Below are 288,358 nucleotides of genomic sequence, written 5' to 3' on the forward strand. Positions count from 1 at the left end.
AGATGTATCCAACACAAGTTGGGGAACTTGTGAGGGCAAACCGGCCTTCGGTTCCTGGTCGGACACAGAAGGTTGGCTAAACATCAACTGGCTTGAGATGACGGGAGTATGTCAAGCCCTTCAGACCTTCTCCCCTACCTAAAGGGACACCACGTTCTAGTCTGCTCAGACAGCATGACAGTGATATCTTTCATAAATCGCCCAAGGCAGGCTCACCTCAAAGTGCCTTTTCAAGATGGTAAAATGCCTCTTGGAATGAGTGCATCTCAACCTGCGGTCAATGAGGTTAGCACATGTGCCTGGTGTATTGAACCAAGGAACAGACATGCTATTTCAGAGCAATGTCCCCTAAGAGGAGTGGATGCTCCATCCACGGATGGTTCAGAAAATCTGGGAGATCTTTGGCAAAGTAGAGGTCAACCTCTTCGCCTCAAAAGACAAGGCAAGGCAAGGCAAGGCAAGTTTATTTATATAGCACATTTCGTACACAATGGTAATTCAAAGTGCTTTACATAAAAGAAGGTAAAATAATCATGAAGAAAAATAAGAAAAAAATCTAAAACAAGCAATTTTAAAAACATAAAACAAGCAATTTTAAAACATTGGAAATTGTTTAAAAATTGACTTATTTAAAATGAATTTAAAACAGTTAAAAATAGAAAATGATTTTACATAGAATACAGTGAATATGTAAATTACAGTGCAATCAATTCGGACATCGCACAGTGCTCATTCATCAAATGCACAGCTAAACAGATGAGTTTTGAGTCTAGATTTTAAATGTGACTAATGTTTTAGCACATCTGATCTCTTCTGGAAGCTGATTCCAGCTGCGGGTGGCATAGTAACTAAAGGCGGACTCCCCTTGTTTTGTGTGAACCCTTGGTATTTCTAACTGACTCGATCCTAATGAAATACGTGGTCTGTTAGGTTTATATTCAGTGAGCATATCTGCAATGTATTTAGGTCCTAGATCATTGAGTGATTTATAAACGAGTAAAAGTACTTTAAAATCAATCCTAAATGTATGTGTGATATGCTCAGATTTTCTGGTTCTAGTCAGAATCCTGGCAGCAGCGTTCTGGATGAGCTGCAGCTGTTTAATGGTCTTCTTGGGAAGGCCGGTGAGGAGACCATTACTGTAGTCCACACTGCTGGTGATAAAGGCATGAACAAGTTTCTCTAAGTCTTGGTTGGAAACAAAACATCTAATTCTTGCAATGTTTTTGAGATGATAGTATGCTGATTTCATTACTGCTTTGTTTGCTTTAACATGACTGCTGAAGCTAAGGTCTGTCTCCAGAATCACACCAAGATTCTTGACTTGATTTTTAGTTGTTTGTCCCCTTGAGTCAAGGTATGCATTCACCTTGAGAACTTCATCTTTGTTTCCAAATGCAATAACTTCAGTTTTTTCCTTGTTTAACTGAAGAAAGTTCTGGCACATCCAACTATTAATTTCATCAATACATTGACAACTCTCACTGGCCAATTTATTTTTCAAAGAGTGAGGACACATTGGCCCACGCATAGGCGGAAATCCCAGGGGGTATCCCATCTGAGGGTTGTCCCCCCTAAAAGTATGATTAAAAACCACACTGTGTATTGTAAATAACAATGTTTTACAATTTATATAATTGTGTTAGTAGTAAAACAAAGCAAACGGGGCAAAAATACATTTTGAGTCTCCCCCTCCCTTGCCTCACAGTGCTTTGGTGGTTTTTCCATGGAATTGGGCTACTTTAACACTGTTGCCGCTGGTTGAAGCGAACCCCAAAAACATGATATGAATGTGTATTTTACCGGAGGAACCCCACCAAAAAACGTTTTTACCCCCCAGAACACGATTTTTACCATGGAACCCCTATCGAAATGCGATTGGGCTGATTTTGGGTTAGGTTTGAGTAGCACTGGGCGGGTTTTGTTTGCGAAAACACACACACAAGTCTGGTGAGTGCTCCACTCATATACCATTCATGCTCATCAGAACAGCAAAGTCCACTTAAAAACTGAGCCGACAGGAAATATCTATGTAGTAGGCTACAGCCCTACTGTGCTGTAACATGGTGTGGTATATGGGCACCTCTGGTAATGCTGCCCTCTCATTCATTGATCTACAAACCCGATTCCAAAAAAGTTGGGACACTGTACAAATTGTGAGTAAAAAGGAATGGAATAATTTACAAATCTCATAAACTTGGGATAGGTAGCAATAAAATAAAAGTTGGGATAGGTAGCAATAAGAGGCCGGAAAAGTTAAATGTACATGTAAGGAACAGCTGGAGGACCAATTTGCAACTTATTAGGTCAATTGGCAAAATGATTGGGTATAAAAAGAGACTCTCAGAGTGGAAGTGTCTCTCAGAAGTCAAGATGGACAGAGGATCACCAATTCCCCCAATGCTGCGACAAAAAAATAGTGGAGCAATATCAGAAAGGAGTTTCTCAGAGAAAAATTGCAAAGTGTTTGAAGTTATCATCATCTACAGTTCATAATATCATCCAAAGATTCAGAGAATCTGGAACAATTGCTGTGTGTAAGGGTCAAGGTTGGAAAACCATACTGGATGCCCGTGATCTTCGGGCCCTTAGACGGCACTGCATCACATACAAGAATGCTACTGTAATGGAAATCACAACATGGGCTCAGGAATACTTCCAGAAAACATTGTTGGTGAACACAATCCACCGTTCCATTCGCCGTTGCCGGCTAAAAAAAGAAGCCATATCTAAACATGATCCAGAAGCTCAGGCATTTTCTCTGGGCCAAGGCTCATTTAAAATGGACTGTGGCAAAGTGCAAAACTGTTCTGTGGTCAGACGAATCAATATTTGAAGTTCTTTTTGGAAAACTGGGACGCCATGTCATCCGGACTAAAGAGGACAAGGACAACCCAATGTGTTATCAGCGCTCATTTCAGAAGCCTGCATCTCTGATGGTATGGGGTTGCATGAGTGCGTGTGGCATGGGCAGCTTACACATCTGGAAAGGCACCATCAATGCTGAAAGGTATATCCAAGTTCTAGAACAACATATGCTCCCATCCAGACGTCGTCTCTTTCAGGGAAGACCTTGCATTTTCCAACATGACAATGCCAGACCACATGCTGCATCAATTTTACAACATCATGGCTGCGTAGAAGAAGGATCCAGGTACTGACATGGCCAGCCTGCAGTCCAGATCTTTCATCCATAGAAAACATTTGGCGCATCATAAAGAGGAAGATGTGACAAAGAAGACAGTTGAGCAACTAGAAGCCTGTATTAGACTAGAAGCCTGTATTAGACAAGAATGGGACAACATTCCTATTCCTAAACTTGAGCAACTTGTCTCCTCAGTCCCCAGACGTTTGCAGACTGTTATAAAAAGAAGAGGGGATGCCACACAGTGGTAAACATGGCCTTGTCCCAACTTTTTTGAGATGTGTTGATGACATGAGTTTTAAAATCAACTTATTTTTCCCTTAACATGATACATTTTCTCAGTTTAAACATTTGATATGTCATCTATGTTGTATTCTGAATAAAATATGCAAAATTTGAAACTTCCACAACATTGCATTGTGTTTTTATTCACAATTTGTACAGTGTCCCAACTTTTTTGGAATTGGGTTTGTACTAACCGCTATGTTATGCTCATGTGTTCTGATAGTAATAGCTTTCTAGGACTAAACATTATTTGGAAAATTGGTAAAAAAAAAAAAAAAAAAAAAAAAAAAACTCTTAATGGCCCTACTTTTAGACCTATCTAAAAAACTAAAAAGCTATTTATTTCATTTGTAGGCCTATTGTTATTTTTTATTTGTGCTTTCATTAGTAACTTCTTTATCTACTGCAACACAATTACCCCACTGTAAAATCAAAAATATACTGAGTGATCAAAACTTTGTGAAATAGCTAGTTATAATAGTAATTAAACAATGTTTACATATGAATTAAAGCCTAAATTAAAATTTGTCATATAAATTGGTCTCTTCATTAGAAATTTGTCTGCACACATTCATTAGAAATTTGCCCAGTTGTGGAACTGGGTGAGGAGGGATGGGTCCAGGATGTCGTCCCTAGGGACCCAAGAGCGTTCTTCGGGACCATATGCCTCCCAGTCTACCAGATACTCCAGGAGGCGGCCCCGCCGATGGGAATCCAGGATGTCCTGCACACGGTGAATTGACTCTTCCTCTGCGACTTCGGGAGGAGGAGGTACGTCAACACCATCAGGTCCTGGGGAAGGAGAAACAAGAGGGTCAGTGAAGGGCTTTAACAGTGAGACATGAAATGATGGTGCGATCCGGTAGTGTGAGGGAAGGTGAAGACGATTGGTGACCTCGTGGACCTGCCTCTCGATGGTGAAGAGAACTATATAGCGGGGGACTCAGCTTTCGACAGGGCAGGTGAAGACGGATGTCTCTGGTGGAGAGCCAGACCTTTTGACCTGGTTGGTACTGGGGTGTATCTCCTCTCTTGGTGTCGGCCTGGCTCTGGTGTCTTCGCACTGCTCGCTGGAGATGGATGTGTGCCGAGTCCTATACCCTCTCACTCGCTTCGAACCAGGTGTTGACCGCTGGGACCTCTGACGGCTCTCCTGACCAGGGGAAGAGAGGAGGCTGGTACTCGAGTATGCACTGAAACGGTGTTAAACCGGTGGTGTCTTGGCGTAGTGAGTTCTGTGCATACTCGGCCCATGGGAGGAAGCGGTTCCAGCTGCCTTGGTTCTGGTGGCAGTAGGTTCGCAGGTATCTTCCGATCTCCTGAATCTTGCGCTCAGTCTGACCGTTGGATTGAGGATGGTACCCCGAAGATAGGCTGACTGAGACTCCGAGTAATCTGAAGAAAGCATGCCAGACTCGGGAGATGAATTGGGGACCTCTCTGATACAATGTCTTCTGGTAGACCAAAGTGACGGAATACATGGTGGAATAGTAGGTTGGCACTTTCAAAGGCAGTGGGAAGACCTTTTAATGGGATGAGTTTGCATGCCTTGGAGAAGCGGTCGACCACAACTAGGATACCAGTGTGTGAATCTGAAGGCGGGAGATCGGTCATTAAGTCGACGCCGAGCTGGGACCATGGACGACATGGTATGGGCAGTGGCTTCAGCTTCCCTTCGGGGAGTCGTCGTGGAGTATTGGAGACACTGTATTGGAGAGTATTGGCACAGACTGAGCATCCACGAATGTACTGGGAGACATCCTGCGCGATGGTGGGCCACCAGAACCGGTTACGAAGGAGTGAGAGGGTTCGCCGGCTGCCTGGATGTCCAGAGCCCGGAGACGTGTGAACTGAGTCTATGAGGGACAGGCATAGTGATGATGGAACATATATCCTTCCCTCTGGACCTCTGTCGGGGACAGTTTCTTGGAATAGAAGGCACATGGATGGAGTACTGGAGGCTTCCCCTGCTGCTGTGATAGAATATCTCCCACCCCGGTTGATGAGGCGTCCACTTCGACCACGAAGGGGAGGTCCGGATTGGGATGGACCAGGATGGGAGCCAAACAGAAGGCGTTCTTCAGTTGTTGGAAGGCTTGAGTGGCAGCTGGGTTCCAGGACAGAGACTTGGGCCGATTCTTGAGGAGAGAGGTGAGTGGTGAACTGATACTGTATTGATGAATAAAACGACGGTAGAAGTTTGCAAATCCTCTGGAGGTCTTTGACGGTGGTGGGTTGTGACCAGTTCATGATGGTGTCCACCTTCCTCTGGTCCATTTGGATCCCTTGTGGGCTGATGACATAGCCGAGGAAGTGAACAGTGGTACGGTGGAACTCACACTTCCAACTTCAGGAACAACTGATGATCTCTGAGTCTTTGCAGGACTTGACAGACGGGGTGATGGTGTTCAGTTAAGCTCTTGGAGAAGATTAAGATGTCATCAATATAAACGATCACGAATTGATGCAGAAACTCACAGAACACTTTGTTCATGAAGGCTTGAAATACAGATGGAGAGTTGGACAGCCCATAGGGCATAACAAGATATTCTTAGTGCCATGATGGAGTAATGAAAGCAGTTTTCCACTCGTCACCTCTTCAGATGCGTATGAGATTGTATGCACTTCTGAGATCCAGTTTGGTGAAGATTTTAGCTCCACGTAGTTGTTCCAGAGCGGTTGGGACCAGAGGAAGGGGATAGCGGAATTTGACCGTTTGTTCGTTGAGTGCACGGTAGTCAATGCACGGCCTCAAGCCTCCGTCCTTCTTTCCCATGAAAAAAAACTGGATGCAGCAGGGGAAGTGGAAGGTCGAATGAACCGCTGTTGTAAGACTTCCTTGATATACTCATCCATGGCCTTCTGCTCCGGGATGGACAGTGGACAGATCCGGCCCTTGGGTGGTGTGGCTCCAGGCAGCAGGTCAATGGCGCAGTCCCATGGCCGATGAGGTGGTAACTGTGTCGTTTGTTGTTTGCTGAACACTTCCTGGAACGCCCGGTACTCAAGGGGAATCTCTGTTGGATGGCTGGATTCTGGACTTTCGATCGACGTGGAGTTGAGGTGAAGATGAGGGAGTGGGAATCATCAGGAGAGGGTTTCTGACGACAGATCTTGATGACAGGTAGTAGACAAGATAAAGAGCAGGATTCACCCCATTGCATAATTTCTCCAGTGGTCCAGTTGACTTGCGGGGAGTGTTCTGACATCCACGGGCGTCCCAGGATGATATCCGCGGTGGACCCTTCCAGCACCAGAAATGAAATCTCCTGATGAAGACATCCAATGCGTAGTGAGACTATGGGGGATTGATGACAGACTTGACCACGGCCCAGCGGTTTACCCAAGATGGTGTGGATCGCTAACTTCTTCGTGATCCTTCTCCTCGGAAGACTGAGCTTCTTGAGGAGTTCTTGGGAGATGAAGTTCCCTGATTAGCCGGTGTCAATGAGAGCATATGATAAAACAGAGTGGGAACGGGTCACTATCATGACTGGAGTACGTGATAATGGTGATATCATAGGAGGAATCTGGATTGTACTCACCGCTGGGCGTGGTGGTCGCACTGGGCACTGCAAAATGAGATGTCCTTCGGAACCGCAGTAGAGGCAGAGGCCATTGTGAATGCGTCGTTGACGTTCTACTGCAGTGAGATGGTATGAGTCGATTTGCATAGGCTCAGGTGCTGGAAGGTTTATAGATGGTGTGGGAGGCAGAGGTTGCACAGCGGATTGATCCAGATCACATGCGGTGAGACGTTGAGAGATGCGAATGGTACGCTGAATAAGGTTCTCTAAGCCGACGACATCATCATAAACTGCCACTTGATGGCGGATGGTAGGATTCAATCCTTGACGAAAGCAGGTGATAAGCGCAGTTTCATTCCATCCACAGTTGGCGGCTAGAGTGCGGAAATGTAAAGCATATTCACTCACGGTCAACTTTCCTTGACGAAGGCGGTACAACTGATCATGGATGGAGAGAGCGGAGGTGTTGAGGCCAAAAACTTCTTTGAAGTGGGTGGTGAAAGCCTCCCATGAGCGAGTGAGGGGGCCATTCGCTTCCCAGATTGACTGAGCCCATTGGAGGGCGGGACCAGAGAGGAGGGAGATCAAATAGGCGATCTTAGTACGATCAGTAGGGAAGGCATGTACTTGCATCTCAAAGTAGAGTGAACATTGTAGTAGAAACCCGCTGCAACCCTCCGCCTCACCGGTGTATGTTGCAGGTCGGGCCATGGGACTGTGAGAGGCAGGCATTGAAGGAGAGTGAAGATGAGGTGGATCACCAGCTTGTGCTTGCTCGGGGAGAGAGAGATGTGATGGTTATTATTTGAATCTTGATGCTCTTTGCATACAGTCGGTCTGGTCTTCTGTCACGGACAGAAGAGAGAGACAACAGGGTATGCAGGTAAGTAGATGTTTATTGGAAATATGGAGACAGAAGATGGTATCACACAATCTTGCAGAGGAATAGTTGAGCAGAGTGGGATGTTAAGAGGATGACTTGAGGATACTTTCTGTACAGACGAAGGGTGGACACAGGAGGAACTGACAGGACACGGATGACAGATGGTGGTAGGTAAGCAGAAGTTCAGTTATTCAGATGATTCCCAGAGTAGCACAGAGAGTAGAGTCGGTGATTCTCTGACGAGACCAGACAGAGAGTGAAAGGAAGTGTGGGCTTAAGAAGTGGCAGTGATGATCGTTGTGTGATTGGGATGTGGTGGTGTTTGGCTGGTGTTTTTTGGTGACTCTGTGATGGTGTGGATTGTGTTACTGGTGGATAAGTGAATGTATTAGTATTATGATTGTTTGTATGATGTTATATTCTTAAGTTCTTCCCTGCTGTACCGAATATCTATACTTTTAAAAGTATCATATCGAAGTTAGAAATTCAAGTATTGTGACAAAATTAATTTTGTAGGGTGCCACAAATTTGTTAAAATTTCCAAAGGGTGCCGCGACTAAAAAAAGTTTGGGAAACACTGTATTAGACTATAATGTGACAGTCACCATCAGGGCTAAAAGAAAGTGAAAACAGTATGTGTTAAAAGATATATGTAAAAGGTTGTATTTGCATCAATGAATCATAAACATGTCAGAAATCACAACTGAAATCTTGCTTTTGCCTTCTTCCCCCCAATTGTAAGTCGCTTTGGATAAAAGCATCCGCAAAATGACTACTTATAAATGTAAATGGCTATTCTCCGGGGATAATCTTGAGGCAGTTTATGAGAAGAATTCATTTTGTAGCCCATCTACATTCCAGACTTTTGATCTGATGGAAGGGAAAAAAATAAATCCTTCAGATTTGTACAAAAGTTCAAGGCAAGGCTGCATCACCTACACACACACACACACACACACACACACACACACACACACACACACACACACACACACACACACACAAATCCAGTGAGCGAGAACAAATCAATAGTTGTAGAACTCAACTGTCAAGGCTACTTTATTCACTTAAATATAATAAAGTGATTAATTTCTCTATAATACAGATGATGCCAGTGTATTTTTCGATGAGTCTGCTATGTTTGCAATAATAACGTTACCTGCTTGACGGATGTAATGTCTACAATGGACATAAGTGCTGTTGTGGCATGACCACAACAGCTTAAATTTGTCTAATTTGGCACGGTCTCCCTGCTGCACTAATAGTAGTAAGGCTGTGTATACTTCTCGTTACAAGTACAATTTTAGCTGTGTTATTTGTGTCCCCTTCAAAAATTGAGAAATTTCATGTTTATTAAACCACTCATTAGAAGAGGGGTACTGCTGATCTTTACATGTAAAAACACTGGCAGATCAAATTGTGTTTGAAGTCACTGATCTGTTTGTCTTTGATTTAGCATGATTCCTTTAAAAAAATGTCAATTATAGAAACAATAACAAATTAAGTTCTTCTCTCTTTCCATATTTGTTGTTTTATTTTTTTTTTTTTTGTTTAATTTTTGTTTTTTGTTTTTTTTTTTTGTGTTTTTGTTTTTGTTTCTGTTGTGTTTCCCCTTATGGATCCCTTCACCTGCCAGGAATTCCTCCTCCTCCTCCTGCTGGATTACGGGGACAGATCTCTCGAGGACCATATGAGACTGTTCCAGCTGTTAGCTAGCACCACCAGCTACCCAGACAATGCGCTCTGCTCATTCTATGACGCAAGCTTGAACACTGCTAGCAGAACGCCATCGTCCGAAGATGGTCCTCGAGAGGATCTTGCCACCTTTGTGGAGTGGACTCTGGCAAGAAACGGATCGCCATCCACTACCTGCCCCATGGATGATCTCGCTAGATCCACTCCAGACCCAGTTCCCAGCCCACCATCTCCTCGCAGTGTGGAGCATCAGCCCGAGCCCACCGATGATGGAGAGCGGATTACCACTGCAATCTACGAGCCAGCGCAATGCCGAGCGACTAAGCGGAGGATTGCCCCGGATGTTGAGCTCCTCCCATCAGACCAGATGCGAGAGCCGGCGACAGTGCCCTCTGTGAGGGAGCAAGCTGTGGATGGTGAGAGCACGGAGTGGAGCTCCACCCACTGCACTGCAGCTGAAGGTGAGCTAATTATACATCTGTGACTGCTGGACTTAGAAGGGGACCTGATAGACTGGGAAACAGATCTGAAGGTCGACTTGAGGGGGCTCCCATTTCCCAGTCCAGCCATGAGTGGGCTCTGATTCCCAAAGGCAGCCCTGAGAGCCCCGGAGGCTCACGAACAACCACCCACCTTCCCACTACTGCCTCCTCCACAGCTGTTATCTGGCAGCCCCTCTGCTCGCCCTCAGCCCACTATCAATACGGTGTGAGCACCGCAGGTCTGCCTGCGCCGCCGTGGCTAGAGCATCCCTCACCTCTGCCTCCAGCCTCCGAAGCCTGGACTTCACCTCGGCCCCGTAGACACAGCGGCACCACCTCAGCTCATAGCTCCCTCAACTCCACCATCACCCGTCAATCCACCAGCTCTATTGGGCTCCCTGAAGTGAGCGAATTCAAGCGGAATAGGTCTACCTCATGTGTGGGGTGCCAGAGCATGTCAGAGGAGGTGCCTACAGTAGTATAAATAATTAATTAATTAAAAAATAATTAATTATTGATTACTAATTTGAATCAATACTTTATAATGAAAATAATACCTTAAAATTGAAGAGAACCGGAACTTATTTTTTTCCACTTCAAGCACTGATCAGGACATAATAAAGAATTATCCGGTCCTTGGTAGGACTTAAAATTTGGAAAATAAAACCTCAGATGAACAACAACACATGACATATCACACCATGTCATTATTTATTTCACAAAAATAAAGCCAAGATGGAAAAGTGTTTGTACTTTTTTTTTGGAAAATTAAATTTAAGTAATCATATTCTGCATTGTTATGTGGGAATTTTTGTCCACTCTTCTTTACAATGTTGCTCCAGTTTATTGAGGTTTGTGGGGATTTGTTGGTCTGTACTTTGACTGGGCTATTGCAACCCCTTGATTCTTTTCTTTTCAGCCGTTCTGTTGTAGATTTGCTGGTGTGATTAGGATCATTGTCCAGTTGCATAACCCAATTTTTGGCCCAACTTCAACTGTCGGATGGATGGTCTCACGTTTGACTTTAGAATACTTTGGTATACAGAGGAGTTCACAATCAACTTAATGACTGTGAAGTAACCAGGTCCTGTGGCTACAAAACAAGCCCAAAATCATCAGCCCTCCACCAGCATATGTGACTTTTGTTATGAGAGGTTTGTGCTGATATGCTATTTAGGTTTTCACCAAACATGGCATTGTGAATTATGGCCAGACATCTCCACTAGAAATGTTATGGTTTGTTCGATGCAACTTTGCAAACCTAAACCGTGCTGTAATTTTTTTTTTTTTTTTTTAGAGAGAAGAGTCTTTCTTCTGGCAAGCCTTCCAAACATTCCATACTTGTCCCATAATTTTCTAAATGTGCCATGAACTCATTTAACATTAAATGAAATCAATTAACATGTAAACTAAGGCCTGTAGAGTGTTTGGTGTATTACTTGGGTGTTCTTTCATTTCTCTGAACATTACACGGTCTGAACTTGGGGTGAATTTGTTGGGGTGTCCACTCCTGGGAGGATTGGTGTCCATTTTGAATGTCTTCCACTAGTGAATAATCTTCCTCATAAAGACTTCACTATGCATTTGGCTTACTTAGCCATCTCTGCATTTTAAACTGGAATAGAAAACTATTAATATAAAAAATTAATACAAAACTATAAACATGACCTTGAACACAAAATGTAATGTAGATAATTAAAATGGGATTTTATAGATAGCATGCCATAACAGCAGTTTACTTAATATCACTCATCTTTTTCTCCATGATTCTATGGGATCAGTTTTCCAAACATCCTGAAGAATGGTGAAAAATGTTGTTATGGTGTTCCTCTTACATTCTGAGATATGATGGGTTATGATGTTAATGCATTTGGTCTTGGCGGAATAGATCTGCTACGCTGCTCCTGCTGAATTGCTGCTGCTGTTGGTTATTTCTGTACAGTAGTTGTAGATTATTCCTGCTGCTGCAAGCAAGTATGGAAACTTGCTACTGCCAATGCATACGGCAATATGGTGCTGCAAATATTTAAGACATACTGCTGTTGCACAAATAGCATATAATATATCCCATAGCAGATCTATACAGGTGGAGCAAGGAAAGGTGGAGGGTTTCAGAGGAACTGTGAAAGCGCATTGCAAAATGCTTGAGTGGAGGCTAACCAGCCATTTAAATATAAAGCAGCAAGCTCATTGGCTGCATATGCAAAATGAACCAATTAGCTTGTGCAAGTCATTTAAAGCTTTGGATATCATCAGTTAAGTTAATCCTCACCAGTGTCTGCGCCATCTAGAGTTTCATGACTGAACTATATATGTATATCTTTTTGCATTCGTGACTGATAGCACGTACATGAAGTTCACAAGAGACCTGGAGGTGTGGGTATTCCCATGAGGCCTTGTGACTTGTTGCATTGGGGCGAGATGCAATCTGTTACCATTATGTTTAAACGGAAATATGAATAACAAAGACACTTGATATATGTTATTCATGTCTTTTGTTATTCATGAACATGACAGTAAGAACATTCATGTTGGTGGTAACCCTAAATGTGTCTTTAAATGTACTTTAACCTCCTACAACACTGCGGCAGTGACTTAATACGTTCTGTCCCAGTAAAGCAACCCTCCATGTTACAAAACTGCTCTAAATATGTCACTGATATTGTGCACGGTTAACATAACAGTCTCTTGTTATTTGGTTGTAGATTCTGTGAGTGTATGTGTTTATAAACATATTATGATTTTAGATGTGAACTGATGTCATATTACACTCTTGTCAAATGTATTACTATAGTACAGAAAGCATTGTCCCTTACTGAAGCAAGCTTAGTTTAGGCTACATTGACTGACTTTAGACAAGACAAAGGATGTCAGTGATTCTTAACAAAGACTGATGGTTCTGGCCTCCTGGATATGATATCTCTTGTTTGTACTGTTATTTTAGATAGAAAGCCATCCTAGAGTTCTTGAATTTCCTCCGCCCATAAACTGTACACATTTGTGCACTCATGTGTAACAGCTGCAGTTTTCCTCATATAAATATTTCTGGCAAAACAATTGCTTGTTTTCACTTTATGAATAACTCTTGGAATCAGCCCTTGTTAAAACCAAGTACAAAACAAATTTTAAAACAGTACTTAAAGGTATAGTTCACCCCAAAATGAAAAATCTGTTGATAATTACAAACCCTTATGTCATTCCAAAGCTGTAAGACCTTTGTTCATCTTCGGAACACAAATTAATATATTTTTGATGCATTCCGAAAACTCTGACCCTCCCATAGACAGCAAGGATCCTTACACGATCAAGGCTCAGAAACGTAGCAAGGAGATCATTAAAATAATCCATGTGACCATCAGTGGTTCAACCATAATTTTACGAAGCTACGATAATACTTTTTGTGTGCAAAGAAAACAAAAATAATGACTTCATTCAACAATTATTCTGCTCCGCGTCACCCTATAGCGCCATTTAGCATAGGAGACGAATCTTTTAAGATTTAAAGTGCACAATAAATACAACTAAGCACACTTTCACTCAGAAATTGCTAGTAACTTTTACAAACAGTTATGAAGAAACAAGCAGCAACACACTGAATGCTGTAAAATTCTGACATAGAAACATTGAAATAGTATTTTCTTGAAAAAGATTCAAATGAAATAGTATTTTCTTGAAAAACAACTTTAAATAATGATACATGATATCAAATGATTCGTATGTATGATAAGCCATTCCAAGTGAAAAGATTATAACAAGATTCACTTTAAACAATGTCTAATTTGCACAAAATTTGCAAAACAGATTACATGAGCTGCTGCATATAATCAACAAACTGAAATGCAAACTGGCTTTTCGAGTATTCATGCACAAACACACACAATCAACCCTTAAAAATGTAGACATTTATAAGCATAACTTTTATAATTTGCATACAATTGCCAATTTAGTGACAAAGATTCAGGTTAAAAATAAAGCAAAATCACTTAAAAACAAACCCTAGTAGGGAAACAGAGATAATTATTATGCTTTTTACCAGCAGGTAACACATAAAAGCACACAAATTACACAGATGAGCAAACTTAATTTAGCATAGCAAATAATAAACTGCTGTCAAGTTATTAAATAATATGGTGATTCCTTATTGATGCGAGAACTTCTTGAATATAATTGCAAAGAGAGAGCTCCTTAAAGGGATAGTTCATGCAAAAATGAAAATTCTGTTATCATTTACTCACCCTCATGTCGTTCCAAACCTGTATGAGTTGCTTTCGTATGTTGAACATAAAAGAAGATATTTTGAAGATTGCTGGTAATCAAACAGTTGGTGGTTGACTTCCACAGTAGGAAAAAATAATACTATAGAAGTCAATGGGAGCCACCAACTGTTTGATTACCAGCAAAATATCAAAATATCTTTTATGTTGAACATAAGAAAGCAACTCATACAGGTTTGGAACGACATGAGGGTGAGCAAATGATGAAAGAATTTACATTTTTGGCTGAACTATCCCTTTCAATTAGAAGATATATTTAATTGATATTCCTGCAGACCATATCTTTATGAAACATCAATATGAAATATGCATGAACATGGTCAGTCTAAAGCTTTGCTGAATGAGCTTTTGAGAAGCACATAGTTTCCACACTGCCAAGAAATAATTCTTCGCTCTTGGACTGATTTTAAGAATGTTCTGCAGGCTTTGCCAATACCAGCCTTCTAAGTACAGTCTAGTTTGTTGCTTTTAACATTTTTGAAAGCAAAATGCAGATGCATCCTTAACTATCGATGGAATCTAAACAATCAAACCCAAAAAATGACTGTTTTAACTAGTTTAACACCTTTAAATTATAATGGGTGGGGGTTGGTAACAGTGATATATTTTCTGTCTTGAACTAATGCTTCATAGTTCAGAGAATGTTTTCAGCCACATATGGAATATGAGCCACCCTTCCCTGCAGCAATCCCTTATTTTCATCTCAGTTCTTGTGTGTGTGTATATGTGTGTATATGTGTGTACATATAAACATGGTGATAGTGCTTCAGAATACCACCAGTTATAAAACACAGTGCCAACGCAAAGAAGCAGATCCCATAGGGATCCTGGGGGGGTCGGAGGGGACAGGACCCCCCCCACCAATCTGAGGGTTGTCCCCCCTAAAAGTATGATTAAAAACCATGCTGTGTATTGTAAATAACAATGTTTTATAATTTAAATAATTGTGTAAGTAGTAAAACAACACAAACGGGGCAGAAATGCATTTTGAAGGGTTACTCCATCCCGAAATGAAAATTTTGTCATTAATCACTTACACATTAATCCCCATGTCGTTCCAAACCCATAAAAGCTTTGTTCGTCTTTGGAACACAATTTAAGATATTTTGGATGAAAACCTGGAGACTTGAGACTGTCCCATAGACTGTCAAATAAATAACTGTGTCAAGGTTCAGGAAAGTATGAAAAGCATCGTCAGAATAGTCCATTTGCCATCAGTGATTCAACCATAATGTTATGAAGCGAATAGAATACTCTTTGTACACGAAGAAAACAAAAATAATGACTTTATTCAACAATTCCTCTCCTCTGTGTCTCTCCAAATTAGCGTAGCGCCATTTTGGCAATTCTGAGCAGTATGCAGATGGCATACGCTCTTCTGTGTCAGCCGCGTGGCGCCGATGCACTGTTTTTTTTCAAACCAAAGCGTAAATACACGTAAAAAACGTATCATTGTGGCGTGGCTGATACAGAAGAGCATAAGCCGCCTGCGTACTGCTCAGAATTGCCAAAATGGTGCTATGCTGATTTGGAGAGACACAGAGGAGAGGAATTGTTAAAGTGCTTTGGTCCAAATGCCTGCTTTTCTCTTTTACATCACCTCAGTTGCAGAGTCCATGGTTTTCTCACGGAACTGGGCTACTTCACACTTTTGCCGCAGTTTAAAGTGACCCCAATAACGTGATATGAATGCGAATTTTACCGGAGGAACCCCGCCAGAAAATGTGTATTTTTTACCCCCATAACACGATTTTTCCTGGAGAACCCCCCTTGAAATGCGATTAGGCTAGTAGTCATTGGGCGGGTGTTGTTGCGGCTGCAACCATCTCCACCCCCCACGACAATAAAAAAAATTGGAGAGAATTACGGGCATCTTGGCTGGAACAGGGCCAGGAGGGTGCTCTGGGGCTGAAGCCGACACTGGAGCGAGCTCTGGGGCTGAAGCTGACACTGGAGCGAGCTCTGGGGCTGAAGCTGACACTGGAATGAGCTCTGGGGTGAGGATGAGGGCTGAGTACAGTTTTTTCTCCTCATCCTCCTTGTTTGGTTAAGGGTAAATTGCGTGGCCGGCGGGCTTGACTCAGGAACGGCCAGTGGGCTTGACTTCCTTTAGTATAGAATGGGTAGGTTTAGGTTAAGGGGTCTAAAAACCTAAATCGCTTATTGATAAAATGATTAAAAAAAATGCATTGATACGAATATATTAATGATATAAAATATACTTAAATATTTTACATTTTTTAGCTAAAATACGTAGCGATTTGTATGTTTTAGCATTTTTCACTGATATATATTTTAAATATATATATATATATATATTATTTTATAATTTTTTTTATCAACGAAAGATAGAATAAGCAGATTTAAAAAAATATATATATACGAATATATTAATGATATAAAATATACTTAAATATTTTACGTTTTTTTAGCTAAAATACATAGCGATTTGTACGTTTTAACATTATCCACTGATATATATATATATATATATATATATATATATATATATATATTATATATATTATATATATATATATATATGCGATAATATAATATATATATATATATATATATATCAGTGGATAATGTTAAAACGTACAAATCGCTATGTATTTAAAACATACATACATAGTTCATCACATTATCTATGAACATTATCCACTGATATATTTTTTATATATATAATTTAAAAAAAATATCAGTGGATTATGTTCATAGATAATGTGATGAACTATGTATGTATGTTTTTATTGATGCTAAAAATACTTAAAATATTTAAGTGTATTTTATATCATTAATATATTCATATCAATGCATTTTTTATCAACAAAACATAGAATAAGCAGATTCTAAAAATAAAAAACAGATCAAAAGGAAGTTTATTATGTTATATATATATATATTATCATTTAAAACATAATAAACTTCCTTTTGATCTGTTTATTTTTTTTTAAATCTGCTTATTCTGTCTTTTGTTATATGTTAAGATTCACACATTTTTATATGCAACTTGTTTATATTAAAAAAAGTTTTGCTTTCTTAAACTTAAATGCAGCTTTATTAAAGGAATAGTTCATATCTAATTGAAAAACTGCTGAAAATGTATTTACACTCAGGACATCCAAGATGAAGATGAGTTAATTTCTTCATCAGAACAGATTTGGTGAAATTTAGAATGACATGCTACATGACTTGCTCACCAATGGATCCTCTGCCAAGAAATATGTTAAAACAGCTGATAAAAACATCACAATAATTAACAAATAATCCACGAAACTCCAATCCATTGATTAATGTCTTTTGAAGTGAAAAGAAACAAAGCCATCATCAAGAGACTTTCAACTTCAAATCATTGCTTCTGGCCAAAATAGTCCATAATCCATAATATAGCTCACACCAGTGAAAAATCCATTAATGGACTGGGGTCATGTGGATTACTTGTGATTAAAGTGATGTTTTTATCAGCTGTTTGGACTCTCATTCTGATGGCACCCATTCACTGCAGAGGATCCATTGGTGAGTAAGTGGTGCAATGCTAAATTTCCCAAATCTTTTCTGATGAAGAAACAAACTCATTTACATCTTGGATGGCCTGAGGGTGAGATAAATTTTCAGTTAGTTTTAATTGTTTGGTTAAATATTTGTTTGAATGAGTACTGTTATATTTTATGCTAATGGTATTGTTTGGTTGTAATATTATTTTAATAACCTTCTTCATAACCATAATCTTCATGCCTAAATCTCAGTTGACCGGACAGCGAGTCATCTGTTCTAAATCGTAAAATATTGGGTAGGCCTAACACTTTATTTTAAGATGTCCTTGTTATACGTTACATGTACTTACTATTATAATAACAATTATTTATGCATAATTACATGCAAGTAACCCTAAACCGAACCCAAATCCTAACCCTAACCATATACTGTAGTTAATTAATATTCCTCAGTATAAATGTATAATTACACTGTAACAAGGACATCTTAAATAAAGTGTAACCCAAAACTGGTGTCCTGGATGCTGTGAGCCTGGAGATTTTAGTTTACATTTAGAGTTTTTAAAAGCTTGGCTTAAAGTTGTGCTGATTAACATCCGTTGAGAATGTAACCTCACTTGAAATGGAGTAAAAGCCTGGACCCAGAAACAGCATTTGTGATTTCACAACTTAATGAGCAAATACAGCAGGACAAACGTCCAACTATTACATCACAATCAGAGTATATTATGTATCAGTTAGACATCTCTAGCTCATTGATATAGAAAAAGAATTGCGGCAACAGTCAGATGACTTGGAAAAGTGTCTCTCACTGAAAAACAAAAAAACTCTTTGGCTGACCATGATTTAATCATGGACAGTGGTTCCACATGATTGAATCAAGTTATTTTGACATCTAATGTTAATTGATTTACTCAATTTGCTTTCCTACATGAAGAATTTGAGTAGAAGTGACATGTTTCCAATGTGTGGAACCACTGTGCATGACTGAATCATGTTCAGCTAAAGTGCTATTTTTTTAGTGTATTTAATAAGGCACAGAGTTATAACATACTATCAAGCTGAATATTACTATATAACTTTTTTTTCTTCTTTTTTTGAACGCATTATGATGTTAAGATGTTGGCAGTGATAGTTTTGATTACACTGAATACATCCCTAATCAGAATAGTTTTAGAAGTATTACATTATATCTCTCACATGACTTGGAAAAGTGTCTCTCAAGCACATCTGGTGCTTCCCCTGCTCATAATCAATGTCTCTCCATCAGTGGAACCAGGTGAGTGCGGCTACACTGAGGATGTCACTCGGTCACATGCTCAGTTAATTCCAAGCAGCCCTTTGCCCTCCAGGGCCGTCGTTACACAATAAGGATGTTTCCCAGACGGCTACTTTATACTGATTAGAAAGTCCTCTAAAATTAAAGTTTTGTTAGCACTCATGTACGCTTAGTGACTTAATATGATACACCTATCAGAGAAATAGGCACTCAAAAATATTTACGCTTGATGTGTAAAATTTATGCTGACAGCAAAATGGAAATATTTGCATGACTTTCTTACATTTACAGTAAATATATCTGTGACATGTCAGTTATGCCTTGAGGAAAACACAACATCTCACATACATTAAACAGCACAAATATATTCACTGTTTGCCATGGTGGATCAATTTGATCCATGATCAATACTAAGGACTGTGTAAGAATAAGCGTGCACATCAAATTATCTTGACTCATTGAACCTGGAACAAATTAGTGAGATTGCTTGAACTTAAACTGTCGTTTATGGAACCACTTAAGTCCTGATTGATTTGTTAGGTTATTTCAAGTCAGGTTTTGGACTTTAATCTTTGCTTTTCTTAGCGCCTTTTATGAAACAGCCCCCAGGTTTATAGATTTATCTTCAATCAATCCAGCATGTTTCTCATCTTATCACATTTTAACTAAATAAATATCCCTTTTTTCACATCTAGCCATATTTTAATTATGGTCATATAAATTTAAATGGTTTCATGATGGACAAATTTTCGCTGATTCTAAGACATTGAATTAATGCCTTTTGAAAATACAGTATGATTATTCAAAATCAAATAGATGTAAATGGTTAATGATAACTTATGTCATGATTATTTTGAGTGCATATATCTATATTTATATATGACTGATTTAATTTATTTACTGATCCTTTAATGTTAAAAGGGTTTTATACAAATTCAAATACATTTTGGATTTAGGCCAAATTGTTTTTTAAATGACTTAGCAAACCTTCTATGATATCATGCCCTCTGGATTAGTCTTACACTGGTTTGATTTACTTTTGTGTTGAATCCTAGATGTGCACTTAATGTAGCATGCCGAGAGAGTAGTTTTTGTATTATATTTTGACGTTTTGATGATTGAGTGTTGGATACTAGTTTTGAGCTTATTATGTCATTGCAGATTAAGAATGAGAACAGGGTGGCTGTATTGCAAAGACACAAAGGGCCTGTCAGAAATGCATAGTTTAAATAGTTTCAGCCAAATGTCACTGGATGGTTTGCTTTGCATATGTTTTGCATATTAGTGCTAAAACATAAGAACTAACATTACCTCATAAACTAAGTTTAAGTTTTGCCTTACCATGCAATAAAAAGTTCAAATACAAAGACCTGCTTTCTTCTCTCTGAATATATTCAGTATTTGATATGAAATGCCAGTTTCTATGCTTTAAGATGACACAGTAAAATCAGTATCTAGATTAGGTGGGGCAGTCAAATGTTGAAATCAATAAAAGATCTTTATATAAATTTTTTTTTTTTTTTTTTTGAATAATGCTTACCCTATCACTGTTGTTGTGGGATTATTTAATTAGTCATGTCTGATGAGATTATTAGTTGTTGTCTTTTTTTTTTTTTTTTTTTTTTTATTTTTGAAAAAAAGGATTTTTTATGTGGGATTTTTTTTGTGACTTTTTAAATAAATAAATAAAATAAAGTAATTGTGACTTTTTCCTCTTACAGTTTTTTATCTTGCAATTGCAAGTTTAAATCGCAATTACCCTCTAGCTTCAATAGAACATAATTCTTGTTTCATTGTTATATAATAAAAATAAAATAAATTACAAAATGCTGTATATTTTATTTAATATTTAAGCATTAACATTTTACCTTTTGCTCTTTTTAAAAGCAGCATATAAGGTTCATGAACTCAAGTTTGTGTAAAACCTGCTGATTAACGGAAACATCTGAGCAATCTGTACACAAAAGTTTGCAATCAATCAATGTCACAAATAGTCCAGAATTTCAAATATTTTTCAAAAAGTCTTCTGAAAACACGGGTTCCTTGATCAGATTGCTTCAAATCTAATATGGCATTCACTCTGCCTGAAGTCTTCAGCTTCATTTAACATGATACATGTCTGCATTTGTGAAAAAGATTGTAGACCTTCTATCAATGTCATTTAATATTCCCCTTTAATTTTAAGGTGCTGACATGCTCTGATGAAAGGTGAACAATTCACAGTGTGTAAGTAATACTCAAAAAAGACCCACAGCCAGAAAACAGTATGTGCCAGAAATACTACTGCAGTCAGCATTCTCTCAGTACTCACTCAGCAGGCTAACATTCTTGTTATAGATCATAACATGCTTTATTTAGCATACAACTAATCTGTTCATGGACTAGCGTGACAATTTTTTAGGTCCAACTGGCTCAAAGCCTTTGGTCGTGTAAAGTACCACAGTTCAGAAGCCATAATTTATTGCATTGCATTCGATGGACATAAAAGCATCTGTGTGCTATGCAAAACAGATGATATTTACCTATATACATGTTCTAAACAAATACCTCTATTTCATCACAGCTCTACCCTGCTATAGTCTGCCTCTTATTGCAATGCGTGTCCTATTACTATTTGAATAGATGACACCGCTTCACTATTCACTTCCTGAGCTTCATGAAAGAAAAGCTAATGAAAGTAATGCTTATGTAAGCATCAGTGCAAATATATGAACTTCCCATGGTTCAGGAACTGAGAGACCAAGTAAGTGGACACAACAGTTTAATAAAAAATTAATACTGAGAACCTATATTTTATACACAATATTGCCGGTTTATTTATTTATTTTAACTCCAGCTACATAAATAGTTCCAAAGGTAGCCAAAGTATGAGCAATTATTGCGTCTCCAAACAACAAACATCAGTGTTGTTGAACGAATCAGTTGAATGACTGTGTAAGTGACTCATCAAGACTTGTTTTTACTAGGTTTAAAGGCCCGTTCGCAAAAAGAACCATAATTATACTAATAATTACAATGGTAACAGCTTCCACACCAATGTATGATAACATCCAGTTTACTGTTAGCAGGTCTGCATTCTGTTTATTGTCTCATGCTTTAATTGATTGAGCTCTTTAAAGCAGGATAGATTGGCTGGAAAACAAGTTGTTCTGAAATGTATTATTCCAATGTTATGGTGGTGTTAAAGGAATACTCCACCCCAAAATGAAATTTTTGTCATTATTCACTTACCCCCATGTCGTTCCAAACCTGTAAAAGCTCTGTTCGTCTTCGGAACACGATTTAAGATATTTTGGGTGAAAACCGGGACACCTGTGACTGTCCCACAGACTGCCAAGTAAATAACACTGTCAAGGTCCATAAAAGGTATGAAAGTCATTGTCAGAATACTCCATCTGCCATCAGACATGCAATCTGGGTTATATGAAGCGACGGGAACACTTTTTGTAAGCGAAGAAAACAAAAATAACAAGAAAAAGTCATTATTTTTGTTTTCTTCGCTTACAAAAAGTGTTCTGAAACGGAGCATTTATGGGTTTGGAACGACATGGGGGTAAGTGATTAATGACAAAATTTTCATTTTGGGGTGGAGTATCCCTTTAAGGCCCATTCACACCAAGGACAATAAGTATAATGAAAAAAAAAAATAAAAAATTCTACATGTTAAATGATAGCATAGTCCAAATCACAACCATAACGGCACATAGAAACAATACCAACCAAAATCACTAATAAATAATAAAAACTAAAGTCTTTCTATTTCCGCCATATCATTATATTCAAAGAATGTGAGAAATAACTAATTCGCATGTCTAAACATTTATGCTCCATAAATGATTTTTACACCCCTGTGGAACACAAAAGAAGTTACTTATAAGTCAGTGCATGCATCGCTGATGATCACTGGATCTCAAGTTCATCTTAAATGTATGTATTTTTGTCTTCCGTCATTTAATCTCTAGGTCAATCACAAGCAAATGAGCCAAAACCACCAGTTTCCACAACCTGCATGATGTTAACTTACAGAGCACTGTGTGTGCAAGACAGAACATAGATGATATGATAGATGTGGTTTCTTTATGCATTTCTGCAATAAGCATGGGAATGCACTGATGTAGAGAATTGTAGCTATTCAGAGCTACAGTGTGAGGAGCTGAAGTAGGACATGGTAAGAGGATATTAATGATTTATATTGTAATGCTACTACATGAAATAAGAAAAAAAAAAAAAAACTTGTGCAATTTCAGCTTATATAATTTATAAAATGTATAAAAATTGTAGGTGGATTTGACCTGCACCTTGGACAGGTGTCTCTACAAAACATTATCATACCCATAAGGAAGATGTGGCTTTAACACCACTCAGATGCCACTGTTGTTAGAATATCCACACAAATGGAAATAATGCAGAGAAACAAATACATAAAACTCAGCTTCTTGACAAGAGAGCATATGAACTTGACCCAGTCACAAATTCTATTATTACTTTGCATAATTATCCAACACAATTGGCATAACCTGGTAACTGTCACCCGTCCCTCAGGAATCCGTCCCAAGAATATTTCAAGACTAGTCAAGTAGAAGAGCTGCCTCGGAATAACACATTCACCTCATTAGCTCCTTCACACCCTCGCAAGCTTCCTGGGAACAGCTTTTCTTGTTCTCAGAGCCTGGTAACACAAAAGCACTTGAAGGATGATTTCCCTATGGATTTTACGCTATATAAATAAATAAAATGAACTGGTTGACAGCAGGTGGCAGCTTCTAAGTGTATTTTGAGTTAATATTTCAAAACCTTTTAACGTTATGAGTGTGAATGCATAAACTGACATGAGAAAAGGGAGACTGAAGTATTTTCAGACACACCTTAAAGTCAGCATCAAATTAAAAGGATAGTTGACCCAAAAATGAAAATTCTGTCATTAATTACTCACCCTCATGTTGTTCCAAACCCGTAAGAACCCAAATTAAGATATTTCTAATGCATGCCGAGAACTCTTGACCCTCTATAGACCGCAAGGATCCTTACACAATCAAGGCCCAGAAACGTAGCAGGTTCGGTAAAATAATTCAGGTGACATCAGGGGTTCAACCGTAATTTTACAAAGCTACAAAAATACTTTTTGTGCGCAAAAAAAAAAATACAGATGGTTCTATGTGGTACAATAAAACATGAAACCACCTAATGCTAACCAAAATTAATTCAAAGAACCCACCTACTCCAGGATCATGGAAAAGTGCTAGAACGCCAACTTATTTCTGGTTTTTGGCCTTCAAAATTATTCTTGCAGCACTCTGTTCATTTTGACTTTGGATGTGTATGCAGGCTGTGACATGAAACAAGTCTAAATTGAAACAAACGACAAATGTTCAAGGGGGGTAGGAGACATTGCTTTTAATTTAAAAATAAAGTTTTTAGCCTTAAATTAACAATGGATCTCTAATCCAATTCAAAGGAGTGTAATGCCTACTGCACAAAACAACTGAAGACAAAGATCTGTAATGCTATACAGCTAAAGGAATCTCCACAAAACAATTTTTTTTTTTAAATAATGTAGGTTATTTAAAATGAGGCATCTCTTTGGCACGCTCTAAATGGAGCGCTTCAAGATGTTGCCTTCCCTGCCTTAAGTACTATGAAACTGAACTGAAGAGGTAAAAAAAAAGTGGATAAGTGCACCAGTTCGACCATGACTGGTCACAAATCACTCTTACCTGTGTTGGCATAGTAATGCAACTAAACGTAGAAAAAGTAGAGAAAATCTGGCTTTAACACATATAAATACATCTTTTTACAAACTAAGTTAATCCAGAACTAATATGCAATAAGGAAAATGGCATTCCTTTCACTTCAACAAAAAATGTTTTAAATAAAAAATCCAAAGCTGCTGTATCCACCTAAATGTGAGAGTATAAAGCTAGTTTTCTACAATGTCCCATGTTTACAGTAGATAATACATGAGAGCTGCTCATACTAATAAAGACTAGATTCATCCATGAGATTCAGATATTGCCAAGCACTTTAAGATCTATAAAAAAGGTCAGAGGGATGGCACATCCACACTGACTAAAGATTTGTCTGACGGGCTAAAGGTCTGTTCATGTGCAGTCAGCCAGTGGGTCTGCAGGGAGGTGATTAAAAAACAGTTGAAACTGTTTTTGATACCACCACCTGATTGAAGACAGTAGGAGTCCGAGAGCTGAACAACGCCCCCGCTGAGCCTGAGCCGGTTGTGTGCTGTCCGAACAAACAAACACTCTTACACAAGACATTCCTAGCATTTAATCTCTGGGAGTCTCATCTGTGCCGGCTGAAGACCGTTCACAGTAATGAGAATTCATACTTAGCCTGAAGGTCTAAAACTGGGATCTTGGTGTTTTTTTTAAAAAAAAAAAAAGGCTCTGTACTATTTGCAGTTGTTTGATCACGTGATGACGTTTGTCCACTTTAAACAGAGAGACATCTAGCCCAGCCTGTTTTTCTGGCGAATTGATCTGTTTGTTGAAGACACTGTCTGTGTGGAGTAAGTTACTCCATGATGGCTCTGTACATGACCGGTTCGATGTAGTCCCCTCTATAGCGGGAGTTGATCACACGCTGTCTTTTCGAGTCTTGCTTCACCTCCTTCTCTACAAACACTCCTTTGAAGCGCATATCCGATGCCACAGACTAGGGATAGAAATAAAACGTATTTAATGTCTGAAAAGCCACTTGTGGTTCAGTAGCACCGTGTCATGGCAAGTTAAGATTACTGTAGTGGTAAGACAGATAGTCTTGTAATGAGTTTCTTGATGGTGTACCGCACATTATCATTTAATGAAGCAGCGCCAGCAGGAAATCACTCACCAAGCGGGCTTTAACACGTTTGGGCAGCTCCTCGTCCAAACTGTACACGTCTTCCCTCTTTACAGTAAGCTGAGATTCATCTTCAAATTCCACCTGGAAGATAATTCAGGGCCATTTTAATATTGACATTTTAAAATGGAATTATTTGTATTAACATCTCTGCTCAGGCGAGCTGCGAATGATGACATTATGAAATGGTACATAAACTGTTTTGCAATGGTAAACAGTTTACATTTACACTGCCTTCAGGTGATGCAAGAACAATCTTATTTTTGAGTGTGACTGTACAACTAATTTGTATTCATTTTGTGTACTGTTGATGACAGCTATAATGTTTGCCAGAAAATCTCATGTAGTTGGGTAATTAAGCAACATGGTTGACACAATGTTAAAACAATTACAAGAGATATAAACAATTACAAACCTAATGTGCATCCTCTGATCTTAATTTTCCTGTATTATTACTAAAAATCCTGTCTTAGTAAGTGGAAAAAGAAAAAACTAGACCTGTTGGGTTGTTTTGCCTGACTGAAATCACTTAAAATGCGTTGCATAATAAAGTTGACTTCAACATCGTTAACTTTTGGTGGAAGAATTGTTTATTCTTATTACACAATACCATTCAAAAGTTTGTGGTCTGTAATTTTTCTTAATGTTTAGAAAGAATAATGCATTTATTTATTTAAAATAAATACATGAAAGAAAAAAACCCATTTTCTATTTGAAAATATTTTAAAAATGTAATTTATTTCTGTAATGCAAAGCTGAATGTTCAGCAGCCTTTACTCTAGTCTTCAATGTCACATGATCCTTCAGAAATCATTATATAATATGATGATTTTCTGCTCAAGAAACATTTCTCATTATTATAAGAGTTGGAAACTGATACTTTTTTGAAGTTTAAAAAAATGCATTAAAAAAATCTTATAAAACATTATAAAAATATTTACTATCACTTCAATTTAATGCCTCCTTGCTCAATAAAAGAATTCTTTTTTTTTCAAATCAAATCTAAATGTCAAATATTTAAACAGTAGTATAAGAATTATTATGAACAATAACTATAAAAAATATACAAACAAACAAATAAATATTGGTTTATATCATGTTGCCGTTTTATAAAAGCAACAATCCAGTAGAGTCTGTGGGTTACAGTGATTTAACCATAGTAAATGGGGTCTATTGCTGAAATTTAAGCTTATTGTGTGACCTTTAACAAAAGCAGCAACAGCAATGAAGGCCAATGTCACGAAAGGAAAAAAAAAAAAAAAAAAAAAAAAAGACTGTCGTGACTGTACTTAATTATTACGTGATTATGTATGGTACTGAATGTTATGATATTAAACTTTAACAGTACACAATTTAGATTAGTCATCTGTCTTCTATCCTAAATTATAATGATTCTCAGAATACACTGCAAACAGTCATCATATTGTGACGCATCTACTTTGCAGTGTCTGAATTTGAACTCTAACCCAAATAGTGCACACAAGTGTGTTTGCTGTCCTCTGACCTGGTACATTGGGATGATATGTTCAGACACAAATTTGGCTCCATAAATCAGGCCATCTGTCCAGAGCACTTGAACTATGTCTCCCTTCGATGGTGGACCGAGCTGCCTACAGTCTCTATTCTGAAAAATAAACACCAGCACAGCTTCAGTACACTGCTTTTAATCATCAAACATTGTTTTGAGCTGTGTAACCCCTTACATACCACTATATCCTCAGGGAACAAGTTGTCACTGAATGAGCCGTCATCAAAGACGACCTCATAAAAGGTGGCCTGTGTCAGCTCAAACACCTCACAATGGTAGTATCGGCCATTTCTGTGCTTGCAGATTACTTTCTGTCCCTTCTCCAACTCCCGCATAGATGCCTTGTTGCGTTGCTGAAGATAACATCAGATATTAGACATCTCAGACAAACCACATCTTTTGCATGGTTAACAATAATGCTCTTACATAACAGACTGCAGCAAGCAAAAAACGTATACTTATGACAGAACATACTGTACTAGTCATCAACCTGCACAACAAAATAATAACAACAGATGTTGGTGGAAACAGACAATAAATACATACTGGCTCAAAGAACAGAATGACAACCTGATAAACCACCCAGACAAAATTACAGTAATTTTTGGAAGTGGTTCTACTACTTGTCAAATTGTTTCATATGGTTTTGAAAAAAATTAAATAAAATTTGGAAATATATTTTCACATTAATAATTTATTAATATTTTTATGCTTTTGAGGAGTAACGGAGTCATTTTACAACTTGAACTAACCTTGTCTTGTTAAAAAAAAGGTCAAACTAGCTGATATTTTATGAGACTTCCTGACCTTGACACACAAGCAGTGTCCTAATTCAGAGGCTGCATCCTTTGAAGGCCAAATGTGTCACAGTGGGGAGTTGAAGGCTGTCCCATTTCGAAGCTTCCTTCAAATGTGGCCTTCATTTCCCTGGCCATGAAGGGTACAACAAATAGACCCTTCACGGCCCAAACTATCCCAAGACTCATTGCACACTGGTGCCAACAGAGTCAATACTTCATTACACTTACGTATTGAGTTTCAACTTACTTGAATATCCATATAAATGTTACAAAACAATCTTTAAAGCGATTTAAATGTTGACTTCCGTACTGTGATTCAATATATAGTTTAGACTCAATATATAGTTTATTATGTACATAATAAGACCAAGCTGTTTTGTTATCATACAGTTGAATATAATTTTTAAAAGAAGTCCAGCACCAACATTACTTTCACTCATCAACAGCAGCGGTCACAGACACTATCCCCTTAGACTAAATCATCCCTTTAGACAATGCTTGGTTTGAACGTTTCAGCTTTTGTGTGGCCTTTGAAATTCAAGTTTTTTTAAGAGATGCAGTCCTTGAATTGGGACAAAGCTTCAGTCTGAGGGTCTGCAGTAAATGACAGCATGTCCTTCTTTATTTTTGGCAGGCCATATTTGCACCAATATACTATAAAGTTTGATTAAACATCAGACCTTTAATATCAACAAGACAATGAGAAGCATTTTCTTATCCTATTTAAAAGTGGATTTATTTTGCTGCCTAAACTGTGCTATTACACGGTTAGTTGCATTTTATTATTTGCCTTTATCACTGTTTAGAACTACCAGTGCAGAGCAGAGGCTGAATACCAGGAAATAAAGGAGAACCTGTCCTCTTATCATGCCCTTATGTTATTTAATGTATTTAGGGCTGTGCAAAATATTGATTGTCATGCGCATCTTATTAGTAAAGCCGGTTCTGTGATTAGTAGTGTATCTCCATCACATGCTTTCAGATTGAGCAGAGATTTACTACACAGAGCCATAGGTCACTGACAAACTACGCAATATCACATTCATAATCACATTCATAATCACATCACCGATAATGAATGCGATATTGCGTAGCTTGATATTGTGCATTCAATGTATTTAACACAAACAACAGTGAATTTGCTTCTATATGCATTTTCATTGTTTAGATGTCATATCTAGACTTTACTATAATCCTACACGTCTGGGTTGTGTCTATACCTCTATTTGGATGCCACCCTTATGTCTCCAGCAGGTAAAGTAGACCACAAACGGCCAATCATCTGGGTGCATTTGAACTCCAGCTGCCTGTGCACAGCTCGGGTGAAAGGAAGTGGAACAGCGGCCATGTGAGCACTGCACGCAGCAACCCGTGCTCTTCTTCACCCATTTACGGCAAAACTGGCATTTCTAAAAAAGAAAAAAGAATGTCTTTGACCTTAGAAATAGACTTGGGCTCAGGCAAGGTGAACAATCAACAAATTCTAATGAAAGTTACTCAGAAAGTAATTTGTTAGACTATTTCTTAATGATTCATTAAAGGTTTAATGAAGAGATCACATTACCAAAATCCATTTTTATTACACTGCTTAACAGTAGTGCTATACAAACAGTGCTGGTGATTAACTAGGAGTAGAGATGCTGCCAACCTACTGTTATCTACTTTTTTTTTTTTCAGTAATATGAGAATACCTCAGCTTTTCTCAGAATAGCAAAGCTTTTACAATAACAAGGTAAGTTTTAAAATGAGTAACCTGACAAAAGGCAGCACTGCCACATTTCGCCTCATTTTATATAGTATTGCATGCACAAACATTGTTCAAAAGTTTAGGGTTAAGATTTTTTTTTTCTCAGAAAGAAGTATATTATGTTCACTAAGCATCAATGTTTGCTCAAAAATACACTAAAAAACAATATTGTGAAATATTTTTACAACTGACAAATAGCCATACATTTATTATTATTATTATTATTTTATTTCAATTATTCCTGTGATAGTAAAGCTTAATTTTCAGCAGCCAATATTCCAGGTTTAAGTATCACATGATCATTCAGAAATCATTCCAAGATGCTAATTTGTTGTTCAAGAAACATGACTTCTTATTATCAATGCTGAAAAACAGTAGCGCTGCTTCATATTTTCTGGAAACTATGATATATTTTTTTACCCAGATTCTTACCCAGCATTTACTCTAAATATATTTTTTGTAACATATATGTAAAGATATTAATGTCTATCCTTGTTAAATAAAAGTATTAATTTCTTGAAAAAAAACAAAAACAACTTTGATTGATAGTGCAAGCAAACTGAGGCAATAAACAAAAACACACTTATTAATTGTTATGAATGTTGATTAATTTTAGTGAAATAGTTTATTAAAAATAAGTCTGTGTGTCCCTTAATGTCTGTAATTTTTTAGGGGAAATATCTGGGTACATATTGCTTTACCACCATGTTTTTATAAAGTTATATTAATGAGAGAGTTTGTACTTTTATTAATGTATTTATTATGAATTTGTGAATTCCCAATTAATGTGGACACCCGAATTAAGAGACTCATTGTTTTTGCCCTGGCCAAGATTATACATTTCTATAAATTTTCTTTCCCTCTGTATGTCAAATCAGCACTGCATTTAGATTTGTTTTTCACTTTTCTGTGCAAAACATTAACCTACCAGCTTGAATCTCTGAAGCGGGATACTACTGAGATCGACAGGACTGCGCTCTGCAATGTTCACGAAGCGAGCCTCCAGCACTGCTACAGCACATAATACATGAACCCACCTGCAACAAAACCACATTTTCAACCTAAGCAGGTTTCATCAGAGCCTGAGGTAAACCCCTTAACATGAAGTGCGGTCAGCAGCTGAGAGTGGCGGCTCACAAAACTGTCATTAATCTGAGAGGAATTTGTATAATTGAAAATAGCTGGTGTTCACTGTAAGGGGCTCCACCAAGAGGCTCCTGGCTACCTACTTGTCATTGTTGGCCTTCTGCAGAGCTCCTCCTCTAAGAGAGCATAAACAGCAGTCCTGAGGGAAAGACACAAACACTTAGTGCATGATGGCCAGACATAATAGTGCCCCCTAGCAGCTACAAAAATGCATAGCAGTGGGTTTGGGAATTAAAAAACAAAAAACTGTGAACCTGCTCAAATGATCCAACTGACCTGAGTTATAGCATTAGCTTCACAGCGGGAACATCTCCACTCATCCAGATTAGTATCCTGAGACACACCGTAACAACCTGCAGACAAAACATTCACAATTCATCAAATTACCTTGTTACATTTTCAAAAACATATGGATAGCAGACAAAAATCATGAATGAACCTTTCTTTTGGAACATAAAAACTAGGTTATCATTTTATACCAATCAATAAGGAAAGAATCTCCATACAGTTTAACGTTGTTTGACATTTAAATATGACATTAGACAAATGGTTATGGAGACCATGTTTTGCTTTCAAATAAACGAAAAAAAAAGCAACAAAAAATGTGAACAACCAAGGAACATGTATTGAAAAAGTAAAGAGATTCAGTTATGATTTTACGCTAACTTTAAACAGTTTTTAAAGTAGTCTCTAATGCGAACCAAGGCTGCATTTATTTGATCAAAAATACAGTAAAAAAATAAATATTATTACCATTTAAACTAATTTGTCTATTTTAAAATGTACAGTAATTTATTAATGTGATGGCAAATTGAATTACTTCAGTCTTCAGTGTCACACAATCCTTCAGAAATCACTATAATATGCTAAACTTTAGTGATCAAGATACATTTATTTATATTATTAATGTTGAAAACGGTTCTGTTGCTTAATAACATTAAGGAACCCATATATATATATATATATATATATATATATATATATATATATATATATATATATATATATATATTAGGGCTGTCAAATGATTAATCACGATTAATCACATCCAAAATAAAAGTTTTGTTTACATAATATATGTATGTGTACAGGGTATATTTATTATGTATATATAAATACACACACATAAATTATATATTTAGAAAAATATTTACATGTATATACATTTATATATTTATATTCTTATATATTATATTATATATAAATATATTTAATATATAAACATACATATTTTTCTTAAATATATACATGCATGTGTTTGCATTTACATATTAATAATATATATACACAGTATACACACATATATTATGTAAACAAAACTTTTATTTTGGATTTGATTAATCGTGATTAATCATTTGACAGCCCTAATTATATATATATATATATATATATATATATATATATATATATATATATATATATATATATATATATATATATATATATATATATATATATATTTTTTATAGGACTTTGATAAATTTCAAAAGAAATAGAAATCTCCTGTAGTATTGTAAGTATCTTTACTGTCATTAAATGAGTCCTTGCTGACTAAAAGTATTAATCCCAAACTCTTAAAGGGTAGACAAACTACATGGAATGATGAAACGACCAAGAATATTCACTATATAAACGCACCACTCATTCATTCACTCATTCATTCAAGAATATGTATTGAGAAAGTATAATCTGTACAAAATGTAGAAATATTCAATGTAGTCTCTAGTTTAACACACTGCATGTATATAAAAAAAGAAAAAGAAAAAAAAAGCTTTTAAAGTCTGTCACCGCTGTGACGCATCATATCAAGTGCAGATATTTCAGTGATAACAGAGAGTGAAAAACTGCCTACTTGTATGAACGCGCACACTACACACAGAGCAGCTGACGAGTTGGCTAGTTCCGTCTTCCTCCACATTCGGAGTGGACAGGTGTCCTTCAGAGCTGCTGGTGAAGCACATCTCTGGAATCAGTGGCTTGCTCCTCCGTTTGTCTCCTTCTTCAGCTGCAGAACTGCTCTGGCTCAGGCTGATTATATCACTCTATATGGAAAAAATGGCAAAGTGCACAGCACTTAATAATAAAATAAAGGTATAATTACTTCTGACTATATCAAATCTACCACTACATCAGACTACAGCAGTAATCATTGAGCCACTGGCAGTATCAAACAGCCAAAGAGACCAAGCTGCTGTGTTTGCCAACTCAAAAGAACTCTGAGCAATAAGAGATTTTTGTGATGGTAATAGCATGTGTTACCTCTGTGTACGTGTGAAAGAGAGCACACACTGCACAGTACGGAGGTTGCTGCCCCATGCGGAAGTTAAAATCCTTCTCAACTCTGAAGTTGCGTGGCTTGCTTTGCCACATGGGAGCAAGGAGTCTGGCCCAGGGATCGGTCTCCTCTGGCTCAGCTGCTGGCTCTTGAATCTCTGTGGAGAGAAGGAGTTAATTAGAAAGAGCACAAACAGTGATGCGACAATCAATGAACAATGTGAAGCAGATACTATTACTAACCATCATCACTGGAGCTCTCTCGGAGCAGAGGATGCAAGCGCGGCAATTTACTGAGTGGCTGCAGTTTCCTCTTCATGCTCTTATTCTCTTTCTCTCCCTCGATTTCAAGCTGAAAAAAAGCAAGAGATAATTAAATTTCATTGATATTCAAGCCGTTGAGGTGATTTTTTTAAAATATACATTTAACACACACTACGGTTCAAAAGTTTGGAGTTGCTATGCTTTTTAAAATGATTTTGAAGTCTTGTATGCTCACCAAGGCTGTATTTTTTTTAAATAAAAAATAAAAGACAGTAATATTTTGAAATATTATTGCAAAATAACTGTTTTGAATACACTCAAAAAGTACTTTATTCCTGTGATGGCAAAGCCATTACTCCAAATCTTCAGTGTCACAAGATCACTTTAAATCATTCTAATGTCACATGATCTCTCAGTAATTATTCTAAATTATTCAAATCTTTGATAAAAAGAGAGTTCAAAACAACAGCATTTATCATTTATTTGAACATTAACATTATACATGTGTTTACTGTCACTTTAGATCAAATGAATATGTCCTTGCTGAATAAAAGTACTACATTTAAAAAAAAAAAAAAAAAAAAAAAACAATAGTGCACTGTACTAGTAGTGCATGATATTGTGGTATCATCAGTTATCGGAGATTTATCAGAAGTAGTCAATACTGGATAATGTGCAGCTCATTTCCTCTGTTTTTACATTCAAGTTACCTTTGAAGTAATTTCATTCAAAAGCAATCATTAAAATATTAATAATTTAATGATGCCATTAAATGCCTTTAGCAAATAATTTTTCATGCTGTTCATTATAATGTTGTGATTGCTAAATTGACTTAAATTATTTAAAATGGTTGATTTTCGTGTAGCGTTTTATTTATAATCAATTCAAACTAATATTATATAGTTCCAATCTATAGGCCTATTATCAGCAATTACATGAAAATAATCGCTGGCTTAATAAATTATTTTATAATCAAACTGCTGTTTTAATTGCATAATATTTAGTTACTTGATTTTTTTATATATGCTACAGTACTATAAATTCATTTTAATTGCCCCTATCAAATATCAACACACTATGTCAATATATGTACTAACCTTTGTGTTTGGTTGTGGCGTATTTGGCCTCACATCTGGTTTGATGTCTGGCTCACTGAGGTCTTCTCTGGGATTCTCTATGCTGGGTTGTTGAGGTTTATGGAGCACTGGTCTGGCTGCATAGCTGTGGACCTGCAAGGCATCTGAAGGGCTCAGGGTCCGATGAAAGAGAAGGCTTGCCACCCCTGGTTTGGTGGAAATCCGTGGCACAGCTGACAGGCAGTGAGGGACAGCAGGGACAGATGCTATAGAGAGGTGACGCTTTGGGAAGGACTGTGTACAGGCTGAAGAAGGGTTTTCGGCACTTAAACCTGCGTCCCTGGATGCAGTGCTTCTGGAGCCAGGAAGCATCTTTAAACTGGTTGAACCTGTCAGAGGCAGCAAGTCATCTTCATCTTTCAATTCTGAAATAGATTTGGTTTTCATCAAATTTCATATAAATATTCACGATTTTTTTTTTATTTTTTATATATATAATTTAGGCCATTACAAGATAACATACCTGGATACTCTCTGCATTGTTCTGTGTATGTATTCAAGCGGCTCTTCTTGCCATATTCAGCCTCCTCATCATTTGTTTCACTCTTTGGAAGGACTTCCTCTGGTAAATCCAGACACACTCTGTGTCTTTTGGTTCCTATCCTTTGTTTAGCCAAGCTAATTCAATTGGAAAAAGCAGCATTTAAAACTGATATAACATGATTTCTTTTCACATATCAGTATGTGCAAATGAGAGTTTACTGAGTATTTATCACCTCTTTTTTTGTCCTTCACTACTTCGGTTCTCGAAGCAGAGTTCCTGAGCACCACTTTTCCCTTCCTCTCCACCTAAAAACTCAGCTGCTTCGGGCGTAGGCCTGGAGTGGTCAATGGGAGCATTGTCCTTCCCCGCCAACCAAAGCTCGTACCGTTCAGGCTGAAATTTCCTTACAAACACTTCCATAGAGATCTTCACCATGTCTTTTCTACAAGAACACTGAGGGAAAAAATACCAAGATTGATGCACTGTGTAATGTACAGGCATTTCACTACACAATAAATGCCACGGACAAAGATGATTACAAATGTTTCTATATACTAGTTATATTTAAAAAAATTGTTTTTAAGAAATTAATACTGTAATTCAGCAAGGACACATCATACTGATCAAAGCTGACAGTAAAGTCATGATTAAAAGTCATAATGTTTGAACCCCACAAAAACGGTAATATTGTGAAATACTACAATTTAGAAAATATTTTCTATTTAAATGTATTTTCAAACTTTATTTACTCCAGTGATTTACCTGACCCTACACTTTTGAATGGTTATTTATTAATTTGTTTATTTTTACCAGTATGGCTTGCTTTCCATAGTCAATCCATCGTCTTGTGGCAAAGTTGGTAGATTCAGCACAGTTGAAACCATGGTTAAATCCCGCGTGATAGCCATATGGAAATGTTATCATGAACTCTCCAGCTTCCTGAGTGATCTGCAAATCATGAACAGACGACGATATCACAAAACCTTCTCAAATTAAGTTACAAACAAATGTACACTGAGGAAACAGGAAGCCTAAGGCCAGCTTTATACTGGATGCATAAGCAGAGTGGAAGCAGTGCAGGCCTGTTGACTTATGTACTGCAAATACAGATAAGTATTGTACATTGTGCCACATTTTTTAGGTGTTCTCCTCTGACAACTGAATGTCACATGCTCTGTTGATGCAACTGTGTTCCCCTCCTGTTCCACACATACTGTGCACATTATCTGCTGTGTTTCCACTGTGTCTGATTACACTCTGCTTACAGATCTAGTGTGAAATGGGTTTAATACGGTCTACTTATGATAAAAATCAAGTCATCAGTGGGACAAAATGCACTCACAACAACATACCTTTTCAAAAGGAATGCCATACTTCTTTAGAATTGAGGGTGAAATAAGAGTCATCTTGTGCCTAAGAAATGCTTCACAGTTTTGTGAACTTCCAGGGAAAAAGCCTAGGAAGACAATAGGAAGCAATATATATATATATGAGCAAATGTAAATCGAGCAATATAATTTCTTGTACAGAACTGAGGACACAAAAGGCTGTTTACCTTTGGCTAACCGCTCTAGTCTTTTTCCATGTTCAGGAGGCACGCAGTACCTGTGAGATTATTCCAGATATATTTAGCACTTGGCATAAGTACAAACAATTACAGCAACCGGTTTCATGCCCAGGGGTTCACATTTCATCTACAAATTATTTTTGTCTAGCAAAATCATGTTAACCTGAATTCTAGTGAAAGTTTGACAAGCAAACTCACCAAGACTTTGGTTCCCCAAAATGTAAGTAATTAATGCTATAGAGATCCATGTCCTCAGTGTGCCAAGCAAAAGTGGTTTTCCACATTCCAAAGTAGAGGTAGGGTGTGTTCACTCCCTCTATAGTGATCCCACTGTCATGCTCCACGGTGTCAAGGATGGTATTCAAGTGCCCTACATTCCATTCTTTGACATCCTGCATAAGACATGAAAAAGAAAACAATGACTCCATTCACACCCCAGAGTACTCAAACCAAAAGTGAAACCATATAGAACTCGTTCAGATTGCTTATGAGTGTTTACTCACTGGGTCATAAAGGGTCCCATTCACATCAGCTCCATATATAGGAGGGTTAAAGGTTAAATTTTTCCAGTATTTCCTTTCAAGCTCTTCAAAATCATCATACCGAGGGCTGCAAAACCTTACAGGGATGGCAGATGAGGTTATAATTGATTTCCAGTGGAAAATTAGTAACAAGGTTAACAAGACCTACTTGTCACTGTTGGCTGTTTTACGGAACTCTTTCACAGTCATGGCTTTTTTCTGGATGTTGTACTGGGTGAACAGCCCTGACTGCCCAGTCACAACCTGCTGAATCGGTGCAGGTATTAGCAAGTCATCAATGTCATCGTATGAACGTCGAGGCTTCCAGTTTTTGGGTGGGACGATCTGCAGTCAAGCCAAATCAACATAATTATATGCACTTTTTTTTTTTTTTTACTAAGTAGTTTAGGCTACAGTGTAAAAAAGCGTTTCCTCTCACCTTGGCCAGGCCTGCCTTGTGTGCACCTTGGGACTCTATATACGCAATGTAGCGGCTGAAGTTCTTGAACTCTTCAATTGTGGGGTAAAAGGTCATTATACCCCTAGAAACCGGGGTGTCTGACGCCATTTTGGCCAGCCAAGTCCTCAGCACCTGTATGACAAATTGATTGGACTATAATATCTCAATGTGCATCTAATATAAAACATACTATATTAGCAAATAATCAAATCGCATAAATATAAAAAAAGCATGTTTCAAATATTATTGGACATAAAAATGTATCAAGTTTCATGCACTAAATAACACAGGTTATCAATATTTTAGAAGCCTCAGGGGATCTCCTAGAGCAAGGAACAAGTATCCTAAAATTTAAAAAGCAACTACAGTTTCTTGCATATAAAAACTAATTTATACTATGAAGTAAATATTAAATACGCCTAAAGTATTTAGTATTTAGAATATTTTTTTTCTATTTTTTTTATTGTACTGCTTGTATATTTATTTACAAATTTATTTATAATCTTTCACATCTTTATTCTAAATATTTTAGATTAAATCTAACTTTTCCAAGGACCCCCTAAAAACTTGAGAGGGGACAGGATCTCAGTTTGAAACCCCTTGCTATATAATATGTGGGATGACTTAAGAACAATATTGTATAAACATCCAGACGACAAGTCACTGTGACTTAATTTAAACCACAGACATCACATTATTTACATGCTGGGTTGCTAGGTTTCATAAACTTCCCGTTTTAGATTTATTTCACAGAACTGTGTGGAAAAACATCAAACCACATGTGAACAGACTAATTCGCTTGTTAAGTGGTGACGGAATGCACCAACGACTGCCGTTTCCGGGTCCAAGCCTCAACAGCCGTTTATGAGCACTGTTCATTCATATTAAACATTTAAGCTAAACGTTTTCAAACTTACGGTGTACACTACAGTCTCCGTGCTCTCAGCGTCCCCACTTTTATATTTATATTTATATTTATATTGTCTGGCTATCTGGGATTTCGGTATGGAGTTGAAGGGTAGGATAATTGTATTTTTTTTTGGTAGTATTATATCACATCGAGAGTGTATATTAGCACCGTTTTTCGTGGCATCTGATAGAGCGTTTGGTCCCGGAAGCGGTGACGCCTGACGTCAGATTAACAAGCGGATATGAAAGTGAGACAAAACCTCATATTCGTCCAGTGCAGCCTGTACACAATGCACACCACGCCCATTCGCACGCCCCGCCTCGTATTCAGAAGCTTTGATGCTGATTGGCTACAGCCTGCGTCTCTTTAAAAGTCGTGTGGCTAGGCTAACGAGCTAGGCCAAACGTAAACATTATCATGTACAAAAACATCAGATAAGTTAAAAGATTCAAACAATACAAAGTGCACGATATGGTATAAAAAATTTAATAAGTACAAATGATAAATATAATATGAAACGTGCGCAAGTGAGGAAACTAGCTGTTGGTTGCAGTAGTGAAAGTGCAACCGTTAGCTCTTCATAGCTAGCAACTTTACCACTGTTATCAATTATTTTAAGCCGTAAATTATAGAAATTGCGTAAATGTAGAAAATTAAAAGGAGGTAATGTATAAATACTTACTGACTCAACTTACTGTCGAACAAAACCCAATAAATGCCCTCAACCTTAGTAGAGATGTTTAGCTAACAGCAGATGCTAATCCTGACAAACCTCCATCAGCACTCACGCACCACGCATGCGCGCACGGGATTTGTTTACTATTATTGGTCCACCCACGCCATAGCCACCATAACCAATCAAATCACTGTCACGTTTACAGTTGCCTGCCTGCTGTCTGCCATACACAGTTTATTATCTGATGTTGTTCAGTTAATAACAGGAATACGATAATTGTAAACTTTAATTTTGTCTCAGTTTAAATGTTGCATTTTAAGACAAATGAGTTGGACCCATTAACATGGGGAATTATAAATAAATAATGAATATAAAGTGACGTCTAAGTAAGCAAATGTGTATCCATGCATGGACGCGTGTATAAATTTACTTTACTTTGGTAATCTTTTTTTTTTCTACAATACCAATAAATAATACGACAAAATGATTGACTAAATAAATAAATACATTTAAAAAAAAAAGCAGGCAAATGCAGTTAAATATTTTATAACTTGGCATTGATAGTTCATTAGTTTGATAATTTGATAGAGTTTTTTTTGGTAAACTATCCCTTTAAATGGTCTACAGCAGGTTTCCTGAAATCTGGCCAGAGAGCAATTGCCTTGAAGAGGTACACTGTAGAGGTTTACTGTAGCTCCAACCCTGATTTCATGAGCACTCCATAATTTCATCCATTTATACATACATCCAACCAACAATCCAACCATTCTTTAAACTGCTTTAAACCGATTTGACCCTGTAGGGTCAAGGGGATATTGATGCTGATCTTATTTGGTGCATTACAGAAATGTATTACATGTATTGACATATTTAGATTTGTTTTAGATTTATTTTATGCTTCTCTGGCAACTCCAAAATAAATCTTAAATTGTTTTTAAAAAATGAATGACTGAATAAATCTGAATACATTTAGTTATTATTTTTTTTTTTTAAACATGATTGTAGGTAAACATGATGATTGTAGGCTAATGGTTTTTAGTAAGAAGGTGTTACCTTTACTATCAGAGATGTGCATAGGTTGTTGTAAGTATTTTTGGGAACAGCTACTTTATTTAGCATTTTTATTGTTAAATTATTTGACTTTAACTTTATTTAAATCATTTCATCTTGAGTTCCCCTGGTTTAGAACCACAGGTCTTGAGTCAGAGAGCAGGATGTGTGAATCACTGCAGCCATCTACTGGTCATTTCAATCAATTAGGTCTATACTCTTGTTTTATAACTTGCTGTACTTTAGATTATGTATGTTTGTTGTTTTATAACTTATTTCATCACCCCTATGTTTTAGTTACTATTATTATAACTTTTTTTTTTCATTATCATTCTATGTTAGTTATTGTAGTGTTGTTATTTTGTTATTCTATCGCCCCTAAACTTTATATTTAACGAATAGTGTTATTTTATTAATTATTTCATAACTTAAAATCTAATTTTATAAGCTATCCTATCATACCTCTACTTTAGTTAGTGTTATTTTTTATAACGGTAAAGTCTCTACGGTAAAGTGGAGTAAAGCCATTTTGGCTGTAAAACTAATGGTCCTGCATCCGCACACACACAGAGCTGGTGTAATGAAGGATCAACAGAGCGAGGATCCATCCATAATATGCAGCTTTATTAAAAGGTTTCAAAGTAATACAGGCAGGGTAATCAGGGACTAGGCAGAGTCAAAAGACAAGCAGCAAACAATACAAACGAAAGTCAAAACAGCAAAGCAAGTAAGTCGAAGCAGGCAGCAAAAAACCCAGAATTGAGAGAAACAGTCCAGGGTCAAACACGGGATTCCAACAGAGAAATACAGGGGACCCCTCAGAAATGTCAGCCGAGGCAAAACAAGACTTTGTGATATGAATGCGTGATAATGTGGCTTAAATATTGCAGGTGATGAGCGTCAGGTGTGCTCGTAATCAGTGCCAGGTACAGGGTGATGGTGGGAAATGAGTCCAGAAGTGAAAGTTGGTTTTCGGGTGATGGTGCCCTCTGGTGCTCATCGGGGGGAACCACAGAAGCCTGATTCTTGACAGCTACGTACTGTACATTACAAATTGTAATCCGTTACTGTATTCAGATTACATTACAAATAGTATAGTAATGTAATCCATTACATTAGACATAGGTAAAATAATCAGACTACTTTTAGATTACTTTTATCTTGTTTTTCACATTGATTTAAATGAGATAATCTATATTGCTATAAAATACAAAGAGTAAGAAAATATGTTCCATTTGTTGTTATCAACAACATGAAGTGCATTAATCATTATATTACGTCAAGGTTTCCCAAACTGGGTTTGTGAAGGAACTGCAAGGGGTTTATAGTTTAATGAAGAGCTAATAAATAAATAATAAAAATGCTCAATTAAAACCATTTTAAAATGAATCAAAATAAAACATTTACTGAAAAAAATATAATATTTTGTTTACCTTCATGTCATGTGACCATAACCAAAGTCAGATAACCATGAACATGCAAATGTTTCTTCATTATGAGAAAAAAATTTCAGTGGTCTAATGCTGTGAAGCCACCTGACTAACCAAGTAAAAAAGTCATATAATTAAAATAAATGTATTTCATACTAAGCATAGTACAAATCTATTAACATATTTACTCACATATTGCTCGAGACTTACAGATATAAAAATTTAACTTTATTTGGAGTACTACTTGTGCACAATGCACATTTCTTAATATTAAGCTTAAAATCTGTTTAAATGTCTCTATCAATGAGGATTGTATGATCTTTGCAAAATATTCATCTTTAAATACAACATATTTAAAGTATACTTATTGCAATAGTTCCACTTTAGCATATATCTTTAGTTGGACTTCAGCACTAGTTTAAATTGATGCACAATTAAAGTGCATTAAGTATAAAATTAGTTGTTCCAATTTACCAGAGTTCAAGTATACCAGTTTAGTATGTACAATTGCAGGGTATTTTTATTAAGCACATATGTAAACAAATTTGTAGTATGCTTAGCATGAAAAAAAAAGTATTTCAAATACATTTTAGTATATTTATTTTTCACTAGGGTAGTTTCTGTGAATGTCCACAAAACTAGAAGACTTTGAGTCTATATAAGCTGTAGGCTATTTTAGAAAGGAAAATTTAAGATGAGTGTGTTTAATTGGTGGGATTTATTTAATTGTGAATTGATTGTTTTTATTGTGTAGGTTATATTTAAAAGGAAACATGCACAGACACACACACACACACACACACACACACACACACACACACACACACACACACACACACACACACACACACACACACACACACACACACACACACACACACACACACACACACAGCAGTTCTTTGTGGTACTCAGATCTGATTTGCTGAGAGTCTTTTTTAGGAGTGCAATATTCTGGTGATAATGGAACACGGAACTCCAACCATTTCATTCCGCTTAAGCTTGCAGCACTTCTCACAGAGAGTATCATGGCAGAAACCCAAATAAATAATAAATAATAAATAATACTGTTTTTGTGTCATGAAATGTAGTTTGAAAAGTTTTTTTAGGCAATAACGTAACTGTTTAGACCTCAATTATGTGGTTATGAACAGCATTGTCATCGGAAATCACCCTTAACTGTTAAAAGGATAGTAAGACAAAGATATATCACTTTACTTAGCGCAGAGATGTTCACAAGTCTTTAACTTGGAGTCCTCGTCAAGTCTGAAGTCTTTATCGCTGGAGTCTGAGTCAAGTCTCGAGTCTTTGGTCAAGAGTCAAAGTCGACTTTAATGGCTTGCTAAAAAAATCTCATTCAGAATCCTCATGTATTGAAATCTTCCTTTTTACTAAGATGTTTTATAGGCTAGAGACAAAACATATATTCTATTATCTGCTTTGTAAAAAAAAAAAAAAAAGGTGTTAAGATGTAAGTACATCCAGTCTGTTATTTATAATGGCTATGTTTTAATCCATTACCATGTTCAAAACAGTTTTTCTGTAATGAAATTCTATAATAAGAGTCCGATCTACCATTAAACACAAGAAAATATGTGACAGATATTACAAAACCATACAAATAAAGTATTTCTTTATCATATAAGTCAGGGGTATTCAATTAAAGTTCCAAGACTATTTCTTCCAAGCAGAGGTTAAAAAAAAAAAAATACTTTTTACATGTATTGCAGTTTTACATTTAGATACATGCTAGGCCATGTGACAGAAAAAATAAATAAATAAATAAATACTGTTTCTGTTCAGGGTTCTCCTCCTGAAATCTATACTATTTTAATATTTTAGCCTACTTAAAAGCATTAGGCTATCTAAAAACAATGTAACTACAATAATCAAAACATTCTCATCTTGAGCAGAAAAGAAAGATAGCCTAACTAGCCATTTCAAAGTTTCAAAGACCATCTAACAACAATTTTACCAATTATAATTATGCTACATGACTCTTTTGAAATGTTCTTAGCCTAGAGATTAATAATGCTAAATGTAGATCAGAAACGTCTAGTTGTCACATCTGGTTTGAACAGTCAGAGTCACAGGTTATAGATATATAAATAGATAGTATGAAAAATAACTATATTTGCAGCATTGTTGTTTTCTGCTGGGTTTTGTTGTTTCTGTTGTTGTTAAAATAACCGCATCATCCGCAGCTCTAAAATTGGCGCGCGTCCAGAGAGAGAAAGAGAGGATGTAGCGCTGAAAGATATGCTCACTGCTACGAGTGTGATATTGCTCATGCAGTCATTAGACAGATAGACGTTAGGCCTTTTGGTAGCCTACAGTAAAGTAAAAATAGAGCTGATGAGAAGCAAGCTGTACTACTGATCAGAGTTTCTGACAAAACAGAAGTGTCATATTTTGAAAAAGCTATACAGACAGCTAAAGCCTTTGGAAGAGGGTGAGTCAGATACACTAAGATAGGCCCCAATACAAGCAGTTTGCTAGTTTTGTGCAAGTGTTGAGAAGTAATTGACTCCACTTGTATATCCTTCAAGCCACCCCTTATGAAAAAGAAGTTTATTCAAGTGTGCTATTAGTAAACCTCTTTTAAACTAAAAATAGGAAAGTTTGCTTTTAGTTGACTTTTTATGTACTTCTCAGAAATGGGCTTTATGTACTCCTCAGAAATATGCTTAAAATTACATTTAAGTATACTTGACTTATACTTACAAAAAGTCTAAATGTATTTCAGCTATACTTGTGCTCCTAGAATCCGTGTTTTCATTGTTATATGGTAGAGGGCGCTAGTACACATCTTCTGTACAGAATTTCCAAAAAAACACAAGTGAAGAAGAAAAAGAAACAACAGATACTAACACATGTAACGTGATCATTTCATCTGACATGAAACAGCATCAAAACTGTAACGTTATGGAATAAAATGTCAACTGATTAAGAGGTAATAATTACAGTCAAGCTTTGGGGTGTTGATCGACTCCATCTACTTTTTGATTATCATGTCTTTTTAACTTTTAGTTCGAAATGTTATTTTTTTTTTTTTTTATGAAACTTACCCACATTACAGTGTTTAAAAAAAGAATGATTGAAGCTAGAATAAAATGTTTTTGTTTACAAGCAGATACCCTGTTCTTTCTTTGGATGTTTTGTATGTTCAGATATTCATATAACAAAATATATACAAATTAAAACCTAAATAAGAACATAGTAGTATACTTAAAGTATGGTGTAAAGTTCACTTGAAGAAAACTAATGAGTATACTTGCAGTATAAAACTACTAAACTAGTAGTTTACTGAGACTATACTTAAAATTATACAAAGTATTTAATTAGTTAACTATCAGTTTACCTATAAGTTCACTTTTAGTATAATTGCAGTACAAACTACAAACATAGAGGTAAACTAGTTGTGTACTCAAAGTTTGCTACTCTTATACTTAAAGTATACTTAAAAGTATACTTTTATATACTAGAAAGTGGGCCAATTTAGTCCCAAAGAGTATTGAAACAGTACACTTACAAGTTTATTACTATACACTGATATTTGTATACCTGCTACATAAAGTATACTTAAAATATACTTGAACTTTACTTAAGTATACTTAATAAAATAAACTTGAAGTATATTACTTTTTGGTAAGGGACGGGTTGCTGATGGAGAAACTTGAAAGATGATCAAGTGTTAAGCCAGTGGGGTTTACAGTAGTTTCTTAGCTGGAGAGGGCAAGACTGTGAAGGATGTTCAAGTTGTTCTACAAAGTTGTTCTACCCTTTCAGTTAAAGTTTTACCCTGAATCCATCATCTGTGCAGTGTGTGAGCTTGCAGGAAAGACAAACTAGCCAGAGGCAGCAGCACATACAGACAATTACACACTTTTCAGCCAGTTCCCACTCCATCTTCTGAAGAAACTGAAGAAATTTGGTCTGAACAAGCATGTCTTTTGATCAATGAATGAGAGTGTTCTGACAAAGAGAAAAGAAAAAAGGATGATGGAAAGTGTAATGGGTTCCACTCAGGAAACTGCAAAAATGCAACTGCTCTTCAATACATTGAGGCATTGAAGCAAACATTCTTTTCAACTACACATTATTATTTCTGTCTTACAGTCATTCATATTATCACAGAAATACTGGGATGAAAGTTTATAGTTTGGATAGAAACACTGATGTCTATGGTAGCGATCATTCTAGAGCAAATCCCCTTTTGAAAGTAACTGCGCTTCAAATAACGTTTGTGTTGATTGCATTGTTTCACCAAATGTATTTGTCACTGACTGAATCATTCATTAAGGAGAATCATTCAAAAACGTTGATTCATCCAATAATGAAACAAGTGAAGTTGGTTTATGAGTGAGTCGTTGAATCACTGATTCAAACAACTTTTTCATAATTTTAATATTAAAAATTGGTGCGTTAAATATATTATATTTTAAATACATATAAACTACCAATCAAACGTTTTTGAACCATAAGATTTTTAATGTTTTTTTAAAGAAGTCTGCAAGTTTGGAGCAGTGTAGAGTAGCGCTTGTTGTTTGTTGTTTCTCCGATCACAAATGCAGACATGGATTTATGTTTACATGGCGCGATGCAACGCAACGCATAAAAAGACAGTATAAATCATTATAATCTATAATTATGTCCCCACTGGATGCAGCAAATCCAGCACATTTCATTACACCAAATACACAAAATAATGTTCTTTTTAGCAACATCATATGACACCTTTAAGGATGCGACACATCTGGTCTGGTGTAGGAGTGCATTCTAATTAGGATTAAATAAAAATTGAATGAACATCAATCCATGTTGAAAGATACACTAAATTCCGGTAGAATGTATAGTGTCTCAAGTAGCCACTCAATGAGTGTTTCAACCACGGAAAGACAGCATCTAGAAAACATTGTCAGAAAATCCATTCGGTGTCCATAAACTACCAAGAAAAATGTACACTAGAGAGGAGAATTTTGCAAAAATAAGTTATTTTAACAAATGGTAATGTGAACTGGTAATACAAATCACTTGTTACTTTTATATATACTTTTATCCATGTATAGTTTAGTTTAGAAACATTTAGAAAAAATAATATGTACTTAATCGCAAGCTTGTTAATTATTCCTGTATAATTCTCCCTCCAGGCTGAACTCAAAAGTTAAGTTGACAGCCCTGTTTGAAGTAAGTCGAAGTTTTAGGTTTTCTGAACAACATTTACAAAATTCACTGTAGCCTGTTAATGTTAGACCTTTTGCTCCAAACACTGGTTAATGAGATGATAGAAATAAGAGAAATAATTTCTATCATTTAAAGTTATGGTATATTTAACTAATGTGGGGTAATGTGAAGTAATCAGCAATTGTAAAATGCTTTCATGCTTTTATATGCCCACGTTGGAGTTATATATTGATTTTCTGTCACGGTCTATGAACCCCCTGAATTAGTCTTGGCCACCCCACCCCATCTATAAAACTCTAGCTCTGCCACTAATTCAGAAGCTGGTATGCTCCCTATGAAAAGTTAAAATAAGCAAAAAACCTAATTTTTTAAAAACAAGCCAGACTGGAATCACTGGGTCAAGTAGTCTCCCCAAGGGATTAGTGGGCCCTGAGTCAACCGTCTCAGTAAAAATAGACAGTGTCACCTAGTGTTAACTGTGTATAACATATAACTACCTAATGTACAGCTGCATCCTTTCACTGGTCTGTTCATTTGGGGACGTTACTCTTCTTAGCTATCTGTACAAGGTATTTGTACAATCATAGTTGATGTGTCTTTCCCTGCTTCCCTCAAAGGTGTTGAGGAGACGCTATCAATATTGTCCCTGATCTGCTCTAAACCACAAGTCCACTTTTACTGTTCCTTCCAAAGGCGAGCGGAAAGCTATCTGCAAAGTGGAGTCTGCCAATCCATTGAGGAAAAATATCTTTGTAGATATCTTCTTCCTGCTGGACTATTCAGTGCGCTCATGCTACCCTCTTCTGCTGTGGAACTGAATAATTTCAGTGTTGATCTGTAATGAGACATACAAAGATGTCTCCATTCTTGCTGGCACAGTAATAACCGATGTGTTCCATACTGACACTGTTACTGTGGCACCAAGAGACCATACCTCTAACGAGACAATCAGTCCTGAGATGTTTGACTTCAGCAAGTAACCAATACCTTCCACCTGGGAAAGATATTATGTCAGAAATTGTCGAATGAAGCAAAGCGTTCTATTTCAAGGAATAGGCTGTAGGCCTAGCAAAAGGCATTGTACATCATATCCGTGATTTCTGGCCTATCATAAAATATTCTCAATGCATTGCACCTGCTGACATTTATGATTTATGATGCCACCTAAAAGCACCTGGAATCAATAAAGAATCCGGAAGACCATTCATGTTACCCATTGCAATAGCTTGGAAAAAAGTGGAATTACTGTATCTTAAACACCCGTACCATTCCTGATCAGTACACCAAATCATGGATTGATCATGACATGAACTGCTTGTCTATAGCTATGTCAGAGAAAGACAAAGAAAAAATACCTTTGTCTGTCCTTTTGGATTCCATCAGTTTGACCATATGTCACAGGTAATCAGTGGGGCCCCAGTGACATTTTGGAGGCTTATAGAGAGAGTAGTTGGTGACATGCATCTTCTAAAAGCAGTCGATTAAGGTAAACATCATGTTTAGACAGACCCTCGAAGAACATGAAGAACAACTGCTGAAAGTTCTCTATTGGATGAGATGAGACAAGCTGGAAAGTAAGAAATACCACAAAGAGACCAAACCCTGCAGTGATTGATGCAATCAAACACGCACAAAGACTTTCCCATAAAATCATCTACTTCCTAAGCAAAACTTTCCTGTGCTGACCCAACCAAGCCATATGTCCTCCATGTAGATGCCAGCTGAAGTGGCCTGGGTGCATATATACTGACAAGTGCAAAGCTGAATGTGGCTGGTCATTGAAGAACCTGACTCAAAGGGCATTGTCAACATTTTAGTAATAATCAACAATTTCACCTGCTATGTTCAAGCCTTTCCTACCAAAGAACAGTGAGCAACGACTGTTGCTAAAGTTCTTTGTTCACTATGAAATGCCCTCCCACATTCACTTTGAAAAGTAGTCTAATAGCTCTTTCACACAGCATCCCGGTAAATCACAATAAAATTACCAAAGTGACTTTACTGATAAATACACAAAAATGCTGTTCACACAAGCAAATGTGTTCTGGCTTTTTTTTTTACTGGTAAGAGACCATTTACACATTAGCACTTGTAATGTTACAACTTCCCTTACGGGTAAATTGCCAGAACCAATTTACTGGTATTTTTGAAAAGGTCCTGTTCACACATGATCTTATACTGGTAATTTACTGGTAGATTACCAGTAAAGACTAAGATGACCAGACGTGCCACTTCTTGGGGACATGTTCTGCCCAGGAATTGCCTAAAATAATGATCAAAGTACAGAGAGAGCGATTCGAAAGCATAAGGAGCGGTCTGCTCTGCTCACTATTGCTCTCACAATACTTAGATGTCATACAACGATCGATCTACGCAGCGCACACAGCCAAAACCTGGTTATTTTAGGCAATTTAGAAATCCTGGCCAGAACGTGTCCCCAGGAAGTGGCATGTCTGGTCACCTTAGTGAAGACTATATCTGAAAGGGGCTTAATAAAGTAGAAATGCTGGGAATCCGTAAATCACAGACAACACCTTACTACCTATATGATCATCCACAGCAAGAAAACCTCAACAGAAGGCATATCTATTAGCTTCTGAAACAGAATTGGAAAATCAACAAAGAAACAAGTTGCTGAATGATTAAATGGTGAAACTCCAGAACTTGAATTCAAAAGACAGAGTAGGCTACTCATAAGAAAACTGGCTAATATAGGCAAGTGCAAACTTCAAAAACGATGGAATTTTATGCCATACAATGTTGTGGAACAGTCCCAAAACTTACCTGTTCACAGACTGAAGCCTGAGAAAAGCAGGGGAGGAATTAGGACCTTACATCGGGACCACCTGTTGCGCATTAGGGATAATGATGACTGTTGGGGCTTGATGAGACAGAGGAAGTCCAAAGACTACCTGTGACCCAAGTCCAATGTGTGAACAAAAAGTTCATGCCCCTCACCTCGCCTTTGTCTAACACAGCATTACATATGTATTGATAGTTATGTGAAATAATTCACTCACATACACTTTGAGGTGAACAGGATCTCTTTCTTAGGTTGTCACTGATACATGTGACACTGTCATAGTAAGTAGTTCTTTTCTGTTTTATCACCTTTGCACTATTTATGTTTTTATTTATTTATTGACAAAACTATTTCTCGATCAATTTCAGGGTTTTCAAAGTCAAACACAGTGGATTTCATTTTTGATACAATATATATATATATATATAAGAAAAAAAAGTTGTATGTACAACACCAAAAAGACGAGAAAGAAAGAAAAAAAATGGTTAAAGCATTTTAATATAAATAAGAGCAAGTGAACCTGCAACACCAAACAGGACCAGAAGGAGACACCAAAACACCACTAAAACAGCGGCTTTGCTTTGAGTGCATTTGCTGCTGTATGGATCCATTCTGAATCACTAAACTCTCACATATTCGCTTCTTGGGCCAGCATCCATTATAAAACATGGTTTGGTTGCACTATAATAACCCACTGGCACTTGCCAAATGTATGACTCCTTTGTGTCACTGTAATCAACTTTATCCTGATTAAAATTGTTATCCATAAAATCTTTGCTATAGCAACACTGTTTTGCTTCATCCAACAAAGATAGTTTTCGTATCATACACTTATGTAGTGGTTGGGTGTTTTGAGCCAAATACATGCTGAAATGAATTATTTTACTTAAATTTGGTGTGAAGCACATGGCTGTTTTTTCAATGCATTAGCACCATTTTGAACCAAATGCATTTTCTAACTGCAGTGGTTCCCAGTCCTGGTCCTGGAGAACCTGCAGCAATGCTCATTATTGATGTTATATCTGACACACATTTGAGGCATGGAGTCTTTACTAATGAGTGGATGAGTTGAATCAGGCGTTTTTGATTAGGTAGACATCTAAAATGTTCAGTTTTGGGGGTTCTCCAGGACCAGGATTGGGTACCATTGGCTTACTGGATCCTTGGGCTGAAAACTTTACTGAAGTTTACCAGTTTAAAATAATCTGATGGCAGAGAAGCTGAAATTTCTCTTGTTCAAAAACCTGCTTCTTTTCACTTTTAAGTATTATTTCCGCTATAATGCATTGATTGAAATAACAAATTTTTATTTTTATTTTTACCACCCTGCGTGCCTCCCCTGACATGCTCTGGCACCCCTGGGGAGGCGCATCCCACAATTTGAAAACACCTCTTGTATATTTAGATTTTAATCAAGCTATATGTGCTAATAAAAATAATAGAATTTGTATTTATCTGTAGTAGTGAGTGAATAAACAGTATCAACGTATTACAGATTATGTAGCCAAGGCTTGATTAGCTGATTCAGGTGTTTGTGGATAAACTCTGCAGAGCTGGGTTCAAGACCTAGGTTATAAACTGGTCACTGAATAACCAATCACCATGTGTGTGCTGCTACTGAATTTTAAAGATGTATGCTTGTTCATTCCGAAACCAACACGTTATTTACTGGGTACAAAAAAAAAAAAAAAGAAACCTCTTCACAGTAAAAACAACAAAAACAGTACATACATATGGAGTTGGACTGTTACAATAAACACATTTACAGTGGATTCACATTTTTGTTGAGTTATGTTTTGTTTCTGAACAGATTAACAGGAATGTTCATATCCACTATATATCGTTTGAACAAATATTATCAATAGTCCAAATAATATTTAGTGTATAGTGTGTCTCATTAACAGAGTTGGGGAGTAGTTAACTGTAAATTAGGAACACTACTAGCTTAATTATATTTTTCAGTAGCTTGACAGTAGCTTCTAAAACTTATGAATTACCGAACAGTGGCTTAGCTTAGCCTACGCTTAGGCAAGGCAAGGCAAGGCAAGGCAAGTTGTTTTATATAGCACATTTATTCACAATAGTAATTCAAATGGTTTACATAAAAGGAAGTAAAATAATTATAAGAAAATAATCACAACAATAAAACAAGGAATTTTAAAACTTTTACAATGATTTAAAAATTGATTTAACATGAATTTACACAAAAACACAGTACAATCAGTTCGGATGTAGCAAGCACAGTGCTCATTCAATAAATGCACAGCTAAACGGATGAGTTTTGAGTCTGGATTTAAATGTGGCTAATGATTTAGCACATCTGATCACTTCTGGAAGCTGATTCCAGCTGCGGGTGGCATTATAGCTAAAAGTGGACTCCCCTTGTTTTGTGTGAACCCTTGGTATTTCTTGGTCTGTTTGGTTTATATTCAGTGAGCATATCTGCAATGTATTTAGGTACTAGGCCATTAAATGATTTATAAATGAGTAAAAGTAATTTAAAATCAATCCTAAATACAACTGGAAGCCAGTCTAAAGACCTAAGGACTGGTGTGATATGCTCAGATTTTCTGGTTCTAGTCAGAATCCTGGCAACAGCATTCTGTATGAGCTGCAGCTGTCTAATGGTCTTCTTGGGAAGGCCAGCTTTTGAGATGATAGTATGCTAATTTAGTTACTGCTTTGACATGACTACTGAAACTAAGGTCTGTCTCCAGAATCACAACAAGATTATTGACTTGATTTTTAGTTTTTTGACCCCTAGAGTCAATGAATCCATTTTACCTTGAGAACTTCATCTTTGTTTCCAAATGCAATGACTTTAGCTTTCTCCTTGTTTAACTGAAAAAAGTTCTGGCACATCCAACTGTTAATTTCATCAATGCACTGGCAGAGGGAGTCAATGGGGCTCTAGTCATTTGGCGATAAGGCTCAGGTATCATCAGCATAGCTGTGATAGGCAATTTGGTTCTTTCTCATTATTTGACTTAGTGGGAGCATATATAGGCTAAACAAGAGTGCCGCAAGAATTGAGCCTTGTGGGACTCTGCACGTCCACTTAGACTATGCTCTCCTATACTCACATAATAACCTCTCCCTAGTAAGTATGACCTGAAAGACTGACCCAGTTTTCCAGTGTCTCTAGAAGTGTGTTATGATCGACAGTATCAAACACAGCACTAAGATCTAGTAGTATACCAGCACTGATATTTTGCCAGAATCAGAATTAAAGCAAATATCATTTATTATCTTAATGAGCACTGTCTCTGTGCTGTGATGCAGTCGGAAACAAGATTGAAAATTGTCCAGGTATCCATTTGAGTTTAAGCAGTTGTTCAGCTGATTAGAAAATACCCTTTCAACAATCTTACCTATAAAAGGAAGATTTGATATTGGTCTATAGTTGCTCAATATGGTGTTATCAAGATTGCTCTTTTCAGAAGGGGCTTAACAACTGCAGTTTTCAGGGAGTTTGGAAATGGATAGCAGGTTGACGATTTAAGGTGCTGTACTATTTCTTCCAAAATTTAGCTATCAATTGTTTCAAAAACAGACATAGTAACTACTTTTTGAAATTGCGGTTGAATCTGTCTGACCTCTACATAACTTGAAGATGTTCTAATTGCCTTTCTGATATTATTGAACTTCTCAGAAAAGAAGGAAGCAAACTCATTGCATTTGCTGTCGGAGAGCATTTCACTGGCAATCTGACTTTGGGGGGTTTGTCAGCAAAAAGAGTTCAAGTGTTGTTTAAGTTACTGTTTATAAGGTTTAAGAAAATGGTCTGTCTAGCTGTGGCTAGTTCCACATGGAAAGCATAAACTCTTTTTTTATAGATGCTAAAGTGAATTTCAAGTTTCATCTTCTGCCACATCCACTCAGCTTTTCTACATTGTCTTTTCATACTCTGTACTGCTGTTGATTGTCTCCAGGGTGCTTATTGTCTGCAATCTTCTTGCTGACTTTTACAGGAGCAATATCATCAATAACATTCTTAACTTTTGAGTAAAAGGAATCAAGGTGAAGATCAAAAGAGTCTGCAGAAATGCTTGGTGTTAAAGATATAGCCTTCATAAATAGCACACCAGTGTTCTTTATAGTTCATTTTTCAAAAGGTAAGCAGAACGATACAAATTGGTTCAAGATTGAATCTTTCAGCCGGTTTACTCAAGCACACCTTTTGGCGGGGTAAATGGTCTGGTAATACTTTATAAGACAGACAACAAAAAGAGTGAAAGTGAAAAGAAAAAAAGAGAAAAAAGTACCTACAAACCACTAAGAACAATACTGAAATATATGCTATCATTTTAAAGAGATAACTGACTGTATAGCTTATGAATGTGAACAACTTCGTAGTGCAGGGAGCAACGTTTGAATACACATACCATGTTTTTGGACATGTATTTAATAGCTTAATGCTGTTAAAATGAATGCTGAAATACCCACAACGAGACTGAAAGAAGAGTAAGCAGATTATCTTTTAATCAGATTTCCATTCATTATTATAGCAGCTGCACTCTTTGTGCAAAATTTACTTTCTAAATCATTATTATTCCAATCCTAACAATGATCTCCCATTTATGTTTTTCTCCGGTTAATAGTTTTTAAAAAACATTAAAATAAAAGTTTATTAGGTGAAAGTTTATTTTGCTGTTCTGTTTTTGAGTACATGGAGAACTGTTTCTTAGCATCTCAGTGTGGATAATAGAGAAATATCTTAGACAGTCAAGTACACAATTATTTGATAAAGCATTTTAAATTTCTTTTAATACTAATTTCATAACAAATGCATAATACACATACACTGGCAAATAACTATGTATGGGTAAAATAACTATGGATATTATATATTGTCCCTTTATTTAGCTTCAAAAGAGCTACTTTTTACAATGCAGCAAACTGTTATTATTATTATTATTTTTTCAGAAGAGCAACTTGTCTGTAGTTAAGCTTGAAAAGCTTAGGTTTTTAAAGCAACTCCCCCAACACTGCTCATTAACCCCATTATTGGACACATTCACTTTCAGAATCAATTAATCAGTAAAGATAATGTTAATGTAAAATTACACTTCAGTCTGTATAAATTAATATACTAGTCTAATCTTACTGTAAAGTGTTACTAAATATCCATGACTGGCTGTGTGATGTCACATCTTTTAATTCAGAGTATCTAGAAGTCTGTGGTTTTGAATTGACCGAATATTATTTGCTTTTCACAAAATGCTCTGACAGAAAGCCATGTTGTTCCTTGCTGGATCACTACAGCTAAAGCCATCATAGATCTGAGATCTTAAGGGAGTGTTATTCGAGTGCTTTATAAAAGCATTGGGTTGATTTATGAAGTCAGCGAACATCTAACAAACAACACATTGACTATATTCCAGAAACACACACAGAGACAATATTTTGTACAAAAACCAATTACTGAACTTTATTACACCGAGTTTTTTTCCTGCAACATTTTTTATTCCAGTTTTCTTATTAACAAATAGAAAACAGACTGTGTATACAACAGATCGAACCTCTACAGCACTAATCATTCACAAGGTAAAAATGAACTTTCCAACATATTCTGAACGTATGGCCAGGTCTCCCTTTAACATGCCAGTTGTAATCGAGCAGGCATGATATGACGTCCTGTAGGAATTGTTTTTAATTTGACTTGTGCTGCCTCACCCCACCAAAGGAGACCGCCAAATACCTGGGGTGCGTAGATAATACAGTAGATATAACTTTTGTACCATGAATAGATTCACACACAGCAGTCTCTCGTGTAATATTCTCAATGTTGGTATATCAAGAAGAGTCCAGGATTACGTTTCGAGAGAATTATGGACAATAGAGCAGAAGCTGTTTATATACTGTATCTATAATAGTATTTATATTTATTCATAATTATAAATTTATGTATATATATTTCTGTATAAAAAGAAGAGTTAGATTAAACAGAGCTGACTCTCCCTTGGGGGAGTGGTTTATACTGTACAGGTGCCAATGGCGATTGGTCTCATTTCAATAGCAGGTCTTCAAATGTCACAGAGAAGTGGGGTGCAAGGGGCACTTTTCGTTAGGATTGCGTTCAGTTCCCGGTAACGTCCCATCAGAAGATCGTAATGTATTTATCACAAATCGCATTTAACCCCTACTGAGTTCTGTACAGTGCCGATTTTATAAGTTAGTTGATTTGCTTTCCCTTATAAAAAGCTTTTCTTAATTTAGTACCACTAACCCAAATGCATATGTCTAGCAGTTGGAGATTTTTCTTTTATCATTGAGACAGAGACAGAACATTAACTTCTCCAAAAGTGAACCCACTCATTTTAGCCCAATAAGACCAATTATACATAACAAAGAAGAAAAAAAAAATAACAAAAGTAAAATCATGTTACAAAGTCAAACCATCAGCAGCTTAGAGAACAGCAGTTCTCTGGTATTAGTATCAGGAACATGTTAAAAATACATGTTCTTGTGCTAAAATAACCTAATATGAAGAAAATAAAAATAAAACAGTACCAATTATGGAAAAGGTAGACCCACGGAAAAGGCCATTAAGACAAAAGATGTTAAAAGATGATTAAAAAAAAAACACAAATATTCTAAATAAGAATAATAACAATATTGTCATACTGAATTTTTTTAAAATAATAACACATGATAACCATGTTTTTTTTTTTTTTTTTTAAAAAGGGCCAAACAGAAAAAAAAAAAAGAAACAAGAAGAATTAGTGCTACCAGTAGCCTTCGACTGTAGTGTGGGTTGGCGTAAGCTAAAGAGAAACTAGAATATAGTTTTGTTTTTTTTAGATGGTGCTTCTTGAAAGAGAGTTGTCTATATTTCTTAAAGCAATCTCTTGGTGCCAGTCAGTAATGGACTGCTGTGATTGGTTAACCAGCCACTGGATCGCCTGCCCTTCCCACCCCCAGATCTCTGTACAGGATGGGGATGGGGAACGGTGGCTCAGAAGGAACACTTGGTGCACTCCTGAAGAGTTGTACCAGAGGGCTGTGGTCCAGGAGTGGTTACGTTGCATAGTGATCAAAGCTCCCCAGGTACTCCAAAGCGGCTCTGTAGCACAGCTGGTACTGGTCCTGCAGGAGAAAAACCAGAGTGTGTCAGCGGGAGAAACAATCGCCTCTTTAGCTAATAACACCAAGTGGGTGACAAAGAGCTCATACTCCACATCAACTGCTGCTAAAGCTGCTGTAAATGAAAAACTTTTTGGGACTGAAAAGGCATGGACACAGTTATTTTTGAGCCTGACCTTATTGAATTTGCCCTGTTTAGTTAAACTGGCCCTAAATCAGCAGCTTTAACTGCATATTGGAAAAGTGCTATTACAATTTTTGGGCATTAGGACAGTACCTCTGTCTGCACCATGGCAGGCCTTTGTGTGCGCAGGGTCTTAACCGTCTGGAACAGATCCACCACACCCTCGTATCTCATCCTCTCCAGGACAATACTGAGAGTGATGAAAACACCAGTTCTTCCCACTCCAGCACTGAAAGACAACAGCATCTGTTAACTTAACACCTGTTACACAAGGGTGAAGGATCTGCGTGACACGTAATACTGCAGTCTTGAGTGTAATGCACTAAATCTGGCTGTCTGGAGTTTGTGAGGCTGTGATAGAAATGAAATTAAATTTAGTTGGAAAAAAAAAAAAAACTTTATTTACTAAACATTAAAATATGAAATAATATGTATCAATTTAAAAATGTGTACATTTAATACATTTGAAAAATAATAGAAATTATTAAAAACTGTACTCATTACTTATAGACAATTTAAAACATTACAAAAATAATTACTTTAATTAAAAAAGTGTAAAATTGTTTATTAAAAGTTTCTACTTAAAAAAGTGTGCATTTATTATTCAATAAAAATATTTATTTTAAAATTATTCAATTAAGAAATGACAAAATAAAATAAAAAATGTGTAAAAGTAAAATGGTTTATTATTAAATAAATAAAATAAAACTAATAATTTAATATTACAACTATAAAATGATGAGAATTTGTGTAATAGTATGTTGTGGACTAAATCTATCGATCCACTTTTAATATGTAAAATGTTTATGTGGTAAGTAGCAGTGTAATAAGTGGGATAATGTCATTATTACAAAATAAACCTTCAGGATGATCATTTGCTGATCAGATGACTGTATATTATCCATTCACATATTTTTACATTCAGAATTTAGATCACAGATCAGCATACCTGCAGTGCACAGTGATTGGTCCATCCTGCCCAAACTGCTCCTTGGTTTTATGAACTTGGCCAATGAAATCAATGAATCCCTCGCCAGTTTTTGGCACTCCTTGCTCTGGCCAATCAGTGAACTGGAACTGCCGAATGGTTCTAGATTGACCGTCCTAAAGAGAATGAAGAATTAACAGTTTATTAGGCTGCTGGTTTCACTCTCACATACACACACAACAGCTGGATGCCTCCACAGCAGGGAGCCTCTGTCCATATGCTCACTGTATGACTGTGTGTGGACAGGATTTAGCTACAAGCTTATTCATAACCTTGGTACTATTTATAGCCGCCAGAAAGCTCTGAAGTCCAAAGCGAGCCGCAGGATGTGAAAGCGCCGTGTTGGTGTGAAACATCCGCCGCCAGCAACAGATTGCTCACACACCCCAGCGGTGCCCTCAAGTACCATCCTGAGTGACATTCATATGAAAAAACAAACACAAATAACCCTCCTCTGGCAGATTCCTGCAGGTGATAGATGCACGTACCCTGGCATCTGTGACTTTAAACTCTCGCAGGATGTACTGGGGCATGTTGTATTCAGCCATGGGATCCACCACGAAGTACTGATAGCGGGCCGAGCGCTCAGCTGGCCAGTACTGATGACACTTCTCCTGCAGGATGTGGAAAAGTATGAGTAAATCTCCAGGATTTAAAACACCAGGATGTGAGTTAAAGGGAGGAAGGTGCTTTTACCCGTCCCATTTCTCTGAGTTTGGTCAGCATCACTACAATAGTGGAATTGTGCTCCCATAGCATCCTCCAGAAGTCCTCAGTGGTTTCTGCTAGAGGGCCCTGAGTGGCAATGTAGGCCTTCTGCTGTCTGTGGACACAGAAAAACATCTTTTGAGACCTTTGCAAAACAGGCAAATATGCCCAGAACAATCACATGACCACGACAATGGCTAGAAAACAGCTGCGCCTTAATTGTAAGATAAAATGAATTGGTTGGTAGTCAACTAGTGGATTCTGTCTTGTTTATATATATATATATATATATATATATATATATATATGTCCTCATTTGTAAATCACTCTGGATGAAAGCATCTGCTAAATGACTAAATGTTAATATTTCAATTTTAGTTTCAGTTTTAGAAATTTTGTGATAAGCTTTTGTAATTTGTACTGATTTTTAAAATATTTGTATTTGCTTTTATTTATTTTTAAATTTATCTTATTTGTAGATTTTATTTTTTTGGAAGTTTTAGTAATTTTAGTAAATAAACTTATTTCAGGTAGTTGGCAAAGCAGTTATAAGATAACAATTTATATATATATATATATATATATATATATATATATATATATATATATATTTCTCGGATTTTTGTTTAATATATTTTCTTGTTGAATGTTGGCTAGTTACCCTATTAATAGCTGTAACTGACATTTATATATTACTATGAATCTAAGCCTTTTTTCTTTATAATATGTCATATAATATTTTTTTATTTTTTTTATCTTATTTGTAGCTTTTATTTTTTTTGGAAGTTTTAGTAATTTTAGTAAATAAACTTATTTCAGGTAGTTGCCAAAGCAGTTATAAGATAACTATATATATATATATATATATATATATATATATATATATATATATATATATATATATATTTCGGATTTTGTTTAATATATTTTCTTGTTGAATATTGGCTAGTTACCCTATTAATAGCTGTAACTGACATTTATATATTACTATGAATCTAAGCCTTTTTTCTTTATAATATGTCATATAATATGTCCTACTATCTCACAGATATCAATAAAGTTATTGTTAAAAAAAAAAAAAAAAATTCACACTTTTGGGAAAAAATTCCCTGTGACAGCTTTAAACTCAAAACAGTAAAAAAGGGGAGCAATCATCCTTTTTAGCCAATCAGAAATGCTCTCTGCCTATCAATCATCTTCCACATTCAGGTTTGCTGATGCATCTTTGGAGGGCGGGGTTTTGTAGAGAGAGCGTTTTGATGAAGTAATGGTGGAGGTCTAATTTAGCGTCTGGAAGAAGTTGCCAAACAATCACTTAAAAATGGCAAGTAGATTGTGAATCCATATACTATAATCTGTTGTTCTACCCATATATATAGTTTGGGTGTTTTATTAACATGGCCACTGGGTGGCAGCAGCGTACTTTGCTACAGCAGCTTGGGCAATCAATGTGCACATAGCACACACATCACTGTCTCATACAAACAGTGCCACGGGTTAGCAACTAATGAAGGTGCTGCAGGCGAGGCAATAACATGGAACTGGGAGATTAAAGTCTGTTCAGGGCCTTGTTCTGACAAATAAAGAGACGGCAGAGAAGAAGAGAGGAGAGATGGGGAGAGACGAGCCAGAATGAAGAGCGAAGAAGAACGAGAGAGACCCCCTCCCTCACTCCACCATTCCAGAACACACACACACACACACACACACACACACACACACACACACACACACACACACACACACACACACACACACACACACACACACACACACACACACAAACACACACACACTCAAATACGTCGCTACGAAGAACACAAAGCAGACATCAGGGACACACTGCCTTTGACAAAGCCAAATTACCTCTATATTAATCATGCAATTCTTCCTTAGAGGAATTCTTCCTAGATTTTCCCCCAATTAAACAAAATGCAACATGAACACTAAAACGGTTGTAAAGGCTGACACAAAAACAGCTCTAATGACGTATCTGCTCGGCTGGTGAAGCTCTTTGTAAACTAGTAAGAAGGTCAAGTGTGTTTCTGTGCTTATCACATTAACATTCTGTTTAAAAGCGGCTTAATTGCTGCGTTTTGACAAGACAACAAGTCTCAGAGTGGACGGACCCAGAGGCTCAGCTAAAGAGGAAGACGTGATCGAAGAATCGCTTTTGAAGCTCATCTGGTTTTAGAAATAAGACTGGTGTCAATTACGCATTGGCACAGGTTGAGCTCCACCAGAGTAGCTCTCATTAAGTTTTAATTCAAACGAGAGGGGCTGATGTATCAAGCCCCTAGATATTTTCTTCACAGACTCTGTGACATTTCGTGCCCACGCTTCGTTTTACGGCAAACACGACTGGCCTTTTCTCTCTCGCTTTTCCTTCTCTGATTTTCTCAAGGGTTCACCCCATTGAGAGCGCCTCCTTTTGTAATTCAATAAACAGCTGTCAGACATAGTAAGGCAACAAAATTTGTGAAGGCTGAAAATGTGTAGACAGACTTCACTGTGCTGCTCATTGTTTAGGGGAATATTGCAGTGAAGAAAAAAGAGTTACGGATCATCTCATTTACCACATATGAGAATGAGTCTTGACGCCTGATGAAAACAGAACAGGAGGAACGAGAAGTAGACGAAATCTACTGATCAAAACCACTGGATTTATTTAGAGATAGATTAAAGGGATAGTTCACCCCAAAATGAAAATTCTGTCATTAATTACTCACCCTCATGTTGTTCTAAACCCGTAAGACCTTCATCTTCAAAACAAAAATTAAGATATTTTTGATGAAATGTGAGAGCTCTCTGACCCTCTATAGACAGCAACGCAACTGTAATGTTCCCAGGTCCAGAAACGTAGTAAGGGCATCGGTAAAAAAGTGCATGTGACATCAGTGGCTCAACTTCAACAATTCAACAATTCTTCTCACCCGAGTTACCGTCTTCCGCCAATTTATCTCAATGCATATGCACGCTTTACCCTAAGCGTAAACAATGCTGATTATGTTCATGCACGCGTCCCCACCCCGAACATAAACAATGCTGATTACGTAGATTACGGTCTTGGGTACTCTCCAAAATGGCGAGACAGCAAGGATCCCTACACGATCAAGACTCAGAAACTTAGCAAGGACATCGTTAAAATAATCCATGTGACATCAGTGGTTCAACCGTAATTTTACGAAGCTACGAGAAGACATTTTTTGCACAAAGAAAACAAAAATAACGGCTTTATTGAACAATTCGTCTTCTCCATGTCACCCTATAGCGGCATTTTGGAGAGTATCATATTCGTAATTTTTCTTATCTATGTGAAGATATAGCGGCATTTTGGAGAGTATCATAACAACGTATGTAACGTAGGAGGGTCAGAGATCTCTCGGAATTCATCAAAATATCTTAATTTGTGACCTGAAGCTCTTATGAGTTTGGAAGGACATGAGGGTAATTAATGACAGAATTTTCATTTTTGGGTGAACTATCACTTTATCTATTAGGAATAGCAACATATATTAGATAGCTGAAATCGAATCGAATTGTAGCAATGATCTGACCCTTGTCGATGCAAGTGACCTAAGCAAATATTATTTGTTACTGTATTATCTCTCTCTTTCTCTATATATTAAAAATAAAATATTTAAAAAATGTTATTAAAAATACAATGCAAAATACATTTCATGGTTGGTGAGAAACAATTGAATGGTGCATGTTCTCAAATTAACTTGCATGCAGGTGTGAAAATTATTCAATTTTGAGCCCTGGATTTAATTTTGTACCAGGAAACACAGAATCAAGCAAGCTCTGATTCATGATGTGTTGAAATGTGTCGGAGAGAGTGATTCATAATGCAATGCAACTGCGTGTGCAGTCAGTTTTTTCTTTTTAGATCCACAACTGACAGAATCTTGAATGGCTCTAACAAATATGTTTATAGCAGCTGCTTGAAAAAAAAAAAAAAAAAAAACATTTCTTCTAAACCTTGAGAATTAAAGCAAACATGCTCCTTCATGTTTTTGTAATGGTTTGGCATGGGCAGCTACCTGTATCCATCGATGCAGCTGGCATTGATGTAGTCAGACCCCTCCACTCCTCGGATTGGCTGCAGGCACACCCGTGTGGACTCAAAAGGCATGATATTGACGAGCCGGTTCTTGAACTTGTTGCAGGGCAGGTTGGCGCTGATGAATCGCGAGGTGTGGGCTTTGGAGTTGGCGAGTCTCTGTGGAAACAGTGTTGGGTTCAGAGGGCTTGAGCGTAAACAAGCTGGCAGAAACATAGTGGAAAACGGTCTGAAACTGAATATTTTTTAAATGTGGGAGAGCTGTGACACTAAAAGCGTGTCTGTTGTGATTGTAAATTGAAGGTGAGCTCTGCAGCAGTACAGAGGGGTGCAGGCATAATGGTCTGACTGGGAAAGCGAGGGCGTGACTGGCAGCGGGGCAGAAAAAGCACAGATGGACATCAGCAGAGAGCGCACAGAGACCGTTGGCTCTACTACAAGCTCTGTCTGTACTGGGAACCCACTCCAGTCTTTGTGCCAGATGCTGTTTCTACTTCTAGAATCCGCTCTGAGTTGAGCATCCTAGTTTTACCAGCATTTACTTTTATCCCAACAGAACTATTAACAGATGGAACAGTAAAGCATTTTCAATAAAACATTTATTAGGCTTGAGTCATTAGGTTTGTTTACATGCACCAATTTTTGGTGCATGTAAAATAATACTAATTATATGTATTCTAAACAAAATTTCAGCATGTGTGCAGTGCTGTTTGCCATGCTCAGAAATGGAAAACGCCAAACCGGATAATATTACAAAAGTTACTGCTACTGAAGCTACCTGGTATTTATTTTTTTATTTTGTTTTTATTAAAGACAATAACACAGTATTGATCATGTGACGTGCAATCACCTTAAACTCCAGCTCCATGGCTGTGACGGTCTCTCCCGGCGGTGGCTGGGTGAGCTTCTGGATGTGGGCATAGAGGTTTCGTGCAGGGACCTCTGTGTTTCCACAGGTGGCGGCCTCCAGCAAGGCCTCGTGGATGAAGATGTACTGGTCCTCTGTCTGCACCATGTAGTTCCTCTGGGCTCTCATGCATGTGACGTGGCCATAAATGTCTACCGTCTTCTCATGTTTCATCCGCTCCAGCATGGCGTCAATATCTATGAAGCAGCCCGTGCGGCCCACTCCAGCACTGAGACAGACAAACTCGTTTCACTACAAACAAACTAGGTTCTAATACTAAGAGTGCCAATTGATAAGATTTTTAAATAAATTAATAAAATCATATACTGAACAAATGAATCAAATGAATTACATATAAAAATATTTATATTATATTCCATAGTTGTATGGAATATAATGGAAATATTCCATCTAATATTCACTTAAAAAGATTTTAAAATGTTTTCACTTGACAGCCTTAAAAGATTTGAAACCAAACCTTTTCTGTTAATTCCACCAAGCAAACCTACAACTGTTCACTTTACAAAAGAGTTTTATAAGTGAAAAGGTCAGCAGTAAATGAAAGACTGGGGACTGGCGCTAACCTGCAGTGCACTACCATGGGTCCAGCATCAGGAGGGTTGCAGGCTTTGACCCTGCGAAGGAATGCAAGGATGGGGGTGGGGTATTCAGGCACTCCGTGGTCTGGCCAGGCCATGAACTGGAACTGCCTGACCTCGCGTTTCTCGCTAGAGCCATTCTGTTTGAGCAGAGTGGAAGAAGGGAGGTTAAATGGCTGAAAATGTTGAAACTTACTATTATGAGAGGAAAAGGCAAGCAACTTTTTACCTTGTAAAGGGCAAAGGTGCGCACACTGTAAGTTGCCAACTCAACAGCGTCAAGCATGGTCACTTGGATCATTCCGTAAGTCTCTGTGCCACGAATGGGCCAATACTGGTCACACTTGACCTGTTTAAGAGGACAAAAATGAAACACAGTCAAACAGTGCAGGAGTAAATGCTGAATTCTATAAGTCCTTAAATTTAAACACTTAAATTTAAAATAAATGTTTATTGTTATGTAAACTATATACATATTAAACAACTGTAAGCACAGCATTGAAATTTAAAAATGTCAGAAATGTTTTTCAAGCACCAAACCAGCATATTTAAATTTCTAAAGGATCACGTGACACTGAAGACAGGAGTTATGGCTGCTAAAAATTCTACCTTGTCAGTACAAAAATAAATGATGTTTCAAAATTTTCAAAATACCAATCCATTTTTTTTTTGCAATAATATTTCACAATAGTACTATTTTACAGTATTTTTTGATCAAATACATGTAGCCTTGATGAACATAAGAAACTTTCTTCTTCAAAAAAAGCCTGACATTATGAATCATCTCTATATTTACACTCATACTTAACTGCAAGACTAATATGAATAATAATATGAATATTAATAATGTTTGTTTTTTTATATCACCAGCAAAATTATTGTCAATATACTGTCAATATATCAGCCAAATGTACTGATTTCCTATACAAGTGTCCACAAGTGTACACAAGCATACACAGTTCACAGTTGAATGGTGAATATTTACCTAATTTCATTATAGTATTGAAATTACTGAGTTATGGCAAAGGTGTGTGCCACCTGCACCCAATAATTCACAAGGACAAAGCTTATTTTTGAATCGAGGACAACTCCTATTAAAAACAAAGTAGAGTTCATCCAAACATCATTTTAAATTAGACAAAAGCGGTAGAAATTTCTTCAAATGGTGTGTTTTGTATAGTGTTCAATCATCTACTTCAGGCAAAGACCAAGTAAAAATGACGTAGAGTTCATTTCTTCTTCAAGGTAGGTCCTGTCAGCAGTGAAACTAGGCCAGTTGTTCTGTCTCTGCTGGAGGTTTTCATCACAGGGCTTGGGGACGCCCTTTACCTATGAAGTAATGCTTTATAGGTGCACAGCCTTGCCAAAACCCACTCATTTACCACGCTAGCTCTGCCAACACATGTCTCTTTCTCTATAAGCCTTTAGCTCCCATCTGACCTCCCATCCATCAACAAAAACCTGAGTGCACGAATTCTCCAGGGGGAGGAATTACAGGTTATCTACTGTCAGATATGACATTTGAGCTGAACAGAAGACTAGTCGACAGACTCGCTCTCTCACCAACCCTGGGTGCCACTGGCCTGTTGCTGCGCCCAGCACAACAGCGCACTAAAAGCCCACGTAGTGATTGGACTCATAGAAACGCAGGTCCCTTTAGTGCCAAGCACAGACGGATGTTTTATAGCATGAAGAGAGTTGTGAACCATTGTACTGTGTCATCCAACAAAAAGGATGGCAATGGTATTTTGTCTTTTATTTTATTACTATATTTTGTGAGGTTGGATAGGAAATCTACTACTATACTACTATTTTGAAGGGAACCTCAGGGCAAAGAAAGTGTGTTCTTTGTAAACAATCAACGCTTCTTTTTTTTCTTTAAGAAATTAATACCTTTATTTGGCTGGGACCTTAATAAAATTATGCCTTTTCTATGTAAGATAAAAAAAAAAAAATACATTACATTACTTTTTAAAATAAATGCTGTTCTCCTAACCATTGTTAATCAAAGAACCCTTAGTAATGGCTGTTGAAAATTCATCTCTGCCAAAGTATATCAAAACAGAAAACACATTTTAAATTGTAATAATACTTTACTACTAATAATTGTAATATTACTCTAGTTTTCCAGAATTTTTAGCCTGTGAGCATAAATGACTTTATTCAAATACATAAAAAAATAAATAAAATAAAACCCTTCCTGACTTCTTTCCCAACCCACTCCCTACCTCTCTCCCACTTCGCTTGCTGTCAGTTTTGATCTGTCCTATCATAATAAAGGTGAAAATGCAGAAAATAAGTCTTTCAAAAAAAAAAAAAAAAACATTACCTACTGCAACTTCTGAATGGTAGTGTAAAAAAAAGCAACAACTAGGACTACAAAACAGAATCAAGATTTTTTTTTTTTTAAATACAGATTAAAAAAAAAAATACTTACTTTCTTTTAAGTTTTTGTGAATTTAGTGTGTGAACATTTTTTGCAATGAATATTTCAAATGACGTAGTAAATACTGTACATCAAATAAGAAACATTTCAAATTTGAAATAGAACCCATTCAATAATGTCATATTTCAATTTAACATTTAGTAGTATTAAATATTATAAATAAAAATTAATATTACATTAAAATAAAATAATAAATTGATTAAACAGGCGAGGGAACTAATAAGTAAATCACAAACCAGTAACTATTAGTTTTGTCCTAGTTTTGAACTTACTACTAGTAAGCTACTAGTACTAGTACTCATACTAAACTACTAGTACTAGTTTTGAACTTGGCTGATGTTTAATACTGTGCCTAAACTTTTCTATGCCCCTGCTACTCACCCTGGTCTTCTCTTCCAGTCTTGTCATCATGACGATGGTATTGGCTCTCTGCTCCCAAACCATCCTCCAGAAGTCGCTCAGAGTCTCAGGCAGAGGGCCCTGCGTGGCAATGTAGGCATTCTGCTTACGGTAACCATCAATGTAGTTGGCATTAATGTAGTCGCTGCCTGGAACACCTATAGAGAGACAACAATTCACAGGTGGCCCACTTATGCCACTATTTGTGCTAATTGCATGCTTCCACTAAACATACACACATCTGCCACCATAATGAAATGTTAAAGGTCAACACATTTGTTTGACTTTTACCGTCCACAGGGGTGAGAACAACTCTCGAGTGGTCGTAAGCAATAACGTTGGCATAACGGTTCTTTGGCTTGTTGACTTCCAAGTTGGAGTTCTCCCATGTGAACTGCTGGCCTGGATCAATGGACTGCAGGGGAAAGATGAGTGGACAAAGAGAAGGAGGGGAGAGAGAGAGAGAAAACTGTTCAGTCTTTTGAGGCACCTTGTTTGAAGCTTGATACCACAGAGTGCCGCAGGGGTAAATTTGAACTAGCATCACTTCAGCAAGAGAGGCTTTGTTTCTATAGCAACCCGACGTTTGAACAGAGACCAGCAAGAACCAGAGGTAACTTTGCCACCAGGGGTTGTTAGAACTGATGGACTGGCAAAGCTCAAGAGTGGTAATTTGGATCCCTTTGTGGGTATATTGCAGTTCTATTCCCTTACTAGTGATCATCTGCCCTGTAATAACAGCAAGTTCATCTGCTGTTTTATCACAGGCAACCAACAGATGGCTTAGTGCTCACTGACACCATAATTCAAACATGATCACTGTAGGGGGCTCCCATAATTGTACCACTGACTCGGTACGTCCGTACCTGAGCTCATCGGGGCATATGGCTTTGATGCTAAAGATTACGCTGAGAGGAGGGAGCGTTCAGAGGCTCAGCCCAGACTAATGGATTACAGGTGTCCATGTGGACTTCATGCCTGCGCTTGATTTTGTGCCCGCTGACAGGAGCGAAGAGGGAAGAGCAATGGCTGAGGAAAAGCAGACCCAACAGGGAGAGTGTGGATTTATGGAGACAGACAGGAAGCTCTAAAGAGAGAGGACAGATGAACACATCTGGAGGAAAAGCCTGCATATATCACTGGCTGCATGCATGAGGTGATGCCCTGAATGGGTAACAGACGTTCCAGGTGAGGCCTTTTTTAATACAGGTCAGTTGTCTGCAATGTACAAATGTTTGAGGGGTCATGTTAAGTTACAGCCATTAAAATGTATTATTAGAGACATTATAGGGTGAGGAGATGGTCCACTGTAAAAAATAAAAAAATGTGATAAATCGTTGATTTAATAAACTATTGTTCTTAATGTTGCAAACATTTAATAGTCATCATCAAACTGCATCTACAGTTAGATATCTATGGTGAAACAAAAATACATAAATAAACAAATAACCTTTATCAAGTTACTTGTGGCTGATTGTTTTGATGGCACAATTCATTGCTGTCAACGCACTTAAAAACACTAGAACTTGGATAAAAATTCAAATTGTATCAACACACTAATGTCTACAGTGGTAACAACAAACACACAGATAAATAAATTTACATTCACAGATTTATCCAAGGCGACTTAGAAATTAGGGTAATAGAAGCAATCAATACAAAAAAAGCGCAACAATATATAACTGCTGTGAAAATTCCCGGTTAGTCTAATGCAGTACACATAGTGAGTTTTTTTTATTTTATTTTTTATAATAAATAAAAAGAATAAAAAGTAGATAGAAAAGAGATAGAATAGATAGAGCTAGTGTTAGAGGGTCAAGTTATTATTATTTTATACTAATTAAAAAGAAATGAAGTAGAATTGAAAAAGAATAGAGAATGCTACTGTTCTCTTGCAGGATGCTAGCTTCTGGAGGGCACATAATAAAATACAACAAATAAAATACATAAATGTATTAAATTTACATATAAAATAAATGACCTTTATTAAGTAATTTGTGGCTGGTTGTTTTGATGGCACAATCATTCACTGCATTTTAGGATGTTTCGAATTTAAAATAAAGGGAAGAACTGACTTGTCTGCTCACACTTTCTTCCTCTAGTATGTTTTATCATTCTAAATTCACAGCTATAACAGAACTAACAAAAGGGAAGCAGAAAATGTACAACTTGCATATGAAAAGGTTGATACAGAATTGGTATTAATAATAATAAAGTTGATGTTCCTTTTGCTTAAATGAAACATGATGCTAGAAACACCAATAATCCATGTGTTTAATACCCAGGAAGCACAAATACTGATAAACATATGCCTGTAACTGTAAGTCACTGTGGATGAAAGCATCAGTCAAATGAATGAAATATAAATTTTCAGCAAGAAATGAAAGATGCACTCTGCATGGAGCTGGATACTGGATTTCTCATTCTGACTTCAGAGGATTACTCAAGAGGCTAGAGGTGGGATGGCACTCTCTCCCTTTCCTTCTCAAGTCACAGGTCTCCTCGGCTCAAATGACACCGGGTCGTATCAGAGCATTGATCGACGGCAATATGCAGCAGCTTGCTCTGCTAGTCAATAATGTCACGGGGTCTCTTGTTATTCAGCATTGATCTGCCTGTTCTGGACAAGGCTCTGGTTGACTCAGTGTCCATCAACCTCCACACCTTTCACTTGATTTGGGATAACATCAGCCTCCTCGGATCCTTTCAAACTTATGCGCTTGTTTTCAATGCCTCTGTAAACAGCTATAAAGCACTCTCTTCAAAACATAACTGGTTTTTAAATGTCCACATATGAAGTAATGCTCAAAAGTAAACAGCAACTCAGCGCTCAATAGAAATAAATGTTTAAGTGTTTCTCTGGCAGTTTATCAGCAAGCATCTTGGAGGAACATTTACTTTGCCATAAGCTTTCGCACGCAAGTACAGGTAATGTGCGAATAAGACAGCTGGAATGCTGACTGGCAGTGCTCTGCAAACAAGGGGAACAAATATGAGCTGTCACTACATGAGATGACAAGCTTGAGAGATGCGGATAATGATAGCGGTGGGAGGTGAGTGCTGGCTCCTACAAAAAGCTTCGGCTGTAGTGGGTTGACAAACATAAGCTTGTTACTGGTGAGAATCAGTCTGATGGGAGTGTTAGCTATTGCTATTGCCACCAGTCAAGTTGAGGAGTGATCTACAGAGCACTTCAAAAACCAAGTAAAATTTATTTTGGACAGTGTAAATCTTTCAAAAACAACGGACTATTGGGTTATACAAGTACGTACATCCGGATGTCATACTGGTTTTCTGTAAAGATCAGCTCTATGGTTTGGTCACAGTTTTGTCAAAAGCAAGTAGCAACTGATTACAAGGTAGAGGGAACAAGAAGTTGAGTATCTTTGGTCGAAATAAACATGCAAAACAATGAAACCGAGCAACGGATGCATCAAGCAGAGCACGGAGCCAATATATGTGCTGGTGTCCCACTGCCTTGCTCATGCTGGCTGGACTAGGCTACTCCCATTGGCCCAAGCGGAACCATCTGTCCCCTTGAGAGGGGGCCTTCCTTGACAGGAGGACATGACATCACGACATGCCAAGAGCAGCTTGTGAGCACCGCTTGGCTATGGAGGGCATACGTGGTGAAAACCACAAACGCATCGCAGGGAGGAGAGATTTGTCACATATGGTTGCTGAAACAGCTCGATCTATCCCTCAAAGTGTCACTAAACGTCTGTAGAGAGGAATGAATAAAAGGAGGTCTATAAAAAGACAAAATCCTTGTTGTATTTTATGTTTTTTTTTTTTTTCACAGACACGTGTGTAATTACAGAAAAGAGGGTTTCGTTGGTTGGAGTGAAGTTTTAATTGCAGTTTAACTATAAATACAACTGTGATTGGAAAAAAGAGACCGAAGTGAGACAAGAAGAGCAAAGGAACAAATGAAAGAAAGAGACGTGTGATGCTTGCAAATCGACAACTTCTTTGCTCGTAAACATCTCTAATGGGTCTCTCGCATTAGTTGGGATAAATCTATGAATACATCCTCACCAGGTGTTTGTCTCACCAAAAGCGATTGGGCCAATAGCGTCTGATCTTTTAATTAAATAATTCCACACCTTTAGGGTGACGACTGACATTCATGTTAAATATCGCTCTAAGAAAAAGGTTTAATAGGCTTTTTTCTCAACATCAGGAAGAAGTCACAAGGCTTTTGTGTGTGTATTGAAGATTTCTAGAGAGAGATCATGGGAAAATTAACATCTGCCTGTCTGGGAGAGGTAAGGGTGAGCAGCTGTCATAACACCGGATGTGGGTGCTCTAAGTGTTGATGGCAGGAGAATCTATTAGACAACACCAAAGTGAGAAAAGAATGTGAGAAAATTGTTCAAAAGGCAGACGAGACACAACAATCAAACAAAAGAAACAAAATTAAAATACCAAAGGCCAAAGAACAGCCCCCTTCAATTTTTTTTTTGAGTTTCTGCAGAGAATGAACCCTTGAAGGAAAATCACTCTGGTAGCGACAAGCTCTGACATTGTCAAAAAAATGAACAAAAATCGTACCTTTGAGGTACAACAGCTTGTCACTGGGGCAGTACTCTCAAAAATCTTTCTGCCATTTCTAGCCCTAAAAGGAGCATATTAGTACTTCAGCAGTCTTTTGGTACTACTATGAACCCTTAAGCAGTAATTAAGGTACAAATGTGTCCCTGCAGTAACAAGCTGTTGTACCCCTAAAGGTATAAATTTGCACAATTTTTCTTTGCGGCAAAGTGACAAAATACCATTCATTTTCAATGAGAGTTGGCAATTTCAGCAAACATGAGTGGAAAGCTCCACTTTATGAAATGCGCAGTTATGGCAACTACAAATGAGAGTGCAGATAGTGACCTTCCACCTGATATATCTGGATATTGTAGTTCAAAGATAGCTTTAGCAGGGCGGAGGAGAAAAACAGTAAACCAGGGGTGCCCAATCCTGTTCTTGGAGATCTACCTTCCTGCAGAGTTCAGGTCCAACTCTGATCTGTTTCCAAAGATCTTAATTAGCTGGTTGAGATGTGAGTTGGATCTGAACTTAGCAGAAGGGTAGCTTTCCAGAAACAGGATTGGGCAACCCCAAACTATGTAGGTAGCCAACATTGCTGCTGTAGGGCCACCTTCATACAGACTTCAGTTCCAACCATGCTCCAACACAACTGCCTGTTATTTTAAAGTAACCCTGAACATCTTGATTGTGTGAATGTCACTGAATCTAAACTTCTGGTCATCCAAAAGCAGGATTAGCAATCCCTATCCTAGTGGCTTTAAAAATAACAGATTTTAGCACAGAATTTAGTACATAATTTAGTACATAATTAATCCAGCTGCACCAGTTGAATAAGTTTAGCTGTTGTCATACCTCATACTCCTGTGAAAATCGGAGGGCATCGTTGGCCTTGAGTCGCTCAATGTGGTTAGTCCAGCTGCACCAGGACAGAGCGGGAGTGGGGTGCGGGGATGTTTCCCATCATGGTCCTAAACTAGAAAAATAAGACAACGGAATTGGTGAGCAAATTCACACCTGAATTCATTGTACCGGTTACAGCAGGGAGCGATTCTGTCAGTTTTGCTTTTGATGGAGGGCATGACATACAGTGCTTCTTCTCGCACCTTGATGTGACATGATCCCTCGGTGAGATTTGTGCTGACATATGTTGTGCCTGCTTACGTCTATCCCCCAAACAAGCTCTGGATTTCTTGTCTGGGGGGTCATCTTAGTGGCAAAAAATATTTGCCACTCTCAGCCCCTGTGAACGTATCAACACTACATGCTCAGCTGGAACTGAGGATGTGTTCAGCCTGTGTGTTGTTTGATGAGGAAAGGAGGGGGTTCGTAATAGAAGGATCTGTCATTAGGATTCCAGTGGTTGAGGATGAATGAGCAGGACTGAGATTCTTAATGGGACATGGTTGGGTATGATTCCCCATTATGAGTTCATTATGCCCACAGTGAGCACAGTAATGTCTGGACGAGCCCCCTGCCAGCTACTTCAGTGCAAACCCGTATACTTGCTAGACAAGTGGGCGGCAGGATCATGGGGCCACTCTCTTAATCAACCACACTGACGTGATGCCAAAAACTGGTCTAGTCTAGATTGCGGATACATTTTACATTTCTTTTGTGAAATATGTGATGCAAAACATATGAGCTATAATTGTGACTTTTCACAGTTAAAAGTCAGAAGAAAAGTTTTACAGCACAGGTAAGGATACTATGCATATATGGTCTTATGACTTGTGTTTTATTTTAAAGTGTGGGTTTTTGATTTTTGTTGAGTGTGTTGATGATTGTGACATAGTGTATGATTGTGGAAATGCTGTATATTTGTTGCATTGATAATGTATAATTAGACAAGGACAAAAACTGTGAATACAGCAAGGCTACATTCATGTTAAACAGCAAGTTAATTAGGCAGTGAAGAGCTACAACCTAGCATGCAAAGCAGGGAAAGGCAGATTACAAGATGTCTGGAATTGAAATGAATGTCCAAGGTCATTCAAGTTGAAAAATGTAACCAGAAATGTATGGATAAGTGTCTGGAAACATAACTTTACTGCTACATTCAAGACAATGGCAGGGATTAAAGTTAGAATAGGGTATCATCACACATCATGTTTATATAATATTAGCAAAATTGCTGGTTGTAATAGAAATGATACTGCAAATGAGGGACATTTATAAATTATTAATTATTTTCACACAATAAAGATTAAAATGGCTTATGTTTAATTAACCCCCTTTTTAAATTCAGTTTTATAAGTGTAATAATTATTAATATTTTTATGTTGGATTTTTTTTATCTTGACATAAGACATTTAAAAAAAGAAAGAAAAAAAAAAATAGCCAAATTAGGAAGGCATACATTTTTTTTTAGTTTTAAGGTAACCTTCAAATAACCAAAAGATAAAAAAAATTCCCCCAAGGCATAAAAGTACCTGTAGTTGAAGAAATAACCCTATATTAATATACGTCACATAATTTGTACTCATAAACAATACAAAAACAACTCAATCCAGTGTTTCAAAAATTAATCAAACGCTGAAATGTGAAGTGCGCTTGTCGCCACTCTGCTGCCATATGAAAACCGCTGGCTGTGGCAGCGGGGATTCACGGTAAGAGAGCTGTATGGCTGTTTTGCCTGTGGTAATTATGTGCTCTTCAGGACTGAAAGGGTCTGTAATAACCTGGCTCGACTGCCACTGCTCCGCTATTAGAGGAGAGAGAGGCAGGCCTGACATTTTCTCTTAGCGTCACAGATCTGCCTCTCACTCACCTTGGGAATGGAAAGCAGGAAGGCTAATTAACAAAGAGGGGTTGAAAGAGTGCAAGAGGCCTTTGGGTGAATTGATTAGTATATATAAGACTCTAAGGGGATGTGAGAGTGTATGTGGGAGGTGCTGAAGGGGAGATGTGAAGTGTTATGTGATATTGTGTTTTTTTTTACTTTTTTATAGATACTGCTTATTTAGTATACTCACACTAAACAGTCAAATGAAAACACCTTACACTGTTCTAAAACTTCATTTTAAAAATGAAAATGAAATAGCTATATTACAATAAAATATATTTATTAAAAATAAAATAAAATAAATAATAAACAACCAACCATATAACAGCATTTCTGAAGAGCAGCTTTTATCTGGCTTTCAGATTCAGTGTTATGACTGAAAGTGCCTCCTCTCTCATGTGCTGCGTTTTTATTGCTTTTGTGGGTGGGCTGTGAAGATTGGAAGATATGTACGACAGTAATAGATCATACTGATTACAAAGACGCTCTGTCACTTCAGTCGCTGTGTGCCTCATGTGCGCATGTATACGCATCCAGTTTATGCTAAATGACACATTCGGTGGCATATGCTGACGCGTGTTTGTGTACAGAAAAAATAATATCAGTGTTACTGAACAAGATACAGATGATATAGTACAATGGATGATGTGCATGCATTGTCTATGTAAGGAAGAGGCTGAATTTGTCTTTGTGTATTGTGCATATGGTGATAAGCTCAAATATCACACAATGAGTCACAGGAAAAGTGTATGCGTGCATATGGTGGAGAACACATGGCGCTCTGGCAGACTGGTAGTGTGTGTCTACAGTACATATGGTGTATGGTGTGTTACCTGGTGTCTGGTAGTTGAGTCTCCTCATTTCTACAGGATCAGACGAGTTGGCCAGAAGACAATCCTTCACACCCCCAGAGTGATCATCTTTCGGTAGGGGGGATGCCCTCTTCCTGTAAGAGCAAAATGGAGTCAGCATGAGTGCTTCTGTTGACACATTCAAACCACGTCAGACCCACCAACAGAGAAGGCCAACAGATTCAAAAGATTTGAAATGGACAACAAAAAAAAACAAAAAAAGATAAATGAAATAGTTTTGAGGGATGGGACAGTGAAATGTGGACATAGCACCTCCATAACCAATTAAAATCTTTTAAACACCCTGTGTCCTGTGTTGGCAACTCAATACATGATTTACGAGAGAGAATTTGATTGGACAAAACATTTAGTCCATTATATTATATAATACAATTCAAAAGTCTGGGGTCTATATATATATAAGAAACTAATATTTTTATTTATCAAAGATGCATTAGACTGATTAAAAGTAACAGTAATTTACATTGTTACGAAATACATTTTTTTTATATTTAAAAATCAAGAAAAAGAATATCACAATATATCAAATTACCATTTTACTGTATTTTTGAAAAACATCTTACTAATCCCATACTTACACTAAATTATATTATACAATATATTATTACAATATAATATAATATAATATAATATAATATAATATAATATAATATAATATAATATAATATAATTAGGGCTGTCAATCGATTAAAATATTTAATTGTGATTAATCGCATGATTGTCAAGAGTTAACTTGTGATTAATTGCAACTTAATCACACATTTTATCAACACACATTTTATCAACATGAGCATGGACAAATATGGATGCTTTATGCAAATGTATGTTTATTATTAGTGAAACCATAGTCAACATAGAGCATTAAGACTAGACATGTTTGTGACATGATTCGCTAGACTGTGCTCTCACGAGACCCGGTGCGAGATCTAAGATGGCGGCTCCCGTCTGCTAGATTAAAAACAACTCCAGTTGAAAATACCTACTTTTTTTTTTTTTTTTTCTTCCCCTCCTCTCATTTCGTTTTATTATTATTATTATTATTTCTTTCTTCTCATTTCAAAACCGGATTATAATATTATCAAACCTGGATCATCTCGAAGAATATATCGACGCGCACTACAGCACATTCTGCAGCACCATGAACAAGGACAAACCAGATCAAAACAAAAAAAAGTAAAGGTAACCCGACTCCAAACTCCAAGAGGCCTCGTCCCGATTCACCTTTTAGCCCAAGCACAACACCATCCACATCACCAAAACCACCGTGCTGCACTGAGGTAAGCGACATCTTGCTCTCAATCGAAAATAAACTTACCGGACTTGATACCAGGATTGCACTAATAGAAGTCATACACAAGGAATTTCAGGAATTGCGGCACAGCTTAGAATTCAGCCAAGAACAGATAGACACTCTCACTAAAGAAAATAACTTCTTAAAGGACTCCGTCCATGCACTGACCATTCAACTCACTTCCGTTGTCGCCGAAAATAAAACCATGAAAGAAAACATGTTGGACTTACAATCGCGCAGTATGAGGGACAATTTAGTTTTCACAGGCATCCCGGAACAAACTCCAGACGACCCCGAAAAATCAGTCAAGGACTTCATGATAAAACAACTCAAATTACCAGCGGAAACAGTACAGAACATCACCTTTCACCGTGTTCACCGTATCAGATCCAAAAACAACAACAACCGACCACGAGCAATCATCGCAAAATTCGAACACTATAAACATAAAGAACTGGTTCAGAGACAAGGCAAGACAACTCAAAGGCACAAACTATGGACTCAATGAACAATATCCTAGGGACATTCTCGAACGCCGGAAACAACTCTTCCCAATCCGAAAACAGAAAATAAATGAAGGAAGAAAAGCAGTCATTACAGTGGACAAATTATACATAGATGGACAACTATATCGCGATAAGGACATTACACCCTGGCTTTTCTGAACACTTCACTTCCATTCCTAAGTTAATAACTGCCATAATCATAAATTGACTAAACACTCATTTTCTGAACTAACACAATGTTTTTTTTTTTTTTTGGGCAGGGGGTTCTCTCCTCCCCTCCTTTAATCTATTAGATGGTTCCTCTTTTGCACCTAGGTCTCGTGTCCCCCCTCCCTATGTTCCATCATATGTTTGTATCTAATGGTTTTTGTTTTGTTGTTGCTGTTCTGCTGTGTATATTCTGTCATTGTGTGTTTATGTATTTTTTGTTAGTCTACCAACAACATTGCATCACTATGCACACACACATAAACACTTCTACACCCACTTAAATACATGCACTCACATGTATACATATATAGTATCTAACAGGCCCATACATTAATATACATTTATGTCTATTTTTCTCTAAAACATGTCATCTATCACTTTTGTAACCTGGAATGTTCGTGGATTTGGTTCTCAGACAAAGAAGGTCAAAGTTTTTAATCATTTAAATAAACTACAAGCCGACATATGTCTCCTGCAAGAAACACATCTATCCGAATCAGATTATAAAAAAATTAAATTATCAAATTACAGTCATTTATTCTCAGCTCACTACAACTCAAAACAAAGAGGAGTATGCATTCTAATAAATAAAAAAATCTCTTTTGTTCATAATACCACCATTACAGACCCTGAAGGACGTTTCATTATCATAAAACATCTCCATTAATAATAGCCCAGTCACAATTGGCAGCTTGTATGGCCCAAACACAGATGACCCATCCTTTTTCCAGACCTTTTTCTCCTCAATTTCAAATTTTTTCTAATTGTCCAGTCATAATTGCAGGTGATTTCAATACAGTTCTAGATCCAACAATAGATAGATGTAATAGTTTAGGGCAATAAACGCATTTGGAAATCTGCAGAAACCATAAAACAGTTCATGAGTGATTTTGGTCTTGGCGATAGTTGGCGTCTACAGCATCCTAACAGTAAGGAATACACATTTTTCTCACCGGTACACCACTCATATTCCCGCATTGACTTCTTTCTTACCAGTAATTCTATTATATCAAATATTTCTAAATTCAAAGATCCATCCAATAGCCATTAGTGATCATGCTCCGGTAACATTACAATGGAAAACACAACTAGTCAACATAAACCCACTACCAGATGGCGATTTAACACATCTCTTCTGAAAGACCATGATTTTGACAGTTATATCTCAAAAGAGAATGGGCATGCTTTCTGGAGTTGAATGACTCCCCAGAAACATCTCCATCTCTTCTGTGGGAAACAGGGAAAGCAGTATTAAGAGGAAAAATAATTTCATTTTCAGTTTACAAAAAAAGAAAAGAAAAAGATCAACAAGCAGAATTGGAACAAAAGATCAAATTACTAGAAGACATTAACATAAATAACCCAACAGAAGAAACACAGAATTCATTAAGGAAATATAAACTCAAATTGAACGAATTAATCAATAAACATACACAATTCCTAATTCATAGGCTAAGACAAGAAAACTTCCATCATAGTTACAAATCTTGTAAATATTTGGCAAATCAAATCAAACAAAAAATTAAATGAATTAATCAATAAACCCAATATAGACACAGCAGGGAAATCCACCAACTCACCAGAAGAAATAAATCAGAACCTTTGAAAAATTTTACAGTAAATTATATTCCTCTGAAAAAGACCCAGATCAGAAAGACATTGATTCATTTCTCAATAATATCAACCTACCACAACTCAGTAAACATCAAATAAATACTCTTGAATCTCCCTTATCAGAACATGAACTTTTTAATGCCCTCAAACTTATGCCAAACAATAAAGCACCAGGCCCCGATGGATTCCCTGCTGAATTCTACAAACATTTTTGGTCCATTTTATCGCCACTTTTCATCCGTATGATTACTGAATCAAAACAAAAATCAAAACTCCCAGATAATATGAACACAGCCACTATTTCACTCCTTCTTAAACCAAATAAAGACCCAACATCACCGTCAAGTTATCGTCCAATTTCCCTAATCAATGTAGACATCAAAATCATCGCCAAAGCACTAGCACATAGAATAGAAAAAGTCACACCATCTATAATCCATCCAGATCAAACCGGTTTCATCAAAGGTAGACTTTCGTCCAATAACACACGCAGACTTTTTTAACCTAATGCATTATTCATCAACTCAAAAAAAACCAAAACCATCATAGTCACTAGTTACTCTCGATGCAGAAAAAGCTTTTGATAGGGTCAATTGGAAATTCCTGTTTTCCACATTAGAGAGGTTTGGTTTTGGGGAGTCATTCATTAATTGGATCAAAATTCTGTATACATCACCTTCAGCCACTGTCATCACCAATGGACTAACATCACATATCTTCACACTACAACGGGGGACTAGACAAGGATGCCCACTCTCCCCTTCATTATTTTACCATTTTCATTGAGCCATTAGCAGCAGCCATCCGACAAAACAGCTACATTAAAGGAATTCAAACACTAAACATGCACCACAAAATTAGTCTTTACGCTGATGATATATTAGTATATTTACAAGACCCCCCATCATCATTACAAGAAACAATTAAACTCATTGATTCATTCTCAAATATCTCTGAATACTCCATCAACTGGAGTAAATCGGCCATACTTACATTACATTCCAACAGCATGGATGTGACATCCCAAACACCACCTATTCCCTTTGTGCACCAACTATATCACATACTTAGGCATTAATGTTTCCCCCAGGCTGTCTGAGCTTTTTGGACTTAACTTTTCTCCATTACTTAAAACAATAAATGATGACCTTCATCGCTGGATGAATTTACCACTATCCATTATGGGCAGAATATCAGTAATTAAAATGACTATACTCCCTAAATTAAACTATTTATTTACAATGATTCCAGCATTACCCACCCTCACCTGGTTTAAATCGCTAGATTCAATCATCACTAAATTCTACTGGAAAAATAAGACCCCAAGAATTAAATTATCTACACTACAGAAACCAAAAACACAAGGAGGACTTGAAGCTCCACATTTATACCACTACTTTTTTGGCCAATCAGCTCCAAAAATATATATAAATGGATTCATCCTAACCCATCAGAAAGCACATGGCTAGATGTGGAACAGTCAGTTTGTAAGGACATTAACATTTCAGATTTACCCTTCTATAATCAGACAATCAAAAAGCATAACTGTTTTAAAACACCAACAATAGCCGCAGCTCTGACAGCCTGGTGGAAATTTCATCAAATCACAAAACACACCTCTTGCACCATCTAAATACACCCCGATTTGGAATAACCCAGATTTCATAGTTAACAAGAAGCCACTCAACTTGCGCACATGGGTAGATAAGGGCATCACACAACTTCAACACATCCTCCTTAATAATAACTTGGCACCATTGTTTCCCACTTGTTCCATAAATACGGCATTGGGAGTAATTTTTTTTTGGAATACTTACAAATCAAATCATCTATTCAATCAAAAATTGACACTCAGACAATTAATCTAGACCTTCCCCCTCCAATCTCAGAGCTAATTAATATAACCTCCCCAAAAAAAACTACTCTCCAAAATATATAAAATAATATCCAAATCAGACAATACATTAAGCTTACCCAGTGCTAAATGGGAATCGGACTTATCCATTACTCCCAATGCCGCTTTCTGGACACAAATCTGTAAAAATATCACCTTCATGACAAAAAACGCCAACTTACAACTTATACAGTATAAAGTACTTCATAGATCTCACTTTACTGGGCAGAAATTATTTAAAATGGGTTTTACTGCAGAAACATGCTCACATTGCACACAAAACTGTTCATTCATGTATTTAAAAGTTATTTTGTGTTGAAACTTGCTCACAAAATTCTGGGAAAATGTTACTAACTCACTATCCAAATTTATGGGATTTCACATCCCGCTGTCCCCCTCCCTTTGTATATTAGGTGACATATCCATAATCAATCTAAACAGTACAAACAGTCAATTACTCCTAGTAGCTCTAACTATCGCCAAGAAAACTATCCTCATGAACTGGAAATCAAGGAACACCATACACATTACAACTTGGAAGAATTTATTAATAGAGTACATATCCATGGAAAACTTGTCTACCTCCACTCAAAATAGTATACTAGAACTACACCCTTCTTGGTTATCTCTCCTTATCTCCTAACAGTCATGAATCCACTGACCTTCTTTGTCTGGAGCCATCTTCAATTATACACCATCAATATTCACACATGATTGGGGGGAGCAAGGTCAGGAAGAGGTAACAACACCAACTATTATATATATATATATATATATATATATATATATATATATATATATATATATATATATATATATACTATACTAATATATATAAAAATATATAAAAAAATACACATAAGATTATATTGAAATTTCTCTCTCTCTCTCTCTCTCTCTCTCTCTCTCTCTCTCTCTCTCTCTCTCTCTCTTGCTGCTTCTGGACCCGGGCTGGCTGGAGCATATTGGTCCCTACCATGTATGGTTTTTGATTAGCTGTGGGTGGGTGTGATGTGGGGCCGGGGTCCTTGGGCTTTCGCCCTCCAGCTTGTACTTTTTAACCTGGGATTTCTCTCGTCTCCGGCTGGATCAGCACTTGCCTCGCTGTTTTAATACATCACATGTTAGATGAAGTGCACACACAGTCATTTGGACCATAAAACAAGCCAAAAAAAACAAAAAAAAAAAACACATAGGGTAAGTGTGGTGTGGGCGTGGCAGCTTGGGCTTTGTACTGGGCTGCTCCATGTTGCACGCCATACAACACATAGGGTAAGTGTGGTGCTAGTTGACAAACATATCATGAGTATAACAATGAAAGCAGCCCATATAAAAAAAAAAAAAAAAAAAAACACATAGGGTAAGTGTGGTGTGGGCGTGGCAGCTTGGGGTTTGTACTGGGCTGCTCCATGTTACACGCCATACTTTTTTAAAATGCATTACACATTAGTTGACAAACATATCATGAGTATAACAATGAAAAAAGCAGCCATATTTATAAAAAAAAAAATAAAAAAAATAAAAAACACACAAGAACAGGGTAAGCGTGGCATGTCTGGGACGGCTGGGAATGAGTTAGGATTTGGTGACCCTGGGCCCCGAAGCACCTCACCTTGATAACCCCTTTGCAACTTGACGCTGGCGGGGGTCTATCATATGCCATGGCCATGAGGGATGTCAGAGGCAGCTTTAATAGTTGTATCAATATTATTATTATTATTATTATTATTATTATTATTATTATTATTGCAACTACTACTATTATCATTACTTTCAATGGCTGTGTCAATATTATTATTACTATTATTATTATTATTATTATTATTTCTACTACTACTATTACTATTTTATTTGTCCTTTTCCTGATCCTTTAACCTCCCCCTCATTCTGGAAGAAATATTTGTTAATATATGTTTATCATTACTATGACTGCTAATACTATTATTACCATTTGTCTTTTCTTATTAATTGGATTCATCATCATCATTATTATTATTATTATTATTATTATTATCATTATTATTTTTAGTACTAATGCTATTGTTATGTGCGTATATATGTATGTGTATTTAATAATTTTTTTTTTTTTTCTCCTCTCTGGTTTAAGTCTGTTGTACTTCCCTACAGCCCCCTTTATTCAATATATTTCTACTCCCTCATCCAGTTACACTAACACACACGCACACATACACATACACACACAAATCGTACTGATATGTATGTTATGTCGGTCTCTGAATTTGTTTTTGTTTTTTTGCATTTAATTGTTTTTTTTTTGTAAATCTTGTAATAGTCTGTTGCATAAAAAAAAAAAAAAAAAAAAAAAAAAAAAAAAAAAAGACTAGACATGTTTCAAAGGTTATAGATGTTTTTTTAAAGAACTTGTTCATTTATATTAGATACATGAAAAAGAACATAGAAATACCAGGTTCTCATACTTCTCCCTCTTCGCACGGAGCAATTTACTTACACAAGCCTGTTTACATTTTTGCTGCAACAGGGCAGATTGCTTCTTCTGAACATGCAAAATGTACATTTATTATTTATTACATTTATTTTCCTCTCTCTTGATGCAGCTAAATTTTCATTGATATATTTGACTGTTTCTGCTGTCAGACAACCGAATTAATATGAAATAGTGACTGAAATGCGACCCAATAAGACTACATAACCAGCTCTCCCTTCCAAGATGTTAATCTGCACAAAAATCCTGATTTATAATCGAGCTGACATCTGATGAAATCAAATACACATAAGATAAAGTCAATAGCTGTGCTGTGATTTCGGCTATACTTGCATGTAAAATTAGAGAAGTAACATAAACATTTTTGTTAACTTTCAGGAATATACTCAAGCCTACAGATCAAAAGGAATAGAGGACGACTACAAGCCACAAAATTCCAAGTTTGTTTTCATGGGGTCTTAAAGACAACTAATTAATCAGTCTAAAAAGCACAAGCTTCAGTTCCTGTTAAAGCCTCACTGCTTTTAGAGCACATTAGGAATTCCCTTTGAGATACGAAGGGGTCAAAGTGATCCGAAATAAAAGCCAAACAGCGTGGTTGTTCAGCGCTTCACTCAATTCTGTTAGCAAGCTCGCTAAATATTCAGGGCGCAATGCTCCTTGTTTGTGGGGAAAACAAGGCGACTAGGTAATTAGCACATCAGCTGGATGGCACAACACCGGTAATTACGCCACTGTAGCACCTGCACTTCCGAGTGCACTCTTCCAGCAGGTAAAGCTGTCGTGTAAACACACACACACACACAGACGCAGAACATCTGTCAGTGGAAACCCATCCTCAGACACACGGACACAAATCCCTAACGAAAATGGGAGAGCCAACTGCACGGGAAATTTCACATCTCACTGCACTCAATTTGTAAGGTTCTGAGCACAGTTTTCTAGCTTTCATAAAGCCCGAAGAGCTCAAATGAGGCTGACACCAGCGAGGCGGGCTGCACTGAAGGTTTTACAGCATATGCTGTTTTACAGAGCTGGTCGTAACACTTCGCTAATCACTAGAGCACCGGACACATAGCCCCTCGCCTCTATTGTACGTACAGTAAGTCTCAGCACGCTTCAATTATTCAGTTTGGAGTTAATACATATACACCAGAGGCTAAAAGGATCCATTTGTACTGGGTTCAGAATATAACGCAGAGATAAAAATAACAGAAAATGGCCATTTTGCTCTGTGAGAGAGCGTGCATGTGCGTGAGAGCGGTATTTCATACATTAGCCAGTAAGAAAGAAGTGGGGAAATGAAACAGAACAGTTCGCTGGATGGAAATGTCAGCTTTGAAGACAAGAACATTTCTATTTCGGCAGTCGCCGGGCTGGCATTTCCTTTACAATGGGCCATTCAGGGCTCAGGTGAGACAGCAGAAAGGCTGACTGCACACACTCAGTCTGAGTGACCTTCAGGAGGAGGTGAAGGATCAACACGAACAGAGTCAACACAGCACAGCAAAAAAAACCAAACATCTCCAAAAACCAAACATCACGATCACAACAGCAGGCATGCACCACTGTAACGATGTAAACTCAAAGCACTGGAGCTTTTCAAGGACAGCAGGGTATGAGGGTGAACTACTGTCAATCTCTTTTCAGAAAGCCAACATCTTGTTTTGGATGAACCGAATGGATAGTCATTCAAAACAACATGCTAATGAACAGTAACGTGTGCGGCCACACCTGCAGACCCTGCAGCCTGTGAAGAGTGAGACAGATGACACTTCTGAAATGAAAACTGGGACAGAAAGACACCTGGCCATGATCTGAAGGTACCTACCTCTCCTGTTTGCTGCATTTGTACGGAGCGGAGGAAGGAAGAGACACGTGATTAGAGGCTGTCAGACACCCAGAGACCAAAGTGAGTTGTGTGGCTAACCTCAAAAACGTCAGAAATCTGACTCTGCGTTTGAAGACGGTAAATTAAAAAGAGGAAATGAATGGGTACTTGTATAAAATGACTGACTGACACAACCCTAAACCTTTGCTTCAGCTAATGAATATTAAGCAGGTGATTCAACATCTTTTCTGCCCACATCCAGGGACGTAGTAAAAACTCAGCTTATGTAACATTATGACAGTTTTGATTTATATGTACGAACACACAATTATAGGTATACCCAAATATACATGTCAGAACCATATTAGTTATTGACCAATGTTAGATATTTTATTTTTGCATTTTTTTTCATTATTTATTAATGAGTTAAAAAACAACAGCACTCTCTTTTCAATCTTGTTCATATAACATATTATACACTGCTCTGATTTATGTACACACACATACATTATTTTTTACATTTAGCTTACTTATGCCATCATCTAACGGTCATACTAATCATTAAAAACGTTGTTAAATGTGACATTTAGCTAATCTCAAAATGAATATACTGTGAATTATAATGTTGTTATGCCTAAATTCACTTGTGGCTTTAAAAATAACAGATTTTAGCACAGAATTTAGTACATAATTTTAATCTCAAGCATTTATGGATGACAATAAGAAATTATTAATATTATAAAAATATTAATACTGTGCATCCCTAAATAATTAAATGTTCATTTAAGCAAAAAAAAAAAAAAAAAAGGCTAATGCAACTCATTTGTGATCAGATTTTGCAAAAAGCTATTGGCTAGTTGTGCAGCGTTACAGCATCCAGTGGCAGGAACGCCAGAAACACTTTAATATAGGGACCAATTCTTACGATTAACTATTTGCTTATTAGCATGCCTATTATTACCATATTGGCTGTTTATTAGTACTTATTCTGCATGAACATACTCTACATCCCTAATCCTACCCAATACCTAAACCTAAAAACTACCTTACTAAGTATTAATAAGCAGCAAATTAAGAGTTTATTGAGGCAAAAGTCATAGCTTCATATGGTTTGTTAATAGCGAGAATTGGACCTTAAAATAAAGTGTGACCGGAATGCCTGTAAGCAACAAACAATACAAAACAGATACTTGTGACCTCCAGTGACAACACGACTGTCAGTGTGAACAGAAGAGAGAAAGTTAAGGCCAGTTATCAGTTCTGCAGGCGTACAACAGCAGAGCTACTAGCTGGACTATCTGGCTCGCAGCGGTGGGCAGTGGAAGATGACAGCTTTTAGAATAGCATCAGTAGGGTGTGGCAGCACAGCCACATAACCACTCGCCTGCCGAGACTGAAAGCTGACGCTGCTGTTTCACTGCTGCATCTTTGCTCAGGAATGGCCTTAATTTGAGTCACTGCAAAGCTAAATGAGTCCTGTAACATCAGGGGGCTGAAATGGTGGATTTGTGTTGAATGCTGAGAAAATCAGAGCAAAACAAATGCAAGGTTTGCTCTGAAGTAAGGGATTTTACAAAGACGGGCTGGAGGGAGTATTAGTCAGTACTGTATCAGCGTTGTGAATGAGACCACCGGGTCACACTGCAAGCTACATGTCTGCCTTATTCGGCTGAGTCAAGATGTCATTATGAATAATGTCCTCCTTTTGTTCTCTCCGTGGAAAAGCTAGCTAAAATTAGCCACATCTTGTTCCATGTACAAAGCAGCCCTGAATTCAGAGTCATGCCGACGAAGATGTGTAGGGGTGCATTTCATCTAAAATGAGACCTTCAAAGAGGCTTATATTTGTATTACCATCACTTTCAGTAAACTTTGAGAGAGATGCTCTCAGAAAAAAAAAAAAAAAAAGGTGGCCACACTTCACATCCCCATAAACAAAATCGAAAACTAGGGCAGTCAATTAATAGAATATAGACATAATTACATGGAATTATGATGAATTAATCACAACTATTTGAGAAACACCCCAAATGAAAATAATTCAAAAGACATTCACACACAAATTGAAATACCATATTATAAGGAGGAACGAGTCATATTTCATAAAAATTTTTGTGTGTGAAATCCAGTCATTGCAATAGGACTTTCACGTGAGGGCAATAATGTTCCCCACAAAGATTTCGCAACAGGTTCAGGGTAATTTGCAATGTTGACCAAAACAAAGATGCTTGCCTTAAAAGTAACAAGTGAGCTGTGTTGCATATATCGCTATATTATTGATAACGAATACATCTTTTGCAATTGCAACTCTGTTGTACGCTAAGGATGCTGCTGCTGGAAGGAAGGAGTGGTGGGAAAACTCTTGCTCACCTCTTGAAGAGCAGGATGGCGATGACTATGATGACGATGAGCACTACTGCAAGAACGGGGCCCATAACCCAAAGCATCTCAGGCTGTTCCACACTGGGCTGCATAATTTGTTTATCCTGCACGACGATGGGGTCCGAGTATGGGCTGGCCGAGAAGGTCCGCTACAGCGAGAGAGAGTTTGAGTTAGTCCACAGACAGTCTACAGATTCTAACAGTGTTACACAATAATTATGACTAAAGAAAATCCAATGAAAGCGTGTGTAAAAATAATCCTTATTTGTATATCCTTTGCTGAAGGCAGCATTGATTTAATCAAAAAATACAGTAAAAACAGTAGTACTGTGGAATCTTTTTAAAATTACAATAATTGTTTCCTTTTTAATATAATTTATAATGTTAACACTAAAAAAAAAAAAAAAAATTACTGACCCAAACAATTAAACAATACTGTATATTATATTAATTACATCATGACATTTTCAGTTCTGGAAATCACAATTTTGTAATTCCCCCCAATTTCTGGGTGTTCCAGGAATGCTTTAACTTTAATTACTTGAATTAAAATTAAAATTCAAGATGGCACATAGCACATCCCACATCTGTCTCCATGTCAGGCTAGGATTCCCTTAACAAGGTTCCTCTAAACCCTTGCCATACACATATTCACCTTTGATTAGCATAAGTCACATCTCTAAGTGACCATGTAGAGGAAGATTCACACAAAAAAAAGAGGAATTTGTGCGAGGAGACCTATGCAAATTCTCTCTCTCTCTCTCTCTCTCTCTCTCTGTGTGGCTTTGATAAATGGAAGCTGAGGAGAGGAATCATATCCTCTTCATTAGTGCTCAAACCATGGTGATAGTGAGCTGGCTGGAAGGAGGGAGGGAGGAAGGGAGTGACAGGAAGAAAAAAGAGCCAGTGTAAAGGGACATAAATGAGACATCTCCCCGCTGTGCCCTCTTCCATGCGCACGCCATGGGAGAGGTTCGAATTTTGCCTCACAAACCGCCTGCACCAAAAAAAAAAAAAAAAAAAAAAACAACGAAAAAGAATAAAGAAAGGAAGGAAGGTGAGAAAAGATGGGCCTGTCACTACCGCTCTCTTTGTCTGCGTTGGGAGAGACCATCCACATGGACACTATTTCCCTGAGGGCCAAACCCCTTCACGAGGAAGGATCTCTCTTCCTCTCGCTTCATCCCGTCACACAGAGCGGGGCGCCATAATCCGGATCACTTGCTCAGCTCAGCTTGACAGATATTAATTGAAGAGATAAGCAGGATATTAGCTGGAGGAGAGTCATGAAGACGTTGCCTTATCGCCATTGCTGATATGACAATCTCACTGTTAATGTGTATGCGAGCGTGGGTGGTTATGTATGTGCGATGTACTGGAAATATACATTTCACTGCATAATTGTGTCTTTTCTTTATTAACCATGCTGGAAAAAACAGGTCAGCAGCTACAGCTAGGTTTTGGAACCTGTTTTTTGTAGGTTAAAAGTTGGCTACCAGCTTTAACCGACTTGATTTATCAGGTTTATTAGGTTTGTCAACTACCAGTCCAGATGATCCACCCAGCTAAACCATGTAAAACCAGCACTACCTTTTGTATACAGTTATGTAGGACAGGATTCTGGACCAATGAGAGTTCTCTGTGGGCGGGGCTACACAGAAAGACAATTCAAAACAGAAATCAAGTAACCATCAGAATGTCTTATTATTAGCTGATTGTCATGGACAGTTAGGGCAAAAATTTAGATTATTATGGAAGCGATTTCAATGTTTCTTACAGCATTTGAGCTGGTTAGGAGACTATGTTAAGCTGGTTTTACTAGGGTAAAGAAGATAATTTCACCCTATCATGGCAAATCTCAGGCCTAGGCCAATTTTTTTTTTTTTTTTTTTTGGGGGCCAAAATACAAAAAATAAATTATGTAAAACATAAAAAAAGGGGTAAATCTAAATAAAAAAATAAATAAATGATTAACAGAAAACAAAGCTAATTTCTAAATAACCCACTTTTTTGTAATATACAGTATACTGTACTTCTGCTCCAGCTTCTGTAATCTCAAAGCTCTGCCCTGCAGTGCTGTTAATATTGTTGCTTCACATATGATAAATCGTTTGTGATTTTCCTCATTTGCGAGTCGCTTTGGATAAAAGCTTCTGCTGAATGATGAAATATAAATGTTAAATGTACAATTAGCCACATTACTGTATTACATTAATGAGAATGACATTTTTTCGCATTACAGTAATGAGAATTTGAACATAAATGCCAATTTTAATGGTCCTAAAATAGGCCTCTTTTTGTGTAATAAAACATGAGCTAGACATTTCTTTGTGAGATTCACCTATCAAAGGGATTCAAAAATCTTGTTTTTATTCATTTTCAATGCATTTTCTACTGATGTTTTAGAGGTGAATGAAACGACAGCACTCTGCTTCCTCTGGCACTTTAACACAATTTGAGTACGATGTGTTAAAGGCAGTTAACGTCACTAATGTGTTTCGTATTTCCTACAGACAAGGACAAAAAACAAAAAAAACAAAAAAAAAAACACAAGAAAGCTGAATGCTAACTAACGCAAAATCCATTGAGCGGATAAGGATGTGCGTGCGTCCTCAGGCAGAAGAGGAACGGTTAACGACATCATCTCAGCACTGGGGTCTCAGCGCGGGCATTCTGCTAATGTAAACACTTTATCTGGCAGAAACAGCTCGGCCGCCACAGGCCCTCCTTCCTAACTCCACCAGCCAGCTGACACTCTCTCTTTCTCCCTTCCTCTTGGTTCTCTTTTTTCCTTATGCTTCTTTCTTTAAAAGTTCACTGTTCTCTAATGTGCCTTTTCCTCTCAACATCTCTCTTCTTTTTTTTTTTTAACCTGGCAAAGTGCTGTCTCTTGCTCCCGTTTAACGTAACATCTTAAGCTTGCTTGTCCGCACTTGTTTAAACAGATTCTGTTTACTCATTCGATCTATCATCTGATTTCACACTCCTCTGGGCTTGTGTATGTGCAATGAGTGATGCTTGTGCAAAGATAATATTCAGTGTTGAAGAAGAGCTAAAGATGAATGAATAAATAAAAAAATCAAGCAAGTTCAGTTTCACATTCTAAAAGTTGATGCTGGATAAACATTATGGATACTTAATGGATACTTATGTTTACTAAGTATTATTTAAAATGAAAACATACATATTGGTTTTAAAATATATGAACTTTTTATATATATATATATTTAATACAGTATATACAAAAATGTATATAATCTTATACAATCTTGAATATATTCATTATATTATTTATATTAGTTTTTAATTTAGATAACGGAATAAGATTTAGTCACACTGCATTTTGTAAATTTTGTGATTCACTGGAAAAGCACTATTTATACCTAGTCATATTCTGTAGTTTCAATCCCAAACCTATATAGCATATAACTATTTTAACTAGTGCTGTCAAATGATTAATCGCACTTAATCGCATCCAAAATAAACGTTTTTGTTTACATACTACTGTATATGAGTGTGTACTGTGTATTTTTATTATGTATATATAAATACAAACACATGCTTGTGCATATTTAAGAAAAATATGTTGTTTATATATTAACTATATTTATATGTAATATATACTATATAAATGTATATACATGTAAATATTTCAAAATATATACTGAATGTGTGTGTATTTATATATACATAATTTATATATACAAATACAAATAAACAGTACACATACATATATTATGTAAACAAAAACTTTTATTTTGGATGTGATTAATCGTGATTAATCATTTGACGGCACTAATTTTAACGTATATATTTAAATTTTATTTTATAATCTATTCATTTAACATTGTTTGTTATAATTATTACTAGTATTATTATTAAAAAGCATTTGGTCACATTTTATTTGGTCAATTTTGCCCTGAATCTGAAAAAAATATATTTAATCTAAAATATTTATTTTATTTATTATTACACGCAGTCCTAGTCTGTAGCTTTAATCCCAGTCCTATACTGTTTCTTCACTGCTTTTCAATGAGCCTGTGTTTTTGTGCTGAGCTCCAGGCTTCATATGCTCTAAAGGCCCCTGTGCTGGAGCTCAGCTCATATCCGAGCTGTTCATTCATTTCCTATGACAGCTCCGCAGCAGGAGAGCTACTGGAGAGCCAGATCCGAAGGGCACAGCTGCATTAGATGTGGGGTGTTGGCCATTCCTCTGAGATATTATTCTTTGGCCAAGGACAAATGCCTAGACTTGTTCTTTTGAACCTTACACGCTCATCTAACTGTTCTCAAATCATCAACGTGCTTGTTTATTCTCTATTAGTTAAAGAGGATTCCAGGTACAGTCTCAGCACATCAGGGTCACCTCATGGAAGTCCAAGGGAACGAGTCAGGCCAGAAAGGTTGACGGAGTTAAGGAAGGGGAAGCAGGGCCTTTGAAGTGCTGAGTGAGGAAGCTGTCCTCTTCTTCTCATAAAACATGGCAGACAGATTAACGCCTAAGCTTTAGGGATACTTAAGAGTCAGCTTCAAGGGAATCAGGACAAGCCTCCGTGCTACCAAAGCCCTGCCACGCAAATCCATTCTCCTGCTCTTTCCACAGAGCCGAGATGGAGGAGCTCAAAGTGCCAAACACTGCTGACGCTATCATGATAGGAAATGATGAATATTTATCCAACTGGTCCTCTGGAGGTCTGGGCTATAAGTTTCAGCGATGATTATTTTCAGGGCTGTGAGTGCGCAGAGTTCGAATCTTTGATTTGTTAGAGAAGCAGATGGAAAAACGAGGCTGAGGGAAAGGGCGAGGAGTTTAAGCTAATGCTTGTTCAACAAACAAAGCTTATTGAGCTTTGCTGCTTATTAGGACAAAGCTTTGGTAAGATTTACAGAAAAACTGCTTGTGTGCCTGCAACTCAAGCTGAAATACACCAAATGTACAAATGAACACATTGTTTGACCAAATTACAAACCGGCGTAGTACCTGCTTCTCATTGGCAATAACTGGGTATTGGTCCTTGAGTTCAGCCATGACAAAGCACTGATAGTGGTTGTTAGGAAGGGGACGGTTGTAGAAGCCGTTGTATGTCTTTTCGTCGCCCAGGGTGAAGGTGTCTGGAAGGGAGGACAGCTTTGCGGCGATGTATGGCCTAACAGTGTCCGTGTGACGTCGTCTCCTGAGCAGAGCTCCTTCAGTAGATTCCAAGAGCTGTGGAAGAGATCAGACAGAGATGAATTAGTGCAGGACAACAGACATAAACACCACAGGATTTCAGTGATATGTGGAAAACTAATGGTAAATTTGTCAACCAATTCATTTCAATTTCCTGTGAACATTAATTTATTGTATAGAAACTCAACAAAAAACGTTCAGTATTTTAACCAATGAACTTTAATCACGTACAAGGGCTATATATTGTCATGTACTGTATATAGACCCATTTATACTATGAGAAATATTATAAATGTGTATAAAATATTGTGGAATATATTTACTTTAATATTTAACTTGAAATACTGAGCACCAAATCAGCATTTTAGAAGGATTTCTAAATGGTTATGTGAAACTGAAGACTGAAGTAATGGCTGCTGAAAATGCAGCTTTGCCATCGCAGTAACAAATTACTATTTTCAAAAGCTTTACAGGCCTAGCAATCACAGTTTTTAAATTCTCTGACATTCCCAGGTTTCCAGTTACCCCGGTAATTCTGGAAATTGTTACACTTTATTTTGATAGTCCACTTTAGACATTTCACTAACTATAAGTAGCTTTGCTAGTCTACTAACTCTCAGAGTAGACTGTTAGGTTAGGTTTAGGGTTAGTAGAATTAGTTGACATATACTTGCAAGACAAGACTTGAAAGCAGACAGTCGACTAATGACTGCTAGTTGACATGTAGTTGCAAAGTTACTTACTGTTAGTAGAATGTCTAAAGTGGACTATCAAAATAAAGTGTTAAACTGGAAATAATAATAATAATAATAAAAAAGGAATATCTCACCTCATCCAGCTCCATCTCGTCAGGATTAACCCATTTACGAGATGATGCAAGAGACCCGGGCACAACCACAATGTAGTACCACCTATACAGAAAACAACAATATTAGCATATACACCTTCACTATTCTCAACTGCACTACAACAACTTAAACAAGCATCACTATTTCCACCAGAAAAATGTTGTAGATTTCAGCTGGTGGGAATTGAAAGTGGCCCATTCCAGGTGTGTGAGTGTTTAGAAAACTGATGACTTGCTTTCTTTGTAATAGCTCCAGTTAATCACCTCAACTTATGCGTTATCTGAATGAAGGGCTCAGAACAAGATGTCAGGTGGTCCAGACAAGCATAACTTTAGGAGAGTGGCATTCAGCTGCTCATAATAAGACTGCGGTCAAGGCTTTAATTTGGCCGGAGTCTGATACGAGAGGCATTTTCAAAATCAGCTCCAAGAAAAACTCTGTCTGTGCTTCAGAGCTCCGCCATTTACTGGAGAACGAAGCGCTGTGTCTGACACGAAATCCCACATCAATCAGCTCTACTCCAAATGCCAATCTTCTCCAAGACTTTCTTATCCTTAACACTCTGGTACAATCTTTCTCCCAATCAAAAAAAGGCACTCTGGAGCACAGCCCTGTTCTTCTCCTGGGATTGGCAACAAGTTTTTTTTTGGACCACAGTGCACCAGCTCTGATTTTGTCAACGGCCAGGACGTCAGAGCAGAAATCTCCCAGCTTGCGGTTCGGTCGCAAATTAGTTTCATTTCTTTTTAGGGAACATAATTGGCTGTGGAAAAGCGGGTCTCACAAACAACATGTTCCTCTCTAAGGACAAAAACAATCTCCACTTTTCTTCCATTACCTCCTCATTCATGAAAAATTAAGTGTTGAAAATTACATATAAACATAAGTGGCCTTTCTCATGCATAAATTATGATGACACATTTAAGTGGTACGATAACTGAAGGGCCTCCACCCATCACCAGGAGCTCCTGTGAAGAGCACTCAGCCGTAATGATGGGCTCTCTGTGGCAAGAACATCAGAAATGAGGCAGGATGTGTTCATATCCTCCATCACGACAGGCTGCACTCTAAGTGGTCTCAAACCAAGACTCAAACCCGAGGTAAAGATAGAAAACAGCCTGTCTGCCGGCACATTCTCCGCTATTGATTTCTACGCGTTCCATCACGACTCATCCATCGGCGCACAGCTCGGAGGAGGATGAAGTGGAAACACACTGATGTCACTTGAGCCTGACAAGGACTTTCTGGTAGTTAAAAAAATCCACCGCTTTTCAGGGGAAGGTCAAATGTAAAGCTGAATACAGTAGGATGACGTTACTTTGGGTTTAAAAAGCAGCTGGAATCTGCAGCGTTGGCAGGATGGCTGTTTGCTGAGGTGGGGAGATTCGGTCTGAGCGTACAGTTAGGGGGGAATAATTGCATGGTAATGGTGTGTGAGCTACACTGCAGAACGGAAAGCATGCCGTCATTGACCCGAATGGGGCTGCAGGCATTACTCCGGGCAGCGTCACTGTATCCGTATGGATTTATGAGATTTAAATAGAGGGAAAGTAGGATGATTACTATATCAAATTAGCTTATTCTTTGAAAACTCTTTATGCACATATTCAAATTCTGCTGAAAGCTATTTCTGAATTGCTTGCTCTTTTATACAGATATTTTGAATCAATATTTTCAATTTATTTATTTTCATCCATTTTCTTACTATGCTTATACATACTATACTAAATAACAAAAATAAAATGATAAAAAAAGAATAAATTTTTATTTAATATCAATTTCTTTTCCACCCATCTAAAAGGACATCCCATTTCCTTTTGCATGTTTATATAAACTATACTAAAAAAATAGCGATGTAACGATATTATCAATATTGTGATATCGCGATAGCAAAACAATATTATCTCGATATTATCATGGTCACATGACGATATGAAATGATAGGTCTTCCAGGCAAAAAAGTGTGGTTTTTAAAATATATTCAAACTTTTTATTCTAACATAAAAGGTCTTTAAAGTTGTATCTTGGGCCATTATGCTCTGGCACAATATCTGTCAAACGAACTAAAACCAAAAGCACAATATGGCTTACTTCCTACATATATTTTCACGGCAGATGATTACAGCATACAGTGAGATGCGTTTTTATAAGCATGTTTTCACTGAAGCTGGAGTTTTCCTTCAAAATTGGGTTAGTTGATTAATGTATTTTGTGGGAAGTTTTTTTGTGAGTTTTCCTTCAAAATAAAAGCTCTACTTCCGTTTCTGTCAAAATATGTCTTTCAAGTATAGAAATTAGGAAAGAAGTATTGTAATTTCCCTAGTGTGGTGTAAAGCAAAAATAATATACCTATGAAATATTAATTTTCATTTATTTTATAATATATGGCTATTACTGTGTTGTTGTTGTTATTGTTATATTCTAATTTGTTAGGCTTCCTAAAACACCATTGTGAATGTAATTGAGACTGAGACAGTATATCACAAAAAAAAAGAGGGTTTGAGTCCCATTTAAAGTTTGGGTACAAGTCAATTTGATATCTTTACATCCCTACAAAAAAATAAATAAATAAAATATATTTTTATGTAAGTAAAATATATATATAAACCTATTTTGTTTGTCAGAGTCCTAGAGTACTAACCTGACAGGAGCTGCGGTGGGCACTTTGGGCAGGTTAATGGTGAGTTTACCATTGCTGGTCTGGTCTGCTGTGAACAGGACAGGTTTAGTTTTGAACAGGTCGGGTGCGGTACGAATGGAGACCTGCTGTTGCAGGCCACCAGCGCTGTTCCCCCGGCTCATCAGCACGAAGGAGTAATTAGTGTCCGGCTGCAGTCGTGTGATCAGCTTCCTCTTGAGGTTGCCCTGGACTTCCACACTCTGTTGGTTATAGAGGATCTGCAGGAGGGAGAGGTTCAGTTTCACTCAGTTGCACGGCTCACTAAATCTAATTTTCGTTCAGTTTCATTTAAACAAAGAACTGATTGCATAAACAGACTTTATCTCCATGCAGCTGCTTTTAGCGATGGAAACTGTGTGCTGTTTTCTGGGCTTGGCCCACCAGGATATTACTGTTATGGTTTTACACAGTGACTGGCATGCAGAGACACCACACAGACTGTCTGTCAAGTTCACTGTAGACCAGAGACCATTCTGACAGACTTTCCACAGCGTTTCTGCATACTGACCAATAGTGTGACTTGAAATTTCGCTATACCACATGTGAATTTACAGAATCAGCACTTAAAACCTAATAGGTAGGTTTACATTTACATCTGTCGCAGTGTAATCACTCTGTATGGGAATTAGACAATTATACAGTTAGCGCTCAAGTGCATGCCTATAAAAAAGGTATACAAATAGATTGTGAATAATATATTTCAATACAAGGAACTTTTGTCTATGTACGTGATTAGGGTCTTACCTTAAAAGGCACTTGGGATTTATAATTTTCTGGTACCTCCCAGGTGAGAAGGACAGAGGTTTTCATCACAGCTTTGACACCGAAACTTGTGGCAAATGCTATTAGACAGAGAACAGAGATTTCATAAACATATATACAGAGATCAGGGTTTGAATAATTTATAAGGTAACATTCAAAACAAAACAGAGCTTCTGAAATGGTTTATATAAGGACTGCTTACTGATCTCTTGTTGTGTGAAATTACTGACACTGCAATAAAGTACTAATATCTTATACTTGCATCATTTTTTTAATAAAGAAAGATATACAGCCTCTGTCTGAGGCTGTTGTGTACAATGGAAAATCAGCTTATTTGTTGAGAAAAAATATGAAGAAATAGTGAATTTATCTATACCTCCCCCTCCAACAGGAAGTTTAAAACATGCTATTCAGCTTAGTTTTATTTTAGTATTATTTCTGTATTACAATACTATTTATAAATATTTTGAATTATCACTTATTTTTATATTTTCAGTTTTCTTTTACATTTTAGTTTGTTTAAGTGATTTAATTATATTCTTTCATGTTCTCATTATGTTAGTTTTTTATGTTTCAATATAAGATTTTTTTTCCCTTTTTTTTTTATTTTTTGTAATTTTAGCACAGTAACTTCAACTTATTTCATGCTGTTGCCAAGGCAACATTTCTACATTTTTCAACATTTTTTAAATCTATTTATTTATCTAATATTTGTATTTTTATTTCACTGATCGAAAACTGTTTTTAACAACTTTCATTTTAGTTAATAATTCTAAACAAAATCATTCAGTTCTTTTAGTTCTGTTTTTCTCAGAACTTAAATGATCACAAAGTGAAAAAACCAAGGCAGATTTTTCCATTTGCCTTAAAAAACAGACCACCCAATGTGAAGATAATTAGATTTTTTCACAGTGCACATTTATCACGGTGTTAGCATGACAAAATGGCTATGTTATGTCAAGCGTGTGTTATTGCAGAAAAATAATAACATTTGTTGGTTATCTAGTGGTTTTTCTGAGACCAACAGTGGACAGTAGATAGAAATGAACATTCCAGTGCTGTTTTCTGGCCACAATCTTTCTGGGAACATGAATAGGTATGTAGTATGTGAGCATTTATGCACTGTATATCATTAAATAAAGTGTATAAGGTGCATTATAATTATGTTACAGTGCCCTGTAATTATCTGTAGCTTGACACAGTCAGTAAATTACACCTCACACTACACAGAGGGATGAAAGGATTTCTGTATCTGTTTAAGTGATTTAACATAAGCCATGCAGTCTAAACACAAACCAGGTGATGTAGACATGGTCCTGCTCTGGATACTAGGACTTATGGGACCTCCTCCCTTGCTGGTGAAGGCTTGCACACGGATATCATAGGTGGTGTCAGGTCGAAGCCCTTGGATGGTCATCTGAGTGTCAGAGGTGCGATTGGTGCCGTTCTGTATGTTGTTGATGTCGCGGTACATCACTAGGTATTGTGTGATCCGGCCGTTGCGCTCAGACAGGGCAGGGGGGTCCCAGGCAAGACGGGTGGTGGAGGTGGTCAGGCCCACAACGCGTAGGTTGAGGGGAAACCCACTTGGCACGTCCTCCGGGGTGCTGATCTCTTTTACATACTCCTCTCCAGCTCCCGCCCGGTTCTTGGCGCTCAGGTGGAAGGTGTAGGTGGCACCCTTGTACAGTTCTGTGGCAGTGTGGTGGTCGTCGGTGCGTGCGAACTCACGTACTTCGTAGTTCTCTTCCTCCACACACTTGTACCGCAGTCGGTAGCCAATCAGCTCACCCACCATGTCCTTAGGAGGCTGCCACTGGATGAGGGCTGTGTTGCCAATGGTTGTGCTGATGATCATAGTGGGTTTCCCAGGCACTGTGATTTTAAAAAGCATTGTTTAAAAGAGGGTTATTTGCACATGACCACTAATACCACATGCCACCATTATGTATCAAAAAAAAATATGGTTTTCACAATAATATTATCTGCTTTAAAATAGGTAATAAGTAAATATTAAGCACAACTATTTTCATATTAATAATATGTTGCTTGAGAAGCAAATCAGCATATTAGAATGATTTCTGAAGGATCATGTGAACAGCTGTTGAAAGTGCACAGGAATAAATTACATATAACAATAAACTTTAAATCCTATCAACCACAAACTTTTAATGATTTACAAGTAAAATGACTTGTAAATGCTCTTTCATATTGAACTTAAATCTTTCATATTAATACTTATCATGTTTAATAATAATAAAAAGTGAAGACCTTTTCATCTTTTTTCCCCTCTTTTTGAGCAAAGAAAAGTCTTGGAAAAGCTGCTTTTGATTAAATGTCACCAGACATTCGACAATGAATTGTCACTGAAAACCTTGACAGACTAATTAATTTTTCAAGCCAAAGAAACTGATGTTGTTTTTTCTATCCTATAATGTGATGTATTTGATGGTAAATCAGCCCATTCAGTACAATAAAGTTATACCAGAGAAAAGATATACCAGAGGTGAAGTTAAGTTATTAGATTTAATTAGATTTTTTTCTTAGGAACAACATGCTTCAGTGAATAATGCAGGTTAAGGCCAGAAACATGCACTGAAATGAAACAGGGTGAATTCTGAATGTGAAGTAAGTCATGTGAAGAGAGTGAGCTTCTACCTGCTCCGGTGGTGGTGACGACTTTGGCTTTGCTTCGTGCCCCATCTCCCTTGGTTGTGTATGCTGCCACAGTAACAGAGTAAGAGGTCTCGGAGAGAAGTCCAGTGATCACAGCCTCCTGTTAAATAGAAACAGCATGATCCCTAAGATGCCAAGACAGCTTTATCTAGAAATGCCCACATGCCATCCCCACTGGCAGACACTGATCATAACCCCTCCAATAAGCCACACACACCCCAACGCTTAACCATTTCCAACCTCCCTTTTAAAACCATCTGACGTATTATTCATTTCATATTGTACATTCAAACAAGAACTCCGAAAGACTTAGAAAAGCTCTATAGCTCTTCCAAGCCACAAAGAGAAGAACCAAAGCTGCCCAACCGTGGGTGTCAATGTTCTTGCTTTACACCAGTGATGGCAAATCCTTTTTTAACAAGCCAGCTGAAAAAAATCTGTCTGTAATTAATTTGTAATCATATATTTTTTATTTTTTTTTAAAGTTCCCCTAAACTCTAAAATGTGGGTCAAATTAGTTTGCAAACTATTGCAAATAATAACAGTTGTAAAGCAGACCAATGACACATCTGGTTGACATCAAGAGATAACCTGTGTGAGCATTTGAACAAACTCACAAACCGAAGGAGGGGAAGAGCCAAACATAGCACACACAAAGGCACATGTAGAAAACACAAGCGAACACACACACTCACACACACACACACACACACACACACACACACACACACACACACACACACACACACACACACGTTTGTTTTTGTGAAAAGTGGAGACATCCCATAGGCGTAATGGTTTTTATACTGTACAAACTGTATATTCTATCGCCCTACACCAACCCTACACCTAACCCTACCCCTTACAGGAAAACTTTGTGCATTTTTACTTACTCAAAAAAAAAACTCATTCTGTATGGTTTATAGGCATTTTGAAAAATGGGGACATGGGTGATGTCCTCATAAATCAGCCTCTCCTTGTAATACCTGTGTTATACCCATGTCAATATACAAAGTTGTGTCCCGATATGTCACAAAACACACACACACACACACACACACACACACACACACACACACACACACACACACACACACACACACACACACACACACACACACACACACACACACACACTCACAGTTGTGCTTAGGGTTAAAACAGAACATTTTCATGACTTTTCCTCTAAGATAGTCTATAGTAATAATATATTTGCTGATGCAGCATCCACACAATGAGAATAAATGTAGCTTTTAGCAGTCAAACACAAAGTTCTCCAAATTCACTTTTTATTCACTTTTTCAAATTCATAAATGAACCTGCTAAAACTGTGCTCCATTAATCATCCCCTTTTCAAAATGAATAAGCTATAGGTATATATGACTACTGTCTTATATTCATAAAGGAATAATATCGGGAAAGCTTATTTACTTAGATAATCTCTTCCTAGTGTACTTGCAGGGTTTCCTGCACATGATGTTGAAAATTCTCACACACATACACGCAAAGAAACTAACTAAAGCACATGGGTTCAACCACACTTTAACACACACATGGAAATAAACCAAGGTCATAATATAGCATATGTTTACCCGCCACACACATATAAAACTCCTATATTACACATGCCCACACATCCTCTGGTAAATTAAGTTCCTGAAAATGACATTTTAAAAGCTTCTCATTAGCCTTTTTAGCACGATTAAACTGTGTTTCTTCTATGATTATGTTTTAATTATATTAATGCTTGTACTAATATGTGTCCACGGTTTCACAATTTTCTTTTTTAAATGAAGATTGCTTGGTTTGGTTTGCACTCCCGCTGAAGCCCTAAAGAGGGGAAACATGGGATAAAATGTAAATGATTGGATCAAATTTAAACGACCTTTTAAATATGAGCGTTTACTCATTACTTCAATCACACAAAATGTATTTTTATAGGCGAAGCAATTGCATTTTCCTCTCTCATTTTCTCCATCTTAAAAAGTGCTCTTTTATCAGTTTTTCAAGCAAAGGGAACAGCTTGCACTCTCAGAGAACAGAAGTTTAAACAAGTAGGAGGGGGTTAAAACAATTCTGGGAGTAGTACACTAGGGCACATTCACATTCAGCAGCAATTTATTAAACATTAAGCAATGTGCACTCCGAACTCTTCCTACCAAAAAAAAAAAAAAAATGTTGTGACCTTTACATTATCAGTGGTATCAAGGGGTGTATGAGTACGGTACTCTATATAAGTAACCGTACTGTATCTATACTAGGCAATATTAGTAGTTTTTATTTATTTATTTATTTATATAAGAATCGGTTTGATTAGGTTGACATTTCTGCCATGGAATATTGTTCTCTCTCACAATTCTGACTTTTTTTTTCTTGCAGTTTTGAGTTTTTTCTCATTACAATTAATCAGATATTAAATGAAGATATAAACTCAAGACAAGTTTATTACTCACAGTTCTGAGAAAATAAGCTTGAATTGTCAGATATACTTTTTTCGTCACCCAAACATCAGTTAATGACTCACTATTCACATTCAAGCTAAATTTGATTTTCTAAAGCTTCTTTTGCTAATGGAACAAGGTGAGATTATTGGCGAGGCATCTGTGGGGTTAATAGGGGTGTGTTTCCTCTATACACTGAGCACAGTCACACTTCATTAGTGAGCTAGCAGCTGATGCCAACCTTCAAAATGGCTGATTGCTAGAATAAATAACACAGAGGTGCACAGATGTCACTCGCTGACACCAGCATGTCTCTCTGCTGTCAAGCCATAATCAATGTCATCAATGAAAAAAGCGCAGCACAGTCCCATTACGTGTTGCCGGTACCTCCGAATAGAGCCTGAGGTGAAAGAAATTAATTTTCAAAGGTGAGTTCCTCATCTTTGTCAAGCCTGTCTAGTTTCTAATTGTTTCTTAACAATACAGATGTTGGGTGTTTTTCTTAGGAATGGGTGTGATAGTAAAAGAGTTGTTCATCCAGATGTCAATGTGGTGGAATCGAGTACTATTCCTGTTATCTCACTTTTAACATTATAAAGTGTCTGCCTTCACTTTACATATATGGAGCCTAGATTAAGCACGACTTTATTACAGTTAAATTTACTTTAATATAGTGACATAACTACTGTCCCATTGTTTTATCTGTCTCAGATCCTGAAAGTGCTAGGCAAGTCAAAAAAAAAAAAAAAAAGAAAGATTTTTTTACTATGTATATAAAATGAAGCAATGCACGTGTTTAAGATTAAGTATGCTATTTTATTTGTATTATTTTTGCCATTATTTTCTGACAGCTATGACTGATTGGATCAGCCATTAATCTGGGAGAATCAGTGTCATCCTGGCCCTAATTTCCACCAAAATACCATAATTACTACTGTTATACGTAATAAACAAATCTGTGTAAAAAAAGATACCAGTCTACTTTGATGGTTGTACCTAAAACACATCTGTAAAGAACTGAATGAGTGTTTAGTCACTGTGATCCCAAGATGTGGAAGTGATAACTTCAGATTATTCAATTAGCACTGTTCAAAAAGTATCTCAAGGGCTCAGCATTAGGCAATTTAATGATCTCCTGTACTCTCCTATGTTTTATTTCTATTACCGTATTATTATTATTGTTATTATTATTTTGCATTTTACACTTTATTCTTATTATTTCTATGTACTCTCTTTTTCTTAATCATGCAATTTTTATTATCTTGTATTTTCTACATATTATCCTAGTTTGGGTTAAGTGAGATTTTTGAAATAAGTCCTATATGCTCATTTATAATCAAAAATACAGTAAAAAGAGTCATATGTGAACTAAAATACTATTGATTTAAAATAACCATTTATAATAATTATTCCATTAATCAATTTATTCCTGTGATGACAAAGCTGAATTTTCCAGGGAATCTTCAATGTCACATGATCCTTTACCACGGTCAATTTTTTCAAGGGCAGTTTAACCCCTAATTACTACTTCCAACATCGGAGAGAGTAAGTAAATTTGAAGGACAACATCAATTTGTACACAAATTCATGCTTGACTAACTAGAGACCCCAGTGACAGCTCAGGGTCACCGGGTCAGGTGTGAATCCTCGTTTTAACGTGTGAATGCGAGATTCCAGAAAGCCAGTTCAATGAGAGGCTGCCAGACAGCCCTGAATCATGGGAGAGGGAAAAGAGAGCGATTTGGCGGGAGCAAGTGATTGGCTCACGCTGAATGTTTTCCAGGCAGGTGGCAGCAGAGCAGGTGCGGTTGCTAACAGCAGGGCTCCAGAGAGACGGCAGCCAGTCTGCTGGCACAGAGATGGGTGGACTGAGAAATGGGGTCAGGCTTCACTGGGAGGAAAACGACACTGGTAACTGAAGTGCGCCCATTTTTTGGCTCTTTTTTAATGCTCCAAATCTAGGCAGTAAGAGGATTTACTAGCGTAACGCAAGCCAGGCCCCGAACTGTAGTGGGCTGTCACGCAACTATAAGAATCTTTTGAGGAAACTCTGGAACAACGAGACACACACACACACACACACACACACACACACGCACACACAGACACAAAGGCATGCTCACGGACAACACACACCTACACACAAAGAGCTGTAGTGTTGAAAGCCAACTGTTTTTCTGCAGCTTTCTCTTTCCAGCCAGGCTTCACTGGTTTTCAACACTCACAGCACACATAACCCTGAACCCATCCCTCTGCTGAAAGCAGGTAACATCATTCAGTGCTTTTCTTCCCCAACCCCTTCAGTCATCACACAGGGGCCAAGCAGATTGTAATTTCTCCATTAATATCCCCTTCCATGCTTCCATGTACTCAAAAAAAAGAAAGAAAAAAAGAAAAAAAAAGATTAGTTAAACTGAATACTTAAATGCATCTATAAATCTAACTGAATTTAAAACCATTTGTGGTGAATACTAAAATGCAGTGAATATTATTTTTGTGTAGCTAATGAGGTTTATTGCATGCTCTCTAGAATACTTGATTCCGATTGGTCAGTCAAGGCATTTTGAGGTCAAATATTATAGTATAATGACCTATAAACTGCATAATTGACTGTTGTTTCTGACAACAGCATTCTTTTCACATAACTCACATATTTAATATTCATTTTTTTATTTATTTGTTAAAGAGTAGTGTAATGAATGGGATAACAGATAGCTGAATAAAAGTTAATAATTTGACAACAACTGTCTGTGTTTATTTTGCAATAATGACCAGCTAAATCCTTGCATAATGTATAATATAACATATAAATCTGATATAACTGATAAAACAGTTGTAAAACTTGATTCAAAGAGACATGGTTATCAAAATGTCTTGCTGCCAACATTGGGATTTTATTTTATTTTTTTCAATCAAAAAAGTTAAATGATCTATTCATTAAAGAATAAAAAAATTACATTACCTTGAAAAGAAGAAAAAAGCTGATAAAGCGTTCATTCATACAGCTACTTAATTCAGCCTTTGCCATTTCTCCGGCTCTTCTATCTCTCTAGTCAAGTATTGTCATCTGTGCATGTACAGTATTTCTCATCTTAGAATGAGGTAGGTTTTATCATTCAGATAATACTAAACTTGCCGTAGTAGTGCTCTAGTAGTGATGGTCTGTTCCGTATTTGTTGTAAGTGCGCATGTGATAGTGTGTGTGTGTGTGAGTGAATAACGGGTACTTGCTATGCGAGAAGTCATTAGTGCAGTCATTACACTGTCAGTGAAATGTGCTCTCAGGGGCCAGACCTTTAGAGCATGCAGCATCATTACCATTAGTAAATACAGTGCATTAGTGGGTGACCTTCAGTATAATGCTGAAAATGCTGCAATTTATTCTGATCTTTTCTCTGTGTGTGAGAGAGAGAGAATAAGCGAGTACGTAGTTGGGAATATGTTTGCAACAATCTTCAAAAGATGAAAAAAAAAAATCAGCTTTCTTGCTGATTTTGTATTTTTACCCCATTTCCCCCTTTTCAACAAGCTGCTTGTTCCAAACTCATAATAAGCACAGAGGGGTTCAATCAAACTGTTAATCCCTCTTCATAGGAAGAAACAAGGGAGAACTGTTAGTTTCAAATGAAATAAAGCCAAGCAAGAGAAGAAAAAGCGATAGATGAACACAAACTCAGAGCATTCCCGCAGGCCCAATGCTGCAAACCACCCGCTCACACTTGAGTTACTCACATATTCCGTGGACTCTTCAATTTTCCACTGATGGAAAACACATGACAGATGAGAGGTAGAAAATGAATCAGAGATGGCACTACTGGGGAGAAAAAAAAGCATCGCTACCTTTTTTTTCTCTCATCTACAGATGAACACATAGCGTTAACAGTGACATGCTACAGAGAGAGAGGAGAAGGGTGGAGGAGGAGAGATGACAATATTTCACATTCGACACAGTGCTGCATAATGTCAGGTAAAAGGAGCAGCGGTATACTGCTAACAAAGGCAAGGTGCTTCATTCCATCGCTCTGTGGGAGAAAGAAATGACAACTATTCCACCACTTACACCTGGTGCAGGAACGTTTTAGTCTCAGCATGGTTGCAAACATTGCAATTCACAGATACTTACCTGGGCTGAATTCATAATAAACCTGATAAGTGAACTCCAAAAGACATACAGAAATATTGTACATTCCAAAACATTTACCACATATGCACTGCCTGGTTACACGAGTATAATTTAAGAAATTTTGTCACAATTTTACGTATGGATGCACAAAATATTGGTACCAAATGAGTCATTTTAATTTGTAATTGTTTGTTTTTAATTTATTTAGACAAATTAGGATTGAGATTTAGTATTTGTTATTATTAAGTTACTGGCCATAAGAAAAGATCTTCTCAATATTGACCAGATTTTTAATATTGTACATGACTAATTTTACCACATTTTGCCCCTACTGGCAGATACCGATATAAAAACTTCTTTCTTTTACTGTAAGTGAAACTCATTGGGATTGAAAGCCTTTTTCTTGTAGCGACTCTCTGGGTGGTGTAGAGCATGAAACCCCATTACCCCCATCGCATTGCCAGCTTGGTGACATCAAACTTTACTCACACTGAGCACCCAGAACTGGTAAGAATTTTCTTACCAACCCTCAACAAAAGGCGCTCACACATGTATGAAATCTTCCCTGGACCAAGAAGTCAGCATGGAGCCAACTCAACCGGAGTTGATATTCACTTTCAGTAAGAAAGAGGAAATTGCTCTCCTCTAACCAAGAATCTGCAAAGTGCAGTGAAGCACGTCACAATATCAGTGTGCGGACCCCCACACTGTAATTTTCTATATTAGATCATTCTGCAAACATTCATCCATATCCTATAATTGCTTCTCATAGTGGAACTGATGCAGATCTGTGTGTATACTGCATAACAGTACCATTAGCAGACTAGATGGAGGCCAATATTTCAGTCTGTTTCCCTAACACACTGCTTCCCACACACAGACCTCATGCTGCCGATCCTATACGATGACGCCCAGCCTGTGTGGGGCCTTGTTAGCCTCACGGATGGTTTTAAAAGCCCCTGACAGCACAAGAGAAACCAGCAGATTCGCCCAGAGCATGCCTTCCTAAAAGTCTGGTAACAATGACTTTATCCAGGGCATGGCTGCCTGGAGGCCCAAGCGCCCATCATTACCTTTCACGGCGAGGAGCTAAAGTCAGGCTGATAAGTTGAGTGGAAAGCATAGAGGCTGAAACATTGATCAGATATAATGGGCCGGAGAGCGCTTCTAACCCTTCAGGTCTGCACTTAAGAGCTGTACTTCAATCATTTAGTCATCGCTGTTTCACTGCATTCACTTCCTCCTCAATGGACTCCTTCTAAACCGCTGCTTTTAACTCTCCTATTAATCGTGCACAGTGCTACAGAAACATACACTTAGCACATACGCAATGGCATCCAAAACTGCCGCCATTCCTTCAAGCCAATCTACACTCAATCATCAACAAAACACAGGCTTAAATAAACACAAATAACCTTTTTAAACTCAAGTTAATGAGACATTTTTTTCCGCTTATCTGCTTTCTTAATGGGCTGTTGTTTCCACACGGCACTTTAGCCTCTGTTAAATGTACAGGCCTTTGCTTTCACAATATTATCTCCTCAGAATCATTCCCTTTGAATGCAAGATGAATAAATTAGCCTAGTTTATTAAAAGGCTTCAGAGAGCAGAAAAACCAGGTCAGAACTGATATGAATCTTCAGCTGGAGCCAAATGCGGCAATTTTCAGACTGGATATTAAAATAGTAATGGAAGTCTGTGTTTGTCAGATAGAGGCTGTTGAAGAACAAGAGATGAAAGGGGAAGAGGGTGCTGATATTAATCCGGCGAAATAAAGGGCTCTCCTCTCTCTCCTTCATCTGGCACTGGGGCCACCGAGGCCAGAGTGTTTCCCTCAGAGTTGGTGCTCTGTGTGTCTCATATTCACGTTTTGGGGGGCTGTGGTCTGTGTGATTCATTTGGAGTTGGTGCTCTGTGTGTCAGTTTGCAGTAACAAAGCGACCAGAAGTCGTTTACTCTTAAAGCGAGTTGATTTGAGGCAGTATGAGTGACACAACTGTTGGCAACATGACCTTATGCAAATGCACAGTGATAGGATAGCAATCCAATGTCATTGGGTTCGAACCTTCCATGTTTTGGGTACCAGCTCTGGTCCCTCACTACTAAAACCGCACCACCCACAGCTCCGATCTCTCACTACGTCTGTCCTTTGCTCGTTCCCTCTTCTATGCTACACCCACAACTAATGCAACAAGATCCTAACCAAACAGCACAGAAGAGTGACAGCTGTAATTGTAGGGGACTTTCATGCAGATTTATTGGAGATTCTTCATGGAAAGGTTGACAGGCTTCTTTAACGGCCACTTGCTCGGCTCTCGTGGCACACTGGAATGGATCAATTAACTCAATCTCTCGGTTAAATTTAGACCCAGAATGAGGGTGGTGGTGTGTGGGTTCCCAGTCTGGCCTTTTTTGAAAAGGAAATGCGTTTATTCCACCCACGGACAAACAAATGCTCGCTGGTTTCCTGGCTTTTCAGCTGACTCCAGAGAGCCAGATGAGAGAGAGGTTTCTCATGTTGCTCTGAGTGAGGCAAATGAATGGTTCAAATTATAACAATGCCTCGATACAAACAAAGCAAAATCAATGGTATAGCAGTTAACACCTTTTATGAAAATGTAAAGTCAAATAGTTATTTAAGTTATATAGTTATTTTAAGGTAGTTTTGTAGGTAACGCAGCCTTATGCCAGACTTTGACAATTATTTAGTACACTTAAACCCCTACTCACACTTAGACTGCATTGCCACCATCCATTCAACAACTAATGGGTAGAATCAAGTCCATGCCCTACATATTTTCAATAATTCTTTCACTTGGCTGTGTGTCACATTATGGGAGAATTTCCATTTTATCATTAATTTTAGAATTATATTTAACAGCAACAGTTTATGTAACCAAAATAAATGGCAACAAATAGGATAATTAAAATAAAAAAATGTCACTGTTGGAATACTTGAGGGAGATGCATGAGGATCCTCAAAAAAGCTTCCTCAAAAGTGGCAGTCATGTTTCAGTCCAGTTCCAGAAATCTATCGCATTACAAAATAAAATGTGTATGTGTTGTTTGATGTTGAAATGTTAGGGGAAAAAATGAAACCATGTTTTGAAACAAGACAAATTAGAGTTGCAAATTATAATTAGTGTAGGTAGCTAGTTAGTCTGTAACTCTTGTGTTAATGTTAATTTGTAGCTTAGCTATTAGGGTTTGGATTGGTTCAGTAATGCATAATAAAAGCAAATGAAAAAACATTACACATGCTCCTGCTCTGCTTTGAGATGTTTTAGAAGCCCATCCATGCAGAAGCCCATGCTCTTAGAGCCAGAGTGGCTCTGAAGGTGGTAGAGAAACAGTGCATATTAAAAATGAACAACTGGCAACCCCCAGAAGAACAAAAATGGATGTCTTGAGAAATCCGGGTCTTTTTGTCAAGACAAAAAGCACTACAAGCCATTTATCAAAGCAACTCTGCAACCACCCTGCCAAACCATTAGTGTTACACAATACACAATGGATTTTCATCACTTCTCTGTCACGTTTTCTCCAATCTTCACTAGCTCTCCCTGGCCAATTACATCCCAGAGAGCAAAGCAACAACACATTTTCTTTTTTAACTAAGGGCCAAAGAATGAAGAAAGATGTAGACATAAATGTAACCGGAGTCTTATGATACATCTTCAATGTCTGAGAGAAAATAGAGACACAAGGTGAAAATAAACAGGCATGTATGGATCATTGTGTCTGAGGAACCTGATATTTACAAATACATCTCAGCAAGTCTTGCAAGTGTTTTCATGTTTTTTTTCTATGACAATGATGGCGAATGAGTCATGTTCTGAGACAAACCATCACAGTTTGTGGTAAATGACTCAACAACACTTCAGATGTCATGGCATATGAAGGGAATGTTGTTTGCCAAAGAGGGAGAGACAAGTGCAGGTGCCCTTGGGTTGTGAGAGCAAAGAGGTCGACAGCAGTTCACCTGACAGATACTGTAAACAAAACCTGTCTAATGTTTTTTTATTTGCCACCGATGGAAGCTAGATGAAAAATTTTTGAAAAACTCACAACAAATGTGTCTTGTATGCTGTCAAAAACATTTAGAACTGCTGACCTTGCGACATTAAACAAAGTTTACAAGTTATGACTTGTGGAGGTGTTGGACTAGAGGCGCTGGAGAGACAAAACATCAACCGCACCACAAACAAGTGTGGCGAAGGTCACAAAGACAACTTCAAGCTCTGAGCAAGAGATTTTATAGAATATATAATATAAAGATGCACAGATATCCATTTTTAGCCCTAAACATACATGCATTGTATTTAATCAAGAAGGTGCGCTCTGAACAACTCATATCAGTCCAATAATCACAAGAGCAATAACTAATATGGTACCAATATATGCATCCCTGATATAGAATCAATTAACGACAGAAGAAAAAAACTTGCCAGTTCTAGGAGGTGGATTGAGCGCTGATGCGTAAGTTAATACATTTGCATTTTACCGTACGTGCCCTCCTTCACTTGGCTATGTACTTATGCAAATGAGACATAATCTTCTCGATGCACCAGAAAACCCCCATCACCTGCCCATTTACTGAAAACCATTAAAGCCCACAGTGGTCCATAAACGTCTCTTGTTACAGTCTTTTTTTTTTAAGTCTAGCTCAGTGAGGGGAAATGCTAACACAGGTGAATTAGAAACTTTTGTTTGGGGGCAGGGAAAGTGCAGAAAAACACATGTCTACGCAAGTTAATTCTAAGCTAACAATTCAAGAGCAGAAGCATTTAAATGCCCCTAGTCTGATTCTCTCTATTGCCGAAAAGTGTCTACTTTAAGATATTCATGGATTTCTAAATCCCTCCTAAGGATTACTATCTTTCTTCCATCTCAGTGCACCCACGTTTCTTCAGGCAGTTTTAAATCTCCTTATATTAACGCACCATGAGCGAAACAGAAAAAAAAAAAAAAAAAAAATTACAGAGTAACAAGGCAGTGCATATGTATTAGTGTTACAAAGAGCTGAATTCTTGAAAGGTCACCAATAGCATGTGCCTATGAAATATTTAACAATTTACATAACACTGAAGACTCAGATAAAGTGTTAATGTAGATGCGTAGACATGTATCCTGAAAATTCATAAGACAGACAAAGTTTCTGTTCCAAACCCTGGTTTGCCTACAAAGACAGAATTTTTAGGCATTATAGACATGCTATTTAAAATGCTATATAAAAGCTGTTTAAAATATACAGACATTTATGCTGCCAAAACCAAGCAGTGTTGCTAAACTATTAAACATTGTTTTTTTTTTTAATTTAAAAACAGCTGAAATAAAATTTAATATTAAATAAAAATAATAGCAGCTAACTGAAATAAAATGCATTAAGTTGAAATTAAAGAACTAAAATGACAAAAGCTAAAACTGAAATAAAAATTAAAACTACCTACATATACATAATTATATACAGATATACATCAGTGCCGTCAAACGATTAATCATGATTAATGGCATCCAAAATAAAAGTTTTTGTTCACATGATATGTGTGTACTGTGTATATTTATTATGTATATATAAATAGTAACACACACGTTTATATTTAAGAAAAATATGTAATGTTTATATATTAAATATATGTATATGTAAATTAAATGAATATAAATATATACATGTAAATACAAAATATTTTCAAAATATATACTGTATGTGTGTGTCTTTCTATATACATAATAAATATACACAGTACACACACATATTGAGTACACAAAAACTTTTATTTTGGATTTGATTAATCTTGATTGATTGTTTGACAGCACTAATATACATACATACATACATACATATTGTAATTGTTGTAATTTTAGTTTGTCTTATGTCATTTTCATTAGCCTCTAATATATATATAGATATACATACATATACATATGTGTGTGTGTGTGTTTATATATATATATATATATATATATATATATATACATATATATATATATATATATATATATAAATTATTAATGAATGTTTCACCCAACATTTGTGTGCTTACTGCAGTGGATCAATAGTTTAGCAACATGCTAATGCCAAACTCCATGCTAATCAGCTGTGAGGTTTAGTCAATCTCTCGAGTGCTTTATATGTGGAGCACTATGTTTGTGGCACCCATGTAAAGCTTTTCATTAAGTCAATTAAGAGGTCCGATTTCAGTTAGGATGCTATCTCAGAAGGCAGTTGCTAGGAAGCTAACTAGGGTGTGGAACAGAGTCCAACAGAGCAATAACAATGGCAGCCAACTCACTGTACAAACAGTCAAGTACTACAATAAAGAATTAGCAGGTAGTACCTGTGCTTCTGGCAGAGCAACATCCAATATATTTGGCTGGCTACGTGGCTCTCCGTTCTCCAGGCGGGAGTATATGACCTGGTATCCCCGGATCTGGCCGTGCTGCTTCCCAGAAAGAGGCGGCTTCCATGTCACACGAATAGCTGTGGAGTTCACAGCCTCTACTTCAACTTTCCGAGGTGGGGCTCCAGGCACTGAAAAGGGAAAACTAGATTTAAACTTCAGGATGGAGGCTTTAAGGTAGCTTGAGATAAAACAATCTAATAAATGCTAATGAGTTGTGGTTTAGCTGAGGAGAGGTATTTGTTTTACTAAATTTGTTGGTTAAAGAAAAAAGCTAATGTGGCTTCAGTAAGAAGATTAGTCACAATAATTCAAGTGCGCAGAAGACAGTGCAAAAAAACTTCTAGAACTGCTGAAAGACTAGGAGGTGACAAAGGACAATTAATGTTCTGATAAGGATGTGCTGAAATTTTGCTCAGCTGACATGATTTAGATGAATGAATTTACTGATTGTGAATATGACATGAAAAAAGCTGACTAGAAACTTATTATACTATTTCTAGGAAAGTAGATGAGACCAAGGTATGGACAAACAGGGCTAAGATGGGAGAGGAGGAGAATGAGAGGAATAAAGAATGAGAAAGAATGATTTAAGATAGAGAGACATTTGAGATAAAGGAAAAGAGATTAATGAAGAACCAAGATATTCTCATCAAGGCTGCATTTATTTATTGCAAATTACAGTTAAACAGTAATATTGTAAAATATTATTTCAATTTAAAAAAACAATTTTCTATTTGAATATATTTAAAATTTAATTTGTGTCATTTTCATCAGCCATTCATCAACAAATCATTCTAATATGCTGATTTGGTGCTCAGTAACCATTTCTTATTATGTTCAAACAACATGGAAAGTGAATTATACATCATATGACCCTTTAACATTCAAAAATGTGGGGTAAATACCATCTTACATAAGTAAAAAAAAAAAAAAAAAAAAAATATATATATATATTGTCAATATTGACAGCAAAGACATTTAAAAAGTTACAAAAGATTTCTATTTCAAATAAATGCTGAACTTTCAATTGATCAAAGAATACAGAAAATATGTATAACAGTTTCTACAGAAATATTAAGCAGCTTTCAACAGCGACAATAATAAGACCCATATTAATAATTAAGCACTGATAATAACTTGAAAATAACTCATCAGCATATTCAAATGATTTCTGAAGGATTATGTGACACTGAAGACCAGAGTAATGGCTGCTGAAAATCCAGCTACACTACAGAAATTCATTACATTTAAAAATGCTGTTAAATAGTAAATAGTTATTTTAAATTGTAATAATATTTCATAATATTAATACAGCCTTGGTGAGTATAAAAAGCTTCTTTCAAAAAAATTATTAAACAATTTTTATTTTTTTAAATATTTTTTTTTTGTTGTGTATGTGCTTTTATATAGCTATGGGGGGTGTGTGGGGGGAAAAATGTGGTGTGGGAGAGAGGGGTGTTTTTGTGTGTGTGTGGGACAAGCATTGCATGCTCCGGGGAGCAGAGCAAATCCCGTTATTTAGAGACAAAGGGCATGTTGTCTGGTAACAGAGCATGCAGTGAGCACATCCGGTCTTATACTGCTCTCCTACGCTTAATAAACTTCTCTTCTTAGCCTACACTTCTAAAAAACCTTATCAAAGCACTCAGGGATCGCCTGAAGTCACACGTGTTACAGCCTGGCTATATAACTTTTGCAAACACACACATAAAATTCACTGTAGCACAACTGAGAAAGGACAGACAGTGAGTAAGAATGAGTAACTGCTATCAGGGCTGATGTCTGTGACTTCATGTCTAAGTCAGGGGTTTTTAAACTTTTGAGGTTAAGGACCCCAAAATATGATGATTCCCTTGCAAAGGAGCCCTTTCTAAAATACATTCATGTAGACCCATGTAGGTCATTTATACTCTGTGAGAAAAATTGTAAGAATTATATAATAGTATGTACAATGTGTTGTTTAAATGATTTGTTTTTACATTATTACTGAACTAAAGCCAAAACAAATTCATTTAGAATAGAAATCTTTTTAAATCTTTACTAAAATATTTGGGATCAGTTTTATGCATCATAGATAACTCTTGAATGAAATTTATAAAAAAGTATAAAGCATTTTTATGAAATATTATTATTATAAATGTTTTGGAGAAAACTTGTATATTTAGTTTGTTTTTCTAATTAAAAATACATTTTGTAATGATTTTATCCTCTATTATTTTTCTTGGACCCCCTTGTAGCTCAGGGGGTGAAAAACCTTGATTTGGGCAACATGGTTAACAGCTGGATTTCCTGCAAAGCTGTGTCTGTTGTTTGATTAAAGTATAGGCCAATTAGACCATCTTTCAATGATAAGATGACTCTGAGCTTTCAACCCTTGGTTGGTGGTCCACTAATTTTACGGTGCTTTAAGAGGATGTTTCTGTGATATTGCTCCCACCTCACTAATATAGTTGTTTCAATTATAATTAAAACTCAGTGCTCCATCTACCAAGTTCAGTCACCGTTACTCTTAAAGGAGAAGACACAGCTTTCAGATCCAGGTTCGATCAAGGACAGGTGACAAACGCCTTTCTTCAAAAGCCATTATGAACAAGTTCACATATATCAGTATGACATTCTAGCCTTGGAATTTTTGACTTCAGTACCGATCATACCACATAATTTCATGAGAAACGTTTGACTAGCAAGCAAATTAAAAGTCACAAACACTTAGAATCTAAAGTAATTCCTTGGGAAACCAACTCATAGATGATTCTGTTCATTTCCATTTGTATCCTATTATTCTGGTGAGACTATTCCAGTCACGAATAGGAATAATTGTTAATAGCCATGCTTAAAACTGTCAGAAAAAAAGGGACGAGAAAGAGCAGCCAGCAGGAGCCCAACATTATTAGCAATCCACATAGGATAGTTCAGACCTACCGTCCTCGTTGGTACGGACACGCACAGCTGTGCTCTCAGGGCCGGGGCCCACATCGGTGTGCGCTCTCACCCACACCTGATACTCCGTCCACTTCTCCAGGCCCTCCAGCACATAGCTGGTGGCATCCGCTCCAATGTCCGGTACCTCATGGCGCTCAGTGTCTTCTCCGTTCACCGCCTGGTAGCTGACTGTGTAGCGCACAATAGCGCCGTGGCGACTAGCAGCGGGCGGTGCCACCCAACTCACCTTGATGCTGGTGGAGCTCAGACTGAGCAGGTGCACGTCTTGAGGGGGGGCAGAGGGGGCTGCAGGTGGGGGCAAGGCAAGGGCATCAAGCAAAATTAAACAACTTAAAGCAAGCTCGCTTCTGGACTGAGAGGTTGGCACAACAATACAGAATGTCTTAATTTGTGTTGTATTTTGTTTATGTATGTTTAAATCAAGCTTCTTTTTTATTGATTTGTTTTTATTTTCTTTTAAATACATTTTTGCTGTGATTTCAAAAACTGAAAAATTCATTACTGCAAAGCACAACCATCTACCACAATCTTATGGTGCTAAGACATAACCAGGGTGAGATACTAACCTTTCTGTTCACCGTCTGTGGCTGGAATGTAAGAATTTTGACACTCAAAATTGTTATTATTTATTATTATTTATCGATTTTTTTTTTTATAACTTATGTATGTGAAACTGGACTAATGAACAAAACATTAAATCTTGATACTTTTTTTTGGCAGCATTTGTTTACAATATAGTCTTTATTGAATATTAGTTTGAAAAAGCTTCAGGTTGATGTGTTGGGTTATTATTTTTATTATTATTATTATTATTTTTTAATATACAAAAATTTAAAGAAAATGAATGGTAGAATGTGCACATAAGATAAAATGGTACTTTAATATTATATATGTGACCCTGGACCACAAAACCAGTCATAAGGGTACATTTTTTTAAATTGAGATGTACTGTATACATCATCTGAAAGCTGAATACAGTAAACAGTCTTTCCATTGATGCATGTTTTGGTAGGATAGGACAATATTTGGCTGAGATTAAACTATTTGAAAATCTGGAATCTGAGGGTGCAAAAAAATCTAAATATTGAGAAAATCGCAAAAAAAGTTGTCCAAATGAAGTTCTTAGCAATGCATATTTGCTAATCAAAAATTAAGTTTTGATATATTTATGGTAGAAACTTACAAAATATCTGCATGGAGCATGACCTTTACTTAATGACTTATGACTGGTTTTATGCTCTAGGGTCACAAACTGCATATATACACTACCTTTACTTAATGACTAACTTTTAAAATTATTTTTATTTTTTTTTTTAATTAGTAATATATTTCTGAAGAATATGACACTGAAGACTGGAGTAATGGCTGCTGAAAATTCAAATAGATCTTGGTTAACATAAGAGGCTTTTTCCAAAAACATAAAAAAAAATATTTAAGAAAAAAATCATACAGACCCCAAACTTCTAAATGGTAGTGTTTTTAACAGCTAAGAGAGTGTGTTGTTGTTACTATACAACCTAAGACAGATTAAAATGACCTGCCATTACTAAAACGTATCCTCATTTAGCTGGTGCTGTGTGTTAATTTCTCACCCTGGTCACAGCGATCAGTGAGTCACAACCGTTTACTGCCTTTCTCTGTTTGGGTGTTGACAAGCAGGGGAAAGGCCATCGGTTTGTGTTTTAACAGGCGTTCACACATTCTCAGTCAGCCTATTGGCTGAGAGACAACAGCCCCCCGTTTGTCAGAGATCCAAGTGTCAGTGAGTGTGGCAGCTGACGACTCCGAGAGCGTACTCCACCATCCTGCCTACGCTAAGTGTGCTGCTAGCTTCTTTTGGCAGGCTTGTTGTCACTTCTGAGTGGCTGAGATAAGCACAGCACCAGCAAGGCATATTTGATTAAGTCTGCGGCGGATTGAGATCAGGTGAGCTACCAAATCAAATATTCCTGCACAACACAACACAGTCCAGAGGCATAAAAAATTACAACAACAGCACAACAACAATTTACAATGATGATCAAAAAAGCTAAATGGCATTCGTTCATGCAGCTCTATATGATAAACAAAAATGCATAATAAAAAAGTTACAATAATTAACTAAGGAAAAAAAAGAGAGATGACTGAGAGGAATAAGAAGAACAAGAAGAATATACACTGGGATTTTAACATGCTTGCATTCCTTTGTTAACAACCAGAGCAGTTTGGTGACGTTGCACCATTCTTGGCGCCCACGGTGGGATTGAGCACGAGGCGTCTCTCATCAGGCGGTCCTTAATCTGACAACTGTGGGAGAGCCACTACAAATGCCTGATGCTGCAGTAGGTGACAAAAATACTGCAGCCATAGCTGAACATGTCGGCAGATTGTAAGGTTTTTTTTTTGTCTTGACACAAAACTCAGAGATCAAAGGGTCTTTCTGAGTCCTGGAGGAGGTGATAGACAGGTCTCTAGGAGAATATGAGGCTGTGAGAGACTCAGGGGGAAAGGAAGTACTCTGGTACTGTGAGATGACTGTAAATTTTGTTATATATTCTCTGAACATTGAACATCTTTTGATATGGTTGGGATGGGCTATATGCAAGCAGAGCTTTAAATTTAGCACAAATGTAGTGCTTCAGCTCCTTTTCTTGAGTAGGCTTCACTCCTCTGGCTTTTAACATTGCAGCAATTACAAATTCCACTGATAGCCTATAAAACCAAAATAATAATAATAAGGCACAAGCAGACACCAAACGTACCTTTTGCCCTTGTCAATGTACTGTATAAAGGTATTCTCTGGCTTAGAGGTGTGAGAGAATTAATGGTGGAGACGGTAGACAGTAGCTTGAGAAAGGAAGGTAAAAGTGGTCCTCTGGTTTTGGTTAGTTGACATGATGAAGACAAAAAAGAGGGCACTTACTGGACTGGGCGGTCCTGGCCTCGATGGGTTGAGTGAAGACCCCTAGCCCCATTTCAGAGCGGGCCGCCAAGGAGAATTTATACAGAGTGTCCGGCTTTAGACCTTCAACAGCGTATGAGCCGGCAGGTTCGAAGGTCACATGGATCTGAAGAGAAAACATCAAAATCTCTGTAACCATCTCTTTACTTGACCTTATAGACGTGTTTATTCTAAAGTCAAAATGACATGAAAATTCATGTTATTGACCTTATTGTGAACAATTCATCCATGAATATGCTCTTTTTTTGACCTTGTCGTTTTTAATTAATATAACTCAATCTTCTGGTGAAACAACAGAGTCTGGTGACGTATGTCAGACTTCTCCAATCATTTAGTCTGCTTAGACCCGAACAGATTCGATCATGAGAAGACAGATTTTTGAGTAAATAATGGCTTATATATCAGTATGTCTTCAGAAAGTATGAATTTACATAATTCAACAAAGTAGCGATAACTGACAGAACATGCATTTTTCAGTATTACTACTGCAGTATTATTTATCTATTTATGCTATTTTTCCTCTGTAAGGATCAGCTAAATAAATAAATCTACATATATTTTACTCATTATTCATTTTAAGATTGAAGGGCGAGTGCAGAATTTTTTACAAAAAAACTGAGAAGCATTGTATTAGCATGAAGACACACTGATGGCTATCACAATGAGTGTGCATAAGACATCTGATCTCAGTGTGGTTGAACTGACATCAAGAAAACACATCCAAACAGTCCATTCCGGCATCATTTAGAAATGCTGTCAAGCACTGAGCACTGATAAGTACATTCAGTTTTTGCACAATCTAATTCTATCAACTGACTGCAGACTTTTGCCTGGAGTCATTTTGTGAAATGTCAATTTTGGCTATCTTTCATTTGTATCCATGGCCCACAGCAACAGCTGCACACGTTCAATATCTGGTCTGCTTGTAATTCTGAATGAATCAGGCAGAAACAAGCACTGGCGTGATACCTTGTTCTCTGAGTCAGCCTCCCAATATAGCAGCTCATATTTGATAATGGGGTCCTGGACTGGCCACAGCCAAGTTAGCTGGATCCGTGTATCCAGCTCTGCTTCGGCCTCAAAGTTGGAAGGCTGAGCAGGGACTGAATTTCAACAGACAAAGAGATGTTAGCTACAACAGATGAACAAATATTTTTATGGTACTGGCATGACAATGCACTATGCAAAAGTAGGGCTGGGTATTGATACACCTTTCCTGATTCAATTAGATTCCAATTCAATTCAATTTCATTATGATTCTGATTCATCCCGGTACATTTTAGTCACAATGTCAATTTTGCTTCTAAAAATTCTCTCCAAGCTTTTGCTGTAAATTATACAAAGAACCTTCAAATTTGGTAGATTACGATCCTTAAAAACAGAACGATCCATTAAAAAAGTAATTTGTTCATGAATCAGACTATACTGGTTATGATGTATGATTGAATTCACTATAAAAAAAAAATAACCTGGATATTAATGAAATTTATTTGTACATGAGACAGACTATAATAGTCAGTCACACTGTACTGTAAGTTTTTGATTCATAACAGTTTAAATGAGTCACTTTTTCATTAATCAGAATACACTGTTCACTCTGTATGTTTTTGATTCACTAAAAAGAAGCAGTTCATACGAGTCCTTTGTTAAAGAATCAGACTATACTCATCATGTGACGTTATTGTATGCATGACTGCTATCATGACTGATCAGGGAAAAACTATATTTATTACTCAGCCCTATGTAAAAGCACTGATATATTATTCATTAACCCCAAAGATTACCTCCTTGCTGTGTCTTGACTTGCAACACATCAGATGGCGGTCCGTCCCCTACAGATGTAAAGCCCAACACACGTAGGCTGTAGGTGATGTCGGGGGTCAGGCTCGAGATGGTTGTGAGACGACTGTCGTCTGTGTTGTGTTTCTGCCAGGCGCTGAGAGGTGCGTCCAGGTCAGATGTGTAGTAGATGCGATAGCCTCTAATCTGACCATTAGGTTCCTCCGGCGGTTCCCACTGCACCAACATGGTGCTGGCACTCAACATACGCGCCTGGACATGCAGTGGTGGGGAGGAAGGTGCCTGCTCACCCGTCCGTGTTTCAACTGGGTCGCTGGGTGGTCCACGGCCAATGTTGTTGACCGCCATGACACGGAACTCATACTCGGAATAAGGACTGAGACCGCCGATGCTATAACGTGTGGTGGCAACACCATCCACTTCCTGAAAATTGGTGTCCGAGGACTTGGCCCGGTACTGGATAATGTAGTAAGACACAGGTTCAGGGTTTCCAGAATCCCATGTCAGTGTAACACTGGTAGCTGTGGTTTCCGTCACAATTAGAGACGTAGGAGGCTTTGGGAGTGCTGAGGAGCAAACAATAAGAAAGAAAATGAAACAGATGACAGCATATGTAGGCTAAGCTGCCTACACAGTGCACTCCTAAAATAGAGAAAGACAGGCAATGTAAGACAGAATAAGAAAGAAGAAAGGCTTGCATTCTGATGATTCACAGAAAGGCAGACCGTGCCACCTCGTCATTGTGTCTTTAAGATTTGTGGCATAAATGTCAGTGACATTCTCCGAGTCCATATTGATTGGTGAAGTGCAAAGTGCAATCAATAGAGGCAGCCATGATGATGGGGAACGAAGTCTGGCAGGGCTCGGCGTTGTCTGGTGGGACCAGCCGCACTGATACAGCTCCAGACATCTGGTCTGGGTAAACACATGCTCAGAATAATCTGAAGTCTTTCATTCTCTCAGAGCTCACAGTAAAACGTGGGAAGTCCCTGAAGCTCAGTCAACACAGAGCAAGTGTCCATGTTTTTTCTTTTTGTGTATTTGCCAGACGTATCAAACAGCTGGTCCGAACCTTGGGGTCGCAGTTAGAAAATAACTTTTTCTAGTCTCTGACAACCTGTTCAGGATCTTGGGTAAAATTAGAGTATCTACAGAATCATTAAACCTTTTTAAAATCTACAGAACTGACCCTATTTATGTTCTTAATACACATAACTGGTCTAAAACATTTATTCCGCTCCGGCTCGATGTGACATCATTTTAAATTAAAATCCTTGTGTGTAGGCAACAGCGCATTTGCAAATGATTTCAGCTCTAAAAAGCAAATATCAACTACTGTAAGTAGTACACACATGCTTGAGTGTACTTTTAATGGTTTGCACACTCAATGCGCTACGAGACGGAGCGGAACATGGGAAATTAAGCATAGTTGGGACTTTACCGTACTCTTTTTCAGGAATCTTACCTTTGACAGAAACTTGCGCGGTTGCCTCGATCATACCGAGAGATGAGATAGCCACGCAGGTGTAGTTGGTCGACTGACGGATGTTGGTGAGCTCCAGGACATTTCGTCCCACAGGCATCTCCTCGTCCTTGGTGAGCTCCACCTCCCCAGCCATCCATTTGACGTAGGGCATGGGGGCACCTACCGCCACACAGGTGAGGTTGACACTGCCCCCTGGCATCACCTCGTGGTTGGTAGGTGGGATAGAGAAACGGGGCGGCACTCGTCGTACTACCAGAAAGAAGAACATCCAGTGTGAGTTTCAACAGGTAGTATTTTATATAAATTTTGGAAAAGACCATTTACAGGGAAATCTATTGTGATTACTACATCTCTAGTGTGAATACTAGGGCTGTGTCACTAACATCAACAAACTAACATGAAGTTGAGCTGACAGGTCAAACAAATTCACTTCAAGGGCCGAGCTGCCACTTTTTCCATTTGTTAAAGCCTGAAGCTTAACAACTGGAGGCAGGAAGTCAATACTGCGGCTCACACATATGTGCAGAAGACGGGGCGATAAACCAATACGTGCCGGGGGAAGGGTGAAGAAGGCATCGTAATGGTATTTCTTATAGAGCGAGACATTAAAATTCATGCCAAAGGGGAGCTTTATTGAATTGTGGATTTGAGGGGGAAAAAAATCATCCTCGCTGAGGCATTGCAGGACGTGGAGTTTTCTCCGTCAGTTTATCGCCTGGTGGCACTGAAACCCCGGTCTGTTGTTGCTCAGTTCTGCCTGGATTTGGGAACCTGTCTGAGACCTTGTGGGAGTCGCATTGTTCACTGGGCCCTTCTCTTTGTGAGCCTCTGATATGCAGATAAACCTGACATTAAAAGAGGTTCCCATGGAGACGAAAAAGAGCCTGCTGACACTGTGCAGAGATGGGGAGGAGAGAGGAGAACTATCAATGGAATTCAAACCTGCCTTGACATATACTGACTCGACTGCATTAAAGGCCAAGCTCACGGTGTACAAGGAACTAATCCACAAGGATCAGCGTGAGAGAAACACCAACGTTTTAAAGGGTATTCTGTTATGAATGCAAATACTAGGATGCGTCTCAGTCTCTATTGTGCAGGGCACAGAATCGTAGCTGGTGGCCATCACTGGGGATGCAAATGCTGAACTATTTACAAGAAGAGCAAGCTGGAGAGACTTTTCCTCTCCTATTCTCCCAAAATAGGAGTATAAAACAGCAGCACATTAAACAGACTCTTCCAATTTGTGTTAATGACCCGCTGCCTCATGTCTGTCTATGCAGAAATGGCATAGGCAATAATTGGTTTCTGCACAGGTCCTCCTGAAATTGGATTCTCAACTATGTTCTCTCATTTTATTTTCAGATAGATATCATGACCAAGCTTGTTATTCTCCTCATTATGTTTGCACTGTAAAGGCAAAACGGTAGACCATTGAGATTTTTTTCTTTGAATTAGGCAATGTGAAATTCAAAGTACTTTAAGTCCACTGTTGCAAAGAAATTACAGTAGCAATAGCATGTCTAAGAAATACAAATTTTCACTTTATCGATTTCCAGGGAACTCCGTGACACTGAAAAACCATGACATACAATGATGATGACTTGTAGTACAAGAATGGAAATTCACTGTGGGTAATACAACAGATGTAAAATAAACACTGGCGATATTTCTATAATAAAGCTGCAGGTAACAGGGAGCGGGTTGGTTGAAAGAGTTTCTATTCACGAGCAAAACCATACATGCACTGTGGGATAAAACTGAAAATGGGCACTTGAACCTGGCAAAAAGGTTTAAAATTAAATAAAATCAAAAATAAACTGCATTTAAATTCAATTAAATTATTTCTAAATATTTGAAACCCCTACGTCATGGAGTATCAGGCTCATGCAAACCACCTGACACGACACAACACATTCAGTCTGGTGAGGGACGACAGCAGAGGGAGTGATTGATAGCAAGGGTCTCTGATTAAAAAGGGATCCAGGTCGAGGTCTGCAAGAAGCGGTTAAGAGTGAAAAGAACCAACCTTCTCGAGAGTCTAAGACATGAGGTGCGAGTTTGACCAAGTGATATGGAGATGAAATTGAAAGACAAAGACAAATGGGAGACAAGAGAACAGGAAAAGACATTTGTAAATAATTTCATGGCAGTTAAAAACGCAATGGAAAGTCTAATAAAGACAGAGAAACACGACACTCCATTTGAAAAAGGAAGATTTGCATATATTCTGCCACTGTGTGTGTGTATAATATATAAATTAAATGTTACATTTTAAATTAAATTAAACTAAATTATTAACAAATAATATAAATCATTGTTTGTAAAATTTAAGGGGGGCATTTTACACAGATTGATACTAGTTTGGACTAAATAACTTTGTTAGAGTAAACGGAGTAAGACTGATAACAAGGGTCTCTGATTAAAGATGGATCCAATTTGAAGTCTGCAAGAAGTGGCTAAGAGTGAAAAGAACCAACCTCCTTGAGTGATTACTATATGAAGTGAGAGTTCGAGGAAATGGAAGACAAGAGAACATGAAAAGACATTTGTGAATAATTTCATGGCAGTTAGAAAAATGCAATGGAAGCTATAACAGAGACACACTCAAATCACATCACTCTGTTTGAAAACGATCTGTGTATATTCTACAATATATATCATATATGCTGAAGGTTTACTATGTGAAAATTAAATGCATGCCTAGTATAAGATAAATATAGTATAAAATTATGCATAAACTGAATGTCTGTAGGGAACACAGTCACACTGATACAGGTTAATGGTATTAATTTAAGGGAGTCAGGTAATATGAGTCGCTAGCATACATGCATTGTGACATTAAACAGAAAACTATCACTTAAACATGACAAAAAGGGGGGTTAAATTAAATTAAATTAAATAATAAATGACATAATATAATAAAAAAATTTAAAAAATGTACTATTTGTAAAATTTAAGGTGGGTGTTTTACACAGATTAGAACTAGTTTGGATTAAATAACATTGCTATCTCTTTTAATCCAGTTTCTGACGTAATCTGTGAAAGCAGCCCCTACTGTACGTCATGGAGTATCAGGCTCATGCAAACCACCTGACACAACACATTTAGCCTGAACACACAGGTGAGGGGCGACATAGCAGAGGGAGTGGGACTGAGACACAAGGGTCTCTGATTAAAGAGATCCAGTTTCAAGAGTGAAAAAAACCAACCTTCTCGAGGGTCTAAGACATGAGGTGCGAGTTTGACCAAGTGATATGGAGATGTAATTGAAAGACAAAGACAAATGGGAGACAAGAGAACATGAAAACACAGCTGTGAATCATTTCATGGCGGTTAGAAAAATGCAATGGAATCTCAGACTTAACCAAAGACTATAGAATACCCAAGACGTGTCACTCATATAGTTTTGAATGGGGAAAAATGCAACGCTCAATATGGCCACTCAATCGCAGGAAGCCCCGCCTTCTGAATGAAAGAGCCAATCGCTAATCAGTAAAGTCAGCACGCCTCTGCAGCTGCCGTTAAAAGTCCCGGTTGCTATAGAAACAGTCAGAGTTCTGAAACGTGCGCTTAGGACTGCGCATGCATACTGGCTGATCGAGCCTGAAAAATAAGCTTTTTATGACGTTATTTGAGCAAAAGTAATAACATTTATGACACAGTTGTTGTCAGATTTCTTTGGTGATTTCAAATATGAAATTTAATCGTAAGCTTACTAAACAGTTTTGGAGAATTTGATGTTTCCCCATTCAAAGAGATAGGAGTTGCACTTGCATGCCCGAGAGGTGTTTCAAAGTGGCCGCCGAGTGACATGACTTGTCTTAAAAGGACTTTGACTTAACTTAGATTTGTATATACAGTACCATATATCTCATGGTGGTTGATGGTACCCCCATTGACCTCCATAGTATTTCTTTCCCTACTATGGAAGTCAATGGGGACCATCTGTATGGTTATTCAAAATTCTTCAAAATATCTTCTTTTGTGTTCAACATGAGATGAGGGTGAGTAAATTATGACAAAAAAAATATTTTAGGGTGAACTATTCGTTTAATTGCGGATATTAATTTAAGGAGGTCAGTTCCCCCTAGTTAGTTTTTTTGTGGAACAAATACTGCATGGGAGCCCATTTATTCCTCACAGTTAAAAATAAAACAATTCATTTTAAGAAATTTTAACACAATTAACTTTCATTTTTTGTTTTAACAGACTTCAACACAAAAGTCTAACAATCAGACCAGCATAGAATAACTGACATATTATTCAAATTTTCCTAACATATGTTGGAGGAGTTAACATTACTGCTATACTATACAGACAACTCAGAATGACTGAACATTTTCTGACAGCTGTCTCTGTATGCATGTGAGCATACTGTACATAACCATATCTCAAGTGAAGGCCACTGAGATCATCTAAAAGAGCCTTGGGCCATAATCTGCCACACATTGACACATGAAAGATGATGATGTCAGTTAAAGGCTTGTTAGGATTGCCAGTGTAACACTACAATACAAAACTAGCTGAGTGACAGGCATTAGCAATAGTAAAATTCATCTTCCTTAAATATTGAACAAAGGTAAACGGACCCCCCCACACACAAGATATAATAAACAGACAGGCGGGTATGAAGTGTGCGCCCACTTCACTCTATTTGATTTGTTGTAAGTTTCAAGAGCAGAGGAAGGAGAGCAGACAGTGGTTGACAACTTTTCACTATGGAATAAGCAGCTGACAAATGAGCATTCACATATACAGCCAGTATACATGACTGCGATTCTCCCAGGTGATATAGTCCTCTGTCAGACAGACGGACAGAGCGAAAGAGACAGTCATAGAGAATTTAGACAGCTCCCAGAAAAGTGCTGAGGCCAAGGAAAAAGGAAGCAGCTATTGAACATAGATTCACTGACAGGCTGGCAGTCTTAGACACCCAACTCATCTAGCGTGAGCAGATAAATGAGCGGAGACGGAAGGCTGAGAAATGGTACCAGGACGCTGTGCTGAACGCCCTTGAAGAGAAAGCATGATTAGCCGTTTTATAGAGACACTTTAAAAAACAAGCACCCACACCTAGATGATGGACAGATGGATAAAGGCGAGCCATTATGCACCTGTCAACTGTGAGGAAGTTAGCTGTTGATATAGCTCCAAAAGTTCCTGTTTTTGTTATTCATATTTTGGCTGTGCACGTTAAATTTCATTGTAGTGAAAGGTGGGGCCAAACAGACTGGTTTAAAAACAAATACATAAATTATAAATATTCATTGAACTATGTAGATGAATTTCATAGAACCTGTAAAGAACATGTCCAGCTCATATTTGACCAGAAAATGAAAATAAATAATATTTTGTTAAAGGAAAAAGCTTATTTTTAAGAATATTAGGATTTGAATTGTGACTGATCAATCCCTGACAATTAGGCACACATCAAATTGTAAAATATTGTAAATAATAGGCAATAAAAAGATTTATCATTTACATTAAAAAGTATTATGAATTAGGCAGTATTTTATAAATAAAAAACAGCAACATATTTATAAATAAGGAAATATTTAATAAATAATTTAAAAATAGAAAAAAAAATTCACATTGCATTTTTATGGCTTTTAATTTGGGCGGATTTAAATAAAGTACAAATGACTACTTGACATGACAATCAGATCACTGAAAATAATGACATTATAAAACAACTAAAAATAAATAAACATCTGGATGCATCACCATCATGACAACTTAGCGGAAAATGTGTTTAATTTCCATAAAATAATGTCGAATTAAGAACATAATGTTCTTAAAAACAAGCTTAATTTTTATGCAAAATACAATTGAACCCCTCTATTAACTTGCGATGCGTTTAGACGCCACTCATAGCAACATCTCGTGATTGAGTTGTATGGTGACGTCTGCTTTTTAATCCCATTGTATGAAACATTTTCGGCTGTTTGTTTGACAGGAAGCATGAGAAGGCTTAGTCTTCAACCTCTTGCGTGACAATTACAGGGTGGCACCGTAACGTCACTAGCTGGAGGCAATACTGGCAGCCTGCCATAAGTTCCCTGTTATTACCTGCATGGAAAAAGCTTAAGGGGTTGACACTCATAACAACAGCACTCCCAGAGTTCTGTTTCACAGACAATGCCTCAACACCATTATATCTTTAAATACACGTATCAATACGGCAGGTGTCCTGTGTGGCACTCACAACTGTCACTCTCACAGCTGCGAGAAATAAGCATGTTTACCTTTGGTTCCGTTGCTAGGAATTCAAAACATAGCAGGTAATGTTTTGTTTCCGGCATGATTTGGACAACAACTTTTGGTTTATCTTGGCTTCGAAATGTCAGACAAAGTTCAACACGCGTGGAAGTCAAAACAAAACTGCAACATGGTCAAAATAAAGGTGTGAAGCATTGTTGAGGAAGCGGATTTGATAGGGGCGGCACCTGGAGCACGTCTCTTACCTCGCACGTAGAGATTGGCGGGGGCAGAGTAGCGCGTCCCGGCGCTGTTCATAGCCACACATTCGTACTTGCCCTGGTCTGATTCCTGGCTGTTTTCAATCTGCAGAGCTCCTGAAGAGAGAGAGAGGGAAAAAAAAACAAGGGTAAAAGTCACCTCTTTGATTTAAGAACACGATTATGAATCCCCCGTCACAACTTTCCCCACCAAAGCGCAAACTTTTGCTGCAAACAATCAGTAAACACTCCCTGTTTAAATGTCAGAGCTGTTCCACTGTGTATGTAGTTTATTGGCCTAGAATGCTGCCTAAGACATATGCATAAAGCTGATTTTGCAGGTTGAGTGAATCTACAGCTCAACACATTTGCCTTTCACTGTCATTAGAAAAAGCTTTCAGGATATTAATGTCATTGAGTCGGAGCCAATTACTCTACAGCACATGACTTTATTACTGCTGCGGCATATTTATACACACCAAAAAGAACAAAACTTCAATACCGTACAAAACTATGCAGCTTGTCTGGACGCTATAGATAAAAATTGTGCTTCATAAGGTCACATTAGAACAACGGTTGATTAATCTTTTAACACAAACACCACTTGTCCTTGTGTTTGGAATAATTACGATGTTTTAATGTTTTTCAAAGAAGTCTCTTATGCTTACAAGGCTGCATTTATTTGATGAAAAGTACAGCAAAACAGTACTATTTAAAAGTACTTCTTTCTATTTCATATATTTTAGAATGTAGTTTATTCCTGTGCTGGCAAAGATGAATTTTCAGCAGCCATTACTTCAGTCTAGTGTCCCTTTATGACCCTTCAGAAAGCTGCTCAAGAAATATTTATCAATACTTTCAAACAAGAACCACTAGAACTATTAATTTTGCAAAACAGCAACAAAGAAATATCTCATTTTGGACCATTTCAATGTTTTGTGATTCACTACCATTCAAATTCGGGGTAAGAACGATTTAAAATAATAATGATGATTTGATCAAAAGTTACAGTAAAGACATTTACAATGTTACAACAGATTGCATTTCAAATAAATGTAGTTCTATTGAACTTTTAATTTAAAGAATCAACATCAATGATAAGAACAATTATTAATAATTGAGCACCAGTAATACAGTAAGTGATATTAATTAAGCACAAAGCATATTGAAATGATTTCTGAATGATCATATGACACTAAAAACCCTTTATTTTAAAATACATTAAAACAGAAAATTGTTATTTTATATTGTAATAATATTTCACAATATTACTGTTTTTATAGTATTTTTGATTAAAATAAATGCAGCCTTGGAGAGCATATAAGACATCTTTTTTTTTTAACAAGTTCTGTATTTATTCATTTATTGAATATATATTTTCATTATACAAGCAAAGTCAATTTTCTATAATGTTAGACAACATTAAATGCAGTGGATACATCAGGAAGTCAGGAACATCAAACGAAAAATCCATCCGGGTGCCCTAACCACAGATATGCTGTTTGCTTTGACTTAAATGTTTGCTTAATCTACCAAAAGCACACATATTTACCTCTGGCAGTGGTGTACCACCATAGCATAGGTTATCACCTGCAGTTTACCCCTGACTACTTCCCAGCATCCCAAGTGCTGCAGGGAAGAAATAACATGCACCACTAACCTTGCCCGATCTCTGAGTTCAAGGGAAAACTGATTGGTGGTGTTTCCTACCCTGACAAGCAGCAAATTACTAATCAATTCGGAGATTGCTCAGCGCTGATTGCCATCGCCCCTCAGTCCTGAAAACATCTGACTGATGGTGCCATATTGTAAAGTAAAGGGACTACAATATAGAAAAAAATAATACAAAATCCCATCGGAACTGAATGAAGAATGTGAAAAATCACATATTTCATTCATAATTTAATTTTTATTGCATTACTTATTCTTTGATTTATTTTAAAGCAAGGATTTAACATCTTTGAAGTGTTTGATGTGACATGATACATTAAAGGGACAGTTCACTCCATCATTTTCTCACCCTCATGTCATTCCAAACCTGTATGAAATTCTTTCTTCTGCCAAACACAAAAGAAGATATTTTTGTCCATACAATAAATAGTGTTTTGGACCTGATTGAGTTTCATTGAATGGACAGTTGAAACAGTCTTCAAAATATCTTTTGTGATGCAAGAAGTTCATACATGTTTGAGTAAATGATGACAGTATTTTTTATTTTTGGGGTAACTATCCCTTTAATGCTTCCAACCAGAGATGAAGTATGCCCCTTCATGCATTTTCAAGAAAACACACACACACACACACTGTTGGACAAACTGTGTGTCTTGATGAAGACATAAAACTGTATGAAGATGACACATATTCCTCATAGATAAACAGATACAAAACAATATGAGTTGGGGGAGATGAACTGAAAAAAGACCTGCTTTAACATCACTCCCACGGACACTGAGAATTCAGCCAGTAAAAACTTGGGAATATAAGGCAGTGTCAGCTTTTTCCACCCCCTAGCAAGCCAGACGTATTTCCTGATTCATAAACCTTGAGGTGAATTGGCGTGCTCCAACAGTCAGTGGTAACAAATAGGCCTTTGTTATGTGCAATATACTTTTTCGACTTCACTTTACAGTCAAACTCCAGGGGTCCTCAGACCACTGAGATTGCTAACTGTGCGACTGAAGTAGGGTAATGTCACTTTTGTCAAGCACTCGCCTCTAGCAATTGTGTTTCTGAAATCCATGTTTCATTCAGAACTGAGAGCGACTGTGTGATTGATCGAATGCTCCATCTTAACAATCAGGGCCGTGCCCTCATTTCCCATACATACTCATTTTAGCATAAGTAGTATGCAAATTCAATCATTTCAATTTCATCACAGACCAACTGGAATGTAAAAGACACACTCTGGAGACTCTAAAAACGGCCTTCAGCTTAAAACCCAAACTCATAGCATAACTTTAATAAGCCTCGGGTCTCAGAAAATATCCACAACAAACGCATGGCACAGTAACTAGCAAGAATCAATTATTATTATTTTTTTTTTCACCTCATCAAAGAGTTCAAAATTCTGTCGTTATTTACTCTCCCTCATGTGATTCCAATTTCCAATTCCAATTTTGTTCTGTGGGACACAAAAGAAGATATTTTAAAGAATATTTATTTTTATTGCTTGTAAAACAGCAACCAAGACGTTCTTCAAAATATCTAATTTTGTGTTCCACAGGTTTGGAACAACATAAGGGAGTGTAAATGATTACAAAATTTTAAAGAATTATTTCTATAATACCCTAAAAAGTGAAGACTCTCATAAATAATGCTGATCTTTTTTTTTTTTTTTTTGTAATTTATACACTATTGTTCAAAAGTTTGGAGTCAGTGAGATATTTTAGAAAGAAGTCTCATGCCTCTCGTGATATGAATTTTTAAGATTCTTTGATGAAGAGAAAACTCAATTTAATTCATCCTTGCTGAATAAAATGAATAATAATAATATTCTTGCTGGCCCTTAACTTTTGAACAATAGTGTATTTCTGTTGTATTGTTTTCCCCAGATATAGAGATCAGAACACAGACAGGTTGAATGCTGGGACGAATGTTGTGTATATACTGAACAAGCAGGAGATGACAGCGGTGGTGATGAGACAGGTAATGGAGGAGACGTTTCGTGAGACACATTTCAGCTGTCTTACCTCGTATCGGCGAACCCCCTAGGTGAAGTAAATTGAATGCAAACAAGATTGAAGAGAAGTGTTAGTAGACAACAGAGATAGACAAAGAGAGATAAGGAAAACAAAATGGAGGGAATCAAATGAAAGTAAGCTTAATTAAACAGAAAGGAATCAAGTTGAGCCAGACTACTGCTCTCCGGGGATTAGTTGAATGTTGGCTGTCTGGTGCAATGGAATTAGCTCGGAAAAAAGATCCGAGGGCAAACTTTCTCTGTGCTACGATTCTGAGATAGTCTGCCAAACTTGATGCTTTAAGGAACATTTGCAGAGCTTAGTGAAACAATGTGTGCTCAGGTTATTTTTGTTCACAGCATTGTTCAGAAAAGTACAGACCATGGCAAGCTAAGCGACAAGTTTTCAACACCTAGCGGCAATTCTGTACATGTGAATTAAAGTCAACATAAAATTTGACTCGTTTTACTTCCATAATTTGACATATTTCAAAGTGAAACAGAATATTCAAGCAGAAAAAAATTAAAGTTGAGCAATATTTATTAGAACGATAAATGGTATTTGATTACTTGTTATTTAATTACTTGCGTTAACCATTAGCATTAGCTTCTATAAAAACTAAAATCTTGCTAATTACAATAGCAGCCTAAAACAATATGTGAATAACTTTTTGGCTATTGGCAAATACTGTATAATACCTAAGATGGTTCACTCGTAATGTTATGAATGGGAGAAACTGTACGTGCAATATGGGGGCTCTAGTAATGAAAGTCCGGCCAATCGTCAGCAGGTAAAGTCATTGCATCACTTTTTAGACACACTGGTTAATCAACTGCTATTGCATACTATGTGAAGTCATGAATCATGCACCTAAGAATGTAAACAGAGTCCATTTCATATAAACTCAACCTATCGGTCAAATCACAAGGTAAGGTTATGTCGCCATTACCAACGCCACTTTCAGAAAATGTTTATCTATCAGAAGTAAAACAGCAAACATGTAATTCACTATGCTCCTAAAGACCAAAAGACTTATTGTCATAATTTTATGTTAAGAGTGTCCTAAAAGGGCCATAAAGCTTTGTGCCTACATTTTGTTCATTTGACTTTATGTATACCTAAGATGCTCCTCGAAATAAGCAAGGTGAAGGGATTCAGGATTCAAAGTGGCAGTCCAAACTTTCAGCTGAGTACTTAGACGCTGATGCTAGAAACTAGAGAATGAGCTCTGCTGTGGACTTGCCCTCTAAATGAAGTGGATTTAGTGGAGAGGGATAAACTCTGAGTCAGTCAGGAGCCATTAATCCAGCCTGGGCAAAGTCCTGTTCATCCGCCTGATCCTAGGTCAGACCTGAGTGGTCTATCCATTAGGAAGATCTACAATGTAAATAGAGCGGTTGATCCTCTCTGCGGCATTCTCACATTCCCGTAAGGGTGCCTACCATTACCCAGACCACTTGCACATGGCTTAAGACTCATTTGACGTTATGGCCAAGTCAATACATTTCTCCTTCCATGGTAAGCAAAGACAAATTGGCAGACCAAAGACCTCACATTGCAGAAAAACAATTGACGTTCCAGTTTTTATTATGTGGGAATACTGCATAGTCATTAAACTGTAGTAACACATTCATGGAAAATAAATGGTTAGTGCAAACAGAACTATGTCTATATTTGTGACAATATAAGTTTAGTACATTAGTTGCTGCTACTGTGATTGTAAGGGTAAGAAAGTTTGACATCCTTACCTGAGCGAAGCTGTTTGATTCGCCCATTGCCGTTGATGTCTACAGGCAGGAAGTCCTTGAACCAAGTGATCTCTGGGTCAGGGTTCCCACTGGCGGCACAGAGCATTGTAGTTGTTCTTGTTCGCTCAACCACTTTCAGCTGAGGGCCCATGTCTATGGTGGGGAAGCCATGAGGAATCTGGTTTTCTGCAGAAAGAAAAAAAAAAAATGTTCAAGCTAAGAGCCAAAAAGGGAATTATTTACAAAAGAAGGATAATGATCTTAAAGAACTCTGATTGCTGCAAATCAGGGGTTAGAGATGTGAGTCAGATGTAATTGTCCTGCAAAGGCAAATCCGGGACAAGTCTCATTAGTGCACTGAATCAATTCACTCGACCTTCTTGTGCATTAATAAGATCAAAGCATGGCTAGGCTAATCCACGGGACATTTGTGTACCGTTACTCTAACATGTAACACCATAAGGATGCTGTAAGTTTTTAAAGTTTTAGGTTTTAAACTTTTGGTTTTACTTGCATCGTTAATGTTCACAATTCAAAATATAAACAAGAGCTATGAATTCATTATAACAACTGCATTCTCTCTAGCTACTGGTCTTCCTTCTCACATTCATTTGTATACTGAATTGTGACTGCTCTTTTGTTTCTTACATCTTCATCTCTACTCTGTAAAAATGGTGGTGCAGGAGCCACTGACAGAAAACAAAAACTGTGACAACTGCACCATTTCCCAGATGCAGAATTTAATTTATGCAAAACCACAGCCTAAAACTGCTTACCTAAACTTTAACATGTTTCTTTCGCTGTCTTGCTAACACCGATGTTTTTATTATTTTTTTTCTGGAAATGCAAATCTAGTTGGCAAATAATGCTTTGTCCTTCAATGGATTGGAAAACACTGTTTCCACTCTGATACAGACCGTGACACCTTTCACTATTTCTGCACAAGGGAATAACAGAGCAGATATCTCCAAGTATCAAGCATTTGCATAATTAACACAAATTATATGAAAAATATGAAAATGAACAATAATTATATCAGAATCAGGATAAGCAAGGAGGAAAGGCTGTAAACATATGGTTTCCAAGCACATGAAAACATGAGCAGTTCTATGACTGTGGCACTTATTAAAAAATGATTTTTTTCTTCTCAAACATTCACACAAATGTTTGGATGAAAGCCCAGCATGTGCAATATTCACACTTGCAATAGCAACAACATTACGGCAACATCACTCTCTCTTTGATGCCAAGGTATGCCAAAGGGCAAGGCTGAATTATTCAGTTTGAGACAATCCTCTGCACATGACAAACATTCCACTGCTTCTAAAGTCTACAGGGCACTGCAGACAACTGTGATTTATCTTGTCTTCTTATTCTGGTGCGTTAAACATTAAATCATTGGTGTATTGATCCTTAAAGCATCAGCAATGCTTCTCAAACAGCTGAATTGAAAAGCTCTCACAAAAGACTATGAATTCAAATTCGAGACTAGTGTTCCAGGACAATGTAAATCAGACGCATCTATAACACAGTGGGCAAACCTCAAAAGGGTTATTTCACGAATCGCTAACTCTCTTATGAAAACATCGAAAAAAGGAATAATTTAGGAGGCGGAAAATGTTGCGCAGAATCCACGCTGGAGGGAACTTTGCAGTACAAGGTAACTTGGAATATAAGGCTGTTTAAGTTATGCCTCATTAAGAAGCAAAAGCAGCAAGATTCATTATATATATATATTTTTTAAATGTGACCTTCAGAAACCACAGGGAGGGTGCGCTGTCATGTATCGAGGCGTACATTCCTACCTCGGTGTGCTCAGTAGAGGTCAACTACCTGTAGGAGTGTGGGTTGTATCACTATGCCGATCCTTTTCTCTGAGCGGCTTCTGAATAAACAATTGAATACATTTTCTTGAGAAAGAACATACAAATAATACCTACCAAGTGTCACATAGTCAGCATGCAAGAGGGGAAACAGAGCACAGAAGAACATCTAAAAGAAAACCAACTGTGCTGTTTCTCCTGAACTGAGTCTGAAGATGTGTTTTACAGACTTCTATATCAGTTGGGCAAAAAAATAAAAAAAAAGCTTCTGGCGTTTCAAATGACAAAGTGAAGAAAAAAGTTTCATAACGGACATACTTGTGCTATATTTATATATATATATATATATATATATATAGGTGTTGTTAAATGTGTACTGATTTTCCATTTAGTTTTTTTTTTTTTTTTGTGAAAGTTGTGTTAAACTTATAGTGACACCTAGTGGTGTGGATGAAGCAATAGAAAACATTCTTGTTTATGGATGCGACTGCAGAAATTAGCTTTCAAGCATGATTCATTTATTTAACAAGTGAAAGAGTCCAACAACAGGATGGTTACTGAGATCAGATGAGTGGCATTCAGATGGTCATGTGACCTCAACATGGCAGCCACCATGGCGTAAAATAAAACAGTTTTTATTAGGCAACTAATGTGTCTGAAGTCTTCATCTTATGTGCATTGTACTACTTTTTTACCTACTCATCACTACTCAAAACTTTTTAACGAGGAAATAAAAAATAGCTGACTGCACCCTTAAAAGCATGTTACTAATATTTTGCTTGTTAGTAATGTTTATAATGACAGATACTTTCTTACAGGAATACTGAGTTCTAATAAATAAAGAAATAAATGGTATGTGAAGGTAAAAACAAATGAGAAAAGGATGGATTTATTCCACAAAAGAAAAGCACAGCGGGAAACAAACTGATGGTTAGGCTTTTGCATTTCCTGAATAAAAGCTCCATTCTCCGTCCCTGAAAGCACTTTTATCACTTACACCTCTTTACTATGCATGAGGATTTAAAAAACAGAAGACTCAAAGCTCAGAAATGTGTTTTTAATACAATTCTTGTGTGCTTATATTGAGTCGAGCAAGGACTCCATTACTAAGATGAATAGGTAAGAGGGAAAAAAAGTCTACAAAATGTCCTGCTCTGTCCCGAGTCTTTGGCGCATCATACATGTGGGCGCTGCAACAGATGGCGGTTTGAATTTAAAAAGCCTGCCAACGCTAGTTTCATTGTTTCTCCGAAGCAGTTATGACAAGGTGTTTGGCTCTGACGGGGTGATACATTTGGTGGGTAATTGGGATGCCATCTTGTAAGGAGTACAGAGAAACTTGAGAGTGAACGGAATGAGGAGGAAATAGGAGGAACGGCGAGAGAGCTTTGCAGAAATGTTCCTACGAGCAGTCAATAGAGAGAAACTGAACTTTCATGGCACTGATGTCATTTTCTGAGATTCTCTGCTTGTGTTGCAGAGTTTTATTTTACCTTTGTCAGAAAGGTTACGCAACCGGCTGAGGTCATGGTATATGAGAAGCAGCAATCCTGACAATTACAGACAAAGAGTGCAGGCTCAAGTTTTTATGCAACGTCAACACCTTATTTGTATCATATTGCTTTAAAAATGCAGTTAAGCCTACTGGCATTTCAAGAGGAACAAAGATAGCAGCTCGACTGTGATGCAAAGCTTCATGACTACCAAAACATCGTCTAACCTTCACGCATCACGCTCTACTTTTACACTGGGTGCGGCTCTATCGTTCGTTGCTGATATAAAATATATTAAAATAGAAACAGTTAGTTTAAATGTTAAAAGTATTTCACAATATTATTGTTTTACAGCATTTTTTTTTAAACCAAATGAATGCAGACTTAGTGAGCATAAGTGAGCATAACCCCAACATTCTGAATGGTAGTTGTACGACAAGTTTAAGGTGTGCAATTAAATTAAGGAGAGAGAAAAAAAACAGTAGTAGTAGTATTTTTATTTTTTACAATTATCCAGTGTATCAAAGCAATCCCTAGGTCTTTTTCTTTCCAAGCTGAAATTTAAAGAGACTCTATACATTTTCTATTTTCACTTTTATATCAGTACCATACTTAAATTTATCGGTATTGGTTGATATTAGATATTTAATTGCTCACGCTTCTTTATACACTCAGTTAATCTTTAAAAATATGAATAATTAAAAAATAATACTAAACATAATATTAAGTAAATCCCCAAATAAATCCCCATTGTTCATATTGTACATTACTGTAAAAGTAAATTTTTAGCATTTTCTTTTTCTTTTTTTTTAAGCATTTTAGCAATTATTTTATTTATTTATTTTTTTGGCCATAACATAAAAATAATCATTAGCTCGCATAAGCTAGGTCCTTCAGGATCTTTTTAAGATTATAGTTAGGACCTTGTGACAACCTCCATAAACAGGTGCCACAGTAACACTAGTATCCGTGATGGTAACCAATCAAATTTCCTTCTTGAATGGGAAATCTACTGTTGCCATCCAGAGACCCAGAGCGGGTATTTAATGAGACCTCACTAGAGCGATAAGACCATGCAGGCCCTTGCAGATGGCAATCTATTGTATTATCTCCTTGACTGTGGAGCCAGTCCAGAAGCAGCCCAGCTTTATCGATGCATGTGACCACAAAAGGGAGCTAACAGAGTAGCATACCACAAATCCATCTGTAATCAGTTTTGTGGAAACAGAAGGAACATTGTTCTCTGTGAAGCAGTAAATTACGAGTTGAGACTTCTATTCAATGCTGTAAGCAATCTGATAAAGGTGAAACACAGAGGCTTGAAAGTAGGCGATAACTATCTGATATTTACAAAAGTTGAGTGTTGAATGAAGCCAAAGTATGGCAAAGAATGGAGAAGAACTAACTCTGCATCATTACGAAAACAAAGCAACGCGGCTGCCAAGAGAATAACAATTGCGTTTCAGGTGGTCGGGAGTAAGTAGGACAAAACGTCCTAAGGCAGAAGAAAGGGAACCGTGAACCCAGCTAATGTGAACAACAAGGCTGCCATAAATGTGGTTGAGACATGCATAGGCTTCATGTCCTCAATGCCGGGTCAGAGCAAAGAGGAACATAACACACATTACAGCAGATCTGACATGAGGAGTCGCGTTGGGGGGAGGGTCACCATGGGAGGATAAAGAGGGAAAAGAGGACAGGAGGGGTACATGCCAACCTCCTGCCAGCTCCAATTACCAGGGAGAATAGAGCATGGCATGCAGGGTGATGGGTCTAATCAGAACCCCGCTGAAGAGACAAGTCTCTGTCCTCAGACCCCACTGTGAAACAGCCCGAGTGCTCTCCACGTCCACGTCAGCCAGAGTTATTCTCACCCTGCACAAACACGTCACAGCAGAAGAGGATGCTCAAACAGTGATGAAGCACCGTGGGCCACTCACACCGAGAACAAGCCGTTCTTCAGAGACAAATCACGCATGCCTAGATCCAATCTCATGAGTCTGCTGTATGTCCATGCTACAGGGATATAGTTCACCCTAAAATAATAATAAATAAAAAAGAATAATACTTTTTTTTTCACTCTAATGTCGATCCAAACCTGCATAAACTTCTTTCTTCTGAAAAAAGCATAAAAAGGATGCAAAAGCACCATAAATGTGTCAAAAAAATTAGTAGTCTATATGACTTGAGAGTGATACACCTTTTGAAAACATAAGTAGATTTGGGTCAGCAAATCTGATTTGAAGAACAATGTTTACAAATCAAGTAGTATACTATTTGTTTTTCTTTTCTTTTTTTCTTGTGCATCCTTTTTGAAGCATCAATTTTCTTCAAAATTATTATTTTTTTTTTTCAAAGACATTGTCAAAGACATATTCCTTTACAGGAATAGTTCACCCAAAACTGAAAATCCCGTCATCATTTATTCATCCTTTCCAAGCCCATAACACTTTTGTTCATCTTTGAAACAAAACTGCAACAGCACAGCCTGAAGAGATATTTTTCCCTCAATTGAACATTCATATAAACAAAACTAGCTTGATGCTTCAAAAGGTTCATGAAGAGCTTTAAATCCGGTTTAATCAAAGTCTTCAGAAGAGAAGCAGTTGCACTATATGATGAACAACAGATTTAAATGTTAGGCTTTTATTCACATATAAACATTGATATATAATGAAATAAAGCATATATTGACCACTATTACAATGGTACTTTTTGATACTTTTTCATCCTTTTCAAAGCATCAACTTTCTTCCAAATTCCTCAAATTGCATTTCACTGAAGAAAGAATGCCATACACAAAAGACATTTTCATTTTTATGTGAACTATTTCTTAAAGCATGTGAAGGTCTCAATTGTTATAGAAAAACAAAGTTCCACAAACACCCATTCTTTGCACTGAATCTGTCTACTCAGGTAAGGCAACTTCTGAACTAATATTTTGTTTAAAAACTATGTAGTATTTCTGTAAAAGTCTTGACAGTTCTTGAGAAACAAAATGTCCTTGTAATTTCCAGAGAGTGTGTATGAGAGTGATGGATGACAGCAATTAAGGGTGACATCTCTTTTGATGGAAGGAGCAGAAGGGTTTCTGTAATGATATATGACAACAGAACACCATCCATTTTACTACAAATCTTAATTTCCAGAGATCATTTCAAGTCCAGGTTTGTCCTTCTTTAGAAAAAAACAAAACAAAACAGCTTTTTACATTATTCAGCTTGCCAAAAATTTTGTTGGCACATCACTGAATACTTAAATACAGCAAATTAGATGTGTTGTCCACTAAGAATGTAAGCAAAATGAAATTCAACCTACAAATGGCTTACTTTTTCTGCAGTTGTCTGTGCATATTAAACTGGGATGAAAAGTACTTCAACATCGAAAAAATTACATACTTTACCTTCAAATTAGATCATACTCTCACAACATAGCCTTACAAATGACAAATAACACAATTCTAGAGAATCAGAGCAATTGCAAGTGAAAGACGACAGGCACAGTCTCCGAACAAAACAGCATTCATTCATGCAAGATGACATCAGTGTTAGGTGATATCCGTGACAGTCTGATATCAGACGGCAGAACGCTGCTTTGCCTGCAGGCTGATGTATGAGATAACTTTTACATGCTATTATATTTGCATTTTTGGAGACAAGACTGAGTGCTTTTAAAATGAAGCCAGGCAGACAAAACAATCAGCTGTTTAGAAAAGAACAAGTAGTTGCATTACCTAATTATCGCAAAAACAACCTGTATGAGCATTCCTAAGGATGAACATACATGTAATATATATATAATGTGTGATAATTATAGGTATGCACTATATTTAAAGTTAGAGGCCAATAAGATTAATTCATTCATTCATTTTCAATAAATTAACACTTTCATTCAAAAGGATGCATTCAATCTTCAAAAGTGACAGTAAAGACATTAATAATATTACAAAATAATTATTTCTTTAAATAAATACAGATTTTTCCATTCATCAAGGCGCACAACTGTTTTAAACATTGATGATAAGAAGAATTGTTTCTTGAGAAAACACATTAGCAGATAAGAATGATTTTAATAGGATCATGTGACATTGAATGTTCAGCTTTACCATGACTGAAATAAATTACATTTTTAAAATATATAAATATATATAATATATATTTTTTAAGTGAAAAGGGTAATTTTAAATTGTAATACTACTTCAAAATAGTGATCTTTTTTGATCAAATAAATTCATAAATTTATTTCTGATCAAATACATGCAGCCTTGAGGAACATACAAGATTTCTTTCTCTTATGTTTAAATAAGAGAAAAAAAATCTTACCAACCCCAAAATTATATTAGATTTTTAAGATCTATAATAACATCAACTTAAAACATTTTATGTATTTCTATAATGTAAAGGTAATGATTATACTGTACTTGTAAGAGCTGATCAAAATGTATTATGGGACTGGTTTACGCTGACTACCTAATGATGATGTATTTATGATGCTGGCAGGAGCTTGTTTTTGGAACAGAGTTTCAGTGTACAGTGATTATGTAGTCTGAATGGGTTTCACTGAGGTCAGATTTCTTGCTTCGCTTTAATTGTGAGCACTGCTAGGAATTTAGAAGGACCAAACTGCAGATAGAAAACAGACCCAGCATAATCAATAGTTACCCGAAACATCCTCACCTTTAAATGGTATTACTGGGCGTGCAGATCTGCAACCTCACAGACACATGTAGTAAATAACAAAGCAGTGTGTGTAAAGGTGAACCACACCCTAGGAGTGGCAAAGTCCTGTCTGCAGTATTTCAGCGGCACGCTGTTTATCTAAGTTTGTGGTGAGGAAAGAGCTGTAATGCATGCCATGACCTTTGAAATAATACACTTTTTCTTGCTGGCCAGAGTATTCAGGCTGACTTCCCTCCAACAGTCACTTAATCAGTGTTGGGCAGGTGTGACGTTGGTCTCTCTCTCCCTCCTTTATCCGCATTGGTCTGTCTCTCTGGTTTTTCCGTCTCGCCCTCCTTCCTATGTGTCCTCCAGTTTCTTGTGTCTCGGTATGATCTACAGCTCTGCCACAGGCACATAGCTCTTATTTATGCTACAGCACACTGGTTTGTACATAACAGCACATGTGTGACCCATTACCACAACCGAAGTGTGATCTGCTCACTCCACTCAAGCACAACGACCCAAGTCACCTTGAGCCATGACAGCCGTGTGGAAATCACACGATCTGTTAGAGTGCCTTATTTAGATGTAGAGAGCATGCTTGGTCTCATATTGGCCATCAGCAGAAACATGTTTTGTTTTTTTTTTATTTTTTTTTTACATATATTTTGTAACATATATTATAAATACATGCATATACACACACACATATATATATATATATATATATATATATATATATATATATATATATATATATATATATATATATATATATATATATCTGGCTGATCACATTTTCTTAGCTTACTAGAAATGCACAGTATATTGGTAGCTAAACTGGTATTATTTATAAAATATAAAAATATAAAAAAGATATAAATGGCATATGTTGCCATTTTGAATTATTACTACTATTATATTTTATTATTACTATTATTATTATTAAATATTACTAATATCCTATGGATCATAATTAGCACACTTGGTCTGATACAGGCCATCAGCAAAAAAAAAAAAAAAAAAAAAAAAAAAAAAAATTAAATAAAGTAAATATAGTAAATGGTTAATATATAAGATTAATTATATTATGATTAAATTAATATAACAGCAAATAAAATAATAAAATAAAACTTACATATTATAAACATAGAATTATAATTACAAATAAAATATCAGTAAAGGATAGTATAATTATAAAAGCTTAGAGGCTGTATAATATTTTAATGTTTTTGAAATAGGGGTGGACAAAGAAGTCTCTTATGCTCACCAAGACTGAATTTATTTCATAGCTATAGTAAAAAAAGAGGAATATTAATATAAATAACATTAAAAATATCATTAACATCATTAAAATTTAAAATAACTGTTTTCTATTTTAATATATTTTACAATGTAATTTATTCCTGTCAGAGCAGAGCTAAATTTTCAGCAGCCATTACTCCAGTTTTCAGTGTCACATGATCCATGTCTGCATTTATTTGATCAAAAATACAGTAAATAATAATAAATATTATAATTAGAAAATATAAATAATAATCATTAAGAAACCATTTAAAATCTAAAATGTCCTCTTTTAAAAAAAACATAACTGATCCACAGAAACACAAGCAGCATTGACACATTCAAACACCCTTTAATTGAATTACATCTAATAGAGTTCACTTTAAAGTATATGAGAATAGTGTAAGATGGCAACAGCTGTAAATGAAGCCCCCTCGGCTCGGTGTATGTGACAGCCTTTACTTATTCTTTCACGGATCAAACACATGAACCTCTCTATTAACACATCTTCACTTCAGGCTGTGCTAGAGCCCTGACACTGAGCTAATCAAACTAAACATAAAACAGACTGTATAGCTGCCAGTCCTACCACATCTTGTCAAACCAACAACCTGAAACACAGATAACCATGAAACTTGAATACATTACGTTCACAGTCTTGGAACGTCCTGTGCCTTTAGCTTTTTTCCCCCACCCCAGTTGCATCTTAAAAAGAGTTTTGAATACATTTTGCTGAAGTAAAAGATTTGATTTGAATATTTTTGGTTAATATGCAAATACTCTCAGATGCCAGTAAAAAGTAAATATATTATTCCTATTAAATATATTTTAAAGTGAAGTTTTTGTTGCTGTTGTTTGGCGCCAGTAAGATAATTTTAATATTTTAGACCCTTATGCTCACCAAGGCTGCATTTATTTGAACAAAATTACAATAAAAACAGCAATATTGTGAAATACTGTTACAGTTTAAAGTAACGGTTTTCTATTCAAACACATTTTAAAATATCATTTATGCATTTGATTGCAAAGCTGAATTCATTCCAACATGCCAATTTGTTATATAACAATATAGTGACTAACTCTTTTATGGATTACATGCCAGGCATATATTTGTGGAAGGATGGCATTTGGTGAAATTACCTAATAAAATGGCATTTTAATCAAATGATTTTTTATTAGTCAGTAAATTGCTATATATAATCTATTTCTGCAACCTAAATTATGTCCACTATACAGCACAGCCTCATATTTTATTACCTGATCACAGAATTTCAAATATTTTTACCTTCACTTCTACCTCTCCTGTTCACCGGACTACATTATTCAATTTATTTAGCTTTTGAAAGTGAAAACCTATGACCATTTCCGCCTGAAGCTACACTGACCAGGCTGTCGGACATACGAAGACTCAAAGTGTGAACTGCTCCAATTACACGGCCTAGTGAGCATGGCTGTCAGAGCCACAGGGCTGCTTATTCACAATTACCAGAGCAACATCAGTCAGAGATTAGCCACTACATAAAGATTTAAAGCCTGTCTCACACATCTGAGGTCATTTCCTCCAACTAAACTGCATTGGAAAGAGCTGACTACACAGGCAAGGGATGTAAACGCATCTGCAATGAGATCTGGCAGCTACAAACATGTTCCATCAGGATTAATTACTGATGTTAGTCAAAATGAGGGAAAACAGCCTTTAATTTGGATTGCACAAGCCGCAGGTTAAAGCTGCAACTCAAACTAGTCTTTATTCAAAATCCAGTAATTGAAGTTAAACCGCAAAGCCCTCGAAAAAGTGGCAGGGATGCCGATACAGACTCCAGGTGAGTGATTCCACCCAGCCATATTGCACGAGTCCTTGGGAGAGGCCGCCCTCGACAGACGCAGTTTGTAACTGTCAAACGCTCATGATCTACAGCGCTGGGCTTCAAGCCAGCAGATGGTGGGAGAAATTAAACTCGTGACACGGACCGTTGACTGGAGCCGGGGAAGCAGTTGGAGACCAGAGCCAACGTGAGAGCGCTTCCCTGGAATGTGCATAAGCAAATTATGCCCTTCCAGGAAAACGAAAAGTTTTCATTCAGGAAAATGACCCGAACTGTCATTCTTCACGTCAAGAAAAAAAAAAAGAAAAAAAAAATCTTGTTGTAATGATATGCATAGTCGATGACAAATGGTGTCAGTAACATGGGCGATACTGATTCAGATTGGTCTTTGCCTTTACTTGACTAGGTGGAAAAATGTTTAGAACTGCGAGGGACTGAGAACTGAATCTTCATTTGAACTGGCTTTGTAAAAAAAATATAAACAAAAACATTTGGTGTCGTTAACAATTCTAGAATCTGCATTGCTCCACCGACGCAAACAAAACATCGGGATTAAATCAGAGCCTCCTAAAACTTTCAAGAGTGTGATTCATTGTTTCTTGTGAATACTTTGCTTCTTGACACTTTTTCCCTCACATATGTGCAACACAGGACATGCTTCACAAACTGATTTGGTAAATAAACACAAAAATACAGAACTAAAAATAAAAGCTGTTGGAGGCAATAAATGTGAACAGGTAATAACCTGTTTTTTTTTTTTTTTTAGATAACTGTACAATATAATCTGATCTGATAAGAACTGAACAGTTCTGGTGTTTGAAACATGAGACTATAAACAAGCTGCTGCTAGTGAATGCAATTTGAATGGTTTTCCAATAAATGGTCATTCTTTTTCTCCTCAGAATAACAAAAATAACTGTTAATGGAATCACTAAGTGAAATCTGAATTGGAGTGCCAATTGTTCAATTCCTCTCAATTTCCATCCCTACTTACTGTATCACTGGTTTAAAAGTGTAATACATGAAGTTTGCTCCAAACTGCTCGTTCAGTATTCATTCACTGACAATATGAGTAATGTTTATTAAATGCACTGTCGGGCAGGAGACACTTTGATAGACAAGAGCTCCTGGAGTTACCTGTAGAGCTTTAATGAGGAAACCGCATCCTCAATCTACATTGCACTGATCCATGAATTAAAAGCATTCCCGTGGGTTCAGAGGATGTTAGGTGTCTTTCTAATTCCTCACTATGTGACACATGAAAGGATGTACATCATCACGTCAATATGAGACAAGTCAAGAACTTTTTTTTTTTAATTTTATTTACCATCTGTAGGGATGGCAGAAAAAGTTCTGGGGCAAATGCCTTCTGATTTAGCGGATGGAATGAAAATGATTAAACCAAACAATGCAAAAGGTACATGTAACAAACTGCTCTGCATTCAGTCTTCGCTGCAGTCCTTGAGTGTCGATAACGTCAAATCTCTCCGCTACAGAGAAATGAGGAGCATAAATGGGGTGCAGCTAGACAAAGTCATTATGAATTCACACAGAGGCCCATGTTGGCACAATGTGATTACAACAGAGGCATGGCAAATTTTTATTCAACAGGCAACAGCTGTGAGCAACTAACACCCACAACCTTGGTGCAAGTGCAGCCTGGAAGTTGAAATGAAAACCTGCTGGTATTCCTCACAATGTTTAGTGTGTGGCGACACACCAACCCTGAAGCCGTGTCAGGACGCATCAGTGGCCCTCTAAGGAAAAGGACTTGTTCATGCTTTTAGAGCAACCATACAAATCATAATCACAAGAGAAATGCTCTCATAATTGCCATCTGTTTAAATGGGGTTCAATTATGTTAAGTTCACATTAATTGTTTAGCAATATGATTCAAGTAGCTAATCAGAAAGGCAGACGCAGTGACTCATATTTTCCTGTGCTAGCTAAACTCAGGTGGGAGTGATTCCTGTGACTGAAACAAGTTCTAGCACATTAGCACAAGTGTGCAAAAGCAGGTCATTCAACATTAAGAACTTTAACTCTCTTAAGTACATAATTGCTTGTTGTTCGAGAGATACGGTCATTTTTTTTCCCCCTTCCACCTCGCAACATTCAACCAAACAAAACTGAAACAAAAAACAAAAGCAAAACACATACACGAATAAAAACAACACAAAAGAAGCAAAACTCAAAAAACTTAAAACACAAAAACACTACACTGCTTAAGGTTGCGTCATGTTTAACTATTCTAATTAGTCAATCATGCGACAACTGCTTTCCCTCATAACTGTGCTCACTTCTCTCATATCACTTTACATAGTTCTCTCAATTTAATACTAAATGTCAAGCTAATTGTGTTTATATTGCCATAATGACTGGCTGACTGTATAATGTGAAATACACCTTGGTACCGAATCATTATCATATTCATATACCATCTCTTTTCCAAGAAAACCGAGACATGAAAGGCAAAAGAAACACTACCTATTGGATTTAAAGCAGTGTAAGCACCACAGTTCCGCCCTGGTTGAACAGTGATCAAAATGAATGTGTTATATTTCAGCCTAATATAATTTCGATGCGTTTAAGATGAGGTGATTGCATTTCTGGCAGAGATTCCCAAGACCCTCCAAATGTGCCGCAGAGAACATCCTTTAGTAAGTCATTAGAGAACATCATTATCATTCAACTTCTCCTTTGTGCTGGTCTTTCAGCACTGCTGTAGGACACAAATGATGCATTGCTCGCTATGAACAATGAGCTATAAATAGAGTTCATTCTGTCCTGCAGGATCCTGTGGGCGTCCAGCTTATCCACTTCACTGTGGAAAGCTGCTAAAAGAGCCAAACTGCCTGCCTTCAATATGGCACCTCTCTCTTCCTCTTCCTCTCTGAACAGGGCCAGAGGACTCAACATTCATCAGATGATTTCTTCATTCAACGCTTCTAATTTCAACTAAATGGCATTTGTCTGCTCGTACACGGAGGTGAAAAATAAGATTAAAGGGGATTACACTGTGTAATACCAAACACATGGTGCTGGGGTGGGTCAGCCGTTACTACAAGGAATTCTGGGGATGTTTTAAGTTATTCCTTTTAATAGTGTTCCAGTCTCATGCTTCACTCTTATTTCTCGGCATATGAATGTATTGATGACTTGCATGCAATCCAGGGGCAATGGAAATATGGGTCAGGGGGTTATTCTTAAAATGAGGGTTTACAACCTAATACGCTACTATTGATGCAAGACACTATACACATGTTCATGAAAGAAACCATCTGTCAAGACGATCAATATAGATGTAAAATCAATGTACAACTGCTTTGACTAACAATAAATCTTTATAAATACTTTATAAAAGCCACATTATTTCCTTTTCAAATGTATTAATTTTACAATCTACTAGCCATTTCAATGATATATTCAATGAAATATATATATATATATATATATATATATATATATATATATATATATATATATATTATAATCAACATTATTATAACTAATAATTTCATAAGTTGTAATGGCTTGAGGATTTTAAAATGGATACATTGGTCAATAAAAATAAATTGGTCAGATATTGTTCAAATCCACACTCCCAATCATCCCATCTTTTCCTGTCATTCTACACTAGCCTGTCCAATTAAAGGTCAAAGCTTATGCAAAAAAGCAGGAATTTATGAAATACTTGTCAAATCAAGGGCCATCAAATGCCAACAGGGGCGTCTTACCTTCCAGCACAGTAAGTTTGGCACTGGTGTTGATTTCTCCCACGCTGTTGGTGGCTGTGCACTCGTAGATGGCCTCGTCTCTGTGAGTACGCAGCGGCTGTATGCGGAGAACTGAGCCCGAGCCATCATCAAATTCAATCACCTGAGAAAGAAAGACACACTGTCAAATATTTTTCTCTCTTCTCGTCTTAAAATTACGACAAACCTTCAGACAGATCATATTTCTTCAAAGAGCGGTGGGTCTTTAATCACTTCCCTCTGAACTTTCAGCCAAGTACTGTCTTGAGTTATTCTCCTAGAACTGCCACGTCTATCCATGGTGGATACTGTGACAACTGTTGATGGCATAGGCTTTATGTCCTCATGCGTTTAAAAAAATGAAATGCTATTTTACAATTTACACAAATTTTAGCCTTGCCATGGTGCTGAAGATTTCAAATCAACAAGGTGTGTTATGGGGCTAGATAGGGATGTAACGATAAACCGCGAGCCGGTTGTAAATCGATTCAAATATGTGACGATTCGAATCGGTTGAGATGCTAAACAAATCGCGATTCAATTAGGGGTAGACGTTTATATGAATGCATGTCTGAGGGGAACTTACTGTCTTTAGAAAAGTTTAGTTGGTATTTTTTCTTTTCATCTTGCCTCTGTATAATGCACATTAAAGTTCATAAGTGCAGCGCTGCTTTGTTTACAGTGGAAACCAAGGAAATGCTTTAAGTGCCACCTGCTGGCAGAGAGTGATTCTGCGTCTTATTCAGCTCGTCTGCTGTTTCGGTTTCATGCAGATATTATATTTTTTTTTATTGTTTCACAAAACTCAAGTCAAATCATTCTGTTTTTTGCTTCAAATTTCGGAATTATACAATCTAATTTAGATTAAAAATTGCTCATGTTGCATGTATGCAGCATCTTTGTTTGGATAATGGTTAAAATGCAGTGGTTGCCTGCCTCTAATTTTGAATGTAAAGAGCACAGACAAAGCCTTATTTTGTTTACATGAAGATATTTCTTTTATTTAAGTCACTTATTTAGTTGGTTTGGGTCTTGTTTTAAAATTTCAATTTAGTTATTTACATAAATCGTAATTTTACATTATATTTAAATTTTGTTATTTAGCAAAAACTTTTATCCAAAGCGACTTAAAATGAGGACAACAGAAGCAATCAAAACCAACAAAAGAGCAATAATATGCAAGTGCTATATTAATATTTTATTATTATAGTGTTATATTTCAATTTCACAAAGAAATGTGCAGCATTTTGTCCAAGCAATAATAAAAGGACACATTTAATTTATAATTTGTCTTATATCTCATTTTGTAAAAAAAAAAAAAAATTGTGAATCGAATCAAATTGTGAAATCAAAATTGTGAATCGAATCGAATCGTTACTTGTTTGAATTGTTACATCCCTAGGGCTAGAACAGAATACTTAAGACATGATACATTTAGTGTATTAAGGCTACTTAGAGATCTGCACTGCCTCATTAAGGTAAAGAGCAGGGCTAGGCAACATGGTTGAAAAAAAAATTTGCAATATATTTTGACAATATTTGACAAAGCAGTTCCAAAAAAGTGTATGTACACTGAAGACACATTTGAAAATGTACCATTTTGAAAGACTTAAAACAAAAAAAAATTACATTTAGCCATATTTATTTATATAATTTTTGCTCTGAAATGGAAAAAAAAAAAGTTTTTTGTTTTTTTGTTTTTAGGAGTCCTTTATACTTCTTGTTTGCTTGTAAGTAAGCAAATAAGTAACATATAATAAAATGAAATGCAAAACACATGCAAAAATAAAATATAAATACTTTTACTTTATAAATAAATATCTTAAAAAAAAAAAAAAAAAAAAAAAAAAAAAAAAAAGCTGCTTTGTTCCCTGTTGAAAAATAATGGTGCTCCAAACTGACCCCGAACCATTCAAAGATTTGCATCCTTGGTACAATCGCTTCAGATCTCAGCTCAAACCATAACACAAAGAGAACAGGAAAGAGGGCAAAGGGAACAGAGGGACAACACAGAGTGTTGTAAGGTGGCTGACGTCAACATAAAAGAATATGTGAGCGTAAGAAGAAAAGCAAGAGTGTTGCGAAAACAACTGATGATGGGAAAAAGAAAGGCATCATGATGAGGTGGCATGGGAGAGACACTGACATGCTAAGGAGAGGCAGGGAAAGACAGTTAGTCACCTCAAAGCGCTGGGAGCTAACTTTCTTTCCTTTCTTCATCCATGTGATCCGGGGCTTGGGCTCACCCGCTGCTTGGCACACAAAGGATGCCACTCCTCCCGAAATCCCTGTCTGGTCCTCTGGAGATTTGATGAAATTTGGCAAGCCTGAAAAGTGAGGTAGAAAGAAAAAAACAGAGAGAGAAAGAGATCAGCCATTAGTTCCTGAACTGTGATCATGCAAAACCATGTTAAACTAGTTATGAACGGGAATTCTTCACACGGGAACTAAGCTAACTTTCGCCCTCAAGTCAACATATGTCAAAATGGCCCATTCTGTGTATAACAGAGATTGTAACATTAATAAAAATTACTAGAGCTACCAACTGACAAACATTGTCAAAAACAGCTTTAAAAGTCAGTCATAAGCAGCACATTAAGACGTGTGAAGATACAAATAGTTGAATGTCTTGAGAACCCTGCATTATGTTATGATGTGGTACGTCTAGTTCTGTCAATTTAACACATTAATTTAGTGAAATTAATTATAAAACAAAGAACATGAAAAAAGATTAACTTTAATTTTGTAATAATTAAATCACACTGGAGCCCTATAAAATATGCATTAATTGCGAAAAAATAGTTGATTTAATTGTTAAAATGTAACATTTTTCTATATAATCACAAAATTTAAGTGTTAAATTGACAGACATAGAAAATTCAAAATATACATTGAATACATCAGTAGTCCTTAAAACAAATACATTAATCACATTATTGATCACATTATTGTGACAACCTAGACCGACAACACTAGGGGCCAGATTTACTAACAGCTTGCGCCAGCGCAAACCATCTTTTGTCGTTAAAATAGTATTGTCAGGATTCACTAAAGACACAGAGTTAAGAATTAGCACTGAAAAGATGTGGACAGTTATTTTTGTGCCTGGCTTTACTGGATACGCATTTGTAGTTTCCCTTTCAGATGCAAAATTTATGTGAGGAGAGTATTAAAAAGAATCAAGCAATGCGATTTACTAACGTTTTATTAACGTTATTAACGCCCCAAAAAAGCATGTCTTAAAGCAGGTGGTAATTTGCGCTGCTCTTGGAAGATTGCGCTGGTCAATATGGAAATAATCTAGCTGCGTCTATGTTCTTTAATGTGCGCATTGTTAGTAAATCACCCGCAGAATTTTCCCCTCCCATCGGCACTTTTATGGAATTGCGCTCTAATGCTAATTTTCCCTGTTTAATAAATCTGTCCCTAGAACATATATGTATTTTTTTAAATAAAGAAAATAAATTAAATGCCACAGTCCTGGAAAACAGAAAATAAACACTGTTAATATGACTCAGCTGCCAAAAGTGGCCCCAAGAATTTACAAACACTCGCACGTGGACACGTGGAATCAAAACAATTCATTCTGTATTCAAAAGGAGGAACGTTGTCAATAGTATGGCTAAGAGCTTGTGGCTAAACAACATTCAGAGTTGTTTTTAAACAGGCCGGTTGGAGTACGCTGCAGTTCATGTTTTTTTGGGAGAGATGCTCACACACCCTGCATCTTTGTCATGCATTTATAATAAAAAACAACAATAGGACATGTTTTATCACTGCTCAAGCTAGAAGATAAAGACCCGAACATATCGGCTGATTCATTTCAAACACGTAATGGCTTGCTTCGAAGGACATTGATGCCAGATCAAGCAGAGAAAGACCATTTGGCAGAATTGCAGCTACTGCGCAACATTCTGCGGAAATAGTGTGTGATGCGGGTGACAGGTGAATCTCACGGTATATAAACATTATGGCATACAGATATTATCAAAAAATACAAGCAACTATTTGTAGTTGCTCTCTCAAGGGTGGGAAATAATCTTCAAGGACAAGCAGGCCAGTGTTCGACCTTATAAAACGTGCGCTGGTTTGCAAGGTTTCAACATTCTTAGTTTAGAAAATGCACCAAACATTTTTTTTGATGGAACTGTTTCCTAAAATATAAAAGAAAGTACATAATTGTATTAATATAATTAATCAAATATTATAATAAATACAGGCCAAAACAAAAATGAATTTTGTTCACAAAGTAACTTTCTTCTACCTATAGCTATTAATGCAATTACGATTAACAATAAATATAGGCCTATTTCAAAAAGCAGGGAACAAACAGGGAATATTGCCTTTCTGTGTTTGTTTAGTGAAAAAGATGGAGGCAACAGTGATGAGAAACTTTGTAAAAATACACAAATACAAACTATTCTCAAATGTATATCCACTGCAATTGACAAATAAATATATAAATAAATACATACAAGTATGCTTTTAGATTTATTTTAGACAAGAAATAAAAAAAACAATGTGTTAAAACAAACGCATCACCCAGTAAATAAATACATTTGCAAACATTAAATATTATACTAAATATATTACTTGTATTTACAGTTTCCTAATCCCATTCACTAATGCCATCAGATCAGAAACCCATCCTTATTGAATCTAACAGAATCTCATCAGAATCAGTACACAAACTGGACCCTGAAAACCACCTTAAACCTGATCTCAGTTTATCAGTCCCGTGATTTCTGATAATCTCGTTCATAAGGAGGAGGACACAAAATCCATCATCACAGTGAAACATCTCCATTGAACCACGGGACACCCTGGAATAGATAGCAGTGTCGTAGTGGGCGGCCCACGGTGGGAATCTGATCCTCTCTTAGTCAAGGGAGAGATAAATTACAGCAGTGTGGAGACTACATGTGGTAGTACATATGATTCTCTTGGAGGGAACAAGCCGAGGGAATACGGTGCCACCGCAAAGGTGTCCTTCCTCCTTTATACTCTGGGATCAGAGGAGTGGTGCTGAAGAAAACAAAATCAATACCTAGTTAACATAGCATAGCGCCTACGGGTAAGGTGGAGAAGCACTGACTAGCAGACAGAGGGTGTTTGTTAAATCATCAGTACGGTGTGCCGGGCGGCTCGGGCTGCCCTTGCTCTAGGACATAACCCCCACTGGAGCTTTATCTGAGAAGATGAAGACTGTGAGACTGTTTGTGTGTATGCACCTGCATGTGGCTCCATCGTAAAATCTAAGCCAATGTGTACCACACCAGCACCCCTATGACCCACAGGAGTATTAGCTGGCCTGACATTTAAATGACATTTACGTGCCGGTTCCTCTAGAGACTGGTTTGATTGGCACCGCAGAGCAATGCATACCCTCATAAAAGCCTTTCTGGCCACTTTTATCTCCTTTATAACCACACAAGAGAGTGGAGAGGTAGTTTTGAGAGCTTATGGCCTCCTCGTAGCAGTTTTTGTGGTTAGCTGCTGGTAGTTTAATGGGTAAAACCCCAACAAGATTCTCCAGTTACCTTGCTGGGAGTTTCCCAAAACATGGATACTTGGGTGTGCGTGAGATTTAAAGCTTGAGATTAGTGCCACTTTGACATTCAAGAGTGCTCTAACATCTGTCATGACAATTCTATTAGATGTACTCAGCATGTGGGGGGTTTTCCTCCCATTGTTTACGAGCAAGGATCAGCGGGCATTAACCCATCTGGGCACATGTTTCGAATTAAAGTACATAGAAACTTCTGAGAGTTTAGGCAGATGAGATGCATGAATGAACTACAGAGGTCCAGGGGAAAGACAGATAATAAGAGAGTGTAGACAGGTAGATAATTGGTTTGGTCAATACTTTTTACTGATATTCAAACAATTCCAACTTTGGCTTTATTAATCAATGGTCTTTAAGAATAGCACTCAACAACACATTCACCACTAACTTTCATATGTTTTGTTTGGATAATGAACATTTACACACAGACTGAAACAAGGAAGAAAATACATTTTGCAGCAATTAAGAGAACTACAAACAACAACACTACTTATATTACTCATATTAATAATACTATTAATATGAATTACTAATCCTAATGCATTTAGTTCTGCTACTACTACTCAACTAATCATCAAGCATTATTACTGTTGTTATTCTTATAATAAAAAAAATATTATTCCAACATTATAAACAATAATAACAATAATAACGATAATAATAATAATAATAATAATAATAATAATAATAATAATAATAATAATAATAATAATAATAATAGTTGTTGTTATAAACATTATTTTTATTTACTCCTGCACCTGCGGCAATACTCATAATAAATTATTTTAAATAATGATCTTGCAATTGTGTCAGTCATAAATAAATAAATCTTGTAATAACATTTATTCCAACAAAATAATTAGTAATCATTATTTTATTAATTGATATATTATTATTAGTATTATTATTATTATTATTACTCCTCCTTCAATAGTCAGAATAATTGTTTTTAAATGATCAAGTAATTGTGTAAAAAATAAAATAAATAAATAAATAAATAATACATAGTTTCAATCATAAAAAGGCAGTATCATGTGTGAAATCACATTCTTAAGTACATAAATTAACAGTAGTATCATTGTATCATTTAGTTTCATTATAATACTATTATAGTTACTGATATCTTCAAGTAATTTTTACTTTTTAGTCTATTTTCATTTTAAACTTTGGGTAATTTTGTTATGCGCTTCTGCCATTTTAAACTTTTAGTGTTAGTACATCAAGTTAAACTACATGAAAATGAGAATCATTGCCTTTGCAACTTGCTGAAATAAATAATGGCTTTATATATAGTGGGTTTTTTTTTGTTGTTGTTTGTTTTTCTTTTTTTTCAGATACCCCTTTTTGAAAAATAAATAAATAAAATATAAATATAAATAAATAAATATATATAATCCTGGCCTAGTCTAGTCAGAACCAACCCAGGGTGCATTTGGAACCATGCAGGGCTTGCTAAAAAGCAAAAAGGCCAGATAAGTTACATTATTGTGGTGTTTATTATATATTCTGATTGAGATGGCAATCCAGAAGACCTTTCCAGTGGCCACTTTTTCTTCTAGGTGCTCTTGAAACATTTGTACAGCTCTCAAAGTCTCAAAGCCAACAGATTGGCGTAGTGCAGTTGTGCCCTCAACATGTTTGTGAATTGACAGAAGAGAGGTTCAGGGCTCAGGGTTACTTGACGCTCAAAGAGACACTGTTGAGAGCACAGGTCATAAGAGGAGATGAGAGGGACCGGGCCCTGACCTCCCAGGTGGCTGCGCTGTCGTCCCAGTCCTTTTGTATTAACCAACTCAATAAATCCACAGGCGCCAGAACAGGTGGCCTTGGACACCTGTTAGCATTTATTTCCTACAGACAAGAGTCATGCTTTAGACAGTGGCATGTGGCCAGCGTAAGAGGAGACGCAAATTCCTGACAAGATGAAAGAACTTTACTTTTACTTGCGAACACGTTTTACTCGAGTCTTGAAGTTACGGCCATTTACAAAATGGGTAATTTAAGGGCTTCCCTTGAGGAAACTTGTGTTGCAAAATGCATCAGAATTTTAAGGGAATGTTTTAAGCATTTATACAGCTTTTAAGAAAAAAGGCTTTAGAGTGGAGATGACAAATGGACACCCGGCAATTAGCAGCATTCCCGCTCTGCAAAAACACCCGATCCGGATTGAGTACAAGGATCAATACGCAAAGCAGGGAGCCAACCATTCATTCTCATTAATAATAGATTAGCAAGTTATCATTTTCACTCGTGCACTGAGCGGAAATGTGTCCGATGCTATCAGCTACGGTTGTTTTACTGAAACTTGTCCATTAACTGGGTTTTAGACCTTTTACAGGGTTTTGCTTTCAATTAACTCTACATCAAGCCAGTCATTTTGCTCTATGGGTTCAATATCTCCAGTTTCCTTCATTAACATGCACAATCCCCTCGTTAAATCCCATGCATTGGCATCTGCGGCAAACTCTCACAGCAACATGTATGCTTTCAGACAAAGCGACGAATGGCTTTGGAAGTTGTCTGAAATGAAACTTATTAACACTTTGCTTTTGCAGGACTTGAGAGAGAGAGAAATGCAGAATTCAATGGACCAAAGAACACAGATAAACAAATGATCGGATAAGTGGGAAGCTTAAAAAATAAATAAATAAATAAAGGAAAATCAATTCCCAGTGGGGATTTGTTCTCTAAGTGATCACGGCGTTAGGCTGCTGTTGAGTGCGCCACTTTCTAACGTTATTAAATTATTTAGGAGAATGTGCGGAACACAAATTCTGAGCACAATTATGCAGTTCCCTCTGTGAACAGCATTAAAGTAATGGCTTTCCTCCTAAGACACTGCTGGAGAACTATCTTATAGGGATAGTTCAGCCAAAAATGAAAATTCTGTTATCGTTTACTCACCCTCATGTCACTCCAAACCTACTTCTGTGGAAAACAAAATATCTTTGATACTCAAGTAAATGAGAACTGAGGCTGACACAGAAAAGTACCCTACAAAGAAGTCACATAGTTCAAGTTGTTATACAACAGTTTTATGTGAGAGACAGAAAAAAATATGCTTTTGTGTCTTTTTTGATGGTCGAATTCATTATAATTGCACAGAAAAGAGTGACCAGCACATAATTCATAATATCCACTATTGTGTTCCACAGAAGAAAGAAAAAAAGTGTCCGAACTGACAGAAATGAAGATTAAATAAAGTTCTTACACTGCCTGGGTGGAGGGTCCACATGTAGCCACTGAGGGGAAGAATCATTTACTAAAAGAATTAGCTCAATGTTCCCTCATGCGTCTTCGACAAGTTGATGAAAAAAAGAGCTTCCTGTTTAATAGAGGTAATCTGTATCATATGACCAGGCGGTTTAGTGGAGGTTTAGCATTACTTCAGCATTTAAAGTCTTCAAAGCCGTGACTCATTATCTGTCTTTCCCACTGTCGACATGATATTGGATCAAAGACGGAGACGAGCAATCATGAGGGAATATTGTTACTACCTCATTACTCTGCCCTCATGATAGAACAATAGAGTTATTCTGCCTTGCCGAGAAAACCTTCCTGTTTAGACAGAGCCATCAATACTAAAACACACACCGGTGCTAATGCGAGTGCATTCCAACTGGCTTCTCATAGGGCCATTGTTATGAGAACCACAGAACATCGAAAGCATGCGGACAATAGGCCAGGGCCGTCTGGGCCTGGGCCTCAAGATGAACGTTTGCATGAGAACACAGATAAGTGAGCATAACGCTTGGTTTGCAGGGGGCACCAGGCTGAGAACTGTACTAGACAGAAGGTACAGAAAGTTCTGGGTGACTCTGAACGCATAGGGCAGCCAGGCACTATGAAAGATTAAGGAACCATGAAATATCACCAGATTGGAATTATTTTGAAAGGTTAACCCAAAGTGATCGCCCGAGACCGTTCTACAGAGCCTCAGGAGCCTGCGCACCACAGGTACGCTGTTATCGAAGGCCCCAATTATGACATACATGGTCATAAATCTGGGTGCTTTATTTGCTATGACCTGCATGTAATCCGAGTTAACACGGCGTTTTCCTCCGAGGACTCATCTGGATGACGAGTTGGAGGAAAAATATTCTAGCTTCGTAAAAATAGGCATAAATGTAAAAATAGGCATACATTCTGTAATGCATAACCAATATTGACCAATACTGCTAATCGACAATAATACTGACCAATAACTAAAATATCAAGCATCCCTTGCTCTGTCAAATTCAAGAATGGTTCATATTTAAGTAGCACATTTTTAAGCAACACGGTCTTGCTGCTGTATATTAAATGAGTGTGCATATGTACTGATTTTGAAAGTCTTTTTCATCTTCATGCATAAACAGCTCCGGGAGAGCTCAGAGGAGGGAGGCAGGGCGCTGTTAAAGCTGTTAGTTAAAGGGCAGCCGTCACCTTGGCACAGCCTGTGCCATTGACTGGCGGGTGGGCAGAGAAAAGCTTAAGTGCACCCTGAGGAATGGACGCAAAACAGGGATGTAGGATTGCAGAGGAGATCAGTAGCTAGATGCTGGATCAATGGAGACCCGTTATGGGTTATGTCATCCATCATAGTCAAAGCTTCTCTGACCCACAGTAACCAAATTAATGCAGCTTCCCTAGATAAAGCCCCCCTTTAAGCCCACACATTCACTGCTCACACATCTTTACCTATGCCCTTTTCTACAAGTCTGGAGCATTTAAACTTTCACACCATGTGTCAGGAGAAAATTTAATTACAGTCCCTTTGGAATCTAAACACAAATGGGCCTGGACTTGACTTAAAATGAATTCACCGTAGCAGATCCACAAATACAAAAGACTCCATGAGACTGTCCTTTATTTAATAATGTTATACCATTTAGCTATTCTACAAATATTTATGAACATATGTAAGTAATTATTAAAAATTAATTAATTTACTCATTAATTACTCACTGTCATGTCGTTTCAAACCCATAAGTCCTTTTTTCATCTTCAGAAAACAAATTAAGATACTTTTGATAAAATTCAAGAGCTTTTTGACCCTGCATAGACAGGAACAGGATTACCATGTTCAAGGTCCAGAAAGGTAGTAAGGACATTGATAAAATAGACCATGTGACATCAGTTCTGACGTAGAGTCTGGATGAACTTATCATAGTACTCTCGCGAATGCTCATCAAAGACTGACACAGAAGAGAGGAAATTGTTGAATTAAGTCATTGTTTTTATTTTCTTTGCACACAAAAAGTATTCTTGCAGCTTCATAAATTACTTGTAGCTTCATAAATTACGGTTGAACCACTGATGTCTATGCAGGGTCAGAAAGCTCTCGGATTTCATCAAAATGATCTTAACTTGTGTTCTGAAGATGAATGAAGGTCTTATGGGTTTGGAATGGCATGAGGGTAATTAATGACAGAATTTTAATTTTGGGTTGAACTATCCCTTTAACTCACCCTTATGCTGTTCCAAACCTGTATTATTTTTCTTCTTTCATGGAACAGAAATTAAGATTTTGACTTTTTTTTTTTTTTTTTTTTTTTGCAGAATGCCCAAGCTCTTCATTTCCATACAACCAACAAAGCAAAACTGGATGTTGACCACTGTAAAGATGGTCATATTGGTATTGGCTGATAAATGTGACTGATACAAAACAAAACACAAATAAGCAAATTAGGCCAATATAGTTACTCTAATTGATATATTTGAGCCAAATCATCAGGATGGGACAAAACAATATTTTTAGCCAAACTGTCAGGTCTGTACACCAAATTATTTCTAAGTTGGCCTTCCAATTACTAATCAATACACACACACAAACACACATTTGTTTCTGTGAATTGTGGGGACTTTCCATAGATTTCTATTACTTTTATACTAATCAAACAATACTTTCTATCCCCTAAGCAACCCTAAACCTACCCCTTACAGAAAACCCACTTGCATTGTTACACATTCAGATAAACATCCTTTACTATTTTTAATATTTTTTCCCTCATGGAAAAAAAAAGAAAGAAAAATGGATTTCAGGTTTTAAAATGGACATTTGGTCCCCACAATGTAACATAAACAAGTACACACACACACACAAAATACATTTTTCACATTATGTAAAAAGAGCAACTTGGACATTCTGCAAAACACATGCAAACAATGACAGAAAAGTAATTTTTGAGTGAACTATCCCTTTAAATTTTACCAATATTAATGTGTGCTTATAGCTTATAGTCAATCGCAAATATAGCCAGAAACAGCATCTAACCTGTAAACAGTCTGGCCAAGGTTACCCAAACAGGTAACCTAATATAAATGCTCTTCAAGTTTTGGGAAGCAGCCTCCCACAACAATGAGAGAAAAAAAAAAAATAATGCTTCAAAATACAAAATATTCTACTCCAGGCACCATGAACTGAACATGTGGTGCATATTTCTGCAAGAATGTTAGAACAGAGCTGTTTAGAAGAACAACTCACGAAATACAGAAGAGGATCAACACAAAATGCGGTTCATATTGCCAGCCTGCCCAATCCTGGAGGCCTGTGCAAGCCAAGTGTGTGCGTCATATTGTACAAGAACAAAGAACATTAGTCATTGACAATTATGGGGTCAGCACAAAGGGGACAGAAAAAAAAGGTTATGATGGGAGTCAGAGGAGGATGAGCAGAAGCCAGCTTTAATGCAGATGAGAAGCTGGGGACGTGAATTCCCCACAACAAAATGTCATAAGCTCTCAGACGTAAGTCTGTACTAATGTGATTAGCTGCTCATGTCTGTGATTACATAAAAACGCTTTATGGATATTAACAAGCCGAAGTGCCCCCACAACCCTCATCTCAGATGCTGTACAGAGGCTCTTGGAGAAGATTCTTGACAATGCAGCAACTTCACAGTGCAGCAACTGCTTGAAAATGTGCACTGTGCATCTTTAAAGATTTGTTGACATATACTGTAGACATAGTGTGCACACAGAGTACAGGAAAAATCATGTGAAGTGGAAGGACATACAGTAAGTTTAAAAAGTCTGAGACCACTAGTGAAAATAAGAAATGCACTGATATTACAAGCCTGTTCAACTGATATTAAATTCTGTACTATTTTGTCTAAATATATAAAAAAAAAATACATAAAAAATCAATTCACTCATTTTGTGAATTTAGGCATCACAAAATAACTAAAAAAGTTAAAAAATTTATATTTTGGAATCACAAAATGAATATCATAATGAATATTAAAATGTTGATAACTGGTTAAACATTACATTTAACAGAGTTATTTAATAAAAGTAATAATGAATTTTAAAAATTAACTTCAAGTGAGTCTAAGATGACTACTAAGGTCATTTAAATAAATAAATAAATAAATAAATAATTACAGTTTTCTAATAAACTTTTATTAGAAAGACATTTTATTCTTTTCTATTCCCGATCTCGATAGAATGTCTAATAAATGTAAATATAAATGTACAAACAAGTGAAATTAACATGCAAAATAAAATATCTAGATATATATAAAACAAAAAAAAATCTATCCAAGTATCCCAAATAAAGAAAGGAATATTACCAATAACTGTTATGATAACGATATTTTGTGCATCAAAAACGCTGTAATGTTAAAAATAAAACAAAATAAAATAAATTATTTATTTATTTTGTGGTTACACACTACATGATATCGAAATGCACCAGTGATCATGTGATGCATGCTGGTCCTGCAGGCTTTAATTTTGTCTTGACGATGAGGTCATTCTCACAGCAGCGATATTACAAGGTGTATGTGGCATGGGAGGATGACATACTCACACATGTATGATGGTTCAAATAGCTTTTATGGCTGCCCTTCAGTCAAGGACACTGGATGATCTTGTCATCAGATGACAGCACTGTATCCTGGCCACAGCTGAGAGTTTGGGGACCTGCCTTCGGCCCTGCGATCGACCGCCATAATTAAGCTATTAACTCTCTCACATCATTAACCTCCGCTCACCAGTTCTTTAATTCATTGATGTGATATTGCCATTCTGCCTTATGCAAACCTTCTGCTCTCTCCATTTCTCCTTTTTGCCGGCTCTCCGCTGGTGTCTGTCATTGAAGGATCACAACTGGGGACTAACAAAATTACCTCGCAAGTGCCACTCGATTGAGGATACGGTTACTTTTAATTAAAAAGAATCAATTTCTATTCCTGTCAATTTCACTCAGTGACCATATGGACACTTGAAATTACAATCCAATTTGCCGCCGACCACCCATTCGGCCCTACCCTGCCCGCCGGGAAAACAATAGCTTGCTTAATTGATTTATAGAGGTGGTTTTCTACATAGTGCTCCAAGATAAAATGTAAAGGGTCCTTATTTGCAAGTGTTTCACAATACCTAAGTGCTCCTCTAACAGTAGGCCTTATGTGTGGGCTGTTTGACAGGATATTATTTTGTACCGAATATAAAGAATAAGCTCGACTGGGTGAAAAATTAAAGCTTTCTCTTTGACTTTCAGATGGGATTTTAAGGCACCTTCAGTTTTTGCTTAAAGAACTGAATTATCACAAACCTTCTTGTCATTAGAGAGCAAGAAGCGATAGGACGGAAAAGGATCGATATATGGATAGATGGCTGCAAGCTGCCTCTCGCAACATATAGAGACAAATAGCATCAGAAAAATTCCACTGCAAATGGAAAAATAAAAAAATAAAAAAGTAATTTGACAAGTTCAGCTAAATCAGATAAATGCAACAAGCCCTTGAAGAAACCTTGTACTAGCACATTTTTAGCAGCATTCTTTAGAAATAGAAAGCTGTATCAAGGCCTGTAGGTCCAGTAAGACATTACACAACACTAAAAGTAGGCCTGTAGTTTCAAGTTGTGATAAACTACTAATTAAACATTTTTCAGTAGCGTGACCATAGGCTGTTTTAAAGGGCACCTATTATGGTGTTGATAATCATGTCTATTGTGCTGAAATCATGCGTTTTAAAGCCATATCAGTTTAAACTCTGGATATACAGTAGGGTTTTCTGAGTGCACGCACATCTGAGGCACGCACACAGAAAGCAGCAGTCACACGGCATGTGAGTACTGAACTAAGTTATCTTTCATGTCTTATTGCACTTAAACTGTCAAATAAACACAGGTTTATGTTAAAAACACTTCGAAAAACACAGTTGGTTATGTCCTTGAAGGTGGGAACAGCTGGGAAAGAAATCGCATGTTTATATTAGATCTGTGTATTAAGTGAGAGCAGTGTAATATACAGTAGCTATACTGCTATCTATGCTGATAATATGATCCAAAAAAAAAATAAAAAATTCACTCTCTGCTCTTGAATGAATAATTTCTGTAGCTTTAATAAGACAACTTTTCTTACTTGAATGCTGCTTTAGATAAACATAGCAGATTTTGTGTGGCTCACTCAGGGTGGGGTCTCTGTTAATACAGCAGTGTCCGTCAACAGTCGTGGGTGGGGCTTGTAAAATGTGATGTCACATTTTACAGATTCTGCAAATGGCTTATGATTTATGGGGATTTTTTTAAAAAAAAGGAGCAGTCAGATTTTTATCATTATAGGGTGGTTGTGTACACACACGGCCAACACACATTTATGCCCATGTAAAACATATAAAAGAGAATTTTGCCTAATAGGTGCCCTTTAAACAAAACAGCTTTTCAAGCAACAAGCTACTTTTTCGAACAAGCTGGAAGCTATTTTTCTTACACCTCAAAAAAAAATAAAAAAATAATATTGTTTCGTAACACTGTATTGCGTACATGTTTTTCCAGTCCAGATATTCAAGGTAATGCTCGAACATGCTTACCTACTTTGTTTATGCTCTCTCTCAAATGAAGCGTTGGGAGGTTCAATTCATTTTAGTGTATGGGTTTATTCAAGTGGTTCTTTTAAATGAACCAGTTCAAAAAAATGATACACAAGTCACTTCAGTCCCTATACTGATGCTTCTATAACAATTTAGGTCTTCTTTTTTGTACTGGTATAAAAATAATGATCCTTTTCATTGCATAAACTATACTGTTTTCAAAGGTCACAAGATAAACACTAGCTAGCAGATAGATAGATAGATAGATAGATAGATAGATAGATAGATAGATAGATGATAGATAGATAGATGATAGATAGATATATACTGTTTTCAGAGGTCACAAGATAAACAATGGATAGATGGATGGCTGGAATGGTGGATGGATGGATGGATAATAGATGGATAGATAGATTAGATAGATGATAGATAAAGATTTAGATGCAGATAGATAGATTAGATAAATCAAAATGTGACAAAATGTGGCTTATTTCTTGACAAAATTTTGCATCTCCAATCTTCTTAAAGACCAAAATGACTGGAATAGGCTGTCATGTAAACCCTAGACACAACGTCTGGAGGAAGCAGTTATGAAGAAGACTCCAATCAAGCAATTTGGGTGGCTTTAAATCACACAAATGAGACATAACCACCTAAACAAGGCTCGAGGAACAGCCCTCAGTCTCCTCGCAGGAGCTCCTGTGCAATCTGAGTAATTTTGACTTCTTTGAGCATTCAGAATAAGAAAGTGCCCTTAATTTTTCATCTGTCTGATTTAGGTAGGCTCTGTTACCATGGTGATCAACGTTCGCGACGCCCCACCCTGTAGTTCTGGCTCCACTGCCCTATAATTCAGAGCGTTGCAAAGCCAGTTCTTTCATGTTTAGCAACTCAACCCTCTCTGATTACAGACAACAACACAAAAAAGACCATTTGCGGTAGTCAACATTTAACCTCCCCTTTATTTTTAAAGTTTTATTTGTTTGAACATCTTTACAAAGTATTTATACCAAAGAAGTGTCACCGTAAAGCAGTATCACACTAGGATTTAGGTGTCTGAAACCTTAAGTATAGTCAAACCTTGAGCAAAGCTCCCGGAGACTCGTTCTCAAACCATCAACAGCACCGACAGCATGTGATGACACTAATGAGGGTGCTGTGTTAATGCTCTAGACATGAACATGCAGAACGCTGAACAAAAAACACAAAACTCATGATAGAAATAAGCAAAAAAGTGTAAAGTTTATTGACAGTGTGACAACGACTGTCTTTATTCTGGTTAGGCGTGAAGTCAACATGAAGCAGGCATGTAACCTGTTTTTCATTGGGATGCACTGGTATTAAAATTCAAACCAATCATTATTTGCATGTTATTGGCACTAAAAACTGATGAATACTCAATATTAAAGTTCTACACTCTTTTAGTCTAAATAAATAAAAAATAAGACACTAAAATCAATCATTTTAATGGTTTGTTTAAATTTTTAGTGAATTTAGGCATCAAAACATGACAATGTACAGTATGAAAAATAGAGCTGCATTTTCAGATAGACTTAAGACTACATTTATCAGCGTTTCAGACGAATGTTAGATGATAGCAAAGGTAATCTGCATATAAAAACAGGACACATGAGCAAATATCTAATGTCATATTTGATATACCATGCATCTCTGAATTACACAGTAAACAGGAAAATCAAGGCTGTAAAAACAAATATGTTAAGACGTGGTCCCATTAGAAAAATGTCAGCAAAAATACTGGTGTAAAATTTCAACAAAATTAAATCTAATGTGAAATTCAGATGGGGTTCAAAAATCAAAATTCAGAGCGTGTACAATCATATTACATTTTGCCCACAGAATTTCCTTGCACATAAGTACATGTAAAGATAAACTGCATCTATCTGGAAGTTTATATTATATTTTGAGAAATGATTACGAAGACAAATTTTTTGGCATAAACTGAAAATGTCTTAATTACATTCAAGTCAATTTTGGTTACATGTTCAATTCATGTTTCAAGCTTGTGTTCTGCTAGTGGATTGTGTCGCCATCCCAAAGAAGCACAAAGTCACTTTAACTGACCTTTACCTTGAAAAAAAAAATGCTATTTGTGTACAGCATTAGACTAATAGCACTTCAGAACACTTACTGTACATACAGTTGCACTTTTTTTATTTAATTGCATCTATTGTCTTCTTTTGTCAGTCGCTTTGGATAAAAGCCTCTGCTAAATATAAAATTAAGAATTTCTCATCAAATGTTTCATTTGAATAAAAGAAAGACTGATTTGATGGCATGTTTCAGATTCGAAACACTTCTTTACATTTTTTGAAATACAGTCAGAGTTACTTTGCATCAGAGATCGTTTTGAAAAAGCCTTCATCGAGAAAGCAGAGGCAGGTTTTTCAATCACAAAAGCTTTGCGACTTTAAAAGTGTCAACAGAAGTCAAGAGAAGAAGCTTCAAGGTTACCCTTATGCTAGCGCCGCCTCTGAACGGCTGAAAGATTTAAAGGTTAAATGAAGCAAGCGAAAAAGAAAGACGGCGAGCAAGCCGATGCGAGAGAGAGAGAGGCCTAATGGAATTACAACAGCCTTGTGACAGCGGTGCAGACGGGTCACATGGCGAATTAAATGGCTCTCTGACCCATGCCAGAACAGAGCCTTGACCCCCGCTCGACCCGTGGCACCCACAACATTGCCATGTCACTCACGCCACATCTCAGCGATCCACACGCTCATTCACAAGGACAATAAAGCAGTGTGGCCCACGAGAACTGCGTTCTGATCAACAGAAATGCATCACTCATCTAAAAGCCAGTGAAAGTTCAGGTGAACAGTTTGTTTGAATTTCGGGTTCATATGGTGCCACGCGAGTATAGCATTAGAGTGTTCGCTCATGCCTGCAAACAATTCCACAAAGCAATGCACTTCCAATTTCACAAGGTACAGGAAAAGGCATGGGAAAAAATGACTAGTCAGCTGAAGTGTTGTACTTACTGTCTGCCTGAGAGGAGAATTGCACGCAGCTCAGCAGTAGCAGAAGAGGAAGCCCAACGGGCAGGAGGGGCACGGACATGCAAATATTAGGCACCATGTTCCAGGTTGGCACTGCTCCCCCTTGGTCCCCGCTCTCACTCAATCATAGACTAAAACCTGAGGAACACAGAGACAAACACGTGTTAGCATTTGATTCAAGGTAGGACAAACAGGCATGCACACTATTGAGTGCAGGCGTGATGAATTGAGTGGTCTGTCTAGGGGCAACAGGGTTAATGAGGTAAGCAAATGCTCTTTTATCAAAGTAAACTAAACCCATAATCTGCTGCCGGTTAGCTAAATATCAAAAGGACAAGAGAGAATTGGGAATTCCCAATAACCGTCCACCATTAAGGTTGTAAAGTGGCTCTGTACAGATGGCTCCAGATCTCCTGAAGTGCAGAGGTAATACAGTATAGCCCCACACACACACACACAGTTCCCTAAGGATGAATGCTGCTTTAAATCAGCACTCACAATATCCGAGGTCTATGAAACTGCCAGACTATAGGGGAAGTTATGTTGAAACTGCAGCTTGTCAAGTTGAGCTGCTCAAATTTAAAACAATTAAACTTGTCACGCTAACGTCTTTCTAGAGGTTATTGACAAAAAGTTGCAAAATGCATTGAAGTACAATGTGTTGTGTAAAATCATATACAGTAAATGTCAAATTAAATGTTTAAAATATATTTTAAATCTTTTTTTTTTTTATCTTGTCATGTTTTAAAGCAGTACACTCATTTTGATATGTTGACTAACATACTAAAGCATGTCAAGTATGATTAAAATTTTAAGTGTAGTGTGTTATTCTGTATAACATGTAAAGTTAATATATTATAAAATGTAGGTGTAATTCCAAAGGTGTAATTCCAAAAATATTTAAACACATCATATACAGGTTTCAATAGAAATGCCATTTAAATATTTTTTAGTTTACCATAAATGCTTGTCAGAACATTCCGCAGAATTCCATATTTCAAAGACAACAGAGGGAATTATCAAATGACATATAACCATATAAATTGGACAAAAACACTCTAAAGTTAAGCTAATTGGAGTTATTACATATTTAAACTATAATTCATTTTAATTTAACTGCAATTAACTTGCAATTAAGTGTACAAAAACATTACATCTGCCACTTTGACATCAATGCGTTCACTTGTCTGATTTTATCAGTTTAATAATTTCCACAGTTTGAGTGGTCGGTGAATTTAACAAGCAGGAATGTGAAAAGAACCACAACAAAGGCTCAAGTCTCTCGCTAGGTGAGAAGTACTCAATTCACCTGAGGAGGTGTTGACTAGCCAATTATTAACACACTGATTTCGGATGCATGTTGGATGCGTGCTGATATGCTTGGCTGCCGTGTTTGTGAGAGAGTGCCAAAAGAAACAATGAACAGATCCTAACAGGGAGGTGTTTAAAGACTGTTTATTTTTTCATCCAAAAGGCTTTTTGTTAATCTTTCTTGACAAAAGGTTCTTTGTGTTCAAAAATAACAAGAGACGACGTATATGTTGAGTCATAGCTCAGTTTTACCAAAACACCTGGAGGCTGCAGCAATCATTCTAGTAAGAAGCCTTCACTACCTTTGGAGGCATATCAAAAAAGAGCACTTGATTAGGTCACCAATGGAGAGAGAGAGGGAAAATCGAGACTTCGACTGCGCTTCGAGCATGACCTACATTTGGAAAACACTGGTAGGATTAGCCAACTGATCCACTTTTTAGTCAAAAACCAATAATTTAAAACCTGCCTGCCAATCAACAAGCTCTTACACCACGCCTAAATTGTTTGTTCGGGCTGGGGTTATGGAGAGAACGAGTAAATAAACTGATAACAGCACAATAGCGGTGCGAACATATACATCATGTGAGATTTACCCAAGGAGAAGTAATATTGCGCAATAAACCCAGATCAAACAACCATCAATCTCACAACGCTGTTGAAAAGTCACTGTTTCATTTTAGAAAACTAGGCTATACTAGCGTCCATTACTCAAATGCATTGTGCTTTTAGCATGAATCCAGTGGATTATTAAGGATTATGATCTGAATAAGGATCATCATTGAACAAATGCCACTTGCAGTTATTCGTGTGCATCTCGTATCACGTGAGATCACATAATTACTTTTTTTTTTTTGTAGAAATACTATGTTGATGCTTATACTTACAGATAGCTTTATCAAAAATGTGAATTAAGCAGAAGTAGCAGGAGGCAAAAGAACAAAAAGTTACACAACTGCAAGGATGCTTGTGTCTATGAGTCATATTTCACCCCAGAAGCAGAAGAAAAAGATAAAAATATATATTTTTTCTTTTTAATATTTAATAAAGCAATATATATATATATATATATATATACATACATACACACACACACACACACACACACACATATATATATATATATATATATATATATATATATATTCATTATGGAATTGGAACAATTGGATTTATTTAATAAAAATCTGCATAATATACACTTCCTATTTTAATATTTTTACAATTCAGGTCTTAAATTTTTATTTATTTATTTATTTTTTAATCAAATTAATGCCTCTTTTCTGAACAGAAGTAATAAAAAAATAATGTTTTTTTTTTTCAGTCTTTTACTGACCTTTAACTGGTACATAATACAAACTCAGTCATTACAGATCAATATGTGACTAGAAATTTTGCATTGTGATATGCTAATATGTCGTCGATCTGTAACTAAGCAAAGGTTCATTACTCCCGCCTCTGCAGAGTCTCATCAGTGTGAACGACCCAGGAATCTCATCTTAGGTCCACTGTGTTCCTACCATCAAGGATAAATAAACACTTCTCTCCTTGTCACTCTTTAGGCACATCTCCTTCCAACCACTCCGACGCCAGTGATTGCTTTTCCCTTAATGGCCCATCCAGAGATAAAGACAACAGGAGATCTATGGCAGGGCCTTGTGTAGACAACCTTATTGACGTCTTTAGGGAAGATAAAGCTGGTTCCTTACAACAAGACCCATGTTGAAGAAAATTGTCCGACACCATAAACAGCACAGGCCACAGCTCCTGGTTTAGCCTAGTCTATGATTTCGACTACAGCACTGATGTTCAAGTTTAATCTTTCATACTTTGACAAGTTTATAAAACATATGACCCAAGAGAAAGTCTTAGATAACTTTGAGAGCAAACAGGAGACGGTAAATCAGATGAAATCAAATAGAAGTGGAAGGTAAGCAAATTACTTGGTGCTACACTTGATGTGGGAGACGGTTTCTCTTGACATAGAGGTCTGCACTGCAAAATAACAACAACAACATGCTCGAGTTCAGCTTATAACAACCCTTTGTGCTCATAAGCTTACTGATAAACAACTCTTTTCATTGATAAAGTGGCAACATCTAGCAAATGTAAATGAGCAAATAATTTCCAAAACAATGCAAAACAAATTAGCATTTTTTGAGTGAAATGTTTTCCTTAAACATACCACAACAATACCAGGATAGGATAGTTGCCATTTTGAAAAATTATAGTTCATTTTAGTAGTTTAAATTTACATTTTTTAGACAAAACAGTTCAGAATACTATCAGTCGTAAGCATATTGGCTACAGTTTTCACTGGCGTATCGTGCTTGGCATTTAAACTCTTTCAATGCATGTATACATCTCCATGAAAAGTTCTTTGTTTACATTAAAGTATTACATTAAGCCCTAAGTACAGTGGAATGTAATATGACTCATATGAGAAATGTATAGGCCTGGAGTATTGACATACACACAGTACACGTGAGACATAAACAGAAGAACCATCTTTAAGGTCTCTTTAGTGAGTGGATGACCAAACGTTCCCTCAGTCCTTTCCATCATGATGCGAGCCTGCAATCACATTTGACTCTTAGATAGATGGCATCAGATGTGCTGACAGCTCAGTCATTTATTCAGTATAAATGCCAATGAAAAGAAGCAAAAGCTCTCTGAATAAGACATAACCAGGAGATTTACTGTCATATTTTGAAGATTACCAAAAGACTTCTCATTCCTTCCTGCAGCCACAAATCAATCGCAGAGTAATTCAACAGAAATGAGATTGTGTACTACACACACAGTAAAACAAACACCGAAGAAACGCTTGATGTGGAATTCACTGTTGAGTTATTATTGATGTCACAGCATGAAACAGAGGTGCAAATGTATTGTGCAAAGAGGTTTTGTGAACAAAAAAATTATTTATCTAATGACAATGACAAATATGACCCAAGATACATGACTTCACACAGTGGGGCTTGAATAGATGTGACTGGATAAGAATGTTTTAAGCAAAAGCTACATGAAATTGGACTCTGAAGTTGGACTATGGGTTATTAGATGAATTATCTAAAGGTTCTGGCCAGCACTTAAACCTCCAATTTCTTCTTTACCTAAAAACAAACAAACATACAATCACAAAAATACACCAAGAGTTGAGCACAAAACGAGTTCAAACAAAGTCGACCACTACGTATACAACAAAGAAACACAATGCCTCTGAATCCCCCACAGCTTGCTAAGTTTACCCTCAGCATCGGCACCGGTGCTCAATCCACACAAACAAACAGAAGGCTTGTCAACAGAGACCTCTGACACCTGAATCAATACTGCCGGAGACTGAATAAGCACATCTTGACAATGAAACACTTCATTAGAACAAAATGCCTCTTAAACATGGAATCTGACATTTTTTAAGTAGTTTTCATGTGAATACTAGTGTTGGGCTATATGCTCTATAAGGAGCTTTTCCATTACAGATTTTCGCAAAATTTTGGCAATATTTTATAGGCTAAATGTCGATAAAAAAGTATTTCGAAATGACAGTGTTTCCATTAACCAATGTTATGTGACTAAAACCTAATTTTTCTCTCTCGCGATAAGTCATGGCAATGGATTTTGTTGGGATTTTGGCTACACTAGCCATTATATGTAATCGAAGGAGGCGTATGCATATACCTTGACAGAATTTACTTACTTAGTTTCATAGCCGGAGAGTGAACCAATTTCAGGGTAAGGTTAAAAAAGCCAAATGTTAGTGTAATCTATTAACTAAATATATAAAATATTTTTAATATGACTGAATTTGTATTTAACGTGATAACATTTTTTAACAGAAACATTGTAAGTTACTAATTATAATGCTTATATTTCCTCAGTTATCCGAACAGCAGTTACAGAAAATGAGCAAAGAACATTTACATTAACAAAATCATAATCAGCAAAGCTGTCTGCATTGTATGATGAAAAAACTCTTATACTTACATCACACGTGCATCTGCACTTTGTTGTTTATGGTGAGAGAATTCGCAAAAGAGCAGAATTCAGTCAACAATAAAACTTTAGTGCTTCGGCGATGATTTATCTGAATTCTTCAGATTGGACAATGCATTCATAAACTCAACTGCATGATGTGCGATTGGTTATAACGCGCAAAATGCGGAAAAAGAAATATGATTGAACAAACAAGCCACAGGCATTATCTCTGACAATCGTCGATACACTAAACGTCTATTGGCACAACCCTAGTGAATACTCACCACAATTTGTCAAAAACATATCTGGACACATACTATAACCTTAAATCAAGAGAAAGTAGAAAGAAATAATAGTTTGCTTTAAAAAAAAAATAAGCTTCTTTTCAGGACCATTGGATATCATATATATTTTTATTGTGACATTCTTTTTTTCTAAATGTGACTCACAAAATGTCTGTAATTGGCCAAAAGTTCAAGATGCCTGTTCACTGAATTACATTCTTTGAGCAAAACTCATTGAATAATTGTTGGAGATTAAAAACAGTCCTTTAAGAAGGAACGTTTCCTCTAGAAAGATATATTTCACTTATGAAAAATCATCAACACCACGTCCTAAATCACTGTAGAAAGCACAGCATGAGAGCAAGAGCTGCAAAGTCGAACAGCTATCTGAAAACTAAGACCTAATCAATCTTCAGACAAGTGACTCTAAAGAAAGTAGCAGAGAATGGCATAAAGCCTGATGTTAGCAACTACAAATGCAAGTGGCTTTCTTCAAGTCTTCAGTCCAGCCCTGAAACACAATCCTTTGTAGAAACTCAGGTGGGGCAAGAATATGGTTCACAATACTGGTTTTCTGGTCATGGTTTGCGGAAAAAAGCTCTTGCTAATGTGCGAACGTTCTCCTTGACTGGAAGCAATGCAAGACTCATTGTTTTCTGAGGGTGTAAGTCCTTTGCTGTGTTAAGTCAAAGATGGGATTAACCGTAGGAGGCCTGTTAGCATACACTGCACCAATTTTTAGTAGGGGAACATTCTAAAGGATGAAAACAGGAGGATCGCCATGGGAAAACGGGTTAACCTGGGAGTCATTATTTCCTCTAATTATGCATTAAATAAGGCAAATGAGATTTCACAGGTACAACTCATCCATTTACACTGCTGGATATGAAGATCAGGAAGTGGAGGAACACCTTATCAGGTTTTAGGTTGACTCAAGGACTCGCAAATAAGCAAATCTCATAATCAAACCGCCATTCATTCTGCAAACTACGCTAAACTTCTGCTTCCTGCCGAGCAAGTCCTACAGGTGTGGGCAAGCTGCGGACGCATCTCACTGTGGGGTCCGCTGCCTTTCTCTCTTTCCGTTTCTCAGCTCAACAACAGACAGCTGTGGCAGATGGAGCCATATCCCCATCGGTCTCGTGAGGCTCCGGATTTAAAATGTAAAAGAGCAAGCAGCGATTGGGAGGAGGAAGAGGCGATGTCACAGGGCAGCAGACGTCAGGGGTGGCTGCCATGAGAGCACAAGGCTAATTCAAGCACTAACAGACTTCCCGTCCAAGACAAACCAACAAACCTCAGACCGGCGAGGTGGCAAGTGGCTGCTTCTTGAACGCCTGTAACCAGGGGACAGAATTTAAATGAGGCCCGGCTTCCAAGATGTTGGCAGATCAGACTCGATATGGGTTATTAGCTGCCTTTGTGAAGAGAAACTAACATGGAGGCAAGCTGGGCAGCTCCATTAACATTCAGGGGTGAATCATACAAACCTGTAGTGTTGCTTCCCACCGGTGAGAGTGACAGGTAAGGGAATGTGTTCTGTTCCCTTATTTCATGCAGATGAAGTCATTAGTTTCTTTCGCTCCAACTTGGCGATGGTTGTAACTAACCGGGCAGTGCACAGCGAAGCTGAGTGGAAGAAGAGAGGGATTAGCCTGATAGTTGCTTTTCACCGAAACTCTCCATAGCATAAAGGGTTTCTCTGACAGCTTGTGACTCACTTTGACCGCGACAGGCAAATTACCCAGGGTTTCACTTAAAAGAAACGAGATCAAAAGAGCCACCATGGCCTCCGTCTCCAAAGCAGAGTCAATGTGCTTTTCTCCAATATGGGTTTATACTGCCACACTGTTTCCCTCCCCATCAGTGCTATATAAGAATTGAAGGACCACATTAAGACAAAAGGTGAAACCTCTCACTTAAATTATAATAACAGCTACCAAAAAAAAAAAAAAAAAAAAAACACCTGGCAATTGAATTTGAGCTGATGTACTCCAAAAAAGTCAGATGTGATTGAGGAACAACAGTACAGGACAAGATCCATCAATATACCACTAAAATGTGCACTTGGTTGACAAGAAAAGCCACTGAACCACAAACACACCTGCTAATAACTTTGAGGTGCACATCATGTCCATTAGGGATGGGACACAAAGGTTGACTACTGATAACCCTTATCCTAGATTAGTTTTTTGAGCGCACTGGCCCTGCTCCTCAAGTTAAAAAACATTACTTCTTAAATCCATGTCTTAAGACTCTACCCTGCAGAGTTTAGCTCCAATCCTAATTAAACACACCTAAATCAGGTAATCAGGATATTCAGGCCATATTAGAAGGTTTCAGGCAAATGTGTTTGGGCAGGTTGGAGAAAACTTCAGCAGGACATTGGTTCTCCATGAGCAGGTTTGGACACCCCTGGTCTAGCTGGTTTTCAAAATATTAATGCGGAAATTCTTTCCACTCGGGGTCCCATAAACCCAGATATTCCAGAGTAATTACACCGGACAGATAGAATGTTAAAATATATAGTTTTTTTTTTGTTTTTGTTTTTTATGCCGTGCTCTCGGAGGGCCAAGAGGCAGCCTTACAATACCTCACCATTTATTGCTTTATTAATATTATTATTACTAATATTGTTGTTAGTGTCGTTATTATTACTACTACTACCATTATTATTATTATTATTACTATTTGTCCTCTTCTTGATCCTCCAAACTCCCCCTTGTTCCTGATGAATGTGTTTATTGTTAATATTGTTATTATTGCTACTATTACTATTTACAAATTAATACTATTTTTATGACACATCTTTATATATATATAATATTAATTACTAATTTTTATGTTGTTTTGATTTTATTATTATTATTGCTACTACTATTACTACTATTATTACCTATCAACCTCCTCATCCTCCATCCTCCAATTTTTCATTAATGCTATTATTACCATCATCATTATCATCCTTATAACACACACAATCACTCACTTACTCACACAAATCATGTTGGCTGTTTTGTATTTGATTTGTCACCTGTAAATAGTATATCTGTTTGCATAATATTCTATATATATATATATATATATATATATTATAATATATATATATATATATGATATATATATATATATATATATGTGTAATATATCCTATATATATATATATTATATATATATATATATTATATATATATATATGTAATATATCTATATATGTATATATATATATTACATATATAGATATAGATATATAGTTTTTAATCAGTAAGTACCTCAAAGATTCTGCTTAATATTTCACCTTGAAGACCTCAGTGTTGTCGGTAAAGGGGTGACCGTCTGTTTAGTTGACAGCCGACAACATCCTCTCTATTTTCAGTTTGAGATGCTGTGAATCTTGAGGGTAAAGACTATTTCACATCTCTGCCATTACCTGGCAAAAATAGAAATCCTTCCATCTGCTTGGCTGAGACATGGCGGCACTGTAATGTGTCGCATGAAATAGATGGTCCGGAACCTGACATAAAATCCATCTTGTTTAGGTCATCCATCTACTGCTTCGCTATCTATCTCCTGCCTCTTCCACACTGTCTAGACCTTCTTTTCCCACTCGGTGATCTTTGATTTTCACCCTTCTGCACTCACTGCTACATACACCCACCCCTTATCCCCCGCTGTGGCTGCAGGGTGGATGTACCTGCAGTAAAAACAGTTCTCAGACTATCAATTACCTCTTCAACAGACGCACAATGTTGGCTCCTGTCTCAAACAGGTTCTGCAGCTCTGCCAACAGAACATGCACAGACTCATGTTGAAGCAAACACAGTTAATGAGAAACACCCACATTTACTTATGAACACCAGGTTGTTTGCATCACTGCACTGTGTATATGTACATATACTGCATGTTAAAAAAATAGTCAAGGTAGGTCACTCCATTGTAAAATAATGGAGTAAAATAAATGAACAAGAATGTAGATATGTGAGCTGAAGCAAATAAATGTGTCACCGGACACCCTCTGTTTGGGACTGTTCATTGGACCTAACAAGAGAGTTGCATCAAGAGGGACCAAGAAAGTAAAAAAAAAAAGGCCAGTTCCTGTCAGGTCAGAAAATGGCCGAGATGTCTTTGTGTCACACAGGGATTTTATCTCTCAGAGACAGGGGTTTGTCCACATCCCAACTATGGTGTTCACATGGTTTAGTGTCAAAATGTCAATGTTCATTAGGATCTGATTATTCAGTTGTGTTTGAAGACGGCACATGTCAGTAAGTGACAGAATCCCACCCATCAACATAAAAGACATCTTGTCTAATCATTATTCAGTCCAAAATGGAATAAAGCATTTTAAAAAAGGAACACAAATGCAGAAGTCAGAAACAAATGTAAATATGATACCCAAAGATATCAAACTATAAAACAAAAGCAATACAAATGCTACAAGTCTGCTTTTTCATACTGTAGGTAAATGGGTCAACAGCATGACACTCATTTCTGTTTGGACCTATTTCCACACAATGATTTGAATATGCCTCTTCTATGATAGGTTTTTTTTTTTTTTTTTTTTTTTTTTAATATCTGAATTATATTTCATTTTGATATTTTAGGGGACATAAAGTAAAAACAAAAAATTGGTCCTACTATTAAAATAAAGAAAAAATACCCATCATTACCCAGGTTTCCATCCAAATTTGCAAATTTAACTTCTGCAGAAAATTGGAATATCTCACAAAACATTTGCGAACAAGCACCGTTTCCATCCAACAAGTCAAAGAGGACAAAATCGTCACTTCCTTATAAACTGGCACTATACATCACTAAGAAAAGTAGGAGAAGCTACTGAATATAATAATTTTCATATATAATAAATTACTTGCACCTCAGAACGAGCAGATGAAACACCATGAATGCGGTTACAGCTATTTCAGAGGTAGATGAACTCAGTCGTTTAACAGTTCTGGGAGGTAATTATACAAAAATAGTTTGATGTCAGACTTTGCTCGTGCATTTCTGAATGACCATAACAACATTTTAGATGCTGTGGAATGAGATCGGTCTGCTGGTTAGTCAGGATTTACCGTCACATGACTTTTTTTATGCACTTAGAGGAATTTATTCGCAAAATGCATTTCCATCTCTCATTATTAGCATTAACCCTTTTTCACACTAGTCAAAAACCACCTCAAGCGAGTGTAAAAACTTTTTTGCGAATTAAGGCATTTTTATTCAAAATTCAGCATTTCCATCACTCGATTCTGATGTGATACTTCAAAATGCGCATAAAAGCAGGGTGTTGGAAACCCAGCTATTGACTCAAACAGACCTTAAGAAAAAAAAACTAACGGTCAGCAAATGTCAGCTGGAAAACAATGTCAAAGTTTAGGATGACCTCTAAAGCCCAGATAGATCTCTAAAACACTTATTTAAGCATATTATTCTGCTTTCAATGACAAGTCTAGCTGCCCAGGTCTCGAGATTTAGATGTTTGCTTTCTTTTCATATTATAGTTGTGTTCCTAGCAATCCCCATCTACTCACTAACAGTTTGCCAGGAAAACCAGCTAAATCAGTTTTATTTACTAGGACAGGGGCATCTCCATTAGCGGTAAGATTTACATGGAAACAAACTAAGGATTAGCAATCCCATTAGCAATCCGAGTCCGTCCACTGGTTTTTGAGTGTGGGGTGTTTTAGCTAAGATAAGATTGAAGGAGGGCGCTGAGCTGAAAACACAACAATACCGTTCATCATGAATTGCATTGTGGGAGAATCCAGTTATTAATCCTCTCCAGTACATTCATCCAATGCACGCCATCTGTCGAGTATGGCACCTTTGCACAAAACGCTCTCCTAAATTATGAAACAATGTCGCGTTCCTAGGGGCGTAAAGTGTTTGTTAAGGTAAATGTTGTGAGGTTTTTGTTGTCAGATGTCATTGCCTCAAGATATAATTCATACCCAGAGATACCAAAAACGGAAAATAAAGACACCATGGTAACGAAATGAATTCATTCTCATTCGCATATCCAAAACAAGTCATCACATTCCGGGGATCTTGCTGTGCAAAGCATTCTAGGGAAAGGAGGAGGATGACTAAAGCAGGGCAAAGAGCCACTCATCATGAAAACTAATGCTGTTGATACCTAATGACATTGCTGTTGCACGGCGGGGTTGGGGGTGAATTCAATTGTCTAGCAAAGAAATGAAATGTTTTCTCGTTCACAAACAAAGCGTCATATACCCTAAAGGTAATATGAAGCAAATGAACAAACGGCTCTGACACACTATTAGTTGTGGCTCCAAGGTGTGTGCGCTTTGGCCAGTATTGTCTACACCTGTAATAATGGTGTTGGGTTTGAAAAAGCTTCAGAAAATTTTGTTCAGCAAACCTCCTAAAGGCTTTGCCTAATACAGAGACAAGACTCCTCGCATCATTTTTTGTGACAGCTGTGATTTTTCACAACAGAGATCAAATAAAATCTATGAAAATTATAGCAAGTGTTAGATTTATAACAATTTCTATTAATAACACCCCTGCCAAAAGTTAAGGGACATGAAATCCTACATATTTACATACAATCTATTTCTGTTGAGCGTTTGCCTCTGCCATGATGTAACTGCACAGTTTTAACATTTGAATTTTAACATGCAGAGTTCAGAGGTCCACTCAAACCACTTATTAAAGTCTATCACCGGAATATCACCGATGGACCACTCACTGACTGTTATAACAAGCATTTAGACTCCGCCAAATGGAGGTGTTTCAATCAGCACGTCCATAACAAGATGAATTAGGAGCAAAATGAGTTCCTGTGTACGCAGGGTAATGTCCTCTTTAATAAAGAGGATTTGTGCGGTTATTTCAGATCCATCTCTCATAATATTAAATGTGTCATAAAATTTAATTTGTACTCTTAAAAGGGGATTTGACTTTTCCTGTTTGGATGAATATTAACAGGCGTAAAATACGGATATTTGAGTGGTGAGCACTTGGAGTTAGAGACGCATGTTCGTGAATGCTAATTACTGGAAGGCTCTCAAAGAGAAATTATTTGAACAATAGAGGTAATCACACCCTATTCAACAAAGTGCCGTTGACAAAAAGAGGATCTTTACTCTAAACAAAAGACACCATCTTTGAACAAAGCATTCTTTAAAAGATTGATACCAAATTGTGTTGCTCTTCATTTAAGAGTGTGTGGCTAATCAGTAAACTATGAGGTCAGTGTTACTACAGCTGTGATGTTTCTCAGTCCAAATGTAGCCTTTAGATCTCACATGCACCTTTCCGGCCCTGTCTAAGCACATCACTGGAGCAAAACTGCACCACCTCATGGTGGCTGCCAGGGACAGTAACCAATAAGGTACCAATGTACCAATAAAAGGAGAAAATATTTTTTGTGGGCCAGTGAAAATGTTGGCAGGTCAAATAACAGTAGATCTAAACTACTGGCTCGACCAGGCAAGCAGAAAATATCTTTATTGCCAAACCCTATTTGAAGACATTTCCCAGAGATTCCCTCTATATCCCAGAGATTCACTGAATGACTATGATAATACTGTCATGACCCACTACATTTATGCATTTAGCAGACGCTTTTATCCAAAGCAACTTACAGTGCATTCAGGCTATACATTTTATTTTTTTTCCAGTATGTGTGTTCCCTGGGAATCGAACACACAACCTTTTGCACTACTAACACAATGCTTTACCACTGAGCCACAGGAACATAGACTAAGCCACTAGACTTTCTCTCAATAGACAAACCATGAAAAAAATGTGGAACGCTGAATAAAAGAAACTCTTAAGTGAATATTAATGACACAACATATATAAATGACAAGGAATTTCTTTAAACTTATTCCAGATATCACACAGCACACGTGTTTATATAAACTTGCTAAATGTGGAGGAAAACCTATTCCGCTGTCATTTCAGTGTCACTCATCTGGGAAAACCGGCTTTACATTATTTGTTTCAGGTTACAGTCATTTAATTATACAAAATTAAAATTCTAATAAGACTTCAAATACACTTATTCAACTACACTTTACTCATAAAAACCTACATCAAAGTTGCACTACACATTTTTAAAATAATCTGACATTCCAGTGGGACCAGCAAATGAATTTATTCTAAATAAAATAACAACACTGATGTTATTCCACCCAAAACTTAAACTGACACCTTCTAATGTCACCACAAGAACATTATTTCTCATGTTGTTTGTTGAGGCCTTCGCTCTTTGGTGTGATCCCACACTTTACTGAGAAGAGCAGCTGGCGACACGACTGTGACAGAGTTGTAAAAGAAGAATTTCAGGTCACCAGCCTGTATGTGGGAGGTCAAGAGTGACAGACGAGGGGGTCGGCCACTACCGATAAGACCAAAAACTCCTGTTGGGCTCCTGTTTTTTTATGCAGAGGTGGGCAAGTAGATGCAAAGATCAGAGTGGCTTTGATTCAAGAAACTTTTCCTTTAAAAAGCTTTTATCAGGCTCTGTTCCCTACCCCCCGCCCCATTAAGGAGTTGCAAGTCTGTGCCAGTGAATGATTAACAAGAGTGAGAGAGAGTAATGGTTCAAATTTTGCACAACTTTGAGAGAGCAACTCTCGGTTCTCTGAGGCACAGCCCCAGGAGGTCTCAGCTTTTCATGCTAAACAAAGTGAGACAGACGTGCTATCTTTACACTCTGTTCCCTTCCCAACTTTCCACCTTCAGAAAACTAAGAGAGAAGGAAGCCACCAGAAGCACCTTTTTTCCTGATAAAGAAGCAACCAAAGTTGAGCAAGGAAACTATTGTGTAACCTTCACTTTGCTTGTTGTATTGAGCTACCGCACACAGGTTAAAGAGCCAAATGCACATTCATTTCACAGGGATGTTTTTTTAAAAATGGTCCCGGCTTTCATAAAATATATCTCAAGCAGACACAAGCTAATTTTCATCTGTCTCCAATAATATATAGAGTTATGAGGGAGACAACCATTTCAACAACGTTACAACTCACAACAAAGCCTATAATTTTCTTCTGTCACCTTTAATCAATGGTGTAGTCTCTCCTTATCTAGCTAAAAAAAAAAGAAATGATTTTTGAAACTCGCGGGGCCAGAAACCATCCAGAAAGTTAAGACAGGATCAGGCAGGGAGATAAAGACAACTAAGACAACTGGAAAAACGGGGTTTGGCCCGAGACTTCATGTGGTCTCACAGCGGGGTCTCTCACGTTATATCAGTGGTAGCTAGGGGACACTCAACCGCTCTCTATTCAAAGTCCCCTGAAAAAAAAAACAAAGGAGGGCTCTTACCAGACAGGGGCAAAGTGCCAAAGAGGTAGCCAATAGAGCCAAAGTAAAAGTATTGTTTTGGTTTAACAAGTGACAATAAAAGCACAAAAGAGAGAGAGAGAAAAAAAGTCCCTTGGGAGGAGCAGAAGAAAACCTCCGCAACAGTGGAACAAAGTTAAGACAAAGTTAAGGGATTACTTACTCACTTTAGGCAAGTACATTTTAAAAATGACCAGTGTTAGAGAAGAAAAAAATGATCTACATACTTTTCATTCAATTATTATTTTTTTTTTTGTAAAGAAGAAAAAAAACAACAATATAACTTAGATTACTGCAAGGGTTGATTTAACTTACCCATTATAATATGAAAATTAAAAAAATATCCAGAGGAAATGTGAGAAAAAGTAATCCTTTACTTATATCCTGAATGTTTTCTTCTTCCCTTGACTGTTATTCCCGAAAGTGATCGCCACAATATTCAAAACCTTACACACGTATCATCCAGGTGGAGAGATCCTTGTTAACAGCTTCAAGTGGAACGGACGTCACAGAGCTTTTTTCCTTTGATATTCAATCCAGTAAGTGTATAACTGACATCAAACGGGTCGTGTCTTTATCAGCAGTTCATAAATGTTAACTTGTTTCAGTAGTTTCCCCAGTGGCGTGGTAAAACTCTTGTTGATTGTGGAGAGAGTTGATTGTAGTCCTTCCTGAGGGAAGCTTCTTCACACTGTGAGCTGTGAGTGGGCGTCAGTCTGGGTGGAGCCAGTGTGATGTCAGAACAGGGGCTCTCGGAGTACTTTCCTGGCAAATGGGCTAAAGGGTTGGTTTTACTCACCTGTGTGCAAAGGTTGTATGTGCTTGCCCGTGTTAACACCGACTCATCAGGAACCTCGCTGGGACTTAAATGTTAATGATTAATCAGGTTACGATGGAAACATGATTTGATACACTTTTATGTGGAGAGAATATGGATATAAAATGCTATGCCTGAAGTTTCAATTGGGTCAACAGTTTAAGATAAACTAATAAAAAAAAAAATAATAATAATAATAAAATAAACAATATAAATGATAAATAAATGTTTCTTATACATGACGACAAAAGTAATGCACTTAAAAACCTATTTAAATGTTAAGAAAGAAAGAAAGAAAGAAAGAAAGAAAGAAAGAAAGAAAGAAAGAAAGAAAGAAAAAATAATGAATAAAAACGGTGAAAGAAGCTAATCAACAAAAGAAAGAGTGAAAAAAGAAAGCAGAAAAGTAACTGAAAAAAGCAAAACAAAGAAAGAAAGAAAGAAAGAAAGAAAGAAAGAAAGAAAGAAAGAAAGAAAGAAAGAGCAAACAAACAAAATACCCTAAACTAATAGTAAAAGAAAAATAAAGAACAAGAGAATAATTAAATTTTTTTTAAAAAATGACATTTTGAAAGGGTGAAATAGAGAATAAACAAAAAATAAAAGGGTGAAGGAAATAACAAAAGAACAGAAAAGAACATATAAACAACCAAAAGAGCAAACAGACAAACAAGCATGAAAAATAGAATGTGAATGAATAAATTAATGGAAGAAAGAGTGAAAAAGAGTATAAGAAAGAAAAAAAAAACAGATAAATGAACAAATAAAAGACTCAAAACAAAGGTTGTTTATGCTTAATTCTAATAAGTGTAAGGTTATAGTATCAAATCCGTCAGTTTCCAGGACAGAAATCATTGCTAGAAAGCCTAAGCAGTGATTCCCACACAGAATTCCGTTTAATGTCTTCTTATTAGATTACTGTGAACCTCAGTGGAATATTTCTATCCCTGCGCGGCTAATGTAACACTAAAAAGCCATATACAAATGATGAAACACATGAGAAACATCCTATGCATACTATTGAATTTACCACATAATGTTTACAAATGACACAGAGGTTGGGCTACAAATAATCCTTATCCATCATCATTGGGACATGGTTATAATATCCTAACTCTGTCACAGTCTATTTTTATTGGAGATACTTGTTTTCATTTCACGGGTAATTATATAGATGCATTCCATTCCATTTGTGCGTGTAGACTAAATATTTACATGACATAATCAATAATATAATTTCCATTGATTCAAAATTACTGTATCTAGCATAACCTACATTACCGCTGAGTAGCTTCAAGGAATAGTTCACCCAAAAATGAGATTTCTGTCACCATGTACTCACCCTCATTGTCATTCCAAACCTGCATGACTTACTTTCTTCCGGGAAACACAAAGGAAGATATTTTGAAGAATGTTTTGACTGCTTTTGGACCCCATTGACTTTCATTGTATAAACAAAAAAATACATGTTTCAAAAAATAAATAAATAAATAAATAAATTATGGAAAACTGCACTCAAACTAAATTGAAACATCCTTAAGAAGACATTAAACCTATTCTCACAACAAATTTCTCACGTCTGCCTCTTTTCACGTGAACAATGTCTCCGGATGAGAAACCAGGACTCAGTATCACTCTGAGAGTTTCAGGCTCCTCTGGAGGAGAGACATTGTGAACATTAGAGACTGCTTTCTAGGGCATAATTACACTTATATCCACAATGGTACCTCTGCTGCACCACCCCCAGAGAAAACGCAGGCACAATGTATCTGTGTGGCTTTTTCACTACTGCAAACCACCACAATGTCAGAGGGAAAGCTGTTTCTATTCATCCCCCATGCATGCTGGTGAAGAGGCTAGAGGGCGAACCGCGGGGTGACCGGAGAAAGAGGTTAAGAATGCCTCGCCACACCTGTTGCCCTTCCTGCCCCACTTTCTCCGGGGGGCTTTTCAACCATCACATGGCAAGATAAAAGAATGACTGAAATAGCCCACGGGCTACAGCCTGGCCCCGTGAGCCGTTAATTTCAGCGGACGACCGTTTGAAACAGCTTTAGCTTTTACGATAAAGTCGTTAGTGCAGACAGAGAGCCCAGCACAGCTGTCAATTTAATACCCACCAGCGCCCTCCCTGTAATTTAAATCAATTTACTGACACCTTACCCACAATTCCAATGTTCAGATGGGTTACTCTACCAACAGGGCAACACAATTGTGATTTCTAAGAGAGCTCACATGAGACACAATAGAGCTGGGCAATGGATCACTGGAAATGTTCCCAAAGCTTATGTAATGTTAATAGTTCTGACCAAATGAAGTACCAAACAACAAAACAAACCACACATTCATGGTGATTCATGAACTGCACTGAATGATAATCATCTAACCTTTTCTCCTAATCTTACTTCACATGGGAGACATTTGCCCTGTTCCAAAACCTAATTTTAAGGCAGCATTACGTGCATACTTTGTGAAAACAGCAAGAATGCACAGTGACAAGATCAGTGGGAAAAAAATATAAATACATAAAAAAGATTTCAAAGATAGGCTAAATAAACTACAAAATCTGAAATGTATGATGCAGGTAAAATGAAAATAACAACTGGCTCATAATGTACTAAAAAGTATCAATAAAAATAGGTCAGTTTAATTAGAAATTGGTTAATTTGATTCATAAGTGCATGCTATTCCTTTTAGAGCATCACACTGTTAGCTTAGCAAAATGCTAACATCAGACGCTACAGAAATTAATATAGAGGTGAGTATGGCATGACATGACAATTTATGTTTCATAAATTGTTGATAAGTATAAATAAAACACTTTGTATGTGTATGTGCTATGTATTTTTACTCATAGCGTCATAATGAGAGCTTAGCAACATGCTAACGTCAAACCATACTGAAATCAATAACCATTCGAATCTGCCATGTAACATGCTATTTAAGAGCCATATCAAAAATAAACAATTGAAAAATGTCAATTAAATATTTCTACTTAATTAGTATTTGACTATTTCACCTCATATCTGTCTGTGCTTTGCATTTTAATTAATTTTAGATCATCACACTATTAGCTTAGCAACATGCTAATGTCAAACGACAGGAAATCAATAGCAATATTGAGTCAGCTGTGCAAAGCGCTGTGAGTGTGACGTGGAGTAGTTACCTAAGACCATTGCAAATCAGTAATATATAAAATTACATGATGTTTAGGATGAATTTTTAATGTATTGGATAAAGTTTGAGGCAGCTCACTAGCTTTTGAGGGTGATGAAAATAAAGATGAAAGAACGTGTTATTATAAATGTGTGCATTATAGCCACATTTTTACTCATCATTATGCCTCAACTCACAACATGAGCATCATCTGTAGCAGAATGATTGTATATAGTTATGTTGTACACTGTAAAGTATAATGTAACAATGCCTAACAAAATTTGCATACGCGTGCCCTATTTGTGCATGCATAATTTGTGTGAATGATGAAATCAAAGGCAATTGCAAGTCCTGAAATTTGCATTTACGTGTACAAGAATATGCAATGTCTGCCAAATTTGAAATGGGAAAGCGAGTTCAATATGACATTACATTTTTAATGTCCCAACAGGTATGACCCTGCCGTACTGAAAGAAAAGCAAGAGCAAAGCTTCCAGTAGCCATTTCACTTCCTTATCACCACACTCCCACTCTGCCAAAACTCAAATGAAAATGCAAGCCTGTCAATTGGTTCTTATAAGTGGGAATTTTTGGAGTGGGGTGAAGTGGCAATCCACAATAATGCACAATTTGTATTTTGAAAATCATTCTGTTTTCAGTAAATCAACACCTAGATAGATAGATAGATAGATAGATAGATAGATAGATAGATAGATAGATAGATAGATAGATAGATAGATAGATAGATAGATAGACAGATAGATAGAGAAAATAACAAAACCATTTTAAAGACGAAAAACCCTACATTGTGATTGACTATATTATTTTATATTAACATAAAATTTGCACACATTTTTATGAATCTTGTCACAATAGTAAAGCTTTTGCTTTAAATAGCAAATATTAGATTTGTATTTTAAAAATCATTGTTTTAAAATTATCTAAATTGTTTTACTGTATTTCTTATTTTTCTTCACAATACAATTCTACCGATCTATCAATAATAACCAAAATTGCAAAAGAATATCATATTTGTATTATGCATTTAACTAAATTCACTGGTCTACATTAAATCCAGCTAACTATCTAACTATAAAATAATACATTTTATTAAATAAGATTCTCAGTGAGAGTATTTCATTACTTATGTCACTATTGAGAAAAAGAATGTCTGCAAAGCATTTTAAAAAGATGAATTTCCTGGGGAAAACCCTACATTGTGATATACATTGTATACAATTTTATATTGACATAAATGCAATCTTTTTTTTTCTTCCATACCACCCCACCCTTTATCAACACATTTTTATAAATCTGGTCACAATGGTGAACTTTTGCAGTAATCATTAGAAAACTAAGTCTAGCCTGATTTTTATTGTGAAGCAATCCTTGGCAGGTTGCAAGTCAGAATTACCTTCTTTTTTAAATTCATCTCTCCTTCTCAGTTCCTCAGGTGTGTCTCTGTAAACAACAGTTGGGAAGCACCTGTGTAAGCGCGCACAGCTGTGAAACGGCTACATACACACATACAGCGACTGAATCCACAGAGGTTCAGTCTGGAGAGAAGACTGAACCCACAGTAACAACACACCACCTCCACTCTGTATGCAAAGCGCTCCATCAATATTGAACACTGCCACACAGTCCTATTACATCTGAATGTAGATACGGGATCTTAGGGAAGGTACAGCTCTCACTCGCTGGGCGGTTAAAGATAATGGAGCTTCAAGCTGAGTGAAAGGGGCTGACGCACACTCAGTGACAAGAGCTGAGAAAAAAACAGCACACGGGAGATAAGACTCTATGCTTGGTAAACTGACCTTGTATGTGTTTGTGTGTGTCCAAGTAAAGTACGAGAGGCACACAGAGTGCAGCAAGGCCACCTTCAGTACTTCCAATTCTGTGCACTTGTGATGCGGCATCATTGCGGTTTTGAGGCTGGTGTAAAAAAGAGAGTGACTCTGCGTCTGGATATGCAGGGCGAACAATACTCATGCCATATATCTTTGGTCCTGGTAAGACTGTAGATGTCATGTGACAAATCACTCTGGAGTGCCAGGTAAATGATATCATGATTCTGTCTGGTTAATGATATCATCATTCTGATTGGTTAACAGCACCACAAGAATGAGTACACTTAACAATAATAAAAACATATATTTATTATTATTATTATATGCTGCTACATAATAAATTATTAATAAGACGTATGGTGTTGTATAATATGTTAATGTAATTTTATTTAATTTTTAAGCAATATAATAAAATTCTGTCCAATACCAATAATACACCTATAATTATTTGCATATTTTACTGATAACTGATAAATGGCTGATATTAAAATTCAATCCTCTTTTTTTGTATACACATTTCATAAATAAATACTACATGTGAATTTAGGCAACACAACATTATCATGTACGATAATAAATATGAAACAATTTTATAAATGTATGAAAATATTTCACATTTAACAGTATTTTATAAAATTATTCATATTTTTTGAAGATTAACTTTAAGTGAGTGCTATATGATTGCAAAAGTAATGCAAAGTAAATGTTAAAAAACGAAAGCATGCACAATTAAATATAAAATTAAGATTTTCTTGATTAGGATACTAGAATTAAATGTAGGCGAGACTACGGAGAGGCTCATTATTATTGTCATTTCAATGTTCTATATGATTTGTCTCTGCTCGAATACAGCAAAATAATAAAGAAATAAGTTTTCATTCTACATTCATTGCGTATTGATAATTGTCTTGTTCATTTTATAAACATATTCCTGTTATAAATCCAGCAATACATCTCATTCATGATCGAATTTTCAAATGCTATAGCCCAGCAATCACACAAGGGCCAACAAAAGTACTAGGCCTACTCGTGATACAACCGCAGTCAGTCTGAAAAAAAGAGCAGCACTAGACCACTGTTCTCTGTTGCTATTAAAAATTATAAACAACACACATTCTTTATTACATTAATCCGTACATCTCACGGGCTGCATTCTCTGAGGGGAGAGGCAGAGCGTGTCGCTGAATGCGGCAGACAAATCATTTTTATCTGGGAACCCGGTGGGTATTGACAAACCAGGGATGCATTTAGATAGCCCAATTAAAATGGGGAAATGAACCAACATCAGGCACTTTGAAAACGCTGCAGCCCTCTCGTCCTCTGACTCTTCAAAGGCCAGACTCACCAAGAAGAGCAATGAGGGGGGAGAGAGAGGTGGTGCAGGGGGCTTCAAAGGGAAGAAATTCTCCTCCACGGGCGAGCAACTGGAGGCAGAGGCAAACCAAAGAGCTGAAACCCAAGGCGGCTGAGATGAGGCAGAGCGGGGCTTTCAGACCAACTTCACAGCAGGGCTCTACGCTAACTCTTTTTTTTTCATAAGGACTCACGCCTCTGAGTTAAAACTAGGGGCACTGTTGAAGTTCATTTAACTGTAACGTTAATGTGCCATTACAGCATACATATGCATAATCTAGCATTTAAAACTGAATATACAATTACCACAGAAGCATAAGATGGACTTGATATCAGCAGGCCTTAAAATTATAAGCATTTATTAGATTTTATTTATATTAGCATTTTAATAACTTTTATCTGTATGACATTTAATATTTTAATTTTTTTAAATAAATTATTGTCCAGAATTCTTTAACAAACAGAACTTTCAAAATAACAGCATTTATTTTAATTATAATGATACAGAATAAAAAAATAAAATAAAAATAAAAATCTTATAGATCCCAGACTTTTGAATGATAGTGTAAATATATTGTAATTATTGACCATACAAAATATTTGTTACAAAAAGTCTGTTTTGTTAACATTATTGATGAACAATTATTTTAATTTTGCATCTGGTCATACACATGGGACATGTTATTTGTTCAAAGACATATAGACAACAGAAAGGAGCAAAACAGACTGTCTTGAGATTTGCTAAAAAGCTGTAATTTAACCTGCATCTCTCAGACGCAGTTGCAGCAGTTATGACAGGATGGAGATGTCTCTCAAAACCACACCTCTCAGGAATTACAATTATTTGTCTTAATTTGCAGCTTTGATGCTTCAACAAAGCCTGTAATTGGACACATTTATGTATCACCATGCATTGGTGAGCTGGATGCATTAGATATTGTTTGGAAATAATCAGGTATATTTTTGAAATGCATGTAATCAGCAGTTAAATATTCTGGATATATTACTTTCAAGTGGTCTGAATATTTTTTTTTTTTTTATTTTATTTTTTACTGGATCGTGCGACTCATTAGACTCTGAGGAAAACCAACTTCCATGTCCTCTTCTTCAGCCACCATTTAGATTAAATGGGTTACCCCCCAAAATAAAATTCTGTCATTGTTTACTGACCGGAGTTTTTATTTTGGGGTAAAATATCCATTTAATCGAATGAACAGCCAATTTAGACACTAAGTGCTCTTCTGCAAGAATCCCAGTCCAAAAGGTCAGTTGGTCTCAGATGTATCGAGACGACTCTCATGAACAGACAGTGCCAGGCCTGAAGAGGGGACAGTTTGTTCTTACTGAGATTCACTCAATTCCCTCTCTGCTCTGATTCTCCTCCACAGTACAACACTGCAAACCCTATAGAGCAACAGGCACTCAGGCACAGCTTTTTTCTGATGTGTTGGCTCATACAGATGTGCTTTTCAACATCTTTCAATCTAAGGACTCTGACATTGGGTTTTGTGTAAGAGAAATGAAGAAAACAGCTGAGCACTTGCAAAGACAACAAGGAGAGTTTGATCGCATTTATGCACTTGTAGAAGAACATGATTCTTCAAAGAGAAACAGGAGCACTGACAAAAAGGAACAATATCAAAATCTGTTTTTCAACATTTTAGACACGATTGATTTGCATATGGAGAAGAGACTTTCCTCGCTGGAGAAATTGGCATTTCTTAGCCTGCTGGATTTTTCTAAATTCACAGAGTACGATAAAACCATTCCAGACACTGAATTTAACACTTTGACAGACACATACAGACATTTTTTTGATGATGTTGTTTTGCGCAGAAAGATTAAAGTATTATATGCATCTCCTAAACTTGCAAAGACAAATGTCTCTGAGTTGACCATATTCATGTTTTCAACATACACACACACACATATATATATATATATATATCAAATTTTGAAACACTAATAAAAAATAAATGCTCGATCATCTATTAACAAACGTGCAGGTTTATTTTAGCACTTCCGTGATGTGAACACTCTGCAAAACACTAAAATAAATATCAAAGATATTATACAGTTAAATAAGAAAGTAGCCTAAATAAGAAAGTTACACCCTGTCTAACAGACACGAGCGGCGCGGTGCGACAAAATACAATAGAACTCATTATAATCAGTAGCTGTGTTTACATGGACCCTACTAATCGGATAGTAATAGGACTAGAAGCACAATCGGAATAAAAATACTCCACCCCAAAATGAAAATTTTGTCATTAATCACTTACCCCCATGTCTTTTTTCGTCTTCGGAACACAATTTAAGATATTTTGGATGAAAACCGGGAGGCCTGTGACTGTCCCATAGACTGCCAAGTAAATAACAGTGTCAAGGTCCAGAAAAGGTATGAAAGTCGTCGTCAGAATACTCCATCTGCCATCAGACATGCAATCTGGGTTTTATGAAGCATCAGGAACACTTTTTGTAAGCGAAGAAAACAAAAATAACGACTTTATTCAATTCCTTTGTCAACAGTCTCCTCCGTGTCTCTCCATATCACCGTATGTTGCGTATGCTCTTCTGTATCATCCGCGCCACAAGGATGCGCTGTTTTCTTTCAAATCAAAGCTAAATACACATAGAAACAGCGCATCCTTGTGGCGCGGATGATACAGAAGAGCATACGCAGCATATGGTGATATGGAGAGACACTGAGGAGACTGTTGACAATGGAAATGTTGAATAAAGGAGTTATTTTTGTTTCCTTTGCTTACAAAAAGTGTTCCAATCGCTTCATTTTTTTTTTTTTTTTTTTTTTTTTAATATCTTAAAATGTGTTTCGAAGACATGGGTGCCCCTTACCGCAATCATGTAGCCTAGTGAACCAAACTGAGAGACCATTTTGAAGGCTCAGGAAACCTTTGCAGGTGTTTTGAGTTGATTAGCTGATTGGCATGTCACCATATTCTAATTTGCTGGGTTTTTGTTAAATGTGAGCCAAAATCATCACAATTAAAAGAACCAAAGATTTAAACTACTTCAGTCTGTGTGCACTGAATTTATTTAATACACGAGTTTCACAATTTGAGTTGAATTACTGAAATAAATTAACTTTTCCATGACATTCTAATTTATTGAGATGCACCTGTAATAGGCATGCACAATAAATTATTGTAAAATTTATTTACATCACTCAACAGAAAGGTTTTTGCAGGTTTTATTAAAATGTAAATTAATAACAGTCATAATAAGCATATTTCCAGTACGTGCCTCAGGCTAGCACAGTATCGTCAACTCACTCATCAGAATCTTTGGTAATCCTCTGCAAACTTCGCTACGGCTCATTCGGTTCTTGTTGAGTCCTCGGAAATCCTTGGCAAACTTTGACAGTTGGTTTTTAAGTTGGACGTGCTTCTTCGGCTGTGCATCCTGCATCATCAACCCAAAACTAAAGTTCGATTCAGTTCCATTTGTGAACCGGCTTGACCGGTTACTTCGTAAGAACCATCTCAAAATAACAATTTATTCAAGAACCGAACATCACTAATTTCAACCCGATCACTTCATTTAGCGATCATGTAAACACTACATTCATATTCATCAATCAGAATGAATTCATTCCGATGGAGGCAAAAAGTGTCCATGTAAACGTACCTAGTGATGCTGTCTACACTGGATGCGGCGGGACACAACATGACAAATCCCCGACAGTAAACTGCCTCGTCTTATTTATGAGGTAATGACACAAAGTTTAAAAGTAGAACCATTTGAAACTGGTACTGTTATTACATTTGTATACAAAACTTAGTATTATGCTTGTTATAAAGTGTGTGACGTAACATGCACTACTGCCGGAGGCAATAGACAACCGTAATGCGATTGTCACGGCGACCATCACAGCCCTAATATATGCCACTGTTCTAAAGTATGGTGTCAGTAAGGCCCTTAATGAGATACACTTTTCAGAATTTTTTGATTAACAGAAATTTTTTCTTACATTACAAAGTCTTGACTGTCTTTGATCAATTACGTCTTACCATTGATCAATTTAACACATCCTTGCTGAATAATTATTATTAATTATTGACATACACGGACATGGACAAATAATCAATATTATAATATGTCAAGTGAAATCAGGCATCAAAATAATTCAATGTGGGTAATAATTTAACTGTGGATAATGTGGAAAAAAATTGGATAACTGTTTGGCATTTCACAGTGGATTCTTACTCTATAGGCTGTATTATGGACTTTTGCTGCAAATTCTTTTACTTGGATTCATCAGAGTTGCACCAGTTTTCAATCTCGTACCTTGCTGACTGGCCTTAAAGGGGTCATGTCTTTTCTTATTTTATATATTATACTGTAATCTGAGGTCCACTTAAACATTAATAGGATTTCTATATAAAAACATAATTTAGAAATAATAGGCTATTTTTTGTCCTGCTTTTTTTGACACCCCCCTGTCGGAAATAGCCTGCAAAGCAATAGTGACACATGATAAAAACTCTTGTTACTCACAATTGTGTGTTGAGACATTATTGTCAGATTCAATATAGTAGGCACTGACATTTAGTTTCCTAAAAGTGAAATGAAGAGCAACATAGTCAAGGTGCTGAAGAATTGGTAAACAGTTTCAATACTTTTTGTACAGCTATCTTAAATGAAGTTTTTCCTCTTAAAGCTAAGACACCCAAACTGGGAAAAAAAATGAGAACAGTTTAATAAGAATATGGTTGTTCAAGGAGGTATTTGACTCTGTCTCACCTAGTGTACTCATTTTTACAAAAGCTCCATTCCATCCTGCCTTAAACATGCTGTAGTTGAGCCACTGTTTAAAAACAAACCTTGACTCTATTGATCTAATCAATTACAGGGCTTTTTTAAAATTAACTTTTTTTCAAAAAATCTAGATAACGTTGTACTAAATCTCATTTAATTTGCAATAATATTTTGATCCCTTTTAATCTAGGTTTAGAGCAAAATATAGCACAGAGTCTGCCTTTTAAAAGTAGCAAATTACTTCCTGCTATTTGCAGATTCTGGTAATTGATCCATCCTTGTATTGCAGGACTTGCTTTTGACACTGTTGATCATTGCATTCTCCTAAATAGACGAAAACTTGAGGTCAGCATCCATGAAGCTGCAGTAAACTTTTTTTTTTTGATCTTTACTAAAAGGAGTTTTTTTGGTGGAAACTGGAGCACTCTTATCACCTACAGTTCCCATTTCCTGTGGTGTAACTCAAGGCTACGTCATGGGTCCCACCTTTTTATATATGCTCCTGCTTCATGACATTTTTGAGGTCTCCTATCAGGTTTTTGCAGATGACACCCAACTTAATCTCACTTTAAAATCAGGTACAAACTCTTTGTCTACCCTGAAGCATGTTTAAGTGATATTAAAAGTTGGATAGATAAAAACTTCCTGCAGCTAAACGAGAATAAGAATGACGTTATGCTATGTGGCCCTTCACAATTATCAGGCAGTTTTTGCTGACCCTTTCAAGCAAACATAAGTTCACCAGTTTAAAAACATTGGTGTCATTTTCGATCCAGAATTATCTGACAAACAAATCATTTCTGTAGTCAGAACCAGTTTTTTTTCTTCTTCTTCTTCTTATTCTTCTTCTTCTGCAGCTAAGGTGGCTGTGTAAACTTAAATCTTTTCTCACTTTTAATTACCTGGAGACTTTTGATCATGCATTTATTTCAACTATAGGCTAGATTACTGCAAAGCTTGTATGCTGGAATTAATCAGTTTTCTCTCTGACACTTACAAGTGGTTTAGAATGCTGCAGCTCACTTTTTGACAGTGACAAAAAATAAAAGGAGAACACATATTGCCTGTGCTAGCCTTCATTTGTTAGCTGTGAAATACATAACTGATTGAAGAGTTTGTTTTTAAAGCTTTGCATGGATATACGTATATAGATAAATATATATATATATATATATATATAATATATATACAGTATATATATAAATATATATATATATATACAGTATATATATAAATATATATATATATACAGTATATATATATAAATATATATATATATATATATATATATATATATATATATATATATATATATATATATATATATATATATATAGGGATCGTACACATTTTTACCAATAAAATTCCATGAATTTAAGTAAATATTCATGACCTAATGTTTCATGAAATGTCTGTGTATACGTTAAATAAGAAGAAAATCCATGTTTCACCCAGCATATTTTTTACTAAAATAAATGACAAGCTTTGTAGTGTAGAATACAAAATAACCATTTATTTAAATAAAGCTTGCACAGTAACACAGTTTCATAACATAATACATCAAACCCTGAGAACCCCTTAGAAATGGATTAACGTAATCCATGGGAGATAATTAACATAAATCAATGGGAAGCAACGTTACACTAAAAAATAAACAAAAGTGTCCAGCAACACTGTCCTTAATTGTGTCCTTTAACTTTTTATGCTATATGTTTAACTGTGTTTGATAAGTTTATTTAATATTTTATTGATTTCCACATCCCCCCCAAAACAATCAACACCATTTATTTTTTCATTTCTGAAAGCTTCTCATCAATCTGTTTTTCAATTTTGAGCAAAGATGCTTTCTTTTGTTGTGCAGTACGGTGGAAACTCTTGGATTTGCTAATTAAGGTCAAACTGCCTGAAGATTCAGCCTTTTCAGCATATTCATCCACTGATTTCTCAAGAGCACAAATGTCCGCCGCTATCCTAGCCCTCTTTTTTTTTTTTTTTTTAAATCTTCCAGCTAATCTGTGAAGGCCTTCCTCTTCAAGTCAACAGCTTGTTGTTCTTTCTTTCTCCTCTCTTCATCCATGTACCCATGGTACTTCTGCCTGGCTCCTGCAGCTGAAAGGATCAGCTCCTTTGTGATTTCTACCTTGGTTACGCCCCCTACAGATCTGACATGGTCAACAATGAGCCTCTGAGCCACCAGAGATCTTTCCCTCTGATTCTCAACTATTAATTCTTTGTTGATTGAAGAACCTCTTTTGACGCTTGCCTGCCCAATGTGCCCATGTGATAAGACAAGAAGAATCTTCCCCACATTCCACAGCATGGCTAGACAGCACTGCCTCTCCCATGTTCGAAATGTCAAACGTTTTTACGACACAGTGTACATTTAGCACGTCCCTAGTCCTGATCTTTCTCAAGCCACGCCTCATACTTTTCATCATGAAGCCATACATTTTTAAATCTGCATTAGCTGAAACTGCGTTACCCCACGCAGAGAACATCACATGAAAGATCGTGCAAACGTTAACTATTGTAATTTAACCAATATTATCAACTATATTCGAATATATACAGAGATTCTGAAACAAATTTCCATGACTTTTCCTAAACTTTGTGGGTTAATTTATTTTTCCAAAACTTTTCCAGGCCTGGAAATTGCCATTTTAAAATCCCATGACTTTTCCAGGATTTTCATGACCGTTCGAACCCTGTATATATATATATATATATATAAGGGGTTGAACAAATTCTTATTTTTTAAAGTCAACTTTTATGTGATGAAAGTCGAGTCGAAGTCAACTAGTCGCTGATGACGTCATTAATGGAAAAATGGCATATGACACAGTGCTGCCCACATGGCTATTGCTCGTATAACAGCTCATTTTTATCAGTTATTTTGTTTTTGGGTCATTATATTTCTCACAGATTTCTGCTCATTCTAAATCAGATACAGATAAAGTAGCAAAGTAAAGATTATATTCATATGAATGCATTATGCATCTACCTGGCTGAGTCTCTCTACTAGTGAAGCTGTGGGATCTAGTTATTAAGAAATATATGCTTGAAATTTTCAGTTTCTAAGCTATTTTATTGAGAAATCACAGAACAGTGTTTATACATTTCCACGTTGAATGATTCTGTGTGCGTGTGATCTGTCTGTAGTCTATGTGTGTGCGTTACAGTGCAGCAGCGCATTAGATTAGAACGGCGATTAACTTACCTGTACAATAAACTGTTAAAAATGTGCATTCTCCCATTCAATTTCGAGCATTCAGTAATATAATCACACGTCTTGTGGAGCCTTTCAGAGTATGCATTTATTTGTCATTTTAACTGTTCAGAAATGGAGCGTAAATGTCCTTCAAAGATTTCTTATCCTGTTACACCCTCTATAGGACCAGCGACTAGTCGATGTCAAGCTTAAAGCATCATGGCAGACCACTGAAGTCGACTAGTCGATTAATCAGTGCAACCCTTAATATATATATATATATATATATATATATATATATATATATATATATGTATATATATATATGGGATTTTCTCTGGCCCGGCTCTTCACAGAAAGCTTTTAGATCCTCCTCTCAGCTGTTGTTAACTGTCCATCAGTCACAATTAAAAACCAAAGATGACGGGGCATTATTATGGGCACCAAGCTTTGGAATAGTCTGTCCCTCTCTATTCAATCTTCCAGTACAATTTGCTAATTCAAATAATGTGTATTAAATAGTATATAGTCGTTGTAATTTGTTTGTTGACCTTAATAGTGCATTTATATTGTTTACAACAAGAAAACCACAGAGGAGCTGGAGGAACGTGAAGTAGATCACCTCATTAGCACAGCTCTGAGCTTGTTCTGTCAGTTTGAAGAAAATCAAAGATCAAGACTTCAAATGTAGCACTTTGAAGAGCTGCTCTGCTAAGTGCTGGGCCATAAAAAAGGTGAAACAATCTTACAGCCTTGTTCAAAAACCAAAACAGAAGACCTCAACTTCAAGAAGGTAATATTACACTGTGTTGCACAGTCAGAAGTGTCATCTTCTTTTAATCACACAATAATGGATATGCTCACCGCTGAGGGAGACTAGAACAGAACCCCTGAACAGAACAAGATAAGCATCAGAAATTGTTATCTAATGACACAAATTAACATTTTACAGATGACCAAAAAAAATCTATGGATGTGTGTTGAGGTCAACTTAAGTATTCTACACCTGAACCTTTCAATCTAAGCTCTTAACTGCCCTGTATACTTGTTACTTAACTGCCCTGTATACTTGTATATTTGTTTCTCACTTAAAAAAAATAAAATAAAATATTCTCAAGCCCCTTGTTTCATGCAAATTGTACAAAAAATAAATAAATAAATAAATAAATAAATAAACAGCTACAAGTATGTTTCCAGTTTAACTGAACTTATGGGAAATAAAAATATCACAAAAACAATATGCAAATAAAGCAACATTTCTATCACATGTGTTTCTTGATAACAAAAACATATTAAAAATGATTTCTGAAGGGTCATGTGATGCTGAAGAGTGGAGAAATGGTGCTGAAAATTCAGTTTGCCATCACAGGAATAAATTACATTTTGAAATATTTTAAAATAGAAAACACTTATTTTAAATTGTCATTTACTGTTTTTTACTGTATTTTTGATCAAATAAACAAAGTCTTGGTGAGCATAAGAGACTTCTTTCAACAACAAACTTGACCCCAAACTTTTGAATGATAGTGTACTTTGGAAAATAAATTTGCATGTGCAGTATTTGTGCAGTATTTTTTATGCAATATTTTTAAATTCACAAAAAAAAAAAAAATGGATGAATGGATGGAAACCCAACAAAATAAAAAAAAAATTAAACTTAATAGTAGCTGTCATTTGTGTACAACTGTTACTGTAATAGAATCAATCTGAAATAGCAGATAAACAAAAACAACATACTGTTGTGCAAAGGAAATCAACTTTAGTCATTTTGCCATCTCTGTCGCTCTTGCACGTACACGCTCAGACACACACAAATGAGAGAGCTGCCAAATGAGTGAGTAATCCATCATGGCTGCCATTTACCAGCCCTCCTTTTTAACAAAGTCTTGACGGATGGGAGGAGATAAGGGTCTGTGTGTGTTAGTGGAACTGTGAGCACAGTTCTTTCAGGCAGACACACACACCTGCACAAGTAACAGTGGAAGCTGTGAAAGTCATGTTCACTCATCAGTCTTCAGATGCCCTGTGAACGGTGAGGGGTGTGAACTCATGCATAACCTATTCATACCCCTCCTCCCCTCCAACATCCCCCAAGGTCTCCCTCTCAATGCAGCGCAAACACACAGACAGACAGTGTGTGTGTGTGTGTGTGTGTGTGTGTGTGTGACATGGTATGTGAGCTGACCACCGCTCAACACAACTAAGCACTGAAGAAACAGTGCAAACCTTTAAAAACAACCAAAGTCCCTCAAGGCAAGTCAGGTCACTCAGCGGCCATCTTGCTAACGTTCCTGGGAAGTTGTTTTCTATGCAGGTAATAGGTAAACAAGTACAGTTGTTATCTACAACTAAGATGTTCAGTAAACATTTGTTTTTGGGAATGGAAAAAAAATTGTATCGAGCAAAGATGCATTAATTAGAAGTTACAATTCTGCCACAAAATAAGTTTCAAATAAATGCTGTTCTTTTGGATTTTAAATTCAAAGAATTGTAAACAAAAACAAAAAAAGGTTTTGACAAAAATACTAGCAGCACAAGTATTTTCAACACCGATGATAATAAAAGTCCTAACTGTTTCTTGAGCATCAAATCAGCATATTAGAATGATTTCTGAAAAGATCAAGTGACACTGAAGACTGGAGTATTGGCTGCTGAAAATTCAGTTTTGTAATCCCACGAATAAAAAACATTTAAAAAAATATTCAGATAGAACAGTTAATTAAATGTAACACAGTTCAATTACATTTAAATAACGTTTAAAATAATCAATAAAATTTGACAAACTGCCATTATACAATGAGTTTCTTCAGCTCAAATCAAAAACCAAGAAAGTCATACTGGACCGACCTGAAATGTCTAGCTAATAAGCATGTGCATTCTAGACTAAACAAACAGGTGATATCTCTACCAAAAAGGCAAGTTCCTTTTTTCAAATGAAAGGTGGGGTTTCTATGAAAGCCTGTTTATGCCACTAAAAAAATAAAAATAAACAAGGTAATTGTAACTTTTTATCTCACAATTCTGACTTTTCTCCTCAGAATAGTGTGATATTAACTTGCAGTTGCGAGTTATAAAGTCAGAATTGCGAGATATAAACTCGCAATTCTGACTTTTTTTCTCTCGCAATACTGACTTTTTTCATATCTCGCAATTCTGACTTTATAACACACAATTCTGAGAGAAAAAATTCAGAATTGTGAGTTTATATCTCGCAATTCTGAGAGAAAAAAAAAGTCCAAATTGTGAGAAAAAAAATCGCTATTAACTTGTTTTATTTTTTTATTGAGTGGCGGAAATGGGCTTCCATATGTTTCCATTGCTTACCTGAGACAAAAAGACATCAAAGATATAATCCAGGCACTTGGAGTGACTTCATCTTTTGTTTGGTACTGAAATATGAGTGTTATAAATCACTATTCTTCAGAGTCCCATCGAAACTATGTACCCTGCACAAGCATGGGACAAACAGAAGCAGCACAAAAACAGACTAGCACATAAAACATGTCGTTTAAAATGGAGGAAACAGAACAGGTCTGGCTATTGGACATTATTTGCTCAGTCACGCCACAGGCTGTACGGTACAGCAACACTATCACTTCTGTAGAGTAGCTGCTATTAGAAATTCATGAACTACTCCCTCAGATTGACATAGCCTCTGGTGACAGAGGTAAAATACAGAACAGCACAATAAAGGTTTTATTTATTTATTTATAATAGTTTTGTTTTTTTTTTTTTTGGTCTCTAAAGATTAGCATCATAAGATAGATTTAAAAATAATTACAATTCATCATTCGGACATCATTTACTCACAGTTGTGATGGTCTAAACCTGTATGAGTTCTTCTGCTGAACAAATGTCACAATAGGCTATTTTAAGAAATCTTTTTTTTTTTTTCTCTGATTGTTTGTTTTTTTATACTTTCATTTATTTATATATTGTTCTAACCCATACAATGGAAGCCAATGATCACCAAAAATGTACATTTTGGCAGAATTTGTGTGTTTGTGTGTGTAAATTACCTTTTTATGTTAAATTCAATGTAATGTATGTAATTCTAGAAAAAGAACTTTCCATAATTAAGTGTTTTTATTATTGTCAAAACACACACATACACAAACATTTTAATCAATTCTATTCAGACACCTTAATAAGAAAATACATTACTAACAGTTTTTTTTTTTTTTTTTTTTTTTTTTTTTTAATGATCTCTAATCTGAATGACAGAAACAAGAAACTGAGCTCAATTTGTGTATTTTAACCAGCGAAAATTGCAGACAGGCTGTCTAACATCAAGCCATGGACTCATCAACAATGATGTATTTTTCCTTCATCAGAGGAAAACAAAGTGCCAGACAGCAAGAAAGCGTGTCCATTCTCTCTATCACTGAGGGATTAGCAAAGCCAAATGCAGCTGCATTCTTGTGTCCACTCTCCCCCTCCCAATGCAGAAACATATACTATCTAGCTTGTCCTGAGAGGGTATGGCAGATGGATGAAATAGCGCACAAGACTGGCGTGCCACTGAGTCACATTTGCCCCAATGGACAAAAAATCAAAAAATCAAAAAATAATATATATATATATATATATATATTTTTTTTTTTTTTTCTTACCAAGGATTTCTAAGGTAGTCATCTGCTCTGATACTAATCACACTTATTTCAGAAGAAAAGCCCCCACTGTAGCTTTCCTCCATCCCTGCTGTTGATCCATGTGGTTCTGCTATAGCTGATCCCATCAGACAAGCTGGGTGAAATGGGAGACGAACCGTAATGTAATTTACCCTGTGTCTCCCTACGCACCTCTCAGAAGGGCCTTCCCACTAGGAAAATGCTCAGAGCAATTCACATCTTAGTAATGAGTTTTGCCATGCTGGATATATCAGCTATAATATTAGAACAGTGGCCCCATGAACAAATCCAGCATCTCAAAGCCCTCAGTCAAGATTTTCCCACTGAACTACTATCACAAATGACCACAGAACTGAGCTGCACCTAGACAATGACATTAATGAAGACCCCATGAATCCAAAATTGGATTTTTGTGGCTTTTAGTCCATGTCTATTAAATTTGAGGGCATCTCTATGCTAATAAAAGGGTTCCAAACCTTTTTTTCCCAGTCAAAGGACTTTCCAAATATGAAGTCACTTTATTTAGCAAGGATGGGATGAACTGATCAGAGGTGACAGTAAAGACATTTATACTGTAAAAAAAATAAAAATCTGATTTTATCGATTAATTCAAATTAAATGTTTTTCATCATTTTTTTTTTAAAAAAAAATCAAGGAATCATGGTTTTGAATGAAATATTAGCAAACGTTACACACTTGAGTGTGCTCTATGAGCGGCCGCAACATAGTGTAAATGTTAAGCAGGTTTTCATACAGAACGCGTCTTTGCATTGAAAAACACAAGACAAGCAGGGGAGCAAAATTTATGAGACGCAAGTTGAACTTCATTTAAAGGCATAGCAGGTGATTTGGTTCAAAAACGTTTTTTCAAATCCTTAATTTGTTGATTTATGTATATGGATGGTAGTTATTATGTTTTGTGGTGTTTATGTATATTTTTGTTTTTATGGTCTGTGGAAGGCGTAGGACCAAAAAGAAAAACTTTGTCCAGGCCAAACGTTCGGTCCGAACATTATGATAGGCTGTCCTACCTGACTGTCAAAATATGTATTTGCATACCTCTGTGCACCCTGTTTGCGCAGACATGATACATCATCAGCGCATTCCAGTGAGAATGAAAGATGCTATTATTGTAATATTTTGCGCTTTGTACTGTAATGTTTTGTCACAGGTGATTACATGATGGTGACAGGCTGAAAGGTGTTACTTTCTATTTACAAAACATTTACTGTGAATAAAAGCATACTATGTAATAGCCTACTACTGTTATACTTTGTCAATTTGAATTTGAATTATCTTTAACCAGATGATTTAATAAATGACAGTTACTTAAATCATTTTGTAGTAAGTAATCATAATCTTGAATCAAAATTACGAAAATTATTTGTTTATTTATTTTTTATTAAAAATCACAACCTTCTGAAATATCGACCCCAACCATACACTAAAGACTGGAGTAATGGTGGCTGAAATTTCAATTTTGCCATCACAGCAAAAAACTGCATTTTAAAATAATTACAATAAACATTTTTTTTTTTAAATATATTTCACACTATTATCCATTACTGTACTGTTTACTGTTTATTTCAATTAAACAGCCTTGGTAAGCATACAGTTTCAACAGAAAAACTAAGACAGCAAAGAAAACTGAATTCAAAGAAATATCATTAAAGAAACATCTTTAATAGTACAGCAGGGTAATGTCCTATGTAAATTCCATGATGTTTGAATGTTTATTTATTCAGTATTAATTTATGACATTTTCCATCTGACAATTTGACTGCACTAGTTTTAACATTGGCAAGAAAATGCTGCATCAGAATTATCTTTAGGCAACAGTGTGTGCTTTAGGCAACAAAACCAAATAAAGTCTCCTATCAAAATTGTACATGTTAATGTTGTAAACAGCAAATGGAACTTGGCACTTCCGTGTGGTACACAGTCAGCCAACACTGATATTTAATTGGCAAAAGCTTGGAATTTATGTAACGCACCTGTGGTCTCTTGGCCAATGGCCACAGCAGGATTCCCCACAGCTCAGCTTCTCACAAAACTGGGATTAAAAAACGGAGAGCTGGCGAGTTGGATACCACGCATTTCCCATCTGGTCCTGAACTGGACAATAGAGACATTCATGTGGTAAAGGGATAAGTCTGGGAACCGGACCAGAGTAGACTGTAACACACCGCCTCACGACTGGAGGACTGCTGACTCCCTCCATTTTGAGGACCCGGGATTCTTTCACCTTGAGGCTGTAAGGGTCTAAGCAATTTACTTCCTTAACGGAGAGCTTCAGGGCAGCTCAGCAGGAACCTCAAAGCCCCACGAAGGAAAGTCATTATAATTTTCCTGAATTATCATCTTACTGAAGAGTACGAGAATTGGATTGACGGACTAAATGAATCATAAATGTGTCTGGCTGCTAAAATATATTACATGAAAATCTTGATGATGGTGTGTGATGGCCTTCAAGTAGAGTCAGAAATATAATAAATTCCGAGCACATGAACGATCAAGCGAAGTCGTATTAGCAGGTGGGAAATTTTCATTTCATTTACGCAAATGAGTAAATTAATTGCCTGTTTATTTGTTTTGGTTTGACTACTTGCGCATTTTGCTTCTGACCTGAATACGCGACAAGTTACGATAGCGTGACTTGGAGATTCGGAGCCTCCCAGGTGTATTCAAAAGCAGCAGCGATTCTGGGAACAAAGTGGAACAAGGTGTCACATGAGGCAGTTTTTCCAAACTCTTCAAGTCAAATCTCCCGAAACTCACTTTGAGATTTTACCTCACCGACCTCAGCTGTCTGTCATTGTATGCTAGGCAGCGGCGTACAGTACTGTCACAAGGCAAGAGATTGTGAGACACACAGCTCAGCTCACACTGCTGAATCTGTAAGATGTTGGTGCGCTGCAGACCGTCCCCATTCCCTGCAGGACCACTGAACTTTGACCTTGTGTAGATCGCGACTAATGGAAAGTCAACAATCTCCCTTCACAGATGGCAAGGTCCACAGAGAAGAACAACACAGGTCTCTTGGGCCAAACATACATACTTTTTTAAGCAAACTCTGGACCATGGCAAAACACTGAGGTCAAAATGATGAAACATCCCAAAAAAAAAGTCAGATTTTGGGCAAAAAAAGCAAAATTTCCTATGCTGCCTTCAGAGCTAGCAACCACTCAACATAATGCATAACCATCCTGACAAGTTGTCATTGAGAAAGCACTTACCAACTAGTTTTGCCCTTTTCGTTCTGCAAGTACACCTAAAGAGTGTAGCTGATGTTTGAGTGACGGCACAACATCGAGCCTCACAATTATGTGCAGTCTGTAACAGCCATGCCTCAAGCATTTGACTGCAACGAGAGCTGTTAGTTATAGTGTCTGACCTCATACACACATTTAGACAGGCCTATATCTGGGAAAATTGAATAGTACAGAGCACACAATTTTAGGTCGGTGCCTGTTTTTTAGTTTTATAGGCAGTCAGTCAACTGCATGGAGGGAATTCAATGGCGGGTATAAACCAAATGAATCAAACATTCCTGCTCATGTATCTATAAGTATAATACACACACAGTAGTCTGATATTAAATGGGTCAATGACAAATAAGAATGTCCACGATAAACACTACCTTTCAAAGTTGTGGGAAAAAGTTCTTGTAATTATCAATGTTGAAAACAGTTGTGCTGCTTATATATATATATATATATATATATATATTTTTTTTTTTTTTTTTTGTGTGGAAATCATGATCGATTGACCCACATTCATAAAAACATCTTATATGTTCAATAGAAGTCCGAAACTCATACAGATTTAAAACAACATAAGGATGATTATAGTAAATGATGACAGAATTTTCATTTTTGGGTGGACTATCCTTTTAATATTTTCTAGCCAAGAACTAAATTCTTTTAAAGAGGCATCAAAATTAATTTGAATTTCGGAAATTAAAAACACTCATCATAGAAGATGTGTATTTAAGTCATTATATGTATGAATTGCATTTTTAATTAATTTCTGAATAAAATTAATAGATCCAGACAAAATAATGAGTGCCATGCTACTGACCCAATTATCTAACAAAGAAAGAATTAATAGAGAAAGTATACATTTCCTGAAATGACTGAGATATTAGCAAGGAATGCAACCTAACCTCTGACTAACCAAATCCAGACAAGTTTCCACAGTCATCTGCAGACAGACGGCACTGTTCTGAGGACCACCTGTGCACAGGACGAGTGACGACCTGGCTGGCACCGTCATTTGTTACGTTTGGACTCCCATTACATCATCAGCTTAGATAGCTGGGAAATCCATCTCCTGGTGTCAGATTCCCTCACAACTAGAAGGTCACATTCGAAACAGGAAGTCCCCGGCTGGAGTGTGCCAGCTTTCCACTTCTGCAAAGAGCTGATCTGAGTTAGCAGGGACCTTGGGTCTCACTATACGAGTTACTTTTTCAAAGTGATGGAGATGAGGCTTTCTCCTTGAGGCCTATCCATTTGCATTTAGCACTGTACATTAATTATACGGCCTGACGCAGACAGGATACATTCAAGGATGGGGACTTATATCACCTTGTGACAAAGTGCTTACCAAGAAAAATACAAATGAGAACTGACAATCCCTGTGATAGTTCATATATCCTCATGAATAAACTCCATCACGGCCCCAACACAGACACAAAAGCATAATTCATCAGCAAACCAGTCTTAATACAAATACAGAAGTTTGTGCTAAGCTAAACACCGCAGATATCATAAATATCGCAGCAGGAGACACATTCTAATGAATGAGAAATGAGCATTTCAGAGATTTGTCAGAGCGTCACACTTGCAGTCTGCTCGAAGTAAAATACAAAGCACACATTTATGTATTCTTGTGTGCTTCTCTTGGGAAACAATTCATGCTAAGCTAAGGCTATGTTGTAGTTGTTGCACATAAGATATAACAGACGTTAAAGTGTACTTAATTTCAGGAGAGAGATCTAAACGTCTTAGTCAACAAAACCATAGCTTGTTCCTCTATTTCTAAAACAGGAAACCATCAGTTCCTTCTGGCACATTCCCATTATTCTTCACATAACTACTATATACACAGTTACTCCAGCTTTGACTGACATACATGATTCAGGCATCGTCTAGTGGTGGGAATCAGCAGATAACTGGTGATGTTTACTGTTTAATTGTCTATTATTGTTTAAAAAAGGACCCTATACAAAAAAAGAATACGTTTAAAATACAGGCCTGTGGTTCTTAATTTCTTTTTATTAATTCGCCATTTGTAAACTGATGTTTATTGAAATTTGTTTAGAAATATCAATAGCATTTGTATTAAAACTATATTCACTGAATTTAATAAAAAAAAAAAAAATCGAGAATCGAATCGAATCGAGAGCTTGCGAATCTAAATCGAATCGGGACATCTGAATCGATACCGAGCCCTAACGTTTACATTCAATTTTCATCAAACTGTGAAAATATTTTATGCGTCTCATGTTACTAACCGAACAACCACCTGCAAAAAGTGGTTGTTGACAAAATGTAAAATCTGAGATTTGGTTTAATACCAGTAGTAACCTGCTGTCTTGTCTCTCTGCATGTTGTCAGTGTCCTCCTTGCTCCACAGTGTATTTTGTCGGATGTACATGTTTCTTGACATGTCACATGTGTTACTTGAAGTGCATAACATACAGTAGTTGACAAATTCACCAGGGAGACGAGGTAGTTCATCTTTTTTTACCATTTCATAGAGAAAAGTGTATTGTTTATGTACTTTTTTTTGTTGATGTGAACATACTTTTAAATATGTTCTGCTTGTGTTTGAAAATTAGTCCCAATAAGTCTGTTCACTGGAAGTACTGAATCCTGCTGTGTACAAGAACATCAGAGAACATGCAGAGAACTTCTCTACGCCTTCAGGTCTTTCTGACGTTCTTGCAATGTCATGCCTTCAACTTGGATCAAAATACTTTTTAAAATTCCCATGGTTGCTTAGATCACAGAACAAGGCCAGCCCTTCTCATTCCATATGCTAAAACAGTTAACATCTTTAATTAAATCAAGCAACCACTTTGCTTGCTCTAAACTGGAGATTAAGGAAACAATGATCTCTCCAGCTTCGAGATGGTGATGCCGGTTAATGCTGAGACAAACACATTTGATGGATTATATTATGGGATGTAAAGAGATACACACAACATTTCCTCCCGTTTATGAGGAGAGATCAAAGCAGAACCGGGGGCCACGAGAGCATGAGGAACAATGTCAATTCAGCAGAGCTCAAACAGGCTGAGACCCTGACTAGAAGAACGCGCCCTAAGGACGTTCCTTTTATCTGCCAGTCAAAGAGTACGGTCAAACACGGTCACAAGAGTGCGGGCACTCTTTAGATATAACATATTATAGGTCTAGTTCTGAATGAAGGCATCTGCGTATTCCAGTTGACCTACATGGAAATCCGCTCTGGCATTCTTGATGAAACAACAAAGCAGCAATAGTCTGACAAAGAACCGCAAGGTATCTGAGTCACCTTTAGGAAAATGTGGGGGACTGAAGGTGTGAGCTGAGTGTGTAATGTCTTGAAAGACAAAAAATTAGATGAAAAAGCTTTCAGGGTAAGAAATTTGCCCCAGATGGGACTTCAGACTAACATGGTGCCAACAAGACCCCTTTTTTGATAGCTTCATTACTCCCTTAATACATTTCATTTAATATAATTGTACTAATAATATATCAGTATTCAGTAGTAATGTACAGTATTTAGCATTTGCACTAATGTTTAAAATCATGGGGTCAATACTATGTTTAGATTTTTTTTTAAAGAAGTCACTTATTGATTTGATCAAAATACAGAAAAACAGTGATATTGAATACGTTTTTTCAAGTTTAATTTATTTATATAGCACCATTTATAACAGCAGCAGCTGACCAATGTGCTTTACAGCATCAAAACATTGTTGCGATGTAAGAAGTTATGTGTTTTGAGTAGAGATTTTAAAACCTGCAAAGTAGGAGAAAATCTAACATGAACTGGTAGGCTATTCCAGAGTTTACAGCCTACAACAGCGAAGGCAGGTTCACCCCGTTTCTTTAATTTAACTCTAGGAACAGTGAGCAATCTAAGATTACTAGATCTAAGAGCTCGAGAGGGGTTATGTAAGGAAAGCAGTTCAGTTAAATATGAGGGAGCTTAAGTCTTAAAGACAAAAACAAGGATTTTTGTAACTCTTTTGCATTTTAATATATTTTAGAATGTCAAGCAGCCATTACTCCAGTCTTCAGTGTCAGGTGATCCTTCATCGTTCATGCTGAATCAGAAACATTTCATATCATCGTTACATTGTGCTGTTTAATATTTTTGTGAAAACTATGATACATTTTCAGGGTTCTTTGATGAACAAAAAGTTCAAAAAGAAGGCTCACTCAAGGCCACGGTGTGTGACGCTGTTTCGTTGAGAAAGCGAAACTACTTTTTTTTTGCCTTCCAAAAGAAGACACGACTAGAAGTCATGTTTATATCACGTTTATAATAGGTTTTATGTTTGTCTTGTCGCTCCGGCCGGACAAGGCATCACAATATGTTAAGAGGCGTAACATTTCCGTCACACGCTTGAGGCATTCGGTCAATCACAACGCGCTGGATAACTGGCCAATCACAGCACACCTCGCTTTTCAGAGCGATGAGCCTTGTACAAATCGACGTGTTTTAGAAGGCAGGGCATACAGGAGAAACAATAATGCACAGTATGTGGAAAATAATGTGTTTTTTTAACCTTAAACCGCATAAACACATTTCATTACACCAAATACACAAAATATTGTTATTTTTAGCAGCATCATATGACCCCTTTAAATTATATAGCACTGATATGTCCCACTTATTTTGAGTTGTTTGGAAGTTGTTGAGTTGTGTGGAAAATAAAAGAAAGGGGTGATTTGGGTACCAGTACCAGTGGTGCAACCAAATTTACTAAACAACATCTGCAAGAAAAGCTTAACCAGCAGGAAAAATGGCCATGAAACGTGACCATTTAGTTGTGGTGTGGAGGCCTGTCAGATATTTTCTGTTGTCGTGGGATGGTGCTTGACATGAATACCTGCTGACTGACAGGCTGACAGTGCTGGTGGCAAGAGACTGGCAGACCTGCTGAGGAGGCCCTTTCATGCTAACACAGGGGCCATTGAGTCCCCCCACACAGTGTGGCCCTCTAAACACAATCCCCTTGCCTTGAGTGTGTAATAACTTTAGTAAGCACAGGGAAAAGTGTTGAGGCTGCAGTTAAATTGGTTGAAGGCAAGATCCCCAGGCTGCGGGGTGAAGGCAGTGGTGAGGCCAAACTGTGGAACGGCTAAACACTTGATATGCTGTATAAACCGCTTAATGTGTCCACATCAAGATGGGAATGCGTGACGCTAAGCTGGAGAAAACTATAGCCTGATACGGAGTCGTATTTTGGACATGAGAGGACTTGTTACTGTTGCGCATCGAATCGATCGGCCTTGGCTTGATAATGTGAAGAGGTGCAACAATGCAGCATCTGCTGAATTCAGCAAGAGTTATTTCCTCAAACGGGATGTTGAGACACATGAGAGCTGCTTCTCACGCACCATTGCACACAGGAGGTGGAGTTTTCCATGTTTCACACGGGTGAGCTGGAAAGAGCCTGCCACCGTCCAAAACCGCAAAAAGAGCCAACACTGCCTCAGTACTGATAAAACACTTGCCTGCCTTGCCATGCAAAAAACAAACGCATGCCACTGCATTTATAACTAGATTTGTATATTTTTTCACACAGAATAAGTGAATGGGGCGGGGGGCAACCAGAAATGTATACAGTCTCGGGCCCATTTACAAGTTCATGCTGCCGAGTATAAAGGCCCCTGGGTGATTTTAGTTAGTTTCTAGGGTGGTTACTAGTGCTACGTAGTTGCTTTCTGGTTCAAAAGATTCCACCATGTAAATCTCAAGGTCTTCAATGCAAATTTATGGGACTTTTTTTTTAAGGAATATTCCAGACAATACAAGACAACAACATGACAGTGAAAGAGACCAATCCATAAACATTAAATAAACACTGTTTCAACAGTATAGCCACAAGATGTAAACAACAAGTTTGTTAACATGATTTAAGTGTGAAAAATTCCCTAACTTCTTCAGTGTAAAGATATAGGCTATTCAATTTGATTCCTTTGTTGCCATGAAATGTAACATCTAAAATGACCCTAAAAATTATAAGAAAAACTGTACAGCTCAAACTGTTATAGTGTTCTGTTAACACTAGTTTTAACAGAACAATTAAAGGCATAGTTCACCCAAAAAAAATCTCCCATATCTCCCATATAATGGAAGTCAATGTTATTCCAAACCATTTCATGAACAACATTCTACAAAATAGGTTTGGAACTATATTAGGATGAGAAAATAGTGACAGAATTTTCATTTTTGGTTGAACTATTCCTTTTATAGCACTTACACATTTCATTTTTCTGCTCTTACAATTTCCAAAAACCGGCCCCATTCACATCCATTGTAAGAGCCTCACCGAATGGTCCTGGTAAAAATATAAAATGCTAAGTGGTAATCAGCATTACGGCACAACTATGGTTCTATTGAACCAGGAATATTACTTTATTTGTCTGTCAGGTGAAAACATGGTAGCCTGATCAGACAACTCTAAGTATGAGCAATAATAGTGATGATTACCTTAGTAAGACATGTAACCAAATCAAAAAGAGATCTCTAACTGGCTAAAAGAGACACATGTGGTTTGTAAATCTTCCAAAATAGCAGCCATTTTAGTTGAAAACCACAAAGACGCAAGAACTAGATGGTTTGGCCTAAGTGTGCGCAGCAGTTTGGTCAACATTATGAACAGTGGCACTTGTCTCCGCACTGGTAATCATGGTTGAGGCGAGCTCTTTTATAGACACTGCTGTCATTGCTTTAATGCCTCCTGCTCTCTTTTGAGACTTTCAATCCCTCAGTCTAGACGCTCAGCTGGTCCAACACCAAACCCTACACACCAATGACACAGACACTGGCTCTATTTTCAGCGTGAGGAATGAAGATGAATGGAGGCCCAGAGAACCGCAACATCAGCCCAGACCCCTACAAACACTGATTCTGAGAAAAACATCCATATACCACTTTACTTTATGGCTCTATATTGTTGATAATGACAAGCCTGGATCTGGAACCTGCTATATATTGATAAATACACTCTAAAGCGTTAAAAATGAACAGAAATAGATCTGAAAAGCTTTTTGTCAATGCACTCTCTGGACGAGAGCAGCTAGTATGTTGATGCTGGTCATAGAGCAAGAACAATACCTTGCATTGCCTGAAGGATACTCTCAGCGAGAGAGGGCCCCTTACTCCTCTCAGGCTTTTTGAAGACCACATCACAATGAGCTGAGTCCAAGGCTTTTTGTCGAGCTTGAGGGGGGAGGAGAAGAGTGCTGGACTCTTTTTTTCTCCTCAGGGTGATGGGTTCCTTTAAGAAATCCTTGTTTACTGCAGGTTTTTCAGTCCTCTTTCGAACTATGTCCCAGATTTCCCATCCACTGACAACATTGCTTCTCAGCTACTTCATGCAAGATGAGATCAATCCACACTGCAGGCCTGCCAGCATGCTACCTGACACAACACTTTTATCAATGCTAGAGCTTTTCCGAACATTAACTTTTTAAACACAGGAAGGAGGACAGAATTACTGAAATACTAGTCTCCCAGTGGTTTACATTATGGACAGCTGTGAACATTACTGTGGTGACTCATTTTACACCAATACTTTCTTGTGAAGTGGAATCTGTGCAATGGACAGTGGGGGATTGAAGGATAATTGGCACATCCTTTAAAATACACCAAATGTGAAACCAAGGCTGCCAGGATTATTTAAAGATGGCCTAACTGGGACTGATCTGGAAGACTTTGACCTCTCCAAGAGCAGAATTGGACACCCCTTGCATTTGCAACATTATATCAACAAAGTGTGGACTCAAGGAGGGCCACAAAGGCTTTGAGTACCATTTTAGGATAGGATTTAATAACTCTTTCCTCAAATGTTAAGAATCTATAATTCAGGTAAACTTACTCACAGCAGTACATAATCTGAGGAAGTTTGAGAAATACATTTGCTTTTTTTGTGTGTGGTTTCTCTACACAAGATGGTGATTTGCTTTGCATTTCATCATTTTCAAAGCACTGATGCTCTTCAGAACAAAGGGAGATTCATTCCCGCTGCTTGAACACTCAAAGTGGATTGAGGTTGGACAGAAAATGGCAGATCTTGTCTATCTGGCCAGCTCTGCTCTGGATATTCACGGTCTGGAGCCAAACCACCTGTTCCACTGGCTGTCCTACTCTGTAGCCATTAGAAACATCAGATTCTCAGCCCAGAGTTTCCCTGGAGTAACACTGCCTGTAGAGACGAGGCAAGAGACGCTTGGACAGCCTGGCAGAGCTCCACTGCCCACATCAGCCCAATGTCGTCACAGTGTGACGGTAAAGCTTGCTCTCACTGTTATTATTCAAATCTATGGTGTAATGAGGCTTACTGGTTAAAGACCTGGGTGGGTAAACAAAAGGTTTTAGGTTCAAATACCACATTTATCATCACTGAGCAAGGCAACATAACCTCAGTTTGCCACAAGGGGAATGTCTTTATAGAAAAATGTGCCAGAAAGTTGCTCACAAACATATAAAAGTCCATTTTAAACATGTATTTTAAAAGACTCAAACACACTTTAACATTTGCACTTAACATGACAAATAAACCACCAATTTAAATCAGTTCAAACAGATCAAGCACAAGGCTAAATATTTTCAAGGCCTTGCTGTGTTCACTACACCCACACTGATACTTAAAACTTATTTAAAAAGCATAAACATCATCTCATCAGGAATATAAGACACCCGCAGAAAATGACATATCTGCTCATAACAAAACAAGTGAACACATCAAAAGTGCTCACGGTTATTCACTTCAAATCCGTTCATCCAAGAAACAATCAGATGTCAGAGCTGCTGGATTCCCATGTCCCTGAAGTCTAATAACAGGCCCGACATGAAAGTACATACCGTTCTTTAAAAATGCACATACTTTACAACAAAATAAATATTTTTTTTAAAGCATAAATGAAAAGAAGACATTTATTTTGACAACTGCTTCCACTCTGACAACATTTCCAAGAAGTCTACAGACTGACATATTTATTATCAGCAAACACTTGTTGGTAATTAACATTCATGACAGAAGCTAAATTAGAACATAAGAGACATTAAACAAACACATGCTGATAATGACAGGAAATGGATTTAGAGGAAGTTTAACAGTACACTAAAACTAAAATTTCACCACACTACAAGGACACAATTAGCACAATGTTTAAAAAATAATGTGAGGAAGTGTTAATTCCCCACATTCGTATTTGGTGCCATTATACAGAAGTCTTTAATTAGATTTCCTATTCGTTGTTGGGCTGCTGCCATAAATACTTTTGGTGAATTTTCAACTATTAGAATTTACTCCCAAAGGGGTTGATCATTCAAAGATGGACAAAAAAGGCTAGCAAATTATATCCATATACTAAAATGATGTTAAAGCACATATTGTTTATGTTTTGGGGCTACAATATTGAAACAATGAGTATTTTATCATTTATGAATTGACCACATTCACTTTTTGCGTGCGATAAGTGGGAACAAGTGTGTGTGTGTGTGTGTGTGTGTGTGTGTGTGTGTGTGTGTGTGTGTGTGTGTGTGTGTGTGTGTGTGTGTGTGGTACTTTCCACAAGTGCTGTTGATTGAGCATAACCTGTATTGAACACAGAATATTACTTTAAACACGTTACTACTGTGGAATTGATCTGTCTTTAACCGTCCTGTTTACTTTACCATTTCTCTTGAAGTGCCCCAGAGTGCATTGCAAATAGTCTACAGGTTGGTTTAATTCACTATTGCTCTGAAGATTGAGCAATGATGTTAGCATAGTGTTCACTTAAGGTCTTTAAGAGGCAGTATTGATACAGACCATGTGATTCGGTCCGTAAAGTAGAGAGTCATTTTAACTGCTGAAGCAAAAAGACAGATAATCAAACTCTGGACTGTCCATTAACTGACAATTCAATGCCGAGTGCAATTTTGAATGAAAAATGGAAAGTTTGATTTAAATGAGTGATTTCCATGATTACTGCTCTGTGCACATGCCTCTATTGTCACATCCCTGGATTACCCCATGTGGATTATTAAAGACTTTGTATCATCATCATCATCATCATCTTCATCTTCCTTGTTATGTGCTTCTCTCCCGCACCACACCGTGACATCTATCCTTTGGTTTCATCGTATTGTTGTTTTCTTTCCAATCCAAGCGTTGCATGGGGGGAGTGATGTGTTTTCCATAGATGGGGAATTCAATATTTTCTTCTGTCCGATAAGCGTTGTGCCTTCAAGAGTTTCACTTCAGAAGACATTGATTAAAATTCCAATTAATTTTTCAATTATAATTATCTCACTTCTCATATTTACTAGAACATATTTTGATGTTGATTTGTTTAGACTTTTTTTTTCCTCTAGGACACTGGGCAACTCATTTCATTCAAAGCACAAGGGCTTTATGCACAAGGTAAACAGGATAAGACAAAGAAAGGCGATAGGCGTCAAATGTTTGCATGCAGGTCTTTTGCTTAGGATCATCATCGTAAAAAAACAAAAAGAAAGCAATGATTTTAGTTCAGCTTTAATGGAATTTGGAAACCAATTAGCTAACAAAAAACGAGATCTGACCTAACACTTCCCCTATACACAGACAACTCCTTTTTTTATTTTTTTCCCACCCTTTTTTATTTTTTAGATCCCTCTGGTTTCCTTTAGTTGTTAAATTGCATCTTTTGTTACTTGCTGTAAAGTAATTTCCACTACACCACATGCAATTATTCAAAAGAAACTTTGTATCTGGCAAGAAAATACATTCAAATGTCCATTTGGAGAGCATGTGGGAAAGCAAAAATTTTCAATACTTATTCAAGGTATTCATTTAGACATAAACTGATCATCTGATATTCAGTTTAATTTGCTTATTCATTGTATTTTTGTGAAGCAAATGGGATCAACTGATTAATGGTCTGGACGATTATTGGCGCCGATATTAAGCATTTTTTATGATTATCGGCATCGGTCATTTTCAAAACTGATTTGCGATAAAATAACTTAATTTTGAAAAACGCTATTTGGCTCTGATGCAGCCTGTCAGAACTCACCACTCTGTGGCCTAAAGCAATCTCCACCCACCGCCCATCTGATTTGTTGGGAGTCACGAGTCCAATCAATCAATGCGGAATTCACTCCCAGTCTGAAAGCGCTTGCTAACTGGAGCTTCTTCAGTGATCACATATCAGTTGTCTCTCAAAGGTTAGGCAGCAGTAGTCATTGATTAAATTGCAATAATCACAGTCTACCAACATTACACTGAAGTTGCAAAACACCTCAATATTACCTATGATTTCTGCGACATGGAAATTGCGGAAGGAATCGTGGAATCCAGTCATATAAATGGAATTTACTGTATGACGCGGAAAGTGACAGAATTTATCAAAGTTTGGATGAATTAATCAAAAGCAGGTGAGTACACTTAAATAGAGTAGCAATATGGACTAGAATCTGTAAATATTAAGACGCAAAAATACTATTTAAATATGAATCTAGCATGTTCTGCGTGTCTCTGTGTATGTAAATGGCACAGACGCAAGGTTTTGTTTTCTACACATACAAAGTGTGTGACGCTCGCGGTGATTTCAGCTTCTGTCGTCTCTCTACATAAGGACATAAATACATGAACAACATCTCCAGAACTGCTCTTACTCCCTGAGAGTCACTTCATGAGCATTTAACAGTTTCATTGGAGTAAATCTTCATATCTTCATATCATTTACATAGACTTTTTGAGAGATTGCAGCTATTAATAATAATTCTACTCATTCCCGCAGATTCCACATTTATAACGCAATGACAAATGACGGAACGTATCAGTTGCACATAGGAATATGCCGGTATCAAATGTTCATGTTGCGATTAATTGCTAGTGCTTTATCACGGTATTGAAGTTTAAAAAAGTGGTCATAATACAGTATAACAGGTTTAATAACTTTTTTCTTATAACAAAAATAACTGAACATCTAATTTCACTAAAGCAATATCGAAAAATATATAAAGTTAAAAGTTTTACACAGATTAAAGTGCAAAAGAACTATAAAGATCAATAGGTATCACTTTACAAAAAGACCTTGTTAGTTAACCTTAGTTAATGCATTAACATTCACAATGAGAAATAGCTATATTTGCTACAGAAGTTATTATTCTTTGTTAAAAAAATACGTCATGTTAGCTCATTAAATAACACAGTTACTTGCAACTTTCGATTTTAACACGCGTTATTAAATATTGGAATACCTACGAATAATGAATGTTTAGAAGAATTTTTCATTGGCAGTTTATGTGTATATTAGTCTAAATATTTAAGTATCTGGTGCCGTGATGAACACCATAGCAAATCCACAAAATCTAAATGGCTATTTAAATCTATTTAAATACGTTTAAGAAAGTAGCAGCTGCTTTATTTATGGGGTTTTCAGGGTAACAGCTGCATTTTCTGCAGTTTAGCGCCATATGCTGTCAGAGAGTGAATGTGCTTTCATTCAGCGCATCTCTCACATGTTCCCCCATGTGCTTCTCATGCGTGCTTGTTTGCATCAGAGTGCACATGCAGTCTTTTAAGCAGCATACAGTGGTGTTGTGCATTTTGTCCAGTTGATGGGAAAATTATTTTTAAAATGCATTCCAAATTCTGAATAATTTGTAATCTATAATTATTCACGGTATTTAGAAGTGCCCACGATAACAATATCCTTCATATTCATTACTGTGATATATATCGAATTACCGAATACCGGCACATGTCTAGTTGCACATGCTTTTGAGTCTTGAGAACTCACTGCGGTGCTCTCATTTTCTGTGCACCCACAGATCACGATGAGGAGAGTGAGATATCACCTTATTGCGATAATGATATCAATGACAATAATTTAGGGAATCCTGTTTTTTTTTTTTGAGAAAAGTATTATCTTTCCTATTTTTACCCAAAATAGGGTGTTGTGAGCAGTACACACGACTGTTTAATTCATACTGGAAGCCGAAGGGGGCTCTTGCGTAGAAACTTCACATATGCATAGTAGAAGTAATGCTCCAGGAAATCACTAATATGGACAGAGTTATCCAGTGATCGCTGTAGCTGATAGAGAAATCTTGACTGAGGAAACCTGAAGACAATAAACATGCGATTGCACAAAATATATGGTCTGTGTTCTTCAAGCAATCTTGGGTATTTTTATAAGGATAAAGTATATTTATAATGCAATCGTGATCGACATAGCCGTTATCACTGTATATAATACTATGAAATAGTATGATTTCTGCCTTATTCTGTGATACGAAACCACATCTGATCTCGAAAATAAGTTATTCAAACACTCGACTATGTTATGAAGTGAATATGGAGAAAAAGCACATCAATGAATAATATCTTTGCTGGACAACAGGTTTGTAAACAACTCATACCCACGTAAAACTGTATTGCACACGTGCTACTGTAGTACATTTACTCAAAGCTCAGACCTATTTTTGTCGCACTGTACAGCGTTATCCAAACCTGTTTTAGATTGTAGAAGGAGCTGCTCAATTTCATGGCCACCTTCCTTCACATCGCTCCACACAGTCACACACAGAAATATGTCAACAACTAAACTTTATCATTATTATTGCGGGAAGACTCATTCTTATCATGGGGAGAATTTTTACCAGTATATCGCAAACGATAAGATATCGCCCATCCCTAGTGGGAAATTCTTTAAATATGTAAACGTACTTACAGACTGTGAGTCAGAAGCGCCAGACTGTCCTTGCAAAGTTGGAACTGCCCCAATTTATAGAAACAGCCTTTGTGCACAGAAGCATTGTAGGCTACTGGTAGGGCTGTGCAAAAAAATCGAATGCAATTAAATACGTCCCTGTGATTAGTAGTAAATCTCCAGCACATGCTTTCAGATGAAGCACATTTACTACACAGAGCCATAGTTCACTGACAAGCTATGCAAAATCGCATTCAAAATCGCAGGCGATTCATTGTCGATTTTGAACACGATTTTGTGTAGCTTGTCAGTGAACTACGGCTCTGTGTAGTAAATGCCACTCCATCTGCGCGTGCTGGAGATTTACTAATAATCACAGGAGCGGCTTTACTGACGAGATGCGCATGAAAATCGAATTTGATTTTTTGCACAGTCCAAGCTATTCGTTCAGGGAACAGTCCTCGTCCTCCATAAAATGTGCTGCACACATCAGAATATTTGGGTTGAACTATTCTGGAACAGTGTTGTAAATACAACTTAACCACTGATTTCTAGTCATGTCCTCTTTTGGAAGGCCAAAAAAAGTAGTTTCGCTTTCACAACAACCACACAGCGTGTACACAACATGGCGGCAGCAACAGAAAGAATAAAAGTTCTTTTTTTTTTGTGTGAACATTTGGGCGGCGTTATGTAAATCTTCCCACATCGTGACGTAGACGTGGAGGCATGTTAGAATGAGCCGTTTTAGAAGGGCGTGGTTGACTCTTAACTTTTATAAAGAATATCTCTTTGGATTTGAGACTTTAGTCTTTGCAACTTTACAGATCTTCTTTATGCACCAAGAGCTTGTAACACTCCAAAGAGAAAGAAAAATGTTTCATTCACATCATAAGACCCCTTTAAAAACAAAACGTGATGCAATGGAAGCCACCTTAAATAATCAGTGAATGAATATAACATTCATTAATTCAGTGATATTCCGTGCAGCATATTTTAACAGGATTTTTTAAACTTAATGAACCAATATATAGCCTAACTGTGAAAACCACAAGAACAGCCACATTCTATAAGAATAAAAAAAGAATGTCAGTAAGTGGATAAGCTATTCAAAATTAATAATGATAAATGATGAATGACACCTGTTCAGAGTGATAGTACAGTGAGAGCAACTGTCAGAAACACTATGAAAAACACCACGTGATAGAATAAGATAGAAAGGAAAAAACAAAACGAAAAAAAAAAAAACACTGATGCTTTAAACTTCATACTGTAAAAGCACAGAATACCAAAAGCCCAGACCAAAAACTAGCTCTTTTCAGCACACGGACACTCCTTTCATGATATGAGTAACAAAAGCTTGACATTCCCCTCAAAGCAGGTCTCATCTTTCCATTGAAATTAAAAGAACCGATTTTATTCAACAGCCAATTCTGATTACATTCAGCATGACATTCAGTTTTTAACCAAAAACTGCACCGTACATTTTTGTTGTAGAGGTAAGGTTGTGACATTTCCTCACGCTTCTTTTCCACCTACAGTGTTAAGGCTAGTTGAAGTTTGGTTGTGAGTGTTCATCAATTTTTTTTTAGAAATTTTTTTTTGAAAATTGGATGAAATGGCAAGGATTCCTGCTCTGTGATGGCGGCTGGGCCGAACAAAAATGGCAACTGCCTTGAGATCACGGCAGCTGGGAAAATAAATTATGTCATTAGAACCACTTGGGGCCATTATTAAAATATATGTTTAGAAAAGAAAAAAAAAGACTTCTAGAGACTGATTTTCAATATGACGCTGCGAAGTTCACTATAAATGGTTCCATTCCAGAGTTGTTGTTCATAAAAACTGTGGGATGCACAAATATTAAATTTTTGGCTGATATGACAGGCCATTAATGATTTTTGTATTTGCATCTTGAAATTAAACTAAATTAAATGGTGGGTAGATCATAACAGAAACAAATAATCTTTGGATGGTTTGGCTCAATTGGACAAACAAGTTTATATGTTTAGTAATTTCTGCCACAGATTTTTGTCTACATTAATCAGCCCTACTTAAAAACAACTTTGTTTGTGAACATTGCAAAATCCACTAGGCCCAAAAATCTGAGGGGGGCACATCATGGCCATTTTCATCTGAATGTGGCTGACATCTCTAAAGTCAAGTAGATTTTATTACCCCATGTACTCACATACTGTGCACTTCTGGACAGGAAGGTTGAATTGTGTAAAGGGTAACTTGGGTGAATATCCCACAGCTTGATTCAAACCAAGAATGATTTCAGCACACAAATCAAAGGGCAAGCCACATCCTGCTGTGTTGAAAGTTGGCGAGACTATCGAGCCACAATGTAACCTTTGAGTCAATACAGTGCAATAAACACTTATTACACAACATATTTACTAATCACACTTCACTGGAGGGTTAAACAATCTAGAACAATGTTTTTATTATCACTTTAGTATTCTAACTCACTCTCACTCTCTTATTTTACTTTTAAATCACATTCAGTCCCTACGTGCTTTTAACGTGCCATTCAGTCGACAGGAGCAAGAGAGAGAGGCAATCTAATCAGCATTCAAAGATGCCATGCCGAGTCCCTCCAACTCAAGCTGCTAAGTCACCAGATAAAGATCTGCCTGACATGCTGCCTTTTAAATAATCCACTTGCAAGTACGCCATTTAAAAATATTAACACCCCACTTCGAGAAATGCAAAGCTCTGTCATGGACTGTACTTTACATACATATTTTTTTGTATAATAATGTGTGAATATCACTAATTACCTAAATGACATACGAGTCCTGAAGTCTACACCACCAACAGCAATGTAATAATGAGGCTTTCACTCAGAGTTGCAGCTGGATTGCAGTAGTGGAGAGTTCAGACACTGATGGCAGGTGATGTTGAAAAAGCATCCTCTGTCAGTTGGCATTTGAGATGCTCCATGAATTCAGTCAGAAGAACTTAATGTTACCATGTTCCCTTTCCAAATTCCTCTGTGTACGGCTGGCTGTGCATTCAAACTTACTGGTGTAAACACAATAAAAGAAAGCAGTTTGAAAATATACTGTACCTCCTGATAACTATGACAATATTAAGTTTATTCAGGTATATTAAAGCTGAAGTGATCAGTTCTGTACCACGAGCAGTACAAACTGCAAAAAAATATTTTCAAATGGCTTTCTAAAACATATTTACCAGCCCGTGTTATCAGAGTTTGAAAACTCATAAAATATTTCACTTCAAAAGAACTTCAAAGCCCTTAGATGAACATTTAGATGAATATCAATGAAGAAAATGTCATTGCTAAACATCTTTGTCACTGTGGGCAATTGGTGTAGAAACTTGAAGACAAAAATTATGAAGAAAGACTGAATTAATATTTTCTTGTAAGACATACTCTAAAAGTTTTTTTTTTTTTTTTTAACAACTTTGAAAAAAAAAAAGTGTACAATTTTTACAGTGTACAAAAAAAAATGTCGTACCGAAATGCAAAAAAAAAAAAAAAAAATTTGAGCAATTTATTAGTGAATTATAATTTATTTCTAATTGATTAAATTACTATATCTTTTGGTATTTAATTTTTCAATATTATTATTATTTTTTTTTTTTAAATAAGTCTTCGTGGGGGTTTGCTTGTTGGATGGGAATGATTTAACCCACATGACCAATCACATACCACATGGTTTAATACCAGGTGTAAAAAAACCAAATGTTCGTGTCATTATGTGAATAGCCTGTGTGGATCTTGTGTTACTTGTAAGTGTAAATGAAGCTTTAGTGGTTTCAGTCTAAAATACAGAGAGCAAACCCAGAGACTCACTGCCTGCTGTCTTTCCTTTGAAGCTATTGTGGCAACATTCCTCTCATTCATTAAGAACAGCTGTGAGGTTTCATAGGCTGTTTAAATTCATTTGAATTAAAATGGAGATTATTTATAGCCTCGGATAGATACCGTGTGACTGTTTTCAGATGCCCATTTATTATCTGAAGCTCACTATGTTGAGAACAATAACGTACTGATTTGATAGACACAATTAATATAAAACTGCATTTTCAAATAAATACAATTCAGAATTTTCTTTGTAGCCCAGTGATCATTCTTCCGTGTAATGCGTGTACAGTTTCTGCTTTAAATGTTTCAACAAACAGTTTCATGAGGATACTCCAGTGGATACTCCACTCTGAAGTGACCTGACATTTTCCATGTAGTGCAGCGAACAAACTTCTCTGCTCTCATCTGCACTTTCTGAAGGGAGAACCTTTCAGGAAACTGGTCATCATTTTTACATAATTGCCTGATTAATTAGGGACTGTGATTATTTCAACTGAACTTCAAATCACACATTATCATATGAATAGAACCAAAAAGGGAAATGCAAATACTATTTCATAATAATTATATTACTGTAAAACAACATTCAGTGTGGCTGGGTTCCAAAAAACAACAGTGAATGATGGAAAGTCAACCAAAAATGTAAATGTAAATCAGTACCTGAAATATTAGATCTCGAGGGCCAGATTTGAGAAACTCTGCTTTAAAGTAAATTATACTATTTAAGTTCAAGATCAAAAAATAAGAGTTTATGGTGGTACTGCAGGTGGTCTGCCAACTCTTTTACAAAAAAAATATAATATCAGGGTTAACCGTATTAAATTGTCTGTGCTGTCACCAACACACCAAACCGAGGTGCTTTCATGTTACTGTAACTCTTCAACTGTTTGCGCCATAGAAACTGCACAGCAGCTTTCGGGAAGCGCAAAAGAAAGAATTTGAACAGAAAATTTGAACGCAACAGGTTAAAGAGACTGAAGTGCAAAAAATCACTTCAAAAACACAAGGAAGAACGAGTATACAGCAGAAAATGCAACTGTGATGATTGTTAGATTGTTAGATTTGTGTGTTGTCTGATTTTTTTCTAAATAAAAACCAGTACTGAAAGCTTCTGAAAAAAGTCACACCATGCACTTATTGTACTTGTGCTTATAGCATATTGTCTTAGAATTTTAGCCAAAAAAAGTTTTAGGTACTTCAACAAAAAAAAACGAATACTCAGAGGGTAGGGTAGGGTGGGGTGGGGTGGGGTGTGTGTGGGGGGCGGGGCAATGGCCGTAATGGCGATAGTAAAAATATCTGAAGACTGTAAAGAAAATGAATGTTAAAAATAAAAAAATGACATGAAAACCTGTCTATGAAAACATGAACACATGATTAGAACACTATTAGATTATGATTATGATGCAGCAATGTTATTAAAAAGAAGCATCTGTAGCTGCCTGTGGTGAAGCTGAAGCGTGACTTTATGCCAATAAACTGAAGCCCGTTCTATGACACATCCTATGATATTAAGTTCCCTATGGGGAAGTCATGGCCTAATGGTTAGAGAGTTTGACTCCTAACCCTAGGGTTGTGGGTTCGAGTCTCAGGCTGGCAATACCACGACTGAGGTGCCCTTGAGCAAGGCACTGAACCCCCAACTGCTTCCCGGGCGCCGCAGCATAAATGGCTGCCCACTGCTCCGGCTGTGTGTTCACGGTGTGTGTGTGTGTGTGTGTGTGTGTGTGTGTGTGTGTGTGTGTGTGTGTGTGTGTGTGTGTGTGTTCACTGCTGTGTGTGCACACTTTGGATGGGTTAAATGCAGAGCACAAGTTCTGAGTATGGGTCACCATACTTAGCTGTATGACATGTAACTTTTAATCATAGGATACATAACATAGATGTACCATTACAACTTGTATCTGCACAAAAGGATGCAAATGCCAGTGAACTGTAAGTTACTCGCTATAGTGAGAGAGTGAGAGAGCTCCCTCCGGGATCGCTTTTATGATAGCGTGCTGAAACATAGACAAGGAAAGCAGACAGAATTTACTATAGATTTCACATTCTATAAAGTTCTATTTATAATGCAATGTATATAAAGTAACTTTAAGCAGGGCCCCAGACTAATATTTGTGAGCAGTGCCACCAGCGCCACTAAGTTCTACAGATGGTGGCGCCAGGAGCAGGTTTGGTAGTGCTGGGGGTGGTGTGTGGGAGTATTAAAATATATATAATTTAATCACTAAATTACTATTGTTTCGCATAAATAAGTACAGCTACTAATAATATTACGTGCTCATTTCTTGTTTATTTTTCTTTTGTTTATTCTTTATACAGATTTGACAGTAAAGCACTAAGCTTGAGTTAAGATGCATACAAAATGTACTTTTATTAACAACAGTAACAGATGCAAAATCTAATTTTTATATAGAAAATTTATATATTTCACTCTTATTAAATGTACCATTATTTTTCTAGTCTATGGAACTAACTTCAGTGATTATGTTTTTCAAGGCACTTTTCTTACGTCATACACAAAAAAAGATTTCTTGATGGTTTGAAATTTTATAATAGTGATTTTATCATTTCAAAATATAGATAAAAAGTAGAAATGAATGAGTAATAATCCAATAAATGTTAATCTTCTGCCGTCTACTGGTTATAATTGTGTTTTGATGTATTTTTTAAATTTTACACAAGTGTTTGATGACCACAGAGTATACTCGGTCATCCCATTAAAATTTACATTCAAATTTTATAATTTTAGAGCTTTAAAGGGGTCATATGATGTGATTTTAAGTTTTACTTTCTCTTTGGAGTGTTACAAGCTGTTCGTGAATAGATAAGATCCCTAAAGTTGCAAAGACTAAAGTCTTAAACCCAAAGAGATATTCTTAATAAAAGTCTGTATGCTGTATGCAGTCTGTAAGTACGTTTACATATTAAAAGGATTTGCTACTGATGATTCAAACGTGAGTTCTGAGCAGTGTAAAGTAGCGCTTGTTATTTGTCATTTCTCCGATTACAAGTGCAGACATGGTTCTATGTTTATGTGGAGCGATGCAACGCAACGCGTAAAAAGTCAGTAGGCTATAAGTCATTATAATCCATAATTATGTCCCCACGGGATGCAACAAATGCCTCGTTTGAAATGGGTTTTATTGGTTTTGTCTTGTCGCGCCGGTGTTCTGGCCGGGACACGCATCACAGTATGGCAAGGGGCGTAACATTTCCGTCACACGCTTGAGGTATTCAGCCAATCACAACGCAATGTATAGTTGGCCAATCAGAGCACTCTTCGCTTTTCAGACCAATGAGCTTTGCCAAAATCGATGCTTTGAGGCATTCGGCCAATCACAATGCACTTGATAGCTGGCCAATCACAGAACACCTCACTTTTCAGAGCGATGAGCCTTGTAAAAATCAACGTGTTTCAGAAGGCGGGGCATAGAGGAGAAACAATAATGTACAGTATGAGGAAAATAATGTGTTTTTTTTAACCTTAAACTGCATAAACACATTTCATTACACCAAATACACAAAATAATGTTCTTTTCAGCAGCATCATATGACCCCTTTAATACCCTGCCTCCATTACATATGTTTGTCACATCATTATAAATGTATGATCACCACATTTGAGTTATCATTGCTAAAAATGTGTTTATGTATATATATATATATATATTTATATTATTATATATTTTTTAAATTTATTTATTATATATATATATATATATATTCTGTTTACGTGTATACTGTATTCTGTATACAGCAGTAGTCAAAAGTTCAGACACATGAAGAAATATAAGAAAAGTGCTCGATCGCTATTGCACATCCTTACAAAATATGCATACATATATACAAATATTTAAGTATTTTGATAGCGCAGAGAGACGACTCAGTTATGTCATTCACAGAAGCCCTTTTGTTGTGCTCACAAAAGATCTGTTATCAGAAAAGTTATCATTAAAATAATTTCCCATATGAAGACAATGAATGGGATATTTACATGCAGAACCCAACTGTTGCACTCTATTTTCAGAACTCACCCCAAACTCACATGTCAGGCTGCTCAAACAAACAGAGCGTTACTGAAAGTACCACAGCATTTAAACTTGTCTCAGAAACCAAGTTAAGAGCTGTTTACTTGTAGCTGTCTCTGCACATTACACTGGGAGAGCAGAAAATAATCTCCGGCATCCACCATTGCAACTGAAAGGCCACATGTATCCTCTTCGGTTCATTACTGTACAGTTTCTCAGGATAAAGACAAGAATAGCTTGAAACAGTAGTAGAACTTTTCCAGTGTGACTAGAAAATGTTTAATAGTCTGCTATGAATACAGCCTATATGCAAGCAAAACACTGACCACCCTATTGATATTCCTTCTGTTCTCATTATAGGAGCCGATTTTCTTTTCCATAAGAATGATTATGAAGTGCAGTTTCCTATAGCAACGGAAAGATAAAGTGAGTAGAGAAGAAAGGAAAGATTTGGATTAGTGTATGCATGACAGCAGAGAATTTAATAGCAGAGATGGGGGTGGGGGGGTGACTAATAAAACTGAGACCTGCAATAAAAAGGTCACGAATATGACAGAGATGCTGAGAAAAAAAGCAAATGGCAACTTCCTATAAAGTACATTTCCAACACAAACCATTATGCAGGTTTATGCATTTCTATGATAAAACAGTGCAAAACAATTGTTCATTTGTGATTTTAGATGCAGTCTTGAGGACTGGAAGGGGAAAAAGTACATACAACAATGCAAGAGATTGGAGCTAACGACTAACAATATCTCGGGTAATAAATCAGAGTTTCTTTGTGGCCTAAAGCATTTTCAAACCTATTTGCAAGAGATAATGCCACCAATTCCTTTCAGCCTGAGAGACCCACAAGCACGGCTCATTTATCACAAGCCTTTTAGGAGAGCGGCCGAATGGCCCTCATCTCTACCTACTAACTAGGTTTATCATTCCCTCTGTTAGCACTTATCATTTAATAATTTAGATTTCCAAACATAGGGCCTGCACTATTTATAAATTTATCAAAAGTGATAGTATAACACATTCATTTGCAATAAAATAATTTGTAACTCATGTAAATCATGTTCTTTATATTCATGAAATGAAGAGAGGAAACCAGCTATAAAAGCCATCAAGAAAGCACAGTTGAGGGAGAGAGAAAGGAGAAAGGAGAAAGTTTGAGCCATCTCCCTCTCCCCACATGTACCGTCTCTGCAGCCCCAGACAAGTGTTGTCGTTTTTGGTATTTGTTAGTTGATGCTTAATGCTAAATCTGTGCTAGAGTTTCAGGTAGTGTACTGTTGCTTTGCTCCCACCTAGATTGTTAATCTCAACTCAGTATTGCTGATGCTTTATAGTCCTTCATTCAATATTGGTTAAATTGTCTACTTTATAATTTGTATGGAGGAGGGAGCCATTTTTCTTTTGTTAACTCTTTTTCTCCTGTTTTGGGGTATGTTAGGTAGTTAAGGAAGTATTATTGTCTTTTTGTTATTTATTTTCCCTGCGTTAGGTAAGTTAGATTTATAATGGAGTAAGATACTGTTTTGTTTGTTATTTTGGCTATGCCCCCTCCTGAAGCATTTTTGCATTGTTTCTGTTTTTTTTTTTTATTAATAAGCATTGTGCTTTGGTACTTTTAATATGAAACAAAGTCTCAGATTTTAAATTCTGTACATTGTATTGCAGTTTTCAAACAATAAATCTCATTTTGGCGCTGTTTAATGTGGAGTGACAGATTGCTGTAGCACCTCAGTTCATGTTTAGAACATGAGTTAATGATTTCTTTAGCATTTATGTTAGATTTAGTGTCATAATAAACATGACTAAACATCCAGAGGCAAGTTTAAAAAAAAAAAAAAAAAAGAGTCCAACTTTACAATCTGTATTCTGTCTCACGTAATCGCTCAATCAGTGTTTCAGCCGCACAAAGACATCATTATAAACTTGTAAACAATGTAATGTAACATCACATTTACCTCAGAAAAACATAATCGGTGACCATAAACTCAGAAAATTGAACTGTAGAGCGGGGCATTTTGCTAAATATATGCACCATATAACATATTCATTATAAATTTTACCATTCTTTAGTGTTTCATTTATGTTTGAATAAATCCATCAAGTTTTTATGACAGCCACCATTATGTTTATATTAAAAAAATAATAATAATTGAAGTAGAAATATTATTATGTAATTGTAACATTTAACTAAAACCCAAATTAGAATATGGTGACATGCCAATCAGCTAATCAACTCAAAACACCTGCAAAGGTTTCCTGAGCCTTCAAAATGGTCTGTCAGTTTGGTTCACTAGGCTACACAATCATGGGGATGACTGCTGATCTGACAGTTGTCCAAAAGACAATCATTGACACCCTTCACAAGGAGGGTAAGCCACAAACATTCATTGCCAAAGAAGCTGGCTGTTCACAGAGTGCTGTATCCAAGGATGTTAACAGAAATTTTAGTGGAAGGAAAAAGTGTGGAAGAAAAAGATGCGCAACCAACTGAGAGAACCGTAGCCTTATGAGGACTGTCAGGCAAAATCGATTCAAGAATTTGAGTGAACTTCAGACGTGTCAAGGAATTTTGCTACAGTTGTCGTATTCCTCTTGTAAAGCCACTCCTGAATCACAGACAACGTCAGAGGCATCTTACCTGGGCAAAGAAGAAGAACTGAACTATTGCCCAGTGGTCCAAAGTCCTCTTTTCAGATGAGAGCAAGTTTTGTATTTCATTTGGAAACCAAGGTCCCAGAGTCTGGAGGAAGGGTGGAGAAGCTCATAGCCCAAGTTGCTTGAAGTCCCAGTGTTTCCAGTCTGTGATGATTTGGGGTGCAATGTCATCTGTTGGTGTCAAATGTTTACCAAAAATTTTTGGAGCACTTCATGCTTCCTTCTGCTGACCAGCTTTTTTGAAGATGCTGATTTCATTTTCCAGCAGGATTTGGCACCTGCCCATGAATGTGAGCCAAAATCATGACAATCAAAAGAACCAAAGAGTTAAACTACTTCAGTCTGTGTGCACTGAATTTATTTAATACAGGAGTTTCACAATTTGAGTTGAATTACTGAAATAAATGAACTTTTCCACGACATTCTAATTTATTGAGATGCACCTGTATTTTACAGCATTAGTTGAGATATTTTTCCTTCAGAAAATTTGACATGTACTGTACCTGATATATATCCAAAATAATCGATATTGAATCAAAACTAATCGCAAGCTTGTGAATGAGAATTGAATCGAATTGTGAAATTTGTGTCAAAACCCAGCCCTAGACGTCACTATAAACACTGACATACTAAAAGCAGCATGAGGACTCAGAATTTTTCCTGTTGTGCTCCACAGCCTACAAGTATGAAACGACATGAGGGTGAGCATATAACACTGACATCACTTATAAGTTAACTATCGTTTTAACAATAATTTTTGGCCTCTCTCATGTAACTAATAATGGTGTGCTGTCAGGTTCATGCTGAACAGTCATTAATAGAAGTGCTAATGATTTCTGACACCTTTTCAGTTATCATTTTAACCTAATAATCAACTTATCGCAGTCTTTCAAACTGGTAGAAAGTATCCGTCACATTCAACTTCTTGTGCTTTACTCTGATTTGGACCATGGCTTGAGCACATTAGGTGGTCAGCTGTGACTAATACTCCACATGCTGAGGTGACAATTTCTGTCACAGTGTCTGCATTTATTTGTTGTTTCCTGGTAGGTGGTGGCACTGCACTCCATACAGCCTCTCCCTTTTGTCCTCTGCTGGGCTGATTCTCTTTACCTTTCTTATATGTTGTCTGAGAACAAATCTACTCCTCGTCAATGCATCTGTAGACTTCCAATAGTTCCTCATGGATGCGAAATAGCCATAAAAGAGATCTTCAGATCCATGTATTATGCATAATATCAGAAATATATTATATTTTGGACATAATGTTACAAGGAACTCTCACATATTCTGTAGGGAAAACATACTGGCATTCAGACATCCCAGAAACAAGATTCTGACATCATCTTTATGAGTTTCTTATTGCTTTACCTTGGTTAATTTTATGAGAGTCATTTGCTTCCTGTTAACGTCTGGATTAAATCCAATCATGGCTTTCTGAGAAACAGTCCAGTCCTTCAGTATGACTGAGAGACATCCGGCGTAGAGTTTCCAGACATACAGTTTGACCACAACATCACTTGCGGTTTATGAAATGATTATGACTGTAGCTCAAAAATATTAAATCAGTAGAATCCAGAAAGTCTCAAAGTTTGGCTGTCTGCAAGTGCATTACAGTAATTACAGAGAAAAAGATCACAAAAAAAAAAAATGATAATCATGTCTTCCATTACATGCTTCCACTAAAGTTGCACTTTCTTTATCTGCTCAAAACTAGTTATAGTAACAAACATACTATTCACAGCTCAACAAAAAATATTTTGTATGCTCACCCAATTGGTCCAGTAATTCTCTAACTTTGAGGCACAAATAATATTGTTCATTTAAATTATTATTCGAATAAAAATTAGGGTTGGTAAGCGATTAAAATTTTTAATTTAATTAATTACATGATGTGGCGATTAATTAAATTAATTATTTGCAAAATAATCGCACATCAAATCTGGCTGAAAAATTACTCCCAAAAGATAATTTAAAGTCATTGTTGTGTTGTGTCAAGCACACATTACAAAAAGTAGCTTCAGCAAGAAATATTTTGTTTGATCAAATTTATTACATATATTCTTTTGGACCATGAGGGTGAGTAAATGATGACACAACTGTCATTTTTGGGTGGGTGAACTATACCTTAAATAATTTATTTTATTAATTTTATTATTATTACTATGGAAATATTAAATTATTTCTTTAATGTAATGATACTCTAAATAATAAACTAAAACTGCCAGTAGGTGGTGGTATATGTCTTAATGATTAAGTCAGAGTAATTTATTCATTCATTTGATTCGTTCAAGGATTCGTTGATTCCTTCAGGAGAAAAGTAAATGGTTCTATATGAATGGTCCATTGAATCATTAGGCTTATTTGACTTGAAGAGGATCATCACCATCCGTCCATTTGGTGTGTGACATCAAGGCTACAGCAAGAGCTATAGTAAGCAGACAGCTCCTTATGCTTTTGAATCGCTCTTGCGGTACTTTGATCTCATACACCAATCGATCTGTGTAGCGCTGCTTCAAATCCAACGTGCCTATGGCCAATGGTTCAACATGCCAAATGGTTCACCCAATTCGTTCAATGCCATAAGAAATGAAATACCGCTGTGTGTTGCTCGGAGACGAACAGTTCTGCTTTGTCTTTATATTTTCTTTGGCAAAAATGAGCAAAACAGACAACATTTTGTCTAAAATAACACAATATTAACTTCTTACTTACTGAACTGTTGTATAAGACCAGTATTACATTTGCACTCATGTTATATTGCACTTAGCCTATTGTGTGATATTGCTTAAAGGGGTCATATGATGCGAATTCAAGTTTTCCTTTCTCTTTGGAGTGTTACAAGCTCTTGGTGCATAAAGAAGATCTGTAAAGTTGCAAAGACTAAAGTCTCAAATCCAAAGAGATATTCTTTATAAAAGTTAAGAGTCAATCACACCCACCTCTAAAACAGCTCGTTCTAACACGCCCCCATATCTACGTCACAATGTGGAACATTTTGCATAACGCCGCCCAAACGTTCACATAAAGAAAGAAGGCGTAAATTTTATTCTCGCTGTTGCCGACGCGCCCATGTTGTGGAGAAGCTGTGTGTTTCATTGTGAAAGCAAAACTACTTTGTTTGGCCTTCCAAAAAAAGGATGATATCCGCCTGGTCATGCCTAGAGCTTATCTGTGCTGGTCGCTGAGGAAATGCATCAACTTAGCGCTGTGGATCACCGGATCGGCTTTCACTGTGGACGAAGTGGAGTCCAGCCGCCACTGCTCACTCGAGCCGGCCTCCACTCACTCAAGCCCGCTGTGTGTGATGCTGTGTTTCGTTGTGAAAGTGAAACTACTTTGTTTGGCCTTCCAAAAGAGGACACAACTAGAAATCAGTGGTTAAGTTGTATTTACAACACTGTTCCAGAACAATTTGACCCAAATATTCAGATGTGTGCAACTCTTTTTATGGAGGACTGTTTCCTGATCCTGGGAGATTAGATTACAATGCCCTGGCTGTTCTGACTCACAGTCTGTAGGTACGTTTATATTTAAATAATTTGCCACTGATCATTCAAACGCAAGTTTTAAGGAGTGTAGAGTAGGCTTGTTGTTTCTCCGATCACAAATGCAGACATGGTTTTAAGTTTACGCAGCGCGTTATGCAACGAAACGCGTAAAAAGACAGTATAAGTCATTATAATCAGTAATTATGTCCCCACTGGATGTAACAAATGCCTCGTTTGTAATGTGTTTTAATGTTTTTGTCTGGTCGTGCTGGGAGACAGCATCACAGTATGGTGAGGGGCGTAACATTTCCGTCACATGCTTGAGGTATTCGGCCAATCACAAAACACCGGATGGCTGGCCAATCAGCGTACACCTTGCTTTTCAGAACAAAGAAAAATCTTGGTAAAAATCGACGCGTTATTGTTTCTCCTCTATGCCCCGCATCAGAAAGGCGGGGCATAGAGGAGAAACAATAATGCACATTATGTGGAAAATAATGTTAAACCACATAAACACATTTCATTACACCAAATACACAAAATAATGTTATTTTTAGCAACATGATGTAAATATGAGACAAAAACTCAAACAGGGACATTTTTGCCCCATTTCTCTAGGCTCCATCATGCAGTGAGTTGTTGCCCTGCCTCATATTTGTCATCAATCAACAGTATAAAATGTCAGCTGACCCACATAGGTCTGGGGCGGGGAAAGTGCGTTAAATGCGTTAATAATTTTAACGCATTATTTTTCACCGTAATTAATTAATCTTATTAACGCATTAAATTACCAGTCCTAATAAAAATTTAATAATACATTTAACAGTACCTACTGCTGCATTTTCAGGACTAACACAAGGTCATCTATATTTTGAGCCCTAAAAATTAGGCTAGTTATGTTTATATATATTTGAAAAGAACAAAAAAAAGAGTTTTTGATTACAAATATTACATACATGAAAAACCATCCATCATTTTGCCATGGTTGCTTCTCTGTTTAAATGGTCTTTTCTTGTCTTTGACCTGAGGACAGACACAGTTGGAAAGAGGGGGGAGCCCTTCTGTGATGGTTGGGCAGTCACCAGCACCCCCTCTATGCCAGGACTCCCTCGGTCTTCTCCATCTGGCACACCAGTGGGAAGAGAAAGCGCCAGAACTGCAACTTCCCGTTCTCCTGCACGCTGCTTCCTCTTGTCCTCATGATACAGTCTGGAGACTGCACTCAGTGGGACACACACACACAAAAAAAATCTAAACCATTTCCATCGAAAACTACAAACCCTGTCCATACCCTTTAAAAACAGCGTAAGACAGCACCTAGCTCCCTTTAACACTACTGAAGCAGTTGCTGTAAGCTTTGTGGAAGATTTCTTTCTATAATGGCTGACAGAAAACTGACTTGTTTTCTGCATTCAGCCAGAATGAATTGAGAATATTCCACAGTTCACTCCAGAGGTGACCATCCAGTGAGAGGAGAAAGTGCTAGTGGAGGTATTTTTACGGCACAAAAAACACACAAATGTTTATTAAAATAAAACAAACATAGATTTGTTTCAGAACAGCTGGTCAGTGCTGACCTTTTGATTTGAAGCTAGACTGCAATTATGCCCAATTACTTCACTAAACCATCCCTACATAGTGAATACCAATATTGATTAACCAAGCAAATGAGAATAAAGTCTTTACGCTAAAGACTTGCATTGAGAAACTGACCTGAGTCGTATCTAGATACTTAGGACAAAATAGATGATTTTCAAATCTTCATTGATTTTAGTTCACCCAATAATTCTGTCACTAATTACTTGCCCTCATATCCTTCCAAACCTGTAAGACCATTATTTATCTTTGGAACACAAATTAAGATATTTTTTATGAAATCCAAGAGCTTTCTGACCCTGCATAGACAGCAACACAACTGACATAGTAAGGTAGTAAGGACATAGTCAAAATAGTGTGTTTAGCCAATCAGCATACACTTAAGTCACGATTAATACCTATAGAACTGTTTTAGACCCTACTCTGAAGTATAGGAGCTAATCTAGTTCCCCCAAATGGAGTTCCTAGAACTAAATACATTTCTCAATCTTGTGGTGCGAACACGCCAAAAAGCAGTACTTTCGCCAATAGTTCTAGGAACTATGAAGAGGTTCCTCCGGTGAGAAAGCCCCTTAAAAGGTTGACCACTGGTCTTGAATAACCAAACCATCAAAAGGGTAAGTAACTCTTTTTAAAGAGGGAACTTCCATTCCTACAGCCCACATATGTTCTCTCCAATTCATATTTTCACAAGTAGGACGGCTCCTCCCACTTACACTGATCTGTCCTGTTTGACAGAATTGGCCTCTATATAATGTGTTCTACACAGACCATTACTAGTTTTGTGAACATCTTAACTCTGATGCCACAACAATGCTTAAAAACAAGCACTGCAATCCAAATCACTGTTTTGGCAGTCAACCCACCTACACCACAACAACTGCACGTCACAGTAATCTAAACAGAGCTGCACAAAAGCCTCCCTTATCAATATTCAAAGGAGCCCTTAGAATTTTTTTTTTAATTTGTAAACACACAAGGCCATTAATGCTGCATAAACGTTAAAGAATCCTCTCTATCAGTACTGCGACTCGCAACTCCCTCAACATTCATCTTCCTGAGTGACAGCACACAGGACCACATGCATGTCAATATGACAAACGGCTGCCTGAGTTTATTGGATTATTGAAAATCGTGGTGACAGAAAAGAGTAGCAAGAAGTGAATCAACAAAGACAGCGAGGGAAACCATGTACGTGTGTCTGCGTGTTTAGATTAGGATACGGAGGGGGAGGTCACCTTCACACGACTCTCTGGCAGTAATCGTACCTTGGACTCGTTCTCCTGCCTAATGGAGCCACCACAATGGTGACAGGGTAACTAACGCACTAATTTAATAAGTCACACGCAAATCCACAAACTTCACATGGCTTGTGGCGACATCAGTGCACTACAAGAACTAGGGGTTAGCGGTATCTTATATAATAGTAGGAGTAATATATAGAAATATTAAAGTGTTAGAAAATATGATACATTTATGATAATTTTTATGTTAAGGCAGATGTCCAATAAATCAACTAAATAAACTTCTGCACTATTTTGTCGAAATAAAAATTTAAACAAAACAAAAAGTTTTAAGCGCTACAAATAAATTTAAGCATCAGTTTATTATAATGTACAGTATTAAAAAAAAATTTATATTGGGGTTAGAGTTAAGGAATAGACAACCTGATTATCTTAGATTAGTATGAAATCCATTACATCTAAAGAGAGTCCCTGTAAACCATATATACAATATGGTTTAATTATGTGTTGAATTTCCAGCAAAAATAACTGCATTGTGATATGTTGTTTAAAAAAAAAACTCCAATAATCTTTATTAAAATTAAATATTTGAAAAAAAAAAAAAAAAGAAGAAGAAGAAGAAGAATAAAGGGGGTCTTCATCTCAACTGGTATTTAGATGAAGGCTTAGCATCAGTGCATAAACGGCTGCTTCACATTATGCAATAATTACAAACAGTGATGCATTGCAAATATAGCTGATCGAGCCAGGGGTAAGGATGCAAAGAGTCAATAAACGCACGTTTGCAAACCTGTGACCACAAATCAGTTGCATTGTTTATTAACATGCAAGTTGCAACATTTTTATGAACCTGGCAACCATAAACAATGGTACCATAAATAACATTGGTTGATATTTTATATACTGTCATACTGTCCAGCCATAGCATGAGCCATTAAAGAGGTCACGTTTTATTTTTGGTGTCAAACACCGAATATCACACACATATAGGCCTAAAAATTGTAAGCACCGATATTAACAAGAGTCAAAAGAATAGGAACTTTCACTCGTGAACAAGATGGAAACACTAAGCAAACTTGCTGAGTAAGGCCTCTTTCTTTGCTCATATACTCTCCAAAATAAATCAGAGCAGGGCCTATCCAATTACCTCTCAGCATAAAACATCAAAGATGTAACTTAAGCAAATAATGTAGAACTTAAAACATGGGAGGCTCTCCAAAATAGGCTTAGCTACCGTTCTTATAAAGGGTCTGGGCCATTTCTGGACCAAAGTCTGTTTCCACTTTTCGTTAAATGGAGATGCCCCATAAAACTGTGGTGTAAATAGTTTATAATGCCACCAGCAGGCCCACTAATGGAGAACCTGTTTTCAATCAGCAGCCAAATTACTACATAATTAGCTTCCAGACACTTAACTTCTTCACAGGCCTCTGAACACTGAAGAGGCTAAGAAATATGGAAACTTTGTCATTTCAAAATGACAGCAACTTGGGTAGAGAAAACACAATGAGTGACTTCCAACTGGCATTCGTAGGGTCAAATGAAAGTGGGCAACAGAACCCTTCCACAAAAGGCCAAGTTAATAGGCCATAAGTGAAGTGTACAAATGAAAGTCACTTTAAAAGGAATAGTTAACTAATGTTTGCAAGGATTCATGATCAAGTCCTTGTGATTCATTTTGAAATCTTGCAGCAATTGAATTTAATCGAAAAGCAAACGTCAGATATAATCTAGGCCTACTTTTTTATTTGTTGACTTTTACCACATGGAGCAACACCAGATGTCGAGACAGTATGGAATTTTAAATACATTTGAAATAAAGACAATATTCATTTATTATTATACACTAAAATTAATTTAGCACATATTTATAATGTTTCTATTTTGGACAGTATAAAAAGGTGTCTAAATAAGCCATTTTTATTTACTACGGAGTCCTGCTAGTGAAGCAAGAAAGAAACAGCTGTGTTCAAGGGCAGAGCAATTAAATGTAGTCTTTCTTTGAGGGGCTTTTGACCTTCTTGAAGTGAACAGAACTTCCCTAAAAACACTGAAACTTTACAACATTGAAAATATTTTGACCACACTGACTGTGCCACATGACTCCTTAAAAGTGTTGACTAGGCTGAATTGTTTAAATAAAAAAAAATGGTGTAGTCCCATGCCAGAGCCCAATGTGCCACTGAGAAGTCCAAAAGGCTCTCAGTTCCCAGATATGAGTCCTATAAATGCTGATCCCCGACACCACAACCGACGCATTACAGAAATAAAATCTCTCATTAGAGCCCAAGCCCTGAAATTACCCAAATTCAGCGCATATGGAAACCATAAGACAGCATCAGCAAGGGGGACGTTTGCACCAAGTGGCTTTTCAGCATGTGGCAACAGAAGGCCAAGAATTTGCAACGTGCCAATTAGTTCCCTCTGCCAGAATAAAAGAGGTAAGAGGGTGTAAGATACCAAATTATATATTGACAAACAAAACTGCTAAAAATACTCAAAGATCCATTAGAAACAATCTTGCTTACAGGGCATCTGCTATGGTTTCATGCTATTTACTGACACCTGCCATGACTCTTACATTATTAATGTAACACATGCTGACCTACAGTTAATGTATCCACAAAATCCTTTTCAGAGACATCTTTTTTGTATTAGATTTTACTTCAGCAGGTCACAGTGATTGACTGTATTGTTCAGTCATTGACCAATGCAACAAATACGATGACATAAATGTGCATGTTATCCAATCACACGTGTGCTACTGGGGGCGATATTGCCAGTTCATCTTAATGCCTGTCAAAATACAGACCACAAATGTTCTCCAGCCAGCCTTTAGCCTCAGGAGCCATTCTGTCTTTATGAACAAATCCAGAACTGACAGAATATTAAACTAATTACACAGACCAAATGAACAGTAGTACCAGAAGACTGCACAGGATCAAGAAAACGATGTTGTCTTTGGCCAAATTATTCCAGACTTCTGATGCAATTGCACGAAACTTGCTCTTGAGCTCTTCCAGATCATTTGATATTGCTGACATGCTTCATGAGCTCTCTGAAGTTCCTCATATATGCTTGTTTGTTTGTTTTTAATCAATAAAAACTCTAGACTGTTGAACGCCTTGCCCACAGTGTTCACGTATGGTCATATATTATAGGCTTCCTTCTTAAACTAACTCCTGACGTATAGAATTGCTGTGTGTAAGGACCTGGGAAGGGGCAACAAAACCAGCGTAACAAATAATGCATAATGTCTTTAGCATAACAAGAGTGGCATTGTTCTGCTGCATGAGCGATGTTAAAGAGACAGTTCACTCAAATTAAAAGTCTGTCATCATTTATTCACGTTTATGTTGTTTTAAACTTACATGTCTTTCTTTCCTCCACAACAGAAGCTGTTTGAATGTAAGAGACTGACGGCCTCAGACACCATTTATAACGCCTGGTAATAAGATGCTATGAAACTGAAAGGTACAAGACTGCCATTCTGCAGAAAATATCCTTTTGTGGTGCAAGGAAAAAAGTCGTAAAGATGCGAACAACATAAACGAGTAAATATAGGATTTGGATTTTTGGGTGAACTAGCGTTTTAACACGCACGAGCTTTACTTCTCATTTAATTCTCACTAACACATTTCTGTGAAGCCCCACCAAAATATCTCCAAAAACAGGTCAAATAAGACTTTCTAAAAGAGCAGTGTGGATATAAGTGTTAGTTTGGACTGTTTCGTAAAATATTACGATTTGGAAACGTACAAACTCATTATGCGATGAAGCGATGTTTGATTTTAATGCGATTAGGAATACTGAACTCAGCAGACATCGTCTTTAAAGGCACCCTACGGCTACGTTTTAGTGAAAACTGGAAGAAAAAAAAAAGGACCAATATGTTTGTATAATAATCTATGTGGGAGTGTGAGTTTTAAAATATACACGCTCATCCACAGACGGTGACATCTTGGGGGGGAAAAATGCACTAAAAATCTTATCCGTGTACGTGTTTGGAATTAATTTCTGCACGCTTTTTCATAATCACACAAGACTGAATCAGTTCAAATGTACGCACAAGTAAATAAAACATTGACACGATTGCACAGCACTAATATGTGGAATATTGTATATGAGATGAAGCATCTTTGCCAGCCTAGTGCCATAAGAATGTCCCGCGACACTTGTTCTGTATGTTTGTCTTTTACCCCAGAAAATATGCGCAGGGTATTATGGAATACATGTGGTCAATATTTCAACTTCTCAACTCATCATTAGTTAGTTCATTTGCATGACAGAACTACATTGCTCCCTGCACTTGCTCTTAGACCACGAGGCACCAAAGGAGAGTCACAGCAAGAAAATATAATCAGCCTTGCTTATAACTTGCTATTCTGGGAGAGGAACTCGCCTACAGTGGTCTTGTGTGTAAAGCACCCTAAACTAAAGATCTGTAAGTTTTTAAATCGCTCGGTTAGCTAACGTTAGTACACTAGCTTAGCCGACGTCAACTCAACCCGTTAGTTTCTCTAAGAAATACTAGAATTTCGCGATCGCTCCAAACCTCGTGGCTGAGAAGCTTGCTCGTTAATGCAAATAATAATCACCTTCAAATTACTGCTTTATGCAGAGCAAGTGTCATTAACAAGACCGAACGAAGAAGGAAACGCGTTGAACTCACCGTCTCTCCGTTCCGCCGCGTTTTGCATTTCTTTCCGTGCACGGCAGCCGCTCGTTTCACCCGGTTCAGTTGGCCACGTACAAATCCACTTTTAAAATCGACTGGAAAATTCTTTGATTCCACAGAGTAACGACTCTTCCTTTACTAATGTGCCACACGGCTGTTATAATCCCGTTATTAAGACTGGTTTCTATAACTACTGTAGCGTGGAAAAGCTTCTATTGTTGTGAATCCAGAGTTTGTGTCTCACGGACTTCTGCTCCAGAGCGCTCGGAGACTCTCTGCTGGTCTGCCTGCCTACAGTCCCCTCAATCACAGTCTCCCTCCCTGCCTGCCTGGCTGGCTGGCTCACTTACAGGTTGCCAGCGCGCATTTTCGGAAACATTCGTGACCATTCGGCCGTTCACGAATCGATTACATTAGCCCCGCTTAGATTAGTGTGGTTTCTTTATGAGGCACAGGGTATTTAGTGGGGTTTAACCTAAACCAATCCAGATATTCAATTAGATTTAACCTAAATAAAATGCATGTAATCAAAGATGGTATGTAATAATTTTAATGTAATTTATCAGTCCAGTCCTTATACACACACACACACAAAACACTCATATTATTGAAGTTGACATTGTCCATGGGAAATGATTTGTATATTGTATAATTTCAGTAAAATAATAATTAAATGATTTTAAATAATATAACTTTAAATTAAAGATGTAATGAATTCCCAGTATAACTGCAGGTGGCCAGAATAATTTTCCTTTCAAAAGAATGATTAACTTTAACTACTTGAATTTAATAAACATATCATGTCCAGCAGTCTATTCATTTGTCATTTTTTGGCCAGATAGATTCAGTGCTCTCAGATATTAATAGCCTATGTGATGTAGAAACAATTTTCTACACTTGTACTCTTTTTTTTTTCTTTCTAAGTTCTCATTTGTCGAGTTCCAAATTTTGAAGCAAGAGAAAGTGAATAATGGATTGACATTAAAGTAGTCAGACACACTTTTGAAAGGAATCCATTACATGCTCTTTTAATTTAAGGCAGAGTAATTTTAGTGGGTTTTAGTGTTTATTTGTTGAAAATGGGGTGCAAAAATATACCCAGTATAACAGATAATGTAGCTTGCAGAAACTTGAAGAAAACACATATTTATGAATTTTGTGTAGTAAATAATCTTGGCAAGACATGAAAAATGCAAAAAATTCAACCAAGGTCAAGTCTCAAGGAGGGATTTGTATGGTGTGTCATATGCAGCTAGCATAGCTTACAATATGGTGGCATCGTCATACTGTGCATAAATGTCTGGCCAGATCTATCATATAATGGTATCAAAATAACAAAGCTGCACTTGTGTTTTAGCACTCCGGTCCAGCTATGGGTGTTTTGGTGTCCTCTCAGAAATCCTTTGGCATTAGCTGAACCTGTAAGTTCACTTAAAGGCTGGCTATGAAATGGAAAGCAGAATCCTCTTGACAGGTAAGGGCTGCCACACCTCAGGATTAAGATGTACTGTTGGTGATTTTGAAATGTGAAATATTAATCAATTCCATCTAGTGGGATTTGCTCCCCTGAGAAAGCTGTCCATATGATGGAGGATCCTTTTATCTAATAGTTTGAGACATTTTAAGAATGAAAACTATGTTACTATAACCATCACAGCTGATGTTTTTTAGGCTTTCTGCAGCAAATGTTCTCCTAAGCTTTTGTTTTTCAATGTGAAGGTTGTCAATATGTACTGATTCAATCATGAAGTCTGCTGACTCTGTCCCACTTGTTGCATGGCTGCTCCTAAATAAATGCATATGAAAAAAATGTGTTTAAGGTGAAATTATTTTAGAAAGAGACTGAGGATTGATATGGAAATAGTTCACCCAAAACTGAAAATATGCCAGAAATTTATTCATCCTAATGTAGATTAATTTGTTTCTTCATCAGGACAGATTTGAAGAAATTTTGTTTTACATCACTTGCTCACCAATGAATCATCTGCAGTGAATGGGTGCCATCATAATGAGAGTTCAAACAGCTGATAAAAGCATCACAATAATCCACAATTCTAGAACATCAAGTGACGTCTTGATGGACTTCAAAGCATCACCTCTGGCCAAAATATGATTCATACATTATCTACAAATATTTAGCACAACAGCCTGGTCTCATTGTTTATATGTAACTTATATTCGAATAGATGCACTTTTATAATTTTATCCATAAATCATTTGATTTTTAGATCCCTTAGACCAGTGGCTCTCAAAGTTGGGCCACACCTGCCAGATAATATTGTACATTTAGATGCTGTCAGAACCCAATACCATGTAAGAAATCAGTAACCATAACAGTTATAGTTATATACAAAGCATACTATATACAAAACATATTTGACAGCAAAATGCTGTGACCAGTCAGAATCAAGTATTTCAGAGTGTGCTGGGAGAATGTAGTATTTTCTGTAGGTTGACATGAAAAGAATCAAGTGAATAATAATTACATTATTTTATATATAATTATATATATTAAATATACATTTTATAACTTCAAAATTTGGAATGGAGAGCTAGAGAACTTTACAGAGGTGTGCTGGTAAAAAATAGAAAAATATGGTGACTTTGATAGTGTGTTATTGAAAAATCAAAGCTAGAATTTTCGGTAGTGAGATGAGCAGCACTGATGTGAGAAGAAGATGTCAGAAGAAAAAGAATGCAAGACTTCCAGAGTGTGGCAGCGGTGCAAGTCAGTCAGATTATCAAGTGAGAGATGACAGTGGAGTGGGTGAGGATCATCTTTAATTGGCTGATTTTAATAGAATAAAATGAAATTGAATCAAGTGCATATAAAGGCATATCATTCAAAATATGGTAAAATTTAGACATTTTGATTTGTTTGATGTCTTTCTTAAAGGGAAAGTTCACCCAAAAATGAAAATTATTTCATTAATTATTCACCCTCATGTCGTTCCAAACCCGTAAGACCTTCGTTCATCTTTGGAACACAAATTAAAATATTTTTGATGAAATTCGAAAGCTTTCTGACCCATATCAGTCTTCTCTCTGACACAGAAACAATTTTTTATTTTTTTTTGAATAAAGTCGTTTTTCTTTTCTTTCCCTTTTTTTTGAGCACAAAAAGTATTCTTGTAGCTTCATAAAATTAAGGTTGAACTACTAATAGTCACAGGACTATTTTAATGATATCCTTACTGTGTTTCTGGGCCTTGAACATGGTAGTTTCAATGCTGGCAGGGTCAGAAAGATCTCAGATTTCATCAAAAATAACTTAATTTGTGTTCCAAAGATGAATGAAGGTCTTACAGGTTTGGAACGACATAAGGGTGAGTAATTAATGACAGAATTTTCATTTTTGGCTGAACTGTCCCTTTAATATAGTATGTATAAAGGAACAAGTATACTGTATGTAATGGTATATTGTATATAAGAACCTAATTTGGCACAATTAACATTGCAAAGTTGGTCTTGCCTGTAGCTACTCAAATCTTTTATTTGACAGCTGTTGCACAAGCTTCTAGTTCAGTGCCATTGGGGTCTGTTTAAGTAACTTCATCCGTTCTGTTCCAGTTATCACTGTCAGACTTTCCTCCACATATAGGGTTGCAGGAGTCATTTCTTCTCCAGAAAGCCTTGAGGGAATCTGCCTTTTCATGTTCTTTTGTGGGAGCCATCAGCAAATGGATACGAGATGGTTAATTTTTAATTCTGCATTCATGAAGTCACGTTTTGATGGGTGGAGAGAGCGCTAATGGGGCCAGATTGGGTATCATTGCGGATATCTGGGAACGACCCCTGGGACTGCTCTGTGGGTCTTGGCTGAGCTCCATTAACGTCTTGAAAAAGAGAAGGCACTTGGAGACCCTGTCCAGCTATTGACCCTTATTGGCAAAACGAACGCCCATGTTGGCGGTTTATTGAGTGGACACTGCGCGAGGTTCAGTAGAGAGCAAAGAATTTGGTGAAAATCTTCACTGTGAATGATAGCAATCATGAAAGCACACTCAAACTGTACAGAACATATTTTAACAACAGAGCCACAAATAACATTAGGCATCTAACACCAAACCTCAACACATACTTGACCAGAATAGCAAAGAGAAGTGCTCATTTCTGAAGCAATAGATTATGCACCGTGGGCTTTCTTTCTTTGAGTAGGTAAAATGATTTCCTGGCTTTCAGTGGCAATGAGTGTGATGATTGTTTTTGATTGACTCAGATGTTCCATTAAGGGAGAGTGAGCATTTGCAAAGAGAATCTGACAGCAGCTCTGTTGGTGTGATGCTCTGGTGCTGGACCTTACACCAGGGTCGTTAACAAGCCTTTATTACAGCTCCACGCTCACTGTCTCACCACACACACAACCGCAAAAACAAAACGCATGGAAATTTGTTCAGTTCTCACACTTCCTGAAAACAACATTGGATGGACTGCAACAAAACTGCAACATACTACAAAACCCCATCTTAAAAGACAGAAAATGCTAAACAGGCTCAGCACAAAGTAATAAAATGTGAAGTAAAGTGGTCAGGTCTGTAATTTCCAGCACAACAATAAAATGCAATTGAGGTCAATACCGTTCCACAGATGGCCAGCAGACAATAATTGCTTCTTGTTTGTCAAATTTAACTTTGCCTGCAACCCTCAGATACACATAAAGTGAAAACTGATTTTGCCAAATCAAGTTAAGAATTATTATTGGTTGTTGTTTGTACTGCTGCAACAGAAATCCAAGGGTGGCCTGATGACTGATCACGATGTGAGAGAGGTTATAGCCAGTGTTTTGTCACTATACTGTATCTTACATTCTTTGATTATGTCTTAACATTAAATGTTTTGTGACGTATTGTTAAAAATAGTGCTGTTTTAAAGTAAAAGAGGTAATGATACCTATACTCTTCAAAATGCTGGGTTAAATACAACCCAGTATTGTGTCAAATATAGACATTAAATACAACCCAGTATTGTGTCAAATATGGACATTAAATATTTAACCCAACGTTCTGGGTGTAACGGTCATGTTCTGTTTTGGTTTTGAATTCCCTGTGTTTCTCTCTCCTGATTTAGTTCCTCATTAGTTTCCATGTCAAGTGTTCTCCCCTGGTCCTATAGGTCTGATATCGTTTGTGTTTACGTGTTGTGCTACCCCTTGCTCCTAGATTCTTTCTTGTATTTCATGAGTGAATGTATCATTAAAAGACAGTACTGTTACACTGGGTAGTTTTAACTCAACTATTGTTTAAAAATTACTATATGGCTTGCTTAAAATGATCCCAAAGTAGGTTGTAAATTAAAAACCAGACACATAATTACTAGAGGCATCAGGAATAATCAAAAGGTGAACATTTCTTCATAAACTATAAAAAAAGTTAATTATTTATTCAACCTACTAATAAATGTTAATTTATTGAACATATATATTCATTTCCAACCTATGCAACCTAATTTCCAAGCTATTGCTTAAAAATGACTATATTTCTTGCTTAAAATTAACCCAAAGTATAGATTAGAAATTAACATCACTTCAACCTCTTTTTGAACTTATAATGGCTCTAAAAATGCCATGTGGCGTAACCATCGAGTAAGAAGTAAAAGCATATTCTCCTTGAATTCATTTGAGTGTACACAACTTAATAATTAAAATAATGCTAATTTAATAATACAAAAAAAATAAATTAAAAGCTTTTTTTTCAGCATTATATTTTTGATGAGTTGCACCACGACATTTACAGTAGAACTATGCCTTGTCATAAAAAGGTTAAATTGACTTAAGCCTTGACATAAAGTCATGAGGGTGTCTATATGATATTTATTTATTTTTTGCAGGTTTCTGCATAGTTGCATGACAACTAGTCAAATCAGTCAGTACAGGCCTATGCCTTTAGTGTAGTGAAATTACTTTGTAACTTTTTTTTTTTACAGAACAATTATTATTATTTTTTGTAACGTAATGAAAAGTATAAATGTATTTTTTAATGCATATCTTATATGTTGCTAAAACTATTTACTTCTATTTATAATGAGAATGCTGACAGTGTACATTCAGAGCTACTGGCCAGCACAAAAAATAAAAAATATAAATATTATATATATATATATATATATATATATATATATATATATATATATATATATATATATATATATATATATATATTGTTGTGGCCTGACAGAGAAAAAGTATAGAGTAATAAAAACCATCACAGACACAAGCACTAATCGGATTCCACCAGTCCATGATACTCATCTGCTCAATAGGGGCTTACAGAGCTTGTCCAGCTTTCACCCGTATGAGCATATGATTAGTATCCCTTTCAGATCTCCTTCCCATGTCCCTCGTCCTCTCTCCACAGATCATTACAGTAATAGGGCAGGCTCTATTACCCCAGCACGGTCCAAGGCAGGTCCCCAAGAGGTGGGACCTGCCTTACTGCTGTACGATGGCTTTAATTTCACGCTTTGTTAATGTCCTCCATCTCCTCGTGTCCTGCTCTATGCCCTCTGCGAGTAAAGCAAGGATCACATCCTGTGTGCAGTTGCTGATTTGACCATGCCTTTGGGAACACTCCCCCTTACTCTCACACCACTGTCTGCTGGGCCAAATTGCTCCTTCAGAAGCAGATAGATAAGTCTGGCACGAACAAGTCAGGGAATGTGAGTTTTATTTGATTTAAGGCAAGACAATGGTGAAAAACATTTTTTGCTTTATGCATTAGTCAATTTTGAGATTTGGGGCTTTCCATAAAGTGTTGTTCAAGAATAGTTTGAAACTGTATTTGCATGTGTAGATTTCAATTACAATACAGGTCTCAAATTTCTTAAAATTATGTTTTTACTCATGCGCTGAGCCAGGAATTTCCACTTTGGTAGCACTTATTGTATATAACCAAACTTTACAGGTATATTCATATCTATATTTTGAGGGATTTTTTTGGTTATTATTTTTATTTTATTTATTTATTTTTTTTACAGAGGGTTTTGGTTATACATCATATGTCTGATATTAAACAACATTTTATTCCTAAACAATGGTGTAAATAGTTTTTATTCCCCCCTGGCTGTTGACTTTAGCTTCTAGCTCTATCACAAAAAAACTTAACAAAAATGTACTGGCCTTCAGGACACAGGAGAATGCATTTTTATGGATATGGACTCATATTTTAGCCAGAATCAATGATTTAAAGTTAAAATGCCATAATGCTGAATTTGTTGATTACAAACACACACCTTTTTGCATCACAAGACATTAATTGATGGACTATTGTGGTGTGGATTATTGTGATGTTTTTATTAGCCATTTAAATTCTCAATTTGACGGCACCCATTCACTGCAGAGCATCCTTTGGTGAGCAAGTGATATGATACAAAATATCTCTAAATCTCTTCAGATGAAGAAACAAAATCACCTACATCGTTGATGGCCTGAGGGTGAGTAAAGTATCAGCAAGTTTTCATTTCTGGGTGAACTATTCCTTTAAAAGTTTTGGTGCTGGAAAGCACATGTTCATTCGTGTCCAACAAATAATTGTTCAAAATATTAAGAAGCACATTAGTGAGGTTACTATCTCACGACGGTCTAGTGCAAACACTATATGTGAAACAATGTGTGCTCTTCTCTGCAGTCAAAGCAACGGCCACGTAGTTCTGACCTTTCCATGTAACCATGGTTGCTAGAGGAACAAAGAATCCTTGATAGAAAAATCTTAACACCCCATCTCCCTCTCCATTTGAGAGGCAAATGTCTTATTTCTCTTTCGGCTTCTTTCTCTCCTCCTTGCCAAACTGTTTAGGGACTATTGTAACATTTCGGGCCTCCAGACCAAATATGTGAGGAAAAAATGTAGAACAAAAGGCTGGGAAATGGAATGGAGGCCCTCTGACAAGAGAAGAAAAGGAGTTTTCGTGGTGTGCTGGGGGTCTTGTTTCCCAGACAAGTAAACGGGTAACCAAATCTCTTTGTGGGTGAAGTCAGGGGGTCTCCAGTGTGACTGCATTGATCTGCAATCTGCAAGACAGAAAGAAGAGAACAGAAGCCTGGCCCCGCCACACATGGGAGACTTATCACAGGCCCGCAGATGGTCCATTTCCAAATCAACCAGTCGATGCCTTTACACACTTCCATTTTTTTCCATTTCTGGAGAACACAAATGTTAATGGAGGCGTTGCCAGTAATTATAACAATGCCAGAATTAAAGATGCGAGAGATGCAGATAATATAAAGAGTGACCTTAAAGATCAAACACCAATTAAATTTTCACGTAGTTTGAATTTACATGATTTAATTGTGCATGTCAGTTTAACACTAATCCAATTAAGTAAAAATCTTTTTTAGTTCAACAGTTTTTTGTCAGAAAACAATTTGTTCACAGCATAATAGAATAAAGTTTTTTTAAGCGCCGGTTTCAATTCTTAAGCTGTTTGTGTCAAACTACTTGTTTTATTAGGCCTAAAATCCTATGCTATGCTACAAAAAAACTGGCCACAGCCTTAGCAGTGTTTCTATAGCTCAAAAATAGAGCATGGTACTAACAACGCCAAGTCAGTGGGTCTGATTCCCAGGGAACCCACGAAATGATAAAATGTGTACCTTGTGTGCAAAGCATGTTGCTCTAGATAAAAGTGTCTACCGCAGCAAAAGTTCCACTCTTTGCCAAAATGGTATAGCCAACATCACAGAAACTGTTCTACATCCCAACATAACACCAAACACATAAAGTGACACTTCATTTGAACATTTATTCTCCCCATCAAGAATCATTCAAAGAATGTTTGGAATTACAAATCCTCTGTCCAGTTTTATTAAACAAAAATGATTCAAGTGGATTAAGCAAGCTCACATTTTATAAATTTTAATGTGCAGTTAAGTAAATAAATTGCAAAAAATACACTGCCATTTAATATTTTGAGGTCAGTAAGATATTATCTGTCTATTTATCTGAGGAAAAAAAACAGTATCATGATTTCCCCAAACATATTAAGCAACACAACTTATTTCAACTTTGATGATAATAGGAAATGTTCACCAAATCAGCATAATATTTCTATAATATTTCTGAAGGATCACTGAAGATCACAACTGTTTAGGACAGTTTTTTTTATTTATTTTATTTTATTTTTAAACAGTAAAAATTTTTACCAACCTCAAACATATGAATGGTAAGTGTGTGTATGTTTTATATATATATATATATATATATATATATATATATATATATATATATATATATATATATATATATATATATATATATATATATATATATATATATATATATATATATATATATATATATATATATACATACATTCATACACACAGTATCTAAATCAATAAATTGAACTTCATTCTAATGTAACCTAAAATATTAATTAATTGTCTTAGTACTTAATGTAATAGTGGATGTTGGTATATACACAGCGTAATGGAAAATCATAACTTTTCCCTTTCAGGATAGTTTATGTTTATATGGAAATATGTGGTGTGCCAAAATAAGAAGGTTATAAATTCTAGACCACTAACCAAAATTATGCATGTAGTCAAACAGATTTCATCTTAATTATGATAAATGAATGAGTAGATTGTGATTACATGTGACCACTTAAATAGGCAATTCTTCAATGTGTCACACATTAACCCATAAAACCAAATAACGTTTGCCATGATAAATGTGAAGTTTTCAATCCAACTGTCCTCTTGTGGTATGTTTATGGGAGAATTAATGAACCTTGGATTAAATCTCAAAGCTGTTCGGTTTTCTCAGCCAACAATGACCCAGTTATTAATGAATGTTTGATTAACACCGAGTTACGCAAATGCCTTTAATTATCGCATCTACGTAAAATGTGTGGCCTATCAACCTTGCATACGAAATCACAGTGTCAGCTGAAGTCAACTCTTTCTGAATTTCTCCTCTTTTACAGCATTTATTCTTGACAAATATTGTGACATGCCAACAGAGGATGGAGCCTGGCTATTGTTTGAGATCCCAGCATGCTTCTGGTTGCTTAGGAACCAACAATAATGACCCGTTTTTCCCCCTGCTGCCCTAAGTTTTGAAATCCTCTCTATCCTACTTTTGAAAATTGGTGTCACATTCTTCTTATGACACTTAGTTTCGATTCACTGCAACGCTTTCACAGTAGTAAAATATTCTTGTAGATAAAGTCATATCTGTTTCACTCCATAAACCACAATAACAGACATTCCTTAAACATAAATAAATAAATAATACTGGAATGTATTAATAGAATAATGCACATGATATAAGACTTGAGCAAAGTTCTTATTTTACACTGAAAAGGGTGTGGCAGGACAATGAAACGCAGGCAAGGTGACCCTTTCACTGATTTATGGGCTGTGGTTGCCAAGCCCCCAAAGAAGAGATTTGTCATCAGTGTCCCACCAGTGTAGGGTTACCAGCTTCAAGTCATCTGGCCCTCCTCTTTGGGCATTAGTGGCATAATAACACAAATTATAAGCATGTTGCATCTAGGCAGTATTGGATGCTACAGTATATGTACATAAACTTACAAATGGAATAGTGCACTATTCCCAGCATTCCTTCCACATAATGTACATCTAGCTGTGTCACGAGCCCTGTGTGGACCTGAATCACAAGCATTCAGGCAAAAAAAATTTTCACATTAAAAGAAAATTTAAAATAAAAGCACAACTTTTAAAACTATATCATTTTAAACAGTGGTTTCTTAACCTTTTGACTCTAAAAGAATCACATTGACCAAAATAATATTAACAAGGCTCCCTGATATAAGCCATTTCCAGTATTTACCCTGCAATTATGACAAAGCTGCTTGTTTTCATATGTTTTGCTACTAACAGAAATTGATATTCAGAATCAGAAGAGCTTTATTACCAAGTATGTTTACACACACAAGGAATTTGACTTGACGACAGGAGCTTCCATACAGTGCAGAAGAAAATACAGACATAGTGCAGACATACATATGAATAACACAGCAGGGATGAAATATAACGATAATATAAGAAAAAAAAGAAATTAAATAATGTTATATACAGAAATAGAAGTATTGGGGAAAATGTACAGATATGTTATAAGTGTGCAGATATGTTATTTACGAAGTGTGCAGTTTAGAAGTGAACAAAATGGGACTTCATTTTGTGACTTCAGAAGTTTCAAGAGCTGTATGTTCTTCAGTTAAAACAAATTTTTATTAAACATTTTTAAAAATAAATTTCAGTTTACATCTTTAGTTTACATATTTTATATAATAATATTTTACATAATTATAAATAATTTATATATATTTTTCTATATAATTATAATTAATGTTAATTTTATTAATTAACTGGTTGTGAACTTCTGTTTTAAAACGCATGTGCCAGGATCTTAAAAAATGAAATCTGAAAGAATGAATGAGTATATGTATGTGTGTGTGTGTGTGTGTGTGTGTGTGTGTGTTTCATTATTATAAAATTTTTGGAGTGGCTCAATACATTAAATTTTACAACTTGAACTTACCTTGAATTGTCACAAATGATCAATTATTTTAAGAGAGTCATTGACCTTGACACACAGTCATGAGGTCTGTATAGGGATCTTCTCTATGATATTTATAATATTATATTTATAATTATTTTTTACATATTAGTCCGGCACTCAAAAGTTAAATATTAATAAACCAAGAACAGAGAAATCATAATACATTATGCCAAACTACCCATTTATTTTCTTTTTTCTTCACTATATTATCAGTTCACTGTGATATTGATTTAATGCCCCCCAATAATAACACAATATATATATATATATATATATATATATTAATTCAGAAGTGAAAATCATGCTCATCACAGATAAGCATTTTTGACTTACTGTGCATCGCATCATTGATCCTCTTGCTTGTATTGACCCAAAGTAGCACCTCCGATGCATTTATGGCCCATAATTTGTTAAGCTCGTGAAACTGAGAGTGTGTTAGCTTCCAATAAAGGCCTCTGCTGACATTAATAGCAACACTATAAATTTAATTATATTTTCAGGAAATAACCACATTCCCTCAAACAATACAACCCATGCAGGTTAATGGAGGGTTAGTTGAACGAAAGAAGCAGAGCCATTACATAAGCACCGCCATCAGCACACCAAAACTAGCATTATATAAATGAGAGAGGTGGAGGCTCACTGCACTGACTGAAGCTTGTCAGATGCCCTCGTTCTCACAGGAAACCCTGTGTGCTGAGAGCTCACCTCTGGGTAAAGAAGCTAAATAAAGACAGGCCTATGAGCCGCACTACCAGAGGACAAGCTGAGGAAAGGTGGGAGAGCTGATCTGAATATGCGACTGGGCGGGAGCCACACTGAGCGACGTAAGGAAGAGGATTAGCCGCTGATCTCTTGTTGTTGTTTTGCATGGCTGTCTTACAAGAGCTCAAGGATGAGGATGACGGCTCCGGGCTCGCCTGTCCACACCCCCACAAACACTCAGCTGACACACACTGCCTTCGTTCGCCAGGTTCTTCCAGGAACAGTGGAAATAGAGTGAGTGGCTGGGAGTGGGTGTCGTCTGTAACTTATTTGCATCCGCACCGAGTCTGCTTTCTGTGGTTGAGGTACAGACTTCAATAGGAAGAAAAGCATGAATATGGAAATGTGAGAAGTTTTGTTTTGGGTCCAAACGACACAGATGAAGATTCACACGACCCTTCTTTCAGAAGTTCTCTATCCTTTTAGAAGTGTTCACACCTGATACTCAGGGCAGTCTGGTAAATGATGTTACTCTAGAAAAGTGAACAAAACAGAAATACTTTTAAAATTAGGAAATTAAACAATTCTAAACTATTTATATGAACTTTTTCGCATTTGAACATTTTGTTTTTGGATTTGGACATAAGAAATCTCTTATCACCTAGGCTGCATTTATCAAAAATCCTAAAAAAAAAAAATTAGCTGTTACTCCAGTCTTCAGCATTAAATGATCCTTCAGATCAAAATATATTTTTCCGTTACAATTGTGGGGAACACAAAAAGGAACACATTTCTGATTAAGTATCAGTGAAGGGGTCCTTACTAGGACTGAGGCTACATAAAATTAAATTGAAAAGTGAGGCTGGGAAACACTGTCCTAGAAGATCTGAAGTGGTGGGATGAATTTCAGAACCGTTCAAAGAAAGAGTGTATCAAAGGGCCGCGGTCTGCTTATTTTGCTTTCAGGAAAGTAGGTTGGTGTAGTGCTTCAGTCATGGAGCATCCTTAAGAGGCTTGGTGCGATCCAATTAAAAAGAGCTTCCTGGTAGCTGTCATTGCAGCCAGCTTTGCTTCTCAGTTAAACAGGAAAGTCCTATTCTCTAGCCACCCACTAAGACACCTCAAAGACCGCCAAATCTGTTTTCAGCACCCAGCATCACAATCTGTCATGTTAATATTAAGCGTTTGAAGGTTATCAGCTTAATTAAATATCCACAAAAGAACTGATCGCTCACTCACACACACACACGTTAACCTAAAGATATTACAAAATGTAAAAAAAAAATGTATTGTAGGATAATAATAATAATAATAATAATAATAATAATAATAATAATAATAATAATAATAGCTGCAAATTAACTTACCCTCACGCCATCCAAGATGAATTTGTTTCATCATTGGAACAGTCTTGGAGAAATTAACATTAGATCACTTGCTCACCAATGGATCCTCTGCAGTGAATGGGCACCGTCAGAATGAGCTGAAAACAGCTGATAAAAACATCTCAATAATCCACAAGTAATCCACAGAACTGCAGTCCATCAATTATCATCCATAATAATGATTCATCTGGTAAAAAAAAGTCTCTCTCCTGTTGTCCTCTAACATTAAAATCCATCAACATTTGTTTAAAATGTACCGTTTTTGCTTGTAAACAGTGCTTTATCTGTGCATATTTGCTTCCTGATTCAGACGAGACAACATTTTCTCTGAAGAAAACAATTTGAAGTTTTGGATGTTGTAATTATTGTTACACGTTTATTTTAGACACACATCTTTTCACTTTTCATAAGACGTTAATTACTGGACAGGAGTCGTGTGAATTACTTGTGGATTATTGTGATGTTTTTATCAGCTGTTTTGACTCTTCACTGCAGAGGATCCTAATTTTTCCAAATCTGTTCTGATGAAGAAACAAACTCGCCTACATCTTTAACAAATTATATTTATTTGGGTGAACTCTTCTTTTTAAACATTATTGATTTACTTCAAAAGTTTTTTTTTTTTTTACTAGAACAAAAGAAAGAATATTGGTTATGAAAAGTATTTTTGCCAGTGAAAGTAGTGTGTCATCTACAGTGGAAAACAAGCATCTCCAACCATTTTGTGCTTCTTCCCGGCTTTAAAGATCCCATCTGGTGGGTAGCAGGCTGAGCGATGAACTGTGTTTGTTTTAAATACATTCTGAAAGCCCTCTGGCCGTCTGGTAAAATCAGATGAGTCACAGAGAGGTGAACAAAGCGATAAGAGAGGAATGAAACCTCATCTTTCAATCCTCTCTCCGCTAGCATCACGTTGAGAGTCACCCCCCATTAACCTGAGAGATATTGCCTGGATCCTCTCTGGCCGCTTTAGGGCCAGAACAATAGAAACAGGATCAAATAACCCTTCACGGCTGAAGTAGGTGCTGCAGGAACCTCTCCTTGTCGCTATAGGCGTCACTTTAGCGATACATGTTAGAATAAAATAAAAAAAAAACGCCCATGCCGGTCACATTTCAGCTTAGCTTGCACTGATACGATGACACATCTCTGAAAATGCAGTGAATTATTAATAGGGTGGTGTAGAGATTTACACTCTCTCTGGCCTTTCACTAAAGACTCTTTTAGAGGTCCGACAGACCGTGTTGACTGGGTAGAGTGGTGGGTGAGAAGCGATATCCAATTCTGAGGATAAAACATTCATGAGATCAGGCTGATCTATTGCTCACTCTCAGGTGAGACTGCTGTGAGGAAAGAATAGCCTACATCACAGAGTATGAGATACAGTACTGCTGGAAAGTAATCAGTGAGACTTCTATTTTGAAGTGCAGGAGCCTGTGATGGCATCTACAGTATGGTGCTTTATGTCCTGTGCATAGTAGGAATAAAGTAACACATCAAAATAAACTTCAAACAAAGACTTACGACTACTCCAGTCAGTCACATACTCACAAAAATCTATATACCTGATAACATTATTTTTCCTTCAAGGTCTTATTGTAAATGCAGTTTTAAGAAGCTTACACTTGGGTGACTGAAGCCCAGCTTTATGTATCCTTAGCCATCTACACCTGCAGTTATATATGTGATATATGCAGGGTATTATAAAGAGGCATAAGACAGCACACTCACTTGCAGGTGATTCTTTATTTACCACGTTTCGGCACAATGCCTTTGACAAAGGTGTTGTGCCGAAACGTTGGTAAATAAAGAATCACCTGCAAGTGAGTCTAATTTCTGAATAAAAATTGTTGCAAAGTAAATCCTAAAGCAATAGTTACTTTGCAACAGACATCTAAAATGCAAGTGTTTTACACATCAAAAAAAGAAATGAAAAAAACTATTCAGTGCCATACCATTTCATTCTGTTATGCGTGATTTCAAAAGCCATTTTCAACTTGTCTAAGATTCAATCACAATACAAATGAAAGAACATTTTAAGATATTGTTTTACATGTGCATGAATGTGCAACAATTTGCACTAGATATGGTTCTAAATGAAAGTTCAGAAGATGTTTATCCAGTCTTGCCAGTCACAATGCAAGAGTTTAGAAATGGTGGATTCACTCATGTGTTAATTCTTTCACCTTTCTTCCACCAGTCTAATTCTGTGTTGTTGTTTTTTTTTATGTAGATATTGCTGATATAATTTTAAAGAAGCTGAATATTTTCTGAACTATTATTTTAATGTAAATATTATGAATATGAAGTAGTTTGCAGGCGTTCGCAGAGCTTGAGTGCTCAAGTCCATCATGGACAGCAAGAACACCGTTTACGCTCATTTCACATTAGGATCATATTAATATGGTGAACTTAAACTTTTTTTGCATTACAATTATGAAACAAAACCCTGCAAAGTTCAGTATTACATCAGACTACAGACAGCATGATAATTCAGCAAGAAGTGCAAAGACATAACCATGGCCTGACACTTTTCTAAAACAAGTGGATGATGAAATTAATTCTTGCTAGACTAGTTTTGGTCTACTAGTTCTAAGCCATCTGGGACATTGTCATTTGACAACCTGAAGGCGGGAATAAGAACCATTTGAGATGCAGTCCACTGCGTCTTATTTGAATGGGCACGTTTTGTCACTCTATAATGTGTGTGCAATGAAACGAGGGGACAGAGTAAATGCTTACATTTCTGTCTGAACAGCCATAACATAACATAAAAAAATCCTCATTTTGATTCTCAATATTCTACTGTGACTGTCATGCAAATCTAATTATATTCCCTGTTTGCAAAGGCCACAATGCTTCTTCAAATAATATTAGCTCAAAGATTTCTCAGTCGTTGGCTGTCACTGTATTCGAATGACTAAAGCGATGCATTACATTTAGCCGTACACGTCTGAACATAGAAATGAGGTGCTGAGTATGAATATTGACCTTGCATGAACAGTACAAAGAAGCAAGACCTTAATGAGCACAAATCATATGTCTAACTGTAAGTTTGATTTAGTGACTGTTTATTTTAATATTTATAAATAAAGTAAAAAAAAAAAAAAATTGCACAGCAAAAATCTGATCTCAGTCATAATGTAGGGCATAAGGATCTTCATGGTTCAGCCTTAATCCTTTCTGGGGAACTGGACCGCTTTCTACAGTATATATTTGACTGAAAAATGATTTCCCAAGTTTATCAAGACATTTTGCAGGATAATGCAAGACCATCTGTTTACCAATTGAAACTCAATAGAAGTAGACGTAGAAGATGATTCAACAACAAGCACAGGAGTAAATAAACAAAATAATGACTTCAGCAGAAAAACTTCTGTAAAGAGTATTGGTAGAAAAATCTTTCTGACAGTTGTGTGTCTGATTCAGTTATAGGAAATGTTTGATGGATGCTATTGCTGCCAAAAGAGTATCGATCAGTTCACATAATTTTTCCACTATTCACTGTGAACGAATACATGGTGTTTTCAATTAAACATAAAAGCATCATTGTTTCTATATAAATTGTTTAGACAGACAGTGTTTGTTAAATCAGATGAAGACCGAATCCAATTTTATGACCAATTCAATGGTTCATATACTTTCAAATGTAATTTAATTTAAAGGATGCTAATATTTCACATGTACGTGACTTTGTAACTCTCAAACTAATTATGCACTCTTTTCTGCTGGAAAAGTATCTCTAAGTGTACTGAAACAACAAAACAATCTCTTATAGCAAGCTGTGTATGATTGATGATCTACTGTAATGTATCAGTCACTTTTGTAACATAGTGGAGAAGAGCTCCCCAACACCTCTTACACACCAGAGTGTAGAAAGCAAAACAGAAGAACACGCTGAACTCTACAGTTATTGCCGGAGTAATTTATGTAAAGTAATACTGTGGTGGAAGAGAGAGAATGTGCAATCATTTGAGCTCAGGGATTTGCAAGTGTTTTAGAAGTTTAGGGAAGAATGTGTAATGCTCATTCAACCATTTAGTTTTTAGCTACATTTTCCCACTCTCTCTCTGCACCAAATGTTTCCTCCTCACCTCCATCTGCATTCAACGCTTTGGCAGATGTATGACTGTTTTAAGCATGAAGTCGCAAATAGAAAAAATGGGAGAGAGCTAAATCTACTGACAACCGTAGTATATAGCAAGCCATCCTCTCCGCATTTAACTCTGACATCAGATCAGCCAAGACATTCTTCTATTCCAAAACCTGCACTGACATCTCCACCCGCACAGTCTACATTTTTCTTGTCCTCTTCTGCCATCATAATTCACTTTAATACTACTTTAGAAAGTGGGTAGCATCACTGGTACTTTGTCTCTCAGCCTTGACACATCTCATTGCCCACCTCCTCTTTCACGGTTTTACCACAACCAGCACTCCTGAGTCCCTTCAACACTACCCCAATCCGTGAAACGCAGCAGCCAGGCTTTTGACGAGAACACGTAAATCCCAGCACATCTCTCCTATCTTGATCTCTCTCCAGTGGTTACCTGTAAAGTTCAGACTTGAATTTAAAATATTAATCTGGGTTTTTATATCACTTAATAATCTTGTGCCAGTCTACCTCACTGCGTTGTTGCATTCACACACATCAGCAAGACCACTTAGGTCGGGGCATTTAAAAAGGTTATCCGTCCCTAGGTCCAGACTGAAACATCGAGGTGACTGAGCTTTTGCCGGGCCAACACTTTGGAACAATATCGCTGTCGCCATTCGAAAAGCACCTTCTTTGTGTTTAAATCAATGCTTAAATCTTATTTATTTGAAAAATGTATGCTGGGTTAAATTTTTACTATACTGTTTCTGTGTATTTTATACTATTAACTATGTACAGCACTTTGGTCAACCCTTGGTTGTTTTGAAATGTGCTTTATAAATAAACTAAAGAAAGAAAGCACACCAGGTTTTTATGCATTGTACAACCACTTGTCTTTACCCCATATCACCTTTCCTCCTATAGTTAAAAAATGTATTTCACTGTAAAACAAAAAGATACTTGAGGCACCATTTGATGTTCTTCAGTCTGCCAGTCTGGCAGAACCCTATGGAGAAACTCTGTGCACCTTTTGAAAGAGTTTTTTTTTTTTTTTTTTGAGTCAATTATACATCAGGCTTTTAAGGCTCATGTACAGCAATATGATTGAATATGGAGCACATGCGCAAGGAGTCCCAAACGGACCAAACATATGCAATTTTGTGCAGTTACTGATATTTATATAGCCAAAAGGTTATGATTGTAATGCAAATCAATGGGACATTTCTAACAGTATAGCAGACTACTTGTAATAAATGCATAAATATAAATTGTTCCTCTGCATCTCTCAACAGTATGCCTATGTCTACTTTTTTGATCAAAGCTCTGTATTTTTATTTTTATTTATTTATTTATTTATTTGTGAGGGGCAAAACAATGCAACGCAATACAATGATGATTTACAAAAGAATGTTCCTCAAAATCCTATTGTATCTGTCACAACAGGAAGGAGGTGACCAGGTTTGTGCAGATAAAACAAAGTTTCTTTATTTCCACAACCAGAATGGCAACTCAAACAGGTAAGTATTAACACAAAAAGTCTCTGGTAGCTCACCGACTTGAAGTAACCAATCCTTTCCTTCTCTCTTGCAGGTTTGTCCACATAAATCCAAAAGTCCATTCAAGTGAATCCAACAGGTAAGTAAACAGTCCCAAAAGAAAGGAATCCAATAAGCAAAAGGCAAGTCAGAGGAGCCACAGCATGCAACCTTGAGACCAGACAACATGTGATTGAGGAGTGGGTGCATTTCACATGTTCTTAAATGTTAATCTTAAAATAGTACTGACAATATGTGTTATTTTTACAATCACTTTATAAAAATCAGAAAAGATTTAACAGCGAAATGTTGCACCACAACCTGACACCACATGCACCACAACCTGAAAGGGGAGAATTATACTAAAAGGCCTTTTATTTGCTAAAAAAGTAGGTTTATATATCAGACCATCCGACTCCATTATCACTCAGAAGAAAAGAACACATGTACTAAATTTTGTACAACAGGATTTTCAGCAAAGTTTTGATCATGTTAAAAAATTTAGAGACCCTAGAAATTTACTTTTCAAATATGACACAGTAGGCTTTTAAGAAGATATAGACCAAAGCATGTACTGTACATTTTCGGCTAACATCAGTGCAGTTCAGGAGAACCATTTAGATTTTACTTGACCTGTGCAATGCATTTCATACTGGTTTTGATTTGAGGCCAGACAAAGTTAAAAGTCAATGATCACTATTAACACTGCAAGATTCTTTATCAGACAGCAAACATGGAATACATGCTAAAATAGATTATGAAATGTAGAGGAATACTAACACAACTAAGCTAAATATAGTCAAAATTCTGCTGACAGCTCAGTATTAGACAGACAGAATGGTAAAGGGTAACTGTGTTTGTCCAAATGACATACATCAACTCAGGCTCTCAAGAAGTCACAATGAGGAATGTGGAAACATGCATGATGCTTTATCAGATAACAAAGATATATTGATTCTTTGTTGATGCTATCTTGGGCGCTCCCCCTGCTGAATCTTCAGCACAATGGCAAAAGAAATCATATTTTACCCAAGTTGTGAATGTGAAGTTGCAGTCTGTATCGAATATAATGGCATATTACAGCCAAATAATATCAGCCAACATCTATCTATTAAGTTGTCCTCATTGGCTGCGCAGGAAAAAAGCATACAATGCAACAAGTTTAGTCTGCTAATTTCTTGAAGAATTTTTATTTGTTATTTTTACAGCAAGGACACATTAAATTAATCAAATGAGACAGTAAAGGAATTCCAAAAAAAAAAAAAAAAAAAAAAAAAAATATATATATATATATATATATATATATATATATATATATATATATATATATATATATAATATAATTAAATAAAATATTTAAAAACATTAGCATTTGTTTTTTATTATATATATATAGATATATATATATATATATATATATATATATATATATATATATATATATATAAAAAACAAATGCTAATGTTTGAAATATTTTATTTATCAAGTTTAGGTATGGAAGGTATGGGGTAGTATCAAGGGATCTAAAATATGGTCATACAGAATAAACAGCCAATATGCTAGTAATATGCATGCTAATAAGCAACGAGTTAATTGTGAGAATTTTATTCGTAAACTAAAGTGTTAACAAAGCTATAACTGGTAGACTAGATAAAAACAGCAATGACAACTAGACAAGTAGGCAGGTATTAAGCAATAAACACAAATGGAACAGATGTATAGAATAGAATTACATGAATGACAGGCATTCAAAGACTTTAAACCTTTTTTGATTTATTCTGCAAGCACATAATCTATGCAGGCCTGGCAATCAGTAATCACACTCTAGCCTCTTCACTTCCGTTATTGTTGGCCGTCTGTTAGTATTAGTTGGACACTTTGAGAAACTGCTTGCCTGGCACCCACACATACTTTACGAGCCCTCAGGTTTAATCGTTCTGCATGATATAAATTCCTCCACATATTGTCACAGACATCCTTTCTGCCCTGCGTCTGTGAGAAAGACTGAGTATGTGCTTGGCAAATCTCTAGGTGGAATGGGCCATGCAATGGCTTTTCTCCCCATGCCAAGCCCCAGAGCTCACTAGGATCCACAGCTTTTTCCAGTATCTGTGGTAAAGCCAGACTGAGACAGGCAACAGAAGGAGGGAGAGAGAGAGAGAGAGAGAGGGAGATGTGGGGTTGAGAAAAAGGGCAGCTTCCAAAAATCACCCACATCCAATCATTCTGGCCTGAACATTTCAATATAAAAACAAACCATTACAACTGACCTCCACGCCTGTTTCTAGACAGCAGCAGGAACTAATTAAAATGAAAAGTTTCCCTCTCTCTCCTCCCAGGCTTCTGTAATGCCCCAATGACACGTTGGCCTGCCAGGTGGGTTGGAAGCCAGTTCATCTCACTGGACCAACTTCAGCCACTACCCTCAATCTCCTGCTATGCTATAGCACTAAATATTGTCTATATTAAATTATCCTGATAATAATCACTTATTCTTACTCATGCCTTTCAAAACCTGTATAACTTTCATGTCTGGAACACAAATATAGATTTTAGAGCTCAATATTCAAGCGCCTTTTCCATATATTGAGAGTGAATGGTGAAAACAGTTGCCAAATGAGAGTTTTAAGGCATTATTTGAATGACAGTGAATGACAATTTAAAGCTAATTTCAGATTGTTCCTCATAAAACACGTGAAGACAGTATCATTCCTCATGTTAATGAACTCATGTGGACTAAAATTGTGAAATAAGTAATTAGATAATACATATAATTTGGTAGTAAAACAAAGTGTTGCACATTTGGTTGGCATAGAGATGAATTTGTGTATTTTTGTAAAAAGTTCTTCACACACCGTCTTCACACCCACTTGACCATTTGGGAAAAATGCAAGAAATACGTCATGTAAGTAGACAAGTGGTCAAGTGCAAAGACCTCAAGTGTGGTTTTTGGAAAACAACCTTAATTTCCAAAATGTTGAAACATTCAGGATTCTCCTGTTTGAAGAACTTGTCAATCATTTTTGAGTGAATCTTAAATGTTTTATTTAACCGATTTGTTGATTCATTTAGACGGCAGTCACTGTATTCCAAATGGAATAAATCTTCTGAATGAAAGAGACAACTGGTAGACTCTCCACTTCCATAATTCTTTCCACAGGTTTAATTGTGTGACGATGGCATCTCCTTAATAGGCTTGGCAAGATGGCACAGAAGTGCATCTTAAAGTACAGATATTTGGTCTCCAAGAACCTTTATCCCTTCAAAGCTTTCACTCTGGAGGGTAAGCCCTTCAAAGGGCTTAGGGCAGGGGTGCCCAAGCCTGCTCCTGGCGATCGACTGTCCTGCAAAGTTCAGCTCCAACCCTAATCAAACACACCTGAAGCAACTAATTAAGGTCTTCAGGTTCACTTAAAAATTAAAGGCAGGTGTGTTTGATTAAGGTTGAAGCTAAACTTTGCAGGACAGTCGATCGCCAGGAGCAGGGTTGGGCACCCCTGGCTTAGGGTATAGGGATGAGCCCTTCAGAATGGAACACAGTGTGTGATTTAAATGAGTAATTGAATCATTCGTTTTGTTCAAAAACGGAATAATTCAGGAATGAAATGCTACTACTTTGTGTTTTAGTTGTTCAGCTATGGCTGTGTTTGGAATTATTTTCACGAAACCAATAAAGTAACATGCAATATTGTGTCTAAAATGTAAGTTACTCAATACTGACTTTATTGAACTCAAAGCAATATCATACTGCCTCCCTGTTACCCCAGTAACATTTTAGAAACAGCCCAAGCCATTTTGCTATTTAACGTGACGTTTTCAAATTATTGTAGTAGTGGAGGCATGGACACATTTTGAATTTGTGGGGTAAAACTGTGGTTTACTTATTTACACATACCTTTTTGTTGAACTGTTGTGAAATATCCTGTTACGATTAACTGACGATCAGCTGTGTTAATATACAACCATAACACACACTTTCTTGTGTGATTGTTTTAAAAACTTGGCTTAAACCTTTGTTGGTATAGATATTCTGTTTTATACACAAAAAAAAATTAGATGATTCCTTTAATAACAAAATTCAATAGAAATACTTCAAACAAAAATGCAATGAAAAATGTTGTTATTGCTTCAACTGTGTCAAATTCTGCTTATACGTTTCATTCCAGATTTCATCCTTTGCAAGGAGCAACTTCTGCGGTTCTAATGTATTAAATACAAAACACATTGGTTCATGTGAGGTAAAGTAGTTTTGGAAGATCAGTCTTGACCTGGCATGAGTCGTTCCTGTGAGTCAGAGCTTCTGCTTTCACCATTGCTCTTTTTGTGGTCGTTTGATCTTGAGTGTGAATCCTCCGATTCATCTAAATGTTTCTCACTAGGGACCTCTGAGTCTGTCGTCCCTTAACCAGCTGGCAAGGTCAAGCGTTTAGCTCCTGGAATCAGCAACCTATCTGAAACATATGCTAGAATAGATCTGTTTTTGCCTTTGACTTATGGGAAATATTTATCTTTAAAAGACCATATGCTAGGAGGTTAATTTCCATAACAGAAGTCATAAAACCTAGAAGGACATCTGTGATGGGGTATTTTGGGTTTTTGCAACAAACATCACTTAACTTATAAATTACCATGAGGTCAACAGTTTACCTCACTTTTCCACTCAAGCAATAAGTACTATCTCATGTTTTCAACACACGCACATCAACCACATCAAAACCCATCTAAAGTTTATAAGCCATACTGTAACCATCCTCATACCTCATGATAATAACTTGCCTTCCAAGTTATTGGTAATGTCGGCAACATCAGTAGGTGGTCTTCGTTCCATCACATATGTGAATGTGCAAACTGAAAATTCCATTAATTATGGCTCAGTGCGTGAACTTCCACTAATGAGCACCACATTCCTTTATCTGTCCAAATCCCTCTATGGAATAAATGATATAAGGACCTCATATGGCTGAAAGAAGACATGTTTATCAGAAGACTGCCTCATTTCCTGCTCTTGGGCTTCTCTTGAGAGACTCTTACATACAATTCTCATGAACAATTGTGAACATGTTCAAGGGGTTATATGTGAGATAACAAGGCTGTAATGTAAAGGGTAGAGACAGTTGACTCTCCTATGGAAGCATATTTCCCCTCAGAGTACAGAAATTAAAGGGTAATTGTGAATTTATATGATGCAATGTGACTTTATATTTTATAATCCCAATGCAATTTCTAGCTGTATGAGAAAATATGACACATTTGAGACTTAAATACAACTTGAGACTGAATTTTGCATTATTCTGACATTATATCTCACAATTATGAATTTTTTTTTCTCATAATTATGACTTTTTTATCTCTCATAAATGACATTATACCTCAGATATTACCTTGATACACATCACAATGTACATGATTTTGTGTCTCTCTGTTAGGGCTGGGCGATATGGCCAAAAACATTATCCCAATATATATTTTTTTTATTTCATTTAGTATCAGTATTTATCAAAATATTAATTTTATACAATTAATGGGGAAGGAAATGCATTCCACATGTCTGTCAGACCATTCTAACCTGTTTGTGTACAAGTAAACTACACAGTTTACTTGTACACAGAATTTAGGGGCGCATAAAATCAGTTTCATTTTTCCCCAATTTGTGTATGATTTAATACATGATCAAAATGTTGTTTAATGAAATGAATTCCTGAAACTACAATTTAGCCATTTAAAAAAAAAAAATGCAATCACCTGAAAATATAACAATTAATTAACAACAAAACATTGCATTGAATTTTTTTTGCCAAATAAGGTGTTATCGAACAGAACTTGCTGTCATAAATTCTGGAAGTGAATTTTTTTCATTAAGATGTTTGAGTTTCAGTGTGTATGTATGTATTTGCTTCTCTCAAGTGAAAACCCAAAATGGCAGACACTGAAAAAAAAACATGAGCATCATGAGTATGCATAGCAGATGAACTTAAATGAGCCTAACCTGGGTGATTAGACCAGCATAACCAGACTGTAAGAGCATCTAGAGTAAACCATCTTAAAGCAGCTAAACACAGCAAACAAGCATAAACTATTTATTTCAGCAGGCATATTGGCCATTGTGCTAAAATGCTGGAACTGGAGTTCATCCCAATTCTCAACTCCGTGCTCCCATGATCCAGCTGGGCTCAGTGAAATCTCAGCAGCTTTAAAAGACCTTGCCATGGACAGACTGTTGTGAATATAGGTTAGGAGAGGGAAAGGGAGGGGCAAACCCCAGGTTATGAAATCAGTTTAATTTATTATGGCATGTGAAATTACAGGAGAGCAAAAACACAGCCAAAATAAAATAAAAATGTAGGAAACAGCCAGTAAATTCACAATGACATGTCTGCATGACTACATTTTGTCATGACTTGTAACCTCATGTAAGCTATAAAACTGACAGCTGAATCTTTTCGCTGTCTTAACAAGGATCATGATTCAGTTCCATTTGATTCAGTACACCTCGCCTCCCACATACATGCAATGTCCCCGGGCTCAGCGGCGGAGCTGGGGGGTATAATAGCTTGTTAAACATTGAGCAAGGCTGACTGACTGGAAAAATAGGCTCGACTTGTACAGAATTGGAAGCAGTGCCTGACCAATTACCCCACGGTGATGACAATACATGGCAGAGGCTATAGGCGCAACTTTTGTAATTGATGTTGCTAGGTACCTGCCAGGGCCGCTCGGAGGCATGCACAGGGCACAGGCAGGTTCAATAAAGTACCCTGCTAAGGGTCACATGACACAAGACACCTCAGATCTTCAGGAGCCTGCACTACCTATTGCCTTACTCCCAATTCAGACTTCCTAAAATGGGAGATGGTTAAGAGTCACTGTTCTTTGAGTAATGAGGTGTGATATTTTTGGCATACTGATGGAGCTGATGATAAGTATAATGATGGAATACGAATGTGAATACACCTTTTACAGTTAACTGAGAGTCTCCAAATGCATATGATGTGAAATAAATATCACAACTGATGTTTGTGTCCATGGCAACAGTAATTCATTGGAGATACTCTAGTAAGCAAGATAATTTGATTTTGAAACAGATGGAGAGTTAATGATAGATGAATAAACTGAGCTTTAGATTGTCAAGGGCACATCATTTGTAAGAGATATTTTTGAAGTTATACAAAGAAAAATATGATTTCTGGCAGAGAAATGACACGTTATTACTTAATGGCTTTAATATGCGCATCTTAATAGAATGTTCTGTCAATAGGAAGGATTAGACATAATCTGACTTTATTGGTCATTGTCAAAGACTCCATGACAACTAAAAGGTTTGAATAATAGTTTAGATGTGCGACATGGGAGAAGGATGCACTGGAGCACATCATTTAAATATTTTAGAAATTTTCTCCTGATAAAACACGTTTCCTCTATAGTTTCAGAAAAGATCTAAAGCAAGGATGTCCAAACCTGCTCCTGGAGGGCCGCTGCCCTGTACAGTTTAGCTCCAGCCCCAATTAAACACACCTGAACCAGCTAACCAAGGTCTTACAAGGTATACTACAAACTTCCAGGCAGGTGTGTTGAGGCAAGTTGGAGTTAATCTTTGCAGGACAGTGGCCCTATAGGACAAGGTTTGGACACCGCTGATCTAAACAGTTTCTTAAACAGTGCTCAGGTTAACCAAAGTACAAAAATCTCATCAAATTCTTAAAACCAAATTATCTGAGCTATGTTATCCACATACATTTTATAAGTCCGAACTTTTATTGTATGTCAAAAATTGTCTCATTTATTTATACGTCTCTTCTAAAGTAGTAGAAGTAACATTTGTTAAATTGATACTTTAAACACAACTTTGTAAAGACATGCTCACACCAAGAATGATAACCATAGCATCCATTTCAATGATGGCATTCTGTTTATTATATCAGCATTCATGAGCTAAAAAAAATAAAAATAAATTCTGAAATTGATTCCAAAGCTATTGCTCCTCGTTGATGTTATCTTAATAGTTTGCTATTATCATAGAATTATGCTGTGTTCCATTTACTTCAGAAGTCAGATGTTGGAGCTGAATGATGTCACACCCAAGTGGATCGTGTTCCAGAAGAGAAGTCAGAAAACTAATTGTTAGCAATACCAGTCAATTAAAAACACATAAAAAGCTCTATTTTGCATAGATAACGCCATAGTATCATGTCCACAAATAAAGGTTTGATAGTACATTTAGATTATTGAGACACAAACAAACATAAGTGCTAATAAACAATATATTACTACTGTTTCTCTTCTGTTGATGCACTGAGCAGCCATATTGCATTCTGAAGATGGAGATGTCATGATTGCTCAGAAATTATGGGTTGGAACTCTGAATTGGGAGGGTTTTCCAGTATAAAGTTCCTACAGGGAACTTGGAATTTCCAACACACGAGTACAAATGGAATGCATGCAGCATTAGAAGAAATATTAAAATTAAATATAGTATTATCATTATTGTTATCATCATTGGTGCGAATGGACTTTAACTCCTTAACATCTCATAAAATCAACTGAGATATGAGATGAGAGCAATTTTTGAGAAAAAATAAAAAAATAAAAATAAAAAATAAACATTCTTTTGGGCAGTGCTAAATATCAATGCCTGTCTCGGACACTGCTCCAGCATCCAGCGAACACATTTACCAGAGTTCTCATTCTCACATGATCCTCATCACCATCACAATGCATGTAAGTGCACACCTCACACTCACTCATTGTCTGTCCTCAACGTGGGAAACAGACTCAATACTGGTGATAGTCAGTTTGTGAAACTCTAGTGTATTTCTCCTATGATCACTCCTGTGATTTTGCAGCGTTACTCCACAGATCTCCAGTATTTCTCCACATTTCTCTCCAAGTCTCCTGTTATCTCCAGTGTATCTCCTGTGTAGTCTCTGTGTCTCCTGTGATATCTTCATCATCTCCTTCACTAAGAACAATATTGACTGCTCCACTTACCTCTGAGGTGTATGATCCCACTCATCCAATCTGGGTGCGTTTCCCAAAACCATAGTTGCTAACTAAGTTAACAACTTTGTTGGTTGCAATGCAATTTCCCAATGCCAACCAGCTAAGTTGCTAACAGGTTAGCAGCTATTGTTTTGGGAAGTACACCCCTGGTCATCCTCCCATCACCACTCCTGTTTCCTAGCAAGTAAAGTTATATAATCACAATCTCACCATCATCATTATCATCATTATAATCAACATCCATATTGTTATAATTATCAACCAACTTACCCGTTTTCCATTTTCCACAAACCTGCCAAAAAATATACCTATTCAGGTTTCATTAACATCTTGTCTCCGAGTCTGGTGCTCCCTTACAGTGCCTCACATACTGATCATTTTAGGTTTGTCAAAAATGCCAGTCTCTTAATCTTTTTTATTTTGCTTGTGTACTTTGACTTCTAGTTTTAAATAAAATGATCACTAGTATGATACAAAAATATTAAAAGCATATTAGCAGGAGTGCTTGAAAAAAATTTAATCTCATTATCTCATTCATACATTTTTTTTTAGTGAAGCCATTGGCATCTACCTAAGTACTTCTATTTGAGCTGAATTTATTTAAATGTTTTGTCCTTCACTGTAAGGGCCACAGTATGCTCATCAGCTAATGGAGTGTGTCAACAATGATTAGATTACATTAAGTGTCATGAATTAAGTCCCAACTTCTCTTTGAACAATAATTTGAAAGAGCATGGATTTTTTAATTAGTGTTAAGTATCTGCAAAAAGCCCCTTTCCTAAGGCAATTTCATCCATCTTGTTACATAAACACAAACACACTAGCTTATGTTTCATCCATAACAATCTCATTCACAAGGAAATATCATGTGTCAATGTAATCTATTGAAAGACCTTTTTTTCCTCCGTTAATGATTTCATTTGAAGTCAGACAGCATGTGGTATTTGTTATTTCCTGTGGCCTAGCATTCAGCTGTACATTAAATGAAACAATAATGGCTCTATAATGCAGTGTGTGGACCTCTCCTCTATTTCTGCAGTTAGAATGCACAGCAAAAAGCACCATCCCTCATTAAGATTTCACCTTGATAGGTAACCCTGCCACTCATTACAGCCAGTAGCTTCCTGACAATGTTTTCTTTCCTCTTGAGGCAGAATGACAGTGTCTCTGTAGAATCTTAATATGGCTGGTAAACTTCAGGACATATGTGTGTATATGGCACTATGGGGAATATATAGTAGAAAAAATAGAGCAACAGCAAGGACAGCAGGCGGAAACTCCACTCTGTTGTTTTTTAATGACGAAATTCATTAAATTGGCAGTAAAATTGTGGCAGGTCTACACAAGCTGTTTAGAGCTTTCAGCCCGTACTTGCTCTCCGTTTGTATTATCAACTTTCACATTCCCTCAAAAAAACAAAAAACAAAAACAAAAAAAAAACATCACTTTTTTTTAATCAATAGCCATTGATTTTAAAAGAAGGTCTGTGGTAAATTGAGCCAGTGTTCAATAAAAATGAAGGCATAAACATTTAGATGAAATTATGAAGCAGTTTATCAATCTGGTGCACTGGTCATTGGAAATTGGTTCTACTGATTCACCTCTACTGATCAGCGATGCCACAAACCCACAGAGCCTGGGACATGAGTGCCAAGGCTTCGACTGGTCCACCCTCCCTTTCTTTTTCTCACAGACTACCTGCAGCGCAGAGTCAAACAAGTTCAGCGCCTGCTAATCGATCATACCTTTGTACTGTTTTCATAAAACAGATCAATACCCAGGGCTAGTAAACACTTTTGCAGAGCCTCGTGCTCCTGTACAAATGCACTTTTACCCCCCATGTGAGTGCAGAGAACTCCTATACACCGGTGCGACATGCTGGGTGCGCGATGGACTGATTGTGTGGTTCAAACCCCAGGGGTCAGGAGGAGTCAGTGAGATAAACAAAAGACTTTGGAATCTGTGAAACATTTCCCAGGTCATGTTGTGCGCATTGTCCAAGAAACGTTAGCTACTTTAGACCATCACTGAAATGTACCTTTCATTGCTAGATTTAAAACACATGGTACACAAACCACTAAAATAAGCTTAGCATTAGCAACGGTTTATTAGTATTTACAGGGGTAGTTCTGCCAAAAAAGGAAAATCTGTATTCATTTACTCACCCTCATGTCATTCCAAACCTGTATGACTTCCCTTCTTCTACTTTTTATTCATTTTGTTGAAACGACAGACTTTTCTCTCATCTTGTATGCCAGGATTCTCCAGTCATTTAGTCTTCATTTCACTTGGATGCACTGTACTTCACAATATACGCAAAAAAAGTTTGGTTGAGACTTTAAGTAAACACAAGCTTTCTTTCGAACAACTTAAAATTGAGCACTCTTTTCTTTTCTTTCTTTCTGTCTTTTAGTCAGCTTACTTCTGATGATTCTGTAATTTCTGCCAAATAAATGTTGTTAGCGATACCAATGTAGATGTTCTAGGGAAAACAATAAAATTGGTCAATGTTTAAGAGTACACTATCACAAACATCTGATTTTTAATTTGTTTTATAAAAATTCCAATGTCTAGATCTTGCCAAACAGCTAAATAAATAGTGTCAGAACTTAATGCTATGTACTTGCATGTTATCATTACTTGATACCCTAAATGTCATTTTGAAGAGCTGATGTTTTGGATTTGGTCTAAAAAGTAGGCTGAGGTACAGAACTAATAGGTGGGATTTGTCACTTCTGATCTCAAATGTCTCTGAATAGGGTTGAGAGTTGAAGAGGCTCATTGAAATGCAGTAGGACTAATGATAGCTCCCTCTCTTTCAGCTGAGGATGGCAGTTTTCATGTTCCAGCTCCATGCAAAACATGTTTTACAAGCCCTGTACTGAGATGTCCTTGAAATGTAACACAACACGGTATATAGGACAACGTCTGCTGAGACCCTGCCACCTTTTGACTAGCAGCAAACTGCAGGAAACAAACAAATTAGGTTTTATCTTAGGTATACCGTGAAGGAAAATACAATGACAAAAGGTGATTCTGGGTATTTCCAAGCTTTGGCATAATGCCATGCAGCACATTTTCATGACCCAATCATATATATAAGTTTTTTTTTTTTTTTTTTTTAATAATGCGTATTTCAAATAATTGCTGTTCTTTTTAACTTTATATGAATATATTACCCTTAAAAAAACATATCACAATTTCAACAAATTATTAACCAGCACAACAGTTTTCAACACTGATAATAATAAAAAGTTTCTTGAGTGCAAAACCAGCATATCAGAATGATTTTTGAAGGATCATGTGACATGGAAGATGGTTCCGCTTGTTCATTTTGTCATGTTCTGATTGGTTGTCTTAGTCATGTGTCTTGTTCTCCATTGGTTTGTTCTAGTCATGTGACCTGTATTGTTTGTTATAAGTAGTCATGTTTTTGCCATTGTGCCTTGTCATGTATTAATGTTGTAACCTGCTGTTGGTGAGTCTGTTCTGTTTTTATCAAGTCTGTTTCATGCTTAGCCAAGTCTGTTCATGCATCGTCAAGTCAAGTCTGTCCATGTCAAGTCTGTTCAAGTCAAGTCTCTGTTTGGATGTTTGGATTGCACCTTGTAAATAAACTTTACTTGGGTTCATCTACGCTCACCTTCAGTATCAAGTCAAGTCAAGTCATCTTTATTTATATAGCGCTTTAAACAAAAAAGATTGCGTCAAAGCAACTGAACAACATTAATTAGGAAAACAAAAAAGTCCACTGTAAAGTGGACTCTTTACAGTACTTTAATGTCTTTGAAATAATTCGGTAATGCTGCCCAAGGCTGCATTTATTTGATCAAAAGACAATAGATCAATTTAAAATAACTATTTTCTATTTTAATCGTAAATTATATTTATCAATATTTATAATTTTTTATTGGTACTCAATTATTAATAATGGTTATTATTATAAATGTTAAATACTATGTTTAATTTAGTTAATTTAGCATCTGGTTTTAATTAAGCATTTAATGCTTATTATATTTGTGGGAAACCTTTATTTGTAATCTTTGTATAATTGTAAAATCTTGTGTGTGTGATCAAATCTTTACTTCATATTGAATCACATCACATACAAATACATACAATGGAAACACCAACTTCTTTGCCAGTTTTTCAGATGAGAGTCACTTCACACTTTCTATAAATGCTAGAAATACTTTTAACACTTCAATAAAATTCAGTCTGTACCAATCCAGCGCCTAAATGTGCTGTTAATACTGAAAGCTTTTCCACCAGTTTAACTACTGAACTATGAGTGAATTTATTTCTGTCTATTAAAATCCAAATCAATTAAACTTTAGCTTTCCCGACCCATAAAGCACTAAGAAACAGAAAATAGGTCTGTTGGTGTGATATTCTTTTATGTAGCAATGCTGTCTGAGGCTGAACTCAATCTCCTTCCTTCTCTCTCCATGCTTTTTTATCCCACTTACATATTCTTTTGCCTAGCAGATACCTACAAAGCACAAAAGCTGTACATTTCAATCACAAAACCTGCATTTCATCTCCAGCTCTGCAGTTTATACCTGCCAGCTGCCCTGTCTTTTTCTCCACCTCTCCTTCTATCTTCCTGCATGGTTTTTGGGGATGGACTGTGGGCTGTCATTACTGCTGACTGTGTTTAATGCCAGTGGTGTTTTCTTCTCCCTAGTGGAGGGCTGGAACAGGGCACAGGAGAGCTGGATCTGGTGGCATGTTGTCATTACGGTTGACTCAGCTCTGTCTCTTGCCCTGCTGTTTGGGTACAAGAAAGGTCATCTCTACCTGAGGTGAACCCAAACATCAGACAAGCTCTAATATACTCAGCCATAGATTTCTTCCCTACTTCACAGCCTGCTACCTGAGGCATAGACTCCTTAGTGTGGACTGATTGGCATTGTAATGCTCCTTTATAGTGCAACATTAGCATTCAGGTCTCGTGAAGCTGTCATAATGACCTTGAAGCATGGCCTGACAAAACAGTGAAGACAGAAATCGCAGTGGACTGAAAGGACCATTCCCTTAGGTCTCTTGGTTAAGGGCAATGAAGCTAAGCATCTACATGTACTTAATCTACACGACTCGTTTGGACTACAATGCATATTTTCCGGGATTTGTGATATCACATATATCGACAAATGGGACGAGAGCTGGTTGAGCTGCACTAGAGAAGGCAATGAGTTTTATCAATATGTTGGAGACATGCTAGCTTTCCCAAAGCATACGAACTTAAGAGTGGTTATAATCATCTGGGTTTAAATGAGTTACACTCATCTCTCTCTCTCGCTCCCTCCCTCTCTATATATATTTACATAAAACAGTTCTGCTGCTTTTTAGATTCTCTGAAGAAATAGTTCAAAAGAAAAAAAAAATTAAACAATGTAAACAATGTAAAATTATTTTCTGTCACATGTAATTAAATTAATCTGTCCATGCTGAAAAAAAGTACCAATTTAAAATAATAAATAAAAATGAAGATTAAAAATTAAACAAACAAACAAACAAATAAATAAATAAATCTTGACAACAGAATTTGGTGACACTTTATTTTAAGGTCCAGTTCTTTTCATTAACAAACCATAAACTATGATGTTTGCCTCAATAAACTTCTAATTTGCTGCTTACTAGTAGTTAGTAAGGTAGTTGTTATGTTTAGGTATTGGGTAGGATTAGGGATGTAGAACATGGTCATGCAGTATATGTGCTTTATACGTACTACTAAACAGCCAATATGTTAATAATAGGCATGCTAATAAGCAGCTAGTGTCAGGAACACAACATGGACACAGATACAGACTGTTTATTTATAATATGTCCAAATGAAAGAGAAATTCCTCAAAAGAACAAAAATCAAGACGGGTTATTAGGCAGAAAATAGTCCACTAGAAACAATAAGCAAACAGAAAAACGTCCTTGCAAAAACAACTGGCAGAGGGCGCTTAACGGCACGGCTGCATGAGGGATTGGAGAGGAGAGAGGGAAGGAAGAAACGAGCAAGCCGGTGTCCAAACCCAGCATTAAAACGCCAAACCTGAACAAAAAAAAAACTGACAGGAAGATGACAATGGCACGACAAAACTGGACAAGACAAGACTAGATGGAGCAGCTGAGTGTTGGCGAACTGGAAAAAAACGATTTGGCACAGAACGACAATAAATAGAGTAAATAGAGTGGAGGTGGGTGATTGAATTGAGGTGAGTGCAATCAAACAATTATGAGCAGGAAGCTTGAGCAGTGACAGCGCCGGACTCAGGACCTTGGTGATCCAGTATGGGCCAATGAAACTGGGTGCCAACTTTCATGAGGCAGGTCCTTGGTGGAGAGCCATACCCTTTGACCACAGATATAATGGGGAGCAGGAGTCCAGTGACAATCGGCCGCTGCTTTGGTCCGACTATTAGCCTGGGCCAAGGCCACCTTAGCTCTCCTCCAGGTGTGTCGACAACATCAGACAAAACCCAAGGCAGATGGGACCATAACTTCGGGTTGGTTTATAGTGATGTTCAGGTCTCGATAATCTATGCAGGGATTCAGAGAGCCATCCTTTTTCTTGTCAAAGAAGAACCCGGCACCTGCAGGAGATGAAAAGGGTCGGATGAGGCGGGTTTTGAGGGATTTGTTAATGTACTTGTCCATGGCCTTTCTTTCAGGACTGGAAAGGGAAAACAAGCTACACTTAGGTGGAGAAGTGCCTGGGAGGAGCTTGATGACACAATCATATGGCCGATGCAGAGGTGGCCCAGGACGTGCTGTACACTTGGCGCAGGTCGTGGAAGCAGAACAAAACTGGCTCCATGACAAAACAGAATTACTTGACCAACCCATGTGAGGGCCATGCTGCTCCAACCATGGGTGCCCCAACACTACGGGAGCACTTGTGGATTCAAGAAGTTGCAGCATGGTCACCTCATGGTGATTGCCTGAGACAATGAGATTGACAGGAGGTGTAGGATAGGAGACAGTAGTAATTAAGATGCCATTTAGGGAACAGGCAGGGATAGCTTCAGGAAGAGAAATGGCAGGGATCTCCCACTGAGTGGATATGGAGCTATCCATAAAGTCGACTCCTGAATCAATCAGGGCTGAACAGGACTTAGAAAAATCACCAAACTGAATAGAAACAGGAAGGAGAGTACGAGAGGTGGGGGAATCCAACAAAGGGGTAGAGTTCACCTGGATCCCCCTCTTCATTGGTGAGCCTTGTCTTTTAAAGGACAGCAGGCTGCAAAGTGACCAGTGACCAATACAGGCACAGACCTAGGTCAAGACGTTGCTGCTTCTGTTGGGGAGTGAGGCGAAGGTGCCCCACCTGCATAGACTCAGGCACAGTAGGAGAAACGTTTGAGGAGTCTGTAGGGGAAACACGAGATGACTCCTCCGCCTTCCACAATGGATGAACGGCTAAGCGCTGATGGTGTCAGTGAATGTCATCCTCCAGCCCCGCATGGAACATGGATCAGCAGGCCCCTTCATTCCAGTCACAAGAAGCTGCCAGGGTTTTGAATTGGATGGCATACTCAGTCACTGAACGGCCCGCCTAATGAAGCCATGCTAGCTGGTCAGCTGCTTCCTGACCCCTGGCAGAGTGGTCAAACAGCCTCATCATCTCCTTGCAGAAATCATCAAAGGATGCACAACAGGGAGCTTGAGTCTCCAAGACAGATGTTCCCCAGTCATGAGCCTTGCCAGTTAGAAGCATCAGGACAAAAGCCACTTTGGATTCCTCAGCTGCATTTGTGAACTGGGATAAGAAGTCTCGGCTGGAGTTGAGGTCTCCATTATAGTGTGGCGTGCTGTTGTTTCGGGGCTCAGGCTCATGATGAGGAGTTGGAAGAACTGGACCATCCTGGGCAGCTTTCCGTTGCAGCTCTTGAATGCGAGTGGTAAGTTCAGCTACCTGGTTAGCCAGAAACTCAACCTCCCTTGTGTTGATCAGTCTGGCTTCATGCTGACCCAAACGAGTTCCTTGCTGGGGGGAGAATTGGTGCCTGTATCAAAGAGTTACCCAAAATCAATCAATCAATCAATCAATCAATAAACCAATCAATCCACCCACCCACCCATCCATCCATCCATCCATCCATCCATCAATCCACCCACCCACCCATCCACCCACCCACCATCCATCCATCCATCCATCCATCCATCCATCTACAGTATTTATACATCTATACATCTATGTATGTGTGGTGTGTGTATGGAGCATATAAAAGGTCATATTGCACATAAAACGGGAGAAAGAAGGACGTGTGTGTATTGAAAGATATATATGATACACAGTAATAGTGAGGAGTGCAGTTAAAATAAATTACTTGAAAAGACAGCTATTCAATACATGTTTTAGTATGTTGTTTATTTAGTACTGAAGCAATGGACCAGTGTTGCAAAGACTAAAAGACTATTTTTGTGTCAGTAAGTTTTAGTTTTGATGGTTCTGTATCTCTTCTAGGAAGGCAGCAGCTGAGAGATGCGAGAGGGGTGTGAGGGGTCTCTGATGATCTTGTCAGTCTGAATCCTGGATCTTGGTTCATACAGGTCCCAATGATTTTCTCAGCTGAGTTTGAAATGTGCTAGATTCTGCTCTGTAACATGCTGTGAACTTTGTAACTTGTGCCTGTTGTGTTCTGCTGGTGGTGAAATATGTAATCCACCTGCAGTTAGCATCAGGGACGGTCAGCTGGATTTGGCTAGTAAAGCTTTGGTGTTATGGTGTTAAATGCATAGCTTAGAAAGACCCACTAATTAAAAACATCCCAGGAGGGGTTTTTATTGAGGGCCTTGGAAAGAAGAGCAAAGGTAAAGAATGAAAAAAAAGAAAGTGCCCTCATGAGCGCCCCTGCTCCCCCCCACTATACACTTGTTGAGTTAACCCCATTGCCCAATACACTACCCCAAATATATTTCCAGTATGTCTGCTGTAGGATTAAGGGATCTGAAGTAAGGTAATGCAGACTAAGGTATTATAATATACTTTATAAGTACTAATAAACTGCCAATATGCTAATATACATGCTAGTTTATAATAAGAATTGGTCCTTAAAAAAAGTGTTACCGATGTAACAAATTAATGTGGTTAATTCATTTTTTTTTTCATGTGGGCAATTGAACATTTAAAAAATCTACTGAAATTCCCTGAGGTGTCAGAATGAATTATGAGGTCACTTATGTGGATATAAATGGCTACAATTACAATTATTTCTATAGAAGTGACCATGGCATGTATACATTCTTGTGGAAGGGCCCTTTATAAAGCGATTCAGTTGCAGTCTTTCATTAGATCAGCCCTATAGTGTCCCTTTACTGCAGTGTCCTTCAAAGGTGAAAAAAATTTAATTTGTTTCACACCATTTGGCATTAGAACAATGGATAAACCAATATTCACCAGTTTGTTTTTCCCTTTTGACAAAAGTCAGGTGTACAAGGTCTTGCCCTCATAAATGTGCATCATTGCTTCTACTGCATAATTCAACCAATAGCTGTGTCTGTGTTTAATCTGAAGTAAAAATAACATACAGTAAGAGCAAACCTGAGAGTGCCTTGTAATTAATGGCTTCATTTCATAAAAATAAAAAGCAAAAAACAAATTCTATTTAAGGAAATCTAATCTTCTAAATCTTTCTCTGCTGAGGTGTTAAATGTAGCTGCTGTGACAAAGATCACCCAGGACAGACTGTGAAGGAAATTTTTTGAACTGATTGTGGTGAAGGCTGTAGTTATGTTATTTATACAGGGATAGTAACTCACACATCCAAATGTGCGCACACACAGAGATACTCAAGTGAGAAAACAACAACATGCTTAATTCATCCAAAATGTTTGAACACACACTCAGGCCAAGATGTAGATGAGTATGCTTCTTCATCATTATTTCACTTGCTCACCATTAGATCAGTGCAATCAGAACGAGAGTTCAAACAGCCGGTATGATAAGACATATATACATATATATTCATTGTAATTAGGCTATGTAAATAAAGCAACAGGAATAAGTAGTATTTCCAAACCTTGATCCACAGTATAATAAACATGTTCATATTGATTATTAACATAGGTTTTGCACTAACCTTTAACGAAAAGGGGTTACACTTGCTGTTTTGTCCTTCACACAATTATATCTCTGGAATTATTGGTCACTTACACATCATTACTGGAGCATTGCTCATTTCAAGTAGTGTTTCTTTAATCAGCCTAATGAAACGTATGCAAAACCATTTCACTTCCACTGAGAACTTATGATACCTCCTCCTATATATGATTCACTCTTCACAAGTTGAATTATAGATGCTTTATTTGCTGTTTAACTACTAAACATAAAACCCCTGCCATGTCACCACTCCACAAGCAGACAGGTCACATAATCTGTGATTTCAAAGAGGACACTGTGTTCGCCCCTCTCAACCTGACTAAAGACTCAGACGGCAGCGTCCTGGAGAAGGTCTTGTGAAGTCCACGGACTGTAATGAATTATTAATGGAATAAATCTCCAACAGAAGGACAAGAAAAAGACAAATGTCTCATGGCATGAGTAGCAAGGAAATGAATATAGTCTCAAGGCTAAGCAGGTAGACAAAAGCAAGATATATCAGCGAAGCAGCAAGATCGCCTTATAAGATTGCAGTGCCATTCTCAGAATATTTCAGTCCCACTGAGAAAAAGGCATATCCACGTCATTATTGACGCTATGCTGACTGTGGGCTGCACAGTACATTCTGATGAACACAGATTTAATACACAGTGAGGGAAGTTCATGTGAATAAGACTGCAGAGAGTATTAGGTGTAATGGGACATGGTGTGCTGAAATATGGTTTATAAATATAAAAAATTGCCATGCCCAAACCTAACGTCTGAAAAAGGCCTCACAAAAAACCCATAAAGCAAAAATATGCAGGGGTCATTAGAGACGGAATGAGGAGTATTAGTCAAAACAGGCTTATCTGTTTCTTTTCGCCCCCAAGGCCATTGTGACGGGCTCAAAGGCAACTAGTCATAAATGAGCTGCCTGTCATCTGTAAATAAGGTCTCTGCATGAGAAAGAGAGAGATGTTATGATGAGAATCTTGTCTTAATGAAGGGAACGATTACTTTCTGACTGATGTCTGTCAGAATGGAGTTGAAAAATGCAATCAGTGGATGGCACATTTTCATTTATTTATTTTTTTATTCTAATAAGAAGAGAGACTACGTTTGATAGTGCTATTTTCTTCATATCCCTCTCTCTCTCTTTGTCCTTCTTACTAGTTTTTGATTGGTTACGTTCATACACCGGTCATATTAAAAACCCAGATGTCATTATGAGTAGTGATCAACTGATATTTTTAAATGGCTGAAAGCTATCTTCAGAGAGCAGGGTGTTTGGTGGTTTGTGGCTAAGGTTTAGAGATTAAATGTTTAGCCAGGCCAACACCGGAAAAATACTGGATGATTTTTGGATTAAATAACAGACTCACTTTGTTTAATTTCACAGCTAGAATTTTATGTTTATATAGTTTTAAATACACACGTTTAAATATTTTCAAACTTTTTGCATAATTTGACAAAATTGAAAATTACACAATAAAAATACTCTGTTTGCAAGTGACATTTAGGCTGCTTTTATCTTTCTTTGTATTATTCTTGATATTGGCATGATAATTTTCCAAGACAGTTTGAATGTGACCTTGAAAAATGTTTACAATAAGCAGTAATTATATATATATATATATAATTAGTATTATTACTATTTTATTACTATTTATTTATTTATTTATTTATTTTTGCAGCTGAGAACCTACTTTGTAGGTTTATAGTAAATGTGCTATATGCTACGAGGATTTCATATTTCAGATATCAGGGCCTTTTATAAGAAAACACTAAAAACATCAAATACATGAATCTTTCTTTCTAGCAGCATGACTTGGCAATGAAGACTTTTTTATACCAGTGTGCTTTTATTGAGCAATGTTTTATTAAAAGGTATGATGACTCTTGATTTACACTTATAGTCATTTATTGCCTTAAAAAGTACTTAAAATAATTTAGCAGCGCTCATCACTGTCACTATTTACCCAGCTGTAAATAGAGGACGGGCGGGGCAAAAAAACCTAACCATCCTATTTGTACAACGACTACCTACAACGATAGAGAAGTCAATATTACTGGTTACTGCTTTATTATATTAAGTAAAATTCTTAAAAATTAAATACTATTAGGCTATATAATAAGTTTCCGCCATTAATATTTCATACCATAGCAATTAAAGCGTCTCAGCTGGAAAAACGCTGTGCCACCAAAGCGTTCTCAAATGCACTACTTTGGTGAGAAAAACGCCTAGTCTTCGGCAGGAAATGGCATATTGTCAGAGGATGACCATCTATTGAGTGTGACAGGCAGCACGCACACACTCACACCCACCCCCACTCCCTCACACTCATCCCCTTGAGTCTGCCATTCCAATCTACTCAAAACTAGTCCCAAATCTTACCACAAACATCTATCAATACACAGCCAGAGAAACGCAACCAAGTATCACTGCAGAGCAGAAATCCATTCTCACCAAATGCCCACGTGCCCCAGTGGATCTCCTGCAGGAAAAGCAGGATATGAAATTGATGTCTGGAATGGTTTGCTTGATCCCTTTAACACAGATGTGGGGGTCTCACAAGATTCTATTTTTATCCTGTCATTTTTCATGGAAAATACACCATCTATTCCAAACAGCCAGATGATATATTTAGCCCTAATGGAAGGTAATTCTTTGCCCAGAAGTAGAAAAATGGAAATCTGCATTAAAATCTTTTACACTTTTTATACATTTCACACTTACCTTATATTGGCTGGAGGCTGTAGCAAAACCACAAATGAAAGCAATCTTCATGTGTACCAGTGTTATTTTACTGAGTTACTACTATAGTTTTTATTGATATCTTTCACTATTTTTTATTTTGTTATCTTTTTATTTATAATAATTTAGTTGTGCGTTTTGCCATTTGTATTATTTATTTTATTTATTTCAGTTTTAAAATTTGTCATTTTATTACATCAAATTATACAATGAAGATGTTTTTTTTTTTTTTTTTTTTTTTTTAAAGATTTATTTTTGGTGTTTTTGCCTTTTATTTTTAGATAGGACAGTGTCATGACAGGAAGCGAAGTGGGGGTTGGGGGATCAGAAAAGGTTACTGATTATTTTCCTTTTGTATAATGTTTATTATTATCGTTTCAGTAATGCAACAAAAATGTATTTTTATGTTATAAAAAAAAGTTTGTTCTGGTTTTAGTTTACTATAATAACCCTGACTTGCATGCTTAAGATCACTGAAGCTATAAAGCATTTGCAAAGACTGATTATTGATGTCTGAATGGACTCAGAGTTCACCTCCACTGCACCCACACCTGCTCACTCTGACTGTGGTGAAGGTAATGAAGCAAGCTCAATTCAGCAAAGAGGGATAAAGCAGCCCTGGCCATTTGTATAACTGGCTTTGAAAGAAAAAAAAATCACTTGTCTGAGCTTTAATGAAAGCCAGGGGTGTAAAGGCATGTGGCATAGTATTTCAATCTTTTTCAGTCAGTCTCTGTGGACAAAAAGAACACACTGTTAGAAGACAGCAACTCTGTTTCAAAATAAAGTGACCTGCCTCTCTTCCTACATTAAAAAAAACATCTTAAACCTTATATAGCCTTGTAACTTGCTGATTGGAAATATTCTACATAGGCACACTGCACAAATAGTGCTCTATACAAGAGACCTGATTTGCAAACATTCGTGTAGCTTAAAAACGAAGCCAGTGTCATGGGTTCAATTCTCATGAAATGTAAAAATGTAGGTCTATACCTTGGAATACTCAATTCAAATACCTAGGTCTGGAAAATGCAAACAAATAAATAAATAACTCCAAACATTTGTGTATATTTCTCAAATCATCTTAGATTATTTTAAAACAGAGTGAATATGCTGATAGTAAATCATATACCATTTAGGAGCATCTCACACAGACAGTATAGTGCTTGCAAGGCTTGTGTCCTTTTTGTAATGAATATGTCCTTTCACTTCTTTTCCTTCTTGCTTATACTTCTGTGCAACAGCATGATCACTTCTGACCTCCATTTATTTATTTATTTATTTATTTATTTATTTATTTATTCATTCTCTCGTAACCGGCTGTCTTTTACAGCTGACCTCAATCTGCCTAACTGCTACTTAAAAATGAGACTTGTTGAAATGGCACAATAGGTTTGTCATGCCTTTAAACCACTTGATTTGCTGGCCTTCTGCCTAGACCGGGCCATTACTATTTAAATTAAAGCGTTTCATGATGCTTTCTTTTGCATTCCTTGCTTTGGTTTCTCTCATGAACTCCTCTGATCAAAAATCTCTAGAAGTACTTCAGCAAATGATTGCAAGACATCAGTATTGCGGACATCAACATTATATTCTGGGAGGAGGGGAATTACATGTTTTGTACAGGTTCATACTATAGAAATAATTACTTTAGCTACTGTGTTGGTTTATAATACATGTACTATATGCTACGAGGATTTCATATTTCAAATATCAGGGCCCTTTATAAAGAAAACACTAAAAACATTAAATACCTGGACTATGAGATAATCTTTCTTTCTAGCAGCATGACTTGGCAATGAAGACTTTTTTATATCAGTGTGCTTTTATTGAGCAATGTTTTATTAAAAGGTATGATGACTCTTGATTTACACTTATAGTCATTTATTGCCTTAAAAAGAACTTAAAATAATTTAGCATAAAAGGAGTCACGTGTCAAATAAGTGTTAAAAAATGTGTACGTCAAATCTAAATGCCTACACTATTACATTTTTTTTTATAAAAGGCATTCAAAAACAGCCAAGTTCTAAAGATACATAATTGCAGCAATTGACACTATTTTAACACTACTGTATAACTAAAAGCTATAGGCTATCTTAAAGGAATAGTTCACCCAGAAATAAAAATTCTGTCATTAATTACTCACCCTCATGTTGTTCTAAGCCTGTAAGACCTGTAAGACCCCTGAGAGCTCTCTGACACTCCCATATACAGCAATGTAATTACCACGATCAAGGTCCAGAAATGTAGCAAGGAGATTGTTAAAATAATCCACTGAACGCAAACAGCGGATGCTGTTCTGTATCAGCTGCACCACGCGGATACGTTTTCTACATTGTTTACGCTTTGATTTGAATGAAAACAACGTATCCTTGTGACACAGCTGACACAGAATAGCATATGCTATTTGCGTTCAGTGGATACTCTCCAAAATGGCATCAGGGTGATGCAGATGAGATAAATTGTTGAACAAATTCATTATATTTGTTTTCTTTGTGTACAAAAAGTATTCTCGTAGCTTAGTAAAATTACGGTTGAATCCCTGATGTCACATGGATTATTTTAACAACCTCCTTGCTGCGTTTCTGGACCTTGATTGTGGGCTAAAGGCACAGTAATTAACATGATAATTAATAGATGGCTGACTTTTCTATTTGTTGACATTACATGGTCAGATTCAGATGGTAAATATCATATATTATGTTGTGTCCATATCAGAGATAATCACCATGTTTAGAATGAATCCATAATTTAAAAACATGATATTAATCATATCATGTAATAAAATACAATTTCATTTGTTGTTACTACTGTAAATCTATATAAAAGAGCAGGTCAGATGGTATTTTAAAGTGTCCCAATATTGTATTGGAGTCCCCTACATCAGGTTTAAATGCATCTAAGGTCAGAAAACATTGTAATTTTCTCAGAATATACATTTAATATTAGAGTCATTTTGCCAATGATTAGGAAATGATTCGTTTCAAGCAAGTTCGGAGCAAGCCCCTCCCTTCCTCAAGCCTACTCTGCTCTGATTGGTCAGCTGGCCAAACCTGTTGTGATTGGCACAGAGATGAGTCCTTGAGCCAGTTAGCCAGCGCTACCATTCACAAAGCACCTTACAAAAACAATAATATAATCAATCCGCTCTTATAATGACATAAAATACAAAAACACTTATGCAAGCGAATCGTGCCCACAGCTAAAGTTTAGCTGCTAAACAGTGAACACTAGATGGATACGTTAGCCAAGTGCTAACGTGACTAACTGATGAAACAATACAGTTTGTAAAACAAAATATGTCTGCTGTAATGTTTGAAGAACGACAGACAAAAGACGCTTGGTCTTAACTTTTAATCAGAACGCAGAACAGTTGTATCACAGGAGCAACAGCCGAAATCACTCATCTCTCCCGCAGTAACCCTGTAACTGCCGGTGCAGTGCAGCACAATAAACAGCAATTTCACAATTATTATAAAGTCTGTGTGCTACACTACATTCTTCATTATTAAACAAAGTAATTAGAACAACGTCAGTCTACAATAATCGACATATTATTAGGTTCACTGCGAATTTTTAGAACTACTTCAGTAAGACAGTAATATCGTGCTTTACCTGGAAACCTAAAGCTGCACTAGGTATACATCACATATTGGCACAAAAAAATTATATTTTGAGCACTAAATTGAAAATGTACACCTAACGTATCAATCGTACTACTTACAGGTCATGGTTCAGAGAGCTTGTTAGTCCAAATTAAGAAGATTAGAAGCCAACGAAGATAAAAGCCCAGATTAGAGAAGCAGTTCTTGATAAAATGACAAGCACACAACAAAAGGCTCGAATTGTATTTCTGTGGTATCCTTGAACACCGCGTCTTCTCAACATGATGTAAACGTACTAATTGTCACGGTTCAGGGTGCTTCATCGGCTTCCCTGTTGTCTGTGTCCTGTCATTTGCTGCAGCTCGTGACCTGGGCAATCAGCGCTGATAATTCAGCGCTGGTGTGTGCAGATCACGAGCTGATTGTCCTCACCTGTTGCTAGTTCCCATTCTCCCTTTTATTCTCTGCTGTGTCTGTCCCTTGTTGTCAGTAGATTTCGCGTTGTCATTGTTATTGTGCTGTGTGTCTGTTTCCTCACCTTTTTCCGCTGTTGTGCTCAGGACGTATAGACGAGGAGTCTTTCGTTGGCCTGGTGCCCGAGATCCTCTGTCTCGTTTTCCACATCCCGTTGGGCATTGCACCAGAGGTGGTCTCGACAGCCTGTGTACGCAGGTGTCTGTACGGACGGCTCTGGAGTTGTTACACCAGGCTTCAGTTTGTGTGTGTGTGACATCACACGTTGGATTATTTTGGTATTTTTTTGTTGTACCCAATAAACTGCTGCACGAATCCTCTGCGTTTGAGTTCTCTCTCTTCGCGTTCCTGACAGAATCTACTGACCATTATGGACTCAGCAGAGGATATCGATGTTCTCCGAATCCTCAGGCAGCAGGGCACGCTGCTTGGTAGACAGCAGGAGGAAATCACCGCTTCTCGTCACGCTTTTTCGGAGCTGTCACTGCAACTGACCCAGCTCACAGAACGGCTTGATCTGCTTCTGATTATTCCTCCCGTGACTCCTGTTGTACAACCTCCGTCCGAACCAGAGAGTGTTGCTTCCCGTCATGCGGAGCCTCGGCTTAATCCACCTGCTCCATACTCCGGTGAGCCCAACTCATGCCGTTCATTTCTGTCACAATGTTCGCTGACTTTTTCACTCCAGCCCTCTTGTTTTCCCACGGAGCGAGCTAAAGTGGCATTCATCATCACGCTTTTAGTCGGACAAGCGAGAGAATGGGGAACGGCCATGTGGGACAATGATCATCAGTGTTGCAGCTCGTTTAAGGAGTTTTCGGAGGAGCTCCGCAAGGTGTTCGATCGCTCCGCGCTTGGGACGGAGGCGGCGCGGGCGTTATCTTTGCTGCAACAGGGAGGTCGGTCGGTGTCGGATTACTCCATAGAGTTCCGCACTCTCGCCGCGTCATGCGGATGGAATGCTAAAGCGCAGTGGGATCACTTTCTTCACGGGTTGGTAGACTACATCAAGGACGAGATATATTCTCTCGAACTGCCTCCCAGCCTTGACGGTTTAGTCGACCTCGCCATCCGCGTTGACAACCGGATAGCTCTCCCGTCCTGCCATCGGAGGGGCGTGGTCTCTCGCGAGCTCTTCTCCGACCTGGTCGCTGGAGCGGCGGGTGACGCAACTTCTCAGCGTCTCGTCATGCCTGAGGAGGAGCCCATGCAGATCGGGAGAGCCCGGCTGACGATCACCGAGAGGCGCCCATCGCCTCACTCACAGTCTGTGTCTCTACTGTGGGGGGGGCGGGGCATGTGGCGGGCCTCGTGTCCAGTGAAGGGGCGGCGTTTTTTTTTTTTCGGCCAAGGAGGGGCATACGGTGAGCGTCACTAATACATTGCTGCCCTCTGGTGGTCGTTCCGTCCTCCAGGCTTCATTACAATTTAATAAAATTGTTTATCAGGTGTCAGCTTTAATTGATTCTGGAGCAGAGGGTGATTTTATGGACAATGAGCTGGCTGCCCGATTAGGTGTTCCATCAGTTCCACTGGCCGAGCCCATTTCAGCCAGGACTCTGTGCGGCACCCATCTCACTAGAATTACACACTCCACCAGGTTTATTACTCTCACCCTCTTGGGTAATCATGCTGAGGAGATTCGTTTTCTCCTCATTCATTCTCCCTCCACTCCATTAGTATTAGGACACACATGGGTTGGTCAAACATAACCCACACATTGACTGGACTCTTAATTCTGTTCTGGCATGGAGCCCTTTTTGTTTATCTCAATGTTTGGGTCCTGCATTTTCTCCTGTTATGTCTTGTTCTGTGTTACAGGAGGAGCCGGTGAGCCTGGCGAATGTACCGGAGGCTTACCATGACTTGAGAGCGGTTTTCAGTAGGTCCCGAGCTTCATCCCTTCCTCCACACCACCCGTACGACTGTGCGATAGATCTGTTGCCTGGCACTTCTCCACCTAGTACTCTGTGCCTGTACTCTCTTTTCCGGGCCTGAGAGGGAGGCCATGGAGAAGTACATCAATGATTCTCAGGTAGCTGGCATCATTCGGCCCCTCTTCCTCTCCGGCTGGGGCGGGGTTTTCTTCTTCGTGGGGAAGAAAGATGGATCACTCCGTCCCTGTATAGATTATCGGGGCTTGAATGACATCATGGTCAAGAATCGTTATCCTTTGCCGTTGATGTCATCTGCCTTCGAGCTCTTGCAGGGGGCGACTATCTTTACGACGTTGGACCTTCGCAATGCTTATCACCTAGTTCGGATTAGGGAGGGGGACGAATGGAAGACCGCCTTCAACACCCCCACGGGGCACTTTGAGTATTTGGTTATGCCCTTTGGACTTTCGAACTCCCCGGCGGTCCTTCCAGGCACTCGTCAATGATGTGCTTAGAGACATGGTCGACCGGTTTTGTATTTGTTTATCTCAACGACATCCTGATCTTTTCCCAGAACGAACGAGCGTGACCATGTCCAACACGTCAGGCGAGTGCTCCAGCGGCTGCTTGAGAATCGTTTTAATTTGCCAAGGTGGAGAAGTGCGAGTTTCACGCACGGTCGGTTCCGTTCCTGGGATTTATTCTTTCACAAGAAGGAATCCGAATGGATCCCGCCAAGGTAAAAGCAGTTGCTGATTGGCCTACCCCAGATAGTCGTAGAGCGGTTCCAGCGATTTCTGGGGTTTGCCAATTTTTACAGGCGGGTTCATTCGGAATTTCAGCCAAGTCGCCCTTCCTCTGACGGATCTCACCTCCACTCGAAGACGTTTCTGTTGGTCGCCGCAGGCTCAGGCTGCATTTTTAAATTTAAAGAGTCGCTTTGTTTCGGCTCCCATTCTTGCTACTCCCGATCTGTCTCGTCAGTTCGTTGTGGAGGTGGATGCATCAGAGGTGGGAGCGGGGGCGATTTTGTCTCAGAGGTCACCTTCGGATGACAGAGTACATCCCTGCGCATTTTTTTCTCATCGTTTAACCCCCCTTGGAACGGAATTACGACATGTTGAT

The 288,358-nt window shown here is 37.0% G+C and overlaps 2 protein-coding genes across 4 annotated transcripts; both read right to left on the reverse strand.

Annotated features, from left to right (window-relative positions):
* Nucleotides 1–24,446: 24,446 nt before the first annotated feature.
* Nucleotides 24,447–39,597, reverse strand: kdm4ab (lysine (K)-specific demethylase 4A, genome duplicate b). 3 transcript variants are annotated; one of them, XM_042718040.1, is made up of 22 exons: nucleotides 39,455–39,597; nucleotides 37,829–37,981; nucleotides 37,559–37,734; nucleotides 37,372–37,486; nucleotides 37,067–37,260; nucleotides 36,857–36,906; nucleotides 36,654–36,757; nucleotides 36,112–36,249; nucleotides 35,534–35,754; nucleotides 35,281–35,435; nucleotides 34,779–35,182; nucleotides 33,661–33,769; nucleotides 33,403–33,575; nucleotides 32,996–33,185; nucleotides 31,420–31,496; nucleotides 31,227–31,282; nucleotides 30,926–31,034; nucleotides 29,471–29,659; nucleotides 27,630–27,803; nucleotides 27,427–27,546; nucleotides 25,914–26,006; nucleotides 24,447–25,736 (listed from the first exon to the last, which is right to left on the reverse strand). In XM_042718040.1, exons 2-22 carry the CDS (start codon nucleotides 37,955–37,957, stop codon nucleotides 25,596–25,598), a joined length of 3,117 nt encoding a protein of 1,038 aa, XP_042573974.1. In that variant the 5' UTR covers nucleotides 37,958–37,981; nucleotides 39,455–39,597; the 3' UTR covers nucleotides 24,447–25,595. The 3 variants fall into 3 exon arrangements, with proteins under 3 accessions (XP_042573974.1, XP_042573975.1, XP_042573973.1); XM_042718041.1 differs by having other exon boundaries at nucleotides 34,779–35,146; nucleotides 39,442–39,596; XM_042718039.1 differs by having other exon boundaries at nucleotides 39,442–39,596.
* A 15,709-nt stretch (nucleotides 39,598–55,306) lies between these two features.
* Nucleotides 55,307–240,516, reverse strand: ptprfb (protein tyrosine phosphatase receptor type Fb). Its single transcript, XM_042718042.1, has 34 exons — nucleotides 240,196–240,516; nucleotides 167,041–167,196; nucleotides 150,854–150,999; nucleotides 148,655–148,796; nucleotides 133,831–134,016; nucleotides 128,409–128,519; nucleotides 121,921–122,190; nucleotides 120,440–121,021; nucleotides 119,625–119,758; nucleotides 118,617–118,761; nucleotides 115,694–115,999; nucleotides 112,706–112,899; nucleotides 105,977–106,003; nucleotides 99,786–99,903; nucleotides 98,424–99,002; nucleotides 97,110–97,207; nucleotides 96,327–96,583; nucleotides 93,667–93,748; nucleotides 92,649–92,873; nucleotides 87,656–87,816; nucleotides 75,416–75,549; nucleotides 74,382–74,385; nucleotides 72,674–72,737; nucleotides 67,574–67,697; nucleotides 67,265–67,440; nucleotides 64,667–64,786; nucleotides 64,423–64,577; nucleotides 63,782–64,067; nucleotides 62,912–63,090; nucleotides 58,857–58,983; nucleotides 58,649–58,774; nucleotides 58,122–58,276; nucleotides 57,266–57,401; nucleotides 55,307–56,991 (listed from the first exon to the last, which is right to left on the reverse strand). Exons 2-34 carry the CDS (start codon nucleotides 167,135–167,137, stop codon nucleotides 56,923–56,925), a joined length of 5,715 nt encoding a protein of 1,904 aa, XP_042573976.1. The 5' UTR covers nucleotides 167,138–167,196; nucleotides 240,196–240,516; the 3' UTR covers nucleotides 55,307–56,922.
* Between the last annotated feature and the right edge of the window lie 47,842 nt (nucleotides 240,517–288,358).

The sequence above is a fragment of the Cyprinus carpio genome, chromosome B2 (genome assembly GCF_018340385.1).
Source record: "Cyprinus carpio isolate SPL01 chromosome B2, ASM1834038v1, whole genome shotgun sequence".
NCBI classification, from domain to species: Eukaryota; Metazoa; Chordata; class Actinopteri; order Cypriniformes; family Cyprinidae; genus Cyprinus; species Cyprinus carpio.

What these genes read in the sequence shown, in the direction of transcription:
- ptprfb (XM_042718042.1), bottom strand. Translation starts at nt 167,137, where the DNA reads ATGGTGCCTAATATTTGCATGTCCGTGCCCCTCCTGCCCGTTGGGCTT. An exon ending in CGCCAATCTCTACGTGCGAG is followed by an intron (nt 122,191 to 128,408) that starts GTAAGAGACGTG and finishes TCTTTCTGGTAG; the next exon opens with TACGACGAGTGCCGCCCCGT. An exon ending in TTAAAGTCACAGATGCCAGG is followed by an intron (nt 58,277 to 58,648) that starts GTACGTGCATCT and finishes CATTCTCTTTAG; the next exon opens with GACGGTCAATCTAGAACCAT.
- kdm4ab (XM_042718040.1), bottom strand. Translation starts at nt 37,957, where the DNA reads ATGGCGTCAGACACCCCGGTTTCTAGGGGTATAATGACCTTTTACCCC. An exon ending in TAGTGTGCGCGTTCATACAA is followed by an intron (nt 31,497 to 32,995) that starts GTAGGCAGTTTT and finishes TTTTGTCTGCAG; the next exon opens with GTTGTTACGGTGTGTCTCAG. An exon ending in AGGGTGGCATCCAAATAGAG is followed by an intron (nt 27,804 to 29,470) that starts GTATAGACACAA and finishes TGTTATCTTCAG; the next exon opens with CAACGCAACAAGGCATCTAT.